The 288,358-nt window shown below is 40.9% G+C and overlaps 13 protein-coding genes and 1 long non-coding RNA gene across 27 annotated transcripts in view; 9 read left to right on the top strand and 5 right to left on the bottom strand.

The window, feature by feature from the left end:
• yrk (Yes-related kinase) overlaps positions 1 to 21,058 on the top strand; it is a 22,599-nt gene extending 1,541 nt beyond the window's left edge. The window contains exons 2-15 of one of the 6 annotated variants that reach the window (XM_034705251.1): positions 1 to 104; positions 9,681 to 9,724; positions 11,567 to 11,809; positions 12,900 to 13,002; positions 13,353 to 13,451; positions 13,625 to 13,728; positions 13,861 to 14,010; positions 15,006 to 15,170; positions 15,766 to 15,921; positions 17,032 to 17,211; positions 18,081 to 18,157; positions 18,251 to 18,404; positions 18,593 to 18,724; positions 19,938 to 21,058. The exon at positions 1 to 104 is cut by the window's left edge and continues 7 nt beyond it. In XM_034705251.1, coding sequence (XP_034561142.1) covers positions 11,590 to 11,809; positions 12,900 to 13,002; positions 13,353 to 13,451; positions 13,625 to 13,728; positions 13,861 to 14,010; positions 15,006 to 15,170; positions 15,766 to 15,921; positions 17,032 to 17,211; positions 18,081 to 18,157; positions 18,251 to 18,404; positions 18,593 to 18,724; positions 19,938 to 20,146 — 1,749 coding nt within the window. In that variant the 5' untranslated portion in view covers positions 1 to 104; positions 9,681 to 9,724; positions 11,567 to 11,589 and the 3' untranslated portion in view covers positions 20,147 to 21,058. Of the gene's footprint in view, positions 105 to 1,032; positions 1,052 to 9,680; positions 9,725 to 11,566; positions 11,810 to 12,899; positions 13,003 to 13,352; positions 13,452 to 13,624; positions 13,729 to 13,860; positions 14,011 to 15,005; positions 15,171 to 15,765; positions 15,922 to 17,031; positions 17,212 to 18,080; positions 18,158 to 18,250; positions 18,405 to 18,592; positions 18,725 to 19,937 lie in introns of those variants that run through there. The other 5 variants (XM_034705254.1, XM_034705253.1, XM_034705255.1 and 2 more) reach the window with 5 other exon arrangements.
• Positions 21,059 to 21,553: 495 nt separating this feature from the next.
• ahdc1 (AT hook, DNA binding motif, containing 1) lies at positions 21,554 to 37,663 on the top strand. The gene is given in 30 exon segments (XM_034705557.1): positions 21,554 to 22,169; positions 32,127 to 32,289; positions 32,586 to 33,121; positions 33,123 to 33,219; positions 33,222 to 33,323; positions 33,326 to 33,618; positions 33,620 to 33,680; positions 33,683 to 33,906; positions 34,037 to 34,066; positions 34,068 to 34,356; positions 34,359 to 34,391; positions 34,394 to 34,408; positions 34,411 to 34,467; positions 34,470 to 34,493; positions 34,496 to 34,537; positions 34,540 to 34,816; positions 34,818 to 34,894; positions 34,897 to 35,301; positions 35,304 to 35,636; positions 35,639 to 35,744; positions 35,957 to 35,975; positions 35,978 to 36,049; positions 36,051 to 36,124; positions 36,126 to 36,214; positions 36,217 to 36,331; positions 36,333 to 36,392; positions 36,394 to 37,181; positions 37,184 to 37,435; positions 37,438 to 37,626; positions 37,629 to 37,663. Coding segments are annotated over 28 exon segments (4,242 nt in total). The 5' UTR covers positions 21,554 to 22,169; positions 32,127 to 32,289; positions 32,586 to 33,037.
• A 3,852-nt stretch (positions 37,664 to 41,515) lies between these two features.
• LOC117827537 (methyltransferase-like protein 24) lies at positions 41,516 to 48,946 on the top strand. Its single transcript, XM_034704117.1, has 5 exons — positions 41,516 to 42,311; positions 43,723 to 43,821; positions 46,035 to 46,171; positions 46,344 to 46,611; positions 47,714 to 48,946. Exons 1-5 carry the CDS (start codon positions 41,778 to 41,780, stop codon positions 48,017 to 48,019), a joined length of 1,344 nt encoding a protein of 447 aa, XP_034560008.1. The 5' UTR covers positions 41,516 to 41,777; the 3' UTR covers positions 48,020 to 48,946.
• Positions 48,947 to 49,471: 525 nt separating this feature from the next.
• Positions 49,472 to 57,204, top strand: wasf2 (WASP family member 2). Its single transcript, XM_034704873.1, has 9 exons — positions 49,472 to 49,710; positions 50,979 to 51,142; positions 51,397 to 51,531; positions 51,724 to 51,877; positions 52,935 to 53,052; positions 53,192 to 53,313; positions 54,257 to 54,415; positions 54,694 to 55,181; positions 55,561 to 57,204. Exons 2-9 carry the CDS (start codon positions 51,010 to 51,012, stop codon positions 55,716 to 55,718), a joined length of 1,467 nt encoding a protein of 488 aa, XP_034560764.1. The 5' UTR covers positions 49,472 to 49,710; positions 50,979 to 51,009; the 3' UTR covers positions 55,719 to 57,204.
• Positions 57,205 to 57,646: 442 nt separating this feature from the next.
• On the bottom strand, positions 57,647 to 71,870 carry gpr186 (G protein-coupled receptor 186). Of its 2 annotated transcripts, XM_034704974.1 has the most exons (5): positions 71,610 to 71,870; positions 70,578 to 70,728; positions 68,683 to 68,865; positions 60,334 to 60,413; positions 57,647 to 59,279 (listed from the first exon to the last, which is right to left on the bottom strand). In XM_034704974.1, the coding sequence occupies exon 5, from the start codon at positions 59,249 to 59,251 to the stop codon at positions 58,259 to 58,261; it is 993 nt and encodes a 330-aa protein (XP_034560865.1). In that variant the 5' UTR covers positions 59,252 to 59,279; positions 60,334 to 60,413; positions 68,683 to 68,865; positions 70,578 to 70,728; positions 71,610 to 71,870; the 3' UTR covers positions 57,647 to 58,258. The 2 variants fall into 2 exon arrangements, with proteins under 2 accessions (XP_034560865.1, XP_034560866.1); XM_034704975.1 differs by lacking the exons at positions 68,683 to 68,865; positions 70,578 to 70,728; positions 71,610 to 71,870 and having other exon boundaries at positions 60,334 to 60,727.
• cd164l2 (CD164 sialomucin-like 2) lies at positions 61,817 to 68,505 on the top strand. 5 transcript variants are annotated; one of them, XM_034704979.1, is made up of 7 exons: positions 61,817 to 62,476; positions 65,723 to 65,823; positions 66,270 to 66,356; positions 66,610 to 66,702; positions 66,786 to 66,827; positions 67,036 to 67,195; positions 67,436 to 68,505. In XM_034704979.1, the coding sequence occupies exons 2-7, from the start codon at positions 65,745 to 65,747 to the stop codon at positions 67,452 to 67,454; spliced, it is 480 nt and encodes a 159-aa protein (XP_034560870.1). In that variant the 5' UTR covers positions 61,817 to 62,476; positions 65,723 to 65,744; the 3' UTR covers positions 67,455 to 68,505. The 5 variants fall into 5 exon arrangements, with proteins under 5 accessions (XP_034560870.1, XP_034560869.1, XP_034560868.1 ...); XM_034704978.1 differs by having other exon boundaries at positions 61,818 to 62,476; positions 65,726 to 65,823; XM_034704980.1 differs by lacking the exon at positions 61,817 to 62,476 and adding an exon at positions 62,518 to 62,607 and having other exon boundaries at positions 65,726 to 65,823.
• On the top strand, positions 69,197 to 79,604 carry sytl1 (synaptotagmin-like 1). Of its 3 annotated transcripts, none has more exons than XM_034704973.1 (16): positions 69,197 to 69,366; positions 69,775 to 69,883; positions 70,582 to 70,708; positions 71,627 to 71,778; positions 71,889 to 71,991; positions 72,072 to 72,129; positions 72,221 to 72,257; positions 72,337 to 72,374; positions 73,026 to 73,136; positions 73,336 to 73,502; positions 73,623 to 73,725; positions 73,910 to 74,071; positions 74,417 to 74,495; positions 74,663 to 74,762; positions 76,449 to 76,654; positions 78,221 to 79,604. In XM_034704973.1, exons 3-16 carry the CDS (start codon positions 70,596 to 70,598, stop codon positions 78,361 to 78,363), a joined length of 1,572 nt encoding a protein of 523 aa, XP_034560864.1. In that variant the 5' UTR covers positions 69,197 to 69,366; positions 69,775 to 69,883; positions 70,582 to 70,595; the 3' UTR covers positions 78,364 to 79,604. The 3 variants fall into 3 exon arrangements, with proteins under 3 accessions (XP_034560864.1, XP_034560862.1, XP_034560861.1); XM_034704971.1 differs by having other exon boundaries at positions 69,198 to 69,361; positions 72,069 to 72,129; XM_034704970.1 differs by having other exon boundaries at positions 69,198 to 69,366; positions 72,069 to 72,129.
• Positions 79,605 to 83,071: 3,467 nt separating this feature from the next.
• Positions 83,072 to 85,428, top strand: efcab1 (EF-hand calcium binding domain 1). The gene is made up of 6 exons (XM_034704518.1): positions 83,072 to 83,204; positions 84,198 to 84,356; positions 84,496 to 84,600; positions 84,689 to 84,840; positions 84,915 to 85,019; positions 85,107 to 85,428. Exons 1-6 carry the CDS (start codon positions 83,138 to 83,140, stop codon positions 85,155 to 85,157), a joined length of 639 nt encoding a protein of 212 aa, XP_034560409.1. The 5' UTR covers positions 83,072 to 83,137; the 3' UTR covers positions 85,158 to 85,428.
• rbm48 (RNA binding motif protein 48) lies at positions 85,152 to 86,988 on the bottom strand. Its single transcript, XM_034704517.1, has 5 exons — positions 86,819 to 86,988; positions 86,504 to 86,694; positions 86,270 to 86,415; positions 85,463 to 86,016; positions 85,152 to 85,378 (listed from the first exon to the last, which is right to left on the bottom strand). Exons 1-5 carry the CDS (start codon positions 86,948 to 86,950, stop codon positions 85,316 to 85,318), a joined length of 1,086 nt encoding a protein of 361 aa, XP_034560408.1. The 5' UTR covers positions 86,951 to 86,988; the 3' UTR covers positions 85,152 to 85,315.
• Positions 86,989 to 89,249: 2,261 nt separating this feature from the next.
• pex1 (peroxisomal biogenesis factor 1) lies at positions 89,250 to 100,540 on the top strand. The gene is made up of 24 exons (XM_034704516.1): positions 89,250 to 89,461; positions 90,830 to 90,976; positions 91,122 to 91,205; positions 91,388 to 91,502; positions 91,709 to 92,379; positions 92,517 to 92,636; positions 92,803 to 92,923; positions 93,064 to 93,170; positions 93,322 to 93,398; positions 93,492 to 93,624; positions 93,801 to 93,897; positions 93,985 to 94,155; positions 94,283 to 94,437; positions 94,533 to 94,719; positions 94,813 to 94,979; positions 96,682 to 96,816; positions 96,923 to 96,987; positions 97,121 to 97,263; positions 97,715 to 97,818; positions 97,973 to 98,149; positions 98,398 to 98,625; positions 99,139 to 99,333; positions 99,530 to 99,657; positions 100,207 to 100,540. Exons 1-24 carry the CDS (start codon positions 89,354 to 89,356, stop codon positions 100,289 to 100,291), a joined length of 3,720 nt encoding a protein of 1,239 aa, XP_034560407.1. The 5' UTR covers positions 89,250 to 89,353; the 3' UTR covers positions 100,292 to 100,540.
• Positions 100,541 to 122,585: 22,045 nt separating this feature from the next.
• On the bottom strand, positions 122,586 to 239,784 carry elmo1 (engulfment and cell motility 1 (ced-12 homolog, C. elegans)). Of its 2 annotated transcripts, none has more exons than XM_034705015.1 (22): positions 239,555 to 239,784; positions 197,878 to 198,035; positions 189,330 to 189,370; positions 189,138 to 189,210; positions 188,997 to 189,047; positions 188,664 to 188,833; positions 185,910 to 185,945; positions 184,201 to 184,300; positions 183,424 to 183,572; positions 183,176 to 183,254; positions 181,737 to 181,787; positions 181,113 to 181,235; positions 179,011 to 179,139; positions 176,067 to 176,171; positions 174,580 to 174,688; positions 155,717 to 155,853; positions 136,031 to 136,194; positions 132,301 to 132,413; positions 128,269 to 128,376; positions 127,880 to 127,962; positions 125,300 to 125,377; positions 122,586 to 124,063 (listed from the first exon to the last, which is right to left on the bottom strand). In XM_034705015.1, the coding sequence occupies exons 2-22, from the start codon at positions 197,953 to 197,955 to the stop codon at positions 123,863 to 123,865; spliced, it is 2,178 nt and encodes a 725-aa protein (XP_034560906.1). In that variant the 5' UTR covers positions 197,956 to 198,035; positions 239,555 to 239,784; the 3' UTR covers positions 122,586 to 123,862. The 2 variants fall into 2 exon arrangements, with proteins under 2 accessions (XP_034560906.1, XP_034560907.1); XM_034705016.1 differs by lacking the exon at positions 239,555 to 239,784 and adding an exon at positions 212,694 to 212,899.
• Positions 212,877 to 215,398, top strand: LOC117828044. Its single transcript, XR_004634319.1, has 3 exons — positions 212,877 to 213,043; positions 214,167 to 214,255; positions 214,607 to 215,398. It is a non-coding gene; the product is annotated as an uncharacterized LOC117828044 (long non-coding RNA).
• Positions 239,785 to 242,939: 3,155 nt separating the features above from the next.
• rp9 (RP9 pre-mRNA splicing factor) lies at positions 242,940 to 249,959 on the bottom strand. The gene is made up of 6 exons (XM_034705324.1): positions 249,639 to 249,959; positions 249,363 to 249,393; positions 249,116 to 249,245; positions 247,122 to 247,213; positions 246,594 to 246,655; positions 242,940 to 243,873 (listed from the first exon to the last, which is right to left on the bottom strand). Exons 1-6 carry the CDS (start codon positions 249,782 to 249,784, stop codon positions 243,669 to 243,671), a joined length of 666 nt encoding a protein of 221 aa, XP_034561215.1. The 5' UTR covers positions 249,785 to 249,959; the 3' UTR covers positions 242,940 to 243,668.
• A 1,520-nt stretch (positions 249,960 to 251,479) lies between these two features.
• On the bottom strand, positions 251,480 to 278,234 carry c16h18orf21 (chromosome 16 C18orf21 homolog). The gene is made up of 5 exons (XM_034705608.1): positions 277,897 to 278,234; positions 270,921 to 270,943; positions 269,306 to 269,526; positions 252,975 to 253,168; positions 251,480 to 252,645 (listed from the first exon to the last, which is right to left on the bottom strand). Exons 1-5 carry the CDS (start codon positions 277,989 to 277,991, stop codon positions 252,459 to 252,461), a joined length of 720 nt encoding a protein of 239 aa, XP_034561499.1. The 5' UTR covers positions 277,992 to 278,234; the 3' UTR covers positions 251,480 to 252,458.
• Positions 278,235 to 288,358: the final 10,124 nt, after the last annotated feature.

The following is a 288,358-nucleotide window of genomic DNA, read 5'->3' as shown; positions in this document are numbered from 1 at the left end:
TGTATGAAGGCGGCTTCGTGGAATTTCGAAGGTGGAATTGAGGAAAAAGCACAATTAGGGTGTCCAAGGCCGGACTTCATCATCACTTCCTGTTTCTTTACGAGGTCAGTTCCTGTCTTTAGCCTCGGGGTTAGGCAGGAAGGAAGGGGGCGTGGAGCTGTATTTTCGTGGGGGGGGGGGGTTACAAATGGACATTGCCATCGTCATTCAGCTTTCCCACCAAACCAAGACAGTTAGATGCCTCTCTGTGATCCCTGATTTCAGCTCCCTTTGACAATGCAGAACTGAGAGTTTCAGCTGAACCTGTCACTTCAAGCCTAGGGTTAGAGGTTTGTGGTAACGGGTACAACTTGAGGAGCACTTCTTTTTGTTACCCCTGTAGGCACAAAAGCCACCATGCTTAAAAACAGGACTACACTTAAACGTCACTCAACTCCCTTAACTCAGTGTACGCCTTCCAACAAGCCACCTCAGTCCTCTGTATCTGGAGGATGTGGTGACTTCATGTGGAAACAGGACGTCCCGATGACCGAGACACCTTACTTTTCCATTGCCCCCCTCCCTCCCTATAGTTGCATATGTTTGTACTCTATGAGTGTGTGTGTTGTGCGTGTCAGGGTTCGGTGACAGCCTGCTTCCCATTGTCCTATCATTCCTGCTGCACTCACACTCTGCATCCTGTGCAGCTTCCTGCAGATGAGAGAGAGAGAAACAAAAAAGTGAATAAACTGATGGAGGAACATGAAACGAGGGAGAGGAGGATAGAGAAAGTCTTAATTAAAGTACAGAAAGTCTATATGAACAGTGTATGAGTGTGTTTGTGTGTGTTGCTTTGTGATTTTCTCCCCTCTGGGAGCAGCTTATCTGCAGTGCACTGTGCAGGAAAGGGTGTGTCCTCTGGATTTGGATGTTTGCAGGCTTGACGATGGAGGGTGAGGTTATTGTGATTTTATAACAGTGCGCTGAATGCATAGTAATGTTTGTAGCCTGGGACTCACTACCATTGACTGTTCAAATCCACAACAACTAAGTCATCTATTGATCAGAAAAAGTAAGACTGTACTTTAACTTCACCACTGTACTATGTTGAGATACTTGTAGTTCATATTTCTTTGATATTTCCATTATGTGCTGCTTTAAACTTCAACTTCACTAAATGAAAGAGTGAGATATTCTTTTTACCGCATTCATCAGACAGTAACAGTCACTGGTGGCTTTTAAAATTAAAATGTTATAACAAAAAACAATGAAAGGTGCATTAAATATAACCCATTGTTAAAAAAGTAAAGCTTCACGTTGACCAACTATAACATTGAAATATTGCCTGCATGCTTATGCATCAGTGATAATCATCTAAAAATGTAAAACCGAGAAGAGAAACTGTGCATCTTCATTAGCACTATTCCTTCTTGCTTACATTGGTACATTTAGCTGATAATGAACTTCTTTCACTTCAACAAACTGTCAGGGATTTTTATTTGGTTATGAAATGCTAGTGGTTGACCTATTAAGGCTAGTGACTCTTTCCGTATACTTATTTTTAATGCCTATAACAGGGTCAGTGACAGACGAAATAAATGTAAAGCACTCTGTTCAAACAGCCTTTGTTGATGTTTTATTTTTATTATTATTTTAACCATTATTATTTGAATCATTGCTTTAACATATATTTATCTTATTTAATTATTTATTTCTTGTATTCACCTCATCTTGTTAACGCTACCTTATTTTTAACTTTTCTTTCCACAATTACTTATTTTATTAATTTTACTGTATTGATTTTATTTTATTTTTAAGTATTTAATTTATAATCCTGCCTTTTATCATTTTACCATAGCTGTTGTCTTCTGTATCTCTGTTATTCTGTGAAGCACTTTGGGCTGCATGTTTTTAATGTATGAAAGGTGCTATATAAATAAAGTTGAGTTGAGTTGAGTTGAGTTAAGGTGAGGTTTGTCATCAGAAAACTCCACGTACTCATGTACAGGACCGGATCAGCATAGGGATAAGATGTTCCCGGAAATAAAATGTTCTCACAGCGTGACGAGTTTGAACTACTTGTATGGAGTGATGAAACCCCAATCAATTTGTGGGTTTTGAGGCTGATACTGATACAGGTTTCAGAAGAAAAAACTTACTTCCTTTATTAGGTAGGACAGCTGAAGGACAGGTAATGTGGGAAGTAGAGTTGATGATGACATACTGTGAAGAGGCTGTATATGGGGTGCATGCTTTACCCTGAGGAAAAGGGATTTGTAAGGAGAATACTTTATTGACATTGTACACTGATATAATAATGCAGAGGATCTTAGAAGACTGCTGTCTTAAAATGATAGCCTTATTAAAGAGTATGAAGTACTTTCATTCATTGTCAATCAAGTCCACCTTGCTAGCTGTGATCCTCTACATGTGCTGCTGACAGTGCTGAGAGTAATGACAGGGAGTTGACGCACGCTTGTTTGGAGATACTATGTGATCATTTGGGATGTATCATGTTAAGAAAGTAGCTAATACCCCAGTTGTTTAAAAAGAAATTGGAATTTGGTCTAACTGACGAGTCAGGAGGTAAAACAGTCACAGCTGAGCACTGTGTATTGAACACAGCTGAATACAGCGTCTGCGTGCCCATGGTGTCAAATTGGTTTGCAGAGTGTAGCTATTGTTAGCAGAGCTAGCACCACTAGCCTTTAGTCCTCTTCATAGGTTAGCGTCTGCATGCCTGAGCTGTGGTTATACACCGATTTAACCTGATGCAGCCGACATACAACTTTGTCTCCATTTTCTAGATAAAGAAGGTGCCAAACTGTGCTGTGCAATGTGATGCCATCTGACATCTGTGCCTCTTTACATCCAGGTATTATAGCATTATGGCAGCAGCCATTACACAGAACTTCAGGCATAGTTAGTAGCAGGTGGCTGAGTTACAACAATATAGGCCTAAAATAAAATTATTGTTGATCATTTGTTTGACCATTAGTTGACTAAAGTGCACATCACTAGTTACAATGCAATATCTAAATCAGGCCAAGCATTTTTTTACTGAAGTATTTATTCTGTAAAACTAAATTTCATATCAGGGGTGTCAAACATGCGGCCCGTGGGCCAAAACCGGCCTGCCAGACGTTCCAATCTGGCCCGCGGAACGGCTTTATAAAGTGGAAAAATTGCAGAGAAGACATTAACTGCAATTTTCAATAAAAATAACTACTATTTCAAATTTGTTCTCTGGGGGTCGCATAAAATCATAGTGCTGATTGAGGCGCCCAAAACTTTTTTACCCAAAGTGAGAAAATAGATAACTTGCTGTTTGCATAATCCGGTTGAGATTCATAAAGACTTTTTAAAGCACTATAAGATGATCCACTAACTACTAACACTAGCACTACACCCCTGTATACAACACTGTCCAGCAAGCAGACTGTTCATGCTGGAGCTGAGGGGTCCAGAATAGTCAACTTTACCTTCTTCATTATTTTAATCTATCTGTTCTTTTACAGTAAACATTACACTCTGTGTCAGGTGAATGGGTAACCTGTGTGTTTGGTGTGTTTGCAGCAGGTTTTAGGGCTTAGAAAAATATTCGTCCCACTATGAGACTCATCATGGCAAAAAAAACAACAGCTGGTTTTGTAAAAATATAGTAAATTAAATGTGAACATTTTCAGAATGTACTTTTTTTTGCACTAAAACAAAGGGAAACATTTTGAGTTTTCATTATTTATAGGTTATTATGTTATGATTTTACTGGTCTGGCCCACTTCAGATCAACTTGGGCTATATGTGGCCCCTGAGGTGAAATGAGATGGCACCCCTGGCCTATATCTTATATACCAATCTCGATATTATCAGACAGTTAATATTGGTAAATTGTCAGTCTCTGAGCTTAGCATCTGTTTCCAAGATGTCTACCTCCATCACAGCGGAATTCAGGTAAATGTTGGCTGCACACAACACTGAAGACAAAGTTAGTTAAGAACAAGTAGTTTGTCACCAGTGAATATTGTCGGTGAATTCTGAGTTGTCACTCACCTCCATTGTATTGTGACGGAGGCAGACTTTGAAATTCAGGTGAAAAAATATTTGCGTGTTTTATTATTACCCAGGGTAGATAATAAACTGTAAATGCTCAAATGTTTTTGTGATGGATGGAGAATCCTTGCAAATCTGTTGAGAACACCAACAATGCTGCTTGATATATTGAAATAAGAAGTATTAGTCTAAGCTTTAAAGGGTTGTTGCCACAGACAGACTCATGTGAAACCACAGTCCTCCCCACCAGAGGAAGCTGCTTCGGTTTCACACTTGTCTAATTACAGTATTTCTCTCTCTGTGAGATGCTATAAAAATTCTGCTGCGAAAGCCCCATCTGTAAAGTGAAATTGAATATCAGTACAACAAACAGAAGAAGCACTCATACTTCTGTTGAATGAATGCAAATTAAAAGTAGTTGTGTTGTTGATAACTGTGGCAAGAGGAGAGCTGTAATGGCAGTTGCATCATGCAGAAACAATGACAGTGCCACTTTGTTGTTGAAGCATATGGTTTTGCAACCAGTGGCAGAATAAAGAACCGTTTAAGAGCCCCTTTCACACACACACACACACACACACACACACACACACACACACACACACACACACACACACACACACACACACACACACACACACACACACACACACACACACACACACACACATAAAACCCTTACAATTTCAGGACAATTTCAGTACAACAAACAGAGTCAAGAGTTGCTGTTCACACATGCATCTCACAGCCCGAGATTAGGTTGGATCAGGTGATCTTGGACATACTCGCACGACTCCAAATCATCTAGTTGGTTTTGGTGAGGGAGGGCTCAGAGTAGAGGAGGAGGGATCTTCTGTTATGGTGATTTTTTGGGGGTTTATATTTCTGCAACATGTTTAAGGACTTCTCCATATGACACACTGCATAATGGCAGAAAAAATAAAACTGCTATGTCAGGTTACCAGTACAGAGCGTACAGCTATGAAACTTTATTAACATGAACAATGTCATACCACTGCAGTTTAAAATAATAATCTGCCCAGACTATTTCCTGCTGCAGTTACATATGACAGGTAAAGTGAGCATAAAATCAGAGTGAATAGATCCACAAATGCATTTCATCCGCACAATAATGGGACATGTTTAAGAGTGCAGTGCATATGCGAAAGGTTATAAAGTCGTGTGTGGGCAAAGCTTTTCAATGCAACACTGAATTCAGTTTTGTTTTCTATCTATGCAAATCACTTAAGCCTTGATTACCTAAAATTAATCATACACAAACTGTCTCTTGCCACAGAAAACTCTCAAAATTGATCATGGTCTGTTGCATACTGTTTCTAATTTCATTCTTGGTTTCAAGATGTAATGAAACTGTTCCTAAATTACTTTGTGTTGATAAGTGTCTATGCAGGCCTTTTATCACACCAACACACTTTAAAGGCAGAAAGAGAGAACCAAATATCACATATTGCTTCCACGCACAAACACGCACACATGCACAACACAAAGAACCCACAATAAGACTTCAAAAAGAACATAAAGAAGAACAAAAATAAGGCTTCATCATGCAGGATTATACGCAAAGTAACATATGTTACTTTGTGTGATGATGAAGCCTTATTTAGAAGCTTGTGGGTGAATGGCTGCATGTTTTTGCTTGATTAGCATGCTTGACTGGTGAAGCCTTGCTCATGTGGGCTTTCTGTTTTTCATCAGTGTTTCCTTTCAGAATAAACACCTCAGATAACCTGAATTATCAGGTGGCATTTATGAATTATAACAGTGTGTGCGCAGAGAGGAAGAGATTGAGAAAATTTGGTCAACAGGAACCCCAGCTGAGAACAATGGCTGTCCGGCAAACAGTCTACTGTGTGTGTGTGTGTGTGTGTGTGTGTGTGTGTGTGTGTGTGTGTGTGTGTGTGTGTGTGTGTGTGTGTGTGTGTGTGTGTGTGTGTGTGTGTGTGTGTGTGTGTGTGTGTGTGTATGTGTGTGTGTGTACACATGCACACTGTTATCTTACCGAAACTGTCTATAGTCATCTGCCAGTCTTAAAAAAGCAGAAAAAGAAGGGATGAACGACATGTTGAATATGAGATAACGATGAAAGGGAGGAGGCTTTTCTTCTGCTTCTTCTTTTTGAGTTTCATGACAGAAAAAAACACGGTCAGATTGGGGAAATATTAAAGGCTATGTTGGAGGGTGTGGGCACAGAGAGAGAATAACAGTAACAGAGAGGAAGATGTGTGTGCGTGTGTGGTTGATGGGGGTGTTTGTGGCCCTGCAGCTGCTTTTTGTGAGTATGTGTGGATGGACTGTGTCCTGTGTTTCCAGGAAAAGGGGGGAGCCATCAGAGGGTGGACAGGAAACTCAAACAGGGCTAACTTCCTTTAGCTCTCCTGATGGCCGACCTGATAGTACTTGTGTTTGCGCTTGTGCGAAAGTCACATTTTTCATGTTTTGACCCTCCTATGTAGTCTTTCAGAGCTTTTGTTGCCTCAAACCCTGAGAAGAATTTCTGTGAATTTGTGATGGCGCTGTTCACTGAGAGCTCTCGTGTGTCTTTCATAAAGTGCTTTACCTTTGCTGAGTTTTTGTTGTCACTCCCTGCCGTAACCTGTATTGTTCTTTCTGTGTGCAACTTCCCTCACATTCCTCAGTAGGTGGGGAGGCTGCGGCCTGGAGTTTAGACAACTTGAAAGGTTGACAGTTGAATCCAGAGGCCAATTTACACAATTTTTTTGGATTCAAATGTAAGGTTTTTTTGGAGGCTGAAAGATTGTGGTATTTTTTAAAACTGTATTAGGTGAAATTTCACAAAATATTTGGCCCATCCAATGCAGTTTTTTAGAAACAGTAAAATAAATAAAATATATTACATTTCTGAAAATAACCATCAAGTTTGACTTAAGATCTCAATTGTATTGGTTAATTTGTGAAAAAAATGTTTACAATATGACATCATGACATTGCTTTTTTGTCCAACTGACAATTTTAACCCTAAGGGGATTTAGTTTCTCATCACAAAAGACCAAGGGAGGGGCGCTGGTGGCCTAGCGGTCTAAGCGCCCCACGTATAGAGGCTACAGTCCTCGTCGTAGAGGCGTAAGCATGAAAACTACTTTTCTGTTTATTTTCTTCAGTTGAGGTTGTATGAAGTACTTGTCAATAGTGAGTGTACTACCCGGTCCCAGGTACACAAGGGACGCTGGTCATCTTGGCCCCTTTCTTGAGAGATGGGATAGAGAATTGGAACAGAGGCTTGGCTATCAACTGCAGCAAACAGGGTAAATGCTACTACATAATTTAACTGAGTTTAAGAAGCCCTCACCCAAACTTTAATGACAGAGCATACAGTAAGTGTATTCTCTATTTAGAAAACTTTTAGCACTTTTTCATCAGAGAGCCCATTTGGTTTTGAACTACTTGCTGACACATGTATTCCTCCACCTGCTGCGGCACTAAAAAAAGTAAGGCGCTAAACATTTTGGGAAAATGGAGCATAAACTTACAACATTCAATCTGACATTTTGAAAATGTGCTGAATTACATAGCAGAGTTGACATCTTCTGTAGCGGTTGATAGCTGTGTTGGTCCACTGGCTTGTTTCTCAATAAAGGGACACAAGCTGGCCAGGATACCCTGAAGGTCAGTCACTATACCTCATACAACCCCACCTCAACAAACAGCAGTTTTTTAGGGGAGGATTTTACAATGGTGATGTGATTTTTCGTATATGTTGTATATGTTATTAAGTTATATACCTACTTTACTTACATTTTTTTGAAAAATGTCCACCCATTCCTCTTGAGGAACAAGAGATAAACTGGACTATATATGAGAGGGCGAGAGAGGACTTAAGCAAACTGTGTACTTCAGCTGGGCTAATGTTGCAACTGGCTGTTTCAGCTACATGTTTTGATTGAGAGATACCTATTAGCAGTGGCTACATAATGTACATGAGTAGGGCGGCAAAGGAGTGGTAAGTTTCTGGTAAATTTCCATGGGAAGTTAAGCTTGGGAATTTGGGAAATATTCCAAATTGGAAACTTTCCATGGGAATCAATGTGAATTAACTGGGATTTGAGGGTAATTTAATGGAAATGTATCATATCCAAGCATAAATATTTGTTTTGTTATAAGCAGACATCAATACAAAATAATACAATTGAAACAGGTTTTTTTGTAAGTAGAACTTTATCAAGTGTTAAATATTTTATTGAACAATCAATTATTTCATTGAAGAACAAAAACATGAATGTTGAGTTAAATATTACTCTTCCCCTGTCCCAACCCATTCAAAAATTAACAAAATAAATTCCCAACAAAGTCCCATTCAAAATGTTAAATGAAAAAGCATCTTCCCTTAAGCTTCTCAAGCCTAGCCTCTGCAGGATTCTAGAAATCATCTGTGCATGCGATGGAGGAATGCACAGTGCATGTAGGGGGCATGGTCTCAATAGCCCTGCAGTAAGCAGGGTGCTATGTGCATGTGATTGAGGAATAGCATAGATATTAAACTGTACTTGCATGAAATATGGTTGTGTTAGTCAGGATTATGCTGAAATATATTTTTCCCAATTATATTTAAGTTCCCTATTAAGAGCCAACCTTCAATTTAGTAAATTCCTGGTTTATTCACGTTAATTCCCATGGAAAGTTTCCAACTTTGAAAATTCCAGGAATTTTGCAACCCTATACATAAGTGAGCTTAAATCTGCTACTAGGTAGGCTATGTGGCAGTTAGCAGGGGCTAGCTGTCTCCCACCTACTTTGTGTTTCAGTTTAGCTAAGCTACTGGCTTCAAAATTTACATAAATACGTTGAACGTAGTTTTATACTTTCTGTCCACTGACAAGAATTTTTTTTTCCCTCAAAATTACCAAGCTAGTTTTCCTATTAAGCTTTTGCTTTAAGCTAGGAGCTCCAAATGAAGTCAACTTAGCATTAGATAAAAGTCCATTAAATAAAAAAAACATCCATGTGTATGACTACGTGAAAGCTGCCGTGAACTCAATCAAAATGTTCTACAGTGTTCTCTGTATGTTATTTCCTCTCGAAACTGGCACCAGCTTTTGCTTTGTCAACACGAGTTCAAACAATGAGGCTTGATCAAAAACTGGAAGTCAGAACTGTCTACATGAAGACTTTGTGAAACACACGTCATGCTGTCAGTGACTGTCACTGTGTGTCAGTTAGGCCTGTTTAATGATCACATTTACAGGTAGATTTCACCACAACACCCACCCACACACACACACATGCACGTATAGACACCAAACCTTCTCTCTCTCTCTCACACACACACACACACACACACACACACAAACGTATAGACACCAACCCTCACAGACTCAGCTGCTGGCCAGACCAAATGACTGAGGACACTCTTGAAACTGCACAGCAGAAAGGGAAGTGGCTAACCTCACATCTCTCTTTGTCTTTCCCTGTCTCGAACTGTCTGTTTTTTTCTTACTTCTCTGTCTCCTCGCGTCTCCCTTCACGCGTCTCTTTATTCACGCTTTACCGCTCTTGAGCCTTTCTCTCACACTCTCTATCACCTCCTCCATCTCCGCTTCTCTGCCACTCATCCTGTCCTGCCCCGCTCCCTCATTCCAGCCTTCGTCACTCACCTTTTCCCTTTTTTTTTTCAGTGGCGATGGTGATTGACAGATGATCTGACAGAGGAAGACATCAGGTGAGAAAAAAGTTAACTTCTTCCTCCCACCTTAACTTCAACTGCCCCTCCTCTTCCTCTCCCCTTCTCTGGGGAAGTAAAGTTTTTTATTTGAAATTTTTAACTTCTCTCTTAGCTCAGCTCTTCAAACCCTGGATGATCTTTTTCACACTAGGTGACCCCTGTGCAATGTTGATGTGTTCACTTTCTATCTACCTGTGTTTCAAAAGTCAGGCTGCTTAGACCAATATAAGGGTAAACCTAACTTAGAGTAAAACTGTTATCGACCTATATAAATTGTTGGATATTTTCACAACACACAAGAGTCTTGTGTTTTTTTTAAAGGAATGGTTCTGTATAATTTTGAAAATAACAGAAGTCATAGGTACATTACACATGAAGTTTGTCAACTCAGAATGAGAAAACTCTTTTGGACGATGCTCGGAGAGGGGAGGAGCTTTCAAAAATATAAAAAAGAAGGAAGCAAGCAAAACCAATAGACTATTAAATATGGACGTAGTATCCATGACGTCACCCGTCAGTTTCTGAAGTGCTGTTTTGAGGCCAATCGACGACGGCAGCCATATTGCTGATGACGAGCGGTTGTGACATAAAGAGGTGGGCTTTGAGCCTCCTAGCCAACAGCTACAGTGTTCCCGCCTGTCAATCAAGCTGTGCCTCTCATTGGAAGACTCGTAATCTCAATATCTTCGAAATGCCGCGTTAGAAAAAAAATTCAGCCCCCTACGGTGTGTGTCGATCGAGAAATTAGCTATCCAGTCTACACTCGTCTTTTGTACCAGGCTGTAAACATGTTTATTTCTGCTGTAAAGATAGTCTTTTTTGAATTGGTGTGTATGTGGTTTCAGGTACTTCGGGAGCCAGCCTCAAGCAGATTCTCGATGAACTGCAGTTTTTAGCACTTCCGCATTGGACTCATATTTTTAGACCGGAGGTTGCCTCTTGGAAAAACCCTGATGATGTCATTGTGATGTCACCAAGGTTATCAAGGCTTTGGCTTGAGACCAAGACATAATTGATGAAAATTAGGTGTGAAGTTTGGAATATATTGTTGTTTGTTAGGCAGTGGTAATCTGAGGAACAAAGTTGTCAGGTTGCATTGTGGGAAATGTATGATCTGGCCTTTTTGCTTCCACACTCCACTTAAGGACAATTTATTAATTTTTTGGCCTGGACTGCAGGGGCATGGTCAGAGTGGTGACCAGGGATGGCACTGCCCCCCTCCCTTGACATTGTATTGACCACCCCAGCTGCTACCCCAATGTCGTAAGCTATGATTGGCTATTTGCCTGGTCAGAGACAGAACTTAAAATCCACAATTTGGGCACAACAAAAAGGCAGTGGGTTTCCTTGTAATTAAATGTAGCACATTTTCATTTGTTTGTGCCTCAGATGTGACTTTAGAACAAACAGCTTCTTTTGAGCCCTAAAATAATCAAGCCAAGAAGATTTATGTGTGGCCACTGTTTTATGTGTATGATTTTTATTAAAAGAATTATCCACAGGAATATTACAACTGTATGTTACTTTGATGATAGTTGTTAATAGTGAAGACAGAGAGGGCAAATAGTATTGATTTTTATATGTATGCACAGATACCCTGGCCACCCCTGCTTATGTCAATTGATCATCTCCATTCAAAAACGTGTGGACATGCCCCTGCTCTACTGCTCCAATTTTAGCCACAGTTTGAATGAAAGTCAACCTGTACACACATGGTTAACTTTGCTTACAATGTTCCTTACTTTTAATCTGAACTAACCTTTTTGTTATCTCTGTGAGCAATCACATTGTTTCACAGGATTACTTGACTCTACCAGCTAACTCTGCCTGTTTTCACAGACTCCGTCTCTGCGCTGGTTATTATGGGGTGTGTCTGTTGCAAGCACAAAAAGTCTGCCAAAGAAGCAGCAACAATAGCAGCAGCAGACATTGCAGATCTGTCTCCTAGCAACATAGATGGAGGGTTGTCCATAAGTCAAGGCCGTTACTGCCCCGACCCCACTCAGACCATCCCGGATTTCAACAAGGGCTTTTCCTCCAGCGCCATCTTCACCAACACCAATGCAAACCAGCGGCCCGGAGGTACACTCTGTCAAATACAGTAGGACTGTGTGTGTGTGTAATACTATGTAGTTAGAATTTCAAAATAAACGTAACACTTCTTTTAGTTACACATGTTTCTATTCCAAGGTAAGATTTTACTCACAAGTTATGTCTGTGTATTATTGAGTCTTCCCTCTGCTTCTGACCCTGAATTAATCTCTTTTGTACTCATCTAAAAAAGTGATCAGGGACGAAAGCCTTCATTGGAAAAAACTGCAGTGTTGTATTTGTCAGATATATGGACAACATCAAAAAGATTACAAACTAGATGTTTGAGAGATTGTATTTTTTATTTTTATTTTTTCAAGTCATATTTTTTGCTTTTTTGCCTTTATGTTATAGGACAGCTGAAGAGAGATAGGAAATGTTGGGAGTAGAGAGCGGGGAAAGACATGCAGGAAATGGTCGACTGGCCGGGAATTGAACCGGCGACCACTGCGACGAGGACTATAGCCTCTGTATGTGGGGCGTTTAGACCGCTAGGCCACCAGCGCCCCGAGAGATTGTGTTTTGAGATATTTTTGCAAAAAGACCGGATTAGACCAAAAAGAAAATCCCACCCATGAAATACACATACATCCTGAAACAGCATCATTATTGAATTGGCCGTAGTGTGGGCCACAAATAAACAAAAATGTTACATCAAAATGTTTGACGAAGAAGTGACATGTTTTCATTTTTTTTAATTCAACCTGAGGCTAATATGAAATTTCAGTTGTCTCATTTGTCAAATGTAAAGGCAATATTTCTTCCTTACTGAGACGCTGTAAAGGCGAAGTACGTCTCATTTTAACTGCAGCTGAACCAATAAATGTAATGAATTTTGCCCTCTATTGGCTCTGGAGATGTACCAAGATGGTACCTCTTCACAGTTAATATGAAACAGAAGAGTACTTACTCCAAATTATTTTAATTAACAGTATTTTGAGGTATTTGAGGATTTTCTTAAGACATGTAAATAGTCTGACCTGTTCCTCAGATCTTTCACAACAGTACTGCAAGTGATGCTAAGGCTGTTAAAACTCAGTGGTATGAACTTGTCTTTGTCTTTGCATGAACACACATGTAGGTGGAGGAGTCACTCTTTTTATAGCTCTATATGACTACGACGCTCGCACTGAAGACGACCTCACGTTTCAGAAAGGAGAGAAATTTCAGATCATCAACAACACGTATGTACACATGGTCACAAATGAAGCTGTATGTTTAAGAACTTTAGAACTTTTTTAGGAATTGTTGCACAAAAGATAGTCGATACGATTTTTTTACACGAGGAGCTGAGTAACGGACTTGATCTTCATGTGATCGAAGTCAAATGTGTTAAATAAGATGAGTTATTACTCTAAGTGGTTATTAGTTTTTTGCAACCATTAAATGCCACAAGCTGCAAGTTAATATCACCCACTAGCACGGAGAATTGCTGCTGGTCCAACATGGTCCATGTCCTACTTCTGAAACCATTTATCTTTTTTAAAATCATTACTTTTATAAGCAGTTTGATATTTTGTGTTTGATTTTGCAGAGAAGGCGATTGGTGGGAGGCCCGCTCATTGGACACAGGCCTCTCAGGTTACATCCCCTCCAATTACGTAGCTCCTGTTGACTCCATACAGGCTGAAGAGTGAGGAGACACACACACACACACACACTCATACACAGCAATTAATCTACGTACATTGTTCTGATGGTTTAATCTGAACTATTCCTGAACCTGTTCACATGAAGTTTAAGATTCAGGTCAAATGATGTGAGGTGTTGCAGTGATAACCTAATGTGTTGTTATCATCGCAACAGATGGTATTTTGGTAAGATGGGGAGGAAGGATGCTGAGAGACAGCTGCTGGGCCAGGGCAACCAGAGGGGTACTTTCCTCATACGAGAGAGCGAGACAACCAAAGGTAAGTAGATCACAAACCATCAAAGAAACAGACTTACACAAACTTTTGGTAGAGGCTCACTGCTCTAACTAGTGACAAACACTCAGTTTTTATCTCTCTTTTTTGTCGAATCACCTTTGACTCCGTTTCCAGGCGCTTACTCCCTGTCTATCCGCGACTGGGACGACAACAAGGGAGAACACGTGAAGCATTATAAGATCCGTAAACTAGACAATGGTGGCTACTACATCACCACTAGGTCACAGTTTGACACAGTGCCGCAGCTGGTAGAGCACTACACAGGTAACACACACACACACGCACACACACACACAGCATGCACACACACACACACACACACACACACACACACACACACACACACACACACACACACACACACACACACACACACACACACACACACACACACACTCCAATTCATGTTCTCTTTTCTCTGTTTTATTTTCTTATTTTCGCTTTTCAGCTCAGGAGCTCTTGCTTACATAAACTCAATTTAAAAATGTGCTTTCGTTTTTTGACAATGTTTTTCTACACAGCTGTAAAGAAGAACACAATTCTTATCTCTGTCATCAATTCAAACTTTATCTATACTGTTGACTACTGTGTAATGAGTACTTAACTATAAATAAGTAGGTTTTGTGCTACTTTTATTGGAAATTTCAGAATAGTTTCTGCCGTTTCCAAATATATGTTTACAACATAAATGTAAAACTACTAAATAACCCTTCTTAACCTAACAGTGAAATAAGGCGTATGTATCAATGCATAACAAATTATCTTGTACTTCAACATTTTCTTGATTTTAGAGGAATACTTCTTAGAGAATACTTCCTTCACCAGTTACTAGAAGTGAGAGTTTTTTTGACTTATTCACAGTTGTTTTAACAAGTCAGGTTCACACCCTCCACTTCCTCTGCTCCCTTACAGTGTAAATCTGCCCCCTAGTGGTGATCAAATAATCAGTCTGCAGGTGGTGTCTTTACATCTCGGGTTCATCCGAAGCAAACTCATTCACCTCTTAAAGACAGAGTTTATTAGTTTTTCTTGTAAATTATGTGACGTGCTGCTCAGATTGTTTGCTCATGTGGGTTTTGCAGCGTTTTCTCTCTGCTCTTCTGTGTATGTTTTTGATTAACTCGTCAGTTGCACAAGTGCATAAGCAACCTGCCTTGTTCTGTCTTTATCTCTCTGTATGCCACTTCTGCTCTCTGCTTTCTCTCCCTCTCTTGTTTCCTCTTTTCTTCGCCTGTCTGTTTGTCTCCTCTCTCACTCAGAGAGAGCGGCAGGGCTGTGCTGCCGTTTGATTGGCAGTTGCAAGCGGGGTATGCCTAAGCTGGCCGACTTATCAGTGAAGACCAAGGATATGTGGGAGATTCCCCGCGAATCCCTGCAGCTGATTAAGAAACTTGGCAACGGCCAGTTTGGAGAAGTCTGGATGGGTAGGAAGGGTTGGGTTGAGTTGCAGTGGGAGGAAGGTGACATCTGGAGCACACCTGGATAAAAAGAAGTATTAGAAGATGAGCAGGTACATTTAAATCTGGGTTGTTTTCTGTTCACAAGAACATCAGAAAATGCTTTGGGTGTAAAGAAACAAACACTTTCACAAACACCCTGTAAAGCCCTGTTCATCTGCCCGAGTCTGTCTACCTGCAGTGATATGCCTCAAGGATTGGGCCACACAAATACAGAACACACACACACACACACACACACATACACATACACACACACACACACTAGAAAAACTGCAGCAAATCCTTAATAAATCCCTGTATGTGATAACAATTACACAGAGGCAGCATCTTATGAATAAAAATGTGTGTTTCTTTAACATCCAGGTGTGCCAAGTTGAGCCCCTCCTCCCCTACTGTAGCATGTGCATGTTTCATCATCTCACCTCATCTCTTTATCATCCCCCACCCATCTTTTTTCCATCTTTCCACCCTCCACTTCACCCTCTTCCTCTATTCATCCCCCACTTTACTCTTTCCTTTCTCCCTGAATCCAACCTCCTGATACCATTCCCTCCGATAGGCAGCAATGATGGGCTGTGTTATTACCTGACCAAGCCCTGTCCAAACAGCACCCCGCTCACCTTGGGCCTTGGGCGGGACGCCTGGGAGGTGTCTAGAGAGACGCTGTCCATGCAAACCAAGCTGGGACAGGGCTGCTTTGGGGACGTTTGGATGGGTGAGAGTGACAACCTCTGATGTCCTCTAGAGGCTTAGAGGCAGAATTGTCCGTCTGGTATCGTCCTGTGTTATGTCTGATACTGTCCCTGTGAAAGGAGCTCAGTCTAAGACCAGGGGTGACCTGGCTGACTTCCTTGGCTGTGGTTTGCGGTCAACAGAAATTAGGTGTCTTATTTGAGTTCTAACAGATATGCAGCCAGACCAGATTACTACAAAATATTTAATCTTTTAACCCTGTTGTGCATTCCAGTGAAAAAGGGTCTTTCACAAAATAAATAAAGCTCAAACTTAGTGTGACCAAAAGCTGTCATGGCAAAGCAGTCAAAACTCATATTCCCTTCTGGAACCACACACCTGATCTAGGCAGTAATCTTCCTACCTATTTTAATTGTAGCTGTGGCCTCACAGCAACACGCACCAGACATGTTTTGTTGGTAGAACCAAATATTTGGCCTTGGCTGAGCATTTATTTCAGTGTTTGGAGGTAAAGTCTTTAGCCCAGGATATCCCCAAAATGCTTCTCCAAATACATTTATGACCAAGTTATGTTAATACTGTCCTGAAGTTCCTCAGACCACACTAAGTGTGTTACTTTTTGTTGCTTTATTTCTCCCAACAGTGTGTAACAACATTAGTGAGCAAGGAAAAAATGATATATAAACACTACAGAAAGAATAACCTTAAATTTCTTAATACTGAATCAGATATTTTTCAGTTTCAGGGATTTCGACTGAACACAGAACCCTGATATAGCCTACAGTTGTTGGGTTTCTGAGCCATACAGACTTTACTTCTGGAGCCCAAAAGCTTCGTCTGTCCGTGTAACTAAGTTGCAACTGGGGTTACTGTATGACGAGTAAACCTCCCCCTTCTTCCCCCCACCAACATCACCCATCTCATTTTGTGCATGCTCTTAAGAATAACTATCATCAGCATGCATCAGAAGTTTGATACCACATTGTTACCGCCTACATATTGTGTGTTGTTTGTTGTGTTTTACAGCCATTACCTTGTCAGTATGCCTGAAATTGGTTTGTCTGCCTGCACGGTGAGTCTCTGTGTGTCAGTATATTATGTGTGCACTCACATCCTCTTGTCTGTATGCCAGGCATGTGGAACGGTACCACCAAGGTAGCGGTGAAGACTCTGAAGCCAGGAACCATGTCCCCTGAGGCCTTCCTGGAGGAGGCTCAGATCATGAAGAGACTCCGCCACGACAAGCTGGTGCAGCTCTACGCAGTCGTTTCTGAGGAGCCAATCTACATTATCACCGAGTTCATGAGCCAAGGTACCTGGAGCACACTATAGATACAGTGTTAGCCATCACTCATGGATAGGAACCTCCCTGATGCATAGCTCATAAAACTGTGAGAGTGCATACCATCATCAAGATTGCAGCTCTCCTTCTTCTATAAGTGCACAGAATTAATTGAAAAAAATGTTATGAAAATTATAAAGGTATGAAAATGTTTTGCCTTCTTTTTTATTCACAGCCTGATTGCTTTCAAATACAAATAATGATTATCATGGGAAATCTGGTGGGTCGCTAATAAAGGTTCTATCTTTTTATTTAAGTCTTTAATCTGAAAACAAATTCTAGATCTTGACCAAAACTAAATATATGTCACTTGTTTCTTGGCTTCTTTCTGTATTTACAAACATTATTTTAAATTAAATTACTGACATATACTGCTCAGTACTGAACACATAAACAAAGCAAACTCCCAAAAAGCAGCCCAAACAGTCAAGACATTCAACTCAAATTTAAATTTTGGCAATTCTGGTCGAAGGATGTTACATTGAATAGGGAGATATTTCATAATTTGGAAGACCAAAGTTCAAGCCCCATGCCGCCTTCTTGGGCAAAACTCTGAATTCCATCCATCCAAGAAATCCTTTTTCTTTCTCTGAGCATGACCTTTGACCTCTGTGTTGAGATGGCCAGAGGGCAGGTGAAACATTCATTCAGTGGCCACATAAAAAATAAGAGGTTAGCATTTCAGACAACTAAAATGTATCACTGTTTGGATTTACAAAAATACATTGTATCTTAGAATCATTTAATTTCATATCTATTTGGACACTTTAGCAGGAAACACGAGTCAACTTCAAGAGGCATTAGGAGCTGATCGTGATGCTTCCATTTTGTGTTTTCAGGAAGTTTGTTGGACTTCTTAAAAGATGGTGAGGGTCAGAGTCTGAAGCTGCCCCTGCTGGTAGACATGGCTGCACAGGTGAGTTCAACTAAAACACACAAATATGAATAAATAAACACACCATTAGAAAGTTTAACTTTCGGAGCACTTTTTATCTGTTTTTGTTCACAGATTGCATCTGGAATGGCGTACATCGAAAGGATGAACTACATCCATCGGGACCTGCGAGCAGCGAACATCCTTGTTGGGGACAATCTGGTGTGCAAGATCGCTGACTTTGGCCTGGCTCGGCTCATTGAGGACAACGAGTACACTGCCAGACAAGGTAAGAGCGTGTTATATTAAGTACATGTGCGTGTGTGTGCGGGTGCAAATCAAAGAGAGCGGAGGAGAGCCATGCTTGCACAATGTGATGATTAAGAGTGTCTGCCTCTGCCTCCATGCCTATATTTTTATACATAACCTATCCTAATTATATGATTATGCGTCTTCACTGTGTTGCCATGGTTTCAGGGGCGAAGTTCCCCATCAAGTGGACGGCGCCAGAAGCAGCGCTGTACGGACGCTTTACCATCAAGTCAGATGTCTGGAGCTTTGGCATCCTGCTAACTGAGCTCATCACTAAGGGACGGGTGCCATACCCAGGTACTGTGTGACACCTGCTGTTTTTAGTGTTTCATAATCTAACACAGTTAGCATCCTCTGCAGTGATTACTCTCCATGTTTAGTTTATAACCACTGTAAAATGTACACAATGAATAAAGTTTTACTTAAATTTGCGCACTGTATTAAATCAGAAGGTGAGTTTAGAGCCTTAGTGCCTGGATTAAAACTAGTTATACAGAAAGGTGGGGCATTCTTATCCACCGCCAGCTTGCTGCACAAATGATCCTTCATAATGCCTTTTCTTGAATAAATTTTTTCTTTACCGCGCACTGTTAAGAAATAGGATTGAATATGAATTGATTTAATGAGGGATTCAAGTCTCTTCTAGAGTAGTTCATGTGGTTCATGAGGAAGACAGCTGCAACAGATGCAAGCAAAACACAAGTGAACGTAGAAAGCAAACTTACATCGGGTAACATAAAGTAAAGAGAAAACTTAAAGATTACAAATCGCATTAAATGATTATGATGCTATAAGACATGGCAAATTATAGCAATGAATATACCATAACAAATACCATGAAAACATGGGTATAGTGAAATCAAATTCATAAAGTACTCACTTTGAAAACACTTTACAAACCTCCCGGCATACTTAACACTAATGGTCTGGATTGTTGCTAGTCTGTTGCTGTTTTAATTTTGACTAAAGCTAAATATGAACATGTTGCTGTGTGCTTAAAATAATCTACTTTACACACTTTAACAGGATCTGCTGTCAAAATGAAAAGCCCTGAGTAATGCAAGAAACAAATAAATTACATATAGATGACTCAGTTGTTTTTTTTTAGACATGAGACATGAGACATGAGACATGTTTTGTGTTTAGATTAGTTTTATCCTTGAAGACTTTGAATCCTCTATTTAAACGCTTGACCTTTTACGAAAATGTCCCAAATGAATACTGACGTCTCTTTATGTCCTACAAAAGCAAAACAGACCATCAGCGAGAAAACTGATAATGAAATTGAGAAGTTTTAAAGTTAGTGCTGCGTAAAACAGGCAGAGTTTGCATTATGTTGACAATACGTCATCTTTTCATTGCAATAGCCAACACTCTGTGTGATTCTTACAGCACTCTTGTTTTTCCCCTTTCTCTTATTTCCAATATGTGTTGTTTTTTATTTTTCTTGTATTTTTAATCCTTTCTCGTCCCCTGCACCCACATTCCCCCTCCCTCCCCCTCCTTCCAGGCATGAACAACCGTGAAGTTCTGGAGCAGGTGGAGAGGGGCTACAGGATGCCCTGCGCCCCAGGGTGCCCCACCTCGCTCCATGAACTGATGCTGCAGTGCTGGAGGCGCGAGGCTGACGAGAGACACACGTTTGAGTACCTGCAGTCCTTCCTTGAGGATTATTTCACCGCCACAGAGCCGCAGTATCAGCCGGGAGATAACCTGTGACCACACACAAACACACACGGGGGACAGATGTGGAGCAATAAAAGGACAAACAACCATTACACACATATTAAATTACATATCATTGCATTGTTTGATTGTTTATACAGTTTCCTCCCTTTGGTTGTGAACCACTGCAAACCGTTCAGGACAAATCACTCCACCATGTTGAGGTGAAAGTCGGAGCTCTGCTTGTCAGGCCTTGCAGTAATGTTGCTTTACTCTGTAGCCATGACAACAAGGAACTGAAAGAAGATGTAGATGGTTGTGTTGAGGTGGGGGGAAGTCAGTTTGGTACATGATGTGTTCAGTTTCCATGTATGTTCAGATCTTTTGATGTCTGTAACTGAGAAAATAATTATTAGCCATTTGTTGAACTAAGATAAAAAAAAAAGTCCAAAGGGTTTCAGACTACAGTTTAAACAACATCTTTCAAAAAAATGTAAAATGAAGCTGGTGAACCTGCATTGTAACTGAGGACATTATGCACACAAACACAGACTCCCCATGTCCATCTTAAAGGATGCGCTCAATTTAAACAATGCACCAACATGTGCCTTAAAGTGGTCAAATAAAGGGCTGTTTTAGATTAAAATACCTTTAGTTCAGTCTGAGAGATGATAAGGAATGCTCTTTGTTTGACTGTTAATGTTAATAACAATTTTGTATGAACTGTCTCATTTGTTGTTTTAATTTAACTCAGACATATCTGAGCATCACAAAGATTCCTATATTGATTAAGCATGTATAGCAAACAGTTTCCATCTGTTAGGAGGCCAGGGAGAAATGTTGAATACAAAGGGGAACATCAATGTCTGTAGACTTTGGAAAGTAAGTGTTTTAAATGTTTGTGTAACCTTCATGTTGATATTCCCCTGTCACATTATTATAATAAAGCCATCTTTTTCGGGTTGAGATGTGTCTCTGATTTTAATTGCATTTGTAAATGTTTTGGTTGGTGTTTCTTTTTAATTTTTGTTAATGACAGGTGAAAAATATTTGAAGTAAAAGAATAAAGGATAAATGACCATTTTCTTCATTTTAGCTTTACAGTTTTATCTATTTCCTGAAGTTAACCTTTAAGACTTGTGTGACCATATATTCCTATTTGAAAATATTTCAAATTTCTGTAACGAATTTAATTTTAAAGTCAAACTTTTAAATGGAAAATTTGTGTGGATCTAACTTAGAAATCAATTATATCAGGCTTCAAGTCGTAGCTTATGAAATAAGTTGTAGCAATAGGTTTTAAAAATAAAATGTCATTGTATATCTATGGGCGACTGGCATTCTGGCACCAGAAAATGTCTATCTGTTGAAATTCTTCCCGCCCTTTTCCGTTTCTATCTTTTTCTTCATTCACACTCATGTCAGTCTTCTGTAAACTACTCTTCCCATAATTCCAGAGGTGTGAAGTGAGGCCAACTACGGGTGCCTGGATGGCTCTGACAGTAAGGCACGTTGGAGAGGCACAGTGGAGACTGGGGCGCACGAGAGACAGAGCTGGAATTGCAGAGGCAGAGACGCACGGGCGCACGGTCGATTTTCGCCTCCCGCATACTGGGGAGTCCCGTGCCTGTCACCAAAACCAGCGCACAGGGCTCGAGCGTGGTTGTGTCAACGCATGAATTGGGTAAAAGACTGAAAACCAACCTCTCTTCTTTCATTTTTTTTCGTTTTCCCCCTCCTTTTGTGTTTTTGCTTTTACGTCTTTGTGGGTGCAGATATTGCTTTGAGCCAGAGGAGCGGTTTCTCCGTTGAGTCGCACGAGACGGTGGCGCGCGACGGCAGAAGGAGACAGCGTTTACATTGATGTGGGAGGACTGTCTCTCTCCGACGTGGGGCGCCCAGATGAAGGGGAAATGCTGCTCGCTGACGGCTGCAGCCGTCAAGGCAAATGCTCCGTGACCCGCGCGAGGAGAGGAGCGAACCACCGACAGCAGCGCGAGCTCACAGCCCCGCCAGCCAGCGTTGACACCCCAACAGCTCCAGCTGCCAGCGCGAGCCCCGAGACTCTCTCTCTCTGGTGAGTGCGCGTGCAGCGTCTTGTGTACACAAGTCCAAAAGATTTGCTTAGGCTACTGTCCGCTCAGACAGTTGTGCTGCGCACCTCTGGCTACGTTTCTTTCTGAGTGTTTTACATTAACCTCATCGCTGCCAGTGACGGACCGAGCTCTGCATGCAAGCTGCTCGTGCTGCTGGGTAATTTGGGCTTAAGTGTGGGTATGCAGTGTGTGGTGAAATCTTAAATGATGATGGGAACACACACACACACACACACACACACACACACACACACACACACACACACACACACACGTAATGTGGTTTATTGTGCGTGCATTGAACCCTGCGTCCCCCCACCTGTTTTACCACTTCTCACCTATTAGCCTCATTTAACTTAATTTGTTCACAGTGTAGGCAGGGTAACACTATACAGTTCTTCCCCAGGTAATGTCACAACGACAACACACTCATAGCACACAAATATACATTGTTGGCTTGTTTATTTGCTGCTTCTATAGACTGTGAGTGACTTTGACTGGACTTTCTTATACTGAATTTAAGGAACACATTTCAGAGTTTTGACTATGAGCCCAGCTCTTGATGATGGGCAGATGTTTGCTTTACATATAAACAGGAGACACTGAGTGTCCTGGTGAGCGTCCGTCTAGTCCTCCCCCCCCCAACCCCTGGGGGTTTCCATCCAAGCAGCTCCCCCTGAGCTGTCAGGGCAGTTGTAGGCAGGACACAGCAGCAGCAGCAGCAGCAGCACATCCTGCAGTGGCAACAGGGCCAGTGAGCTGAGGAGACACGACGTACTCATGGTGGTGATTATCAGCTCTTGTCTGTGCTTAGTGGGGAGGAGGAGGAAAGGGGGAGGCAAGAGGAGGGCTAGAGAGGAAGAAAGAGTGCATGAGACGGAGAGAGGGGAGAGTTTGAGTTTGAGAGGGGGGAGAGGAGTCAATGTCGATGTCTGAGAAGTGACAGTTGGTTATTTAAGGGCCCCTCGGAGACGTGCACAGGCTGCCCCAGTGCAGGTGCAGTTAGTATGCAGAGTGATGCTCTGTCTGTCTGTCTGTCTGTCTGTCTGTCTGTCTGTCTGTCTGTCTGTCTGTCTCCCACTCACACAGTCTCACTCTTTCAAATGCTGCTCAAAGAGTGAGTTCTCTCGTTGGACATAATGAATAATTTCCACCCTCTGAGTACTGGAATGAAAAGGAAATGGCGTTACTTCGGCATGCTGCCGCTGTCTGTCAGACTTGTCTTTAGTGTATGGCCTTGTCTGTTTGAGTGTGTATTGTGTGTGTGTGTGTGTGTGTGTGTGTGTGTGTGTGTGTGTGTGTGTAGTTATGTATGTATGTATGTATGTATGTGTGTGTGTGTGTGTGTGTGTGTGTGTGTGTGTGTGTGTGTGTGTGTGACACAAACAGAGGGAATGTGAACATATAACAGCTTAGGCCTATTGTGCTTCCTACCTGTGTGAGCGGGGCTAGTTGTCATGGTAACGGCCTTGTAGCTCCGTTGATGTTCCTCCTGTCCTCATTGGCAGGGTCAGTGCACCTAACACACCACATCTCGTCTCAAAGCACTGTGTGTGTGCGTGTGTGTATGTACTAGTTTGTGTGTTTGCATGCACATGCGTACTTCTTAGTGTGTGTGTGTGTGTGTGTGTCTTTGTGCTGTGGAAGTACCTTTTGTTTGCACCTTGCTGCAGTTCGTAGGCGTGTGGCGTGTTGATGGCACAGACAAGCCTGTGTGTGTGTGTTGGTGTGTGTGTGTGTGTGTGTGTGTGCGTGTCGTGTGTGTGTGTGTTTGTGTTGCAGTGTCACAAAGATACACCCTGCTGATGTGACAGCCGACAGCCTCAACCAATCACCTGTTTCCTCTCTTGGCCTATCAGCATGTGAGGTTGCCGTTGTCAGACATCCTCTTGATATGGAGGTCGTCATGGAGATGGAGAAGACAGGAATGGACACACTTATTCATGTATGGGTGCGCACACACACACACATGCATAAGCCAACATAGACAGTTGCAACTTCAATCAGTAGAGCATATGTATTTACTTAAACTGATTTGGAAGTTTGCAACCTGTTGAATGGTTGAATGTAGGTTTAGCAGAGTGGCGAATTATTGTGAAAAGAGGTCTGAACAGGAAGTAGTTTGAGGCTCTTTGTAGTCCTATCTTTCATATTTTTACCTACAGCTGCAAACCCTTAAATTATTTCCACCAGACAGAGCTTCCAAAAAAAAAAAAAGAAAAGCTATCCGTGCAGAGATTGAGTCTTAATGCTAATACTCAAAAGAAATCACAGCTGCAAATGTTTAATTTCATAATTTAGGCTTCTTGCTGTGCTCAAGATTTGTCAAAGATTTCTTTGCACGAATCATAATTGAAAGTCACCCCCCAGATCATTACGGTTCTTCCCTTTGATCTCTTCATAATAAAAGCACTATGCATTCAGAGGGAATTAACACCAACATCATGAATGAGTCAGGCCGTTATTTGTCAGCACTTGAAATCCCTCCCAAAATACATGAGACATTCATTTAAGGGTACAGACTCAAACAATCCCATTCACAGTGACAAAATCTGAGCTGGATGATATGAATGTTTCTTCTGCGGTTGTTTTAAAATAAGAGCTGTTATTCTGCACTTCAAGGTCCCCCATGTCTGCTATTAGGAAACAATTTCCTACACTATAAAGTTGTCTAATTTTAATAATGAGTGAAAGAATATTTCACAAGTATTTTACAACTTTATGTTTCCCACTTTGCAATGAGCTACCGGAAAAAAGGAAAAAAAAAAGAGTCATCACTTTGTCCTTGGAGTGAAGGGTCCTGTCTTTTATGACTCCTATTAATCTAATCATCACCTGAAGTGAAATAGCTTTCGCCACAGGCAGGTAAATGTGGTTCAACTCCTACCCACACACACAAACACACACAGCTGCACCCACACACACACAGCAACCATTTAACATTAGTGTAAGCAGTGTTTGTATGCTCCATTCTGTCACCTCCCACACGATACATTCATAAAAGCTCCTCCGCGCCAAAGCCACTGACTCAATAGAAGACATCTCCCCTTGTCTTTTCTCTCCCCACCTCCCCCATCATGTATCTGTCCCTTCCTCCCCTTCCCTCCTTCCTTTCCTATACATCCCTCCTCACCTACCTCCCTCATTTTCCTTGTCTCCCTCCTCACACCCCCCCTTCACAAGGCTGGTTGCAGCCGGTTTGAGTCTGACAGTAGAGAGGAAGCGTCGACCTCTCACCTCCGGAGGATAGAGGGAGAGGGAGGCAAGAGGAGAGGGATGATGGAGGGCAGCGGGGTTGAGAGGGGGTGTAGGTTGGAGGGGGGGTGGGGGGTGGGGATGAAGCTGCAAGAGGCGAGGGAGAGGTCAAAGAACAGGAGGGATTTGTGAAGAAGTAGGGAGAGGAGGAGGAGGGGAGCTGGGGGGGAGGGGACCGAGAAACGGGGAAGAGAGAGAGAGAGAAAGAGAGGACGGAGGGGTCAGGGAGGAGAAGGAGTGATAAATGAAGGGAGAGCAGCAGAGATGGATGGACGAAGCAGGGAGAGATGGAGCGCATGAAGAGAAGGGGATGAGGAGGAGAGGAAGACGGAGTGTGAAGCTGCTGTGTACCTCCCTAACAAGCTGGACAGAATCAGCTCAATTATTAAAGAGGAGCGAGAGATGGGGAAAACACGCAGACGTACACACACACAGACGCACAAAAAGCATCACTTAGTCTGGCACACAACACACACACACACACACACACACACACACACACACACACACACACACACACTTCCTGTAGATCAACATATGAACACATGTACAGTACGTCTGATTTCTTATCCATGTGCGTCAGCGTGTTGTTTTGAGCGCTGTGCGAGTGTGCGTACACATGTGTCTGGGTATGTGTGTTAAAAACAGTGAGTCAGAGGATAAGCAGAGACTTGTTAGTGATTCTCCTCAACACCCCCACCCCCCCAACTCTTCAATTTGGCTTCGTCTCAATGTTCCACCAGCATGGCTTCAATGTCGTCCCATCAATATGAACAGATAATCAGAGCACTGAGGGGTCTGTCTATAAATCCCTGACGTGAATATACTTCTCACCTTCTTCCCTTCCTCTCCTCTCTCTCTTCCTCCCTCCTCTTCCTCTCCTGCCCGTTCCACCCTTGTTTCTAGTTCTCTTTCTTTTTCCCTTTTTTCCCTCCTTCTCTGAGGAAGTGTATGCCCCCAAGGGACGAAAAGATTCGCTACCTTCCAGGAGAGAAAGAGATGTGCGTGTGCCTGAGTTAGTGAGTGTGTGCGTGCAGAGATGACAGTGTGTGTGTGTGTGTGTGTGTGTGTGTGTGTGTGTGTGTGTGTGTGTGTGTGTGTGTGTGTGTGTGTGTGTGTGTGTGTGTGTGTGTGTGTGTGTGTGTGCATGAGTGTGAGAACACACACTTCCGGAGACAGGGAGGGAAAAGAGAGAGAGACAGACAGAGACAGAGACAGAGAGGCAGGGATGAGCAAGTGAGGAGCGAGTGAGAGAGTGAAATCAGGAGGCTGTGGAGGGGGAGGAGAGAGGAAGAGATAAGAGAGAAAGACAGAGAAGAGTCGGGAGAAGGGGGAAGATGGATGAATGCACTGCGCACTGAGTGTGTGTGCGTCTGTGTGTAAAAGAGAGAAAAAGAGAGAGATGGAGAGAAGCAGGTAGACAGAGAGGGACAGAAGGGGTTTCTTATCCTCTCAGCAGAAGTCATAATTTCTTAGAGCGTGCACAGATGTGTGTGTGTGTGTGTGTGTGTGTGTGTGTGTGTTTGTGTGAAAGTGTTACCTCGCTCAGGCTTGAAGCCAAGACACTAAGAGGTACAGCGGTGCATCGTCTGTGTGTAGTGTGAGTAGCGTGTGTGTGTGTGTGTGTGTTGAGTGAGGCTGTGGCTGATGAGCTGTCAGTACCTACAGTTGGAATGTTCACAAGGCGGCCATTGTTGTTCAAACAGCCAGCAGCCTTCTCCTTGGCAACGGGCGCTGCAGCAGCGTCTCCCACAGCAACTGTGGAACAGGAGTATGGAGGGAGGAAGAGGAGGAGGAGGAGTCAGGAAGTCAGGGCCGCAGCACGGAGGCCCCTCTCCAAAACACTGGCCTCAAGGTCTGAGAGTGTGTTGGGGTCCAAGCATCTGGTTTGTGTGTCCTCTGTGTGCGAGGTAGAAAAGCCTGACTGCGTTCAAGTGTGTCGGTATGTGAGGTTTTTAAGTGAGTGTGCGTCAGTGTGAACATGCATCCTTACTCGAACTTTCTCCATGTTTGTGCGTACATGTCACTGTGTGTGTGTGTGTGTGTGTGTGTGTGTGTGTGTGTGTGTGTGTGTGCAGCTGCGTGAACTGTGTACGTGGGAGCGTTTTTGTCTTTGCTCCTAAGTGGTGGGTTTCATCCTCCTGTATTTGCATGTGTTTGTGAGTGCGCTTCAGACGTTTTCCGTGTGTGTCCCAGTTTGTGTGTAACATGTGCACACTCCTAGCTGTTCCCAGCTGGCACGGTTGGTCACATGACCCGAGTGAGGGGCGGCCATCAGCAGCGCCAGGAAACCGCCTGCAGGAGAAAAAAAGAGAGAGATAGAAAGAGGGGAGAGATAAAGGAGAGAGAGTCAGAGTGAGTTGAAGATGAAGGAGGGAGGTGTTGGGTAGTGGGAGAGAGAGTGAGGGGGGTGAGGGGTGTGCAAGTAGAGAGAGAGATCAGAGAGGGAACAGTGAGGGAGAGAAGTAAGGAAGGGAGTGATGGAGGAAGAGGAAGGGGTGATACAGTCCTCCTCGTCTTAAAATAACTTCAACAGTCAGATTGGGAGACAGTCAGATGGGGGTGGGGGGTCCTGGTTTTGTGTTGACTAATGTTTCCAGCGACTTCTTCTCTGGTCCCATGTGTGCATCCTTGGCTGAGCCGCCACTGTATCTGCTCTGTGTGAAGTCTGTTTACGTTAGATGTGTGTCTGTGTGTCTGAACGTCTGTCTGCCTTTTTGTTTGTCTGCACATATGGTTTATGTGTTACTCTGTTCATTTATATGCTTTGTGTGACTGTTTGCTGTGTGTGTGTCTGTGTGTGTGCATGTTCGTGCTCGTGCTCACTCTTGGCAGGAGATACAGCAGCACGCACTCTGATGATGGAGATCATTAGGAATTTCCTGCAGCTGGGGAGGAGGTGGTAGTGATGGGGAGCTTTTGGAGGGAGGCGGGCAGGACGGGTGGGATGTGAGTGGGTGAGAAAGAGAGGAGAGGTCAGATTGAAGGAGAGTGTGAGTGGGTGGGAGGGAGGGTCTGCGTGTCAGTGTGTGAGTTGGACTTTCTCTGTTTGACTGACATATGTGTGTGCTGCACTGAGCTGCAGTCTCCCAAAGCCTAAAGTTCAGGTCTTTTTTGGAGGGTTATTGGTGCTAGTTTGTGTGGAAGCATGTCGGCCCAAGTACTGTGATAGCCTCGCCCTCTTTGGCAAAATTACACACACCTCAAGCTCCGCTGGAAATGGTCTGTCGATTGGCAAAGTTTGGAAGTGCACAAGTTTGTCTTTGTTACTGATTGTTAAGCCAAAATGCACTGCAGTCAAGGCAAGACCTCTTCGCTTTAATGCTGTTTTGCAATGCGATCGCACTGAAACTTTGCACAGTGTAGCCAAGTATTGAGTATGTATTAAAAACTTTTTCGACAATGGGAATAAAATGAAAGCCTTAAATCAAGCCTGTCATTCTGTCAGTTTAAGATGATGTCTCGGTTGTCAAAGTTGAATGTTGCACACAAGTTTTTCTTTTCTCATTTGGCAACATCATTCTGCATTTGAACTCCTTTTAATTTGTCTTCCAGCATCATTGTCCCTTTAACTCATACCAGTAAATTGATATGATCACAACATGCAGTGCGTTCACAGCTCATGTGCCACTTTAATGTGTTGCTGTGCTGTGACATGTAATGCAATATGTCTCACTGGCCTGATGCATGTTTATTATCCAGACCACATCATGACAATGTAAACACCTCAAGAAGGACTTATCAAATGTAAGCAGTGAAGTTTTGAACACTTTTATAGACCACCTTCTTCATTTTTTCTGATAATTCTAACAGCTGATTGGCCTTCGTGGGATCGGATGTATACTCTTGTTTCCTGTATGTAGGTAGGGAGCTGTTGGAGCTGCAGGTCGAGGTTGCATCAGGGTGTAGAGGAACGAGAGTCTGATGGTAGCTGAGTTTCTGCTCGGTGTCACTCAGTCTCTATGGACCCACTCCCCCCTTTCTCCCCTCATCTCTCTCTCCTGCCCTCACATACTCTTTCTCCATCTTCCTCTCTCTGTGTTTTATCCCTCCTTCTTCTTATCTGTCTAAACCTCTCTGTAGAGCTCCCCCTCCTCCTTCCCCTCACCCACCTCTCTCTCGCTACCTCTCTCTCTCCCCTTCACGCCCCCCCCCTCCCTTTACACCCCCCCATGCTGTTTCGGTGCTGCTGCCTGTCTCTTAGCAACAACTGCACACCCGTTAGAGCTCAGTGAGTGCTTTTACAAACACACCCAGGAAGACACACTCATACACGCGCACACTTGCAGGCACACACACATGGGTGCAGGCGCAAACACATCCACAATCACACATACACACACACATGCAAGGTCTAGTTCCTCATTGAGGGTTGCTGCTGGCAGGCCTGTGAGTCTGCAAGCCTCTGTGGCAGTGAAATAGATGGGAAGAGAATAGATATGCTGTACAGCTACAATGTACAGAGTGATTGCTGCTCTCAGATAATACACAACAGGGCAACTGTCCAAATTGGAAATGACAGGTGCCCGTCTCACACTGACATGTGTGCGTATACTTCCTGTTGTTTTATTCTCTCCTGGAAGGGCACAAAAACTTTTTACATGCAGATGAAAACTACGCAACATCAAAAATATTCAGACATCATAGGAGAGCAGCTCTTTGCAAAACCGATTCAACAGATCATCATGTGGGAGCAGCACAAACCATCGGCTGTTTTCGCTGAGACAATAGTACGCCGCTGTGTGATCCAAAGCCCCCAGAGCCGTTCACACTAAAATGCACCAAAACGCCACATATGACGGTGAATATTATTGGAACGGCAGCTGATAGATGCCGGGAGTATTTGCTTAAACAATGAATCATAGTGGGAGCGTTTGATTGGCTGGCATCTAAGCCGGTCAGAATGCCCCCACCGAGCACAGTAGAGGGATATTTGCATGTGTGTCTTTGTTTTGTGTGTGTGACTCTGAATGCTTGCGTGTGCATGCCATGTATGTCTTTATGTGCAGATCGATGTGTGATTGTGTGGGAGGATGAAGCTGTGGGGGCATATTTGACTGTGTCTTTGTGTGTTGGTATGTGTCATGTCGCCGTGTATGCCTGCATCTGTGAGAGCTAGTGCGTGTGCACGTGTGCATAAGCACATGTGCGGCAATGTTTAATTAAAGCATGTGTTCTTCTCCTTCCCTCGCACACTGGTCAGATGGAGCCTTAATTAATGAATGCTGTTAATTAGACGACAGAGAAAGTGAGAATGAAAGAGACAAGAGGATGGAGACAGGAAGGGAATGAGGTGAGGGGGTTAAATAAGTATTTGTGGTATTTGTGTGTATGTGTGTGTTCATCTCCATGTTTGTCCGTCCCAGTTGTGTCATTCCTCGGTGCAGCAGAACACTGAGTCTGGTCTGCTCCATGTGCACAGCCCCAAACTCTGCTCAAGCAAAACTCTCTCTCTCACTCCCCCTCCTTCTCTTCCTCCTCTTGCCTCCTCCAACTTTTTCTCACTCCCTCTTTAATCTGTCTGTCTCTTCTCGTACCATCCTTCCCCTCTCTCAATCACGTCTTTTCCATCCCTCTTCTTATTCTGTCTCTCGCCTTCAGTCTCATACTTTCTCACCCATTCACGCTCTCATTCTCATGTCTTCCACCCCCTCCTCTCCCTGCACTCCTCTCTCTCTCTCTCTCTCTCTCTCTGTCCTCTCCCTCCTAATCAAAGCCATATGTTGGAGAGGGAGGCAGGGAGATCTGAGGATGGATGGGATTGTATTGTATGTGGAGAGTGTGGTACAGTTTTTGGAGCCAGCAGTGACTGTGTGTGCGTGCAAATGTGGCACGCATGCTCGTATTTGTGTTGTGTGAATGTATGCCGTCACGAGTGAGGTCTGATAGCACGTATGGTCCAGATTTTGTAAGACTTGTGTATGTTTCTGGTATTCTTTACTCCCCTTTCTCCTTTGCTTAGAGTTTCTATAATCCCTCCATCGCTCCTGTCTTCCTGTCACCTTCATCTCTCCATCCTCTTAACACCTCTCTATTCATCACCTCTCTGCTTCCCCCTGGTGGCTGTGATCATTCACACATTCTCATTCTTGTTGCACCCTCTAAGTCTAGTCCTTTGTACTGCATTTGAATAGTTTTGGCAAAATCTGGCATGCAGTGGAGTACGTTTGTGTGTCTTAGTGTGTGTGCTTTCCAGAGCTACTCAATTGTTATTATAATTTTAGGATTTTTACATCTCCTTACTCAAATTTGGTGAGATTGAAAACTACCACACTCAATCCCGTACACAATACACAACCCTGTGATTCTACCAATAATCATTAAGTGATAATCCACAATGTGTGTTAGAATAGAATAGATCAAGTGGCACAGGTTTACATGCATTCCCACAATCTGCTGCTGTGTATCGAAATGAAATATTAACTACAATTAGAGAGTTAAAAATTTATACTGCAAGTCATTCCACAATAATTGCGTCTGATGTGAGATGGTGCAGCCCCCACCAAAATACTGATTCTCGTCTGGTCTGATGCGTGCTCTGACATCATGTACTAATCTCTTATTCTCTTTTTCTTTCTGCTCCATCCTCCTCCCAATCCTTTCTTCCCCCCTACCTTCTTCAACTCCCTGTCCCTTCTCCTGTCTCTCTCTTTCTCCCCGTCTATCTCTTTCTCTCACTCTAGCAACCATGGGCAGAAGACAGGAGCAGAGGGGAGAGAGAGAAGTATGTGAGCTCTCCACTGCAGTATTGATGACCCAATGATCCCCTGCAGAACAGAGCCAGTCAGGCAGACAGAGTGAGGCTCAACTCAGAATCAAAATCAGAATCAGAGCCACAACTCTTCGGTAAAAGCAGCCAATTTAGCAGGATACGAATGGTAAATGTAATTTAATGTTGTAATGCTGCTGTGTGGGTGGAACAGTTAATAGAGTAGAGTGCATTACAGATTAGGTTTATGGCCCACCGCCAAAAATATTGACAATGCTATCACATCTATCATTTTTACAGTGTTTGATGCCTCAATGTTACAATATTAGTGGCATGGAGTTTATATTAAACTTATGAAATATAACAAGTTGATGTTCACTTTTTTGTGGACTTGCTACCAATTTGATAATATTGTTTTCATTTCTGTCCAAAGGTACTTCAATCTTCTTTACAGCTGATACAGGAAGACAACTACAAGGACGAGAATATTAATTTACATACAGCAGCAAACGTCCCTTTTTCTCTCAATACCAGGAAGTCTGTCCACCTGAATGAGTGGATTGTCAGAACACCTACATTCTGGCCAAACTGGGCTCGTCGGGCTTCAGTGGGACTCAGCCAAAAGAATAGCATTTGTTGGGGGACTGGAGGGGCTGCAGGACCAGAGCTCTGGACCCAGGGAGCTTGGGCCCCAAGAGGGGCCCCATGGATCCTTTATGATGGACTGGCGCTGTTGACCTCTGATCGTTTCCCCTCCTCCTCTCCTCTGCCCTGGCAAACGGCCTCCAACATCAGAGAAGGCTGGGGCTCAGCACCTGCCGGAGGGGGCAGTCGGAGACTCATACTAACCCTGAGATACATGCATTTTCAGAAACATTTAGAAACATGCAAACGCACATAGACCCAGATGTGCATGCACAGGCTGTTTCACAAGCACACATGGATAATTGTGGACAAATGGATATCAATGCAACATGTGGTATCCGTAGGGCCAGAACGGTCAAGAACTGTCACACCAGAGGCCATAAACACAACCTCACCTCAACCTCTGTCTTTGGTACTTGGCAATCTCCTGTCTCAACCAATCAGCTGGCAGACCCAGTCCTTAGTGCAGAGACCAGACTGTCTTCAACCTTTTGTCCAGTTCCTATTGGTCAAAACCCAAACACAGATCCTCTGCTCTCCCTGTGGAGGCTGAGAAAAAGTATGCACTCCGCAGCTCTGGACGCCCTCGATCCCCTGTCACCCTGCGCAAATCCTCCCGCCTCCCGACGTAGTATGGAGGACGGGGAAAGAAAACAGGAAGGGAAAGAGGAGGAGAGGAGGAGGAAGAGGTATTAGAGGAGAAGATCTGGAGGCCAAAGGAGGAGGAGGTAGCTGTTGGCGAGAAGCAAGAACATTCATCTGCAGAGGCTGTTCTCCCCACAGCTCCCTGTCCTATAGACATTCCTCTTGCTTTAACTGTTCCCAAAACCTGTTCCTAAAGCTATACCTAAACCTGGCCCCAGAATTGGGCATAGACCTGGACCTAATCCAGATCTAGGCCTGCGCCAAAATGTGTCCAAAAAGCAGGTCCGAAAAGTGTCATGAAAAGGGACAGGCAGCACAGTCCTTAGCTCGTCAAATTACCCCTCATCACGAAATTTGTGAACGCATCCACCATTGCTTCACCCCTGCTAACTGGAAGGGAGGCACCTGTTGCAGAGTTGGGAATAACTCTTGCCAATAACCAGAGACGTAGGCGTTATGTCGGCGTAAGTTAATTTGTAGTTACATATCATTGAAGGTAATCCTTGTTGTAACACATTTTTTGTACCATGCATTATACAGTTATTATAACAATTTGTAGTTCCACAAGTTTTAATGTTGGTCTTTGCTTTGTAGGTACGGAGGATAGTGGTCAAGGTGGCTCGCCATTCCTGTCAGCCTTAGCCGCCGGCAAAGAGCTACAAAATTTTCAAGTTTGGAGACAATTACAGGAATAGAAAAAGTCAATTGTGGGAGTTCGGAAGGCTCAGAGGTAGTTCGAGAGCCTACCGCACTTCTACGCATGAAAAACAATGGAAAGAGTGTGATGGTGATGTTCCCTCCCGGAGAACTACCGGTTATTCTGAAACGCAGACGAGGACGACCACCTAAACAACCTCAGCCGATAATCCAGGAGAGCTCCAAATGCTGGGACAGTGTTGGTAATCCAGACCAGCCAAGAAGCCCCAGAGGAGACGTCGGACTAAACTCCCTTGCCTTACCCTTCCTATGTAATGATACTAATGATGTGAAAACAGAGTATGCGGATGTTCTTTCCAACCTGGCCTTTTTAACCGCCAGCCCCCTGCCACAGGCCGTGCTCTCCTCCTCGCTGCTGGACACCCAGTGAGCCAGAAAGCTTCATACCCCCTTGGAAAACCCTGGAATATCTACCCTGCTCCATCGGCTCACTGGGACTAGACGCTCTAGGGGGGGCAGGGGAGGTGGAATTGGAAGGGGTGGAGGAGCAGCAGGGGCAATGGGGAGTAGTGAGCGCAATAAGAGCACTTTCAGTGACTTCTTTGAATCCATTGGCAAGAAACGGAAACTGAGCCCCTTGTCTGAGTTCGGTTTACCTAGGAAAGGGGAAAAGGGTGCAGGTGGGGTTGGCAGGGGAGGGGGTGTTGTAGGAACAGAGCTGGGGAGAGAAAATAGTCAAAAAGAGACGATCAAGAAAAAATGGTGCACTCAAAGGAGAGGGAGGTTCAATGGGCCAGACTGGCCCAATGGGGCAGGTGGCTGGGTGGAGGAGGGGGGAATGGGCAAAGAGAAAAGTTTTGGTGGGTATCAGTTCTGTGGATCTCCGAGAGGGGGCTTCTCTTCCTGTGAGGTCAGAAGGGGAGGTGTTTACAGCAGTCAAGGAAACAGAGGGGTTGGGGCAGCAGGAGACGACTCACAAGGCCTGTTTGCTGGATATTTCCGGTCACTCCTCGACTCAGATGATTCATCTGATCTATTGGACATTTCCTCCTCACAATCAGACCCCCGTTAAAACTCATCAACTCCTGGTTTTGAGCCATCCAGTCCAGCTAGTGGGCACAGCTGGTCCCCTGCATTCCCCAAGTGGAGCAGCAAGGGTGCAAGTTCTGGGGTTGATGGTTCAGCCCAGACCCACTGCCCCTCCGCCGACCACCGTACAGTTATGGCAGCCTAGCCCAAACATCCCCAACCACTTCTACATATCCCAAATCCACGCCTCCATCTCTCTCACACTCCCCCAGCTCCCCCCACCCTGCCTCCTTTGGCCACTACTCTCCTGGCTACTCCTCCTCTTCTCCTGCAGTGCCACAGAGATCCTCAGACTGCAGCTTTTCTTATGGATCTGGACAAGGCAGTAGCAAGGCGGGTACTGTTGGTCAAATGGGTTTTTCTAATTACCAGCCAGGGGCTAAGCGAGGCTACAGTGGATACTCTGCAGCAGGTCATTCTTCAATGGTAAGAGGGGAGTCAACAGGCCCCTATCACCAGGGGGAGGGTATATGTCTGTGGCTAAAGGCAGCCCTTTCAGCACCTCTTCCTCTCCTGATGGTTTCAAGCATTACAACTCCAATCAGTGGAGCTACAGGTAAATCACTTTCAGCACCTGTCATAATAGTAAAGAAATCGAATTTATTTTTAAAAAATTCAGAGCTGATTATTCCTTCAAAATTATGACTGAGCATTCAAATATGTGAACAACAGGGATTAAATCTATATCTCCATAAATATATATGAATGACCACATACTCCTCTGTGCTTGTGTCTCTTATTTTTTTTTATTTCTGTTTGTCTTTTCAGACAAGGTTATGGCAGCTGTCAGCAGACAGCTTTGGGCATCAGTATCATGGTTACAGTGACTATGGCTCCAATGAGTCCAAAGACATCTTGGATAATCTCAAATTACACCCCCCAAAAAGCCAAGCGACAACCCTTTCATGAAAGTCTCTCAGAATCCTCCTCTGACTCTTCACTATTGCTCTGCAGCCACTGGTAGTGGACCTAGCGCCACAGGTGGCATGTACAAACACAGTGAGGCTGTGTCTGTTAGTGGAGAGGGGGTCAATCAAGTCTGTCCAGCCTGGAGAAGTTGATGATGGACTGGCATGAGAGTGCTTCAGGGCCCTCATATAACTGGAGCCAAAATGTCCTCTTCCAGGGTGGGGGACCAGTAAACCGGAAGAGGTCGCAGGAAACGTATTGAACAAGAAAAAGAAGGAGGCTCTGCTTACACTCCGATTCCCATCGAGCCCATCACCAACCCCTACTCCTGGACCAAAGCGGGGAGGACGGGGCAGAGGGTCTAGAGGAGGCAGAGGGGGTTTGTCTCCTTGTCAAAGAGAGCGGCTAACAGGGGCCAAAGGCAGGGGCAAGGCTGCATCTACATCGGTAATGGAGGGGCAGTGACTGCTGGTGGTCCAGAGGGGGCCTGGGCTGTTCCATGAGGGGCTGGACTACTACAGCGGAGACAGCAGCAGCCTCTCTCCCCTGGCCACTCCCAATCCTGCACCACCTTCAACCTTTCTCCAGGACCCCTGTGAGTACCCTTCCCCTTATTCTGCCCATCCCTCCACACCATCCTCTGAGGAGCGTTATCCAGCCTTATACCCTGGAGAGTCCTCCTCTTCCCTCTCACCCAGTGTCTCATCTCCCTCTTACCCTCCAAAGCCAAACACCTCCTCCACCACAACTTACCAACCCCGTCCACTCCAGGACCTTTCCCCCTCTTGCTCCCCCTCCCCGCGGTTGACACCCCACTGTGGTACTGCCCTGAGTCCCCCACACCGCCCCCCTCCAAAAGAGCCACAGTTCTCGCAGTATGACTCTCCCAGCTATTGCAGTTCCCCCTACTGGTATGGACAAACGTCTCACAGCAGCAGCCCAAGTCCACACTCACACAGCGCGCACTCAAACACAGCCATACACACACACAGCAACCCGCACACAAGTCCTCATGGAAATACACAAGGCAATCCACTTGCCAGCCCAAATGCCAACACACAAACGCACATTAACCAAACACATGACACCACCAACACAATACACAGCAACACACAAACCTGGGTTCACACACCAACACCCATCCCACCTCACACCTCCAGAGCAACCCGCTATCCCATTCAAACCCCAACGCCAACAACACACACACCAACTCCAGCCATTCTTCCCAGACACACTCCAACCCCAGTCCAGGCATACACTCTCACTCAACTCCAGTGCTCTACGAGGAGTGTAGCCCCCCCCTCGACCTTGTCCCCCCACAACGGGATCTACCTCCCCATCCATGAGCACAGGCCTCCGCCAGGGCTCCTTGTCTCGCTCCCCATACCCCAAACCTCCCCTGGACTCCTCACCCCATCAGGAGGACACTAGCGGCTTCTCCTTGTCCCACCAGTCCTACCAGGCCATGGGACAGCGCTACCCCTCCCAGGTGGCTCAGGGAGGTGGCGTGCTGTGCCAGCTCCTAGACCCAACCATGATGACAGCTTCAGCGTCACCAGCCTGTAACAGCAGGTAGGTTAATATTATCTTGACACAAACACAGCTACCTTGAAACTTAAAATCTTTGATCTAAGTCTTAGTATCTTGGTATTTTCATGACTTCAAGAAGTTCAAGAATAAGGTCTAGACTTTGCCCAGAATAACCCGTTCACCCATGTAGCACACAGTAGGAGTTTAATCTAGTAGATATATTATCAATGAATAGAAATACTTCATTTGGTATAGGCAAGGGTGGCACCTCAGTACAGTGAGCAGGAGGAAAGGGAGAACTCTACATTAATAGTGATGGTTTAATATCACTACTATCATATGTATGAGGACATGTCGCTGATACATTCTATTTTTTTTTTCTATTCACATGTTCAAATAAAAACATCAAATCAAATCAAACAAGAGTGGAAGTCAATATAGGCAGCTGAGACAAGCAGTAGAGAGTGTAAAGCAGCCTTAATCCACACAAAGTGCACACTGTCATCAGCATGGCCACTTACTTCCTGTGAACACTCTGGATTGTTGCTTCCTCTGTTAACACGTGTCACATTTACCTTGCCATAAAACTGACATCAATGAATGTTTTGATGTGCTTCTGCAATTTAAACAAAAGAGTGTAGAGAATGCACTGACTGTGACCTTCTTCAGTGGAAACCAGGGTAACATCCATTCATCGTTCTAAAATGCAATTCCATCTTTTAATGTCCTGACAAGTTCAGAAGTCCAGTGCGTATGTGAAAGGCCCTTCACATTCATAACATTTATACATTTTCTGGATTTGTGGACATTACGAATTTGCGATCTATTAACAGCTCATTTCAGATCCCTAGTAATTTCACTAGGTCCATGTTTACACAGTTATCTCATGTAATTTAACTATTTTTGGATTGGAATGTTCCAGCTTGTGTCTCACTACATATTCAAGCTGTTAAAGTCAATGTGAACACGCAAGTTTAAAGTACCTTTATCTTGAGAACTACTTTACAAATGCAAAAATATCACAGTGACTGAATGACTGTATTCCTTCAAGTAAAGTATGCTTACAAGACTTAAAGAAACGGTCATGGTTAAGTTCTGATTACATTCATGGAATGATTAGATTTTACTACTGCAACAATATTCGTAGCTCGGCCTCATCTGCATCTCTTGACCTCTTTCTCTCTCCTGTTTTGTTTCAGGTGCATTCAAGCTTTTACAGATTTTCAAACATTTTTTTCTTTTTTTTTGGTAAGGAGACTTTCTTTGTGAGAGACTGTGAAATGAAGGGTGAGAATTTAGCTGCCAGTCTTGGACAGTAAAGCTTTAATTCTCCAGCACTGACAATCAAGATCAACTGCAACCTAACACCCAAGCATGGACACATACACATTCACACACACAAACACACACACAAATACAGTACAAGCATGTGCAGATTTATCCACTACCTAAACATGAAAAAATAAAGTCATTACATGTGTACACTCACTCACACTCTCTGCTGGAATGAGGGAATGGCTGAGAGGAGCTGACAGATGAATACCAGACGCTGACAGACAGAGTGTAAACCCTGTTTCCTCACCCAATCGAGTCCTTCTGTGATTCACAGAGGACTTTATCTCCCAGAAGTCTGTATTTCAACCAATGTTTCTAGTCCTGTTCTGTACATCTGCAATATTGAAATGCTACAATCACACTGCTCTCTCTTTCTGTCTTTCCTGTTCTCTCTCAACCTCCCCTCCTCTGCTAAACCAGCATATGTGGTCTGCACTAGACCTCCAAGAAACCTGCATTTCTGTCTTTGTGCCCTAGCCTGCACCGCATCTGAGCCCAAATCTACTTTTTAAGTACCATGAGCCTAGCAAGCGTCCTGCTCTGTGCACTCCTTGTGTTGTGTAACATGAGAGAAAAGTGGACTTAACCAGTTTCTGCTCTCGAAAATACCAGCATCTGTACATACGACTTCAGCTCCAAGCCAGGGCCACCCTCTTCTCTCTGAAGGTCCGCCATCAACACGCCCTCCTCAGCACCCTGCAATGGTTTCTCTGCTCTGTGGGGGAAAGAGAGAGGACTGCAGCATGGAGACCCAACATCCTGTGTTTTGCTGTTTTAACTACAAGGGAAAGAGACATTGAAATCACAAAACGGCCCCAAAGAGACTGTTGTTTTCTGTGTGGGAATGTGAAGGGAAGGATGTGCTTTGCGTGACTGCAGAAATGCATGTATTTGTGTGTATGTGTGCAATTATATGTGTTTCTGTGTGCGTGTGTGTGCGTGCCTGTGGGGTCAAAAGGAGTGAAACACCCCAGGACACCAAAGTCTTGGCGGGGCCTCATTCTTTCTTTCACTCTCTCCCTTCTTTTTTCTGTGGTCTTGTGTTGTTTGGTGGTTTTTGTGATGAAAAAATTGTATATCTGTCTGTTACATATCATGTATGTATCTGAGGTGCAAAATATTTAAATACACATTCTGTTCTTGCCATTGGTAATCTTGTCTATAGTATTTTGCTTCTTTAAGGGATTAACAGAGGTGTGAGCATGATTGTGTGTGTGTGTGTGTGTGTGTGTGTGTGTGTGTGTGTGAGAGAGAGAGCGTGTGTGTGTGTGTGTGTGTGTGAGAGAGAGCGTGTGTGTGCGTGCGTTTAAGAGCCTCCCTGAGTATTGGGCTTTGCCCAGGCTGTCTGGGACTGTGAGGGAGAGAGTTCAGTCAAGGACACAATTCGACAGGGAGTGAAAGGGAGGGGAGGAGAGGAATGGAGGATGTGTTGGAGGGGAAAGAAAGAAACCAGACTGAGGAAATCAGAAAAGAGTGTCAGAGATGTTTTAAAGCCACTGCAACAAATGCAAAAATATGTTCTGTTTCAAATTTTCTCTTCCAAGCAAGGAAATGTATTAAGACAAAGGCTGGAGGTACCCAATAATTACATTAAGGAACCCTATGTTCATTTCCTATCCTTACAGGGGAAACTTGCTCAATGATAGGGCAAACATTGTACATCTGCAGCTTGTGTGTATGTGTGTGCGTGCCAAACAGACAGAGGGACTGAGCAAGAAAGAAAGCAGATGGGGGAGTTTACTGGCTGCATGTTGTGTACAGTTGTCAACAGGCTGACTAAATAGACTCAGACATGGCCGGAGGAAATGTGTTTGCTGTGACATTCCACTGTATGGTGGAAGAGGACACGCACTGTCAACAACATGACATGACAGACAGAGAGGAAGGGGTCGAAGAGCAACAGCTCTTAGTCATTTCTTTTGTACTATATTATTCACAATGACAGTATTTAAAAATGCCAATTTTTGTTTTCTGTGTTGAAATTACGACCAAATACTTACCATCAGCAAGCTGTTAAAACAAGTAAAATTTTCAAAAATCACTTCTAAAACAAAGAGGCCTATTCAGGTGAGAACATTCATTACAAGTAAAAGTCCTGCATTAATTCTTATTAGCCTTATGTAAGTATTGTCAAAATATGCTTGAAGTAAAGTCTTCATTTTGCATCCCTGCCAATATAAGATATAGCTTCATCACAGACATTTTTATGAAAGCAGAATTTATACTGTAAGTCAAGTGGTAATTCTTTTTAAGAATTTTATATAGTAAATTTACACAATATTTATGTAATCATGCAATATTTCCCTCTGGTGGCCAACATAGACAAGTGGAATTAAAACTAGAGTAAAATGTAAGCAATAAAGTTGAGCTGCCAACACTATAACTGTAGACTTTTTGAAATACAGCTGTCTTCATGAGTAAAATGACTTAGTTAAAAGCCACTAACAAGGCTGGGGTTCAATTTCTGCTTTCAAGGTTAGTGATTTGTCATCACACGACCTGTTAATCAAATGGGGGGGTTATTGGTCGCAAGTGAGAGCTTATTGGGAGTCCTTAGCAGAGTTAGAAAAGTTGAGGTTATCTAATTGTTGAGCAATTAATCACGCTTGGCTTCACTTTAATATCCTTTGCTAATGTGTATTCAAGTTTGGCATCTCAGCTGAAAAGACTTCCATTTATGTAATGTTTTTGGCCTGCTACTCATATTCAACAGTGTAACCTCAAGGAAATATTTACCCAACAAAGAGGCTAACAGGAACTGTATGAGTTAGTTATGGGCTAAATAAAACTTCGGCCACTGCCAGTAAGGCCAACGATGACCGAGGAATGCGCTTCGTCATCACAACTTTCCCCTGGGGGTAAGGAGGAGAAGAAGGAGGTCGCGAAGAAAACAGGAGGAGGGGTGTTCTCAGCTGGGACTTTCCTCATACCCTCCAGAAACACTTTAATCACAGGGCACCGAGCCGGAGATGTTTCCCGGTGCTACCGTCGCCACCGGGGAGGTATGTGGATGTGTTTACGGTGGTGTGGCCGCGGTGGTCACCCGATCCGCTCGGGAATTCTGCTTCTTATAATCCCACCGCTTCTCCTCGCGCTCCAGCTCCTTGTTGTCGGGCCGCGGCTGCCTCGAGCTGGACGGCTGGGGGTGGAGGAGCAGGAGGGCGCGGTGGCCTTTTCCGTTCTTAGCATCGAGCCGGTGAGGAACTCGCGCCAACGGGAATCTCAGTCACGGCAGCCGGGTCTGGATGAGGAGGAGGAGGAGGAGGAGGAGGAGCAGGATGTGGAAGATGGGAGAATGAGGGAGGGGGATCGAGCCTATGAGGACGAGAATGAGATGCTCTGGCGCCAGGTAACGACAGATTAAACTCAATCTGCGCATTGTTGCTTAAAATATATAGACCTATGGTATTTATTGAAATACAACTTTAGATTTTTTTTTCATATTGCACATTTTAACCGTCTGAAACTTGTATGTTCTGTGTAAGTGTGTCTCTTAAATTCTGAGATTACATAAAAAGTAATTATGAGTAGGCCTACTTTATTATGGGGAAAGAATTTTATAATCATCTGCAGGCTATTCACCTTATGTTAATGTGTAAGTTAACGTGTGTGTGTCCACTCTGTGTGATATTTTGAACTTTAAATTCAGGATAAATACAGGGATATTATATTTAAGAAATATCATCAATATCTGAAAGCTTGTGAAAAATGTTCCAGTGTGCAAAATGTCTCAGTGCACTTAAACACTCTTAGTATAGGCTACACAATACATCACACGAGTACTTCTGTACCTTGTAAAACTATTATATATTATTTTAAAATTTTAAAGGTATTTTGCAGACTGTCAAGCAATACAATGAGTCAGAAGTGAACAATGTTCTGATAAACATTCTGAGATTGAAAAAATATATACAGAAGTTATATACCAATTATCTCCTGTGTGTTGGTAAAAAAAATGTGCGACTTAGTTTGTAACAAAGTAAAATGAGGCAACAAAAACATCAAAAATATACAAATTGAATAACCGTATTATTTACTTTAGGGGAAGGTTACAATATCTGGACTAAGAGGAGACAGATGAAGGGATAATGTCACTGAGTTCACCATACATGAAATAATTTGAAAAAGAAATCCTTCTTCAGAGGTTTCCTCATCCAAATAACTTATCATCCTGGGTCAGTGCGCTGCTCTGTGAATTATTACAGGCATGATGGAACAGGTGAGGGCAGGGGGGGAGCACAGCATTAACCCCAGATCAGAGACAGGTGACATCTGTTCTCTCTATCACCTTCAGCTGCACAGAGCTTCGGCCCTCCTTCGTGTGGGTGCTGGTGTCCTCCCTTTACCTCAGCCTCCTTCCTCTCTCTCCTTGCTCCCTCTCTCTTTCATTCTCCTTTTCTCTCACTGTCTCTTTTTCTGCCCAAGGCTAAACTCTCTGACTCATGCTAGTGAATCATCAACCCCCCCTTCCCAACAAGGTTGCCATGGTGATCACAGGGCTCAGTTTGAATTGTTTGAGGGGGGGTGGGGTTGTATGTTACTGTGCCTCAAGCAAATATGTTGCCAGCAGGACAGAGGTCAGAGGTCAGGTCTGCAACCTGCCCCTCAGCACGAATACCTGGGGCAAGGGGTGCACACTTTCACACATTACAGTCATTCCTCTGCATTATTCAGTCTCAACCCACTCCAGTGACTCAGTTCCTTGCACTGTAGTATCAATGTATTGGTATTTATATATGTGCATGTGTGCATGTTGCCAGTTGGGACCCAGAACATTGGAGGTGCAGCCGTGGGCAGCAGACCAGCCGTCCTTCACAGCAGAGCTCAATCGTGTCATCACGTATATCACAAGGCCTCAGGTATGAAACATGTCTCACCTCTGCAAAGTTTTATTAGAAACAGAAAAATGACGATAAAAACAAATTCTCATTAGTGTCAAATCAGATGTGATTGAAAAGTCTTAATGCACTTTATGACTTTAAAGACCTTCAATACAATAAACACTGCTATAACTGTATATAGTGCAATTTCAATTTGTTATATTCTGTTAATATCTTACTGTAAATTCAAGCAAACTATGAAAAGTAAGTGCTGAGAAATAACAGAATGAGCTGTTATAAACTCTGAAATTAAAGAAAATATTTAGTTGCAGCACTTTGTTTTTCCTACATATAAATTATATAAATTATGTTTTCTTAAACCTCTCTTCCCAGGACACAGTGAGCAATTTGTTTTTTTAATTCATTTTTATATGAAAGAGGTAAGAGGTTTTAAATTTAACTGTGTAGAACAGGAAATATAAGCAACATCTAGGTTTCAGATTCTAGAATGAGCCCCTCCGTTCCTTACCCTTCGCTAAGCGACACTGGCTGTGGAGGACCAGATGCACTCCGAAAATGGCAATTAGTTATCCGACAGTGTGTTGTGTTACAGTCAGACAAAAGAATAAAAGATGTTATTAGACATGATAAGCGGTTGGCGTAAACTAAAATAACGTTTCTCTCCAATAACAATATGATTTAGAACAAATAAATATTGTGAGAAAAAAGTTAGATTGTTTTACTTGTAAAGGTTGTCAGCAGACAACGGGCAACTTCTGTGTCATTCCTAAAACATAACCGATATTACCAATATCCACCTTGGAAAAGCAAAAACATTGTCTACTTGGATTCATTTGATGTATAATATCCGTGGTCCTCCATTTGTACATTTTTTGCTATCATAAAATGCTATCAATACAGATTATTTTGCACAAAACAACAACAACCACAACCGCTCTCTATTCTTCTCCTTCAACAACAACCGCTCTCTCTTCCTCTCCGCCTGTCTTCCAACGGTTGAATTTCTGGATTGGCAGCTAGTCACAGAATAAAATAACATGTTTTGCTCTGTACATTGATATAAGGATGTAAATGTACATACTTATTCTAAGTTAAAACAAATAAAACTATAGTTTTATAGAGGTGATTATACACTAGTTTTAACATAGTAGTAAATATTATATCCTGTTTCCACCAAGTCTGTTCTGCCAAATGCTGCTAACTTCTACGTACTGCACCTTTAAAGTGGCAGACTTCTTTGTTAAGTGACCCTTTCAGGTTTATCTTATGAACCATCTTTAGAGGCCCTGACCCTCAGGTTGAAAATGACTGGTCTAATATCCAGGGCCCTTCTTGAAGGTCTCAAGCTGCAAACATATTCAAAAAGGATGTACAGATATCGAGCCAAGAGTGTGAACTTGCCAGGCTTTGAGAATAATCAATAAAGACTTCACTATTTATACTACTTCACTTCTACAACTGTAGACTTCCAGTGTGGAGGTTGACATAGCAGTAATATGATCAGCCAACACTATCCGTGTCCTGGCAGCAGAATTTTACAAAATCTGGAGCCAGTGAGGACTTCCAGTTCCAGCTTGGAAACTCCCATAGAAGAGTTAAAACTTAAATATAGTGCCAAGTACTGGGGAACTGAGAGGGAAAATTCTTCGTATATTGTGTTGATTTTTGCTGTTAGTGTTGTAGTTTTATCATCAAGATGAATCTTGCATTTAGTAGTCAATTTTACCAGAAAATTGTTTGCTTTACTTCAGGCTAGTTCTTTGGCACTTCATTTGTTAAACGTAACAAGAAATCAAACAGAATTATTCACTATTTTATAAAAAATGCAAAGATAGGATGAAAACCAACATTGAAGGCTTGTAAAAGGATCTCACTTAACACTGAAATTAAAATATCTGCGAAGCCTTTCACACATTTACAAGCAGATATATGTATTTTGCAATGTTTAAAACAGGAAAGAGGATACAATTGGCAAATGACTAATCTCTTCTATTCACTGTGACATACTTCATTCACCTACTGCTGCATTCTTTAAAGAGACTATTTCCCAGCTCTAGAGCCTCTTTCACATCTTCCTGTCTGAAATGGTCTCACAAGTTTCAAAAGACAAGCTTTCACACAACTTCTTCTATTTTAACTTCCCCTTGCTTTACTTATATGCGACTAAGGACTGTTCTCAGAGCGCCATCATACCTATCTCATACATGCTCTCCTCTGCTGTCCATCCTCAGCTCAACTGCTCCAGGGTTTTGTCTCCAGGTCAGACTCAGGCATCACAGCCTGCCATAGATTCCCCCCACTGGATGCTGTGCGCTGAGGACTGGCTCCTTCCAGCAGGAGATACACCATGCGTTGCTTACTCCTTTAGGTGTGCCCATACATCTTTACTCTCCGTGCATGTGTCTGAGCATGTGCTGTGATGCTTATGCATTCATGTCGTTGGCAGAGTTGGAATAAACAATGCATATTTAATCATGCATGCGATAATCTTCAAAACACCTCTCTGCTCGTCTGCTTCTCTGTCTGTCTTTCCTTCCCAGTATGGATAGAGGAGACGCAGAGTTTCTGAAGACTGTGTCAGGGCTGGGATGTGAAGTCCACAGTTTTGATCCCAGCAACTCCAAAGCATCTGGCCGTCACCTTGGCAACAGTTTGGCAAGTAACCATGGGGATGGAGGCGTGGTAAGCCAGCACAAGATGTGGCTGGAGTGGCGAGCGCCAAGGAAGCGCAAGCACAAGACAAGAGGCAACCTGGGTAGTGTTTCTCAAACACTGGCAGACATCATGGCAGCTTTGGGACATCACACAGTGAGACACACACGCGCACACATACTCACAGATATTTGGAGACACATTGCCAAACGAACATACCTTAGAGTCTTTTCGACCCACCATACCCAGAAAGCTCTCCTACTTCTACGTTCCCATAGCAACAGGGCTCTGCGCCATCCCTGGCTGCCATGGCAACAATTTAAGTGTGTGAATCAGACTGGCTCAGTTACATCCTGCAGCCGCAAGAGGGAGCTACATACCTTAAGTTTGAGTGTGTAGGTTGACATGATCAGAAGTTAGTTGATACAAAAGGATGAAATTAATAAGATTTACATTTCTTTTGAAATGTTTGGCCTCTGGTTAAACCTTTGAATTAAATCAACAACAAAAGCAGTGACGATATAAAAAACAAATTAAAAAACTAAGCAAGAAAATAACTGTAAAAATAGGATCTCTTTCTGATCTAGACTTTTTAAAGCATCAATAGATAAACACTTATTATTTTTACTGGAAATGTATGGTTATTATTGTGCTGTTCCATATACCATATATACTTATAGCTGAATTTTATATTTGATACAAATGTACAAATAATACAGACATGATGGAGGATTCAAAACCAAGAGACAATACAGAGAAAGTGAAAGGAGAGCCTCTCTGGATAAAGGCAATACATTAAAAGAAACATAAAAACAGCTCAGATAAAAGGCTGCCCATAAAAAACAGATTAACATATAACCTGGCACTCTAATATTCCATACACTTCCACATGCATCTACATTCACTGACAGTTAACAAAACTCAAATATAGGAGTGCTGTTAGCCTAGCGGTGTAAGGGTGCACCTCATGTATAGAGACTATAGCCTTCCCAACCTCGACCATTTGCTGCATGCCTTCCCCCACTCTCTCCTCCCGAAATTTCCGGTCTCTCTTCATCTTTACTATCCAATAAAGGAAAAAATGCCCAAAAATATTACTTAAAAGAAACCACAAGTATAAATCATGTCAGCCAGTTCCTTGTACCATTTCTCAGATCTCAACCCCTTAATGTAAGGCACAGTCTGGTAGTTTTCTTTGGACGTCCCACAGACAATATTAAATCTCTTATCACTTCTTTATTACCTCTATTCCTCCAAGGTTCACTTCCTGTATGCTGACCTGCTCAGTGCTGAGTGGAGAGTTTTCCAGAACTGGATTGAGTCCGGAACTCTGCAGAGTGTCCATCATGTGGTTGCCACGGTGCACCTGCAATGGGCTGGCTTCGAGGTGGGCGGGACTGATGAGGAGGTGCTGCGCTATTGGTTCAGCATCCTGCAGGGTCTCCAAGCTTCTGGACTCAAGCTGATCCATAGCTCTGCAGGGGAGGGTCAAAGCGTCCTGAAACAGACAGTAGCAAATGCACACAGCACCTACACACTCAGCTGGGTCAACGTGAGACACTGACTCACACTGGGATGGACACAGATGTGCACACATGAGCAGAAATTCAGGATTACCTCAAAAAAAAGAAAGAGGTCACTGATGAAATATTTTGCAGAGTTACAGTTTTCCCACTGAACTTTTTTTGTCCCCTGCCTTGTGCTCACACAGTTCTTAACATGACACCTCCCTCTAGTGGAAATGTAAAGGTTTGTCTTTTTCTGACTCCTTGCACAAAGGGAAGTACTGTTATTCCTGTAAATGCTACTATCTTTACTAAGAATTGGGTCAACAGATATACATTTCCCCTTTAGAAAAACATAAAACGTGTAAATGTGAGCTGAAGCTACAGTTTGTATACTATTTAATTAGGTAAATATCAATTAGTTGTAATGCAGGTACAGACATGTTTTCTCCATTTTCTTCTTTCTTTTATAGTTGAACCTTTGATTGTATTGCAGTATGCAGCTTTATTTTGAGATGAATATGATCAGGCGGCAATTTGAATGCATATTAAGCACATAATTTATGCATCTCTGTACATCACTGTAAGGCCTTTAAAACTTGTTTATGTGCAATAATTCTTTAAATTGATAAGAAGATGTTATAGAAAGATACTAAAAATATGTTGGATGTATGGTGCCTTCAGTTATATAATATTGAGGTTTTTGTATGCAACATGTCTGCATTTTGCACTCTACTGTGTACTGTAAAACAATGAGGTGAACACTGAAAACTTTAAGTGCATTATTATAAATTAAATAAGGACAAAGTTTACTCAATGTTTTGGCTGTTCACACAATAACCATGGTCACCTCTGGAAACAACTTTTTTATTATTCCTCAGACAATTCATTTAATTTCTTTTGGGTGTGGCATAACAGATTGACAGTTGTTGCCTTCTGGTAAATATAAAGTCACACAGACCACAGGTCTGACGATTTTAATGTAAGTATAAGGAAGCGCTAATTATTTCCTACAATTTCTCTGTAGATATTCCTTGTACTAACATGAAAAAATGGACACACTGATATAAAACATCTATAACAGTACAGTTATTACATATGACAAATAAGAAGTGTATTGTTTCTTACATGACAGCAAACCAAATATTGACTTTTTATGAAAGATGCACATTTTGCCTCATCATTGCTATTCAGACCACTTGGTTCTAGACATAGATGAACGTTTTCACCTTTTCAGGAAAATGACTTGGCTCTGTTACTGCAACGCATGTTTACTTCAAGTTTTGACAGGTGTACAATGCACCTAACACTCATCCTGTTAAGCTTACATTCCATTAGTTTACCTCCATAAGTGCTTCTTTCCACAGTAAGCTCTTATTCTTACAGGCCAATGCCAGTCATTCCTCGGACGCGCTCCAGCTCGCTAGAGAATACGTTGGAATGCGCATCTGCCTCCACCCTCCGTTACGCAAATTACGCACAGATGTTTGCCACTAGTCAGGGCGGAGTTGCGCTTTTTACGTTGAAACTTCCACATCCTGCTCTCGGCAGAAAACAGGCTGACAGGCAAAGTAACCAATCAGTTTCGGGGAAGTCTATCGGTCGACCAATCAGAAGTTCACAATCCCGGGCCTTATGTGTTCTGTTGAGCTTGCTCGTATACTGTACCGCTGACCATTTCTTGTGAAAATCTTGAGGCAGGACAACAACAAGTCTATATTGAGACGACCTACAGTAGCAGATTTTGACGGTGAGTAAAACATTTGAAGTCAATTGTGTTTTAATAGAGTTACGTGTTCAAACCTACTTTTGTTTGGCGATTCCTTTGATATATAAGGCGTCTACAAGTTACTTCCTGCTCCGACAAGGCCGAGATCCCAAGTGACATTGTAGCTAATGTTGAGGGCGGAAAAGAGTAGCATTCCTACTTATTTATTTACTTGTTCATACTTAGGAAGGAGGAAATTACGTTTAAACATGATTTCAAACGTGTTTTTACGTCCTTTTTTCAATTCCACTTTGACAGAGAGTGGTTAACTGTAGTGCCGGACACAGCATTAACCACACCGCGCAAGCAGTGCCTCTCATAGATACAGCTGTTAAAGTTCTGCTTTTCATCAAAGGATCATAAACCTGAAACAGTGTAACGAAGCTTTGGCTGAAAATACGCCCTAAAAAAAGGTTTTTATCAAACCAACAAAAAGCCCGGACATTTGAATCCACCCAGCTTTCACGTAATGACCTCACCACTTTCTGAAGCCTCAACAGTAACATGAAAAACTAGTAATTAGGCAACCAAATGGGGAATAGGAAGCACCACAGGGTACACTTAGAGTAAGCTCAATTCTGCCTGCCTGGACTGTTTTGTTTGGAGAGTCTGCAGCCACTGCAAATCTCTGAGCACCAATGGGAGTTGTCTTTCTCTGAACAGATTCCATATGGCACCCACACTATCACACTGAATGTGATTTATCCAATACAATATGAATTACACCCACTACTGTAAGAATGATGGTGCACAAATACCTCTATGAATTTTTTTCTGAGTTAAAGTGTTGGATTTTCTAGTTTCACATCAAGTTGAAGGATGCGGGCTGTTTGCTGATTGTAGCAGGGTTTTAGTTTTGCTTCTGCTTCTAATCCAGTGTTTATTTATACATGCGTGTCTGGGTGTCACATGAGTGTCTAAATTAAAAACGGAACTACCTTAAAAAAAAAAGCATATACCAATAAAATACACCAGGTAATTATAATTTCCCAGAACCCTCAGCAAGATTCTTGTGTACTTTTGTTGAACCAACAGTCCAAAATCCAAAGAGGTTAAACTTATGGACTTGTAAAAGGATAATACTGATCCCAATGTTGTTGAAGCAGGAATCACTAATTTTTGCTTGACAATAATTGAACTCTCGTTATTTTTTAACAGCATCACATAATACATGATAACATATTTCCTTGCTGTCTTGAAATATGTGCGCAGTTGTTGCCTCAAATGACCTCCTTCCTCCTCCCCATTAGGGTTGGGTCCCCTCACCCACAGCACCCCAACATGCCTCTGGTTACGAGGAATATAGAGCCACGGCACGTGTGTCGCCAAACCCTTCCTGCCACCATCCGCAGTGAGCTGGAATGTGTCACCAATATCAGCCTGGCTAACATCATCCGCCAGCTGGGCAGCCTCAGTGAGTATCTGCTGTGTGGTGAGGTGTCATCACAGTGTGTCAGACATTAAAATATGGTGTTTAGGGTGTGTACACTAGCAAATGTGTACTATGTATCAGGCAATTGAACATGTTTGTGTAAAGTATTATTCAATTGAAGTTGTGACACTGCATGTTTTTTGCTTGCATAATGCAAACTCAAACCTAAATCATAAGCCTGTGTGTTTTGATGTGTGTGTGTGTGTGTGTGTGTGTGTGTGTGTGTGTGTCTGTAGGTAAATATGCAGAGGATGTGTTCGGGGAGCTCTTTGTTCAGGCTGGAGCATTTGCGATCAGGGTCAATACGCTGGGCGACAGAGTGGATCGCCTGCAGGTTAAAGTCACCCAGCTGGACCCTAAAGAAGAGGAGGGTAAGCACTCCCTACTTTTGCTGCAACTACTTCTACTCCTTCTGCTACTGTTAGTGTCATTAATTCATTTGAATTTGGGAAATATAACCTTTGACTCCAGTTAAAATTACAATACGCTCCATAAACAAAAACCCTCCTCTCCTTGAGCAGCATAAATTATAAAAGACACTCAACCGTCTGTTTCTCTCCCAGTCTCTCTGCAGGCCATAACAACCCGCAAGGCCTTCCGCAGCAGTCTGACCCAGGACCAGCAGCTCTTCACCAGACCATCTCTGCCCATGCCAGTGCAGGACACATACATCACCTGCAATCCTCCCCCACCTCTTAACCACCTCAGCCAGTACCGGTAAGACTGAGCAGATTCACAGATACACATTCACGGCTCATAGTCATTCACAGGAGCATAACACGGAAGCTGTGATGGGAACACGTGCATGCTCATGTGGGGAGAGGGAAACCCACACATGCATGGCATATTTTTGTGAGGGCAATCAATTATTCAAACCCAACAGTCTGATGCACATGCTTCAAACTTAATCAAGCAGCTCCTAAAGGGGCCTGTCTTGGGCTTAATGATGCTCAATCTCCAAGAAATGCAGAGTGAGACATCTTATATTGATAGGAAATGTGCTGGAATAGTTATCCTGTTGCTCAGGGGACATGCAGCCCAAATGTTGCATGTTATGCAGATGCAATACTTTGTGTTGTTTATGTTTCAGCAGGAGAAAATCTTTGTTTTTAGACAACTTCAATTAATTATTACCCAATTTTGCTGGAATTAACAAAATCCTTAAACCTAAGAAAGCTCAGTTATTTGTTTTTTAAAAAGTAGTGCAGCTCTGCTTGTTAGTACAGCCTTCAATTTAATTGAAAAACGAACAAAATTGCGCTTTGAAAACAACAATTAGTCATAACGAAGCAAAAGACATCAGTGAGATCTTGAAAATTACTTGTACATGCAGCATGGGGAGTCACCAGAATTTAGATTAATTAGAGAAAGGAAGAAAATGGGGTGGAGGTGGTGGAGGCTTAAGTTGTTTTAATCATCACTGATGAGCAAATGAGAGTGTAACCCAAGCACACTTCTAATCTGAAGAGATTTTCTTTCATGACACGCTGTGTTCGAGAGTAGAATTCGGATTATTATCTATGTTCTTCTAAATATTGAAAGTGTGTTTTAGCATTTAAGGAAGTATCTAACTCAAGAAGATGTTCTGTTGCTAGAGAAGGTATCTTTTCTTGAGCTGAAAGGGGAAGTTTAATGGCTTGTTGAGATGTTGAAGCAAACATTTAAGGGCAGATAAAGATCTGTTAAGACACATGTCATGTCGAAGAAGACAGACTTAACAAAGTAAGCTGATCTTACCAACCCCAATCTTAAATATGTTTATTGCTTTCTCCAGGGACGATGGAAAAGAGGCCTTGAAGTTTTACACTGATCCCTCCTACTTCTTCGACCTGTGGAAGGAGAAGATGCTGCAAGATACCAAGGACATCATGAAGGAGAAACGCAAGCATAGAGTGAGACACAGAAGCATACTTACACACACAGAAGGAAAAACATAACAGACATTGAGTTATAACAGAAGGATAATGTTTGTCTCATTGTTTATAAGCATTTGGACCAAGACTGTTTTTCCAATGTTTGCTTTCTGAGCAGAAGGAGAAGAAAGACCACCTGAACCAACGGACGCTCAATCCACGAAAGATCAAGACCAGGAAGGAGGAATGGGAGCGCCGCAAGATGGGGGAGGAGTTTGTGGTGCCAAAGAATGACTTGACGTAAGTTGATGGATGGACTGTGTTAGAGAAGAGTTGTTGTAGTCAATGGTCCAAATAGGCTTTTGAATGCAGTTTAAGTTAGCACATAATAAAAGCTACATTAAATCCCCCTTTGGCTCCTCAATAAAATAAAATGAATGTAAATACCATTTTGCCCTGTCTTATCCTCCAATCTGTAAACAGTGGTTGGTATGTCCTGTCTGAGGATGTTGACAGTGGGCTGGGTGTAGTACTGGCTGTAGCATTTAACTCATAAACACATGTAAGAATGAGGTTCAGTTTACCTTATTGACTCAGAACTCATTTTCCTCTAAAGTGAAATATAGGATGGGAGGCTGAAAAGCTCTAACAATGTTGTACAGCTTTATTCAAGAATTTTGAACACTTCCTTGTATCTAGGTGGATTAGCAACTAGAAAGAAACGGGGCTAGTAAAAGTCCATTAGCTACAACAGCTGATGTTAGCGTTCAGCAACCTCCTGGCTAACTTGCCTATTCTATCATAGAGTACAGTATTGTGATCGAGGAAGTAGCTAAATGCTAATATTAGATGTTGTCTTCCTGTAGTGAAAGTGCAATCATCATGTTTATTTTTGCTCTGAACATGACATCATCTGTGAGATACTCTGTAAGAAGCGAGATTGAAAGCCCTCTCCACCGATAGAAACATGCAGATAAACTGAAGCTGTTCTTTTCCGGTTTTGGAAGTGACTGCACTTAAACTGTCGTTTTATTAACTGTGTAAACCGGTCAACACACACAGGTTTCACTTTCTATATTCATTTAAAAGTTCTTAATTTCTCAAGCAAGCAAGCAGTGCTTGATCCACAACTACAGATGCCAGGTGTAATTTATGAACCCAATTTGAATATTCTGGTTTCAGAGCATTCATGTGTCATACCGTGCTTTGGGCTGATAGTGGTGTCTTAAATTTCTGCTTTAAGGAATTCCACTGAGGGTCTGAATGGCAGCATTGGATCTGGAGATGGCTTCAATTCTGAAGGCCTTGAGCTGAGCACTGGCTCCTACGCATACGAACCTGGCTCCCCTATGTCTCCGCCTGGCACTGATGACTTCCTGCCTCCTCCACCTCCAGACATGTCGTAAGTAGTATCTTGAAGAGATGGCATATAAGCCCACACATTCCCAAAATGTGCTGAACACATAGCTTAACCACTTGAATTGAATGCTCAACAAATCTTTAGGTTATTGAGTTTGACAGAGCCAAAATAGGAAATAACTTTCAGCCTGTGATTCTTAGGTAATTCATAAACATGAAGCTCGTAAGTTAAAGATGAAAGTACATTTAAGAGTATTGAGTGAAATAAAAGGTTCATTTTTTTATTTAACTTGTTCCTCCCCTTCACTCTGTCACTTGCAGGTACAATGATGGACAGTATGGAGCACCACCCTCGAAGCGTGTCAGCGTACTGAGTCCAAGCCACCCACCTCCTGCTCCCCCCATGACCTCTCCTGCATCCAACTCTCGCCCCAACATGGCACCTCCCCCTGCTCCTCCCCCTCCTCCTCCACCCTCTGGCTTCGGAGTTCCTCCACCTCCCCCTGGCTTTGACACCCCACCTTCCCCTCCCCCGCCCACCTCTATTCCCTCTGGTTATCCCTCTCCACCTGCTCCTCCTCCTCCACCTGCCATGTCTGCTGTTTGTCCTCCTCCTCCGCCACCTTTGCCTACAGGTGGTGGTCCACCACCTCCCCCTCCACCACCGCCTCCACCTGGTCCTCCTCCATCATCCTTTAGCAACCCTGCTCTTCCCTCTGGAGGAGGGATGGCCCCCAGCTCTGCTCCTAAACCTCAGCCGGAGCCTGACGATGACCCTCGCAGTGACCTGCTGCAAGCCATCCGACAAGGTGAGACACCACAGGAACAGATACTAGCAACTAAAATGGTACAGATCTGATGTCAGTCCTGATTGGTTGGAATAAAAATAACTGAAGCTATTGAAGCATGGTTTATTGGTGCAAATTTCAATCCATATTCCTTAACTTTGATTTTTAGGTTGAACAAACTTGATTTTCTTTCCCACTACACATTTTCAAAATGGATTTTACAGAAGATTTGAAAGCACAAATTGCTCCAACCATTTTGTCATTTTGTTCATAGTAATGTTGAATTGTCTTAATAGAAAGTGCTTGCTAGATTTTCCTCAAACTGAAATTTGTGTAGTTTGACTAAAAACAAGTTCTGCTTGCTTCTCCATTGTAACTGTCTTCTCTAACTTCTGTTAAGGTTTCAACCTGCGTAAGGTGGAGGCACAGAGAGAACAGGAAAAGAGGGACCACTTTGGCAATGATGTGGCTGCCATCTTGTCCCGCCGTATCGCTGTGGAGTGCAGCGACAGTGAGGATGACTCTTCAGAGTTTGACGATGATGAATGGTCCGAATGATCGGCCTTCCACCTTCACTACCACCTTCTCTGTATCTTTACTTAGCTGTAAATATCATCGGTGTGTTTCTGTTCTGATCACCCTCTTAAGTATCCGTGAAGCAGAGGCACACAATATGTGTGTGCGTGTTTCTGTGTGTATGTGTGTGTGCCACATTTTGTGTATGCACACATAGTATTTACAAAGTTACTTGTTACTAATCACATTCCCTGACCCATTTATTTGTGCTGTTCTAAAACTACAAAGTCCAAAGAGTGAGACAGAGTGTGTGTGTGTGTGCGCCTGGTTGTGTGTCGTTTTGCAGTTACCATTATTGGATGACACAACGCTCTTATTGATAAGATTGTTGTGCAATGTGATGCACGTCTAATTGCTGGGTCTGTGCGTAAGCAAACCACTTCATCTTTATGTAAGTGTCCCTCACACTCAGATACCTGAAGCTACTGGCTATATTAATGATTTCATCTGAGAAAACTGTGGCAGAGGATAATAGAGAGGGAGTACACACACACACACACACACACACACACACACACACACACACACACACACACACACACACACACACACACACACACACACACACACACACACACACACACACACACACACACACACACACAACCTCTTCAACACACATATAACATTGACTGAGTAGTGAGACACCTGGTGTTAATGATCAGACCTTCCCACTCATCCATCCAATATATGATAAAGATGCAAAGTTATTTTTGCTTATTGAATCCTATCTACTAAAGAAAATAATGCAATTTATTTTTATTCTTTTAAAGCACAAGTTTTGTTATCACTCTTTTCTTCCTTTACATTTGTACTATTTTGTCTTGTTTTCTGCAGCGGTCATGGGAACAGTTAACTGGTAGATCAGACATTGCCATAGCTTTTTAACAAATTCATACATTAAAAACTCAGTGTGAAAGGGAGTTATTGGTTCATCACGGACACCCGGGGTGTCAGATGAGATCATACGGAACATATGCAGACATTTAACACAAATATCATGATTCATTCTGTCCTGGTTTTTAGCTATTTGTCTTTTCCTTCTTTCTGTTTTTTCATTTCGATTTCTTCTGGGGATAAACTAGGCTCTGGTGTTTTCATCACTCTCCTCTGTGTATAATCAGGTAGCTTTTTGCCCTATCCTGCTGCCTTATAAGTGCCTTTTTTTATACTGAAATTCAGTGTCAGAGCAGGTTTCATTTGGTTTACCACACTGGTCTCTGATCAGCTTATTCCAAAAAAAAAAGTAGGAACATCTGCCATTAAGAAATCAGAACAGCTGTCATTAGTGAGTCTAATGTAGAAGTGACTGATGTTTAGTGTGGACCACATTATTTCTAAGTGCCTTTATCTTATATTTGCCTTTGTTAAATCACAATCACATGGCATGCTTAGCCAAAGTTCTACTTCTCCTGCCTTAAATTTACAAATGATTGTTATTTGAATAAAGAGAGTGAACTACAGCAAAGTTTGAGATTCCTCTTCTGTTATTTTTATGAAAACTGTGATGTACTGAGTAACAAGTTCCCAAAATGTCAGGCTTTGGCATTAGACTCCTCATACTTTATCCATGACTCATCCTCTTTTGTGTCAGTGCTGCAGACCTGCTCATAGTGCTGACTGTGTAGGGAGTGTGAAAAAGAGTCGAATAGATAAAAGTTCAGAAAATGAGTAGGAGTGTGAGAAAAGCCTCTTGCATAACCAGTGTATCCTTATACCAAGGCTGGTTTTTAAAAGGACGCAGTGTGTGCAAGATTACCACATTGATGGCTGCTTAACCACCAAATAATTTAGCATACCGGAATAGAAAGCAGTCGTCTGTGCCTAATTGAGTTAAAGAGTAAGAGACAGTGAGAGAGAGACTCTAAAAGCTGTGGTTGTAGAGAAGAGAAGAGTGCTGACGTCGCCCAGTAGAAAAAAAAGCATATTTATTATTCATTTGTATAAAATATTCATTCATTTCAAAAAGGCTGCGCAACATGAACATACGGTCAGTACCTTTCAAAGTGCCTTTAATAGCATGTGCAAAATAGGATCTCAAAGGTCTAGAACAATGTGTTTTTTAGAGATTCAAGTAAATAAAATTGGGCTTTGGATCACATATATCCTCAAACTGTGAGAGGTTTACATTAAAAACACATCATTTCTTCTTCTATTAAAGTGCCAATGGTCATTATATCCACTCTCAAGAGTGTTGATGCATGTAATGTCCCTGTGATTGTTTCATTTTGTGGATCCGATAGATCTACAATTGGCTGAGGATGAGGCACAAAGTACACACAAGACAGTACGTTTTGATCCAGTCCCAAGATGGCGGCCTGCCAGGACGTTACAGGACGTTCTGATTCGCAGGAGGCCTTCATCTCTTGGAGAAGTGCTGCTTGCATGTGTGGGAGTGTGTGAGTGTGGGACTTCATGTTCTGGACCTGGATGATAGTCAATGCAGCTATGTGTGTATCTTGGCACACAAACAGTGATATGTCTGGCATAGATCGTGTGTTGGATTGGCGAGGTTTGGCAGTCTACACATCCACGGGGTAGTGTATGTGTGTGTTTTGTGTGCATCTGTGGGGGCAGCAGGCCTGTAGCAGCACCTTGCGAATGTCTTTATGTCTCAGACTGTAGAGGATTGGATTCAACAGCGAGCTCCCTGCTGCGGGCACGAGGGTGGCATAGGTGTACAAAGGAGGGCTGGAGGCGTCTCCCAGCAGCCCCCAGAGCGAGAAAGGCATCCAGCAGCCCACAAACACACTGAGCACCAGGATCAACCGAGAGAAGCCCCTCCCACTGCTATGTTTACTTGCATATGATTGGTTAGCAGGGAGGAAGTGCCTCTGGGTAGCGATGGCGTGGGCATGCCGTCTTGCCACGCGGCAGATTCCAGCGTACAATTGTAGGGTTACCATTACAACTACTAGGAAGCCACCACACAGCAGTGATAGGTAAGTCCGGGTCAAAGGTCGTGCTACAGAACAGGATTTTGGTTCTCCCAGACAGTGCCACCCCATTGCAGGTCCTGCCCCGATGATGCATGCACCCAACCAGACCAGCAGCAGGAGGACTGCAGCTCTGTAACGTGATTGGCTTGAACCATAGGTCAGGGCATGGCTCAAGGACAGGTATCGGTCCAAAGCGACACCCATCAGGCTACAGAGTGAGGCAGTGAGTGATGTCACCAACAGTCCTGAGGTCAGCAATTCCGACCAATCGCTGGGCTCTACGCAGAACAGGAAGAGGAAGTGCAGGATCAGAGCAACACCTGCCAGGAGGTCTGCCAGCCCAAGACTTGCCAGCAGCAGGAAAACAGGGGCCCGGAGAGAGGGGGTGGCCAAGATGGTGGTGACCACTATTGCATTTTCAGCAGCGATAAGAGTTCCTGAAACACATAGAGCAACGCCCCACACTGTGAGGGGTGGGACCTCATATTTGGGGGACCTATCCAGCAGGTCCAGAGGAAAGAACTGTTCAGCACCTGAGGACTCATCCCAGCCCAGATCAGAGGCGTTCAGGATCATAGTTGATCAGCAGTCACGCAAACACAACCTGAAAAATAAACAAATAGAACATATTGACATTAGCTTCAATTAGTCATTAGCATTTCCATCAGTGCATAAACAGGGAAAAGCAGCAGCTGTGGTTTCAGCCTATGGAGCAGCAAGAGGCCGAATGTGCCAGGAAATAATGTGGTGATAGAGATATCAAAACTTCAAACAATCAGTGTTTCACTACTCATATCAGTGATGTCACTATCTTGCAAGAGAAATAATGCATCAATATGTGCTTAATGCATCTCTATAGAAAGTGCATCAAGAAGCATTCATCATTTGGCTGTCATTAATTAAACTTGTATGAAACTTGAAAATATTAAACCATAAAAAACTTATAAAAATATTGATTATTATTGATTATTATTATTGTCCCTATTGTTCTTATTCACAATTTAATGTAATATGTAGCACTTTTCTTAGCCAAAGGTTAACAGCGCCTCTGTAACACGTTATTTTAAGTCCGGGCTATGCTAGACTTTGCCGTCTTCCCCTTGGTTTAATCCTTCACAATGGAAGCAAAAAAAACATCCACATAATTTATCATATTGCTGATTAAATCTTAAATATTTCCACGTCAAGTTAGTGAGCTCCAGTGTGATGTTTCCCTTTAGTAGTGTCCACTTTAATATCCTCAAGCATCCCTCTTAATACATTTACTAAAAAAAGCCTTTGCTGTTTATTTGGTTTACAGTCGGCTATCTAAGGAATGCGCACGTTATAAGGTTAGGATGCTTGTGCTGCCTGGTATGTTGTCTACTTGTTCTTTCATATCAGAATGTGTTGCAAGCAAAGTGAAATTAACTTCGCAACGTAAAGGATACTATATTATTGTTATATTAGAGATTTATCTTTAAGAGTTTTTAATGCACGGGTCTTTCTTCCTCCCCCCTGTCATGTCTCACGGTGAGGTGGTACATCCCACCTCCTGTTGTATAACAGTTGCAGGTTCATTGCACCACAGAGGATGTCCCCGGCACATGCACGAACACATGAATAGGCACACATCGCACAAAGACGTGAATACATAAACAACGGACCATTAATCTTACCTTGTTGAAGCAAGTCCAGATTCCAGAATTGTTCTCTCTTCTTGTCAGATTAGGTACTTGTGAAGGAGATGGTGATGATGCTGTAGGTAGAAAAGCTCAGTTTAAAAAAAGAAGACAGTCCCTGTAATTGGCTTCGCTCGCGCTCCTTTATTTGTGCTGTCTTCATCGAAGTTCATCCAAACTCTCACTTATAGTTTCTCTTTTGCATCTCCCTCTTCTTCAGTCTCTCCGGAGCGCTGACGGGATGCAGAATGGATGCTCTTGCGCGCGAACTCATCCACAAGAGAGCCTGTCTGACGTCAGTGACTGGGAGGCTCGACCAATGAGCTGCCGGTATTCAGAATGCGGGGAGAGCAGGGGAAGGGGATGTATGGGGAGTAATTTCATTCAGAAAAATGCGGCATCCATGTAGCCCCTCCCATTGCGGTTCACTCCCTTCTCTCATTTCTTGTAAATAGTCACCACAAATGGACCCCCCACCCCCCACCCCCCCACCGCACTCTACCCTTTTACAAACACACGTTTTCTCAATCAGACCCGCTGGCATGGAAGAATGAGAGGAGATTGTTTAGTGTTGGGCTTGGCTCAGGGATGTCAAACTGCAGGACAGAGCTCCCGGCTGGAGCTGTCCCTGGTGCTGAAACGCATAAGGATGACTCATGGGGAGATGTCCTGCAGAGAAACAATAATCTGTGCGTAGAGACCTTTTTATTTACAGTCTATGGTAGAGACAGACTCTTAAGGTGAAAACACAATTTTTGAATGAATCATTATTATTATTATTATTATTATTATTATTATTATTATTATTATTATTATTATTATTGAATCTGAAATATACTGCCGTATGCATGTTAAAATTTTGTCCATGTTGAATATTATTTTTGTAGGGGTTTCATTAAATTCTTGTAAGAGTTAGATTAATTATTTAAAGGTTTAATTCTAATATGTAAATGCAACACCTTGGAGAAATGCAGTGGGTTTTTTATGTGATAGATAGGCCCTAAATATGTCTTACAAACTGTCGATTCCCATAATTTGCATTGGGATCAATAATTCTACATGAACGGGCAGAAATTCTAGCCTTTGCTGAATTATTTACACCACGCCAGACACAATTATCGCAAGGATGATCACAGACAGGACTAAATGAAATAGATCAATTTATGAAAAAAGTATATTATAAGGTTCAAACATGTGATATGATAGCCCTTAAAATCGTTGCTAATTATTAAGAATCGTGTCTGTAAGAATAAACCGGAATAAACGCATGAAAAGATTATGTGGTTGTACAGGGTTTCCTGGAATCCAACAGCAGCATGCTAATCATTCATGTTTCCTGTTATCAAATGTATTGATTTTCCCCTTTTGATTTAAGACCCCAAGCACAGCCCCCCTGCTTCCTTCAGGATCACACTAGCAGCAGGGGATCCGTGGCTTCCCCGGTTTGATAGTGAGCGTGGGTGCCGCAGATGTCTACGTGGTCGTGCATATCAATGCGCTACATATCGAGGAGGGGGGAATCTCGTCCTGCTCGAGCCATATTAGGACACACTTCCTGTCGATTAACTTGGACTACGTCACACAGAGAGGATCTGAGGTGCAACATGTGTCACCTTCACAACTTGCGACAGTCTCATCGAGCCGATCCTAATTTATGCAAAATCACAGCTGTAGTTTTGGTCCTGAGGCATATTTATCGCATTGAAGAAAGGATGTGAAGAACAGAATTTTGGGTGATACTTAAAGCTACATTGTCTTCCATTCGTATTACATTTTATGGCGCTAATGTCCTTAAGTCATTTTTTCAGCCAGCCAGCTTTTATGAATATTTACACTGATAGGCTACCAATAATTCCTCTCGCTATCGCGTGCCGTAAATTGTAGTTATCCACTACAGTCCTTCACATGTGTATCGATTTGTGCTGCAGTGGGAGCTTCGGTGGAGGAATAAATCGTGTTCAGCTTTGTCATATCCCTTATAGTGTTTTTAAAGCACGCCGACACAGAAACGGCACACACCGTGGAGATGCACACATGTAGCTTACCTAAGCAATGTGTTATAGTGCCTATAAGATGTGGGAGAACATGAGCCACGTCTGTGTGTCAGGACGAGGAGGAGGAGGAGGAGGAGGGAGAAGAGGTGAGGATGGTGATGGTGGTAGAATCCACTGCACAAAGATGAGAAGTGTGTCGTGATTCTCGACTCAAAAGACCTGATTTTAAGGGCCTGGGCCATGACTCACAGCATCTACATCACCAAACACTCTGAAGGTTAGAGAACGTTTCGTGCTGGTGCATTTGCAGTTTTAAGTGCAGGGGTGTAGCTGACAGTTACAGAGCATATTCCTAGCAGGGTAACCTGAAGCCTCCATGCTAGGAATATGGTCTTCACTTTAAAACTCCACAAACTGAGGACACAGATAGTGATTAATCAACTTTAGTGCCAAGAGGCTCTGAGATTTGAAACTGTTTTGGTTATGAATAGAATAGGCATGATTAATGCTTAATGCAATGACAGCAATATTTTTGAAGGCACTAATTTGCAGTGAGGCTGTAAACATACAGATTTATTTTTTTAAATAGGAAGTACACATCACAATTTTAAACACCATGTATTCAACAGATATATAGTATAGGCTCATCTCTAAATTGTTAGATATGACAAATAACTGTGGTATTGGATATGGTAAAAAAAACATTTTTTATTAGGAATAAAGGGTGGATTAAGATGTGAACATTTCTCTAAACTAATTTTCAGTATATTATGGGTGATGTGAATTATCTTTGGCAAAAAATGCGTATTTGTGTGGTAATAAATAAAAATAAACCAACATATAAAAAAGACAGTCATTAATTTACACATTTCATCAATGGTAACTTCAAACATAACACCAGAAAATAACCCCACTTGTGTCTTAAGTGATTTTAAATAATACATAAACTCATACTAAAAAGTCACAGACTTGTCAAACTGATCAGGGAGCTGTCAGATTAGGAGTCATTTAAAATTAATGAGCTTTAACTGTCGCAACTGCTTTCCATTATTTTTTTCTCAGTTTATGTATTCATTTTCCCCATTTGTTCTGTATATCAGAGAGCCTTTAATGCAGTTACGAGCTCACAGAGAAAGCCTTTGTACAGACCCATCTTTTTATTTTGCTGAATACAATTATGCGTGAAAAACATTTGCACTGTAATTCAAATGTGTTTTATTTCAATTTAGATTAAAGAACAAACACTTCTCTCATTTTAGGATCATGCAAGATTTCACTCTTTACATTTTTACTCACATTTGAACCACTGAGCTGTTGAAGTACTACAGTTATTATTTTACACATTCTCCATACAAGGACCTGAAAACCTGGTTTGACATGTCAATCAGAAGTGAATCAATCATGTCTTAGAGAACTGACAAGTGACCGGGCAGCACCTCATCGCAAAGAGAACCATTTGAAATTATAATAGACTGCTGACGTACAGGCTGTCTAACACCTCATCACATTGCCAAATGTCAATGTATGTTCACACTTATATATAGAGCTGTCTCCGTTAGATTGGATAACTCATGACACACATTAACAACTATATGAGACACTTCCCTTGTTATAATAAGCACAGTGATTGTGTTGAACTATTTAACTTTCTTTTTCAAGCAGATCCTTTAAAAAATGTACCAGTTCGATTCTATGCAGGGAAAATACATAAAGTCATCCCTGAACATTGTTTAGTATATTTTATTTGCTTGTGGTTGCTTTTTTTAATTAAGGTGTTGCAGAACAATACTTCCTGTTAGTCACTGTTTTGTCTCGGAAGTGTTCACTTGTTGTCTTTCACATCGTTTTGTAAATTATATATTGGATTGTCATGTCTCTCACCTGTCTTGTATTGTTCTGCAACACATTTGTTTGTGATTGCTGAAAGCCACTCCAGGCATCTTGTTACAGCTTATGGCTTTGGAGTGACCACAAGTTGAAATTAGCTTGATGATAGAGGGATCTTTCCCTCTCAGGTTTTTGGATTTTGAGGACTTTTAGAGGCCCGGAAAGGTGATAGAATCAAATACACAAAATAAGTGTTGTGAAACAGGGATATATTTTTAGACATGTTAGCAGTTTTGCCCTGAGGATTGTGTTGTCTGTCAGCCTGTCAGTCCGCATCCTCTGTCCACTCTGACATATCTCAACATCTACTGGATTAATAACAAAAGTGTAAGTATGTCACAACATTCATAATGACCATAATAGAAATAGAAATAAAGTAAAGTGTAATTTCCCCTCAGATTGTGCAGATCTAAGGATTTTTAGAGGCATATTAAGGTGAGAGTATCCTGTATAAAAAAAACACATGTTGTGTAACAGGGATATATTTTTAGCTGTGTTAGCAGTTAAGCTCTGTGCATGGCATCTGATGCTCTGTCGGTCTGTCAGTCTCCTTGCTCAACTCTGAAATATATATCACAATCTATAAGATGGATTACAATGAAACATGGTCGCACCATTGGTTTGAGGATGTATTTCTCTATTTCACATGACTTAGCAGCAAAACTGACGCAGCCCCATGGCCTCAGCTTTGTGTTCAGACAGTTGACGTTATATTACTATGGACAGTGCTCCTCAATCTCCTCCCATTGTGGAAGTGAAGCCAAAATTCAGATACAAAACAATTTGAAGCAGACACTCATTGTAATTGAGAGTTCAACGACTCGTGTGTTTGTGTTCGTTATTTTTTCTCTTGCCGTTCTCTCTGTACTATACAGAACTCTGCAGGCGCCCGCATTTGTCGACAGAGCTATCAATCAATCATCTTTTTATAATCAAATAACCAAATAAAACTGCACTTCTCCGAAAAATGAACACTTGGATGTAAATCACCATGAAAAGAAGTAACTGCTATGACAGATAGCATGTTTGAGAAAAATGTATTTGACGTGTATTCTAATTTTCTAGATTGAGTCATGGCCCAGACGTTAACTTGGAGGAGTCAGGCTTTAAGAACTGTAAAAGTTCTGGCTTCACTTATCCTGTACATTGTTTTATGCAGTCTTTGGTCCAGAAGTGATTAGCAAATATTAGCATGTTCACTTATTAAAGTAACAGTGTTAACATGTGACCAATACGAATTTTAGCCTACTGATGTTAACTTGTAGCTCATAGGGAACAGTTGTCACCCCATCCAAACTGGTGTGTATTTCAGCAGGGTGAAGGTGGGTCAGATAGTTGCTAGGACACCGAGTTTTGGTGTCGCTCATGTTACACAGATCTCTGTCTCTGCTGTCTTTTCCTCTGTGTCCCACCACAGAACCATTTCTCAGTTTGAACTATCTTAATCTTGACTACCGAATACCCTTTTGTGGTCAAAATTTTTTTTACCCACATTTTCCTCCAAGCAGCTTGACTGTTGCTGTCAGGATGAAGACGCTGGTGTTGAAGGTCCTCTGCTCCACACTGCTGCTTCTAGCTGTGGTGCCCATTGTGTGCTCACAGTCAGGTATGGATCAATATACAATTTGTCCCTCTATTTTCCTATCATAGCACAGACTTTGTGTCTTTTGGTCTTGCTTTTCCTCCTTCACCTTCCTTTCTGGTATCTGATGACTCCTTTCCTTGACTCCCAGTTTCTCATATATGTAATCACCTTCAAGAGTAATATCTTATCATGTATCCGTCCATTTTTAAACTGTATGGCTTGTGTTCTAATGTTTCTTTCAAGCAGACAGACTATAAAGATATGAGTAACTCTGCTATCTTTTCTTTGGCATTATTCTTGAATTTAGCCCCCGCACTTTTGCTTGTTTTGACATTGTACTAACTCGTAGGATGTCTTGCAATAATTAAACAGTTTTTGTGTCTCTGTGGGTAGATAATTGTGGGTCTGCCAATAATTTATTTTGAGTGGCACTGCCATTGACTGCCTGTTTTGTGCTCCTTCTACAGATTGTTCTCAGGCTGAGTCATGTGACCTGTGTGTTGGAGACTCCATGCTCAACCTGACAGGCTGTGTCTGGAGGCTTTGTCCAACTGGTAACACACACTCAGACAAACACACACAGACATACACGCACACGCCTCTGACCTCTGATAGTAATTCAATCATCATGGCTGCTGTAACCTAAGCTTTCCTAGTTTGTACAAGAAGACTCAATTATTCAGTGTAACACAAATACAAACAAACACACACACACACACACACACACACACACACACACACACACACACACACACACACGCGTGCGCACATATATACACACACTAAATAGCTTATTCTCTGTCTTAGGTAATGATACAGGGATGTGTGTGACTGATCAGGGAGACTCAGCAGACATCGCCATGAACTGCAGCTGGACTAGAGTGTCTGAATTGTGCACAGGTAGCAAAACACTCCAAAAATATCATGATATTTTTCTGTGTTATACTCACTAAGTCGTCTCTCTTTTGCATGTTTTATTTCAGTTGTAGAGACAGTGGCTGATGGTGGAGGTGGAGGTGACTCAGGTAAATTGTATCAGCTCAGCCCAAACCTCCCCTTCCCCCCCCTCCTCTCTTACTTGCGTCACGACATTTATTATTCCCATAAGAGCCGAGTTAAATGTTCCCTGCTGGCACTTTGTCATTTCTAGTAAAAATCCATGAATCAGACACTCTCTTCTATCAGGAAATTTCACTCTAAACCCCTCAAATTCTACATTTTCTTTGACTTCAGGTGATGGAAGTAGCCCCAACCCTTCCCCAGAGTTCTCCCAGGCCAAGTTTGACATGTCCAGTTTCATTGGGGGTATCATACTGGTGCTGTGTGTTCAGGCAGGTGGCTTCGCTGCCATGCGCTTCCTCAAATCCAAAGAGCAGAGCAGCTATGATCCCATGTGAGTTTTCATACACACATCTGTCAGGGGACAAAAAAATCTAGCGTGACTGTGTCAGTTTAAATAGATGCATGTGAATGTGTAATGGTCTGCTGGTGCGACAGCGGCCTCTGGTGGCAGAAGCAATTTACAACAGCCTGTACACAGTGTTATTCCTCCTAGACATCAATCTTGATTGCAGTTTGACTCTAATCACAAAACGCATCTTTGCATATTAATACTGTGTCTGTCCTCTCACAGAGATCAGCCAGCACAGTAAGGACGAGAAGTATGAAGGACGAACAGCCGAGCCTGGAAGACAGCCGAGCAGTGACTCATCGATTTGTGACGACAAGAGTGTTTTTTTTTCCATGAGCCCCTGTCATTCCCAATAATGTGTACCCCTGGGGGATGGGTGTGTTATTAAGTGGACTTTGTTCTTCCAGAATACTGCATTGTGTAGTGAGTGTCTGTGCACGTGTTTATTGTGTTTGTATAGTAATGATGTTGCAGAGATACTTTGACTGTCGCTATTCACACAATCTGACAAATGAGACACAAAACAGCTTTGATTCCTCTGCTTTGTGACACTTATATTACATGTCTATTGGTGAAACCTCTTACAATATGCATCTTCTGCATCCGTATTAAACAAGCAGTGTAAACTGTGTAAATAGCACAAGGCTGATGTGGGAAAGGGGGATGTAATTCCAGGAAAGGATGTTGGCATCCAAGATCGAAACGGGCATTTCAAATTTTTCCAAAAATAGACTGAAATGATTACCTGAAAGATTTTATCCATTATTAAAGAAAATGTCTGTGTTAAGTGTGGACCTGCATAACTTCAAGTGTTTGATTGAGATTAAACATTGTGTATGTCACATATATGTTTTCTAATCTGTTAACTTGCAGTGAGTTTCATAGTTTGAATAAGGAGCTTAAAGAGCCATACAAACAACTGGTGATCTGTTTTTGGGGAAATCAAAAAAGTGCACTTTACAATCTGCATAATGGTGATTAATTCCATTAATGCTGGAGCACCACCCCTCTGATTTTCATGTGTTTTTGTCATGTGTTGTCAAAAGTTGAGTCATTTTTGAAAATTCTGTTTCATAGTTGACATTTCTGATCTCACTGCTCATGTTCATACCATCAATATTAGCTTCAGTCCATCAATAACAGCTAAAAAGATGTGTGTTCGTACCCTGTTTAATCACGCTAGTGTTGGTTAAGTAGATCATTGTATAGGTCTGGTTTTTAAGGGTGTGTCACTGGAATGCAAAATGCTTTGAAAGGGCTGAATAAACCAAGGATAAGCACCTGTTTCTTTATTTATGGGTGTCTGCTTTGTGCATGCAAATGATATGAGGCTGACTGCTAATCTCAGTAAAATGTTGCACAAAGCTCAGAGCATATTTGTCCACACCAGCACAGTGAGTGAAGTGATTCAGCTGGATTCTTGAAACACACCTAGTATCTGCTGATAAAACTATCCTATTAATTCTTACATGCCTGGGTGTCTGTGTGGATCCCAGAATGCAGCAGCGGCAGAGCGCTGATGGAGGCCTTTCAGGGAGCAGCAGGACGGCTGGTTGGATGCACCAGTCTCTGTCTGAGCCAGGACCTACAGGCTTGAATAAGCCTGCACAAAGAAGTTCCCCAACTGGACAGAGTGTGGCTGTCTTCCAAGTCTGTTGACAAAGGATAGAACTGAATACAGGTCCCTTTTGCTGTGAATGCACCCTCCCCCAATACACACAAACACACTCCCAATAAGCAAAAGTGAAGTGTGTGAGTGTGTACAGTGTACAGTGTGACGCCGAATGTGTGTTTAACAGGTGTCGACAGCTACAAGGAGGAAAGTTAACATCCCACCTCCACCCTACTGCCATTTGGTAAAACATCCGTGTGTGTGAGTCAAATTACACAGTAAAGCAAACACACACACACACACACACACACACACACACACACACACACACACACACACACACACAGTATCTGACTGTTCCGCCTGGCGCTCGGCTCCCAGCTGACATGGTGGGGACTTAAACTCTGAAGGGTGTGCTCTCTGCGTTTACTGAGCACACAAACCTCGACACACACACGCTACACACACGCTAAACACTGCACTGAGGACAACTTTGCACCAAACTTTTCGCAGATGGAACTTGCGGAAGCTGTCAAGTAAGGTAACACACTTTTGGCTGCTTGGAATTATATGATTCTTCTAAGTTTTTGAAAGAAATACGTGGGGGAGAACTTTTATCCTAGTTCCAAAGGAGAAAAAGTAGCAACAGGTGTGCTCTCTCTCGCGCTGTTCATTATGAGGATATAGTGTGTTTGCATTGGCCAAGTGTTCTTAAAAGGGATTTCCTATGCATTTTTTGACTAGTATCTTGAATAATAATTCTAATCTTACTATCATACATCGTATCTTGTGTGTTTTGAATACAAACAGTTAATGTGTTTAATGGTTTTGATGCGTGGGTAGCCACATTACTGCTATAACCCCAAGAATATAGCTAATAATTGTAATCAGTTTTGGCTTTTAGCATCTATTAAACACTAAAATATCCCCATATTTTTTCTCACTTCAGGTGTCACGTTGAGAAGGCCGTGGTGCTCTCGTTGCACGATATCCTGTTTGCTATACTTCCAAACGCTTTGACAGGGGAATCGCTTTGCGCATGCTTGAATCACCTTAAGGTAACTAGCCTCAGGGAAGTGGATACAGGCACGAACACACGAATTGAAAGACATGTAATGAAAACTAATACTTTGTTGTGCCGCAGATAAGTTAATAGCTTACTGAAGTTTTCTTTTTCTATTTTAACACTGGACTTGTAGTCCCAGACAAGGGACTCGCAACAGAAGTAGTATCAACACATTTTAAGTGTATCCTAGTTTTATACAGTTTTGGTAGAAGTAATTGCAAGACCTCAGTAGCTTACCTTACACAGCACAGTTTGAAGTGTGTTGATTAAAAGTAATTCCTGCTTTCCCAACCTTAACCTTTGGATCAACTCATGTAATGACAAACCATTTGTCCCCTGAAAAATATGTGTTTATTATCATGCTGACCTTTTGTAGCTTGTTTCTTGTGAAACAATGAAACAATTTTACCTCTTCAGACCTCATATATTATTCTGAGAAGGACACTGTAACATTTTCAGTGGTCATAAGGCAGAATGGAGGGAAGCACTGAATGTTCCCATTGTCCTCTTTGATATGCTGCCTTGTAAATGATTAAACACTGAAAAGACACATAGTGAGTCTCTGCAGAGGATACTGTTTACCTTTAAAGATGTCCTCATTAATCACATTAAATAACAGGGTTATTATGTAGATAGAGAGTAATAGGTATAGTCTGTTTGTTTAACATTGTGGTTGTGCCTCTTACTTAGGGATCGAGGAGAAGATGGCTGACTCTTCCCTGGACCTGAGTCACCTGACAGAGGAGGAGCAGTCCCGCATCCTGCAGGTCATACAGCGGGACCTGGAGCTGCGTCGTCTCGATGAAGGAAGAGTAAGGTCAGAGGTGACTGTTTATCCTGTTTAGATGAATAGTAATAGTAATTTCTTTACCATGAAAAGCTCAATTTCAATTGAAATAATGCAGCTTGATCTTCTCTGTTTTCTTCTGATACACATTATGAAACAAGGGCATACAATTCATGAAATAGAGTTGTTATCTCCTTACACTTTACAAATATAACAGTTATAGACTGACAGTAACATTATTTACAGTCATATAACTAATTCACCAATGAGCAAGCACTATAGCACATAAGTAGATAAAGCTTCCTTTTCTCAGGAAGAAAGAACCTTGAGCAACACCAGACCTATGCACAGTTGCCCCAACTGGCTGGGCCAGGGAAGGGATATAGAGGAAAAGACAGAAAGTGACTAGAAAGATGCCAGAAGTTTCAGTCAGTTGAGTAAACTAAAATCAGTCACCTCACTCTGGACTTTGGGCTTTTGTGAGCCAGTTGGGGCAGTTACCCACTCTTTTGCTAGATGAGCTAGTGAGGGAGGTTAAAGAACAGGGTGGAATTAATTATACCTACAAAATGTAACTGCTCCTACATTGTCAATGTTATTGATAGCTGACAATGACTTGCAAGATTTAGCTTGACTTTGATAAAATAATTATTCAAATTTTTGCCAATTTTCCCGCAGATTTGAAAGCTGACTTACAGTTAAAGCCCTTGTGTCAGTGTGTTGACCTATAGAGGAGGAACGTGTATGACACTCCTCAGTGTCTAAATAGTAGGACTCATGCCTGTTTTCAGTCAGAAGAAGTTAACTAGGTCATGGTCTGTTTTACGAGTTAAGTTATGAGACAAAAGTGACAACGGTGAGTGTCAAGTTTGAGTCCTGGCCTTACATCAGTTGACTCTGTAGATGTGATTGCTTGCTGTGTAACTTGTACCTGTGTCGACACTGCAGGATCCTCGAGCAGACAGAGACAGACCCAACACGTCTGCGCTCCTTGACAGGGGTGTGGTTCAATGAGGAGCGCAGCAAACGCCACAACAACCGGGCGTCAGTTTGCACCATTGTCCATGCCACCCTCCGCCACCGGAAGACCAAGAGCAGAGGTCAGATATTAGTTAAGGCAGTAATATTATCAGCAGTCCTGTGGGGCTGTTTGTTTTACTGTTGTAGGGATATCCCAGTGATGGCTCTATGGTTGTTGTCATGGCAACAGATGTGTCCCTGACTGAACTGTTCCATGGCGAGAAAGAGAAATCCTCACACAACAACAACTCATCTCCCGAAGCTTACAAAAGACTGACAGAGCAGAATGGAGGGTTAGTGATGGAGTCAGGCATAGAAAAATATCTTCACTGTGTGTAGCTGCTTGTTTCACACATTTTCTTTGTGTTAGAAGCAGTCCAGAGAGTTTGAAAACCTCTCCTACACCCAGAACAAAAAGTCAAATAACAAAGGTCTGTGTATGATACATGTTTTTTTTTTTTCATTTTTCACTTTTTCTTATGCCCAAAAAACTCTGCTAAATATGATCATCTTCAATTCCAGGGTCTCCCGTACAGAAATAGTTCCTCCTCATCCAAAGGTACGAGGGCCACTCATAAGTGATTCTGTACTTATGTGGCTGTATTATTGTTGTTATTAACTATTTACTCACCTTCTAGAGTATGAAAGAAGTAACGGCCACTCAGAAGACCTTGAGGTGATTATAACACAGACACACTCGCACTTATTCATAGATTACAACAGCTGACAGCTCTGGTACACTGACTTAAAAATTAAACCCTAGTTACACATGCTACTCTTCTAGTCCCAGAGCTCCAATTGTGATGTCGTTGTCTGACTTTCAAATATTCACATGCTGAGACAGCCTTTTTTATGTCAAGATTCATTGTGACTTGCACCCTAAACATTTGAAATACAGAAGAATAAGATTGTCATCAGGAAACACTACTTACACATGGACAAGATCAGCAAGGAGATAAATCTTCCTACTTTGTCCACAGGGGGTGCCAAAATCAATGCTAACTAAAAGTTATTTTAAAGAGCTTTAATAAAAATGTTCTTGCCATCAGTGCAACCTTACCATAGTCTGCCATGTTTCTGCATATTAGTATGTGAAGCATGTCCCCTCAGCAAGCTGTACACAAACAATTGCACAGAGGGGATGTTCATTAAATTATACAGTCAGGAATTTATTTTCCTAATTCTGAAACTGCATGGATACAACACAAATCTCTGAGTTTATTTCACAGTTGTCCTTTTAAATTTGATGCAACTGATGTATTCAAGAATATTGTCTTGTGTGTGTGTGTGTGTGTGTCTGTCTGTGCGCATATGTGCGCGCATCCAGGAAGACTATGACTATCACAACGGGGACACTGAGTCTCTGAGCAGCAGCCTGACTGAGCCAGCATCTCTGAAAAACAGCAGCTCCACCGGCAGCCTTCAATCAGGCTACACGGTACCCACACACTCACACAGACACACTCTTATACAAATACACACACAAATGCACATATGCATGCACATACATGCACTTTTGATTAATTGTCATCCAGCGACGCAAGATGACTCAGCTTAGGACAATGACGTAGGAGCTGATCTCTGTTCTGCGCTTCTGTGTCTGTCACTGTGTGTGTGTATGTGTGTGTGTGTTATAGCTCAGCGGGAGCATGATGAGTCTCTTCAGCACTGGGGATTTTGGAGTGGTGGAGGTGAGGGGCCGTATCCAGTTTTCATTGGTGTATGACACCCAGAAGGAGGAGCTGAGGATCAATGTGAATCGCTGTGAGGACATCGCTTCGGCACGCAAGAATCGTTCAGACCCGTGAGTGACGATGCAGGTGGATAAACAGTTTGCAGCAAAAATTAAGACAATAAAACTATCAAAAATGTCTGTGTTTGTGTGTGTGTGTGTGTGTGTGTGTGTGTGTGTGTGTTGTCACAGATATGTTAAATCATATCTCCTGCCAGACAAGTCGAGTCAAAGTAAGAAGAAAACCTCAGTGAAGAAGAAGACTCTGAACCCAGTCTATGATCAGACGCTCCGAGTGAGACACTTTTTAATTAGCATATTACATAAAGTGGCAGCTTTAATACAAATCCCAAATCTTTATGATATAAATTACTAAATGTAAAGTGTTGTGCTGCAGCAAGCATGGCAATCTCTGTCCTATACTTGTCTGTTTCCTCCTTTTATGTGTTTCCTCTCTGATTCTCGATGTCATCTCACAGTATAAAGTACGGAAGGGAGAGATACGGAGCCGGACCTTGAACCTGTCAGTGTGGCATGCTGAGCCCCTTGGGAGGAATGTGTTTCTTGGAGAGGTGGAGGTGGCTCTGGGCCTCTGGGACTGGACATGCACTCAACCACTATGGCAGGATCTGCAACCTCGGGTAGGGAAGAACAGACATTGAAAGATAAAAAATGATGTAATGTATTTGAATATTCACTCACAAATATTTACCAAAAAACCACAGGGCCTGCGTGAACTGTTGTCTAGTATCTCTGTGTCTGTGTAGCAGCAGATTTGGCTGCTTTGTTGCAGACAGAAAACAGGGAGGGGTGTCTCTAGTGTCTGAGAGAGCTGTGAAGGGAGTGGAAGACATGCTGTGAATTTCAACTAAGGTTTTATGTAACCATAATATCTTCCTGCATCCACACTTCTTTCCTCCCTCCCCCTTTCCTTTTCTTTCTGTCTGCTGTAATCTCTTCCTCTTCTCTACTAACCCCCATCTCAGGTTCATTTGAATCCAGACTCCATTAGCAGTCGCGGGACCATCGTGCTCTCTATTAAGTTCATCCCAGATGGCTATGAGGGTGAGCAGAGCACACACAGTTTGTGGATTCATGTGATGTCCTACAGTAATCACACGTGTCTCATGCACTGTCTGTCTGTGTGTGTGTGTGTGTGTGTGTGTGTGTGTGTGTGTGTGTGTGTGTGTGTGTGTGTGTGTGTGTGTGTGTGTGTGTGTGTGCGGTTTAAGGTGGTGGTCTGCCTCTGACAGGAGAGCTTCATATCTGGCTTCGAGAGGCTCAAAGTCTCCTGACCAACAAAGGGGGCGCTATAGACTCATTTGTTCGAAGGTGCGTTAACTCTGCAACGTATACTTGAATTTTTCCTTTAGTTACGTAACATGGTACAATCTGTACTTGTAGAAAAACAAAAGCAGAAAGGAATGGAAAGTGATCACAATGCTAGCTCATGTCGTTTGGCTCATTTTTTTGGTAAGGGGATTGCCTGAACAACTGCTCCTTATACATGATGCTTTTGCCTCTTTTCTGCTGGATGATGCAATAGGAAACTGTTAACACAATGCTAATACACTAGGTTGAGCACTTTAAGAAGCCGTAATCAGGGGCGTGTCCAAACTTTTTTGACTGGGGTGGCCAAAGTGGGGCACAGACTTATGCAGGGGTGGCATAAAGTATGTGTGCGCACTTACACACACGATTGAATAGCCTTTATTCACCCTTTCTATCTTTATTAATCATATCTATTTTACCGTACAGTACAACATTTTAACATTTAAGAATCATTCTGATCTTATATTCCTGTGTATTTTACTTGGTGACATTTCAAAATTCTTAGCTTAATTCTTTTAATACAACAGGTGGATTCACATGACCACTTTCTGCCTCTATCTTTCCGATTGAAAATCGTGTGTAACCTTCCAGTGTGGTGTTAACATGCTCAAGGTGCCAATCTTACCCTTAGCAGCTTGATGTTGTAGCAGCCCGGCTCACAGTGTAGCCTACCAACGGGACACCATAGGGGAGGTTGAGTATCTATTGTGTGGATAATTAACTTTCATTGTTTCGTTTTTTATGAAGCAGCGTGAAAATAGCGCAGTGTTACTATTAGGGGAAAATGTGAAATTTTGTTGGAGGGGTCATTGTTTATTTATTTTCATCCACCAAAGCCGATTGACTATAAATTGAAATCTTTCAAAATGTCCAAAAGGACTTTTGTTTCATTCTCCGACCAGTTTCGCACCACCATGTTGGGCCAAAGCGGTCTTGCGCTATCTCAACTCAAAGGAGACAAGAAACAAGCATGCGCAAAACATCTGCCAACATAATACAATCAGAATGAGTTTACACATGGATGTTTAATTGAAAAACAAAGGTGACATACCAACCTTTTTGTTTCTATTGAAATTCCAACTGGATCATCAAATGTATTCTGATCAGTGTTTATAGGTTATTTTTAATCAGCTTGATCAATTTTACTGATTCTAATCTGAATAGAAGTGGTCATGTAAACCTACCTAATGTATTTAAAAAGTTACAATTTAAAATACTTAAAAATTGCCAATCAATGTTTTATTTTTAATTGACAGTGTGCTGAAGTTGCTAGCAGTTTTTGATGGACTGATTCCATCAAAGACAGATGTGTCAAGTATTGTTCTGCAATTTAAAGTACGAACAAAAGAAGATGTGCTACATTTAAATGCAAAGAAATCTACAAGCAGCCTGTTGCAACACACTCCAAAGAGTCGACAATAACACTAGTCCCGCATCTGACAGGGAAAATAGCCAATAGTATTTTAGGATTTTAGGGTGGCACCTTGGATTACAATTAGAGGTCCATGCCACCCCTGGCCCCAACTCTGGACACACCCCTAGTCATGATATGTCTTGTTATGTGTGTGCCTTCCTCAAGTGGGCAGAATTCTTAAACAACTGTCTACGAATGCACAAAGTAAAAGAAACACAATTAACATCTCCTTTGTCTGATTTTAATTGTCTTATTTGAATCCCCTTAACAAGCTACATACTCCCAGATGCTAGTCGGCAAAGCGGTCAGAAGACGCGGATGATTAAGAACGCCATCAGCCCCACCTACAACCACACCATGGTGTATGACGGCTTCCATACCAGTGACCTGAGAGAGGCCTGCGCCGAGCTGACTGTGTGGCAGCGTGAAGGGTTAAAAACAAACGTCTTAGGAGGCATTCGTTTAAGCTGTGGAACAGGTGAGTGTTTCTCTCTGCTGCTATTTATGTCTACATCCTGTACCGACATTTTGCCCTTATTAAGAGTACAGACAAGCAAAATGAGATTCATGAAATTCTTAACAGGATTGTTATGTAAGAGATTCTTGACTTTTTGTGGCTCTGGTGGAGGATTAGGATTGCCTTGGAGCAGTAATACTAGATAGAATGCAGCTCTTAGTTGTTGTTGTGAAAATACATAGCCCTGATTTTCAGGATTAGAGACTAAACAAAAGGGTTAATTATGTGTAAGCAAGCCACACTATGGATTTTTTATTTTTATGGTCAGGTGTGTATGTTTGTTTTGAACACCCCCATATCAAAAGGATCTTAATAATATGCCTACCAAAGAAAATGTTGACAATTTACCCCAAACCTGTCTGTGTCTTTGCCAGTTTTCATTCTCTGCCTACAAAAAGGAAAAATGGAATGACCCACCATTCAATGGGGATTCTTATTTTTTTTATAGTGCAACAGGATAGTGACAGATAAGGGAACAACACACCTATATTTACCTTGTTATAAAGCAGCAGCCAGTATTTGTTCTTCCGTGCTGGCATGGATATGCAGAAGATCTAAAAAGTCTGCAAAGTTTTATAGCTCAACTTTACTGGAATTTCATCCAATCGTCAGAGCTGGGGTTTTTTTAAAGATTAAATGAGTCCCCTGACATTTTGTGGGCTTGGAGGAAAGCAGTGTATGTATCAGGGGATGTCACATTAAAGGGGATGTTTGACTGACTGGTTGTTTTTATGGTCAACTTTGTAGATGGAGCCATAAAAGTAGTGTTATGCTTCTATTACAGTGGTGTTTTGAAACTTTATGCTGACAGTGTTTCAGCCTAGTACTTCACATTTTGTCCCGCTGGCACTTCAGGCATTTCAGATGGTCGTGTCATCAGAGCGAGGTCGTATCAGGGTTACCAGAGAGTGTCTCAGTGTGACTATTCAATGCTAAATGTCTTATGTTGGGTTGGTGGCAGGGCAGGGTGAAGTTTTACACGACACCAATGTGGTAAACAGTTCTTATTTCAGATGATTTATCTCAGTGAAGTTGTTTGCCTCAATATCGATGTTGTTGTTTTGCTCATACTTAGTGTTACTGTGCTTGACAAGGGTGTGTGGCACTCAGGATCAAACCACTGATGGAGCAGCAGCCTCTTTGTCGCTGTTTGTTTCCTGAGGGAAGATGAAATCAGTGAAGTGGTTGCAAGAGACAGCTTTGATGAAGTTGTGCTTCCTATAAACAGATTGTTAACAAAGTTTTCATATTTAGAGGATAGGACCTAATTCTTTCGACTTTTGAAATTGTTATGTTTTTACTACTTCCAGCATGGGGGTGGGATTTTGGATTTCTCAATTCAGCTGTCAGGCTGATGTTTTGACAGTAAAGCAGTGTGTATATGTTTCTTTACATACAGGAGCAGTTGTCAGGTGTTATGATTGTTTCCATGGCCTCATTTTGTCGTCTGTGTGTGGCTCTCTGATAAGAAAGCTGTGGTTACCTCTTCAACATGAAAAAGGAAACTTGTGTGTATTTGGTCTACAGGTCAAAGCTATGGAGAAGCTGTCAGCTGGATGGACTCTACGGAAGAGGAGGTTGCTGTGTGGACCTCCATGATCACAAACCCAAACCACTGGATTGATGCTACATTACCAATCAGAACTAGCCTTGCACACCGGTCTGAGTGACAATACACACATTTAAACATATGTTCATAAGATAATTTGACTGAAAGATTATCCTCCACTTATCACTACTTAAAACCTCTCTGTTTTTTTTATAAATATATATACATGTTTTCTCACACAAAGGAGGCAGTAGTTGTGTGATATTGTGAACTAATAGCATGTCTGCGTTTTAAATATGTTACTTGTATTTCTTGGATCAATCCTAATTTTTAATCTACTGTAGTTTATTAATTAAATAACAAACCTAAATCGATGAATAACTCAGTGTTCTCTTTTCTCTCTTACCTGGAGACAGAATATGAGAAAAGAAGAGATGGAGAAATACTTTTGAATTTATAACAAGTGGTTCTCCCCAGAAACATCAAACATCTTAGTAGAAAATGACAAATGAACATGAATTCTGTTTGTTCCGACAGTCATTGCTTAATCTTCAGGGAGTTACAGTAGCCGACTACCACCTTGTGGTCAGACTTCATATTTCTTCTACATATTTTTTTTTGCAAATTGAAGGGGGTGAACAGTGAAATGCACATGGATGGATGGATAATGTCCTGTAATTTGTAATCACCCTTTATTTATTTTTGTCTACATACTCACATATATAAATATATATATTTATGTTTTTTTCATCAGAAGAAAAAATTATCCAACAATCCTCCAGTTCATAACTTCGTATGGGATTGCAGTAGCTCAATCTGCAGGTATTAGGTGGGATCCAAAGGGTCACTGGTTCAAGTGCTGTCATAGACCAAGTTTGTAAATTGGACTTGTAGCTGGAGCGATGCCTCGTCCTTTCCTAGTGAACCTCTCAAGCCAGTGAACAGAGGAGCCAGTTCACTTCCTGTGCACTGCTGAGAAGTCCTCAAGCAAGGCACTGAGCCCAGCCCCCTCATTCTGACATCTTTCCATTCGTTCATGTTCATTAGGTTGCTGTTCTTCGAGCTTGAGAGCATTTTGGCCCATAAGAGTGTAGCTTGTTTCAAAACAGTGAAAAAATAGTGCTTTTCTTCTGGGATTCATACATTTAAAAAGCTACATAATAAAATTAAAATCATTGAACACACATATTTCACACACTCAAGTCCAGTAGATGGCAGTATTCTCATTCCTGCTTCTAATTGGTATTAGACCAGAACTAGGGCTATTTATCTTCCAAAATAAAGTCCAATGAAGGTTTTGTGTCTTAACCCTTGCTATTCATACATTTTCTCAACTTGATGATAAAATCAAATATTCTTGTTTTTGGTGATGTCGTTTTTTAATGTGGCTAAACTACCATTATTTATATATATATTTATTAAAGGTAGAATCCATTCTTTGTAAGATATCAACCAAACACAAGTGTTAATAAGTATGTTTTATTATTGACTCTTAAATTATTTTGGCAGTCTGCTGTGTTTGCACAAAATCTAATAACCTCTTAGGACTGGAAAGTATTCATTTGAACAGATGTACCAGTGTTCTCTAACAATGCACAGGAGCAGAAACACCTGTCAGAATTGAGTCCTGAGAGCTGCCACAACACTGGTGAGGATAAGGAGGACAGTGATCTGAAGATCTCAGACCCTCCGGCAGTCAACAGGAGGAGCAGGAGCCAAGGAGCAGTCCAGGCAAGGAACTACCATTGAACTTGGATACCGGCATTAGGATGGAAGAACCTCACACCCGACCTGATTACATGAAGGATGAGAGAAACTCTCAGTCTATTTGTAAATGCTGGACTGCTCTGTAATTCTACATAGAGTTGGGCCTAAGTTCTGTTTAAAAACTCTGACAGACTGCAGTCATAGTAAAGGAATGAAAGTGCACTTCTCAAGGGGAAGCCAGCAGACTGAAAGTTGTGAGTCACACAGCCTGACTCCACCTAAGAAAACAGACAAAGGGAAGCAGTAAAGCCTACAGTACAGCTGTTTTTTTCAGTGGCAGAGTTTAGCCAAAGCGCAAAATCGAGCTCATTAACGTCCAAATGGCGGAGAAACTGTTAAACTGTGAGGTCTGCGGAAAACAACTAAAACTTCCCAACAGTGTGGCTGCACATATGAGGATTCACAAGAAGCAGAGGTCATACCTGTTTGGATCCGTACATGAACATTCAAGTTGCCCACATGGTGGAATTATTTGCCACATATCTTGCAATGGAGAGAAACCATTCAGCTGCCTGTTGTGTAGGAAGAAATTCAGTTGGAATTATTTGATGACAAAGCATGTATGTTCACATGGGTTAAATCAATTTAAGCATTAAGAGCGTTTCATGGAGTGGTTCAGTTTGCCTGACCTCACTTGAATAGAGTGCTGTGGTGATGTGATATCCAGGTTTAAGGCACAAAAGGGGGTATGGAAGGTAATTGAACACTGTCGTTTTAATTAATCTTAACACTGTTTGTAACAAATTGTCATAATTAGATAGATAGATAGATAGATAGATAGATAGATAGATAGATAGATAGATAGATAGATAGATAGATAGATAGATAGATAGATAGATAGATAGAAAGATAGAAACTTTATTAATCCTTTGGGAAGGTTCCCTCAGGAAATTCAGATTCCAGCAGCCAGGTAACACCAAAGGACAGAAAAAAACACCACGCAGATATCAAAGATAAAAAATCACAGGTTATATACACAGTACAGTTCACAGTAGCAGCAATATACAAGTCTAAAAAGGAATACCGGTGCAGGTTTATAATAAAATAGCAGCAGCAATAATAAATAGATTGATAATTAACAATAAATACTGAGTAGTGCAAGCTTGTTTGAATTGTGTTGTGATCAGTTCAGTTAAGACTATTTTTCTCCCCCCCAATCCTCTGTCCTCCTCCCGCCCCCCCTCCTCCCTCCAAGTTAGGAGTTATACAGTTTAATTGCACGAGGAACAAAGGAGTTTTTGAGTCTATTTGTGCTGCATCTGGGGAGGAGCATTCTGTCACTGAACAAGCTTCTCTGGTTGCTGATGACAGTGTGCAGAGGGTGGCTGGTGTTATCCATGATGGCCAGCAGTTTGTTCATGGATCTCTTCTCTGCCACTGTCACCAGGCAGTCCAGCTTCATGCCGACCACAGAGCCGGCCCGCCTGATCAGCTTGTCCAGTCTGGAAGAGTCCCTCTTTGATGTGCTGCCCCCCCAGCACACCACAGAGTAAAAAAGGACACTGGCGACCAGACTGGTAGAACATCCACAGGAGTTTCCTGCAGATGTTAAAGGAGCGCAGCCTCCTCAGAAAGTACATTCTGCTTTGTCCCTTTCTGTACAGATGGTCTGTGTTGTTTGCCCATTCCAGTTTGTCATCCAGCCACACACCGAGGTACTTGTAGGTGCCTACAACCTCCACTTCAGCCCCCTCGATGGACAGAGCTTGGGGGCGTGGCCTGGAATTCCCAAAGTCTATGATCAGCTCTTTGGTTTTTGAGGTGTTGAGCTGCAGGTGGTTTGTGTGGCTCCAGGTGACAAAGTCCCTCACCAGACTTCGGTACTCCTCCTCTTGGTCATCCCTGATACATCCCACGATGGCTGTGTCATCAGCAAACTTTTGGATGTGGCACAAGTTAATTAGGCTTAGACTTAGACTATAGACTTTATTGTCCCCTTGAGGAAATTCTTTTACACAGCACCCTCTGCGTTTCCACAAACATAGACAAAGACATTCACAAAAATCATACATTGCTCCACTCTACTAAACAAACTATCCACAGAGGCATCAACACTTAAACAGAGAAAGTGGTGTTATTCATCAGGCTCTTGCCAAGGTGAGCCCTTCTACACCTCGGTACCCTGTACCTGCACCCTGAGGGGAGTGGGATGAGGTGGGTGTTTAGTCCTGTTGTTTAAGTCTGTGAGGTGTGGGTGTGGGGCAGGGGCGTTGCTAGGCATAAAGCTCTACTGGGGCACAGGTCCCCTACTTTCCCCTTCCTCACACACACACACACACACACACACACACACACACACACACACACACACACACACACACACACACACACACACACACACTTTTTATGGGCAGGTGTTTTTTCTCGTGCCCTCTAAAGAGATCCAGAGCTTTTTTTCTAGTTAGTGAAACCAGTGCTCACAAATGTGTCATGTTTCATGTGTTGACCAAACATCCTACATGAGAAACAAAAAGCTGCATCTCTATTTACAGAATATTATAACCAGGGAAAGCTTTCAAACCATTGTGAATTTAATGATGGGTTTTTTTTTTAACCCAAAGCAGTGCTGGGGATAGTGGGACTTCACTTGTTTAGGAATTAATGAGTGTATGGGAAACACTGCGGTGGATGCAACACATTAACAACTGCGCCTAAAGTCTTTTCCTTTACTTCCCATGGCCAGTCTGCCCCTGATACTGGGGCACAGCTCAATTATACTGAGGCACGTACCCCAGTAAAGGGGGTCTGGCGACGCCCCTGGCGACTGATTATTTTAGAAGCTGTGGTGGTTATGCTTGTGAGTTTGGCCTTGTTTTTAACTCATGATTTAACTTCTAGTAGCCTATTTTTTTGGTAACATCCTGCCATAACAGACCTGATGGCAAAGATGTATCTGGGCTTCATTTGATTGGTTATTGTTAAAGTATGCAGGAAAAGATATTGATTTATATGTGAAGAATAAAAGGCTACTGAAAATGAGAAAAAATATAATTAGCCTACTGGTTGGAGAAAAGTGTGTATTTAACTTCTAGCCATGGTCAAGCTTAGCTTAAATGCTATGCTACACTGTTGTCATGGCAACAGCATGTCAACATCCTCCTAAGCGGCTCGTATCCTGACAGTCAGAAATGTCTGCTGTGAACAGAAAGTTGATTCAAGCTCTCGTCGAGACAGTCTCAAAGCATGTGGAGCACTGTGAGTATCCCATAGAAACACTTTCAGTTCGTTCATTTATGCAAAAACTTATTTCGAGGTATGATTTCTTAAAATTAGGCGTCATATTTAGAAAACTGTGATCTTAAAATTGGCAGAGAAAACGTATTCTAAGCAATAACAAAGCACTTAAAAGCTTAGTGTCTCAGAAATAGCCAGGAATGATAACAATTAGTATTTTTTGACTCAAAAATAGATTTTTGCACTAATAGATTTCATGTCAACTTCTCCATTTGAGATAAATTCACCTTAATTTGCGTTTTGTTATAGCGGCTCCTCTCTAGGTTTAAGACCATCTTGCACTTACGTTTAATTTGAACATTTTGAGTTATAATGTCTTCTCATAGTGAGCTGGATATACTAATATTTAGTCATGTTGTTTTTAAGGATAAGCCAGCTATGCTCTAAAGTAGGTGTTTCATTGTGTGCATGTAGTTTGAGGATGTATATTTTGATCTGATGTAGAAGAAACAGTGCCTGAAAACTGTAACCCACCCTTAAAAAAAATAACTTTTCTTTCTTTCTTTCTTTTGTCAATGGAGCTGTTTTCTGATAGATTCTCCAATAAAATGCATTCACTTAAATCAAGTAAAGGGTTTGTCTTAAATCTAGATTATCCGTCTTCTACAAATAAGATCTCAGCTTGAAAAATGTATGAAATGTAAAATAAACCTTGTTTCTTATAAATTACAACTCAAAACAAGATAATTTCAAGATTGTTTGACTTAACAAGATATTTAAGATGCATTGTCTTGAAAAATGTCCCTTTATCTTGCTCAAATGTTACTTAAGTAAATGTATCTTAAATCAAGTGGGAGAAGACATTTTGACTAAAAATTAGTCAATTTCACTTGGTAAGATTTTGAGTTTTTGCAGTGTGGTATGCTCTTAACTTTTTTAACTTGCTCCACTTGATAGCATCTACTCCAAAAATGTGTCGCAGCTAATAAAAGCAATCTTTTTATCAACCCCCAGTTAATAAGACAGAGGTGGAGTGCCTTATCCGAGGATTTAACAGTCTCTTTGGGGAGCAGGCTATTGCTCAACATTCACCTGGCGGACTGGACAGAGGGAGGTTCAGGAGCATACTGCACAACTGGTTTGGGATGACCGACAGTGTGATCATGGATGGAGGTAAACCATTCATATTCAAAAAATCTAATTGCTAGTGGCTATTGTTTGCAGTAGCATATACAAGTGTGCATGTAAGCACATATTTCAACTTTTAATATTCACAAGTGTGTTGGGTTGTTAATTATAACACATCCTTCAGTCTTCAGGACATTTGACAAAGACAATGACAGCTTGATCAGTGTCAAAGAATGGATTGAGGGACTGTCCGTTTTCCTTCGAGGGAGTTTGGATGAAAAAATAAAATGTAAGCTCTGAACCTTATTTTGAAACTTACTTAAACTCACCTTGGACACACCATTCAGATTATAACTTTTTCTCTTTGCACTATTCAGACTGCTTTCATGTATATGACTTGAATGGGGACAACTACATCTCAAGAGAGGAGATGTTTCAGATGCTGAGGAACAGCTTCAGCAGACAGCCCACAGAGGAGGACCCTGATGAAAGAATCAAAGACCTGGTGGAAATCACACTCAAGAAGATGGTGAGTCTTTTGGTTTAGATGTCTAACCCTCTAAATATGTCCGTGTGTGCTCATTGAACATACATTTTTTGTAGGATCACGATCATGATGGCCGACTGTCTTTTGATGACTTTGAAAAGGCAGTTAGAGAAGAGAATCTCTTACTTGAGGCTTTTGGAACCTGCCTACCGGACACTATGGTAATCACTACAAAAGCTGTCAAAACCCTATGAAATTAAAATTCTAACCAAAAAAAATATACTGACATTTTTTTCTTCTTTCTTTAGAGAATTGAGACATTCGAGAGGCATGTATTTGAGGAGCAACAGGACCATTGAAGAAGCAGTGTCTTTATTTTCAGCTGCATACTCCAGGATAAATGTTAATAGCCGTTAACAATGCAAAAATAAAAAGTAATCAAAACAAAAAACATTGCCTGGAAATAGTTTTCCAATGTGGTAACAGAAATGAATGCTTTGAAAGACAACATGCTTGATCAAATCCGACGTCGGGGTTTCACCTTTTTTTCCACTGGTTTGAGATCAGGAACTGCTCCCATCTGTGAAAGTGAACAAAGCTGATTTGACTGAAATAAACAACTACACTGACTTCTTATTGATTTCTTCTTCAGATCAAATCTTACCTTTTTCATTGTGCCCCTGATCAGGCTTACAGTTGTGTTCAGTGACTCATCTTCCATGTCCATTTTGGATGGTTCCGGTAGTTTTGGCCCAATAACAGGCTCATTCTTTGTGGTGTCATCAGTCAGTGAGTTTTTCCCCGTATCGTTCATCTTGCGTTTCCTGTTCTCTAAATTTGTGGTCCTCGGGACAAATCTGACCGTAGAACTTTGATTTGAGGTGAGTCTTTGTTCTTGGTCTCTGTCTAAAGAGGTTTGATTGAAGCTTGTACCCTGTATTGGCTGCTGTTTTGTGTCAATAACTGTATTATGTAATGTTCCCATTTTGTCCTCTGTTGGTATAGTCCTGAACTGGTTTATATATCTGTAGTTATAATGTTCCTGGGGAGGTAGTGGTAGTAGAGAGAAGCCTGAATAATGGCTCATGTTTGAAGTCTCCACAGTCTGGTCATTGTCTGAGATTTGATCTTGTCTGGTCACAATCGCCTGTGATGTGGTAGCTGAGTCCGATGACCTGGGCTGCTCCTGTACTGACTCCTTCTGTTGTTTTTCTCTTGCTTTGTAACAACAAATGATCAGAAAAAATACCATTAAAGAAAACAACAAAAAACAGTTCAATTTGGTATTAATTATGCAATATATAAACATACTACATCTATGGCATATGAGTGCCATGAAAAAAACCTGGGTGCAGAAACAGATCGAAGTAAGTTCAAATAACAAATGTGCATTGAAAGAAGAGAGAAACATGTAGAATCTATCAACATAATTGTTGTGAGTAAGTTTACATGTGATTCCCCACAAGCATACCTTTATTACGAACAGTCCTGATAACATATCTCCTTCTGTCCTGCAGCTTCAGCCTGGTATCATCCACAGTCTCATACTCAGGGACGTAGCACACATGTAGCACGCCCCCATAAAAACTCTTCTCATCCATGTGTCGTTTGGCAGCTCTGTGAAAAAACAATGAAAACGAAACCTTTCAGCCAGTCTTCCTTTGATGCTACTGCAGTGTGCTTGTTCATGAAAGAAATCTTAAACCTGGCACTGGTGAGTTTCTGGAACTTGACGAGGTAGACTTCCGTGAATTCCTCAGCAGGGTACTCATCCAGGGGTCTGTACTCCTCCACGGCTCCGTACAGGGCACATAGCTGGATCAGCTCCGTCATCACTCCAATGGCTGGGACTCCTTGGACCATCAGGTAACGAGACTCCAAGTTGATGGTGTACACCTTATGATGCAGAATATAAATGTAGTGACATTTACTCTACCAAGCAGTGTAATCCAGGTTTGCCACCAGCTGGTAACCATAGCATGAAATACATGTGTTTTTCTTGCCTGTACTTGGTTCTTACCTTTACAGCTTTAGCCTTCCTTCCTTCTCTATATTTTGGACGAGAAATGCATACTTTCTTCTGTTCGTGGTGTTTATACACCTCTGGGACGCCCCAACAGCCTGGGCTGTCGTTTACTGGAAACGCCGACATGTATCCAGTAAAAGCAACAACTTCCTCTTTTTTGTGGTTAATGGCGGATCACAAACAGCTTTTAGGTGCATACCGCCACCTACTGTACAAGAGGGTGTATTATCATGTCATTTATTTATTAAATTCTGCCTTTCAGTCTTGTGCAGTGGTGGACAAATTACACAGCTTCATTACTTAAGTCAACGTGCACACCACCACCCTGTCTGGCCTGACCTCCGCCACCCATTGAAGACTGATAATTACTGCCACCATTTCTGCTATGTACACGGATAACTGATCTGATTGCCTTTTAGACATATTAATTTCAAATGCTGGTTTATATATACCATTTCTCACACACCCCTTTGTGTTATTAGACCCATCTGTATATATTTTAAAGTTACTGAAATAATTGCTCCTCAGGTACACACTTGTTTTCACTCCAACCTCATTCATACTCCATTCTCTCTTCATCTCTAGGACACTCATGTCCACTTTAACCTTGGGGTAAAGCCACAGGGTATATTACTAACTGCAGTTGGCTGGATGAACTCAACATTATCAATTCCAAACACTTTAGCACACTCATTCACACACCCTTCACAAACCCTCGCCTCTTGAACCTGAAATATTCCCAGCAGCTAGTCTTTGTTGCAGGATTTTCTTCCCCCCTTCCTTTAAGCTTGACCCAGTATACGAGTGACACATTTTCTCTCCTTATCTCCAGATGAGTCTTATCTGCTATTATAAGTAGAGCATTGGTGGGGGTTGTTTTCATCACTCGTAAGGCTCTATACTGTAGCCTATCCAGTTTTTGTAAAATTGACTTAGTTGCTGCTCCATATATTATACGGCCATAGTGTATTATTAATGCCATAAGTGCCCTATATCCATTCATGACTGTTTATCTATATACTGCAGCAAAGGCCTCGCCTAGCACATCAGCCTTTTCTTTATCTGACACGGTTAAGTTCTGCCTACTAATTAGTGCTCTGATTTTAATAGACTTTCTTTTCCCTCTCATTTTCTTAAACATAGACCATATTTCTTGTACTCTTATTTCTCTTCCGATGGTGGAACGAAATTCTCTCCATGATCTCTTTTTTGTATCTTTAATTATTTTTCGAGCCACAGCCCTTTTCCTTTTATACTCTATAAGGTTCTCTTGTGACATGTTTTTCTGTAGCGCTCTCAATGCTTTGTTATGCTCTTTTATAGCTCTGCTACACTCCTCACTCCACCAAAGAACCACCTTTCTTTCCACCCTTTATTATTCTTTTGGGGATACTCAAATTTGCAGCATTTAAAATATGCTGAGTGATTTGACTTATTCGTCCTTCACTGTTTCCATCCATTTTTATTAGGCGAGCTGTCTCCTCAATACAAGTTCTGAATTTCTGCTAATCTGTACCATCTGGCACTTGGAGAGCCTTCTTGTACATATACATTTGTATGTATTGTTTTAATCACTGGGGAATGATCACTCCCTAGATTAGAGCCCCCCCTGACACACCATTCACACGCATTCACTAAGTTATCGGACACTAATGTCAGATCTAGACATGATACTGTATCTCTATTCACATTTATTTTTGTACCCTGACCATTGTTAAGCCAATTCACTGATCTTTCGTCCATCATTTCTTCAACTATATTTGCTTCAACCCATTGCTATCTGTGTAGTTGCTGCTCCATAAACAGTTGTGTGCATTGAAATCTCCACACCATATTTCTCCTCTACATACTCCCCCTGTTGTTTCCCTAAATGTGTCACTAGTAAGGGTTCTACAAGCATTATAGAAATTAAATTGCTTAAAGTTACCATCCTTCTTTGGGAAAGGCAACAGCAGTTGGAACACCTCAAAATAAGAGCTTACTGTCTCTCTCGAATACTGTTCCTGGATAAGGCGTGAGTGTTTAAAATCTTATTGTGAAAAATTATATCGCTCTAATGTCGACTGCTTTGGTCTAGTTGAAACTTAGAGCACATAATAATGGTTTAAATTATTTATTCAAACTATTTTTCCTATTCATTTGTTACTATATATATATATATAAATAGATATAATTTATTTAAAACTATTTATTTATTTTTCCTATTCATTTGTTCTTATATATATATCTATATATATAGATATATATGGATATATATATATAATTTAGTTGCTTTATTTTCCTTTATTATTTAGTTGTTGTTTTTTGTTCATGTTTACGTTATGTATAATGTAACCTGAGGTACTAAACCCTCATGTTACACACTCCGGTACAGTAGGTGGCGGTATGCACCATTACAATCTGTTTTGCGCCCCGTCATTAAAGTCAGAGAAGAAGAAGAAGTGCGATGAATTTGTTACCTATGTTTGTTACACATTTCCTGCTTGCAGTACAACCTGCTTTACCAAAACAGAGCTTGTCCGTGGGATTATGTGTAGTAGGCAGGGTATTCACCACGTTACTGTTGTTTTTAATAACACGAAGAACTGCTTTCTTCACCTCCCATCGACGCTGATTTCACATCTATGTTTGAACGAGGTACTGTAACGTAGCTAGCACTCAGTTTATGATAGTAGAACTGAAACTCATTTACGTCCTCAGTAAAATAATGTTACAATGTCATTTAGCACACGCTTTTATCCAAAGCGACGTACATACGAGAACAAGAACACAAGCAAAGATCTAGACAAGAGAAAACAAGATCAGTAAGAGAAACAAAGTGCTTCAAGTCCATTTGGATAATTTGATTATTGAGTATTGCTGTCAAAAGCATTAGGTTTGTCCTTGGTGTTGAAAACAAGCTAGGACGTGTTATGTATTATAAATCTGTGTTATGTATCACCTTAAAGCTTAGATTAATGGACTCATCAGGTCTTTTCTTCCTGCAGTGGTCAGACTCTATAATCAACATCAATAACCTCACCAAAACTGACTTAAGTGCAGTATCTCCCCCATCTATTTATTAATGTGCAATAATTACTCATCCCCCTCTTCTTACATGTGCAATATGTCTTTTCTACTCATCTTCTCAGTTCTGTTCTGTACATTATTTTATACTATGATACAAGCCTGTGCACATTTTCCACTGGTTTTGTAAATATTTTTAAATGTACTTATTTAGTTGTGTATACATGTCGTAAGATATGCTTATTTTTACTTCTTTATTTTTAATTGCTAATAACTTTTTAATAATTGCTTTTATATATGCTCTTATTTGCTTTATACTGTTTTGCACTGTCTACTTTGCTGCTGTAGCACTTAAATTTCCCTGTTGTGGGACGAATAAAGGATTATTTTATCTTATCTTATCTTATTTCTATTCAACCACTTTGTAGTAGTTCCCCTGAAATCTCACTTGGTGGAGACAACAGACCAGACAGGAGACTGGGGACATGTCAGTGTATCGTTATCGACCTCTACATGATCTTGTTTTCTGTTCTAAAGTCTATAAGCATAAGATAAAGCTTCAGAGTTTGCTATCTTTCTGAGAGAAAGAGTGCATGGTTCCTGTACCAATTGTACAAGTCTGCCTTTTCAGTTTGGCCAGTCAACCCTCCTCTGACACCTCAACACAGGACTAAGACTTTGGACACAGTCAGTCAAAGTTACGGGTGCTGAAAGAAATTGTTAACATGTTATTGTAACGTGTGTACAATGTATGATTACTGTACACCACATAAACTGAACAGCCAACAATACTGAGCTGTAACTTTCCATGTGGAGACTTGCGGTGTCTTTATCATTGATTGTTAGGATTAGATGTCAAAATGATTTAGTTGAGGAAACTCTGTATGAATATCTAGGCAGAAAAGTGGGGTACTTTAATTCAGACTTGGATGGAAAAATCACCTTTTGTCTTTAAAAAAATACAAACATTAAAGTTCTTCTTTATATTTCTACACTCAGAATCAAGCTCTAGAGTTGTCCTGGGGTCATGGATGCCCTGTATTCCTCAGCTGGACTCAAAACAGAACCTCCTCAAACCTGGACAGCCATAAAGTAGAGCTGTGTAGACAACTGGGAGAGACGCTGGGCCTGAAAGATGGAGAGCAGGTATGTATACACTTAAAGTGAATACATCTTTGCTGATATTTCCACCTGAATAATCCATGCTCTCTAAGTGGCACATCCAAAATGTGTTTGCTTCAGGCTGTACATATAGTTTGTATTGACTGACTGGTTGTGTTGTTTCCCTTAGGGATTCCTGAAACCGTGTCACCAGGTCTCATCAGTGCATCAAGTATTTGTGGAGCCTGTGTCATCAGATGACTGGGAGATCTTGGTGAGTGATTGCCATGAAAAAGTGTTAAAATATTTTGTACAAGTAAAAGCTGCAAAAGTTGATTTTGTGAACCAAATGTTTCCATCGTATGTCAGAATGTGTTCAGATGACATTAAGAAGTAAATGCGCTGATAAGTAATGTCTCTGAGAAATCACATGCTTCCTCTGACTCATTCCCCCAGGAGCTCCACAGTGCTGCACTGGAGCAGCAGCTGTTGGATCAGATAAGAGTGGTTTTCCAAGATGCTGTGTTCCCTGTGTGGGTGGATAGCCACACAGCCATCTACATTCGAATAGGTCAGAGTTAATACAATAATTAATATATTTTGTTTGTCAGACTATCGCATTTTGTTTCTCCCAGATAAGAAAGATACAAAACATGGCTGTGATCTAATAGCTACATTTATGAAGATGTAATTTAATGTTTGATTGTGTGAAAATGTTGTATGTCAGTGGTTTCAACCCAGCTTCAACACTTGCAACTTCTTTTTAACTCTGTCCAGGATTGCTTTCTCCATCTGTCCCCTACGGTCGCCTGGAGCAGTTCACTGAACTTGTTGTTTCTCCCAAGAGACGAGGCGGAACAGACGGCCTCAATGGTTCTCCAGTGAATGTTCAACAGAGTCAGCATTTTACAGATCATTGCACCCCTGCAGGGCCGTCTTTAGCAAGTATCTCTGCTGTCCCTCAGAGCAGCCAGTGGGGTGGCATTGCAGACATGAAGGGCCTGCTGCAGTACATGATAAAGAGAAGTAATGACCCGATGAAAGAGCTACCACCTGTACCAGAGGTCCCTGCACTGTTCAAAGACTCTGTCTACCGAGTGTGCGGCTCACCTCCTGACTCTCTTTGCACTATAAATCAGGTAGCAACAGGTGTCATTCATTTATTTTCTTGGAGCCAGTGCTTGGATGCCAGGCTGACAGGAGGCCAGTGTCCTGTTACCTATAGTCTCATCTCCAAAGTTCCCTCCCCGAAAGAATCAAGGGACAGAGCCAAGCAGGCCATGGAGAAGAAGAAAAATGTACTTGTTACTAAAGTTGCCGTGGATGGAGGAGAGAATAAGAAAGACGAGGAAGCCTTGGTTGTCAGGGTGGTTTGCCATGATGTTGAGAAGCTAACAGGCAAAGAAATGAACCCCACTGAGGGAGAGATCCATAGGGGAAGAGTATGGGTGAGTGTGCTGTCTTAAAGAGGAATAGTTACTTTATTTTTTCTCCTGTAACACAAGGTTCATTTTATTTACTATCTTTAGCCCCCTGCTGTTAATGTACTGTTGTGTGTCTCTTATAAAAAATCTAATTCTTTCAGATCCCACCTGCCCTGGCGATAAAGTTGAACATCATCCCACATTCAACTGTAAGAATAAAGCCGGTCAAATCAACCATCAAAGTAGCCTCCTCTGTCCGCCTGAAGCCCCTCAACCCTCAGGTGAGTGCTGTAGCGGCAACATAAAATTACAGTGTGGTGTTGCAAGATTTTTTGTCAGATGATTTACTCAACTGTTAGTCTCCAGACTGTTTTATTTTCAAAGCTGCTTATGATTTAAACGTCATCTTCCCCTTATGTCCACTTAATCTTTGACATTTTTATGCAGCCTGAGGAGGATGATGAGGACATCCGGACGGCTTTCCTTGGTTGGCTGCACACTCAGAGTCATGAACCTTTAGCCTGCGTGAGTGCACGGTCTGGCAGCATCGTCCTACATGGAACTGATGGTGATTAATTTGCTGTCTCTTGTGATCAGATTCCAAAGAGGCTGAGGAACTCCATCGTGCTTTAACTGAAATGACTTTAATCAGCTGCAAAAAAAAACCCAAAACATCCTTGTTCTCACACATTTTTTCCTTATCTATAGCAAAGTTGGAGTTTGCATTAAATGTACTGAAACCAGAACCAGAGAATGACCCTCCAGACCAGCTGTTTCTGCTAGCACCTGCTGTTCTCCAAAAGCAAGATATACAGGTATAAGCATGCATGTCATGTTAGGAGATAACTTCATGCATTGTATGTGCTCAATTTAATGCAGATGATGTATAAAAGGGTATCCTTCAGAGTTTTGTGATGCTGACATAATTTAAAAAAGCTTTAACTCTTTACTATGTGTCACCTACAGGTTGACCGAGAGCAAGTGACTGTGAGATCTACAGCTGGAGCACCCATACCAGAGCTTCCCTTCCTCTGCAGTCTTGGGTAAGTGTATAGTTTTTGGTTAGCTTGTGTATGGTTTAGAAATATAATCCCTATGTTTCTTTCTACATGTCTTTATTCTTCATGTCTTCCTAGTGGGATTGATGAGCTCAGCGGAGCTGGATTTGAGTTTATCTCCCACAGCCTTCTGAGTAGTCCTCTAGCAAGGGAGCTTGGTACCACTGGAAGGGGACTCAAAGGAGGGGCTCTGCTTATAACTGGTGCTAAGGTATTTGTGTACATATTCTTAGTGTTATTGCTGAAAGCACAGATATTACTACACTTAAGAGAGCACAAATTAAAGTATCTAAAATTACGTTGAGGGATTGTTGTACCTGCATTTTCATCCTTAAAAATATCCCAGAGGAAAGTGTTGAAGTTCTGCTGTTTAATGTACTGTCACAGGGAAGTGGAAAGAGTGCCTTGTCCAGAGCCCTCTGTGGTAAAGCCAGAGCAGATCTGGATGCACACGTGGAGGTGGTGGACTGCAAAAAATTTCAAGGTACAAACATCCTCCTTAAACATAACTCTGTATCGCAGAAAAGTAGCTGGATGTGTTTCTCATTGGATTTGTGGTTTCTCTCATTAGGAAAAAGGGCAGAAACAGTGAGACAGATGCTGCAGGATGTTTTCGAACAGGCAGAGTGGAGGCAACCTGCAGTCGTTCTACTTGATGACCTGGATCACATGACTGGGGCACCAACTTCACCAGAACATGAGCATGGTCCTGAGGCAGTGCTGCAACTGCACATAGCCCAAAGTAAACCACTGATAATTTGTTATTATATAAGTTTTTATATCTGTAGTCATATATTTATACACACAGACAGGATTGTGAATAATCATAAACCTTGATGCTGATCATTTTAGTCTGTTTGTGGCTGCAGGTCTGAAGGATCTGGTGGATGATGCGGTGATTCACTCCAGCCTGGTGTGTCTGATTATCACCAGCCAGAGTGAGCACTCCCTCCACCCCTCTCTGACAGAGGTCCAGGGGTCCCACTTCATCCAAAGCTTCATACACATCCAGCCACCTGACCAGGTTGGCACACACACATGCGGGCAGACAGACATGAAGACGCTTCATGTAAAAAGTGAAAACAGGCAGCAATACACTTTGTTTACTTTTGTATTCAGGTGCAAAGAGCAGAAATCCTGCGCTGCCTCATTACTGGGAAAAAAAAACTTTCTTGGGAGACTTTACACACTACAGACTTGGCAGCTGTTGCCAAAAAAACAGAAGGATACACACCTCAAGACCTGGTCCTACTGTTGGAGCGGGCTGTCTTTGAAAGCACTGTGCAGAGAGAACCCAATGACCAAGGTAACATTTATAATAAAACTACGTTCTGTCTACTTTAAGTTGACTTTAGGATTCTGTTAGTTTGCTGTCCCACTTCCTTTTTTTTTCTATCAGATTTGCGTCTTACAATGAGGGACTTTGCACAGGCTCAGAAAGGTTTCACACCTCCCTCGCTGTGGGGTGCAGACCTCCATACCCCAAGTGGAATGGGACTGGAGAGAGTGGGGGGACTGAAGGAGGTGCGAGAGCACCTAATGGACACCATCATGCTGCCTGCTAAGGTCAGTGTCAGTGTTAAAGAGCACTGTACTGTTTTTCCATCTAGATGAGGGCACCAAAGAACAAGGGTTATTAAAATAAAAATCAATATCTTTATAACCCCTGTTAAAAAACAATCACTCACTATTGACTATTAACAATAAAAATCAACAAAAAATGCAGTGAAACCAACCCTTATCTAATAAATACAAAAATAAATTACATTTCAAAAGGTATTTCATACGACGGCGTATTAAGGCCACAATGAAAAAAAAAAAGTAAAATTTCAAGTTTATAAAATCGCAAATCTATGAGAAATCAAACTCCAAAGTTTCGAGTTTCTAAAGTCGTAAATTTTCAAAAAAAACTCAACATTTCTGAGATTATAAAGTCGGAGATTTTTCGAGAAAATACTTTAAACGTTTTTGAAGAAGTTAATCTATGAGAAATCAAACTCAAGCAGCCCTAACTAACTAAACTAACTTTGTGGGTGGATGCAAATTTCGGCAATACTGATTTGTCTGCCAAAATATGCATCCACCTATTATTCAGCTACAGAGACAGAGTTTTAAACTGTACATTGCCGTGGACAGCTCTACTATGAGCGGTGCGTGTTCCCGCGAGGTGCAGGCATTTCTTGGCGTGCAGGCGTTTCTGGGCACAACACCGGCAATGTTTTTTCTCGAAAATTTACGACTTTAAAAACTTGAAACTTTCGAGTTTGATTTCTCATAGATTTGCGATTTTATAAACTTGAAATTTTTAAGTTTTTTTCTCGAAAATGTACATTTTTTTTTCATAGTGGCCCTAATACGCTGTCGTAATTTCATCATTTTAATTTAATTCAATTTTTTTTCCAAAGCTTCCAAAGTTTATTTTATAGCTGCTGTGAGGAACCCATTTGCTTTTGATTTTGGCGCATCTGTAGGCAAAGATGTAAATCTCATATATCTGATCTTGTGCTTTACATGTCAACGTAGTGATCTGTAATATAAAGAAAGGCTGTTCAGAATGTTATCAGTCATCTGGTCCAATACCTCTCCCCTCACAGCGGTTTCAGGCCGTAATGCTCCTATGAGGAACTGTTTGCTTGTTTTGATCTTGCCCCCCTGTGAACAAAGTGGTACCTCTTACTGAGCTGATTTGTCCTGTATGTGTGTAAGCAGTATTTTCTGACAAAAATGTCCTCCTCCAGCCGTTTAACAGTGGTATCACTCACTGTGAATCTTTGCTGGAGAAAATACTCAGCTGTTTGGTGATCATTTTACTTCATCTATTTCTATCAGATGATATTGGATGCTGCCAAATCTATTTTCATCGCCTCTGTTGTTGTCTTGGACTAAACCTGACCCATGGGCAGGTCCTGAAAATTTTAGGCAAAATAAAACATCATGATTTAAAAGTCCTATAATACTTTAGATTGTGTGAGAGGGCAGTGACAATTAGGCATACGCACTGTTTAGTGTTATGTTTTCCACAGCGCACAGTCTTGATCAAGGTAAGTTCAGCCCTGATTAAAACCAGCTTGAATTTTATGAAAAAAGAAGCAGGTTAAATCATATTTAATAAATTAGATATAACAGTGAGTGTACAATGTCCTTCTAATCCAAACAAAGTTAGAACCTCTTCTTTGCCTTGCACTGAACAGATATCACTTAAGAGCTGAAAATGGCAAAAGAAAAGTACATTCTTTAAATCTGATCCTGGGTCTCTAATGTGTTACAGTACCCCAACCTGTTCTCCAAACTTCCTATTCGTCATTGCTCGGGAATATTGCTGTACGGAGCTCCTGGTACAGGGAAGACCCTGCTGGCGAGAGCTGTAGCCAAAGACAGCGGCATGAACTTCATCAGCATCAAGGTAGGTCGGGCTTTTGCTTTGACAGCTAAGATAGAAAACTGTGTATTGCTAAATCCGAGTTGTGTGTGATTTTACCGACTCAGGGTGTGTGTTAACCATTCTCTAGGGACCTGAACTTTTGAGTAAATACATCGGAGCCAGTGAGCAGGGAGTTCGTGATGTCTTCCAGAGGTCAGTGAACATTTAACACTCTTGCAGACCTTTATAGCTGGAACTTAAAATGAGTTCCAGCCAATGATAATGACATTAAAGCTAAAAACAACACATGGAGATGGAAACATTTTATTTCTTCTGTTCGCTGCAGGGCCCAAGCTGCCAAGCCGTGTATCCTGTTCTTTGATGAGTTTGACTCCCTTGCTCCCAAGAGGGGCCACGACAACACAGGTGTAACTGACCGAGTGGTCAACCAGCTCCTCACCCAGCTGGACGGAGTGGAGGGACTGCAGGGTAGGTTGTTAACCACATACTGTATGTTGTATTCTGTACACAGGGAATCCAGTCAAAAGAGCTAATGACAATAATTAGTTTGACATATTTTATTAATCAGACATTCGGCCAACTTTTTGTGGAGAATACATTTATTTACCTTTCTTTTTAAAAGTCTGGTGAGATGACTGATTCTTCCCTTACGTCTGTGTGGTAATTATGAAGCTATTAGGCATCTTTAATGCAATCTACAAAGCATCAACAGAGTCAGGCTGTTTCCCTCTACTTTCAGTCTTTATGCTGAAATGATGCTAATCAGTTCCTTCCTCCAGCCTCATATTGATACCAAGACTGTTATCTATTTATCATCCAGCTCTCTGTAAAAAAGAGAACATCATACAGGTTTCTAACAATGATAATTAAAACCATCTATTACCAAATAAATCAGAATCCTGCATGTTTACATTTGCAGGTGTGTATGTGCTGGCAGCAACCAGCCGCCCAGATCTGATTGATCCAGCCCTCCTGAGACCTGGACGACTGGACAAGTCCCTCTACTGCCCCCCTCCTGACCTGGTCATGAAGCTACATTTACTTTCATTTAGATTTTTACATGTGCAATAATCCAATAAAGAAACAACATGAAGTTTATAAATGGTTCGACACAAATTTCTGGCATTAAAAAAAACACTCTGTTGACAAACTGTTTCCTCCTGTGTCACATCTCTAGGAAGCCCGTGTGGAGATCCTGAAGGCTCTGAGTGTTGGTATCAGTTTGGCAGCTGATATAGATCTACAGGTGCTGGCAGAGGCGACTAAGCTGTTCACTGGGGCAGACCTGAAGGCTTTGCTCTACAACGCCCAGCTAGAGGCCGTCCACAACAACTCAGCCTCCAACAGTCAGCATGTATGTCTGCTGCACTTAAAAGTCAAGTCATTGAAGAGTTTAGCTTTTAGATGGCGTTTCTTTGTGCTTATGAAGCATGGAGGCAGGGAGGTGACATGTATCTGTTACTGATATTTTTGAATAATTTTAACAGCAAGAGCTACCAGATGCCCAATGAGCTTACATCTAAGCTATCTTTAACAGCAATAATACAGTGAAGCTTGTTTTCTGGTGACATGTTTCTTCTAATTTCTGGCCATCTGTTTCAGGAACTGACCTGTGGTTCAGAAAGCGACATGAGCCTGTCCTCCATGAATTTCCCAAACAACAGCACCAGCTCAGATGAGTCAGTTGGGGAGGGGGACCCAGTTATGGCTCTGGACCCCCCCATGGTTCAAGAGTCCAGTGAATTTCCAACAGAAGCCAGCAGGGTTTGGAGACTCTACTATGGAAGCTCCTACGAATCCGAGTCAAGAAATTCACCAGTTTCAGGACTGGTAAGTAGTTCTAGCAAAGGACTAGATAGTCTTTAGTATAATTCTGTTTACATGAAGGTGTAATCGTAGTCATCCACAATAAAAGCATGAATGACACATCAACCAATCTTGATCTAGCCCCCTACCATATCCTAGAATTGGACTACACCAGTTCCTGCATATATACTGTTTTCACATTGCATTAATTGTTAACTAGAAGCTTTGGCACTGCAGTAAATGATGATGACATAGTTTGTGTCACAGGTCACAAGTACCTTTAGCAACTTAAACACTTATATAAAATAAACTGAAGTAAACATTTCAGGAAAGTGCTTCTTTGCATATTTTAAAATTTGGTATAAATTTCACATACTCCTGAGAACTTCCTCTGCTACATAAAACACACACTATATGCACATGTTAACACAGCTGTCTGTGATTGCTGTCTCATAGCAGTGGTGCATTTCAGTGTTCTTGAAACAGTTCTTGCTTTCATTATTTTTGTCTGACTTTGCTCTTTACCTCCCTTGTCAGAATTGTCATTGCGTTTCTGGACAAAACTCCATGACGCATGACTGTACTAGACCAGGTGCTCGTGACCCTGGTGGCTCTGTCACACCTGCCTTCATGTCCTCCCTCCAGAGTGGGTTTGAAGAGCTTGGTGTTGAGCAGCTGGAGCGCTTGCAAGAAGACATAAAAAACATAAAAAACAACTCCAGGCGAACCAATGTAAGAGAAAACTATGAGCAGTAGAATGTCTGACAGCATTCTGATTATTCTTTTATTCAGTTGTTTTCTATGTGACACCGTCATTTGTATTTGTTAGTGATTTTAAACTAGCTTAATATATAACAAAATTCTATATTTACCATTTTAGTTTTTTGCCTGGATGACTCTTGTCATGTTTGTGTGTGTGTTTGTGTAGGAGCGTGTCAGGGTGCCTACAGCCTCCAGCCAGCCTGGCCTGATGCTGTGTCAGGCTCATGTGAACTCTGCCCTGGCTGTGACCAGACCATCTCTCAGAGAAGATGACTGGAAGAGATACACAGAACTGTAAGTGGGAGGGGAGCACAGCTCACTGCACTGGAAATAATCCCACAGAAATCACAATGAGACTGAAAGCAAACTGTTAGCCGAACAAAAAGTGAAGACATCAATTTATAACTTTCACATTTTCATTATACTTTGGGATGTATATGCAATGTTTCAATTAGCAAAAAACATTTTTTAAGCCTATAATGAGCTTTTAGTCTCAGCTACAGGAGGGAATGGAAACATTTGACAAATTGGTGATTCAGAGCTGTTGCCAAGAAACAGCAGTAGAGAAATATGAATCATTGTAATTATTCTCTCAGTATTCAGATGTTTTTTATCAAGTTAAATTACTTTATTTTGCATTTTGTGAATTACTTGAAGTCATCGCAAACTGCAGTCAACTATATTTAGCTGCTGACTCATCTTTTATGAGTCAAATGAAGGAATAAATACTGGAAATATTGAAGATCATCCCTAGTTTTAGATTAATCTCCTGAGTGTAACTTAAAAAGTGTTAGAAAATATGTATTGTTCATTATTAAGAAACAGATTTCTCTCTTTTTTTAGGAATGAAACCTTTGGCGGTGTAGGAGACAGAAGATCTCCTCGCTCTGTCCCATTTCCACCTGGACAACGTGTGACTCTGGCTTAATCAGACAGTTTAGTTTCAATTAACTAATTTGTGATTGTGAAGTCACTCATTAATAGCTATTATGCAATTATTCAGCATCATTGAGTTAAGCAATTTAGATCTTTAAAAGCAGTTTGAATTCAACTTTTGTTCAGATGTTTTGTACTGACAACTTCCAGTTAGATCTGTATGTGCTTAAAATGTAATTACTGTTCATATGTATAATCTATATAAATATCATAATTGATCTAATTATAAAATAAATATTTCTAAAAAAAAAAAGTCCTGCAGTTCTGCTCTATTTTTCAGCTGTATTTGTTTTTATAACATATTGATTTGAAGCACATAGTTTGCTACTGCAAGCTGTATGTCAATAGTTAAAGGTACTACCTGCCCAAACAGGTGGTTTTACTCATACTAATTTAGTCTGCAGCTCAGGCAAAGTTGGTTAAAGCTGTGAAATTAAACAGGGTCAGTACAGTTACTAATGAAAATTATTCAAATGAGGTTAAGTCTAGACGCCGCCAAAAGTTACATCTTATTATATCATTGTCTGCTAACACGTCCCTCAGCACTGAGAAGTCCAACTAGACAAAGCTGAAACATTTTTGTATCATCAGGGTGAACAAAAAATCATAATTAATAACAAGCAAGTTAGATATTTACAAAGGTTTGACAAAGACTCAAACTATTACTCATAATTTCAATAGTATTTCTTATACCAGATAAAGTAAAACATGAATCTATTTAGTTGGAGGCATAATAGCAGGACTTTCATCAACATGTGAAATTTGAGTCAGAATTGGCTCTTCTCAGTGGGTGGTGCCATGACAAAAAATAGGTGAGTAAAATTGTTCAGCATTTTAAATTTGTAGCAGATTAAACATTTTGTATAAGAGTTACAACAACCTTTCTACTTCACAGCAGGGCATCAAACATTGTCGTGCAGTCAAAGACATGCCCTTCAATAAAAACTCAGTCTCTACGAGAAGGATTTTTCAACATGTTTAGGCCAATCTGTGTACATTTGATTACAGACTTAAGAGAAGTACGTCAAAGTTTGAAACGTGTCATTTCCTGTTTCCAGTAGGTGGCACTGTGAATATAGTTAAATGTTTCATGTGCAAGGCCAGGACTTTAATCATACCTGTTAAATATGAAAACATTAAACATAGTGAAAGAAATCTTCCGGGGCTTGGGCATCAAGCCTGTAACAGTGACTCCAGAACTCAGGATTTGAACAACCTTAAATTGTCAGGGTCTTATTTGCTTGGAGTTTGCAGAGGATCACATTAAAAGTTAGCTCATGACACCTTAATTCAGTAACAGGTGAGATATACATCAAGAATATACACCAGGCTAACCATTTTGTTTTGGATCAGAACAAAAAAGAAGATAATTTCAACAACAGCATGTTATGTGTGCCCAGTTGGAATGAACTCATGCAATTTACAGGCAAATGATTTAAAAAGAGTCACACAGAGTTAAGATCTCTCCTAACTGTCACATTGTTAGAACATGAAGGGAGAATCTCTCTGGCCTTGTATATATTTTTAAATCAGTATGTAAAGTATTAGAGCATTTTTTTAAACTCAGTGTCTTACCTCAAATTGTTACAGTGGTCTTCAGCTTATTAGGACCTGAGCACCGTTAAGGTCGGCTAAGGCCCTTCTTTCTTTCTGTCTTTCTGTCTTTCTTTCTTTCTTTCTTTCTTTCTTTCTTTCTTTCTTTCTTTCTTTCTTTCTACCACAATAAATTGCCTTTTTGGAGCCTTCAACATGCCCGAAAAACTCACCAAACTTGAAAATTTTGATATTTTGGTGCTTCTGTGCAAAAAGTCCCAAAAATGGCTCAATAGCGGCACTTTCCTTCCAAAACGGCACCCCCTCAACATGGTTCAACCTGCATGCATGAAGTTTTTTTCCCATATGTTTCAGACCAAGACCTACAAAAAAGATTCCTAATGTCATGGTGAAATCCCAACAGGAAGTCAGCCATCTTTTTTTTTCTTTCAGTTTTTTACCTGTTTTGCAAGGGTACGTACTTAAGAGATCTTGCACTAGGCCATTTCTCTGATCAAGTCCAAATCATGCACACTTTCTAGTAAACACATTGATAACCCAAAGTTATCAAAGGAATTTACCTCCTAAATGGTTGTGGGCGTGGCACAGGGTCTAAGTTAGAGGTTATTTTGCCAATCTGCCAAAAACTTAAATCTTAATAACTCTTACATATAATGTTGGATCAGGACCAGGGCACTAAGTGTGATTATAAGTGTGCCAGTCTGAACACACCTATATGCAAATATTCACTTATATCTTATATCGCCCCCTACTGGCAGCAGGAAATCACATCTTACTATGTAGGTGCATAGCTCCTCCTCCTTTGAGTATATTTATTTCAAATGTACTCAGCAACGGCCTTCACACCTTCAAGAAGCATCCCTGGTCAGACTATGACCTGTTGTTGAAGGGTGTGTCTTTGGCGATGCCTCAAACTTTGATGTCTTGCTATGTAACAGGAAATACTTACAGCTCCTTCATACAGTGATCAATCTGTTTCAAATTGCATAATATACGATCAAGGTCCATCCCTCAACATATCTATGGGCTTATTCATCTACTACAGCCATAGCGCCACCCACAGGAAATACATGGTACTGACATTTGCATACAATCTCAGATCTCTTGTAAATTTTGCACGTCATCACGGTCCCACCCTTAACTCATCTACATAAACATTTTGCTCATATGAATAGTGCCACCTATTGGAAACAAGCAATATCTACTCCCATAAACTGTTTTTAACCTACTTGTGATCACAACTCTTTCTGTAATGATCTGTGATAAACAATCCTGCAGATAATCACTTCCTTAAAGTTATAGCCCCACCTATTGGAGAAAAGCAGTATTGCAATGCTCACAACTGCACAAGTGTGCTCACAGTTTGAGCATAGGTGTCATGCAGTGCAGCACAGCAACACCTGCTTCACAAGCAGATCCTGCTGCACATCAGGCGGGGGTGCACATCAGGCAGCGGTGCACATCAGAAGGTGGCGCCAATCAGGCGTTGTTTGCAGGTGTGCGAGGGCTCATTCAACGCTGCCTGCGGCTTTAATTTCTTTTGTGGTACAGAGAACCTTTTTGACAATATTTTCATGTTGATGTGATGTCTGCTGTCATCCTACACACACGCTCTGGCAGGTTCTAGACACACAGGACTAGATTTGGCTCATCTCAGTCTCATTGTCAATCCCACACAATGCTGCATAAAAAGCATTGGCCCAGTGGGAGACCGTTTTCTACTGTAAATCTCTTATTGTCATTTTTTTCATCAGACACCAGTGATGACACAAACACAGAAAGGATTAAGTATCACTCAAGGAAATAATTTCAAATTACAGAAACAGAGAGGAAAAAGGGACCCAAAATACAATTTTGACTTTGATGAGAGATATCTCTGTTTAATTTTTCTGTCTGTTGATGTGCAGGCAGGGTAAAAAGAGCTTGTGATATTTGCTGAGTAAAAATACAAATTTTGCACCATGAAATACTTGAATTTGTGACGCCCTATTAATTGCTGTAGGACAAACTCCAGGAAAGTCAAACCGAAGGGTGAGGTAGCAAAAAAGCAAATTAGCCCAGGAAATTGGGAAAATACCTACAGGGCCATGATCTGACAAAGGAACTTGGACTGTCCAGAATCAGTCAGAGCTGAATTATTGAAGATGTAAACATAAACATAACAACGAAAATGAATATAGTGTAAGGTTTTCATGTTTGTAACCTAGCTGAGGCCTCAGGAGGTGTATAGCATCACAAACAGAGCTAATTCAGCTATCAGCGCTAATGTTAGCACTAATGTCAGGATGTTAATTACACAAAGGTTAGACACTTGTATTTATCATATTTTCCTTTTCATGTTTTTGGGGCTGTTGGCCTATTGTGTACTGTATATTGGGCTAATTGTTGGTAACACCTAGCTAGATACTGCTAGCTAACTACTGCTGGCTAGGTGCTGTTAAATTGTTTCTAGACATAGTAGGAGTAGCAGCTGTCTGTTCTTGAGTTTTAATTTGTTTTTATGGTTTTATCAGAAACATATTTGACTTTGAAATTTTGGTGTGGCATGAAAAAAAGGGTTGGTTTGTTGCAAATTCCAGCAGTCCTGTTTGGTTAAAGTCCATCTCTGGCTAGCAAACAGAGCGTTTCTTTAGAAAAGTTAGTTCTTGGTTGTGCTTACTTATTCTTGAATGCATCAGACACAGAGGATGAAAGACAGTCCCCCTCTGATACCATCAATATTGTTTTTATTTGTTGCAGCCTTGGGAGGAGAAATTCTAAAAGATTTACTGATGCTTAGACAGATATCCCCTGTTGCTCTCAGTACATCATCATTTATCAAAGCCCATCACCTCAGAACATATGGTGACTTTGGAAAACTCTCCAGCAATTAGAAGGCTAATCCACACAGTCAAAAAAAAGCCACCAGAGACAAAGCTCGGGATCATTTGGTGTCACATTATAAAGTCTCCATCTCCATCCCCTCTCCCTCCTTGCCACTGCTCTGATTCTTCAAAAACCATCTCAAGTGATTCATGGTCTCTGCTTTGCAACACAGCACCCGTCCATTTCACAACATCAAGAGGTGTCAGCCTTTACCAGAATTAGATCCTGAGCGACGCACAGGAGAACAAAAGACTTGCGTATGACATGTTCACTTGCTGAGACTGCTTTTCACTGAAATAGAACAAAAGAGCGTAACGTGCATTTCTGTGTGTGTGGGTACAGAAGAGAGATGAAGGATGGTTTAGTGATGTAAAGAGGACACATTTAAAGAAAGTGCTATGCTGGGGTTTGACTAAAACTTATACATTTAAAACAGGAAAGAGTGAGAGGTAGAGATGACAGGTAACTGTGGGACCATTTTAGCTCTGTTAGGTTTTTGTTTCTTCTTAGAAGGTATGCTACCTTACTTGTGTGTAGGCATTTAGAAATATACAGTTCTGTTGCTATCTTTTTTAAAAATCAGACAAACACATAATCAGGGAATTTTAGCCCATATTTGGCCAATCTGGGAATAAATTCCTTACCAAAAATTTTCTTCACCAATGTGTTCATAAAGGTCTCTAATAACCCATATTAAAAGATTTAATCTCAACTCCAGTAGCAAAATCTGTGACAGCTGTAGTTTGGAGTTTTCGTCCTGCTCGTTTATCATTGCCCTTTTCCCCTTTTTGAAGTACGATATACAAATTCTAAATTGAAAACAGCTGCAAACATAAGTTTATTCAATTACCCCTATGGTACAATGGATAGGGTGTCTGCCTTCCACTCTGAAGGTTGTGGGTTTAAATCCCACTAATGCCTCCTTACACCGGGGGTGCGGTTTTCATCCTGCACTTTTACCATTGCCCTTTTCCCCTTTTTGAAGTACGATATACAAATGGTGAATTGAAAACAGCTGCAAACAAGCTCATCCAAACAACCCTATGGTACAAGGGATAAAGCGTCTGCCTTTCACTCTGATGGTTGTGGGTTGAAATCTCACTGATACCACCTTATGCCAGGGGTGTGGCTTTCATCCTGCACTTTTACCATTGCCCTTTTCCCCTTTTTGAAGTATGATATACAAATTCTAAATTGAAAACAGCTGCAAACATAAGCTCGTTCAAACAGCCCTATGGTACAAGGGATAGGCCTACTGCTCTGATGGTTGTGGGTTCAAATCCAAATGAGGGCTTTAATTGTGAGATGAAAATGAAACAGTTTTCTCACAATGTGTTTGAGCTGTGCTTTTAAACAGCTACAACAAGGTGGTTCAATGAAAAGACCCAAAAAGGCAATCACTGCCAGGCAGATTTGTGGTGTTTTGGATAGGGCTGCTGCCGTATAGTCTGATGGTATGCGGTTCAAATTCAACTGAGGGCGTTAAATGTGAGATGAAATGAAACAGTTTCCTCGCAATGTGGTTATGTGGTTATATACCTCCTTATACCTCCATTCTTCGACCTGCACTTCTCATTGCCTTTACCCCCATTTGTGGTGATTTTCCTGGATTTCATGGCTTTTGTCCTGCTCCTACCTACGTCATCCTTCTTCTGTCCCTTGTACGGTCCCTGCTTCAACCTTGTACGGTCCCTGCTTCAACCTTGTACGGTCCCTGCTTCAACCTTGTACGGCCCCTGCTTCAACCTTGTACGGCCCCTGCTTTAACCTTGTACGGTCCCTACACTGGACTTGAGCTGCCCTGGCCTTTATTGTTGGGGACGCATGTCCTGCTCACGGGCACTAAGGCAGTTGGCTTAGCTCCTGAGGGAGTGGGTGGATAGGATGCCAGGTAGAGACTGTTATGAGCCCTACACTATTTCCAGTGGCTCTGAAAGGAGCTCATTAAATTCATACGCTGTATTTGTGATGGGCACTGCAGCAACTTTTCAGTTTATCACCAATAAGGTTCCACTTACCGAAACTTTAAATAGCTGTCACAGATTTTGCGACAGGAGTTGAGATTAAATCTTTTAATATGTGTTATTAGAGACCTTTAGGAACACATTTGTGAAGAAAATTTTCGATAAGGAATTTATTCCCAGATTTTCACAATTTTCCCTAACTAACAAAGGTTTTCCTGAAGAATTACTTAACTCACGTATTTTGATATTCTTAAAATTTGTCGTATTCAAACTTGGACAAAGAGGGGAGACAAACTTACTTGACAACATAAATATTATTTAACTTTCCAGTGAGTTTAATTTGTACCTACATCTACAAATTCACTGAAATAACTGAAAGCCTGAAAGAAGTCAACTTCTATCCAAAGACAAAATCCCACAGCACATTCCACAGTTCTAAATCTTAACCTATTTTTATGATATTAGATGTTCACTTCTTTTAAGAATACTCACACTTTAACAAAGGCCTTAAGCTTTTGGGTTCTTGATGCACAACTGGGATTTTCAAACACCATACTTTAGTCAATCTGATGAACAGGTACTTCATTTTGTTGTGATGTTTTCTCAACTGCTGTTTGCAAGGTCAAGTATCAGAGTTTTGTCTTCTTTGAGGAAATACAAATAAGTCTGATCACATCTAATCTGCAACAGTTATCCAGTTATGCGGAGTGACTGCACTTAGCAGTCCACTCCGATTGCGACCGATTAGAAATGCATTAGTCCTGGTGTGCTTGGATAACACTTGTAAACACAGACTGAATGCAGTAGTGTCCTCAATCAATCACGAAGGTACGAATTTTAGATTCACAGCAAGATAGCTGAGATTGAGCAACTGTTAGGGTGGACATGGAAATCAATTTCAGAGATGTATCCATTTATCTAAATCCCAGTTTTCCTTTCTGCTGTGATGATCTCTGTCTGGGTTAATGCAATCATTCCGCCCTGCTAATCCTGGCCCAGGGCCCCCGGTGCTGCAGCTGGAAGAGCAGCCACAGTAACTGCTTATCTGTTTGTTCAAGAAGGTAATTTACCTTTGTATACTCAATTTAAGCTTTAAACAGTACAATACAAGTATGGCCCATGATTTGATGTTACCAACTGGTTTACCCAGTTTCCATTAGAACGCTGTGCTGCGAGTTACAAAAATAAGAACAACACTTTCTAACAACACATGGACTATTTTGGAGGCATCTTTGTAATTGCTGAGAGTAAACAGCTAATGTCAGGCGATCACTTACTATGCTACAATATGACTTACAGTTTTTCTCAGTCACTTTGATACATTTCTCAAATCATCCTCGAACTATGGCTAAAGTTTTGATGACAGTTATTGTATATTGTAAGTTACACCTTAATGTATGTGGGAGATTGATTGCAAGAGACTGGACGATTCACATTTACACTTTTACATTGTAACATTGTGTTGTGCTCCGGCTATATATTCACTCGTCAGTAGATGGATCATGAGATGCACCTTTGGGCTATTTCAGAAAACTGGTTGATCATTGGTTGATCTAATGTGCTTCACATATTTCCCTTTGTTAGACAAAGTCAAGATTCACCTGGGAGCAATTTACCAATTCAGGACAGATTTAGAAAAAAAGTCTGATGGAAATGTACAAAAAATATGACTGACATATTCTGACAGCATGTTCAACCATTTTGCAATTGAAGACTTATGCGGTGAACTAATGCCTGTATATTGTGGAGGGTGAGAGTATTCAACAGAGACCCATTATAATACATTTTGATCAACATGACATAAGCAACTGATAATGTAGGAAACAGCAGAGAATTGTACATAATCATTTGCATGGATGTAGTAAAAGCATTTGTAACTGGTTCAAATAAATGAGAAACTGCTTTTGTGCACAAGTGACGCAATGATGTGAAGATTGAACAAGTAGTTTTGTGAATTTCAATGCTGATCTGAGAAATGTACCAAAGCGACTGAGAAAATGTGTAAATGTCACCACCAATATGTCCATTATTGCCTTAATTACATATAATGTTCTATTCAATAGCTTTGACAAGAGTCTTTGAACTTTCCAAAGTCATAAGTATCTGCTTCAAATCAACATATTAATCTGTTCTGCTTTGGACTGCATCCACCTAAGGGATCTTCAATGTTTTATCGGTCCGTTTAATGTGTGTTGTGGTTTGCGTCATGGTTGTGACGTCAGTTTTCCTCTCGAGGCCATCTTTGGCTTCAAAGCTCATTCTATAAACGGTCAATGGTCCGAGCACTTGCGAGTGTTCATAACATTAGATGCTGCTTAGGCATGTTTGACTTTGCACCATATGGACTGGGGATTACTGCAGGTCAGATGAATAGAAATATATATGAGGGATAAGGATCTGTCCCTCAAGCAATCAATAACATCAAAGTAAAGCTCCCCCTGTGTCAGTCACAGGTCCACATTGGACAAATTTCTCCAGTAATGAGAGACTGAGAGAACAAGCAGAGAAAACAGGTCAATACAAACGATGAGCAGAAAAACTTGGAATGGCTCTCGCACATCTTATTTTTCTTTTCGCTGCCCCTCAAACTGCTCTCTTGGCTCCATTAGATCTGTGATTTACTGGAGTAAGAGGACATTTTGTCAATAACACCCTGAGGAAACGACTGAACTATATGGCACCACATTCGATAAACAGCAGACGAGAAATAACAAGTATGGTTTCTTTGTTAGTATTGGTTTCACCCTTAATCCCTCCCTACTTTTAGGGCACTTTGATGATGCAGCACAAAATCTTTAAATGTTCACCAGCTTCTTGACCCAACAGCTGATGCTACTATATATACAGATGCAAAACAACAGTCCATCATTGTAACACTGATTTAAGCTTTGAGAGAAGCTGAAGGATTACATCACAAATACATTTTCTCAACAGGGAATTTGGTTTTACTTGCTCTGATTTTTAAATATTCCAAACTTCTGCGTCCTTAATATGGAGGTTAATGAAATCGAAAATGAGGTGAAGCCCTGATTAATCCCTGAACCTCACCATCAAGTGTTTTAATTAGAACTATTGCCTTGTTAAAATAGCCTTTTTTTGTTTCAGCTGAAGTGACCCTAAAAGCACTCTCAAGCTGACGCTAACAAGGGCAGAAAGAAGAAAAGTCTGGGTGCCATGCAATACTTGTCTGGAAGAATGCATGCCTATAATATAATCAGTGCCAGCCTTAATCTGATTTGATTAGTGTGTCCTGCTGGATGAGGACATGAGCAGCACCCTGCTGGCTGTAGACCTCCGGCTGCTGTCACACATGCTGTGTGAAGTCCCTGACAACTTGTAATAAGGCCAACCAAGTGCTTTCTCTCCTGTATGTCACAGACAAGTGTGTAACAAACAAATATAATATGGCAATTGGCATCTCAGGGATTCAAGCTATGGTAAGATTGTTAAACATCTACTTTATTAGACTGTTTTCTCCATCATCTACAAAAATGTGCATTCATAAACTATCTACACAAACACAAAAACACACTACTTTCTCTACCCTTACGCTCGTATAACCTTAAACAAAGCCTGTACCCTGAAATAGACAGATGTATGTAATGGAGACTTTAGTTTGTTCTCTCAAAGGTAAGAGTACTTTCAGTGTAACTCTCTGAACAGTGTCCACTTAACATGTGTAATCCACACACCCACAAACACACACATACCTTATTTTAGGTGACTTTGGGGACTCTATGTAAATTAGAGGCTTTCTTAATCTCTATTACAGAGTCTGCATAAAAGTTCAGCTCTATGGGCAATGGGTTTTTGTTATTGAAAGTCCTGGGTTACCTTTTTAGTCTGAGTAGTAACGTCCTTTAGTGTTTCAGATGGTATTACCTGTATGTAGACAAATGGTGCACGGCACTCACTGGCTGCTTTTTGAGTTTGGTGTGTGAATCATCCCAGAGCAGATTCAGGTGTGTGTGTGTGTGTGTGTGTGTGTGTGTGTGTGTGTGTGTGTGTGTGTGTGTGTGTGTGTGTGTGTGTGTGTGTGTGTGTGTGTGTGTGTGTGTGTGTGTGTGTGGCTGATTGGACCTGATTGAGACCAGTTGTGAGTAGCTCATACATACCTGTGAGCTTCAGTGCTCTGTGCTGACTCATTGTCTCACCCCCAGAGATAGTGAGAGGTTCCCACTGTGTGTGAGCTATCAAGTTGTGTCTTTGAATAAACTACAATAAGATATTTTTCTGTGGGTTTGTAAGCAGTTTCTAGTTTCTACAGTATTGTAGTTGGTTGTTGCTCGGCAGGGGTGGTTTAGTTTGCCTTAACCAGGTTTTCTTTTGGATGTTTCTTGATCCATATTATTGTATTTTTTGCCTTACCCTTTTCATCGCTTGCAATATTAGTGGTCTATCCTTTGGGATAACTTTCAGAACCCCCCTTCCAGTCCGAAGTTGTGTCCCGCTCCCCAACCTCATGACGAATGGTCCATTTGAAAAGCAAAAGGGTTGGGATGCAATCCTTCAAAATAAATAAGTAAAAATGTAAACTGTCTTCCTGCATGGCGATGTCTATTTTGATCAGCGATGTCTACAATGTGGAGTTTCTGTGCAGCTGTGTCGCTCTTTTTGTTCCGTTTGTTTTCACTATTGGGAGTTTGCACTCCTGCTAGCTAGAGCAGGGGTTCTCAAACTTTTTGGAGCCAGGGACCCCTTACAGATGAGAAAATTGTCCATGCCCCCCTCATAATTGTAACACAGATTAAACACATTAGTGATGTGTCATGATCAAAAGCTGCGGCTCTGATAGTCGATGCTTTACAGTGAATCAGAAGAGCCGGCTCGCATCAAGAGAGAGCCAGCTCCCAGTTTTTTCCTTTCGCTGCTTAGCTCTCACAGTGCTCAGCCCCAGCTCTGCTCACAGCAGAACTTTGTTTTGATTGGTCAGCATGGTGGCCATGCGGTCAATCATATGTGAGGATATAGGATTCAGGTGATGGAGGGGAGGCTGTGTATCCTGGCTTCATCTGTTCCTTCAGAGAGAGTCTTCTTGAAGACCGGGCAAATACTCACTGAGAGGAGAAATCGGATCAGCCCATCCAAGCTGAGGCAACTGATTTTTCTCAATGCCAACCTGAGGACGTTAATAATGTTTGCTCGAGTTTGGTTCTGGTTCTGTTTGCTTGAGTTTGGTTCTGGTTATGTTTGCTTGAGTTGGTTCTGGTTCTGTTTGCTTGAGTTTGGTTCTGGTTCTGTTTGCTTGAGTTGGTTCTGGTTCTGTTTGCTTGAGTTTGGTTCTGGTTTTGGTTCAGGTTGCTTGAGTTCGGTTCAGGTTGCTTGAGTTCGGTTCTGGTTCGGTTCTGGTTCGGTTCTGGTATGGTTCTGGTTCTGTTCTGTTCTGGTTCAATTCTGGTTCAAGTCTGGTTCGATTCTGGTTCGGTTCTGGTACGGTTCTGGTTCGGTTCTGGTTCGTTTCTGGTTCGTTTCTGGTATGGTTCTGGTTTGGTTTGGTTCCGGTTCGGTTCTGGTTCGGTTCTGGTACGGTTCTGGTTCAGTTCGGTTCTGGTTCGGTTCTGATTCAGTTCTGGTTCGGTTCTGGTTGAGTTTGATTCTGGTTGAGTTTGATTCTGGTTCTGTATGCTTAAGTTTAGTTCTGGTTCTAAACCTAACACTAATCCTAACCCCAACCCTAATCACAACCCTAACCCTAACCCTAAACAAAACCCTAAACCTTACCCTAACCCCAACCCTAACCCTAACCCTTACCCTAATCACAACTCTAACCCTAACCCTAACCCTAACCCTAATCACAACCCTAACCGTTACCCTAATCACAACCCTAACCCTAACCCTAACCCCAACCCTAACCCTAATCACAACCCTAACCCTAATCAAAACCCTAACCCTAATCACAACCCTAACCCTAACCCTAATCACAACCCTAACCCTAATCACAACACTAACCCTAATAAAAACCCTAACCCTAACCCTAATCACAACCCCAACCCTAACCCTAACCCCAACCCTAACCCTAATCACAACCCTAACCCTAACCCCAACCCTAACCCTAATCACAACCCTAACCCTAACCCCAACCCTAACCCTAATCACAACCCTTACCCTAATCAAACCCTAACCCTAACCCCAACCCTAACCCTAATCACAACCCTAACCCTATCCCTAATCACAACCCTAACCCTAATCACAACCCTAACCCTAATCCTAACCCCAACCCCAACCCTAACCCCAACCCTAACCCTAACCCTAACTCTAATCACAACCCTAACCCTATCCCTAATCACAACCCTAACCCTAATAAAAACCCTAACCCTAACCCTAATCCTAACCCTAATCCTAACCCTAACCCTAATCACTACCCTAACCCTAATCAAAACCCTAACCCGAACCCTAATCCTAACCCAACCCTAACCCTAATCACAACCCTAACCCTAACCCCAACCCTAACCCTAATCACTACCCTAACCCTAATCAAAACCCTAACCCTAATCACAACCCTAACCCTAACCCTATCCCTAATCACAACCCTAACCCTAATCGCAACCCTAACCCCAACCCTATCCCTAATCACAACCCTAACCCTAATTACAACCCTAATCCTAATCACAACCCTAACCCCAACCCTAGACCTAATCACAATCCTAACCATAATCGTATCCCTAACCCTAATCATTACCCTAACCCTAATCACAATGCTAACCCTAATCATAACCCCAACCCTAAACACAACCCTAACCCTAACCCTAACCCTAACCCCAACCCTAACCCTAATCACAACCCTAACCCTAATCACAACCCTAACCCTAATCCTAACCCCAACCCCAACCCTAACCCTAACCCCAACCCTAACCCTAATCACAACCCTAACCCTATCCCTAATCACAACCCTACCCCTAACCCTAACCCTAACCCTAATCACAACCCTAACCCTAACCCTAACCCCAACCCCAACCCTAACCCTAATCACAACCCTAACCCTAACCCTAATCACAACCCTAACCCTAACCCTAATAACAACCCTAACCCTAACCCCAACCCTAACCCTAATCACAACCCTAACCCTAATCACAACCCTAACCCTAAACCTAACCCTAATCACAACCCCAACCCTAACCCTAAACCCAACCCTAACCCTAATCACAACCCTAACCCTAATCAAAACCCTAACCCTAACCCTAATAACAACCCTAACCCTAACCCTAATAACAACCCTAACCCTAACCCCAACCCTAACCCTAATCACAACCCTAACCCTAATCACAACCTTAACCCTAATCAAAACCCTAACCCTAACCCCAACCCTAACCCTAAACACAACCCTAACCCTAACCCTAACCCTAACCCTAATACAACCCTAACCCTAACCCTAATAACAACCCTAACCCTAACCCCAACCCTAACCCTAATCACAACCCTAACCCTAATCACAACCTTAACCCTAAACCTAACCCTAATCACAACCCCAACCCTAACCCTAAACCCAACCCTAACCCTAATCACAACCCTAACCCTAACCCTTACCCTAATCACAACCCTAACCCTAATCACAATCCTAACCATAATCATAATCCTAAGCCTAACCTTAATCATAACCCTAACCCTAACCCTAATCACAACCCTAACCCTAACCCTAATAACAACCCTAACCCTAACCCCAACCCTAACCCTAATCACAACCCTAACCCTAATCACAACCCTAACCCTAAACCTAACCCTAATCACAACCCCAACCCTAACCCTAAACCCAACCCTAACCCTAATCACAACCCTAACCCTAATCAAAACCCTAACCCTAACCCTAACCCCAACCCTAACCCTAACCCCAACCCTAACCCTAACCCTAACCCTAACCCCAACCCTAACCCTAATCACAACCCTTACCCTATCCCTAATCACAACCCTAACCCTAACCCTAATCACAACCCTAATCACAACCCCAACCCTAACCCTAACCCCAACCCTAACCCTAATCACAACCCCAACCCTAACCATAACCCTAACCCCAACCCTAACCCTAATCACAACCCTAACCCTAACCCCAACCCTAACCCTAATCACAACCCTAACCCTAACCCCAACCCTAACCCTAATCACAACCCTTACCCTAATCAAAACCCTAACCCTAACCCCAACCCTAACCCTAATCACAACCCTAACCCTATCCCTAATCACAACCCTAACCCTAATCACAACCCTAACCCTAATCCTAACCCCAACCCTAACCCTTACCCCAACCCTAACCCTAATCACAACCCTAACCTTATCCCTAATCACAACCCTAACCCTAATAAAAACCCTAACCCTAACCCTAATCCTAACCCTAACCCTAACCCCAACCCTAACCCTAATCACAACCCTAACCCTAATCACAACCCTAACCCTAATCCTAACCCCAACCCCAACCCTAACCCTAACCCCAACCCTAACCCTAATCACAACCCTAACCCTATCCCTAATCACAACCCTACCCCTAACCCTAACCCTAACCCTAACCCTAATCACAACCCTAACCCTAACCCTAACCCCAACCCCAACCCTAATCACAACCCTAACCCTAACCCCAACCCTAACCCCAACCCTAACCCTAACCCCAACCCTAACCTTAATCACAACCCTAACCCTATCCCTAATCACAACCCTAACCCTAATCACAACCCTAACCCTAATCCTAACCATAATCCTAACCCCAACCCTAACCCTAATCACAACCCTAACCCTAATCACAACCCTAACCCTATTCCTAATCACAACCCTAACCCTAATCACAACCCTAACCCTAATCCTTACCCTAATCACAACCCTAACCCTAATCCTAACCCTAACCCTAATCACAACCCTAACCCTAACCCTAATCACAAACCTAACCCTAATCACAACCCTAACCCTAATCCTAACCCTAACCCTAATCACAAACCTAACCCTAATCACAACCCTAACCCTAACCCTAATCCTAACCCTAACCCCAACCCCTAACCCTAACCCCAACCCTAACCCTAACCCTAATCAAAACCCTAACCCTATTAAAAACCCTAACCCTAATCACAACCCAAACCCTAACCCCAACCCTAACCCCAACCCTAACCCTAATCACAACCCTAACCCTAATCACAACCCTAACCCTAATCACAACCCTAACCCAAATCAAAACCCTAACCCTAATCCTAACCATAATCCTAACCCCAACCCTAACGCTAATCACAACCCTAACCCTAACCCTAATCCCAACCTTAACCCTATTCCTAATCACAAACCTAACCCTAATCACAACCCTAACCCTAATCCTAACCCCAACCCTAATCACAACCCTAACCCTAACCCTAATCACAACCCTAACCCTAATCCTAACCCTAACCCTAATCACAACCCTAACCCTAATCCTAACCCTAACCCTAATCACAACCCTAACCCTAAACCTAATCACAAACCTAACCCTAATCACAACCCTAACCCTAATCCTAAGCCTAACCCTAATCACAACCCTAACCCTAACCCTAATCACAACCCTAACCCTAACCCTAATCACAACCCTAAACCTAACCCTATCCCTAATCACAAACCTAACCCTAATCACAACCCTAACCCTAACCCCAACCCTAACCCTAATCACAACCCTAACCCTACCCCTAATCACTACCCTAACCCTAATCAAAACCCTAACCCTAACCCTAATCACAAGCCTAACCCTAACCCTAATCAAAACCCTAACCCTAACACTAATCACTACCCTAACCCTAATCAAAACCCTAACCCTAACCCTTACCCTAATCACAACCCTAACCCTATCCCTAATCACAACCCTAACCCTAATCACAACCCTAATCAAAACCCTAACCCTAACCCCAACCCTAACCCTAAACACAACCCTAACCCTAACCCTAATAACAACCCTAACCCTAACCCCAACCCTAACCCTAATCACAACCCTAACCCTAATCACAACCTTAACCCTAAACCTAACCCTAATCACAACCCCAACCCTAACCCTAAACCCAACCCTAACCCTAATCACAACCCTAACCCTAACCCTTACCCTAATCACAACCCTAACCCTAATCACAATCCTAACCATAATCATAATCCTAACCCTAAACTTAATCATAACCCTAACCCTAACCCTAATCACAACCCTAACCCTAACCCTAATAACAACCCTAACCCTAACCCCAACCCTAACCCTAATCACAACCCTAACCCTAATCACAACCCTAACCCTAAACCTAACCCTAATCACAACCCCAACCCTAAACCCAACCCTAACCCTAATCACAACCCTAACCCTAATCAAAACCCTAACCCTAACCCTAACCCCAACCCTAACCCTAACCCCAACCCTAACCCTAACCCTAACCCCAACCCTAACCCTAATCACAACCCTTACCCTATCCCTAATCACAACCCTAACCCTAACCCTAATCACAACCCTAATCACAACCCCAACCCTAACCCTAACCCCAACCCTAACCCTAATCACAACCCCAACCCTAACCATAACCCTAACCCCAACCCTAACCCTAATCACAACCCTAACCCTAACCCCAACCCTAACCCTAATCACAACCCTAACCCTAACCCCAACCCTAACCCTAATCACAACCCTTACCCTAATCAAAACCCTAACCCTAACCCCAACCCTAACCCTAATCACAACCCTAACCCTATCCCTAATCACAACCCTAACCCTAATCACAACCCTAACCCTAATCCTAACCCCAACCCTAACCCTAACCCCAACCCTAACCCTAACCCTAATCACAACCCTAATCCTATCCCTAATCACAACCCTAACCCTAATAAAAACCCTAACCCTAACCCTAATCCTAACCCTAACCCTAATCACTACCCTAACCCTAATCAAAACCCTAACCCTAACCCCAACCCTAACCCCAACCCTAACCCTAATCACAACCCTAACCCTAACCCCAACCCTAACCCTAATCACTACCCTAACCCTAATCAAAACCCTAACCCTAACCACAACCCTAACCCTATCCCTAATCACAACCCTAACCCTAATCACAACCCTAACCCCAACCCTATCCCTAATCACAACCCTAACCCTAATTACAACCCTAATCCTAATCACAACCCTAACCATAATCATAACCCTAACCCTAATCCTTACCCTAACCCTAATCACAATGCTAACCCTAATCATAACCCTAACCCTAAACACAACCCCAACCCTAACCCTAATCACAACCCTAACCCTATCCCTAATCACAACCCTAACCCTAATCACAACCCTAACCCTAATCCTAACCATAATCCTAACCCCAACCCTAACCCTAATCACAACCCTAACCCTAACCCTAATCACAACCCTAACCCTATTCCTAATCCCAAACCTAACCCTAATCACAACCCTAACCCTAATCCTAACCCTAATCCTAACCCCAATCACAACCCTAACCCTAATCCTAACCCTAACCCTAATCACAACCCTAACCCTAATCCTAACCCTAACCCTAATCACAACCCTAACCCTAACCCTAATCACAAACCTAACCCTAATCACAACCCTAACCCTAATCCTAACCCTAACCCTAATCACAAACCTAACCCTAATCACAACCCTAACCCTAATCCTAACCCTAACCCTAACCCCAACCCTAACCCCAACCCTAACCCTAATCAAAACCCTAACCCTAATCAAAACCCTAACCCTAACCCTAATCCTAACCCTAACCCTAATCACAACCCTAACCCTAATCCTAACCCTAACCACAACCCCAACCCTAAACCTAATCACAAACCTAACCCTAATCACAACCCTAACCCTAATCCTAATCACAACCCTAACCCTAACCCTTATCACAACCCTAACCCTAACCCTATCCCTAATCACAAACCTAAACCTAATCACAACCCTAACCCTAACCCTAACCCCAACCCTAACCCTAATCACAACCCTAACCCTACCCCTAATCACTACCCTAACCCTAATCAAAACCCTTAGCCTAACCCTAATCACAACCCTAACCCTAACCCTAATCAAAACCCTAACCCTAACACTAATCACTACCGTAACCCTAATCAAATCCCTAACCCTAACCCTAACCCTAATCACAACCCTAACCCTATCCCTAATCACAACCCTAACCCTAATCACAACCCTAATCACAACCCTAACCCTAACCCCAACCCTAACCCTAATCACAATCCTAACCATAATCATAACCCTAACCCTAACCCTAAACACAACCCTAAACCTAATCCCAACCCTAACCCTGATCACAACCCTATCCCTAATCACAACCCTAACCCTAACCCTAACCCTAATCACAACCCCAACCCTAACCCTAACCCCAACCCTAACCCTAATCACAACCCTAACCCTAATCAAAACCCTAACCCTAACCCTAACCCCAACCCTAACCCTAACCCCAACCCTAACCCTAATCAAAACCCTTACCCTAATCATAACCCTAACCCTAATCACAACCCTAACCCTAACCCTAATAACAACCCTAACCCTAACCCTAACCCCAACCCTAACCCTAATCACAACCCTTACCCTATCCCTAATCACAACCCTAACCCTAATCACAACCCTAATCACAACCCCAACCCTAACCCTAACCCCAACCCTAACCCTAATCACAACCCCAACCCTAACCATAACCCTAACCCTAACCCCAACCCTAACCCTAATCAAAACCCTAACCCTAATCAAAACCCTAACCCTAATCACAACCCTAACCCTAACCCCAACCCTAACCCTAACCCCAACCCTAACCCTAATCAGAACCCTAACCCTAATCACAACCCTAACCCTAATCACAACCCTAACCCTAATCACAACCCTTACCCAAATCAAAACCTTAACCCTAATCAAAACCCTTACCCTAATCATAACCCTAACTCTAATCAAAACCCTTACCCTAATCATAACCCTAACCCCAACCCTAACCCTAATCACAACCCTTACCCTAACCCCAACACTAACCCTAATCACAACCCTAACCCTAATCATAACCCTAGGATCAGGGTGAGAATGATTTTGTAACAGAATAAATGCACACAATTGAGCAATTATAAGTCTTCTCATAAAAACACCGTACATAAAAGGGTTTTCAACACAAACCATTAGTTTTTGCAAAGTTAAGGTAAAATATACGGCTGCAAAAGATCCTAAATTAAGAGTCGTTTGGGAGTCGAAAGAGCCGGCTCTTATTTGGGGGCCGAGTCAAAAGAGCCGGCTCTCTGAAAAGAGCCCAACTTCCCATCACTAAAGCACATGCTTACTACCATTTGCACTCTTAGTTGCCCTTGGAACTATTTCTATTGTAAAACGTATCAATGTAAATACTTCAGACCTGTACCATAGTGATAAACAGATAACACTTCAATTTGAATCAAGTAAATACCACTTGTATACTTTAAAACAGAGGGTCATTTCATTCCTTGTGGACTCAACATGACAGCATTTATACTTTTCAAGTAATTGATCTTAAACGCTTTCAGAAAATTAACAGTAGCAAGACTCGCATATCCCTTCGAGCCACCAAATGGTATCATAACAATGGTGTATGCTGTTTTGTAATGACACAGCACAATTTTATGATTTACTAGAAATTTATTCAAATTATCTCACGGAGCCCCCAGGCTATGGTTCGCAGACCCCCAGGGGTCCCAGGACCCCACTTTGAGAACCACTGAGCTAGAGTACGGTAATTGAGCCAAATGTACCATAAAACATAAACAATATACCCCCGTTTTCTGTGAATGCATGATTATGAAGTGAAGGAAAAAAGATGTGAAAAAAGTTGTGCAGTGTTGCTGTCTTTTCCAGCACAGCGTGCACTCAACTTTCAATGAACGAGGATGTGTTTTGCTAATAGGGTCAGGTCAAACGCAGCCATGTTGGAATAATTTTCCAGGACTATATGTGATTTTCCAGGACATTTTACTTTTTCTCCCATTTTCCAGGTGTTTTCCAGTACTGGAAAACTGGTCAACTGTTTTCCAGGTTTTCCAGGTTTTCCAGGACGCATGGGAACCCTGTTTATAGACTCATAAATAACAGTTAAAGGTTGTGTCAGAAGTTGATAAGGTTTTGATTGTGTGTCAGGTAAATCTGGATCAAAATACCAGTGAAGTTGACCCTGCAAGAGTTTTGATAAATATTAGGACAATTTTTGGGCCTAAAATGAACTTTTCTTGTCTTCGACATTACTTTGTTCAAAACTTCTCATCACATAAAATATCAGATTTAAAGCATCATTAGTCTTCTTTTCTCCATTGAAAATCTGTATCTGTATCTACATGATAATATGGGGTATTCAGACTGACTAACATTCACTTAACCTATATAAATGAACATGGCTTATATCAAGAGTTGTTCATAAAACATTGGTGCCTAAATTTATAATCGAAACCTGTGACCTCATTGATCATTCTGTTCACTGTATAACATATCGTCCCTCTGCTGTGTTCAAAATTATTACATTTCTATGAAATGTCAACAGAAGTATTGTGATTGAGCTTGTTGGTTTGGAATGTTTCTTGATTTGTTTTTTGTTGTAAAGTCATGTTATCCTTTTCTTTATCCCTCACCATTCCTCTCCCATTCTTCCAAACAAGCAGCTATTTAAGTCCCAGTGAGTAATACAATACATAGACCATCTCTGCTTGACCCAAAACAACCACAGGTCCTCCTCCTAGGAATTGAGTGTGACATTTTAAACACCTGCCTGCTGTGTTTGTTCAAGAAATGGGTTGAGAGTATGGCAGACTAGGTGGAAGGAACGAGAGTGTAGTCTTTTTTTTTTTGCCCAGGAGAGTGAGAGACAGATGCTGTTAGGCACTGACTTACATTGCTAATGAGTACAGGGGGCGTCAGTGCCCGTTGGTGAGTGAACAATGTTCCCCTGAAGACGTAGCTCAGTGGAGGTTCCTGTGCTGGGTGGCAGATAAAGCCGTCAAGCAGGAAATGGTGTCACACTCCAAGGAGTAAAGGACTGCTACGACTTGTGTGCAGGGGAACAAATATCCTGTGACACAGCCAGGCATGTAATGGGAAACCCAGGCACCAAAACCAGGGATAACACACACACATGCACACAAGCAGACGCAAACAATCCACTTAGAAAGAAAGGAAGATCTTTCACTGTGGGTCTTAAATTTCAATAGTGTTTCTAGAGAGCTTTCGCAGGGATGAATCTGATCAATGTGGGCTTTCCTTTTGCTGAAGAAGATGAGGATCAAGATAACTTGGACTTTCATATAGCATTTTTTTCCCACTTGAACATGTTGAAATACTAAAACTAAGCTAAATGTAGAGATGTGTACAGAGGAAATTTTGCTGTGAATAAGAGCATGTTTGAGATTGAAGCCTGACTAAATGAGAGATCAGAGTTTCCTTTTTTAGAAAAATATTTTTGAAATTCATTCAACAGAGGCCTTTGAGTTTCTTTAACAAGTATTCTCTGCTTCTGTCAAGGCCAGCACCATGTTTTATGTCACTGTGTCCAGAGTGACAGAAGCAGCTCAGAGGACACCTGCAGGCTGTCTGAGCTGGGCAGAAGGAGATGAACTTGAAACCTCTGGAGGAAGAGGCAGCAGGACGGCAGAAGAACTGTGAAACCGACTATGACACCTCTGACCAAACCAACCATGAGGTGTTTGTAGTGGGGAGCGCCTCGTGGGACCTGCCAATAGTTTGAGAATTTAACAGAAGCCTCTATGATTCGCTCAACTACAGAGTGATGAATGAACGAGCAATCTTTGGGCCATTGCTTAGGTTTTTATGCAGTGTATGATTTTTTTTATCATTAAGTGGTTGTTTCTTGGACAATCTAGATGTTTATTGGCATAACATTTCTTCATTCACCTATTTTTCTTTAATGCAGAGCAAACATTTTAGCTGTACGTTGTTTGTGAATGAAGAAAGAAAATCAGTTATGGTTCTTAAATCTTTAATGTAAACAGCAGTTTTGAGAGGCTTTGAAAAATCCTAAAGAAAAAAACCATTCATTATTAAATAGGAAGGGGAAATTATATAAATCATACTAGAAATAACAACCATGATCTGTTTTTAAATTGAAAAAATACATAAACTTTCAATTTTGTGGCCACAGTCCCAAACACACACACAAAAAAGACAACTTAGATCCCTTAACCAAAACACCAAAATCCTCTTTGTTATACCAACTACTTGGCAGTTTCACAATTTCAAAATCACCAAATTTTGACCATCTTACAAATGATAAACAAAAGAAGCTCAAATATTGCTCAGGAATGTTGTGTACAGCAGTCATAACAACGAAAAAGACTCAAATGAGGGAGAGACAAGTCTGTGTTTGTTTCACAATGATGGTGCTTTGTTTGGTTGGTTTTGGCTCAGCCACTGTGTAGGTGTACACTATGCACTAAGCAGGGTTGGGATAACAACATGAACACTAGAATATTCAAAGGAAAGGCTTTTAACTGGAGTACAGAGCCTTGATTAGGAGGACTGACGTATTCTAACAGTCTTCAGTATTTGTGTAGAGGTACAGAGAATAATTTAGAGACTACTTTCATTAAGATTTTGTCTCCAAATGTATTTCAGCCTTCCTTTTGTAGCCTCATAGGAAATATGTAGCTGCCACAAATACTGCAAGTGGGAATGTGAGGGGAAAATACTGCTGAAAAGCTGAGGACAGAACACGAAACCCCGCCACTACCTGCTCCTGACCTACACCAACCACCAACCTCCACCCACAAAAGCCCTGAGGAAAAATAATAAACATAAAAAAGGACAATAGCGAAGCTGAATCAATGAAACTTCTAAGCATTTGTCTACAGCAATATTCAAGCAAAAAGACAGTGGGCGCCAGGCTGGAGGAAGTGAATGTTTCAAACAGGAAACAAGAGGACAGTGAGGAAGAAGACGCAGGACAACCAACCACAGCCTGAACAAGTACTTCCTGGTTTGTCCTCTCACTAGCAACCTGACAACTTTGCATCCACCTTGAAGCCTTCAAACGCAGCAAGCCTATTAATAAGCACCATTTTCTCTCTTATGTAGCAAGAAGCAAGAGGAAAACAGCTCATTAAATCCTTTTTCTTTCCATCACAGTTCACTTTGATATTATAGGGTATACTGTATTTGTTTTGTTCCAGTTTGTAAGAAAAGAGGATCGGTCCAGTGAGTACAGTAGGTGCTGGGTGGGTTCAGGATAGGGCTCATTTGTCTAGTTACAGTCGTAAACAAAGTCATAGTTGCTAGGTTCTTTGGGAATCGGGGGTGGGGCCTCAGGAATTTGGATGTTCTCTAGATCCAAGAGGCGGAGCTTCATCTCCATGGAGAGGAGGGTGTCCATGTCAGATTTGGTGTAATCGCTGGTCATCTCTTTACCCAGGAGAGCATTTAGACCATCTGTCCACACACAGTACTGCAGAGAGATGGAGGGATAAAATCACAGAAAATCACTCAACGGAAAAAAAGTTTACAGCAAACAACTCAAATATCTCCAGAATCTAAAAACTGGGATGAAGCATGACATATTTTCAGACTTATAGCAGCCTGAAGTCAGTGTGCATTACAGGCTCCACTGGCTCCAGAGAAGTGAAGGGATAAAAGAAGCTATGCACAGAGGGAGGAAAGCTTGTGTACACAGTGACTCAGGAGAAATACAGCAGGGACACCTTGCTCTCTCCTGTCCTAAATACAAACTTCTCATTTGAAAAAAGTTTTGAAATTCATTTTGAAGGAGAATATGTGAGTTATCCTTGAATAAATGATGTCTGTGTAAGATGTGTAAAGATATGTCTTCTATTTATAGAGTGTCCTTTTGATACACTAATACAGAGATGTTTTGAAATCTCTTTGAAGTATCTTCAAGGTATTTCTTAAGTAAACTAAGACACATACATGTAAAGTGCTTTCTGAGTTTAATGCATACAGCTCTGGGTTATATGTTGACATATACAATGTCGGAAACTACATATTTGTCTACTGTGATGGTCACAGACTCACCATTTACTATAAGTGACAAAGAAAAGTCATCAGATACTAGTATTTCAGAAGCCGGTAGGAGCACTCTCACATTTTGCTTGAGAAATGATAAGTACAGTTGGCTATTAATTTTCTTTTGATCAAACTGTAGATTTATGAACTTATTACTGCAGATCTAAATTACATCTTGGTAGCCTAAAGAGTAAACTGTCATGGACAGTGCTGCTAATCAATTAGGGAAGGGTTTTATGGAATATCAGCTTTTTCTTAATACTGTTATTAAATCTAAAAAAATGTAATACTATATCATGGAAGTGATATTGCAAAAAATAGCTTAATATACCATCACAAGTGGCTTCCTCCTCAGCCTAATAGATTGCATACTAGATAATGTGACATGGCTGATTAAAAGGGGACACTCATACTGAACCCTGGTGGCTGTCACGTGCAGACTTGTGCATGTCTTTATCAAACATGCAATAAGAAATAGGACTAGTTGAGGCTGAGGTTGTGTTGCAAAAAATCTACCTTTTTTAGTATTCATGCAATGAAATATAACTGACATTCACGCACGAAGACATTGATGAAGGACTTAACGTGATTCATACATGTGGAAATACACAAGACCATTTTTTTCTCTGCATAATAAAACATCTTCATTCAGTCTGCTTACCTCATGCTTATCAGGAGCAATAAAGTTTAAGTACTCGTCGGACTCGTAGAGGACAGAGAAGGCCAGCTCCAACACCTCCTGTAGAGAGGACAGAGGGAGGAGAGAAGGGGAGAAAAAAGAGAGACAACAGGGGACACAGACAGTGACAGAGTGGACGAGGAGGAGGAGGAGGAGGAGGAGGAGGAGGAGGAGGAGGAGAGTGGTTGCAGAAAGAAAGGAAAAAAAACAAACAGGTGAAATTAACACCACAATGCTTCTATTCCAATAAAACCTCTCTCTCCTCCTCACTTCTTATCACCATCTGTTACATCAGCTGTACATCAGCTCATCTGGTATTGGCGGGGGAGAGCTCAAAGAGAGAAATACCTCAGATGCCCTCAGATTCTAGATAGAGGCAAACACATGGGAACTGGGAGTGTGATATATGATCTGATTTCAGGTGCAATCCCTCAATATCTGCTGAAGTCTACTGTAGTCTACTGTAGGAAATGTAGTGGATGTGAAGACAGAATGGGGACGCCAAGAGGCACATCTGTATGCATGAAGGCAAATCATTAAATGCTGGCTTGCAATGTGCGTGAAATTAGGATCTGACTTACTAAGTTGGCAGATAATTAACAGCAAGAGACTGGAACTGCAGCATAGGTGCAATCAGTAGTGGGATTTCCCTCAGAGCAGGAGGCCCAGAAAATAAAGCAATGTCTAATTCTGTATAATTACATGTAGAGCAAGTGAAATCTGCCCAATTAATGTAACTCTGACAACAGACAAATCAAATTCAAGATACTCAGAGACTTACACTAATATATACACATACATCTTTACACTGACTGTCTGAGAGTTACGTATGTTATCTAAAATGATACCATAATAGTAGATATTTTAATAGACACAAAATAAGTTGTATAAATAAGACTTTAGAGGTATGATGGCAGCTATGCCTCATAATAAACATGGAGTAAACACCAACATCTGCATGCTTACATGCTAATATAGAAATCAAATTGAATAGTACACAATGTACCAGTTTACAACAACTTGTTTGCGTCATCATTGTGAGCATGTTGTTTACTAAATTAGCATTAAACTCTCTAAATATAATCCCCCAATTAAGCTAGGCATCAAGCTTTACAGCTACAGAAAACCTCTGCTCTTTATTTGGTGTAGTAGCACAAATATTGTGTTCTTAAATCAATTATTCTCACCATGTCAAAAATACCCCTCAGTTTGGTCTTCCTTTCCCTACTGCAGTGCTTTTTTCAACACAACTGCATAAATCTGCACCTGCTCTTCAGAGGCAAAGGATTTTCTACAAGGATTGAACCTACTGCAAATTGCATGAAATCTAATGCGGCAGAGCATTCAATTCTCCACGCTTATCATATATGCTCTAGTCATCCACATGATCCTCTCTTTAAAATGAATGTACATAAAGCAGAGGGATGCGCTTCAGTAAGGCGATGAAATGTGAAGCATAGATGAAAGGCAAATTGCACTTCCAGGTCAGTGCACCTGTTAGCTGGATAACACGCATGTCTTCAGGCACAGAAGGCATCTGAACCATGGTAAATATTACCCTGAGTATATACTTAAAGGCATGTATGTATTTGTTTGGATTAACAAGAAAGAAGAAAGGACAATTGTCTTAGAGGTGCCGATGACAGATATATTTCTAAGGTTAGGGTAAGAAACAGTGCTTGCCACCTCAGCTCAGCCTCACTGTCCCAGAACTGGTCCAGCTCTGTTTTAAAAGCTGCAGAGGTGACTTTGTCTGGCCTTGTAACAGTGAGTAATGAAATGTGCTTGTGTTCTCATTCACAGGGCTGGGACAGGCCTGCTAGACAGCCCGCAGACCCCCCTCAGGTCATTCTCCTGGACCTGCGCTTATCGACAAGGTAATAAAGGAGACAAAGCGTGGTGGAGGCGTGCTCCTTTGTCTTCAAGGCTATTTATCCAGGATCCAATATATCAGAGTCCTGTGGGCGGGTGTGGAGGGGGGGTGAAGGTTTGCAGAGGCAAAGTGCAAGAGAGGCAGGGCTGGTGTGTACACAGACGCCGACACGAAAGCTCTTTCATCCTGGTTAAGGCACTAACTCGTGTGTTACTTTCAAATCTAAACAGCAAACAAAAGATGTCAGCATGTTTTTGGCAGCTCTGGAGTGATTTGTGGCTGCAGCTAAAGGACCATTCTGTCATTTACTACAACACAACTCCACTGATGGATACGTCTCTGTGTTGAGCACTGAGACGCAATTTATTGTGTTATTTCCCAAAGCAAATTTATGTAACTCATATCATGTTATGCAACTCTCAGAAACATGCTCTCTCGCCTGGATGGATACACACCCACCCACCCACACATATGCACATGTAAACACACGTGCTCACACACACATGTGAAAATGCACACGCACAGACAGACAGACAGACAGACACACAGACACACACACACACACAGACACACAGACACAGACACACACACACACACACACACACACACACACACACACACACACATACACACACACACACACACACACACACACACACACACACACACACACACACACACACACACACCTTGTTTTGCTTCAGGGCTCCCTTCTCCTTCATGTGAGGACAGTCTTTGCCGGTGATAACAGCTTTGATATCCGCCACAGGCACTGCAGAGAGGACGGAAATAAGTTCACAACAACAACAACAACATAACAACAACATAACTGTTACAACTGTGTCTCAGCAGATGGAGGGTTACTTAAGTTGTTAAAGGATAAGACTCTCACCACATCTGTGCACAGTATGAGCACTGTAAATGAAAGTGATGTTAACACCCACTTCACACTGCTCTCACTGTGTTGTAAGGTTGTGTATGCCCCCAGGAACACATTGAAACACATGTTGTGATCTATCATTCATAGAAAGTGCAATATTCTGGGTGAAGAGCATTGATAGTTTCACTTGACACTTACGCTTGTCCTGCAAAGAGTCATGGGGAACTTCTCCCTGAGGGCTCTCCTCCAGATCTCCATAGTGCAGGACTTTATGGTTCGGAGACAGGCGACAGTACCAAAACTTGTCTGGCGGAAAACATAAAGGAAAAGGGAGACAGAGGGGGGAAACAGATTTATAGGAGTTATGATAAAGTCAGCGGCTGGCAGAAAACATCATGAGGGATTGCATGAGTCACCCACTAGGAGAGAAAATTAGCATGGCAAAAAAAAAATCTGTGACAAAAAGGAAAGAAAGAAAGAAAACAGCCGTGAGGAAAATCCACAGATGGGCGATGATGCTTTACATGAGGGAGGGATTTTGATGGGCAGCAAACAGACAGTTGGCCTTTGCAGAGATTTCACACAGGCAAGCTGAGATCTTGAAAATACATCCAGGCTTTTATTTTCTTCTGAGAAAGATTAAACCTAACAATGACCTGATCAAAGGTGCATCAGGTCCTTAACAGAGAAAAATCGCCTTAAAACAAATCCCCATCTATGACCTGAATAATTAACCAAACACACCATAACAAACAGCCTTTTGGTGCTATAACATGACATTTAACATTCAGTGATGAAGAGTCTGTTAACAGATTTGTCATTAATGTCATTTACTCATGCATTTTCAAAGAGTCAAGTAGAGAAGAAGTTTATGTAGTACAAGGTCAGGAAAAGTCAAAAGTTGTTTTTACTGTATCATTTATGACCGCATGACGATTAGATACAAGGCTTGAAATGTGAAACAGACAGGTCTCACCCTGCAGGTATTCCTCTGCTAGAACAACCCACCAACTTGACATTATCTATATACAGGGTTGACATTATATATACATTACTATACATCTTATCTTCAATTTTGTAGATATCTCAGCCACAGCTTCAAGTTTTTGGGTCTTAAACCTCTCCTGCCTTTTCTCAACTGTTGTCGTCTCTTCTCCCACCGTAAACCAACCAGAATCAATATCAACCAGACTTCTTTCAGCTGATTGATACAATTTAACTACAGTTAGTCCACCAGACCCAGTAATTGAGTTGTAACCATGGCAACATGCATGGTGCTGATGAGAAATAACAGACCGTTGCTATATAGCATAACCAATCAGAGACAAGACAAAACTGCTGATTAAGTTAAGTGCGTTTTCTATTATCTGGTCTAATGTGTAATTCTACAGTGAAAGCCTGTAACCACCATCTGTGTCTGAAAAGCTGGTCCCTCAAAGCCTTCACTCTCATGTATCTGCGGCCAGCCTGGTGTTCTTCTTCTGCAGTCCCCTGCCAGGGTGAGCTGAGCTGGCAGTGAGCGCGGCACAGACTGGGGAGGTCTGGCTGGCGTGTGCGTGGGTGGCACCGTCCAAAACATAATTGCTGAAAATAGACGTTCGGCGGTGCCAGGCTGGTGCAGAATGGCACCAGTCCACGGGGGATCAGAGAGAGATGTGTGTGGCAGCTGTGGCAGGAGCGGCGATATCAACTGTTCAGCTTAACTGATTTATATACGCTTGTGTGCGTATATACAAGCACATATGTGCCGCCTTTAGCTCTGAGACTATCTTGGATCTAATTTTATTCTTGTATCACTTAATCTATAATTGTCTTTATCTGATTCTGCTGCCAGGACGTGGGTGAACGCTGCAGAAAGATTTAACAGAATCAGGCCAAATTTCTACTTTTAGTTTTGCTCTAGAGCAGCGTTTACAAAAGATACAATCTCCAGAGCCCTGAGAGCCGTTACCTGCAAGTAACCTTGCACTTAAAAGATTATACAGGTAGTGCTCTTAACTTAAAAACACAATCACCCTGAGCTTTTAGACGGACGCATCCCCTGATAATGGGCAGACTGGCACTCTGGAAGGTAGAGAGAAGAGTCATCTGTACTGAAGTCAGCTGAATGAATATTTGATGTCGGCACTCGAGTCCCTACAGGCTGGAGGACTTTGAAATAGTTGTACAAGATGCTCAGGAAGAGGGAAGCAAAGAAGAGCGGGAGGAAATTGTATGTATTTATAGATATTACTGAGAGGTAAAGCATTGTGAAAGTTTGTCTGAGGAATGAACTCAAGACATGACCTATTGTGCCAGGTTTCAGTACTGAGGAAGCACCACGCTGGTTTTGATTTAAAGTTTAATTTCATGTGACTCTGAGTGAAAATTAAATTTGCTATAGGGCACTTTAATTCAGGCTTTGCTTGCATTGGTTCTTTGAGACAAAGTGCTCCTCCAGTTGCCATTTCATAGATGGATTGTGAGGCTGAGAGGGAAGGGAGCAAAAGATGGACATGTTTGAGGGGGAGGGGGAGGGGAGAGAGATGAGAGTCAGTGGGTTGGATTTACGAGGGAGCATAGGAAGGTTATATATGCTCTTACATGAATGATAAAAAAATATGTGTTATGTGCAAAGTGTGTTTCAGGGAGTGTGGAAGAGAAACAGCATGTCCTTGAGTTCTTTAAAAGTGCTCCAAGGCAAAGACAGCAGTGGCTAGCTTGTAGCAGTCAGACAGTCGGTGTGCTGCTGCAGCAGATTGAAGATGGTGTAACCCTACAGGCTGGTAAGCTAAATTAAATCCAGTGAGACTCATGAACTGCTTTATATACTGTCGTGTACTGGAGGACTGCACCGGACTAGCAAAAGGATTTGTTGCTGTCTTTAGTATTGCTTCTGGTTCCTATATTACATGCATGTGTCCTCAATTTCTCTGAGAAGTATTCCAGGATCTCCAAAATCAAGCTGCAATGATGGTCAGATACTGAATCTGTGTGATTCTTTCCATCAGAACATCTGTCCTGCAACATCTTTTCAACTCAAATCCTATTTCCCCCACTCTTGCATGTCTACTATTTCTGTAAATCCGGTTTTGACAACATCTGGATGACAGCTGCCAAAACAAATCATAATCAGTCTTTTAAATGCCAGAATACATGGGAGCGTGTAAAAGAAATGTAACCTGGTTTTGCTCAATTTGATTTGACTTATTGGACATACAGTTGCTGCAGGGGAGCTGATAACTGTGACGCAATTACAACAAACCAACCCACAAACCTGAGCCTGACTCTGAGTTTTTTTTTGATGTAATGTTTCTGAATATGTAGACACAGTGGTGTGAAGGAAAGTGCAGGAAGGAGGACGAGAGAGTGAGGGGTTCAAGGCTCAGACAGATTAAACCCTTTTCGACCGAGGAGCAGAAGCGTAATACAGTAAAAAGGCTACTGCTGCTACTACTCTCCTCTCCTTCACTCCCTCTTTACTTTCTCTCTTGTGGCACTAAAGTGTGAAAAAGGATATTAGTCTGACTGATTTAAATGCGCTCCGATCCAGGCTTGCTGCTGGGTTTTCACTTCCTCTCTCCTATCTTTTAACATGGTCAAGTAATAATAATAACTCTTACACTAAATCAAGTCAGAAGAATACGCTTCTAGATGACTTCTTCTGCAAAATATTTGATCCCAAAAACTCAATAGTTATGATACTGCAGACTTTAATAAATCTCAGCACATTCTCTTTACTGAATTGGAGGTTTCCCTTTTCATCTCCTGATGCTTTCCTTTCAAACCATCCATGACAAATGTGTCATATGTATGTTTACTCTGATTTTGGCACCATGTATCGTTGCATTTCTTCACAAGCCCTTTATCTGTGTTTGCAGGAGCAACTGTGTTTGTGCATCAGGACACAAAGATTTAAAAGAATTCCAAGAGAGACGGCATGTTGCTGTGTCTCTGCCTCGAAGGCTGACAGAGACAGAAAAATGTGATCCATAGCCGTCCAGAGCTTCAAAGATCTCCCATGACACAGAAAGCATCTCCTGAGGGTTGTTTTCATGATGCAAAAGAAGTCGGGAAAAACTTTTGGTGCAGAGTGGGGGGATGAAGAACAAAAAGACTAGACAAGCAATAGAGAGAGTAACCCTCTCAAACGAAGTGGAGAGGGAGATTTAAATTTGAAAAACCTGTGTGCTCAGGATCTGCTGATCTATTTATGTTCTACGGTCTTCATTAAATTACTGTGACTCTCACCTTGCCTCCTGCGACTACTGATTTTCCTGAAACAGGTTCCTTCACACAACCTGTTGAGCCTCTGCTGCTTGATCAACTCCATGATCTCAGGCTGGATCTTCTCCCTCAGCTCCCTGCATGACAAAAAAAAATATATATTGATATTGAAAATCATCTGAACTTTATCACGACAATCTAGCAGTGGCAAGCAGGAGACTGCAGCTTCCAGATGCTTCAAGACCTGAAAATGAAATCTCATACATTCCCCATAGTTTCTGGCAGAATGTAATATTTATCACACTCGTATTTCCCCTGATTTATGACTGTCAGGAGAGAACAGAAAATACGCACATGCATGCATCTTTTCAAACACCCAAAACTATGTCATAAAGCATCCCAAACACATGGTAGCTGTGATTTATTCATGCATCTTCATGTATGTGAGCTTGTGTTGCATATGAATGCAAAGTCACCATGAATAATGTAGAAAATCTGCCTGAGCTGTGCTGCTGCTGTCTCCCGTTTTTATTAACCGCCCTGAAACCTGGGTATTTATGTTTCAAATGTACATTTTGGTTTTCTTTTTCTGGGGATAAGTATGTATTGATACATTTTCTTACATCGCTGAGGTCCTGGATCACATTTTTGCCCTTCTTTCTCTCGCTCTCTCTTTTAGGCTCCTTCAAACTTATCCCTCCTCATCTTTCTCTCTGTCTCGTCCTAGGCATCTATGTGTTAGCCTCATCAGCATTTCCAGTCATTACATTGATCTGTGGTCAGACACTCACTCTGACATCTTAAAAAAACAGCTAGTGAGGAGGGCGTGGCTCAGTTATAGAGAGGAGTGATGGATAATGTTGATAACTCAGCTTTACCACATCTCTGACTTTTATTCTGACAGGTCAGAGACCATGAGGGTGCTCTCTCTTCTCAGGAGGAAGCTGAAGCATTATATATATATATAGCATTTGGCAGAATTTTATTTACAATAATACAAAGAATGATGCCGTACTGGTAGACTATTTATGAAAATGTTTGCGTTTAGGTCAAGAAATGTTGGGAAAGTAAGGCACAAAAAAGCTATCCCATGCACTGCAACATAAGTCAGTCAATTTTTCATTTTTTTAAAGCCATTTCTCATCCTTACATTCTGCATTAAAGTTAAGTTGTGTATTATTATTTTCTCAGGAGTTTTAAGTTATAAGAGCCTCTGCATTACTCTTTGATACAAATTCACTTTATTTTTGGGTGTCAGCAACTTTTTGTAACTTTCTGTATACATTGCAAAAACCACATTTTTGTGCTCATCATAAGGAAAAAACATTGCTTTAAGGAATTAGAATGAAAGGATAATCAGAAATTTTAGAGAAGTGGTTTTAAGTCAGAAGGATCTCCCACCCAAGCTTCTTTGATGTCTTAAGTCACCCTCTGAAATAAATTACAACAGAAAACTGGCAGCAGGTAACACAGAGCTCCCTATAATCTGTGGCCTGACTCATGCAGCTCATTACCAGTCATGGCTGCACTGCATTGATTTGAGGAAAATTCCACCCTTGAGAGGTCTCGTGCTGTTGTAAAGAGACTCATCAGTCTGATGTACAGTGCTTTCGAACACTTGTTCTGGGATAGAATGTCAAAAAAGTGCAGTTTTCCTTCCTGCGTCTAGTTCAATTACTTACCTCCTACTTCACCAAGAATTCCTTCTGACAAGTTTTAGATTGTAGGTGAATTTGTTCCTGTTTGCTTTAATCTTTCAAGGAAATAGAAATTGAGTTTTCTTGTGTTGAACATAAACATGTTTGTTACTTAATTCTGAGGGAATTAAGAAAATTACAACTTTAAATCAAGAATTAGCTTTATGAAACATTTAATGCAACTTCCTTTACCTTTGTTCAGTGTCTCCTCTGGGATTAATTGCCTGCTAAAGTTTGGTCTGTACCCTTCTAATATCGATTCAGTAAGTCCTTCGCTCGGCATTGATTACTGTTCAGAGGGATGGGCTCTCTACCGGTTGAGGGATTTTTCAATAGTGCTGGCTACTCCATTAAACACAGGCAGGACAAAACAATGTTCTCCATTACAGGGTCTGCATTCAGGATCAGTCAATGAATGATCTATTACAGGCCGGCTCAACATGCTTACTGAACAGGAGCGATTCAATGGAGCATTCACTGGGACTGCTGTTTGCAGACAATCTGAATTGAATACATATTTGCAATCATGAGAGGGAAGCAAGGGGGACAACAGCTTACATTTGGTTGAAAAACAAAAAGGTGAAGAGGAAATTGTAGGGATATTAATTGTTATTTTTCTCTTTGTTATCAATCTGAACAGGTAGTAAGACTTGAGGAATGACATGGATTGCATCTATAACTAGATTGTTGCTTTTCCTTTAAACAAAGCTGTCACATCTTTCTGTCTGGTTCATTCTTCCTGACCACCAGAGGCACACTGGATGTCTATCTCGCGCACTCGCAGGTCGAGTACTTAATATCACATAAGTCACATGTGACCTGGGATGACACATGACATGGTCTATATAAGCCTGTGACACAGTTAAAGCCATCCCCATAGAATCTCCTCGCCAAGATTCAATGTGAGAGAGAACTCTGGCAGTCGTCCAGAATTTATAGAACTTTAGTTACATCCATAACTCTCGTTTTGCAGGGAGTGCTAATTTGTCGGTCTGTTTGTCCGTCTGTCAGTGTTACTTCTTGGTGTACATGCAAGTACCCCCCAGTTAGAGTTGTCATCTATTTCCGATCTCGGAACACATTGGCTTTTGTCCAATGAAGATTTTTCTCCTTTGGGAGCGACGGCCAATCTTTCAGAGCTCCTACTGTAGCCAGTGGTAGTTGGAACAAGTGATGAATGATATTTGGGCCATTATTCCCTTCACCTACAGTCCAAATAGTAACTTGAGATACAAACATGGAACTGTGTGATGTCTTTGACCTGATGTGAGCTGAACTTATGAACAGATGTCAGTACACAGACAGAATAAAAATCCAAGTTCTGGGGCACTGGTCAAGCTTAGATGGTATTGCCTCAACTCAATGTGCAGAGGCTACAGTTGTTACTGCAGTGTTAACCCTTGACCATTGCTGTGTGTTATTTACACTCTCTCAGCCCAATGTTCCTGTTTACTCCAGCTTTCTTACCATATAAAAGTGAATGGCCACAAAATCATTTTCAAAAGATGGACTGCAGTCAGATCATGGCTAATGGTTTTTTGGATTGTATACAAATCAATGCAGTCTGCCTCTTTTGTTCTTTTCTGTTGCTGCATACAACCAATTCTACTCTGGCGACAAACAGAAAGCTAATTAAGCTGCAACACCGAAAGAATTTCACCTTCGCTTTCAGAGTCTGCATTTGTTACAGATAAATGTTGAAGATATAACTTAGTTTCCATATTGTACATTTCTTATGTCAGCTTCTCTATTTCTTGCTTTGATTTATTTTTTGAATGCTTCTATTATTGATTGCGTCATTAATTACAAGTTGATTTCTCCAATAGGTGCTTTTTGTGAGGCACTTTCTGTTGCACTGACTTGTATGAAAAGCATTTAACAATAAAGTCTGACTGATGAAGTGATTTATAGTCACATTCAGCGCGGCATTTTGTTTACAACTTCAAACAAACATTATGGGACACAGGCTATTTAACCCTTTACTAAATGTGTTCAAGAGATTCTTTTAGTTTCTACAGTGCAACATCACCATCATGGTGATCTTCTGTTTGACTCACAGGATGGGCCGGGACTGGAAGTCTTCTTGATTCATCCTCTCGGACTGGCGTATCTTCAGGATCTCTGTGTAGCTCAGATTCTGCAAACGACTCTTGAACTGGTCCAGGGAATTAGGCTTGAGAGTCAGCGCTCGCATGATCTGCTCCCTCACCACCTGCATTACCTACAGAAGAGAAAAAGAAGAGGACTGTGAGACCATCAGCCAAAAACGAAAAAAAACCTCCCTATTTTTAGTGGGGTCAGGGGAGCAAAGAACCGTCTGCTCACTCCCTGACAGGATTAATAACGTTTTTTTTTCACATCCGGAGCCTGTAATCCAGTCTGGTGCACAGAGCAGTAAGAGGAAGAGAGCAAAGCAGAATAATTCAACAGCAGCTAGTCGACTGTTAGCCCCAGTATAATGCATCAGTGAAATGCATGACAGAACTTGCCTCTAATACCCCGGCTAGCTAACAGCATTAGTCTGGCTGTGGCTGCACAAGCATGACATGAGCGCTGTTCCAAGTCATCAGTCCCACTCATGGGGTCTTTGTCATCAGCCAAGGTGACAGTACAAAAGAAAAAAAGCACTCCACATCAACACATTAAATGCATCATGCATGTCTGGATCAATTAGCTTAGCCTGTATGCATTACTGTCAGGAGATAATTAAAGTTTACACACAGAGGCAACAGAGGTGCACACACACAGCTAAAATGAACTCAGACAATCAAAAAGGTTCAGAAGCAGTAAGCAAGCAAAGAGCAGAGTGACCACAATCGCAGCCTGGAAAAAGTTGTGATTTCACTTAAATGCACAGAAACAGTTTTTACCAGGGTACCTGAAAAGTAAGAAATCCTCAGCCAGTTCTATACTAGCTCAAAGTTTTCAACATTTCTCTGTCACTTAAAGTATTGATTGTTGTTGAATAGCTAGTTTAATAATAGATGAAGTAGTCTTGTCAGGACTAATAACTTGACTTGGACTCCAGCATTGATGACTCAGACTTGGAGCTGAGCCTTGGCTGCACCAGGACTCAGAAAACGGGGAGGAGGACTCAGACTGATTGGTTGATAAAGACTGATTTATCGTTGAGTTGTTACGTTTTTGGTTACAGCTGAGCATGAGTGTTTCCCTGAATATGCATTCATGTTGCGTCTCATTCAGCAGCAGTTCCTGCCAGGATGCCTAAAGAGAAACTCTCTATTTAACTTTCAAAGATTTTACAGTAAAAACAGGCAAGAGCAGTGCAACACATTTGATGTGTGAGAGAACCATACAGAGGAAGACGGAGACAAGCTCAAACATTTATAGACATCAGTCTTGGATGCACACAGAAAAGTTACTGACATGCTAGACTGGCTGCTAGATGACTGTCAAAATCCAAGATGTTATTCTTGTTAAAATTCTGACTGAAAGCAGGTGTGTTGTCGGTGTTTTTGTGGTTTTTAGACACTTGCAGTGATCCTACAGCAGCAGAATGATGAGTGGGTCTACCCATTAAGAGAGCTGTGGTGTGCATTTGTAACTTCATTGATGATTTGAATCTTCAGATGCGTCAACAGGATCAGTCAGAATCTAATGCCATGAAATGAAATGTGTTTTCTACACCTCCAAAAGGTCTCACACAGTCAGTCCAGGCTCATACAGTAGATAGTTAAGAGTGAAACAGCTGTCCTCATTTAAATCCTCAGAGTCAGACATACGGCCGCTGATATTGCTTTCAAGTAAGTGTTTCGTTTTATGCTAAGTGCTGTCTTGAAATAGTCAAAAGCAGCAGGGACAAAACTAAACTAAACTCTAAACTGAGCCATACTTAACTTAAAAATGTAAGATAGAATGAAAGCCCAGCATGAGCTGCTTAACGACAGGTCTACAATGATTTTCACCACAGTTAATAAAGCACTTATTATGTCTAATGTATAATATCTCCTCATCCTTCCCTGCATTTACCTGAGTCTCCGAAAAATAAGCTGTAAGCTGAAATCTTCAATGACAGCTGCTTCCATTTAGCTCGGCACTCTGATTTGCATTCTGCATAATTAGAATTTGAATGATATGACTTGCAGATTGATTCCTAAGCTGTGAAAGTATTCAGCCTACACACTTTGGACTTGACTCACAGAAAACATGATTACTAATGTGCTCAAATTCCTCAAAAACACGAGAAAATTACCTGTGACCGAAGTTAATTCAAACTAAGAAGCGTGTAGATCTCAGTGTATGGCAGGTTCATATACCCTGCTGTGATATCAGTTATATTTGGAAAAACAATACACTTGACTTGGCTTTAGTCAAAAAAATTTCTGGCTAGAATGATCAGAGCTGTTCCAGTTTCTGCAGACTTTGTGATGCTAGACGTGACAAACAGCTATGATTATGGCTCAGCCTTGTTAGCAGCCTCCTCTGCAGATGCTGATTCACTGGATCAGTTCATACAGAGGCGACAGAAAGAAATAGTCTGATTTCTCTTTTTTCTCCTTTGTGTTCGCTCTTTTAGATTTCTCTTCTTGCTGCTTGTCTTGTTGATCAAACGCTTGAGGACACTTAAGTATTTCCAGCCTCTGCAAATAACTTCTTCACAAAACGTCGACTCAGTTATAATGAGACACAATAAAAGTGGAGGAGGGTTTGTGCATACTTTTCTGCTTACATATGTACAGAAAAGTCAACGTATTTGGACTTATCCTAATTGGATTGTTCTCCCGTTCAATACTATTCTGTTTTATCTGGGTTCAACAAATGAGCCAAAACACAGCAAGCCAAGATCCCAAACAAAGTCTTATGTAATATTTGTTCTTGCTGTTTGTACTGCGAGGCGATTACTCATCAACTTGCTAACCTTTGAACTCTCTCTAGTCAGACTGAGCCAGGGGTGAGAGCAGGGAAAAACAGAGGGTTTGAAAATGAAAAATCAAAAGCATAAACACCCAACCAGCCACTAATCTCACAAACAAGACAACAAAGATAATTGTGCAAAAATGCGTTAAGCACGGGTCTGGGTTTTAATTTCCTGACATGGGATGTTGGGGCTGCACAGTGAGAGCACCACAAAAAGTAATTAACCCATTTCTAATTTTACATCTGATAAACCCTGAAGGTAATTCTCAGCTCCCACCATGACAAACTCAGAGAAATAAATGTTGTTTTAGGTCCTGAAAAGACAATTTAATCCTGGCTTTAGCTTTTGGGAAGGAAATGTTATCAGAGGCAGCCATTGCTGGGTAATTTCTTTAAATTTTGCAACAAAGAGATCTTAGGACATAAAAAAGCTAGTCTGACAATCTCAACAGAACAGAGAATATTCGTGTCAATTGAAGAGTTATCAAAAGGAGCAAGCATGTAGCTTTTTGGCAAAGCTCAAGTTCTGTATAAAAATGTAGCAAGATCTGACCAACACTGTGAGTCCTTTCAAAAGTCACTTTTAGGGTGATGCAGTGTAGACTCATTTATTTGCAAAACTTGGACACAGTCCTACATTAATGCACAGGACAATTTTTCACATGTGATCCAAAACTAACTAGCATTAAATATGATGCATGATATCAGTGGCTCAGCATGCATTCAGTCTGCAGACTGAGTTTGGCAGAGGCAGAGAGAGGCTGTAATATACACCTTGGTTGTTAAAGAAACCGCTCTATTCTAGGTACGGATAGAACCTCTGGATGCAGATTACTTACCTGGCCAAAACAGAATGGTTTATAGAGTTTAGGAACCACCCAAATAATTAAATATTTATATTGTGCTAATAAATAAGCATATCGTTATACTGTGTAACTGGTTCATAGTGGAGGAGGTGGCGTATCTTTTTGGGATGTTTTTCTTCATAAGAAACAGCTTCCGTCCTGCCACCCTACCCAAATTCGAAACATATGAAGAATACGGGAGATGTTGTCACAAGTAGTATACAGCCAGTACTAGCCAGAAGTTCCTGCAGCTCCTTTTATGTTGCTGTAGGCCTCTTGGAAGCCTCCATGACCAGTTTTCTTCTTGTCTTTTCATCAACTTTTGAGGGATGTCCAGTTCTCTGGAATGACACTGTTGTGCCATATTTTCTCAACTTGATGATGACTGTCTTCACTGTGTTCCATGCATATCTAATGCCATGGGAAAAAAATGGTACCCTTCTCCTGACTGATACCTTTCAACAATGGAAGCTTTGGAAGCTCTCTGTGGACCATGGCTTTTGCTGTAAGATGCAACTAAGGAAATGTCAGGAAAATCCTACTAGAACGACTGAACTACATTTGGGATTTTTACTCTCCCCCCTAAAAGATTTCAATTTTTTTAATCAATTGAATTGTGCATGTTATAGGTCACATTAAAGGTGGAAAACGTTCTGACATGATTGATCTTGGTCTAATTTTTTACATCACAAAACCTGGCATTTTAACAGGGGTGTGGAGACTTTTGATATCCATTGTATATACAGAAAGAGTAAGTTGTAGTGCGTTTGCTAGCCTTGGGGCAATAAATCAAACATTGTTATTCATTGTATTATCAAAGCTAAGTTATCATAATGTTGAATTTGACAGTATTTTTTTGTCCTGGTTGTTTGTTAGTGAATGTTTGAGAAGCGAGAGACAGTTATGCACAGATGTGGTCAGCTCTGTTTGAATCAATGGATAAGAAAAGAAAACTGGACATGGCCAGTGCAAGTCAGGATGAAGCTATAAATAATACGTTTTTTTTTTTTTTGGCAATAATAATCATGAGGTGATAATCTGATATGTTGACAGCCCTAAATAGAAACAGAGAGTGAACTACTTCACTCGCTTCAGCTGTATTTCCCCTGCTGAATTACCTGGTAAATAACTACAGTTGATTACTTTTTTATTAGGATGACATGTAGGCTCTTCCCAGTCTACCTCTCTGTCCCTCACTGTCTCAGTGAACATTGTATGAGACAGTACAAATGTTTTTTGTATGTTTTATTTTGGGTAATATCAACATGCATTAATCTGTAATGCTTCCTGCAAAGTGATATGTGGCACAGCACATCTAATTTTGAATCACACGCTCAAACACTGAAGTTTGATCCTTTAAATGTCCGACCAAAACCAAAGAATACTTTGGGAAATAATTACATAATATCCAAATGCACTGCACTCCTCCAGCCCTGGAGGAGTACAGGGAGAGATAGCTGTCTCATATGAAGAAATCCTCTGCAGGTTCAGAGAGTTTCGGAAGATCCAAGCGTTACATTAAATCATTGGACAAAATTATTGTGCCAGGAAATGGTCTTTGTGTATGCTCCTGTGGATCAATGCTTTTTCATCTCTGCTGAAGGTTCCCTTAAGTCCACATGTGAAGAAGAAATAACAGCTTAGTTTTTTTTAACTTAGAACCAAGCCTTTTTTTTTTTTTTTTTTCCCATCACCACAGCAATCAACCAACCACTAGAGGGCCAAACTGTTAAAGACATGGTCTGGAACCAGGTTCTCATCCTGGATCTGGATCCAAAAGTGGATTGCAAAGTCTTTTTTTTTAGGGCCACGAATGTGTAGTATGTGTGCCTGAAAAAAGTTGTGGCAAAGAAATGTACTGCTCCCTTACTTGGAGGACAAGTGTTGCCTATGCAGGCACTTCAAGTAGTAGGGTAGTTTAGTCACACAAACGCAGTAGGTGGGGATAATGCACCTTGCAGCTGAGGGGGTGGTGGTGTGTCCAGAGGCCAGACCAGTTGAGAACCACTGCTCTCAAAGATTTTGTGGTGATGGGGAGCGACTCTGAACTAGTGAAGTTATTAGAATGATTTTGTCTATTTCATTCATGTGTCAACCAGTCTTTCTTTTGGTTGATCCTCCATAAAAACAGTGGTAAATTTCCCCTCAGCTGAAAAAGCGACTTTCACTGCTGAATGGCTGTCTTCTGTATTCTATCCTCGTCCGTGACTCCCTGTATTATTCAAGCTATATTTCCATGCTGCAGGAACACATGTGACCAGACCACAGCAGATTTCCTGTATGAGTTTTAATAGCTTGAGTTTATTTTATCATTTGCAGCAACTCAGAATCTTCGAATGAAACCCTGAATTCATAAAAACCAGCAGGAAACTTTGTGTTTTAGGAGGTCATTAAGACCAATTTTACTGGCACCTGCAGCTTGCATTCTAAACTCATCCTGATCCCTTGAGACTTTGTGCCATCGAACCCTGATGTTTCAGCAGAGCCATCCCTAGGGAATGTTCATTAATATGCCTTGTTTGCAGTCATGTCTCTGGCAGGAAAACAATTCTGTTCGCCCATGTGGCTGCACTCCTGGTAATTAGAACTGGGAATATTCATCACATTTAATACGAACACATGGTCCTTTCACAACAGGGCGTGAGGGCATTATGAATATTTTATCTCCATCCTTCTTTTTTGTGCTGATTGCTCAGAGAACACCTTGGTAGAGGTGACATGACGTCAGCAGATAAACTTTACAGGCTGAGCTCACACTGGGGATAAATTCAGGCTTAGTTTTGTCCTTGCATCATCTTAGTAGTTGTCCATAAAATCAAAGTACTCTTTTCTCTATTTTGCCTGAGCTGTTGATACAAGATTTATATTTTTTATCGTGTCCACCTTTCTTTTCTGTCTCACTCTACATTCCCCATCACGCTCCCTAATCTCCTCCAGACAACCGGCCATCATTCTTTCTTGTAGCTCGAGTTACGGCAGAGCAAGTGTCAGCAAAAGTAATTAAATGCCGTCCCATGAGCCATCTAGTGCACGAAATGACGAGTGGGCTACACTGACTTGTCATCCTCACTCTCCTCCAACAGGACAGTCCGGCAGTTCCTCTCTCCCTGAGTCGCCCTGCCATCCATCATCCCAAATGCACCACCCGTAACAAATTATGGTCTCCCCATAGCTGGCCAATCAGCAGTCGCCACTGCTACATTTAACTAAAAGGATGGTAATGACATCATTTACCAGCTGTCACTCAAACATTTGACCGCCACTCAAGTCTTGGCGTTGGAATCTGGAGATTGTGCAGCAGCCGCTTTGGTGGGCAAATAATGCGGCGGTAATCACAGAATAATGACTTTGCTGATACTCTCTGAAAGCAATCAAAAAGTCAATCTCATGTAGCGATAATAGGAGCATGGTGAGGTGTGTTCCTGCATCGGAGCCCTTGAAGTAGACAACACATGTGCACATACAGAGGAGGCATTCACACACATGTAAGAGTGCACAGAAAGTACACATGTTCATTTCATGAGCAGCTGAAAATGTGAAAACAGGGAATCCATTTCAATGCTATTGAAATGATAATTACATTCCCCATCCCCTGCCACCGTCTCTAATGTTCAATTAATAATTATCTCCTTCAAAGTTCAATCCATGTCATTCAGAATAAAGCAACACCACAGAGATGGGCATGAAAGGATGCCCATCTTTTATCAGACTGTACACAGAGAGGAGTGCTCGGATGGGCTGTACTGAATTTAGACGCCATGAAATACATGGAATAAAGATGCTATAATGTGTGAGCAGACAGGCTTACGCTGTGATTTAAGATTTATACCAAAGCTGTTGCAGTAGATGTATCATTATTAAAGCTATTAAATTATTATTTATTGAAACATAGGTGTGCAGCTAACTGTGGTCTATATGGGATCAAATATGGTCTGCAAAGTCAAAAGATCAACCTTTTTTTTCTTATAAAGCAGCAGTCAAACAGATACTGTTTACTTCTGCTGTCTGTTTCTGAAGTGATAGTGACACTAATCTATGCCAACAAGGCCAACTGTGCAGCTTTTTGCTCTCCATCACCCCGCCATCTGTGTGAGGGGATGTTTTGGGAGACACAACAAAACATAGAAGTCACACACACAAACACAACAAAGCTTCAATCAGAGACAAATTGTTGTGCTTCAAGGACTTCACACTGGCTTGGCTACAAAAATATTTTTCCACAACTTAAGTCCATGCTGTCTCTGCTACGTGTGTCAACTCTCGTCAGTGTCACAGCTGTGACGGGGACATTGATTGTGTCGCATGAGACACCATTCTAGCCACAACCCGGGTCAAACTTTATCTCCACTTGCTCAGTAATACTGCCATCAACAAGGAAGGGGACTGTCAAATGTGACAAAAGTGATATGGATCACATAATGTGCTGTGTGAACAACTATAAAAGATGCTTTGAAAGGAATCTTGGCTATGCTAACGTATTATCATAGGTCAAAGGTCAATCTGGAACGACTGTGATTCAACATTTCTTAAGAAAGTTGACAGATGTTTGCTGAGTAAACTGACCAAATAATAGCACAATAGTTATGTAACGATTTAACTTAATTCAACATAACTATTATCTCCTTCTGAATCTCGCCCATAGTTTTAGTGCCTAAACATAAACGAACAGAGACTTTCGTTCGTACAACATTAGGAAGGATTTTATTATTGCAACCATGTGGCAGGTCACCTATCTTAATCATTTTCTGCACATCAAAAAAACAAAACAAAAAACAGACAGTTAAAGTTAAGAGAAACGTTTTTTCTATCAGAATAATAGATCTGGTCGGTTATTCTGAATCAATGAAATGATCTCAGAATGATGAAAAAAGTATTGATGAAAGACAAATCTTCTGTTTTTCTGAATCAACACGACAAAAGGGCCTCAGCTGCACTCCATGGGGATCCAGTATTTTCAGCATTTGCCTGAATGTCTCATAAGTCACCATGTAGCTGGACTGAGTGCATTTGAGATGCATCATCTTATATCTGTGAAGCATGCTATATCATTTTGGCTGATCCTGGGGAAACACTGCAGAATCCAGCAGATTAGAACAGGCTTTAAGTCTGGGTTAGGGTTAGTACTGCAGAGCTGCAATCTGCAAGCATAAAATCAACAGACTAATAACACAACTATCTATGATACTTGAAGACACAAGTATCTCCCAATGTCTCAAACCAAAACTTAAATAATAATCGGGGCATGTTTGCTTCAAGTGGCCTCAATTAGAGCCTCCTTTGGGATTTTTAAGTACCATTTCTCACTAAAAAAAACTTATTTTAAATGAATACAATCTTCTTCCTTATTGTTGGACAGTTTAAAAAACAAGTGCGAAAGTCTGTCCAGATGTGGTGGATGTTGCATAGGAGGTTATACAATCCCTTGTTCCTACAGTACATGCAAGCATCCAGCTAGCCTTAGAACATACTGAAGCCTGAAATTGCTCCCAAAGGCAGTCATTGGTATGTAAGGTTGTATGAATGAGCAACATTATATCCTAAGGGACAGGTAAGGTTAGCAGCCTCAGTTTATAACATGGTGCATTCAATGTAGCACACTGAGTGATCAGAATACCAAAAGGTGCTATGTATGTACAGATCAGACACCACCTATTGAAACTAGCTAAACCGCTGAGCTCGCTATGTGCAACTGATGCCAGGATGGTGCAAAAGCCATCATAGTTTGGATGTCACCCCATGACTGTGCCGATGGATTCAGGGAAAGAAGTGAGAGCATGTTGGTGCCATATCTTCATAACTTATGTAAGTTATTTATGTGGTTACACTGCTTTTTGCTCTGTGCAAAATGCAAAACAAAACACAGTGATAATGGATTTTCATTGAGAGTGAAGAAAAAGAGTTAAGAGGAACCTGATGAGTGTATTCAGCTTTCTTGTTAGACTCTTCTGACAGCCCTGTCATGGCTACATGTAAAGCCTGCTGAGAGTAGCTAAGTGGAAAGGCACTACTTTCATCCATTGAAATTTCAATTATGTATCTTCGCCCCACGGCTCGAAAAGTAGGGACTCACTGAATCTCAATAATATAAAACAGAGTGGTAAAGGGTGAATGTAAGCTCTTTGCTCTCTTAGTGAATGCCTCGGGGACATGTTATAGACAGCATGACTGCGCCACAGGGATCTGCACACACTGTATTGTAGGCAAGAGAGATTCACACATTCTCGATATACACGCTTTAACTACACAAACACTAATTTATTCCTTCTCTTACATGTATTATAGAGCATGAACAAGCACCAGCAATTAAATCACAAAGCTACTTGTGAATATTTCATGTAAAATTGCCCCGACTGTCCATGTAGGCACACACAAAACACATCTGCCGGCCTCCCTCCATCAGACAACTTCATCCTTCCACATGAGTGATGCGAGCTGGACTCCGGCTGTTGCTGCGAGCTGTTGTGTTGCCATATTTAGAGTGCGAACGCTGCATACTCAGACAAACTGTCAGAGGAGCTCTTTTTCAACAAGCAGGGTGCAGCTCGGCCCATATGGATGACTGGAGAGCAAAGTCGCCTGGGAAATCGCCACTTACTGCGAGTCAAGAAATGCTGATGAAAGACAAGAGCTGACCTTGGCTCTTGCACATGGTTGCGTTAATGAGTGTTTTATTTTGACACAGTTGTTGAAGGAAATATGAACATTCTGATTTAATTGTCCCTGGAGGGATGAGTAAATTGGTTTTCATTAAACATCAATTCAAGGACAACATAACAGGTATTATTTCATTATTTAAGATAACTCTCACCAGGGGAATTTTCTCTCTAAGATAATGATACATCAGTGCTAAGGAGAAGCACTATCTAAAATAACTATTTTAATGCTTTTTTTTTGGCTCTAATTAAAGTTGTCGGGAAGGCTGAGCTCAGAGATGTTCTCTATAAATAATGCAAAGAGAACTCTTTTAGGCCTGTTAAGGCTTTTACTCTCAAAGTTTGACAGTGCACAGAGAGAGAGAAGCCAATTTTGCCCGCAGAGTTGCAAAGGTTATAGCATTCGGTGGATTCTTCCAACAGATTTTGTTGCACTTTGTACTTTTTATTCTGCTCACTTAGCAGCTCTGTACTCTGGTGTGATCAAGTGCTTTTCATTGTGTGAAGCAAGGTGGACCACAAAGATACAACATGACCCTCCAGACAGGGAGCAAGGGGGGTAGATATCTATGTTCTTCTCACCACCACAGTGTCAGAAGTGCCTCAAAGGAAACCAAGACTCAAGCTGTAATAGACCAAAACATGATTTTGATGTGATATTAATGACTGGGGCTACAGAACAATAAGACACACCTACACACTAGAGCTATACTGCTAAGTAAAAGATTACTTACTCATACTTGTATCGTAGAAATCCAAACATCAATAGGCACACAGATATAAATAAATGAATAGATTAATTAGAAATCTAAATCAAAGACGAGAAAGCTGGAGTCTACTTTCTATGTCCTGATGATTTCCAGCTAGCTCCTATGGAGATGAAACAACCGTCGTTATCCTTCTGCACAACAAATCAAAATGTTAGCTCTGCATCTCTTGTGAATCTGATGGTTTGATGCTAATGTCTGATGATCTCTGTGGCCTGATTAGTAAGCTTAGCTCTGAGATTCTCAGTGTGAGTGGGTGAGATCAGAGATCCCCCTAAAGCGGCACACATGCACAAAACACACATTCATGAAAAACTAATGCACAAAAAAAAGACTCTTGTAGACACAAAACTCGACATTCACCCTGCTCCTGTTACACACACAATAAAAACCACGAGGATGAAAAACCTACAAACAAAAACAAACTCATAAATCCGCGAACACCTCTACAAAGACTCAAACAGACTAGTGTGCTGCAATGCATGTGCAAACACACATTTGTGCGCTGTCCGAATGTGCAGAAACAATAAAGCAAACCTTGTTAAGGGAGTGGGAGGTGAGGCAGCCAGGCAGAAAGATATAAATAGCCTGTCTGAATTCAACAAAAGAGGTGGAGGGGGGTCGTGAGACAAGAATGAGGAGGACAAGGAGAGATAGTCAAACGAGGAAAATAAGACAAAAAGGAAGCGCTCTAAGGGAAGGAACTATAAGTAAGGAAGAATAACTGTGGAGGGAAATAAACTGGTAGATGGAGTATGAAAACAGCAGGTCTCTTTGCAGGGGAGAAGAGAAGAGGGGTGGGGGAGGGGCAGTTTTACTGTGTCCTGATACGAGTCATAGATGTACTGCTTGATGCAAAGCACGACAGCAGTCAGTTGTTGGCATATGGCAGAGTGAGCAGTGCTTCAACCAACTGTCCCAAACTGCCTCCTGAAATCCAAACATGGCTCCGACCCAAAACATTTGGCACCTGCACGCACATTTATATCGTAACATCAAATCTGTCTGGACACACCACACCAGCATGCATTTCATTAATCATGCATGCGTGCATGTTAACCTTCCAGCATAAGTGAAGGAACTGTCCGGTTGCTAAAGAGCAAAGCCAGAAATCATTTGCATTCATTTGCATTAAGTGTCTGTGATTGATTTGAGGTGAGCAGCCTTAAACAACGCAGGAATAGCAGCTGAATGCTAAGTCAGAAAATTATTTACACACAAAATGATGAGCGGTAGTTGAGAAGAGGCTGGTCTGATACTGCTGCTGTAGGGGTTTGGGGCTTTAGGCTTGGGGCTGCAGTAGATAATCCCACATGGGACAGGTCAGACTTCAACATGGTTGAACAAAGCAGATTATCTATTCTCCTCTGGATCACCCTTGGCAAGTACAGAAATGTCAAACACCAATAAATATGGGCTTTGCTTTACATCTGTGCTGGGAGTTTTGTAGGTCAATTGCTTCTCAATTAAAGCTTACTGTGTCATAGATGATCAAGTTCAAGGTCTCTGGCATCAGGGCACTTGATCAAGACACCAATACAGACAAAGGACTGTCTTGGCTATTCAATTTAACTAGCCATTAAGGTAACAGCAAAAGAAACAGAGCAGCAGCTAATGTTCATTTTCATAGCAAATTAAGGGAACAGCCTGCAATTTTCTTGCTCAAAGAAAAGTTGATAGTATCCTCTTATCTGTCTTTAAATGTAGAGCTAGAGCCTGAAGACAGCAAGCTTGGGTTAGCAAAAGGCTACAGCTAACCTGGCCAGGAGAAAGTCTGGCATCCCATTAAAACCACATGGGGTTGTTTTAAAATTCTAGTCTTTGCCCAAGTAAAACAAGATATATGTTTAAGCGGACGTTAAAAATGCGTTAAAGCAGCTTCTTCTACAGGATACAAGTCTTAATGCTAAGCCAAGCTAAGCTAAGCTAAGCTATCTGCCAATTTTAAGCTGCAGATCTGAGAGGGGTCACTACTTCAATGTGTGTTTTTCAAAACTATTCTATCAGTGTGACATTTTTAAGTATATGAATCAATACCTGTGTGTTATAATGTTGGGAAACATCTTCAGGTCTGAAATTTAAATCGTATTCATTCAATCATAAATTAAGTTTAGGAAAAGCATCGCATATTGACATTTCAGAGTCACTCTAATGTTTGGAATGTATTTAATGAATGACTTTATGATTTTTACTTTAAACAAAATGGACCGGTTGATTCATTCACTAAAAAAACAGCACTCTATTATAGTTTTTCGCCCTGGTAACCAATAAACCCAGTTCCTTCCGGTGAAGCTGCTCAGGCTTAAGAACGATAAATAGATTCAGATGCACTGTGTATTGTCCAAAACTAATGAAACAGGTTCTGGCAGTATTTCACGGTGTCCTGCTCTACAGTCTGATGCTGACCTCACTGTAATCCTTAGTCAAACCCCCTCAGGCTCACACACTGGTTGAAGCTCATCCAAGGCTGAGAGAGACACTGTGGAGTGGAGGAGATCAGTGATAGTGGCTTTGAAATTCCTCTGGTGACAAACGGTGGGTGTTGGTGATGTGGAGTAATCCCATTCAGAACAACAAAGCCCAACCCCCCATATCACACACACACACACACACACGCACACATGCACACACGCACACACACACACACACACACACACACACACACACACACACACACACGCACACACATGCACACACATGCACACACATGCACACACATGCACTCACACTGTATGCATATAGATGATGCCTGGTTTCTGATGGGGGTTGTTGTATGAGGATGTGTGCATGCATGAAAATGAAAGTGCGTTAGTGTTTCGGGGAATCTAGCTGAATGTGTGTGTTATTGAAAAGGCTGTGATCTGAGTCCTCATCTAACCTGCTTACGCCTCACCGAGCCCCATCTGTTTCTCCCCTTTCTCTTCCGCTTTCCCCCTGTCCCATCTCCTCCATCTCTCCCTGCCCTTTCTTCTCTCCTCCATCCTCCCTCCCTTCCCTCTCCTCCTCCGCAGCCAAGGCAACAACACAAACACTCCCTCTTCCTCTCTTACTACCACCTCTCCTCGCTCCATCCGTCCATGCTAATTGAGAAGCACTCTCTCTCCTCTCTTGTTTCCACTCTTAGTACTTACATGTCACCTCCATGTTTCCAAGTGCGGTGTGATACTCTCCACAGTGACAGATGAATCCTTGTGCTCCTGCCAGGGATGCGGTTTTAATCGCCCAACGGGACACAGGGAGGGATGGATGGAAAGATGGATGGATGGAGGAGGCAGATGGCTCCTTGGAAGAGCTGATTGTGGACAGTTAGCTTTAGCGTTAGCCACAATAAGGGAAGACTCGTCTGTCAACACAGCTGGTGCGCCTCCTCCTTCTGCCTTTTCTCTTCCCTTCTTCTTTGTGTCCCTTCACGTGTCCCGTTTCATTCTCTCTTTAAGCTCACTCCCTTAAATAAATATTAAAAAACACATACAAATAAAATATCTCTTTTTTTCTTCTTTTGATTTTTTTTTTACTCTCCCTCCACAATGATATTTGTGTAAGCCTCTCTATCTGCCGTCCTCCCTCTGTGACTCTAAGAGCATCAGCCAGGCTGCTCTGCTTCGCTTATGTTGATCTCTGGGCTTATGCCCTGATTGGACACACGCCACGATCACAGACGCCAATGGTGGTGCTGCAAGTGGATCACATGATAAGTGTGTGTGTGTGTCTGAGTGTATGTGTGCGTGGAGAGAGAGGTTTACATGGAGGGGGAGGGAGGGAGAGGGGGAGGGAGGGAGGGAGGGAGGGAGGGAGGGAGGGAGGGAGGGATGAGAGAGGAAGGAGGAGGGGTACCGTGAGTGGCTGCAAGCAGCTACATCAATGAGGGGATTTTTTCTTTTTTTCCTCCTGAGCAGAGAGAGATGGAGGCTTTCTCTTCTTCACAGGTGAGGGAGGAGGATGAGGAGGAGGAAAAGGAGGAGAAGCACTCTGCACAGAAGAGATGACAGGCAGCCGTACAAGACAAGAGTCTGTGATGGATGCACAAAAGCACATAAACACAGGTGTGTTCACATGCAGCAGAGAAGTGGTTCCATTTAACAGAAACAGAGCCGGAGTAGTGCAGCGCAACAGCAGCAGCAGTAATTGGACAGAGGTTGCTATAGAAACAGGGGAAACTGTTGCCTGACGGACATAGCTGTGCCCTGAGAGCATCAGACTTAGCTCCATCAAATACACACACATACACACACGCCAACGCACACAATATACATTTTGTTTCAAATTTTCTATTTAAAAAAAGATGTGCTTATGGGACAAAAAAAGTGTGTGTGTGTGTGTGTGTGTGTGTGTGTGTGTGTGTGTGTGTGTGTGTGTGTGTGTGTGTGGAGCCATGAAAAACAAGCAGCTGAGAGTGACATCATATTTTACGGAACACTTACTCTCATGCAGGCCACAGCACTGTGCGTGTAACCAAACACTGATAAAGCCTGAATGAGGTGTTTTAGTATTCCACACCTCTGTAAGCTCTGTGGCAGCACCGGTGTCCGGCAGCCTCTGTGGGAGCTGCAGGGAAATTTAGAACCTACAGTAGCAGCGCTTTGAAGTGGACGCCCTCTGAATTATCCTTGACACAGCTCATTATCGTTCCACACACCCTGGAGAGGATAATTCCTTGTGTACTGGATGAAAAGCTGAATAGTAGTGTGAGTACATCTACAGATTACGTGTGACTTTTTTTCCACAGTGGACAAATAAAGTTCTATTCCATTGTATTCCATTCTATTCTATTCTATTCTATTCTATTCTATCTATATATATATTCTACAGATACACATTAAAAACAGAGGTGACCAACATCTGCCTACACTAAGGCTGCACATACACATGTACATGGAAACATGCCTCCCAACTGTTGTTACATGACCATACACATGGCCTAAATTAATCACAGACACCGACAGACTAACTGTAATCATATCAATCCACTGAAAGAAGTGCAATTAAGTTGACATGGGTTGGTTCATGGTGGGAAGTTCTATAAAAAAGACACCAAATACAGAGGAGAAGCCTGAGGATCATGACACAAAAATAGGAGGCCGACAGAGAAATCTACAAAAACTGAAAGAAGCACCTCAAGTAATCGCCTTACAGAACCAAGTATTGAATAAAGTGTCAGTTAAAAAACAGAAGGATATAAAGTGAGTAGGGCTTTTCTAGCAGAAGAATCCCTTCAGGGTGAGATGAGAGGGTCCTGCTGATCCTGTTGTTATTACCACCCACTCAGTATACATTATCCCTTACTTTTGTCACTGGTTTTACACTATTGTAACACTATCGTAAGATGAAGCCCCTCTCAGCTGCTTTAATTATTCAGTTATTTCTTGATATATACCGCATTTATGTAAGTAAAGTAGTTTCATAACAAAATCCCACAACTGTTATCCTCTTATCTTGTTTTTTAAAGACATAAGATGTCTTCTGAACAAAGGACATTCACAGTTATTTCTCCAAAGACATGTGATGAACTATACTCTTGATTTAAACCTCAAGTGTTTTGCTTACTGGGAGCAAAACATATGTTTTCATGTCTAAAAGAATGCGACTGTAATCCAGTGTAAAAATGAACATCCTTTAATCAAACACCTGTCTTCATTATACTGTGTATTTTTCCTTTATTCTGTCAGAGTCAGTCACAGAAGAAAGCCTTAAGAAACTCTCACATATGACTTTAAACGTTGATTGATGTCATATATTTTTTCTTTATCCCCTCTTTTAGTCTCACTCAACATCCCAACCCTGAAAAGCACTTAAACCTAGACCTAATCTCCATCTTCTTACTACTACCAGTATTTTATCATTTTTATTTGCTTGCACTAATGCCCAGGATTTAGTGGGATTTACACTGAGCCTCCCAATGTGCTTTTTGGGACATCTTCCTGCTCTCTATCTTCATGTCATTTTGTTTCATAAATTTGGAAGTCAATAACTGTGTCAGAGATAAACAATCCAGTTTCTTGTCAACTGTATTCAGTGAAAAAAAATGACAAGATTCAGTCATCATCAGAAGGACTGAGGTCTCCAGAGTGATCCAAAGTTTTGTAGCAGTACTAACTGAGAGTCAGCATTAGAGGCTGAAGCCAGAAGCGCACCATTTAGCTGACGGGAAGCCCTAGAGACTGAACTGCCTTAATATTGACAAGTTGCTGCTGAATTTTAAACTCCCCAGGTACAATGTTGAGAGTTGAGGTTGGGAGGGGGGGGGACGGAGAGAGGAAGGGGAGGCATCTACCTAAACTTGAACAAAACTGAATCTTGCCTTCAAGGGAAGGGTGCAGGATGGGTCTGATAATCGGATCGTTTCCTCTGGGGAGTGTATGCAGTGTGTCTGATTCTCCCCCAAGATGAACCAGAAATATGGCTTAATAGAAGTTGTGGTAGTCAGTCCTGCTAAAGATGGTCGCTTCACTTCTGGTTTCTTTGCACTCTCAGCTTCTAAAGACAAATAGAGTAAATTAGCTTCTTTCAAACTTTAATTTTCCTTATCTTACAGCTTTGAATGCATTTAGCTAAGACAAAAACATGCTCAGAAAGTTTACCCACCACCAAGGGATTTTCAAATGAGCAGTAAATATGAAAATGACTTAAATAGATTGTAGGTGGATTTGATATTTATTATTTAACAACAACTACAAAGGACTGGAATTCATTTTTCATCATGACTATAATATGTTGTGACGCAGCCTCCTGCAGAAGATCAAACTGCTCTACTGAGTTTCAAAACAACAACAACAAATACATTTTTAATGTTATTCTGTTATTTCCATGAATAACGAGAGCTGGGCGTTATGTTCAACATCTCATCCGAGCTCTAGCTGCAGTTTGTATCGACAGTCTGGCTTATGAAACCCACACGGCTGTCTTCCATCATTTATGTCTCAGTGAAATAACGCAGGATGATGTAACTCCAGCATCACTTCATTTCTGCACATAAACCATCACTCCATTCACAAACTAAAACAAGATGTACCAGCCATGTTGAGATACTGGAGGCTGGTTTACAATTTAAATGTTGCTCCTTCATGAAGCATTTGTTTCTGCTGACAATAAAGCGACACACTGAACCAGCAGGTGAGTGTCAGCTGGTAGAAGCACCTGTAGATGAAATGACTGGTTAATTAATGTGTGAGTGACTGTTTCAGTCAGGTCAAAGCTGGTAAATATGAACACTGGACTTGGACCAAAGCTAGCGTAAACAGTGACTTGGACAAAGGTCGGCTTGTAGACTTTTTGATGTTTGACTCCAAAGGATAATCAGAATTTGTGGAACAAATTAGGAAAAAAGGAATGCAGCATCTGTTTGCTGCTACATCTGATGCCCAATTGAATTCACAACATACAATATCTGTCATAAACACCTCATTACTATCCCCGTCTGGCAGCACAATCACACACACACATATTTCCTGTGTGAGCCGACTCAACAACAGCCAGCCAACAGGAAGTTTTTCATCCTCTCCCAGACTGCAGTGAGCTCCAAATGAAGATGTAGCAGCTTAATCAGAGGCCCAGCCAATGCAGGCAGCTTATCTTTCACATCAAAGAGTGAAGAAAAAAAACAATGCAGGAAAAACTCTGAAAAGCCCTGGAGATGTGTATGCAGATCTCTTACTCTCTTAATCTGCATCCAAAATGAGAAACGCCTCTAAACTTGTTCATATTTGCAAACATAAAAAGAGTATTTTCGTGTCTATGCTCCTTAATAGGGTTTGATACTTGTGTTGGAATCTTGGCAGTGCCATATTAATATCTATTGTAATTTTATATATTATGAACACATTTTAGAAAGAGTTGCGTGACTGTAATTCCTGACAGTTTCTGCACAGAAAGTCAACAAAGCACACATCCTACAGTGACGCATTTCTGTATAATGTCTGCATAAAAGCCAAGCACCTTGATCCAAAATCCTTCAATAACGTAATATTTAAAGTTTTGACAAATGCCCAAGATACAATCCATCAACGGATTTTATGAAACTGGCTTTAGCATGCTCCCTACTAAACAAACAAACAACTAAATAAATAAACATGTTGTTCTAATTGTATCTTTATGCAATCATCAGCTTTCTTACAGCAGACGATATATGCTGCATCTTAAAAGAAAATCATGGTATAAATTCCTGTGATGTGGCATCTTCATGAGTTCAGTTCCTTCAACGTTTTTTTCCTTTAATTAGTCAGAGACATGAGCGGCGTCCCTAATCAACAGGATATTATTTATATAAAAAAAGAGCAGGGATAAAACTAGGACTCTCCAATTTACAAACTGGCAGCAGCTCTTTCAAACTTTAAAAAGGTTTTTGAAGCTGTCTCATCACTACCAACAATGTGTTTGAACTATCTCCAGCTGTGTGAGGGTCTGTCAACAGCAAACTAAAAAATCTAATTAATCAAGTATGTGTGCTGGCATCAAGTGCACTTACTGCTACTTAATGTTGACACTTTTCCAGGGTGAATGAACTACTAATTCAAAACCCACTTTTTAGAAGTTTTTTGATCAAGTTTGAGTGTAGCATCCAAACGGGTCACTGTTTTGTATTTATTTTACGCTGTGCAATGTACCTTGTTGAAGTCTTCACTTGTGGCTCTCATCTCCTTCCAGGTTTTGTTGAGCAGCTGGATGCAGATGCAGAAGAATTCCTCAAAGGAGCGGTCATGGGTGAAGAACATGGGGTGGAAGTCGTGACAGTTTTCACTGGCTGTGGAGATAAAGGAGAGAGAAAAGATGTAACCCACAGTAATTACCCTAGAGTAAATGACATCAAACTATTTTATGCTGACATTAGACACTTTGCATTAAAGTCATACAAGACGGTAATTCAAGTAGAATACTAATATTATTCAGACTAGACTTGTAAGGCTATTACTTATTCTTATTAAAATGATTTCTTATTAAAACCACTGAGACAGTTACATAACAGTTACAGTTTAACTAATATTTATTCATGACTTAGTAAACAGACTGACTAAATACTTATAGATCACACTTCTAAATGCCACTGTTTTCAAATTTCATCCATAGGTTAATTTTTTAAACTTATATTTTATTTGCTTTTCTTGATGAGGTTACATCAAAATAAACACATTATACAAACTTTGGTGTCAGTTAACAAAAGTCAGTTTGGCCTCCTGTAAAATAGTCCATTCTCTTCAGACGTTTTGATGGGTTATAGAGTCAGTCCAATAGGTTCCTTTTTTTTTAAGTAGTAGTTGTGTGGTCCTTGATAAGTCATTATAGCTGACAGTTGTGAATATTAAGCTTGAAGTTAATATGTTGTTCAAACAATGTTCCAAGTAATTGATACTTGTTGGGCTTATACAGAAGCTATGAGGGTTTTTACTTTCACTCCTGTAGAACATGTGAAAATAATATATACATGTTATTCAATATAATATAATCACCTTGATTAATTAATTTTTATCAGCTGTAGAGGATTAATGTTAAACTGGTAATACTTGGTAGACAGTTTAACCTTAAAGGGATGTGTTACTTTAGTGTATCCTATTTTCTTTGCAAATGTACTAATGAATCTATAGTTTGGTGTAACTCCTGTTTCTGTTATTTTATCTTTTATGCTTAGTTTTATCATTAATTTGTTGTCCTGTGTAATTTTCACAGGTTTAGTTAAGTTGGTTAGCTTATTGCTACGACTAGAAAAGCAGACACTTTTATAATAACAGCAAAATATCAGCAATTACAAAGTGATATATCATTATTAACAGATCCAAAAACAGTTGACAAGTGAGAACAAATTACTGAGACAGACGGACACCAGCACCTGGTAGAAAGGCACAACAACGGGCAGTACAATAAACCGATATCAAGTATAACAGAGGGAAAAGGAAGCAAGACAAAAAAAATGCTGGTTTGTTTAAACACTGATGATCACCAACACTGTGTTTATCTTATTCCATAATCCTTAAGTATGTAGTTATAGATTTCAGTTAATGCACATCAGCTTCTTCTCTCTTAGAAGCTGCAACCAGTGAGTGACCAAACAGTAGTCTGGATTCCATTTGCTTTTTCAGCTGCAACTTCTTAAACTTGATCTGATTCCAATATGCCTGATGCTAACTCACATCTACTACTTACACATACACACCTAGTATTTGATGAAAAACCAGCTAGTTGGCCATCAAAGGTCCACTCACTCAATCACTCTCTCACTCTTTTCTCCTCCATTGAGTGAGTCATGCCATATGGTGGCCTACAACTTATGAATATGTAACTGGCCCTGCAGGAATGTGGCCCCAAGCCCGGGCCTGAACACCTGGCTTATGCACAGAAACAGGGACAGGAACGAACACACACGCACACGCACGCGCACGCACACGTATGCACACACACACACACACACACACGCACACACGCACATGCACACACACACACGCACATGCACACACACACACGCACACTAACACCACTGCAACCTTAACATCACTTATAGTACTTATTGGATTGCACACTTTAGCTCTAGGGAACAAGTTCTCTTTCTGTGCTCGATTTATATTCCAAAAAATATTTTTTTCAAGAAGATGAAGAGTCATACGAGATGTGACTGACTGCTTATACGAGATTTTCTAACTGGCCTCAGAGGAATCTTTCTATTTAGTTTTATAAACATGGCAGGAAGTTAATGTGCTTACAGGTTATTGCATAGGAACAACCACTGAGAATGAGATACAGTTCCCCTCAATGAAGCAAGACTGTTATTGAAAATTTAGCTCCTCATCAACTCCAAACACAGAGCATCCCCTAGAGACAAATTGTGACCAGCAAACTCTGTTCCAACTGGATTAAGTTAAGATTTTTCATTTTCAAAAGCCAGAGGTGGTTTATTTTCTTTATTAGCTGTGCACTGAGGCGTTTCAATTCCCACTTTTTGAGTGAGAGTGTGTTTGAAATAAGAATGAGAGCACAGAGGAGAAGCTAGAGCTCCTGAGTGCCCAAAGCATATTAACCAAGAGGTAGAATAACAAGGCTTGACATTCATTCAAACTAAATTTGTCTCCCTCTCGTCGTCTGGCTGAGATGAGTGGGGGCTTTGAGCCAAAGGTTGGTTCATTTAGAGACTTCTGAGCAGAACAGTGGGGGAACTGGCCCACCACGAGCAGCTATGAAATTGGATGGAAAGGGCCAGGCAGCAATTGAAACTTCATGCTACAATGAGTGATGCCTGCGGGCCATGGGCACAGCGACCTGAGCCTTTATGTGGAGCGATGGATGGGAGATTAAGAGGAAGGGCGAGGTGGAGAAATCCAGGCGGGATGTGCTACTGATGCAGGTAGTCAATCAGAAAGCTAATGGAGGTGAGCCAAAACAGATGCTGACTGGCTGCTTAGTCAACGGTGCATTCACTGCTTTGAGGACAGAAAGAAAAGCAACACAAAAATCTAAAAGAAAGGCTGAATTTGAACCAGACAACTCCCCCTTTTGACTAACTGCTAAAAGTTGTCGGAAAGGTTGAAGTTTGGAGTGACCTCTGAAGTAAACAGGTTATTTATTGGTACGACCAACAGAGCCCAGAGGTGCCAAGGTGAGAGGAATTACATGTCAAGGCTTATTTGGGCGATACAGACAGTGAGCAGTCTCAGGTGGCACTGCAGAAATTTCTACATCCTGAGGTTTTGCAAGGCGTGTTGAGTCGCAGAAAGTTTTATTACCTCTCGCAGGGCTCAGCAGGACCTGAAGCAGCACCAAATGAGGCGAAAAAATCATTATAGCGTGTTGATGCTCAAAATAGTTCAGAAACAGTGTTCTGCATTGTAATAGTCCTATCGTAAATGTACCAAACTAGCCACAGGGTGTGAGTTGATGAATATTTTATCAAACAAACATAATTCATCCTTGCTGAGGGAATTATTAAAGAGGGGAAAATCTTGGTGCAACATGAAGTGTAACCTGTTTTCAGTCTATTTAAGCACTTTAGTTTTTATTAATCCTACATTTTACTCAAGCTAAAGTTAAAAGTCACTTCTTTAACCTCAGTGTTTCCACTTTATTTTAAATCTCCCGTAAAGTATAGATCATAATACCTGCAGACTGCACCATGTTTCATTGGGCTTTTAAAAATTGCCAGCCATTTGAATGTGTATTTTTTGTGCAGAAGAATATTCTCCAAGAGGAAAACAGGCAACAATGTACTTCCTTTTTCTAAGCTTTGCAACTTCTTCCCAGCTAGCTGAAATGTCACAGCTGAATCACTCCAGCACTGCACAAATGCATTTAAAATTATCCGCCTGAACGGAGCAGGCACTGTGTGAGTGCAAAGTCATGTTACAGGGATGAGGTAACTTTGCTTTGAGCCTTTGTAGCACTAAACCAGCCTTGTTTTCTTTCTGTCTTTAACCAGAGCAGACCTTCAACAAAACTGAAGCCTTGATGATGATGAAACAGAACGTCTGCCATGCAGTGATTCAGCAACTGATTGGGATGAGAGCTTGGACTGAAGATCTGAATTGAAGAAAAACACCAAGCTTCTTGGTTGCTCTCGCCCTAGATCTTCAGGCTGCTCGCAACTTTAATCTGAAGCTGTGTGTGTGAAAGAGTTTTCATATTAAGGGCTTTGAACAAACTAGGCTACCTAACAGCAATATACTGTATCTCAACAAGAGGTCAAATGAGTGAAGCTATGTTAAATATTCTTTATTACCTGGCTCTATTAAATACTTGATTTTGATTGGTTAAAACCCTTAATAACTGTAATTATTTCTCAAAATTCAACTTGTCTTTCTCTTTGACGGATTGCTACTGAACTAATCCCATTCAGGGACAAATAAACAAATAATTAAAGGAATCAAAGATTGAAATCTAATGCCTCAGTTTCATGATTTAAGATTATGGAAAAGCTCTTTCGTAGTTTGAGTGATAGAGAGGGCATCATAGCATGCTAGTTACCTCCTAACTAGTTAAGTAGCTGTTTCTCAATTTGCTTTAAACTGTCCTTCTTGGTGTGAAAATGTATAGATAATATAAAACTATCATGTCATGAGTATTAGTACTTTTAAACCTCAGAGATCTGAACTATTTAACTGGTTGAAACAGGTTATGTAAACTCTTATTTCTTCCCTTCTTCTGCTGAGAAACAGCCTTCTATCCCACAGGCAGCTAACACGGTCATGGTGATGGGGTGGGCGACTGGACACATTAAGAGCCCGAGGAGTCTGACACTTTTCGATGCATGAGTCACACAGCCAGGGACACACAGCTAGCTGGACGTCATGCCAGGAAACAGTAGGGTAGATGTGAACTCTCAATTTTAAGTCACAATTTATAAATCTTTTCGGTCGAGCATATGGGTCCTCAGCAGACTATTCAGATGGATGGAAATAGGTAGTAATGAGTTTTCTTTGTCCTGTATGCTCTACATCCATCTGTACAGCCAGATGTTCAGTTTCTGAACCACCCATAAAGCGGGTAACAGGACACTATGATGACCACTTTAGGTTAGACTGGAACATATGCCCACATGGTTCAGAAAAACACCATGCTTTATAGTTATGGAGTATTATTCTGTGACCATATGTCACTACCAAATAATGACAAATAGATAGTTTAGTGGTGCAACTGGTGACTATTGTTTTATCAATGTTTGCAAGAATTTAAAACTTAGCTTAGAGTAAATATTTCTCTTTACTACAAAAATGCCTTTTAGATAAACTGTGTGACAAACACCAAACACTGCCATGTTTCAGTTTCAAATCAAACAAAGAAACTAACAAACTGTTATCATTTCATAACTTCCTGATTGATCAGAAAACCAGAGGATGAACGAGATTATACTCTGGAGGGTATTTTAGAGCTCCAGTGTGAACTTTTCTGTTTGTGTTGATTTGGGCAACCTCTGTGAACCAAACTGGATGCTTATTTCATTGCTATTTCTTTGGCTGTGGATAAAGTAATACCCTTTATCTTGTTGCTGATCTTTTCCTGTACAAAGTACTTTCTGACAAAAAATGTCATTCTTCTTCTCCCTTGTAGTGGTCACAACTTCAAGAATTACAATCATAGACTGTACAAAAACAGGGCGTAGTATCCATGACGTCACCCATCTGTTCTTGAAGAGCTGTTTTAAAGCCGATTGTCAGTGGGTGCCAAATTGAAAATGCTGAACACAACCTAACTTTGTCCGAGCTAGTGTGAGGTAAAGAGACAGGCCTATAGCCTTTTCGCTAACAACTACAGGATGCCCGTCTGTCAATCAAGTCAGCCATGTCCTTATTTGGGCAGACTCGTAAGTTTCGACCAAAAAGAGTTATAAATTGTGACTTAAAATTGAGAGAGTTCACATCTACCCTACTGTTTCCTGGCATGACGTCCAGCTAGCTGTGTGTCCCTGGCTGTGTGACTCATGTTAATAATATCTTTGAAAATACATACAAACATACAACCTTTCTGTATTGTTGCTAATGGTCTTATTTGTTTTTTAAGGTAATCTTTTTCAGAGTCACAATTGTCAATTTCAGTCTGTTTTTACAACCAGCTTAAAACTCCTCACATGAACTTTGAGCATTACCATCATTTATCAAAATCACAAAATTTCACTATTTGTCTGAACAGCAAGTAAGCAGCATTAGTCACCACTGCTTTTCTGGAACCAAGCCTCTCTGAACAAACTACTCAAAGATTAGTTAAGCAAGTTAACACATTGTCCATTGGTTAACTCACTGTTAGCCTTCTTTACAATACTTCAAAAACTGCTGGTCTAACAAGAAATGTTCAAGAGTGTCAGCATTAACATTAGATTAAAGTAAGTTAAACTGCCTGCCATTTAGCAATTTTGGATTAAGTATCTTATGTCTTGTGTTTAGAATTACAACTGGCAAGGCTGATGTTTATCCTGTGATTACAGTCTGACTGACACAAATAAACACACATCATGAACTGAGAGGAGTTTCTAGCCAATGGCTGCAGACTAAATTAGACGCACCGCCTCAGCAGTGTTCCACAACATTGCTCAACATCATTCTGACGAAAAGACACAACTCAGAGGCTGCACAGAGTTCTTTTCTCCTCCCAGTTTCTCTCCATCCGTTTATCTCCTGAGATTTGTGCGACTGGGCTGAGGTCAAGGGGTCACTGTCATCTCCCTGCAGTGAATGTGTGGTGCTGTTTATGGGTGTGTGTGTGTGTGTGTGTATTCAAGTATTCAAGCATGACTCAGTGTAGGCCAGCTGTCGCCTGTCACGCTCTTATCAGAGTCCATTCAACGTGAGGACCCAAGGGCAGTATATGACGTCAAAAAACAGCTAATTACGAAACTGGATAAATACTGCTGAATAAGAGAGGTGACTAAATGCACATGTGTGTGTGTGTTTACTAACGGACAGAAGAAGAGATACAGAAAAAGCGATGAGGGCTGAATGCCATAGTGACATCTTCCAGGGTCCAGCGTGTATTCATTTCTGTGTGCGAGTGTGTGTGTCCGTGAGTGTGCACAAAGTTAAGCGAAATGACCCCCAGAGTCACCTTGCAGCTTCACCACACGATGAATATACAGCGAAAAAAGTGTCATCCTCACTCTAATTACAATACCAGCATGCCCTCATGTCCAACTGTGACAAGGGGAGTGTCTCTGTGTGTGTGTGTGTGTGTGTGTGTGTGTGTGTGTGTGTGTGTGTGTGTGTGTGTGTGCGTGTGTGTGTGCGTGTGCGTGTGTGTCTGTGTGCATGTGCGTGTGTGTGTGTGTGTGTGTGTGTGTGTGTGTGTGTGTGTGTGTGTGTGTGAGACCAGAGAGCACTGTCAGCACCATCTTTCCGGTCCAGACACAGATTGCGTGTGTGCAGGATGCAAAGACAGCAGGTACACAGACATGCAAACCACGGCTGGCTGGATGACTTAGCAGGCTGACTGAGGACTTCTCATGCTCCAGCAAACAGCACAGCATCAATACTTGTGTCAGCTGTAATGGTAAAGTTATTTCCTGCACTTAAGTTAGTTTATATTATGTGTTCTTAATATCTATATGGTTAACTGTTTCCATATTCAAGTCAACAAAAGCTTTATTTTGTCGGTTTTCTGCAGCATCTTTTAAACTGTGGCGAAAAGTTGCTGACTCTTCCTCAGTGGTTTTGTTTACATTTACCTTGAGCATAGTCATTCTAACTTTTGATTGGTCAATGACATGTGATGAGTAACAAGGAAGAATATGGTGCTGTTAAAAAGTTATATGTCTCCATGCTGCTGTTTCTTAATTTAAAAGTGATCAGCAAAGCACACATCAAACCCTGATGTTACACTCACCTTAATCCTCTGTTGCATAAAGCTTACATAACCATGGTTTCTGAAGGCTATCAAGTCTGTTTACTACATTCGCTAAGTACTCCAGGTGAGAAACACTTTCACTTCTTTTAAACTTTTTGCCATTTTGCCCTTTATTTGATGGGACAGCTGTAGAGAACTAAGCATTAAGTGACTACTGCACTCTCAGCCTACAGCCTCAGGTTATCCGATCTTCAGGTCCTGACAGAGCTAATGCTTCATAACTCACTCAACAGTCAGCTCGGCATCCTGAAACCACCACCCTCCCTAAGAGCTCTCACCACCCATCATACCATCATACCCACATGAGAGGTGAGAGAAAAGAGAGAGAGAGAGAGAGAGAGAGAGAGAGAGAGAGAGAGAGAGAGAGAGAGAGAGAGAGAGAGAGAGAGAGAGAGAGAGAGAGAGAGAGAGAGAGAGAGAGAGGTGTTCAAAGAGGTGTTAGGGAGAGGACAGGGAGGGCAGAGCTCGGGCATGATGTCTGACCTTTCTGCAACCTATCTGTATGTGTCAGCTAATTAGCTCACAACCCTGAGAGTGATGATCATTTTATGAAAAAGACTACAAAATGAGGTCACTGATTCAAGTTAAAATGTTAAAAATAACATAGTACTCAGTCCCAGTGTTGAGTTTGTTTTCATTCAATTTTAGTGTCCCACGGCACTTAATACCAGTGAGGAAGTGAGGCGTATAAAGAATCTTTATCTTGTGGATGAAAACAGGGAAAAGTCAAAGCCTCTTTCTTCTCTGTGGTTTCTCATTATGTAACAAAGCCACTTCAGTGCCCTGTCCCCAACAATGGTCAAGATGCATTAGAGGACAGAGAGAAAGCGAGGTAGAGCAGAACAGCAGGTGGAGAGAGGAGAAAATGAAACCGGGGGAGTCATAAAGCGCTGTGGACTGACAAACATACCTGACAGATGCAGCAGCACATCTGCTTCCACACACACTCACAATTTCTCTAATACAATAAGACCCCAGAACAGCACCAAGCACAGAGCTGTGTTTTTCCATCAAGACAGAGCTGCCCGGGTTGTATTTACTTAATATGAAAAAACACAACTCATATTTCACATCTCACTACATCAGATATGAGGCCGACAGTACAGATTAAGACGCACCTCATGCCAGATTCTCCTGAAGGAAAATCTTAAATCAGACGGGTGAGTCATGCTCTCTCTCTCACACACACACGCACACGCACACGCACACGCACACGCACACGCACACACACAAATACATACACTGTCTGGCTTTCAACAAATTCAGACACAGAGAAAAACAACACAGCTTTTCCCGCTAACATGCATGAACACTTACCAACACATGAAAGTACATTAACAGCCCATGGATGCAAAAGGGGATAATAGTACCCCAGTCAGTGTGTGTGATATAGAGAATAGATAAATACACATCTACATTTGTGATATGCTTAAATTAAATAAGGCTTCATGATTGATTTAAACACTGAGATGATAATAGTGTAACAGTAGGAGGTATAAAAGTGTCTCTCCTCTTTGGAAAAGATTGATGAAATGTGAGAGGTTGTATAAAATATTGAGGGTCTGGTCTCTGCTTCTGTCTGCTTCAATCCAAAAGAATTAGCTTCAAAGGTTGTTTAGCCAAAAGTGCAAATGGCCATACAAATTTTATGAAACCGTTGAAATTCAACCATAGACAAAAGTGAAAGTTGGACTCATTGTGCATTTGCATTCTGATATCATGTTTCTCTTGGGTTCCTCATTTCAATTTTATTAGCTTCTAACTGTATCCATATTTTTCTTCAGAATCCTTTCTTCCAAGTAAGTTGTCATCTTATGTTGCAAGATGCTCTTTGTATATGTTTTTATACATTAGAAATGTTGACCAAAAACTTGATTTACATCAAATAGTTCCAAAAAACATAGAAAAATAACTATTTTCCTTATTCCTAGATTCCAGCTTTTTTTCTAACCAGCTTTAGCAAGGACCTTAATCATCTACATGGGATGTATCTACACTGCAAGTGTGTGCAAACATCTGATGGAAGGTTTGTTTTTCACGTCTTCATCCGAGTTTAGCTTTGAAAAAGTCTGCAGGTTGGGGCCTTTTTTTGGAAAACTGCTTCATTTTTTTCAGAGCACACTGGATATGTTCTGCTCCAAGCAAGGGGGTAGATGTTTTTGAGATTTTGATGACAGATTACACCCAAATATCTTCTCTGAGAAAGCACACAAGTTAAATTACCATGGCAGCACTGTCACAGGCAGGGTTGCATTTCATGCACCGCACCACTTGAGCCCAAAAGGTCTAATGAGAGCTGACAAGCGAAAGGAAAATGTCTTACAAACTCCAGAGTTGCTTAAAACTCCAGATTCTCAAGTACCAATCTGTCAAGCTTGTTGTTATTTGTTGACACTAATTTAAAAACCCTCTGCCAGCATCTGCCTGAGGCTACGAGGTGGAAAGTCCTGAAGAACGTTTCCCCTTTAACTCAAGACTGCAAGTGACAAGTGTGTGAAGTGGTTGCTGACTGCCCAATAAGATCCTTGTGTCAGGACCTGAGGGATACTTGGGATTCTATGTGTGGCCTTTTCTCCTCTCACCATCCTCCACTTCGTTCATGATTCATTGAGAGAGAGACCTGTGGGGGGGGATTAGCGGCTAAAACCTTCAGACTTAACAAGCTATTTCTAATGGGACCACTTTCTAAGCTAATGTTCAGCCAACACTAATGTTAGCATACTAATGTTTAGTCTGGAATATAAGAAATTCTTATTCCACTGATACTTCATTAAAAGAAAGCAGCTGTTTGAGAGGAACCATCTGAAAATGATCAAAGAGAAGCTCACAGAAAAGAGATTTAAAAAACAAACACAAATATAAATATAACACAAAGATTTATTAAGGAAGCTCTTGAGATCCATAATTTGGTCCTTATTACACCCTGAGCCACAGCTGAAGCATCATATTAATTACTGGATAGCGTAACCACTTGTCAGCATGTGAGAAAGAAGTAGCTCCTAGTGGGTGAGAAATATAATTAATCCAATTGAAGTGATCATCAAAGTACATTCAGTTTGAGACACTGACCCTCCACAGGCTTGAAAGGTGGATGCATTTAGATTTAGAGGTGTTGTGCAGGACTACAGCTGCATGTCTCTGAATTATGATTTGTTTAAAGGTTTTCAAATGTCTGAAAATGTCAGTATTTGGCTGAATTGAATCTGTCTGAATTTACTGCTTTCAAATTTGGGTTTTCATTCACAGACTTGTTAACCCTCAGATTAAGTCATTCATTTTTTAACTACATATTCCATGAAGACTATCTTTGCTGGAAACAAGCTACAGTATTAGAGCACCTCAGATAAACAACTAACCAAAGCAATGAAATGTTGATTTCTAGATTATAATGTTACACATCATTAAAAAGACACAAATTGGGCTATTACAAAAAAGATTACGGCAGTGTTTCTAAACTGTCTTAAAGACTTTTTTTTAAGCACAACGCAAGCACATGTAAACACAGCCCACAGTCCTGGAGCCTTGAATAAAACTTTCCTGGCTGCAGTTTACTGTCCAACTGCGATGCCTGACTGTACGCTGAGACATGACAGCATTATGATAATGACAGTGAGAGTGTGCAGTATGTGTGTGTGAAATGGTCATCTCATAGACGCACCATGGGCCAGTCCGTGTGTGTGTGATGTGGTGTGCATGGGTGAGTACGTTGTTTTTTTTTTTTCAGAGCACAATAAGCAATTTAGGAATTCTGTGAATGCTGCCAAGTTAATGAGTTTGAATGACTCTGAAATATCTGATTAGTTTGGACACACTGCATACACATACCCTTGAGCTACCAAAGCACGCAGACATTTACACCTGAGACATAAAGATGCACAGGTAATAGTAAGAGATACAACTAAACATTTACAAGAGATAAGTCACACAATTTAAAAGAAGAAGGTTGAGAGGTTTGAGATAAAGAGGAAAATGTCCCATATTTACAGGTGAAAACATACAGTGGTGGTTTGGCCTAGTGTTTAAAGGGCTCCCCCTATAGAGGGTATAGTCTAGGCTAGACTTTATACCCCTACTTTGTACTCCCAACATTTACAGCTGTCTTATCGACAAATATGCCCACCTCAAATTTGACAGATGTATGGCTGAAAATTAGGAAATTTCTTTCTCCTGCTGTTATCCTTCCTCCTGGATTAAATTTAGTTTTCATCTACAGTGGTATCAAAAATATTTGTTGTATTTGCCTTCGTCAAAAGTCACAAACACAAACAGAAAAGCAACAACAAGATGGTTGAAACAACCAAAATCTTTAGTTGATGTAGTTTTAATTGACACTACTGACATTGGATAATTTCATCAATGACGTCATTTTAAGTCATATTGGTTTAAAAGTGATGCTACAACGTCAGTTTGTATGTATCTGGGTAAAAGCATTATACATAGTCTGTACGTTAAGCTCAGTCGTAGCCTGGGTCACGGACTGAAAGTGCTTCATTCTTGGGTCGCAGACTGAAGGTGCTTCATTCTTCGCTGTAAACAGCTCACTTCGTTTTATGAGGCTCATAACTGAGCAACCAAAAATGAAGATAAAAGCCTTAATATTGTCCTTGAGGAGAGACACTACTTAAAAAAAATCAATATAGCTTAATAGAAAATCCATCCAGTTATTGCATATAATGTAGAGTGTTGGTGCACTCTGACGTAAAACAGAGCTGTCTGTGGTGTTGAACATGAACCTCTGAGCTGACCTTGACTGATTGCTCCCAGACACAGCTACAAATATGAAGACATCATGCAACTGTCAGTCTGAAGCCTGCTCAGACCTGTCCGTGTGTGTATGAGTGTGCGTACTGAACACATCTATTTTTTTTTCAGTTTAATGTGTGTGTCTGCTTGCATGTGTGTGTCCATGCATGATCCTGCGATGTCCTGCTACCCAAGCCCTCCATCTCTGCTAGAGATGCCACACTGTGAATCACCAAGCAGGGCCATTACTCACCACGCCGGGCCCTTTCTAAATAACTTCATAAATATTCTATGTGCCGGCTCAAACAAGAAAGTCGCCTCACAGAAACAGATGCCATTAAACTCAGTGTTCCAGCAGAAACATAGAGACACAATTAATCTTTTAGGATCTGACGCAGGGCGAGGGTAAATGCAAGAAACAGAAAGGTTCTGAATTAATGGAAGAAGGTGATGGAGAGGGGAAACTCAGAGAGAGAGTGACACCTGGATAGTGTCATGAATTATGTAAAATGTAGCAGCACTGGCAGGTGATTCAGCCAAACAAGTTCCCTTAACCCTTTTCCTCCACATCACATCTGCAGTAAAATAAAATAACTTGACAAAAATCATGAAATAAATGCCAAAACATTTCAAAAGTAAGAAAACACAACATGGAAAAGCAGAATGGTAGAAAATCTGTTAACCTGTAAGATCACATAAACACCTGTCACAGCACAATACTGTTCCTCTGTCATTTAGCTAAAATGGTTTGATGCTTTCGCTAGTGTAATGTTGCCATTTTCGTCAAGTTCATGAGATAGAAAAAGAGAAAAATCAGTGCATGAAAGCATTAGAAAGGAATACAAGTCTGAGAGAGACAGATGTTCTTTAGACCTGCCGAGAGAGGTATAAAAGCCTGGAAGAGGGAATAAAGAAAGAGGAAAAATTAAGCTAGAAAGAGAGCTTGAAGAAGCAAAGAAGGGGAAGAAAAAGCAACTTCAACAGCTACCGGCAAATCCTGCATCCGTCAGGGTTTCATCCCCGTGAGAAAACATGGAATAGAGTGCCTGGCCTCTGTCAGAGCCACACCAGCATTTCACACAGACGGGGAGAGCAAATGATCCACTAAGATGTCACTGCCGTCACCATTAATCCACTGTCTCTTTCTTCTACTTTCATCCATGAAGGTTTGTAGGGAGAAGTAAAATGGGAAAAAAATTTAAAAAGCTCAAATGAACTGTTTTCCTGCACCAGGGATTGAGACTACTTTTATAGAAACCTTTTCAGAAAGACAGCCATGACTTTTTAATGAAGATCTGCAGAGTGCATGTGTTCTTGTTGCTTTAATGAAGCTCTTGGCGTCCATGAGCTGCTTGCCTTCACAGTATTCGTGCTGCATTGTGAATCATTTAAAGGGTACAGCTACCTTGGCAGCCACAGAACTTAGCTTTAGCACAGTTTGCTTTTCCTGCAGCAATTAGCTTATTCAAGAAAATTAAGGATTTAAAGCTGTTAGGTTACAAAATGCTAAAATTGATAAAGAGTCTACCCCCATGCTAATGGCTTCGTATGGCAGTAAAGATATTACAGATAGATACCACAACCAGATTGTGTGATGTGTCTTTCCTGCAGCCATACTGGAGCTACGGCTCAGATGGTTATGGCACTCTATGAAGGATGACAGAGCCAGATTGTCCTGTTCTACAAATTTTTAATGGAAGAAACCAAGAGACTGTTAATGACATTATTTTATATCAGACTAGCTACATAAATTAGTGGACAAAACAACAGCTGTCCCAGGGGAAACCATAACTTTTATAGCTCCCCGAGGTGACTAGCTGCAATAAAGCTCTTAAAGCCTGCCTCCTCCATTATAGCAGATGGAACAAGGGTTAAACTTTGAAATTAAAACATGTGAATTATATTTTTCTTAAACATGCTGTCCGTCATTATAGTTAGTTCTCATCATGTTGATCCTTGTAAGAATACATTTTTCTGAGAAGTTCAGTTTTTAATTAGTTATATGCTTTAAAAAAAAGTTTGACTGACAACTTTTTTGACAAATGTTTGATCCTGCAGCATTTCTTTTTTTTTTTTACCAGATTAGCAAAGTAGAAGAAGAACAGCAAGAGAAAACATGATTTACGCTGACACAAGAGTAATATAAATTTCCATAACCGTAGGTTTCCACAGTAACTCAACAAAAGAAAATGTTCTGCTGTGGATTATACTAACCTGAGGAATGCTTCAGGAATTCATCAGTTAGCTCAATGTGTGTCATTCCCGCCGAGACCAGCCAGATTGCTTATGCTCATGCCTTGGCTCCAGCAGTGCAATATGTCAGTGCCCATCAAGGCGGTATTTTGGCTTCATATCTCACAATGGGGGGAGATGAAGGCACATTGTCTGTTTCATATACAGCCAATGAACACTGATGGGTAAGTTACTAATGCTAACTTAAGCTAACCTATATCAGGTACAAAGACAAACATATTTACAATGGTAATGTACATGAAAGTCTTGGAATGGAAATTCATCAACTAGTTATGTAGACCTTTGTGTTGCGCAGTATTTACCTGATCACATTTATATTAGCCAAAGCAGTGATTTGAGCTAAATGCTACACCCACTTTAGGAAAATGCTAACATGCTTATACTCTGATGCTGTATTCAACTGGTAAAATGGTTATCATAATGTTGTCTCTTAGCCTTTCACATTTGATAATTAGCACTTAACATAATGTACAGCGGATGATTATTTTAAGCTCTGGAGAGTGACTCCTATAAACTGGGAAGAGAGAGCGGGGTACCACCTGCAACATTTTTCCTCAGGGGTAGAATGAATCAGAAGGTCTAAAACCCAGCTCTTATTGAATATTTAGCACTGAATATTGAATGCTGTTGAATGTTGAACGAATTATTTGTTTGTGATTAGCTGTGGCTGTATTATCTTTTAAAAAAAATAAACCCCAAAAACCTGGCACTTCTTCTGACACGATATGGCAGAACCTGTGGCCAATCAGCTTGAAGCACTTTGTCGCACTTACTAAGGTTTTTCCCTCCAGTCTAATTTCTTGCTTGTGTTGTACGTCACTTTGGACAAAAGCATCTGCTAAATTGTATTGTAGAAAGAACTGCAGAGTGGAAATTAACGTAGGCTGACAACTTCTGGCTTCTGGCTTCCAGCTTCTGGCTTGGAGGACTATAGCCTCTGTACCTAAAGCCGGCTTAACTGCTGAGCCAAACTGGTGCCCGTCTCTTTACTGATTTTGTCTTTTAAAGGCTTAAGGCTTTTTAACAGTCAAATGTAAAACTCACTTTGCTGGGGAAAATGCAACTAAAAGGGTCTGACACCTACCCTATGGCAGCTTTTTCAGGCATTCAAAAGTATCTTTATAGACACAACGATTTTTATGTTGATGGTCTTGTTTACTTTAGTAGATCATTAAAAGGTATTAGAATTTACTTCAGTTTGTCTTATTACCAGCAGAGAACTGCTTACAGGAGCTTTAATAATGGGTTGTTTTGTCATAAAATAAAGAAGGAATTCAGATTTTGAACTGGTTTATACATGCTGAGGGAGACATAAAGGTCTGTCACTTATTTCATAGCAATTAATCAAACAAGAATGTTAAATGTAGATATTCAAACTTAAGGGAAAAAAAACTTAGATGTAAAAACTGACATTAATGATGGATGAGTTACATTTATCTGAACATACTGTCCTTCTGTCAAGTGTTGTGTCATCTAAGAGGCAAAGCTGATCCAAGCTTGAACCAAAGCAGTACTGTTAATGTAGTCACATTAAATATGTGTACCAGAAGTGATCAGAGTAAGTGGGTTTCATCCACTGTGGACGTCAAGCTATATTGACATATTTCATCCTGGATTCAACACCCATTGGATTGACCCCTAATCACTCTGAAAAGAAAACCAGGGTTCTTTATACATAGATGGGGGAGGGGAAAAGCAGCTTGAGATATCAGTGTAAGACTTTGAGTTATTGGTGAAATAATTCATCACAGTCTATAAACTTATTCTGACTCAAATACCACGCTATCAAAACTGATAAAACCTTTCAGACACAGACACACCCTCCAATATCCTCATTTGTGCCAGGTATTTCATTGCTTCCCTGCTGAAAGGTCAGCACAATGATTACAGTCGGTGCAGAGCTGAGACTCATTTCTCTTCCTGCTCTCCTCTGGGGAAAATGCATCTTCATTCCCCTACATTACACACATACACACACACACACTTACATAGGTTCTCTAATAACCGCTCATTACTCACAAAGCTCTTACGACACCTGTCTGGCCCATGTTACATCCATCCCCCTCATACATTCATTAGTGTGTGTTAATTGACATGGGCTAATGGGGTGTGGATGAAAATGCACTTAGCTATGTATACAGAGTTGCTTATGACAACTCTTAGACACACTGGTTCCTCCCTTAAGACACACATGAAGCTCTGCAGTGTGCGATTCTGTACAAATATTTACTGGAATTGTGACAAAGACAGATGAGGACATCATGATTTGGGACGCAGTGAATATAAATATATCAGAATGTTGTCGTTCCTCTCCTGTCCCTTGAGATTTCCTGCAGGGGATTTGTTTCATTTTATTGCCTTTGCGTTTAATTTTAACTGGAGACGACCTACTTTATATACGTGAATCCTGATATACTTCAACCAGGTGTATGTATTGTTATTATGGCAGAAGACAGCATCTCATACAAATAAGTTATTTATAATGTTGATTATAGATTCACCTTTTTAAATTCCTATCCAATCCTCATCTCTCTCTCACACACACATATATAAACACACATACATTCTGTTCACAGCATCATAAATATTAAATGCGGGTTCAGTCTGCTGGACTAACAGCCTCTGTAAAGAGGACAAAATTCAGCTGCTGGGAATAAAGCGGCTCAGAGCTCTGAGTCAAGGTCACTGTGAGGATGCAGCTAAAGGATTCAGTCTGGCAGATACATTTTAGCATTGTTATATATCACATCCTTCATCTTTAAAAAATATAAATCAAAAAAGCTATTTATTATGGAAAATGGGGAAAAAAGATGGGCAGAATTTGTCAAAACTCTGATTGCATATTTGGTTTCTTTTGAGCAAGTTGTGTGAGAATTCTCCAACTGCCTCATCCCCATTTATTTGAATAAGCACCATTCTCCAGAACAAAGTCTTTTCACAATGACGATGCTCTGCATTCATTCTGGGGATTTAGCTCTACTGCATAAGCCCATAACTTCATGTTTAGAAAACCCTCAGAGATATAACTGCTTCTCTATTTTTGGAGTCTGTTTGCTTAATCTGCATTTTGAAGAGAATGTTGTTGAAGTGGTATTTCTAAGAGAGACTAAAAGGGAAGCGATTTCAGTCTGCCACAGGAGGAGATCAAAAGGGCATGTGCAGCAGAGCACATTTGGATAAAAACGAATGAGGCACTTGGAGAAAAACATGGGCACATTGAGGAAGAATATCACAGGCAAAAGTTGATGCACAAAAACACATGGATTAAATGAGAAAGAATCTAACAGTTAAATGACCAAAAACTCAGTCTTAAGGTACTTTCCTGTGTAAGAATGCCTGTCTGGTAACTACATTTGTTTTTGCATTGTTAACCTTGCAGACAACATTGCTACTCTTAGAATATGATATCTGCATTGCCTTTGTCCACTGTGTGTTTAGAATTGGACTGGGAGAAAGGTGGGGAAACTTTGCATGAGAGCAGAGTCTAACATAGATAAGAGCATATTAAAAAAGGACAGGAATATTGCATTATGCTTAGAAAACTAAAGAAAAGTATTACTTCACCTTCTTATCTTGGACTGAAACCTAGCCTATTTCTTTTATCAGCAATGTTAAGGACGGATGATAGAGTTAGGATGAAATGTATCTGCATTTTCAAGGGCAGACACTTTTGTTTTATGGAAGAAAGTATTTTTCCAATAGAGTAAGAAACCCTGCAGAGCAGCAAGGTTCGAATCCTCCATGAAAAAGAAGCCGTGAGCAGAGGAAAAGGGCACATCAGTTTGAAACTGAGCTAAGAACGTAGCCTCCCTCCCTACAGGGAGCAGCAGGGGTCAGTCTGAAGCGGGGCTGAGACCAACTCGCCCATTAAAACAAGTACAGACAAATGAAAAGGGCACGTCAATTTAGAGTGGACACAGGCACAGCATCTCTTTCTGTGCACACTGTTACCTCCCAGAGGCAGGGTATTAGGCTGAAAGGAGCTCGATGGGGGTGAGGTGCATCACTAAACTAAATAATGAACTCCTGACAGCACAATTACTGAGCATAATGGCTGCTTTCATCTGAACACGAAGTGAACGTGTGTATTCGTCTTAATAAGTTTGTGTTTATTTATCTTGGTGCAGATAAAAATAGTGATGAAGATGTGTTTGTCCAGACTTACGAAGCTCGCCCACTTTCATAATCTCACAGAGCATCTTGGTTAGCTCGATGCTGCTGCGGCCGAATGGACACTCGTGCTTGTCTTCTCGACTGCTGTTCTCCAGGACGATCTAGAAGCACAGACAACAAACGTGAGGACCTTAAGATCTCTTGACTTGTACATTCAGGTCAACACATTCTTATAAAGGCACCAGTACGTCCAGTGAAGAACCCATATACTGCATCTACAGTATAGTCCTTGCCGAAGGGGTCACTAACTTGACTCCTGGTCACGATCCCTTGCTGCATGTCATCCCACACTCTCTCTGCTCCCCACATTTCCGGCCACTCCTATATAAAGCCTCAATATTCTTGCAATTTAGGTGATTATAAAGATTATAGGTCTGAATGAAGATGCAGATTAAAGCCTCTTTGTGTTGAGTATTTATGTAAAATTGCATTGTGCTTTTTTTCATCCCATTAATGTCACCAGGTGATTGTGACATGCATTGCTGGCTGCTACAAGATGTTTTCTACAGGAGTGCCAAAGACAGCAATGCTTTGATCAATGAGGTAAGGGCTTTAAAAACAATATTGTTGAGACCTTAGAAGAGGTATACAGTCTCCAAATGCACTGTAGTTGTGGGTAAACATAAAATATATTTGCCATGATGGCTACTCAAAGTGAATTTCATTTCACCATAAACACATCCATCAAAGGGGAGACTATTAGTGATAATTTGACCTCACCTGAACCTCTAAACTTTCTGCTCAGAGGCCAAAAAACCTAAATAAAATCTAGACAGAAAAAAAGTCACTCTAATTATGTGGATGGAGGAAGTGCGCCATAAATGAGGCCATCAAGGTTCCAATCATTTCAACTGCTGACAGTTTAATTTGGGAAATTGGAGGCTGTGTTTTCTAATTCCCCTCTGTTTGACTGATAAGGACTGAGTTTTCACCAATAAGACATCTCTTTTCACACTTTAAGACCAGAAACTAAGAGCGATACATATTAACAGTATGTCAGATACACTGGTGAAAATATGGTATATTTTTGAGTGAAATGATTGAAATGCTGCATAAGTTTGGTCATGACAAAAACACTAATTGTAATAATAAAAGAGTGCTGGATAACTGCCATTCATTGAATTAGGGAGAAGAAACTCAAACCCATTGACCACTGAACCTGCTAAACATCATTCTATAAAGCACAGTTACTACAGTGATGAAAAGGCTTATGACACCGCTGCTCAGGGACTGACACCAAAAGGAATTGAATTTTGCAATTTCTCTGGGGAGAAAATTCCCGAAAGGTTGTAAGAGAAAGAACATTTTGGGTAGAGCAAGAAACTACAAATAACTAAATGAGCTGCAAGAAATAATATTTGATACTGTAAGTAGGAAGAGAACGTGACCATGAGAAGAATAACCCTGTAAAAATCAGCAAGCAGTGTGCATTTCTGTGTGCACTGGTGTGTCTCCATGTAGGTGTGTGTGCATCCTCACCCTGATGTAGGCGTCCTGGTGGTGCCTGGCAAAATACAACATGTTATCCAGAGCCAGCATGCCTGGAGGGATCTGAGTGAAATCCACAGCTGGATTCACATGATTCTGGGAGAGAGGGAGAGAGGGGGTGGGGGTAAGTGAGACATATCCTTCAAAAACACACAAAACCAAATCTCTCTTTATATATTACTTGTTCAAGTACCATGACAAATGTTCTTTTAAATAAGCTTCTTCGTACTTCATCAAACACTGACATGTTGCTGAAATATTCCTGCACATGTTTCTCTGTAGTAAGGCTACTTTAAAGTTGCAAATACCCAACATTTAAATAAAAAAAGCTCAAACTTGCAAAACAAGCCTACTTCCTTAGCCTCAGTACCACCCCCTCCCATGCCCTCTAAATATTACATGAGATATGCTGATTAAAGCTGCGCGGCTGTCACAGTTTATCACACTTAATTCCCACCAGATATTTTAGAGAATTCACTCGATTAAATCCACAGATACACATGCAAACACATCAATCTGATGCTCATCTTGAGTATAAACGAATGAGACAGGATGTTAAAGTGGAGAGCGGCAGGAAGAGGAGAGAGGGAAACAGAGGATGAAAGTGGAATAGAGGACACTGAGGTCTAGCTTGTCAGTTTTGTAATTCTGCCTAACGGGAAGCAGACTTATAGGCTTAAAACAGAAACAGGCACCCAGGCACATACACATTTAAAAAAAACACCCTCATTTGAAGAGTGAAAAATATTCCTGCATGTGCAAAAAAATCCCTTCTGTAAGACTCTGAAGGTATTAGACAGGGAACAAATTATTTAAGCTGAGATAATGTCCATCTAGAGAATTATGGTGTCTGTGTGTCTGCAAGCGGTCTGGTGTGGAAAGTAGACTGAGGATTTTAAGGTGGGTTTTCTCCACATTAGCAGAGACAAGGCAGCACAATTGTCCTTATCAGTACAGAGCACACCGCAGAGGGAATGTGGACGAGAAGATCCCTAAAAAAACTCTGAGCTTATACTAAGACACAGAGGGGTTGGTTCAAGTTCTCCTGCTATAGTTGGACTGTTTCTAAAACACAAAGAAGCACACTCATATATACAGTGTATTCAAGAATGCATGCAGGTAGGGAAATGAAAGAATGAGGAAATAAGTTGTGAAAATGTATTTTTAGGAGAGTGTGAGAGAGAGGTGATTAAGAAGCCTGGAGGAGGAAATGCAGTATAATTGGATGTATGAGAGGGAACCAGGGTTGATATCCATACAAACAAAGATAACTCCAAAACAAATGCATTTTCATATGTTCTAACAGTTGCATCATCATCATATACTTTTTTCAAATTTAAAGGGACAGTCCTGATTTTTTGACGAGGGATTGTTTGAGATTCTTGTCACTGATGAGTTAATTTCTCAAAAGAAAATAAGTTTAGCAGAAGTCAAAACAATTATTAAATTCTGATGATGACCCAGTAGATTTTGAATTTTTCAATAGAGATGAGTCATGATTCTCCAATATTCTAATATCTGTTAAATAAATAAAAACCCTGAATAGTTCATGTGACTATTATCTCATTCTAAAAGTATATCTATTCAAAGTTTTTTTCCAGTGCCTAGTTGTGTAACTGCCAGACAGTGGCTGTAGCACATCTGAAAGCTGTTTCCTAACCACCATTAATTAACAACAGAAAAAAAGCAGGTGTGGAGCTGGGAGATTCAGAACTGGGGAAAATTGCAGAGACTTCTGCAGCCATCAAAGATTTCTGCATGTAACTAGTGTATCTACAGCCACTATTCATGGTCAGGGGTCTCTTTGCCCTTATGTCTGCATGTGCTCACAGTGGGGATGAGACTATTTGAATAATCATCAAATACCAGTGGTTGCTTGAAATGCCTCTTTTCTAGTTCATTTCTGGTAAATGATGGGTTTAACAATGTTTTACATACCCTTGGTGTCCTGTTGGTGTATCCATGTATTTCATTGTCTTTTAAACATCTGCCTATGTGCTTATGCTTTCTAGCTGCAAAAGAATAAATCCCCTCGAAGACATAGTTGAAGTTTCCTTCATTAGATTGTAATTACCTATTTGGAGAGTCAGCAGGAGTATAGACATAGAAGTTAAGCTATGCACCCCTGTGGACTGGGGTTGGAGCAAAACATACTTTAGCTTCTTAAAACAGGGCTGCCAGAAGAAATCAATATCAGTTCAAGAGTACACTATATTTTGACTTTCACTGCTTCACCTTATCATCAGACAGCCCTCCCCTTAGGCACCAAATGTTTAACTGTATAACCTTGAAACTCGACATGACCTGAGTTTTAATAAGTTTCCCATATAACCCCACTAAAACTCTGAACCATCCAGTTAACAATCAGGGCAGAGACTAATTCTTGGCATACCTATCACTAAAGTTTGACCTGGTAACAGTCAAAAAAATCAATACAAACTTGGCTTACAATTAACTTTGAGCTGTTCTCTCACACTAATCACACTTTGGGTTTAATTTGTGACTCTTTGGAAGCGCCCTGACCCACATTTTAAGAAATTAAACACCAATGTATGTTAAGTAGCAAAAATCCACTCCATTTTCAGCAGTTCGAACATTAAAGTGTTGTTTATGCACAGATGTGATGGATAATCCCATAAGGTCATCCATACGATTATATATAAAACATTTTATGGCTAAAAACAATTTTACAAGGTAGAGGAACTTCAAACAGAAAAGGATGACTGTTAAAAGCAAATTTTTTTCGGTGCATACCTAAGCAGAGATAAATCACTTTTCATATCAGTAATATAATGTGAGGGAAAATCATATCCAATAAACAGCCCTGGGGCCTTTTATTCACTGTCTCTCCCTCTCTCCCTCGTTTACACAAACACACCCACACAATAAGGACTGAAGTCTGAGAGTATTTCAGTCATACACACAGCCAACTTACAATGAATCCAAGCTTTTTGTAGTCGCGGGTGTACATGGACTTTCGTTTCTCGATGCTGCCGCTGTTGTTGGGCTCCGATTCCACATCGAAGGCTATTCTCCGCAGCTCAAAGATGATGTCCCTCTGAGCCTGCACACACAGAGAGGAATATATTAAAATGCTGCTCATAAATCCATCTGCCTTTTCGTCCAATCGCCCTTTTGTAATTTAGAAATGTTTTGCTATCCGGGGGGTCTTGCAGTGCAATCTGACCATTTCTGTCCTGTTTTTATCTCTGTGAAAACTAGATAAATGTTTTTTAAAATCTGGAAGGATCAGGCCCAAAATGCCCATAAGCTGCTGAATAAAAGATTCACGTTTTTTTTTCTCTCAGCAGCTACACCATGGTTGTATATGATGTTGAAGGATTCCATTACGGCATGTGCCTCCATTTTTCCAGAAGAGGTTTTTTAAGTGACTACTCTCCACACACTTGCAACATCTGAGGATGTGTAGTGTAAGCAAAAGTTGAATGGGCATGATCTGATTTCTTCCTATTGCATCTTGAAAAAGTTTCCTGTTAAATGATAAGTCTGGTGGTGTTCTGTATTACCAACGCCATAGAGCTCAAAACCTGTTGCACTGGGTTACATGCTTATTTATTATGATAAACAGGACCCCTGATTATTGTCTTTTTGCATGCAATGCCAAACAAACAGTGCTTCTGCCAGAAACACTCAAAAAAGTATAATTCCCCAAAAATAGACCCCAACAATGAAACTATTCCTTTATATGAGTTTGATGTTTGCTACAAACTATGATGCTGTCTGTTTCAGAAAATAAAAGATTCCCAAATTAAGCTGAACATTTGTCATATTTGTATAGGAATAAGACCCTTGAGTAGGAAAAATGCATGTTTTGACAAGAGCATCTGAAATGCCAGGGAAGTTTAGAGGAACTGCATGTAAGACAAATTTGGAACTTATTAAATCTAACAAATATACAGTTTTTCCATTTAGCTGTGATATACCATGTCACTTCATTTTGTAAAGTGGTATATTACAGTTGCCAATTCTGTCCATCAAGGTGGTTTTCAATGTACATCAATGTAAAATCCTATACAACATCACTGTTTACAAATTCAGCCTAAAGTATGAAGTTGTACTCTCAAAGGGTTTTGTTTAGTTTGGGTAAGATTATCTTTTTTTAATGAAATGCCATCTTACCTCCCTCAAGTTACAAACAGAGTTACTATGTTAATGCATTAACACATGCGATTAAACTCGAGACCTTAATGAGTTCATTTAAAAACAAATTAATCAGATGACTTTCCCGCTTTAAATGCAAACAAACATGAAGCCTCATTTACCTAAGTTAGAGAATTACAAGATGATGTGGTGCAGACTTGGAGCACAGTAGTGAGACCGGCGCTTGTGTTGCTGAATGGTAGACAGTGAACAATCGGTCCATTATGGACTGCTGTGGTGACGTGATATAATACTGTGTTGCATCATGAATCATGAATGCATCATGAATCATGAATGCATCATGATGCTGTTCCTCTACTGTTCTATGGATTATCTGTGAAATGTAATAACTACGCAGCAGATTTGAGTCTCTTTTTAATGTAGAAACAGACAAAAGATACGTGTTTTTTTAACTTTAAGATTCCAGTTCTGAAACATCTGTCTCCTCAGTAAACTCAGGGGTCACTACTATAATGCGACAGGCTGCTATTAGTGTCCCCTGCATTTCAATGTGGCACATTTGACATATTTTATGATATTTCTAAGTACGAGTACTTCTTGCAGTTACTGATTTTGATTACTCACAGCCTTACATCTTATTGATAAAAATTCACTTAAAGAACTGCAGTTCAACTTTTGGGAACAGGATATATTTAAATATTATGATAACAAACTTAGCAAGACTATCCCTTACCACCTCAGTCTGAACACAGCTAATATGTGACAATCGTGTGTTTGTTCAACAGTGCTTTGAAGATGACATCCCCTCCTTTCTTTTTCTATGATCTACCCATTTGCCAATCTTTTATCCATCCATGGCTCTATTTGTCACCCAAAGACTCCTATCTTCATCAGTTACACTTCACAGTCCCCCACCTGGTCCTGGGGATCCATCTTGGTCATCATGCGGTCCTCCAGCAGGTTGAAGGTGAGCACCTGCAGCACATACAGCTGGTGGGCCATCTCATCATTGATGGGTGTGGGACTTCGGATCACGCTCTGCAAGGTGCAGAGGACAGAGGATAGAGAGAAGAGAGAGAGAGGGTAAGACAGAGAGTGAAGTGGAGAGAGACGTGTTAGATTTCCAATGAGAGGGTGAAGGAGAGAGATGACTCGGTTTTGGGGTTAAGAAAGATGAGACATGGATTTTCAGAGGAAGACGGTGCAGATAACAAAGAGGAATAAGAGGATTGGGGAGAAAATTATGAGGATTAGAGAGAATAAGTTTGATGATGAAACAGGGGAGGGAGAAATTTGATTGAATACAATGAGAGGGTGAAAAACAGAAAAGGGAGCACAGGTGTGAGAAAGTAAGTACAGTAGATAATAAGCAGCTTTGTGAGACAGAGGCAGAAGTGTCAGGTGTCATTTTTATATTTCTTATATCACTCTAGTGCAGAGGAATAAACCCCAAGCAGAGATACAAATAGAGAGAAGGAGACACAAAGACAAAGGGACTCACTGGAGAGGTGATGAAGAGAGGGGCATTGTTAGACTTACACTGAGGATGATGGAGCGCAGCTGTTTTTGGGCAAGAATATGGGCCATCTCCTATAGAGCAGGTAAGAAAAGGAGGGAGAAATAGACACAGAAAGAGTTTTGAGGAGAGAGAAACAGAAAGAAAGATAATGATGAGACACAACAATATACCAACAAAATAAATACATTTTCAGTGGTTTTCTATGTTTCATGAAAAATGAATGAGAAATAAAAAAAGAACATCCATGGCGCACTGCAAAGTCAGCAGCAACAGGCTGTGAAAAAATAGAAAGCCATCCCAAAAAGAATCTTAAAGAAGGGGATACTGGATGCACTTACTGATGTCTTCTACAGTGCAAACTACAAAAGTGTGCTAAATCAAGCGTGCACTTACTGTCAGGGGACAATTTAGGATGTCCACAATGTGCTCATCAAACTACCATATCGTGTGCAGTGAGGAGACAAAGTCAAAGACAGAGAGACAGAGAGGGTGAGTGAGTGGATGAGGAGAAAAAGAGTGTCTGTGAGGAGGTAAAAAAAATATCCGTCAGCAGTGCAGCTGGTGGGGGGAGAAAAAGGGGGAGGCAAGGGAGTTAGCAGAATGATGGGAGACTGGAGGGTCATAACAATAGCTTTTCTGATGGTTGAGTCTTAACCACACTCAGAAACACACATAGAAGTGCTATCTTGTGTCTGTAAGAGACACTATACAATTAGCCCCTTGGATGTTTTAAATGGAGTCATCTGGGTAGAATCGAATTTGTCTTTCTGGACAGGTGCTGTCCCACAGCGCCACATCTTAAAAAATGTCTATCCGCAGAAATGTAAAAGTCTGCATCTGAGCAAAGGAAGAAAAAGTTAACTAATCACCAAAATCAAAAAAGGGGAAACAATAAAGCTGCTCTAAACTGCTATCAATCAATCACATGAATCTGACTCAAGCAGACCTCTGAGCACAACAACATCTAAGAGTGCTTGGATCTGTATGCAGTGCTGTTGCTGTGTGGCTTCTTTCTGCATAGCGTGCCTTCAAACTTCGTATGCTGCATCCCAGAAAAGCTGTGGGTTAGCTTCATTCATTATTAATGTCACAGCACATCTCTGGACTCTACAGTGCTGATACAAGACATCATGTGACTGACTGCAGGGCAGAGCCTGACATAGGTGTGGGAGAGAGAGGGACAGAAAAATGAATACGCCACTTCTGTAAGGAGGATCAGAGAGATAGTTACAGAAGTGAGATATTGGGAGTTCTTTGAGCTTATATCAGTGTTTATTTATTAGATTTGACTCTTACGCTTTACCAGAGATGTATTTGAAAGAAAAGACAGAAAAATACATAACAAGTAGACCGTTACAAAAATGCTTTGAAAACACGTAAATATACCATGTAGAGAATCATGAAAATGATGCCCAGTACAACATGTGCCCTACTCGTGAAAGAGCTGTGTATGCCTTACCAGTCTCTTCTCCTCTGGAGCTTTAAGGAAGAGGGCATTTATGACAGCAATAGTGTAGGTCTGAATGTCTTGATCAGTTCTGAAATTGAAATAAATAAATAAATAGAACAATTAACAACTATATCAAATGTATTTGCAACAATCTGTTTTTAGTTTGTTTCTAACGCATCTATAAAGGTAAAAGAGACATTCAATGTTTTAAATCAACATAATTAGGGTTATTTCATTCAGTCTGCTGATCTGTTTACCCTTGAAGGTGTGGGGTGAGCTGTCCGATGGTGATCTCTTGCGCCACCTTGTGGTAAAGATCCTGACTGTTGAGCACCATGGACTCCAGGATGGCCAGAGAGCGCTGCAGCACGGCTGTGTCTGTGGCCTTGTGCACATAGCTTGCAATCTGCAGGGGGGAAGGAGCAAGAGAGGTGAGGAGATCACAAAAGACAGAGAAACTAAGATGTAAAGAAGGAAAGGTTCAAATAAAACAAAACCAGAAACCTGCCATCATCTTATCTCCAAGGTGTCATAAGAAATATCCTGAAAAAACTGAAATATAGAACTTAATTTACATCACATTTAATATATTTTTCTATTAGACTGAGACATCGTACCGTATCCTGGTCGATAGTGTCTTAAAACAGTACACATTTTTTCTACTGTCTGTTGCAGAATTTCATTATTATTATTATTATTTGATAATCCTATAATACAACTTTGCTTTCATTTGGGGCACTTTCTACACTGATATGTGATTATATATATTCTCTGGAGCAGTGTGCTATTAGCAAAGTGAGTTGTATAGACTATTCATTAAAATCTTTTGTATTGTATGATCTATGATCTTTAATACAAAGTCCTTGTTTGCTTTGTGACTTTATCACAAGAGAATACTCAACGTTCAACCTTGTTTTCATCACTCATAGAGATGAATTAAGACTTATGCAGCTTATTCATACTGTATAAAAGTGGTATAATAATGCTCCTCTGATATCCCCGCCCTTTGTTAAATGAGACTTTTCTTGGCTGACCTTCTTGATGAAAGCCACAGAGAAAGTGTCCCAGGAGACAATGCCGTGGTCCATCAGCTCCACGAAGGCCGTCAGAGTGAAGGACAGCAGGTCTCCAAAACTACATGACAACACACACACACACACCATAGAAAACCTCTCTTCAACAGATGGCTTGGACAAGTATATGTAGCTGCAAAGCCCTGGCTTGGCTTGGATCATAGCGAGGAATGAGCGGTCAGCAGAGACAGAGAGAGGGTTGGCGGGGAGAGGAGAGGGGACAGGAGAAAATAAGTTTAATGCTGCGGCCAGGCTTGCTGAAGAAGAGAGACAAGGACAGGGAGAAATGGGAAAAGAAGTTTGCAATGCAGCACACAGACGGGCCTCCGAGAAGCAGCAGGGGGCTGTCAGAGGGCCAGCCAGAGCCGGTCAGCAGTACAGAGAGGAGTTCAATCAGGATCAAAAAAGCTATGTAATAGAGTGAAGTCATGCAGTCACATATATCAGGAAAATAAAACTCTGCAGAGTCACAGGAGGCCGAAGCACGGAGGACAATTAACAGCTGTGAAATCCAAGCTGAATACTGCTGTGACCACTTAATGAGAAACCATATTGGAAATTTGATGTTTTAACCTGCACATCACACTTGTTCAAACTGGCTATTTTGAAAGCATTTTCTATCACAGCTTTCAGATGGCTTATGGATTTTGTAACACTGACCTCTACTGCTTCAGACTGCTACTACAACCAGTCTGCACCATCAGTGTTTTAACTGTTCCAGCTGCATTTTATCCACTAAATATTAGACAAAACATGTTTTTTCTTTCAGATCTAATATTTAAAACCTAGTTAAGATCTGCTGATGCATCTTCAGAATTCATAATACATTTTAAGTTCAAGAAGAATGTTCAAAGATAATGCAGAGGTGTTTGCAATCAAATCAGGAAATACAATCTAAATGATAAGTGGATAAGGATGTGGGTTTTGGGGACACAAAAATTCCTGAGACTGTTGTGCTTCTGATTTACACCGAGTATGAGGCACTACAGGAGCACGAACGTCCTGCCTTTAACTGGTAATTTGCGTTGTAAAAGGATGAGTGTTGATGCATGGTAGCTGTTTAGTTTACAATCAAATAGACTTAAAAAATATTTTGCAGGTGGAGCTGGGCATTAAGATGACTCACAGTTGTTACCTAAATACTGCTAGATGGATTTGAAGAAAACTGACATTAGAAGATAGATTAGTTAAGGTACATAGAGCAAAGAAAACCTCATTAATAGACAGATGGATGATGTTCTTGTAGTGAAGGAGGCCCATAAAGAAGAAGAGAAGGCAAGAAAATTACACCATGAAGAAAGTCAACAGACAATCGAAAGCCAAGATTTAATTTGGGTTTCTGACTGAAACTAAAAATAATTTGTAATAACTGAAAACAAATTTTAAAAATTTTAATTATCGTATTATGTATCTGATGGTTAATCTTGGCTCTCTTTCAGTATGTTGAAGAATTAGGAAATTATTTGAGTCTGTCACCCAAAACCACATGCAAAAGAATTCAAAGAGCAACCCTGATTTCAGAATAAAAGCTTGTAAGTGGCTGTGTTATACTAATTTTCCATAAAGCACTGGGGCCAGAGTCTTGATCATGCAGACTCAAAACAGCAGGTTAGGAAGAGCGCAGAGCCAATGAGGTAACCCAGCTAATGGGGAAAGGGGAGGGGGCTTACCAGGGCTTCATAATCTTCTGTAGTTTCTGATAGCGCCTGCAAAGATTTGAGAAACTTTGGTGTCAAAGGTGGAACACAAACAATGAAACGTTTCCGTTTTAGACGTCAAAGTGCAGGGAATGACTAACATCTTAATGTTGCCATTCCTGAATGCTTAAATGTTCCTGAAGAAAGAAGAGTGTTATATTCGTTACTTCATGAAAGTGGTATAAAAAGATGGACAAAAATATATGGATAAAAAGTGAAAAAAAGTTTGCAAGTAGATATAATAATGCACAGAAATTCAACAACACTTTCATATTTCATGAAAGATGAACAACAATCAATTCTGTTCACCTCAAAAGCCTTGAGTGATAGGTGCACTGGGATGAAATAATGTCACCTAAATACCACAAAGAGGAGAACACGCTCTTCTCTTCTGCCTCACATTTAATTTCAGCAGTGTTAAATGTAAACTGCTGACTGCACATCCTTATATAATGTAGCATTGAAGTTATATGCAAAACAATACAACATTGCACAATAAAAAGAATGTGTAACAAAGTGTGGTTTTTTTTGCTGTAGAGGAACCAAAATTCCTCCACACCTTGATTTAAAAATAACTAGAAGTAGAAGTAACACCTCCTCTTCATAGACAGCTTGAAGTTGTACTGCACATTCTGAAAACCCACTATATCTAAGCACATCACATGTAACTTGATTGATGTTCTCACCAGTAGAGGGCGATGTCTGCTTTTTAACTGCTGAAGCTCACGTGGGCAACAACAACAACAACATAAGCAGCAGCAGCCGGCCAACTGATTTCCACATGAATACAATACAGCGTCTCTGGCAGATGCATTAGATCACAGCACTGCTCTGCCCTCGAGAGTCTCCAGCGCTGAACCTCTTGAATAATTACAGTAAACCAAGTCAGTTGGCAGGCGCACTAATGAGCACATGCGTGTTTGTGTGAGTGTTAGACACTGATACCTATCTGTATGTGTTTCATAAGCTCCTTCTCTTGAGATGGAAATACAGCTCTTTCTCTCTCTCGCTCACAGATGCCACTTTTAAACTCTCCAGAACTGAATAGTTGATGTGATGGTAATTTACATAGAAACATATTTAATGAAGGAGCCAGAAGCAGAGCAGTCAACATCAGTGCTGCGACTGCTGCAGCAAAAGATCCTTCAAACAGTGTCAAATATTTGCCTATTTGAACAGTATATGCAAAAAAGGAGAGGGTTCAATGACTTCCTGTCAAATAGAGAAAGTGGATGTAATACCAGAGGTGGTGCTGCCTCAAAGACAGAAACAGGAGATAACGTGGTTTCTGCTGAGGAGGAGATATTAAATAGCTGACCGCAGTGTGACCCTTTATGTACATGCAGAGTAGTGAGCACTGCGCTGTAGTAGGAGTATATTCTGACTTAATTAAGCATACTCTCATAACATGATGTGTCTTGGATCAAGTTCATTTTCCTTCAATCCACCTCTTCTCTCTCTGAGTAAAAAGAGTGAATAATGAGCGCTCCATGAGGCAGAAAACGAGAGAGTGCCCTTCTTGCCAGTTTGAACCAAATGCCTGCACGCATGTTTGCACTTCTACTGTACTTTTCCTCTGGGTTTTTACAGTGTCTGGAGCGCCACACACACACAAGCATATGCATACACATATGCATACGCACACGCACACGCACATCCCACTGGCATCATGGCTGAGAAATTCCACCTCAGCGAATGAAGGTCCTCACTTAAACCTTCAGTTTGAGACGGACTCCAGGGACCCTCACACTAACATACATGCACACACACAAAGATAGATTTTGGTTCTGCTGAACATTCGGAAAGAGTGCTGTCCTCTCTCTTTTTTTTGTGTCATATCTCTAAAATGGTCAACAAAGGTGAACAGGAGCTGCTGGGCATGTTCTTCACAGGCCACTTCTTCTCTCCCTCAGCAGTAACACACTTGGCTGACACCTTTAAAATGTGTGTGTGTGTGTGTGTGTGTGTGTGTGTGTGTGTGTGTGGGGGGGGGGGGGGGGGGGGGGTTACAGCCCTTCAAGATCTAACGCAGATAGCTGTCTTGGCTGTGCCGCAGGATTAACTAGAAATAGGGCCCTCACAAAAATGTCATGAAAAGTAACAACATGAAGACCTCAACGCATCAGGGCAGCACTTTTCTCTTAGTGCATATCCCAGGTAAAGATTCTCTTTAGCACTCAAAGTGACTCTAGGTACTGATAACGAGCTGATACTGCCAGTGTAGCAGAGGCAATAAAATTCTCAAGTATGTTGAACTACACTCATTTTCATAACAGTTATCTATAGAATGGAGCTATAACCCCTGAAGTAAAATCAAGTGAAAGCTATGATAGAGCAGATCAGTGAGCTGCTTATACTTAACTAATTAGAATGCACAGTGCAACACCAAAGACCCACTGAGATTTACCCTGATATCACACCTGTGTAGATGGGATTAAATTCAATTAAACCTAACAATATTAGAAATGTATTCAAATTTGACAGATGAATCGCTTTATCTCAGCTGAATATCAGCTTAGAGTTTTACACTGCACACTCTACTTAGAGTCTTAGAATTAACTTACACAAATAAATCATGAGCGCACTCCAGGAAATTGTTGAATTCTTAAAAATGATCTTTCAACCCTTTACTGTTCCTTTTCTCCCAAATGAATCCCACAAAGAGAGATGAAGAAGAACAAAGTACTCCAGTGACAGAGCAAACACTAGCTGGTAAAATGGACTTACTCTGTGCCGCTCTCCACCATCTGAGTGAGCAGTGAGATGCCGTCCAGGTTGATGAACTCCTGAGCGAAGGTGATGTCCCGGGACGCGTTGGCCAGGTCCTTCAGAGACTCCAGCTTGGCATCCATGCTGGATGACTGGATCCGCTCGTGAAGCTGGACCGCAGTCTGGTACTAGAGTGCACAGAGAGGACAGGAAGATGTAGGAAGATGCAATAGAGTGCAATAGATCATGAATATACTGTATTTATAATAACACATTGGAAATTGTATAAACACAATGAAACAAGTAGTTTTATGAACTTAAAAAGACACTTTGCAGGGAACAAAAACTTACAGGAGAGGTGGTCAAGCGCAGGATGGAGCCATTCTTAATGTCATTGCGGTTCTGTGGAGTTTACCAAAATAAAAGATGACATTAGTAAGCACCAGGATGCTTTTTATTTTGCAGACAGGAAGCAAAAGCAGAAAACCAAACCTTTTCAGTGATGTAGAAATTTGTGGCGTCAGCAATCTGCAGAGCAAAGTTTTCATGGTTCCCCAATGACCACCTAAAAAGACGGACACATTGCATTATTAGTATTAAAAGTGCAAAATAACGCTGCTAAAATTTATGTGAGCATTTCAAGTCTAAATACGTGTTGCTGCAAAAAAGCCAGTGCAGACTCACCCCTCGCACACTTCTTTTATGATGGCTGAAAGAGGCTTTTTCTGTGGAGAAAGACAGAACTAGACTTAGTGATCAGTCCAAGCCTGAGCTCCTTAAACAACAGAGTGAGCTGCAGTTACTTCATATGACAGGACTGCATTGCACAATGAGAGACTGTTCTGCAGGAGACTGAACCTGACAGTCCCACTCCTGGTGTTGGATCATCGATCATCTGTTGTTTTGTTTTATTATAGGCATTGTCTGTGAAACTGAAGCACTGTACTCCACAGTGGTGGGAAGTATAATGAAAAACCTTAACTGAAGAACTGTAAAAAACAAAACAAAAAAAAAACCAAGTATTAACAATTTCATTGTGGACATTCTATAAAAGCAAATGTGTGAAGCATTTAAGGGATCATGGGAAATTTGATTACTGCCCCAAATGGTTCTACCTGTGTGTGTTCTTTTCCTCCTTGGGTGTCGATAAGTGTAGGAAGAATAGTAAGAGTCAAATGCTGGTAATTGAATATTCAGATGTTTACTGGAAGTCATGGAAATGGTCAAAAACAGTTTGAGTATATCATTACTTATTTCAGTTAATAGTTTGTATGCATATTTTGTTGTTTGGCATGTTTCCTGGTTGCACTGGTTAATAAATGAATATTGATGGGCTTGTCAGCTAAGTATCCTTAGTCTGGCTACATGATGTGTGCTCTTCTTAAAACTAATTTTTTCAGACCTGATTTGATATCACCATTTTATCTGCATTTTTAATGTAACTAAATTAATTTGATGTAGTTAGTAATCTATTTTATTATTTTTTTCACCCTTTTGTAAAATAATTTCAATGCCCCTAATCTATTTATTTGTTCACATGACCTCCTCTGATCCCTTTATTGGTCTCACTTATTTACTTAAAAACCTATTTATCTATTCATTAATGTATTCATTATTCATCTGCTGGCCCTGATAACATCTTATCCAGCAGTCAATGTTAAGAATTTTAAAGTGTCTTTTCTCAACACTGTGCCAATCATATTTTTTTCAAATCATACAGATATGATTCCGTGCACAAAATCACACACAAAAACACACACACACAAAACACACACACACACACACACACACACACACACACACACACACACACACACACACACACACACACACACACACACACACACACACACACACACACACACACACACCACACTTCAGTGAGCGTATCTATAGAGGCACAATGTATAGAGTGCTGTGGATGATAAGATTGTCTTTAACCTGAGCAGCAGAGAGGAGCTTCAAAGAGCACGAGCTCCAGTGATGAGGACTTACACAGATAAGATAATGGAGGCAGGATTGTGGGCATATATGACAGGGAGAGAAAGGCAGAGAGATGACAGAAGGAGATGGGCGGCTGTTATGTGAACAAAAGAGAGAAGAGAGGATAAAAAAGTGAGAAATAAGCAAATTGAATAAGATGAAGGGAAAACAACAGCAAACACAGGGGGGAGTGGACGATACCAGAGAGGAGGAGGGCTAAGAGGAAAGTAAAGAGCTAGAAAAACACACACATAAGACAGGACAAATACAGAGAGAGAGAGAGAGAGAGAGAGAGAGAGAGAGAGAGAGAGAGAGAGAGTGTGTGTGCGTGTGTGTGTGTGTGTGTGTGTGTGTGTGTGTGTGTGTGTGTGTGTGTGTGTGTGTGTGTGTGTGTGTGTGTGTGTGTGTGTGTGCGCAGTGCCAGCCTGTAGCCTGAGTATGTACCCTCAACACTTCTGTCTGTCTCCTTCAGGCTCACTGGGACATACAGCATGAGGTGAGACTACAGTTACACACACATATACAAATACACACAAATGTCCTCTACAAGGCACTCACTACGAAAAAGTGGAGTATGTAAGTTTAAAGTAACTATTATGGGATGTTTAATGCACTCATGATTTAAAACAACCATACAAATTTGAAATAAAAACCAAAAAAAAAGCTGATAACATATATAAAAATCAATAGTATAATTTAAAAACATGAGTGCTCTTGAAAATTTCAGTCTAATACAGCTAATGATCATTTTCATTAAGTTCTACTATGATTTCTTTATGAGAGCACTATTAATAGGGTAAAACTATCAAAGAAATAGCAACGGTTAGCCATACTTAAAAAGGCATTAAAGCACTTTGCATTGCTTTGAGCAATTCCCTTTCTCAATCATGATCAAAGCTTTTCCCTTTTGAAACTGTATGAATAATCAAGCAAAACATTAAACTGTTATAAATTATATACAGGGTTACTAAGATATGTGAGAAAAACTTTGTATAATTTTTCATGAGGACAAAAGCAGAAATAATAAGAGCTCTGAGCACAACTCTTTAAAAGTCTAACTTCAGGTCCCATCTCTCCTCAGCTGAATATTGTACAGAATGTTTTCCTGTGCTTTTCCTCTGAAGATATTTAGCTGGTTTATCATCACTTTAGGCCACTTCATAAACATCATACACATCATTTATAAGAAGCTTTAATCATAATGACTTTATTTCAAAACCCATAACATGATATTTCCCAAGTCACCCATTAAAACACCTCTCTCTTCTCTTCCTCTATCTGTATGGTTTTCCTCATTACCCCTCAAATCTTTCTTTTCCCTCCCACCATCCAGGAGTTATCACACCTCCATTATCTACTCTCACCTCTACTCCATCTATACTCCCATCACATCTCCCTTTGCCTTACTATTATGTGCACTGTAATCCCACTGTATCTGTAAAGGATTACAACAGCTGGTACAGTGTTTGAGTAGTATTTGATGTTGTGTGTTGCAGTCTATGTTGCATGCATATTTGAAATGCCAACTTTGACCTACATTGAGCTACTCAATGAACTGTCAAAGAGATAGAGTTGAGGCAACCTTTTTGTCTCCTGGCAAGCAGCTATGATGCATCCACAGCCACGCCCCTTATGATGCATATTAATGCATAACTCTGAGCCTTAATATTGTCAAAATTGATGAGTTATGAAACCTTTTCATCTCCCCACAGTTTAAACAAGTAAAGGAATGAGCTATTCAGGCCAGAGCAATGTTTGTGTACCAGGCTGCTGTAAAAACTGCTGCTTTAACATGCATGTTAACGGGGATTCCTTTGCCATTCAAGCCAGCCAAGCAGACACTTCAGGAACAGCAGACTTTTGCTCCTCTGATATATTCTTATTTCTTAACTTCAGTTATCAACCCTGACTCAACGTTCCCCTGTAACTTTAAGGAGAAAAACACTTAATTTCTTCATCGTCAAGTCCTTTCACTTACTAAACTAACAGACTTTCCAAGAAAGCACTTAAATCTCGTCACAGAGTTTTATTTTAAAGTGAACTATTAAAGAAAGATCAAGGATATATAATAATAATAATAATAATTATACATTTTATTTATATAGCGCTTTTCAAAAACTCAAAGACACTGTACAATTGTTAAAATCAATACAAGCAAAATAAACAAATAACAAATAACACAGATCAAACAAAACAACACAACAGTACAATCACAAATGAAAAGCTAACTTAAAAAGGTGAGTTTTTAAAAGAGATTTGAAAGCTGAAGGGTCAGAGCAGTTTTGTATATGGGAGGGGAGTGAGTTCAAGAGGGTGGGGGCGGCTCCTGAGAAGGCTCTGTCCCCCCCCAGGTTCGGTGCTTAATATTGATTCTCAACAACACATGAAGATTTCACTATTTTATTTTCTTCCAAGTCATTATGTATGCACTAAACTTCCATTAAAAGGTCATAAAAAACATGAATTCATTCTAAGTTTAAGATTTTTACACATTTTGTCCCCGCCTGAGTTAACTAACATCCACGCTTTGTTTTTCAGTGTATATCAACAAACAGATGATCCATCATAAGATGGGGTCTGATTAAAAAAATTGGTGCCACTAAGTTATCATAAAAGCTGTTTGTACAAAAGAAAAGAAACAAGTTAATGTGTTAATAAGAATTTTCCTCTAATAGCCTGGGTATAACAACTCTGTTTCGATTTACTCTCACAACCTTCATCATTGTATATGGCTGTAGCAGATTTTTTTAAATAAAAATCTCAGTTAAACCCACTTTAGTCTTCTTGCCTGACCACAAAAAGCAGACAGACAGAGTTGGGGACTTTCTGGACAACACAGTGGAGCATTTGTAAAATGACTGAAACTAAAAAAGGAGAATATTTGACTCGGATTGTCAAAATGAATAACCAACTGGTTAGCTCTGTAGAAATAAAAGGTCTTTAAATGACTGTGCTGTGTTGACAGCTTACTTTATATTCCACCCCCAGCGATCAAATAAATACAGTCATTGGTCATGTAATCTAAACTTGATTTTTAAAAGTGGTTTAAAGTTTTGGTCTGTTTCATGTTGCATCCCACTTGAAACACCAACTTCAAGCGTTCCTAAATCATAATGATAGATCAACCACGCTGCTGCATCACAGCAGACTATCAGTGCTTGTTGCTCTATAGACTATTTGGCTCATTTTACAAAATATATTTTCTACCTGCCGCCCCTCCACCTTGTGTTCCTCCTGTTCTTTTCTAACAAACAATAACAATAAAACACTTATTGCAATTATCTGCACTTGTACCTATTCCCTGGCGTTCCTACACAAATGAAGGGCTTTTGTGCCTTTGGGGTATGAAGATATTTGGAGAGATGCAGATGTACCAAAGCACACTCTTTTAAATCCACTCTGCAGAGGAGCAGACACAAACACACACAGAAACCAGAAAATAAGCAAATGAATCTCCAGACAAACGGAAACACACAAACACAGAGGTGTAAAATAATAAGCACACACACACGTGTGAATAGTAACAAGTATGCATGTTGCCACACAAACACACCCACACACAATTTCACTTATTCAGAAACAAAATCACGACAAACATACACAACGTACACACTAACACACTTAGAAACACACACTTTTCTTTGGGTCTCAAGACAGCACAAGATAACAGAAGCCCACTCCCCATCGCATGACTCAGACAGCCATATGCTGCTGCAGGGCCTATTGTACAGAGAAGATGCAGAGGGAGGAAGGAGGGAGAGGAGGTGTGTGTGTTTGGGGGGGGGGGGTGATGGTAGAGGACAGGAGAGGAGGAGTGAGGAAGGGGGAACGAACAGTAAAGAAAGAAAAGACGGACAAGCAGGAGGAGGCAACAGATAGGAGAAACAAGAGAGAGATGACAGGCAGAGATAAAAGAATTAAAGAGGAGCTGAGGAAACGGAGGAGGAAGAGGGAGGGGGGGTTTAAATAAGTAAAGGCAGAAGAAAAAAAACAACTGCAAAAGCCCAGCTGCTGATAAGGAGTCATTACATACAAAAAAATATGCCCTTCAATCTATACCAGAGTGCTTCATAGACCGCATGGTAAACCTGTAAACGCATTTACTCAATAGTTTGAAATTTCATTCAGTGGTTCATCTATTGAGTCGAGCAATTGTGACTATAGTTGCAACACTGACTCATAGATTGTACAACCATTAGCCCAACCATGAGTCACACACACAGAAAAAAAGGCGACTGAACACACTGTATCTGAGGTCAAACAACACAATAGTAAACATGTAATCCCCCAAATGCACAAGCCAGTCATTTCTTGTGCTAATTATCTAGTCAGTGTGTTAACTATGGTTTGTTACACCCTGATGATCACTTACATACTGGTCTTCATCTGTGGATGATATTTAGGCTATGTGATGGTGAACACGCACTGTTCATAAAATCGGGCAAATGCTTTTTTTCAACCCCAAGTTTTTTTAGTTTAATTGAAATTACCCTTTTCGTATTGCTGGAAATTTCAAAAGCCTAACATTTTGACAATAATTAACAGGAACTATGTTACGTAAATCATTTGACTCTGTAATGATGCTCCAAGGGAGGTTGAGAGTGTTTTATTAAATCCAAATCCAGTATCAAGGTCTGCACATACTCTGATCAAGGAGGATTTTTAACAACTACCCAGGAAACAAAGTTAGATAAAACTAAAACTCAGAGACTGAGTTGAGCTTTTATCTACTTTAAAGCTCCTGTGAGGAACTTTCTGTTTGATTTTGGTGCTCCCTGTGGACAATGTGGTACCTCTTTCATCTTAGCTGATTTTGTCCTGTACACTTGTAAGTTGAGTTCTCTGACACAAAATCACATCCTGCAACTTACTGCGAATATTTTCTGAGGAAAATTGTAATAAGGCTATTTATTTAGTGAGCTGCAAACACTCTCCTCTGACACCTCCCCCCTCACATAAGTTACTGGAATTAAAATAACAATAAAGACATTTTCAATGTTGGCTCTGACAGACTAATATGCTTTCGTAGGTCATATAGAGACACCAGTGTTTATTCAATCGGTTTCATAATAACTTGAAAACTCCTCACATGGGCTTAAGGAGTGTTCACAACCAGCTACAAGAGAATGAGCAGAGTACCTGAAGTAGCTTGATTATGTATGCATCATTACAATGCTGTTACATGTCTAATCTGCTGATGTTGACACTTGTTGACATAAAATGCACTGCTTGCTTCATATACTGCAATACTTCGAAACTCAACATGAAATATCAATTTGACACCAGTGAAAGGGGAAAAGAGAGATTTCTAGGAATTTGATGTTTCATCATGAGCTAAATACTTTCAGACTTATCATTATATAATCTTATTAAACTAAAAAAAGAAAGCCCGTCTGGAGCCAAAGGCTGGTGTTACAGTGCTGTGCATAGATATTCAACCCTTGGACTCGTCCATATTTAACTGTGTTGAAAATGGTGTTCCTAACCCTAATCACAACCCAACTCTAATCACAACCCTAACCCTAATCACAACCCTAACCCTAATCATAACCCTAACCCTAATCATAACCCTAACCCTAATCACAACCCTAACCCTAATCATAACCCTAACCCTAATCACAACCCTAACCCTAAACCTAACCCTGTCCCTAATCACAACCCTAACCCTAATCACAACCCTAACCCTAATCACAACCCTAACCCTAACCCTAATCACAACCCTAACCCTAACCCTATCCCTAACCCTAATCACAACCCTAACCCTAACCCCAACCCTAACCACAACCCTAACCCTAACCCCAACCCTAACCCTAATCACAACCCTAACCCTAACCCTAATCACAACCCTAACCCTAAACCTATCCCTAACCCTAACCCTAATCACAACCCTAACCCTAACCCCAACCCTAACCCTAATCCTAACCCTATTCATAACCTTAACCCTATCCCTAACCCTAATCACAACCCTAACCCTAAACCTATCCCTAACCCTAACCCTAATCACAACCCTAACCCTAACCCCAACCCTAACCCTAATCCTAACCCTATTCATAACCTTAACCCTAACCCTAACCCTAATCACAACCCTAACCCTAATCACAACCCTAACCCTAACCCTAATCACAACCCTAGCCCTAACCATAACCCTAGGATCAGGGTGAGAATGATTTTGTAACAGAATAAATGCACACAATTGAGCAATCATAAGTCTTCTCATAAAAACACAGAAAAGGGTTTTCAACACACAAACCATTAGTTTTTGCAAAGTTAAGGTAAAATATACGGCTACAAAAGATCCTAAATTAAGAGCCGTTCGGGAGTCGAAAGAGCCGGCTCTTCTTTGGGGGCCGAGTCAAAAGAGCCGGCTCTCTGAAAAGAGCCCAACTTCCCATCACTGAAGCACATGCTTACTACCATTTGCACTCTTAGTTGCCCTTGGAACTATTTCTATTGTAAAACGTATCAATGTAAATACTTCAGACCTGTACCATAGTGATAAACAGATAACACTTCAATTTGAATCAAGTAAATACCACTTGTATACTTTAAAACAGAGGGTCATTTCATTCCTTGTGGGCTCAACATGACAGCATTTATACTTTTCAAGTAATTGATCTTAAACGCTTTCAGAAAATTAACAGTAACAAGACTCACATATCCCTTCGAGCCACCAAATGGTATCATAACAATGGTGTACTGTATATGCTGTTTTGTAATGACACAGCACAATTTTATAATTTATTAGAAATGTATTAAAATTATTTCACGGAGCCCCCAGGCTATGGTTCGCAGACCCCCAGGGGTCCCAGGACCCCACTTTGAGAACAACTGAGTTAGAGTATGGTAATTGAGCCAAATGTACCATAAAACATGAACAATATACCCCCGTTTTCTGTGAATGCATGATTATGAAGTGAAGGAGAAAAGATGTGAAAAAAGTTGCGCAGTGTTGCTGTCTTTTCCAGCACAAAGTGAACTCAACTTTCAATGAATGGGGATGTGTTTTGCTAATAGGGTCAGGTCAAACGCAGCCATGTTGGAATAATTTTCCAGGACTATATGTGATTTTAGAGGACATTTTACTTTTTCTTCCATTTTCCAGGTGTTTTCCAGTACTGGAAAACTGGTCAACTGTTTTCCAGGTTTTCCAGGACACGTGGGAACCATGATTAAGACTTCACATTTGCTTGGTTTTGTCTGCATACTTTTTGTGGATTAAAAGGAAAGTGTGTACATTTTTTTAACTTACCTGGTCTATCTCCATGAGCTTCGGGAAGGCCCCCGGCCACTCAATGGCCACCTTGACGATGTCTGCCGGCGGTGGCATGGCTGACAGGGGGGTGTGGCTGGTGTGGGTGATGCTGCCTCACACCTCTGTCACTGATGCTGAAGGATGCTCATCCAAACCTGTAGGACAAGGAAAGGAGAGGGGGGGGCGGGAAGAAAAAGAAAGGAAAAAAAGAGCACATTAGTTAAGGAACTTCTCAGTCTATCACAGCGACGGTGCAATGACCATAAGCAACTGAATACTTAGTATTTGCAGTAAAAACACATAACAGCCCAAACAAATAATTTGCTATGATAGATTGTGTAAACGTTAAGAGAAAAATGAGTCTATTTATCTGCTTCTATAAAGATAAACATTTGCAGAGTGGCCCATTATCTTATTAACCAGAACTATTACAGGGCCAGGTTTTCAGCCACAGTGCATACCGGCCTGTTATCAGCTCCAGTATGAAACCACATCACATTACACCTGCAGGCTCTTTAGCCCACAGCAAGAACAAGCTCTGATGTCTGTCTTATGGCTGACTATAAAATATAAACCTTCCTCCGTATTCCTGCAGGTCCCCAAGGTTAAAGTCTGAAGCAAAGTTTCTTACACAACTTCTAACACAAAAACATACAAGAATTTCTCTTATTTGTACTTCCAAATGACTTTTTTTTAGCAGCAGACTAATTTAATTTGCTGTTGCTGACACAACAAACATTAGGGCATGCTCTCAGGGAAGATACACTTGAGTTTAATTCAAATCAAAGTTTAACTGCTAATGAGGTCCCAGCAGGTAAGTAAATTGAAAAGTTCTAATGTTTTTTAAAGACCGCACTGATAAGCAGGGGGCCTTGCCTCAGTGCAGTAATTTAAAACACGACATAGACACTAACCAACATCAATGCCCTACTACAACTCCAAGTGACTGAGGCTACTATTTCACAGTAAAAGCCTGAGAAACAAAGCAGACCCATTACTTTTACACTGAAGTGAGGGCAGTGATGTTTTGTGGCTGTATTTAGCAACAGTGGCCAGTAAGCATGCAAACCTCAGACTACAGAGCTCCACTGCCAGTAAGTGTTCCTCTAATTTTAAATATAGAAAAAAACAAGTTATTGAGGAGCACAAATCAGCCTCTGAAAACAATTATGCAATGCATGACACAAGAAGCTGTTATGCTGCACACTGTGCTGACAGGAAGGATCTATTCTGTTGTATCCGCAAGTTGAATCAGTGTTTAGTTAGCAGGAGGGTTGGAACATCAACACTCCAACAGAAGATCCCTATTGCACAGACTCCAGCTGCAAACATCATGACCAACCAAATTTTCTGCACTCTTTGAGGGTCTTTTGGCTTCATTTTGTGCAACCGAAGGAGGAGCTGGAAATGTGTCCTCTTTAGAGTCAATGACTAGGAGAACAGTTAACTTCACAAGTATCAATTCTATCATCACTTTGAAAAATAGATTTACAGCTATGCTGAATTTAAAAGAAAGTTTTAAGTTTATAAATTACAGCATAATCTACAAAGTTTGAAAGGTTTGAGTATTTTTCAAGTATAGGGAGAAGGGGGATGATTCAGTGTGTGATTATAATAAAGCTCTGCTTAAAACGTGACAGAAGGATCGAACTCTTTGGTATAAAGGGAGCTATAAAGTGCTGTATGGAGGAATTTGATAGTCTAAACAAAAACAGTTCCACAAAGTTGTTAGGAAATGTGATGTTGAATGCTTTGTGAATAAAGAATAATCACAATCTCCAAAATTATTCATTCTAAACAGGTACTGAAAGCCCAGTTATTGAAGGTGGGATCAAAATAAAGCATGATTAGAGCATCCCTCTCGTTCCAACTTGCATCAAGCCTTGGCAGCATACCAACCCCCATCTTCGTCCACCTTCACTGGCTCCCCTATCAAATTCTGCATCGATTATACAATCCTCCTCCTCATCTACAAATCTCTCGGTGGTCTTGCCCCTCCAAGTATTTGACTGACCTCCTTGACCCCTTCACTCAGCCCTGGAAGCTGTGATCTTCATGTGTCAGCTCTACATCCCCTGCACCAAAATCAGAGCTGCTGGAGACAGAGCCTTCAGTGTGGCAGCCCCCACCATGAGAAACTCTCTCACCTGAGTGATATGCAACGCTAAATCTCAGGACATTTTTAAAAGACCCTTTAAAACCCACGTGTTCAACAACTATAATCTCCCTCCTATCTGGCAACCTCCATTATTTCCTGTAGCCCCACATTTGAAGTGTCCTTGGGTCACTTGAAAGGCACTATATAAATTTAAATTAGCATTATTAATATTATTATTATTATTAGTATAACTGGAGGGGAAGGCAATTGACAAAGACAGGACCAGGAGGAACAGAGTGAAAAAGTAAGATAAAAGGAATTGTTTAAGTCTCTGCCGAGACGCAGAATCAAGGCACAAAGAGACACCAGAAAACAAAACTCATGTTCCCAGTTTTTGGAATGGTCACATCAACATTAAGATGCACAAACAGAGTCTGATCCGTACTTTGAACCCCCCCATAGTATCGAGCATACCAACACTCGACCCTTCTTTCATGCATTAAAATATTGAACACACACTCCAGGGTGGCTCTTCCCATCATCTTTCTCTGTGCACGATATCTGACAGAGAAACAGCCTGACTGACCTGAAACCCTGCAGCTTTCTAAAATAAGCCAGTCAAAAGCCTCATGGGGGAAAAAACAGCCAAATCACAGTTGGTCTAAACCACACAGAGGGGATTCTGGTAAAAGCCACTTCTGTGTGCTTGCAGGGGGTCTAATGAAACCCATTGCTGCACAGTTATCAAGTGGAAAATGCACCATCTCGGATTTCCCCAAAATCCAAGAGAGAGGGAGGCATCAATACTTCACCTTCTAGTCTGTCTAAAGGAGAAAACTCGGATCATCCTACTTCCTGGTGGAGGAGCCTGTTTACATTTTTAATACTAATCCATAATGTATAAAGACGGGCTCAGATTAATTCCTGGGAGGAAACTATTGAGTACAGTAGTCTGGCTGTTTGTGAGTAAAAAATTGTATGTGCAAAAATGAGGACCAAAGATGTGTGAGTGTGTGTGCGTGTATGTATATGTTTGATGAAAATGTATACGTTTAAAGACAGTTTATGTAATAAGTCTGGCCTGGCGTTGTGTCTGAGTCACCCTGTAATGATCCACATAGCCTTTATTCAAGGGCTCGTTGCCATGGCAGCCTCTGCATCAATAGCAGAAGATGTGGATGCATCTTTTTTTTTTATTCCGAAGCGCTTGTCATACTCAAGTCACGTTTGTCACAACTACCCCAAACATGACTCACTCCACCTCTCTGCTCTGGATTTCTCTGCTGGAATATGGACAAGCGTGTTTATTGAAGATTGAAGCGGCTCCTTAACACATGTTAAATACTTTCTGAGCGACTTCTCCCCGCAGCTGTGTGTATTTCTATTTCACTACCCCCCTTTTCTTTAACTTGTTGATGTTGAGAAATATTGTGCTTTTAATGCCCCAGTATTTGGAAAAGCAAAGTGTTAAATGAGCAAAAAGGAAAGGTAACGCTTAGATTTATACATAAAAATCCTGAGAAAAACAATCCTGCATCCAAGACGCTAAAAAGGCTGTAACAACCATGTGTAGTTTTAAGAAAATCAGCATCATTATTCTGTTTTCTTTTACATCAAAATAAAAAATGTCTCATCAAAACGAGCCTCACTCTACTTATGCAAAGACTGTGTGAAGAAGGGATTTCTTCAGTTTCATTCACGCACAATAGCATGTTAGTCATCTATGCACAGATTACCATCCTTCTCAGTACTGACTGAAGACAAAGAGGCAATAAATGGAAGCTTTAAAGCCACCACTCTCTAGACATACTGTCAAGATATTTTAGCAGAGAAGGCCAGCTAGAGGGATTTAAATGTCAGTCTGCTGAAGTGACAGTCCACTGCTCAGGTCTAGACAGAAATATCTCAACATCTATCGAATGGATTGTTATCAAATTGAATACAGACATTTATGTTCCCCTCAGGCTGAACTGTAATAACTTTGGTGATCCTTTGACTTTTTATCTAGTGCCAACATGAAGATGACATTTGTAGTTTAAAGTGGGATATCTTGCCATCTATTAAATGGATTGTCTTGAAAGTTAGTTCACACATTTATGTCTTTTTGTTGTAGAATTGTTGCCTACATTGCAATTAATTCCAGCTGCACTCAGTACAAGGTGCTAATCAGTAAATGATAGCGTACAGACATGCTACACTTGCATGCTAAATTTGTACCCCCTTCTATCTTGACACAGGTATAGATTACCTGTCAGAGGGTGTTGTTCCTGCAGCAACACAAGCTTTATTTACAAAAAATCCAATCGGATGTGTTAATGTCTCTTGTGTGTGTACTATTAGGTGATCATAACTCTTATGTCTGTATTTGGTGTTTAATTTTAACAAGTCTTGATGAATGTGGCAGTGACATGTGTGCACCTCCCATGGAAAAAAAGGATCCTACATGAAGGAAAATCTATTTCTGAACCCACTGGGTATCCAGTGATGATTCAGCCTATGGGAATAGTTGCAAAATTGCTGGGCTACCAGAAATCTTAAGAATGGTTATCTGGGCCAAGCCTTCCCCTTTTACGACCTGGTCATTGTTTACAGGCTGAGAAACAACTTGAGAATTAAAAATGGAGTGGAATTTATTTCAGCCTGTATCTGCATGAATGCAAAATGTTAGCCAATGCTCTCCACCTCATTGCTCTTCAAATAGACACATTTCGTGCACGGAACTCCCACTAGCTTGAAAGTGATGGTATCTAGTATATGAACTACAATCCTTCAGGTTAATCAGATGTGCATGTGGCTGCGAAATACTGCATTCCTTTCAGCTAAATGCTAACGTGCAGTTTCGTAGACCAAATGTATGTTTTCAGAGAAGTCCAAGTTGGAAGCAGAGATTTTTCACAAACACAGTTTGAGCCACACTCATTTGGAAAATAAAAAAAACGGAAATGATAAAAAGAGTAGCCTAAGCGCTGTAAATGACATTTGTTTATAGTATTGTTAATACATTGAGTGTACATGTTGAGTTAACTGCAGTTAAGAATTGAGAGATACCCAACAAAACGCACTGACAATTATGCTCAGTATTGGACGTTGTTTTTGTTTCTCATATTAAAAAACTGAAGAGCTCATACAGATTTCTTGTTGGGTTTTTAAACTCATAATCAGTCTCTGCATTTTAGAATCAACTACTGGTAAGGCAGTTTTGCTAACATTATTCAAAATGTACAGTTAGGCTTCAGTCTATTTTACAAATGTCATTTGTGCAGGTGCACAGTTTTATGTTACTGTGAGTGATATTAGCAACACCCTGGGTCAATGGATTTTGTTTTAGCTCCAAATTAAGAGCTTGGCATAAACTGACTATTAAACTGATGACTGTTTACAGCTTGTCTGACCCTCTAACTGTTCATTTATCTCAACCTGTCACATTTCATTGCGGTGATGTTGCCATTTTCCCACATTACAGAAATTAGTTTCTGTCATGATGAATAGAAGCAATAGAAATTGCTATGGCTCCAAAAGTGAAAACCAATGATGAAATAAAATAAAGTCAGACAAGTTATTCTGTGTCTACTCAAAACGAAAAGCTTTTTTCTGACAGAAGAATCGGTTTCGGCTTTTGAGTAAAGATAACAGGTGTGTGTTTTTGTGTTTTTGTGTTTTTGCCTGTATGTGCATATTCCGAGCACCTTGTCATCATCTTCCGAGAACTCCAGATGACTCAGAGATGGTCGGCCTTGAGGCTTATTGATTGGACACAATCAAACACACCGGGACACAAACCTATCTCACTGCTGACAGCCGCAGTAAATCCCTTGAAAACAGGCTTGAATGTAATTGAGAGACACTGCGGTTCAACACACAGGCACACCATGAACAGGCCTTGATGGTCAAACATTTTTTCCCATTGAAAGATTCTTGAGCGTGTCATATTCTCAGAAGTGAGTGTCTGACTCCATATATGTATGATCATGAATGTTTACTGTAGTCTGGAGGGCTGTGTAACAAATCCCAATCTGTCACTCGGTTATCTCATCCTCACAGTGTAAATGAAAACTTGTTATCGAGCTTGCTGCTGTCAGAGCTCATTGTGCCAGAGCAGATGATTACTGCAACCTGGTTAGGGTGGTTAGTGAGCGAGTGAATGTTTGTCTCTAACTTTGATAGATGAAAAGAACCCTTCTTTGTTGTTGCTGTTTCTTTTGACTAGCAAAAAAACACTCTTGTTCTTCAGGATCTGAACACAGACTGTTAAAAAGGTCTGACAGCTCCCCAATGATGAAACCAAAATATATGTAGTTCCTCCTGCTGAGTGGCTGCAGTGCAGGTCATATACTATGCCTCTTTCAAGTTACCAGATAGGACATGAGTCAAACTGTTAAATACACTGGCACCAAATATTGATACTTTGAAAAAACAAGGTGCTCCAAACGGATTTCCCTACCAGTTTGACCCTCCACGTTATAACTTAATGACTCCTTGCAGCTAATGGCGTGAATAAAGTGAAAATGAGCTTATTAGCCATAGATGAAGTTAACAGCTGAATAACAGAAGAAGACAGCTGGATAATGTTGGAAAGAAGGGATAAAATCTAGCAGATGTACAAGCAACTTTTAAAAACAAAAGGAGACAGAAATAATAACTCACCTGGGACTTCACAGGCCACTGAGTCCTATGTGACTTATACTGTCTATTTTATTGACAAGGAGTCCTGTACGCTTCAAACTAGTGTGATGCACAAGATTTGTTAAATATGTTCAGAGATCGCCCCTCCAGCCCTGGTTCCTACGAAGAGAACCTGTTGAGCAGAAACTCCATTCACCTTATCAACGAAGGGCAAGGTGAACAAGGATAAGTGGAGGAATGTCACTGTGCAGTGACAAGATTTGTGATGGAGGGTTACACCTCTTTTCCACTACGGAGTCACCAGGTATGCAAAATGCCTTATCCATGTTATTATTGTGTTATATTATAATGCGTTTTTGGTTAGTCATTTTTGTTGTGATCTATCCTTACAAGAAAGAGTAATGTCTACCTACTCTACAGTTGACAGTTCACTTCCGAGAACCTAAAATGCCCCAACAACAAAGGCTGGCTAATTTTTGTTCTTGAAATATTGGTTACTACTTTATGCTCCAGGGTATTAGAAGTGGAATCAAAATGGATAGGAACTGCAACTTTTAAGAGGAACCGAAACCACAACTATATTGATTATTGAAGAATTGCTGTATCCTGGCAATTCCGAACCCCAACTCATTGTACTGATTTATGAACCAGTGTTAATTTGAAGTGTTTAGTTATTTGATGTCCTTAAATGGAGCATAACACCATGATTGACATCTCTATAAATAAATGTGGCTCATGTAGCACCGTCATTCAGCCTTTCATAACCATGAGCTCTAAAGAGACACTAGAAGCTGTTATGCTACAGACTATTCCAGCCAGAGGGATCTTTGCCATTTACTGGTGAGTTAAATGTGTTTTGGTTAGCAGAGGGGGAGGGACATCATTATCACAGTGCTGCAAGCCAGTTCTCCCAATCCACAGACTTTGGCTTCAGATTGTGTCACCATTGCAATATGCCAGCACCCATCACGGGACAGGACAAATAGAGATCCATCTTTATGTACAGGTAATGATCTGACCCTGTGCCCTTCAATCCTCTGTTCATTTATTTTCTCCATCACCATCCGACTTTGCATGCTTTAATCAATCTACTCTTCATTTCCTGCCAAGTCTTTTTCTACTCCGAACAGATTATTTTTCAAAATGTGTCCAAAAAAACATAAATCAGCCAAAGAAAAGCATCCAACAGACTCCACACTTTCTATTTTCAGTCATGTAAAGCACATTTAAAATCTTTCACTGGTTTATTTGCAATAATATACTCCATACTGCCAAAACCATCAAACCGCTATACTAGCTAGGCTCTATTCCAGTGAGGTACTGTAATCTCTGAATGTGTATGTGTGCAGTTAATCTGTCTTCCTTCTCTCGCCCACCTGCTGTAACCAGAGAGGCATGTGCCGCTGGGTTCACAGTGGCTAAGATTCCTCAGGATCAGCTCCAACGAGGAGGGGAAAAAAACACTAAAGATCTCACATTACCCACAGAAACTTGTGATCTGATCTACAGCCAGAGATTGAAATATAAAGAACAAAATACATCAATAAATAGAGGAGAAGGAGCGAAAGAGGAGAGGAAACAGAGGACAAGTGAAAGGTCTGTGATTTGTTTGGGCAGCAAAAGAGTACTGGGTTTCACCTCAATAATTCATGATGTGTAATGTGAGGGTCACATCGCCTGAACAGGAAAGAGGGAGGCAGAGGGACAGAGAGGAGATGGAGGGATGAAGGTGAAAATTAAAAGGGAACATGAGGAGACAGGGGGAAGGTAATTAAGTGTAAAGGAAGGCAGATGAAGGGAATGAGGTCCTGTAATGTAGGATGAAGCAACAGAAAATAAAAGTCTGCACTAATGTTATCACAACATATGGTATCTTCTCTGTAAGCTATAAGAGCAGCTCACCTGGAGAAGCAGTGCCATTTCTGCGTGGTGTATTGAACACGTGCAATTTCTGGAATTTAAGTGTGTGTTCATAATCAGATTTGTCATAGTGCTTTCACACCTGTAGCTTGTTTGCTTTGTTCAGATTCAGATGATATTATGATGCACTGTTGAAATTTTCACTCAGGACATTTTGTGTTCACACCGCAACATTGTAAAGTGGGCCAAAGCGCACACCAAACACTGTGCGCTGTCCTTACATCATTATGTCAAAGCCTCCTTTCCCCATTGTGTAAGTCAACAAATGCCATGCATACTGGTCGCACTTTGCATTGTGGGAAGCCAGCTCCAAGACACCCCGTTAACCTACCAACAAAATGCTTTCTTCAGCATCAGAATGCAATTGCGGTGTTCAAATATGTCCAAAAAACCAAGGCCAAACTGCGAAACGGCTCCTGCATCTTCAAACTTCTCCAAATCATCCAGGTGTGAGAGCACCCTTGAAGAAATGACACCACACTTTGGAATGCTTTCTTTCTCCACAAAGACTCCTTGTTTCAGAGTTAGAGCAGGGTACAGGCATGAGTTTGACACCATTGTTTTGCATAATGTAACTGTCAGAAACACTTGTGGATGTGAATTATGAAAAAGCTAACAGGCATGCGAGTCCAATAGACCATTCAATGAGAAACTGTGCTTAAACGGGAACCGGTTCTTGGCTCCCACCCTCACTAATACCTGAAAATGATTTTCTTAAAATGTATCCAAGAATTAGCCACAGAATGCTGGTTTTATATATTACGCAAAAATATGTAGTTTGACGTTTGACGAAGTTAAATAAATACCTCTGTTGCTGGAGTTTTATTGTGCAAACTCATGGCATTTCATTTCAAACTGAGCAAAAGAATCATTCAACACAACTTTCTCAAAGCACATCACAGCTGTCAAGAATTTTGATTAAAATATCCCTGCATAATGTGTTGAAAAAAATGAAGCCTGTTTGTTGTGTTTAAGGGGTTTTTAATACTTTGAAGTAAGTTTAATTAAAACTTTTAAAGGACTCCCCGTTGGAGACAGTGAGAGGAGACAGACTGAGACTGGAGGCTTGAGTGTGAAAGGGAAACATGATGCCAGTAAAGCACATCCTCTCCTCCAGCTCCCTCCTGGGATCTTTAATACGAGGACCCCTGATTGCACCCCTGGTGTGAGAGACCATGAGGCAGCAGATTTTACAGACAATGTCAGAGCGGCCAACCAGCACTCAGCAATAATGAACCTCAGACTTAAAGGCATAGGAAAGACTCTGTTCAAACGTTTACTAAAATGTCATGGTCGTTTTTTCTTAACTTTGTCAAAGTTTAAACTGAAGTATATCGTAATGATGGGCTTTTTACACTTCATATGTCTGAGCAGCATAAAGCAGACTTATCACCACCCTCCAGACCTCCTGTGGGATCTCCCTGACTCATTTTGACACATGAAACACATGTCAGACTACAAATTAAGTCCACTGAAGCCAGTCTCCCCCTGCCTTCTCCTGTCACATCAATTTACCTATAAACAGCTGGTCTGGTGAGGCTTTCATTAAAATCTCCCACAGCGTGTGTTTTGAGGATTATTTTCGATTGATGTCCCAATCAACTTCTTGGTAGTAGCCAAAAAACCTTGTGCTGTCATGTCATCCACAATATTGCAGTATTGTTAAGCCAACTGAAGGGGGTGGAAAGCCTAAGCCAGCAGTGGTTGTTTGTGTGTCTCCTTTTTTACATGGAGGAAAGACCTGACTCATTTCACACTCCAGTGTTTGTGTTTTGCATTTTATGATTTAAAAAATGTACACGTCAGTCATAACATTATGACCACCTATCGTGTGACCCAGTTGTTCAGTCATCATAATTTGGCTCTTGTCAAAGTCCCTCACATCCTAACACTTGCCAATTTTTCCTGCTTCCAAAACATCAACTCCAAGGACCAAATGCAGCGTAACGTATCCCACTCCCTGACAGGTGTCACTGTTAAAGAGATAATCAATGTTATACACTTCACCTGTCAGTGGTCATGATGTTATGGCTGATCGCTGTATGTATGCCAGCTCTGTTCTGTTCAAGTGAAGAAACAAGAACAGCTGCTTTGGTTTCGAAACAGAATTTAACTTAAGCAGTTTGGAAAAATGTCAGCTTTCAACCATGAAACACTCTGCTGCCCTAAACCACTGCAAAGGATATTCTTTGATAGACCGCCTAAATATGGCACCTTCCAAGACTTCTTTAATTTATAGAACTGATGGGGCGCCATTGACTTAGGGGTTTTAGCGTGCTCCATGTACAGAGTCCTTGTTGCAGCGTTCGCTGGTTCAATTCCCGGCCTCAACCATTTTGCTGCATGTTTTCCCTCCACTCTCTACTCCTCCTTATTCCCTGTCTCTCTGCAGCTGCCCTATCAATAAAGGCAAAAATGCCCAAAAAGTAACTTTAAAAAAAAGTCTAAATTATAAATCTGATATGAATTAAATTCTGAATGGGGGTACCAGACTTCTGAAATTGTTTACACAGTCCTTCATTCCCCCACTGAATAATTCATTTGCCTTGTCTCCTCAACTAAAAGTAAACTTTCTTAAAACTACGGTAAATAAGCAAAATAGTTGCCACCAGCTTTTAACATTCCAAGATGTAATCCATGCTGTATTATATTTTGATTGCTACAGCGCTATCTTGTTCTTATTCATAAATCCAGTGACTCTACATCAAATATGTATTTATTTTAACCTCCTACAGCAAGACAACTGGTGCATTCAAAAGTTGAGAAACTCTTGAGGAAACTCAGACTCAATGTCTATCCTACAACAGTTTTATACCAAATTTCAGGCTGCAATTGTTAGGGATTTGAGAACATTTAAATCCATTATTGTCATAATTTGCAAACTGCTTATAATCCAATTTGGTTAAAGCAAGCATGCTAAAAGTAAAAAACATCTGTCTAAGCTTCTTTTACACACATACCAAGAAGCAAGCGGAAGCACGAGGTCACACTGTCAATCAAAATACTTTTTCTTCCACTGTAAAAATTAATCCTCTTAAACTTCCATATCTGGCTGCCAAAGCTCTCGTGTGCTTAGGGTGTGTGTGTGGGACATCAAGTTCACACTATCATGTGCATAGAGTTCTTGAGTGTACATATTTATGCTTCAACTAATGTATATGCAGACATCTGTGTGTGAGTCTGTGTGTGTGTGGTTGAGTCCACCTGTGTGCTGGATGGATTTCAAAAAGACCCCTTCTAGCACTTCATCTGATGTCGCTACAAAGAGCCTGCCTTGCTGCAGGGTGTGTGTGTGTGTGTGTGTGTGTGTGTGTGTGTGTGTGTGTGTGTGTGTGTGTGTGTGTGTGTGTGTGTGTGTGTGTGTAGAAGACTACAAAAACAGCACTGTCCTTCATCTGAGAGCTCAAACAAAGACCAGCGACATGGTGCAGAGGAGGACTGAGTTATTGTTGCTCCGAGCGTGACGCCTTCTCGCACCCACACACACTGGCCACAGGATGGTCATGTTACACCCTGGGGGAAAGGTGTGCGGCATGACGGAAATACACCTACACACACTCACACCCATCATGGGTAACTTAACACCTTAGTTAAACTAGAGACTTACTGCCGTCTCTTGTTCATATAGTTTCAAGTGTGTTTCACCTCTGACACACCCTGTGGTGCTGATGGCTCAGAACCACATCAAGATACCCAAATTGGGAAAGAGAACTGCAACTGGTTAGCCGCCCAACACAGTAATATATAGAGCTGAAGGTAACACTCTGGTTCCATTGCTAGATGCAGTTTCCCAGCTTATTGTTGTATCAAAGGAAATTTGATTTCATTAGTAAGGGTCAAACAACTTGTCAATTTAGACTTACTTTTTTCAGTTTCATCGATCAATCAATTTTTATTTGTATAGCGCAAAATCACAACACACATTATCTCAAAACGCTTTTACAAACATAGCAGGTTTACAGCATACTCTATGTTAAATTATTAACAAAGACCCAACATCAAGACAGGATACGATCCAGTCCCCTCTTACTGACAGGACTCAAACTTATCTCATCTTAATCCACCATGAGCATTGCACCTAGCAGTATTTAGCAAGTTACAGCTGCAAGAAAAAACGTCCTTTCAACAGGCAGAAACCTCGAGCAGAACCAGACTCATGTTAGACAGCCATCTGCCTCGACCGAGTTGGAAAGAGGGATAGAGGAGAATAAGAGAGAGAAAGAGGGATGACAGTGATGAGACGAATAGTAATAGCTGTTGCCGCTGGAGTCCAGCAGGTCTGTAGCAGCTGGAGTCTGTAACGTTCAGATTTCTGGTGTTTTAGGTCACCTAATTTACATATGAGGGTTACATTAAATGTGATTTATGGTTAATAAATGTACCTTAGTTACTAATATGTATGTGCATGTGAGCACCAAAACTATGACATAATTCTAAACCTTCCCAAGAAGCGTTGGCGCCCCTGTGAAACAAAACTGAGACCATTCATGACTTAACCTTTCAGGACTTTTGGACCTACATTCAACTCTAACATGGGGTTTAAATGTCTGTCAGCAAGCTTGATTTTTACCATAAAACAAATCAAACAATTTATTTTGACAGCATGTAAAGAAGAAGTATATTGGTTATTGCTAACCGACAACAGGAGTGGTACCAACAGCCTCATATTTTGGAGCTTATGGCCATGGTGTACGTAACCATATATTAAAGCTGTTTAATAGTTTTTACACGCCTTTCATTCAAAGCTATTTCAGGGTGTAATACTCTTCTTCAGATCTGCCCTCAGAGTCAATGTACTCCAGGTTGGGAATCACAGATATAGAACAATCCAAACATATACAAACCATGGTCCCAAGAGTAACATGCCAGAAGGGGCACAATGAAAGTAAGAATCTTAAAAATGCCTCTATGTCATGCTCAGTCTCTCCCCAGTATGCATACACACAGACCCGCAGCCAGCCCACAGGAGAAGCTGCTGGGTCTGAGACAAAGAACTGACAAAATAAAGCTACAAATAAAGAAGGAAGACAAAAAGAAAAGGGGGAAGGCTGAGGTCAGGGTTTGCAAATATGGCTCCTAGATTCAACCAAAGGAGGAAGTGCCATTCTCTTGACATGCATGCATTTAAAAACCAAGACAACACTCAGACAAGAATGCTTCTCACATAGAACATAGGATCAAATTCAAACATTTTTTTCTTTATATGAATGAAAAACAGCATCCTCTAAATTTGAAAGATTTGACTTAGCATTGCAACAGCCTTCTGGCTTCACTGTGTTTAGCACTTCGCCTCTGGTTGTTGGTGAATTTCTGCAACCAGGATATCCTGTCAAACGCGATACCAGCAGCATGTAACAACTTCCATCCGTAGCAGAAACCTCCCACAGAGGTACAAGACTGCTTAAAGGACAGAAAGTTGACTCTTCACATGCCCTGCTAACAGCTGAATCTGCTTTACTTTGCCTTCATCTGTAAAGGTTCTCACATGAGAGTGAGTTAGGTATAGCTACAGTGAATTTCTCACTATGGTAAAATCGTAGCCTAACTAGCATGTTGTGATCAGAGCTAGCATGCAATTTGACTTAAACAATTGAGCATGCTTTGATGGTAGTCTGCAAACCCAGATAATCAAAACTCAGGAATATTTAAGGACAAAGAAATGAAAAAATGAAACACTTGCTGGAGAGAAAGGAAAGACGATAAGGCAGAAATCCAGCCTCCAGGCACACAACTAATCCATAATGTGTTTTATGGAGGTATAAAGTAATATTGCCAAGTAATTACTTTCCAATGCAGCAGATTTATCAGCTTTGTAAGTATGCTTTTTCAAAATTTGTAAACTACAGCCACCACATTTCCATCTCACTCCCTAAACCATGAGGCCACTGCAGCTGTCTTCAAACACATCCGTTCTTTGACGTTTCCATTCTTCTCCAGCTCAGATGTGGAAAAAACAACAACAATCTCATCTCAGATCAGCCAGAAAGCATGCACCAAGACATTCACTGCGTCTAGACTGCAAACATCCAGCCACAATGTTTTACCCACTAGTGACACACCGGAGGGGAGAGGAGGCAGGAGGGCGCACAGAGCCGCACCCTGAGGCCTGCTTCATCCTGTGTTGCGTGAATAGAGAGGGGAAAAAAAACACTGTTAAGATGAGAGGACTCACCCAGAAAACTTGACACCCCGCAGACTTGGTAGTTCTCCTTCACCTAATATAACCTGGTTAAAGTAGGATGGGGAGGATGCTCTTTTCTAAGCAACTCTAGTCTGAGTTTCTGCCTACAAGCGAAATGCCTTCAGTGTCATTATCCATAGACAAAGACTTCACAACAGTTTGTGCAGTGGATCGTTTCGGGCAACACCAGAAACGACCAAGAGAGTGCTGAGAGAGACACAGAAGGAGGAAGTAGGCGTCTGTCGAGAAAACAGGAAACAGGTCTGTCAGAGAAAAAGCGGCAAAATTCAAAGACAAGATAACATTGAGCAGGAGGGGAACACTGGAGTTGAGACTCACAGGTAATTAAATGCAACCAAAACAACCCCTGTATAGTAAAACACACAACACAGTGAGCAATCACGATTAATTAAGTGTAATTAAATCTCATGAATATCTCATAAGTGCCTCTGCTACAATGATTTGTTGAATACATTGACTTTATGGAGGGTTAGCTAAGCCTAAATACTGGGAAAATGCAAGCTCGCTTTGTACCAGCATTGTTCTGTGCGGGTTATTTCTTTTGCTAGGCACAATAACTTCTGCAGAAACTTGATTATACACTTAAGGTGTTTTTTTTAAGACTAACTTATACTGGGTAAATAAGAGCTTTACATGCACTCACAGGTAGAATTTGTGACCTTTGGACAAAACCAGGCCATCTATTTCCCCAACTCGCTGGTAAATTAAGCTAAGCTAAAGGCCAGAATAATTTTTTTCCTGACAGATATTAGAGTGGCTTAAATCTTTTCATTTCACTTTCAATAGGAAGAAAAAAACATGTCTGAAGAACTATGCGTGCAGATTTAGCCTAATGGTGAAATTGCGCGCCCTTATAGCGGGCAGCCCAGGTTTGATTACAGCCTGCAGCATTTTTTTCGGATATACCCCCCCCATCACTCTATCCCGGTTCCCTACCCTATCCCCCGCCCTCTCCTCTATAAATAAAAGGTGTAAAAGCCCAAATATATTAATTTAAGACTAAAAATATGTTGAACAAGTTCTTATTTACCCTGAAAATAAATGTCACCTAGCTAACAGCTAACCTAAGTTGGATACACGAAACAAATCTTTGCAATTAAAGGAAGTCAAATTTTATCAGCGACAGAAAAGTTTCATGAATGAAGATCTTAATACTGTTGATCATAGATGGCCAGAAATAAGTGAGTGTAGCACAAACATGCCACCACACGTTCACTTCTCTCACTGATGCAACAGAGGCAGAGCGGTCCACAACCAGTACCAGCAGTGAGTCACATGGTTTACACTGTCACTGAAGCCCACTGCTCATTAGCTAAGAGGCCAAGTGCCCAAAATGAAACATTTAACTGTTCAAGCAGAGGAATGACATCTTCATTTCAGACAGGGAGCTCAACAGGCCGTCTGTGCCACTGACACACTAAAACAGATGTTTACTCCACCCAGGCTGAGGTCAACATTGTTTCCAGTGAGCCTCGTAAATGCAGACTTCCAGGACTTGTAGTGCTGACTCCAGCTCCCATAGAGTGATTAAAGTAAGGAAACATTTCTACTCAGCATTGATTAAAAAAAAGGAAAGATATTTTTTGTCTGGAAGTAGGGTAAAAAAGACTAAGGAGAGCTGCTTTGTGTTTGTACTTTTTCTTGATGTCTGCCATGGAGACATGAGGAAGTGAAAAAGTTAAGATGACCTTTGTCGCTAATGACTTCTTGCTATGCAGCTTTTTTGTGTGTGTGATCTTAACACAAGTGTCTGTCAGGGGGCTTAAATCTGCTGAGTCAGAGGACTGACTCGGGACTTGGCTGTGTCAAAGCTTTAATAATCTCTCCAAACTATTTCAGCTCCCAGATGAAAACGCTGTCTCTGTGCTCTCTCTCTCTCTCAGCCAGACTGACCCATCCAGGACACTGTACTGTTTGTCGACAAGTCCCATAAAATTACCCTCATCTGATCCAGCTATGACTGTGTTTGTTGGTAAAAAGCCACAATATGAAACTTGATTCAGATACCAGAAAAAAATAACAGATTGCAGTGGTTTTTAGAGGTTTCCAGATGTGTTTAAGCTAACCAGTGGGATCTGTTGTTACAAGCAAGAATCCCATCTCAGCACAGATGTTCTGCAAGAGTAAGGCTGGAAACAACCAAATCTTGACTACTACTTTTCAAGCCTTAAAGGTATCTGGTCTTTTCTAGAGCTGCTAAATAGGTGTGTGTAATGATGACCTGCTGCTGTATACATCCACATTGTTTAACACATTTTAGTTTGGTCATCTAAGCAGACTTAAATCATCCTTTCAGGTTGTTTGCTGTTCCAATCAGGAGCTATTCAGTGTTAGTATGCAACCCTGGTTGGATTGAAGCATTGTTTGACAGAAAAATGTTAGACATGATTGCTTGCAACAAACACAAAGGCTTTAGTTTTGACAGGCGAAAGGAGTGATTTGAGGGCAATTGTTTGACAAGGCATGAAAAGACAAATGCTTAAAGCAGGCAGTGACAGTGTGCTAAGAAGAATTTGATGCAATATAATTGTGTTGTTTTCACGTTAAAGATGTATTTTACCTTTGTACAAACCAAACGTCTAGCCTGTTTTACGTTTCGCAGGAATATGTAATAGATTTTGAAAGTTCAAATAAATTATGTATAAGTAAATACTAATTTCCCTCCTCAGTTATAAAGCAGCATTTCAGTTAGAACAAAAAGCCAGCATATTCTGTTTTTGTTTTTGTTTGTACAATTAAAGAGAGACTATAATTTTTTAGTGGTGACTCTGACCCTGGTTTACATTGCCACATGTTGCTTTTCATGTTGTTGATTCATAAATTAAAGCTCATGGTCACACTCAGCTTTAATGGCTCTGAATGAGAGCGTCAGCTGAAACCCCAAAAAGTAAAATGTCAATACAGATGATGAATAATAATATCAGACAGGTGTTGACGTCATGGGTTGATGGTTGTATAACTTATTTTTATTCACAGTCTATTTTTCCCACTTTTCAAACATAAAATGAATCTGCACATTTCCACAGTCCGCTTGAAGAGGAGGTTGTCAGGCAAGGATAATTCCACAGCACCTTGGGGGATCATCTATTATTCAAAACCACATCCAAATTCATTCTACATTTAGAGGAGTAACAAGCTTTACCTGTAATCATCAAACTCCAGTGGTTATGATCCAGACATTGGAAATAGCATGTGGTTCTTAAAGACAACAGAGAGCTGGGCCATGTTTTTAAACTCCAAACGGTACATCACCTTTCAAACAACACCTCGCACAAGTAAATGTACAGTCGCACAATAACCTGCTTCCATAAACAACATGCACTATCAAAACAGTACATCTCCTTTGGCTGTGATCACAACTGCGTGTGGCTGGCTGCGAAGTTAACGCTGGTTACGTTTACACAAATGTACAAACACAAGGTATTAGCCTGCAGAAATACAGAGCCTCTGCACTTCCACAGTGATTATGATACTGGAAAGATGCAGGCTGCCTGCTGGGAGAGACCAAGGAGGAAGTCTGAACTGCATTAGTTTTCCTTTGGGAGGACCTCCAATGTAATAATCATGATCTGTATGTGATAACAGCTTTCAATTCCTGCATCATCATCCGTACATATCCTTGTCTGCAAACCATCAAAGTGCACAGTAAGGCATGATTATCTTACAAAGGTGTAAGTCCTGAACACCATAATGAGAGTATGACCTTTTCCACATATACAGCATAACTTTCCCTTTTGATTTTCTGCACAAAAATGGACAAACAAAGGAATGAGAGCAAAAGAATATTGTGCAAATCCCCCCTTTTTTCAACTTAACAGCCTGCAGGGAAAACCACAGAGGTAACGTTAATAGGTACACAACCTGCTAGCTTCAGCAGCTACCTAATTGGACCAAACACTCCTGGGTCCATCTTCCTGCAGGAAATGTCAAGTATGGTTACACTGTTAGTTAGGTCCCACTGCCCACGGGTTGTGCAAGTATTCTCTTATTATCCTCTGTGATAGTTAAAAATAACAACATGCTCTTACTGGATAATATGCTGCTGACTCCTTGCTTGCCTCACAGTGGTTTTACACCACACAGGCTCAAAAATAAAGAAACCTGCTAGGAGTTTAAATGGCAACAAAAAGCTTGTTCTGTGACTATTGTGCTCGTACAATAAGTGCCCACTTAAGTGCAGCACTTCCAACAAGTTTGATGAAATTCTCTTTTGATCAAAGATTGATTTGTTTTACAAAAATCCTTGCACCATCTGCGCTTAAGTCAGCATAACACCGGCATTGCGCAACACTAATAGTCAAGTGTGTAGGACTATTTTTTGTTCTCTCCGTCTGTAAAACAACAAAAAAAGTTGTGAAAATATATCTTACATAACCAAGTGGACACAATGACGAACACAGCACAAAAAAGAATCATATTCAGCCTCATATCTCACTCTGAGATTCCTGTTTATGAAGTTTACATGCTTGAATGAGGACCACTTCAAATGGAAGGTGATTATAAAAAGAAAAACTCTGGATTCTAGATATAGAGTCAACTTGGAGTATAAAGTAACAAGACTATTACAACTGACAACATGCGTGTCTTTGTCATGTTTGAAATTTATATCTAAGCTTCCAAACTGCTAAGTCACGAAAGCAAAACTACTTGGTTTATACATGCATTATACATCAGGAGATTCAAGAATCAGACATGTGATTGGCACCAGAAACAAAAGCTGGGTTCATCACCCTGGACAATGTGAAAAAAGGACAAAGTCCCAGGTGTGCTCACCATATTGAGAATGCTTATCAAACCAAACTTTTGTCAACCTACAGAAAGGCAAAGAGATTGGGTTGAGGCAGGTCTTTAGCCTCCTGGCAAACAACTACAATGCACCTGCTGGTCAGTCAAGTCAATCACACCTCTAATTGTGCCTTACTAAGCAATAATCATAACTTTAATATATCCCTAACTTTAATGACTCTTAGTCTTATTATCTACAAAATGGATGACTTACAAAATAAATCAACTGCATACCGTGTGTTCAAATAGAGAAATGGGCTTAATTTTGCTGTACAAATGATCATTGTAAGCTGGGTGTTGCGCCAACCTCAGTGGACACTCAAGGGAATGTAGTTTACTGCACTTCCGCACTAGCTTCATTTTTCAATTCCAAGGGTAGCTGCTTGGTTCACCGCTGTTAGCTGATCAATCTGGGCTGATGATATTTTTGGATATTTAAGTGCTTATGAAACATTACCTGCGCCATCAAAATACCCAAAGTGTATATTTTAATCCTTTGCACTTACAGTGCATCAAGAGTGTTATATAAGGTGACTATTACACATGTTGTTTTTGCCTCCATTGCCTGGCTAACTGAAACACAATAGGCTATGTGCTCTGTTCAAACACCTTTTTTTTTTCTTAGATTTAAAAATAACATGCCATCCTCCCCCGTTGCATAACTCAATATCAGTCAGCATCAAGGTCGGTGGTGAGAGCTTAAAAACAGAAAAGAGGAGCACAATTAGGTGTTTACCCTGGAAGCCTTTTCACTGCCAGTTAGAAAAATAGACAGTGTGTGTTGATGTGTGTTCGTGTGCGTGTAAGAGAACCCACAGGCGTACTGAGTCACTAGCGGTGTGACCTTCTGCTCTCAGGCTCCTCTGCCCTGTTGAAAGAAGTCGAACCAGGTCAAACACCCACTCTCCACAGTGTGTTTCATACTGACAGACAAAGGAGGATCGAGTTATGGACATACTGCCTGATTCGATGAGGTCTTCGAAAAACCTACTCAGACTCCCAAGTTCCTGCAGCAACAAGAAATCATTAAAATTGCAGTAATTGTTTAGTTCTGACTGTGATGAGAGCAGCTAATGTACCATATTGTGTTCATGCTGACTTGGGCAATCAGTGAATTGACATTTGCATCCATTTTAGTGCTAAGCCAGCTCAGATCTTAAAGAACGAGACTCTGTTACAATGGAGTCATCAGGAAGGACACTACAATCAACCATTCTGATCTTCATTGAACAGCTTTTACAGCGATGTGAGTTAGGGAGATAAAAATCTCAGCTATGCTATGTCAACCCCAGAGGACTCCATAGAGTCTGGTCTGGCTGCAGGCCCATGGGGTCTTGGGTGTAATCAACTTAGATAGCCAAGCCATTAGGAGGAAGCTGAATGGAGGAGCCTGGGTGCTTATAGAAACAGCCTGGAATCTGTACAGTGTCAGAATACTTAAATCTGCTGCAGGGTATATGGATCAGCATGCAGTCTATTGAACTATTCTACTGTAGGATACATTTACTCAAGGGCTGACACAGACTATTCCAATGATGCCTCATGTATGCATTTCCAGTAACTGTAGGCTGAAACAGAAAACAAATCTGTGGATTCAGCTTATACAGGAGAAAAAAATACCAATTTTTAAATGTTCTATGTCTTCTAAGATGAGCAAGCCTTATCTTTTATAATCTCACTGTTTGACATAGTACAGAAATAATCACAAAACATCAAAATGTTAACAAAGAAATTACTTTATTTGTTTTCTTGCTGAGATTTTAATGAAAAGATCGATATCACTTTGATTGAGTCTACAGGTGCTTTGTGGTTAGCCTTGCCATAGCAGAAAATAAAGACTTTTTGTAATTGCGTTTAAGGTATTATATGGGGATATTACCTCATTAAAGGGAATCATGCACTTAAAAGGTTGTTCACTCTACGACCCCCTCTCTCCCTCAAACAAACCTGCAGTGCAGTAGTCTCATGTCTAAGCCTCAGAGCTGAGAAAGATGGTTTAATAAGCTACTGTGAGTCCAGTGCTCAGTAAACTTTATCTTCTGACTGAATCTCTGTGATATGAATTTTCATTTCTCTTCCCCTACCCTGTTTATATTTCTAGACATCTATTTTATTTAGACTGTTTCAATTGTGTTGAGTTACTGCCAAAAAGAATGCTGTTTCCTATCATGGCTATTTCTGAGTATTTTAATAACATAACAAAAGGGAATATGTATTGAGAAGAGTTTGATTAAGTGAACTTGATTTTTCAGAAGTAACAGTATTTATAGTCCATCACAGCCTCAGCCCTCTTCTTTTAATCATTCTGGACTTAAAGCAACAGCGGCATCAGTTGAAACACACCTTCAACGAGTTAAACCGTTGCAATGGAGAGAGAAATCCCAACAGCGCTGTTGCCAACGTTAAACTTAAAGAGAGAAGAGCACAAGTTTACCTGGTGGCTGTGCAACGGTTCACTTTCTCTACAAACACTAACACCTTCAACGTAAGGAGGAGCTGGTGCCCTTTCGTTAATGATTGTGGCTATGCCCTGAAGCGCAGAGCTGAAGTACAATACTGTATGATAAATGGACGTAGTATCCTTGACTTCACCCATCTGTTTTTGAAGAAGAGTTTAGAAACCTATCGCAGTCAGGTGCCATATTGGAAATTGCTGAACACGACCAAACTTCTGTTGAGTAGTGTGAGGTAAAGAGGCGGGCTTTGAGCCTCCTCACTAACAGGTACACTAGTCCTGCCTGTCAGTCTAGTCAGCTGTGCCTCTAATTATGCAAGACTTGTAATCTTAATATCTTCTTAACTGCTTGAGTGATAAAGAAATTCACCCCCCGTACAGTGTGTGCCGATAGAGAAATAAGATGTTCAGACTGACATAATTTTGTGTACCAGGCTATAAACATGTTTATTTTTGTTGTTAAGATCAGCTCTTCTGTATTGGTGTGTATGTGGTTTCCAGTACTTCTGGAGCCAGCCTCGAGCGGACAATCGAGGAACTGCAGTTTTTAGCACGTCCGTATAGGCTTGATTTTTTGCAGTTTGCAACTTGGAGCTGACAAACAAAAGACCAGGATTCAATCTTCATTGTTGTCAGTCACAAATCACTCAGTCACACTATTGTCTTTAACCTACCATGTGGCTGCATCTGTGTTGAGGGAAATACATCTCCATTCCCTAAAACCAAAACCTGTGTACCAAAACCAAAACACGTGTTCAAACAGGTGTTGACGACATACAGTAGCAAAACCCTTGAAACTGTTACACCGCCCACCCCTATCTGGAAGGTGAATTTTTGGAAATGCTGACCCACCCAGAAACAGACAGAGAGGGGGCCTCCTGGGGAACTACATTGTGCCTGCATGGAAGATGTGAAAGATTTAACAGTAGCAAGAAATAGTGACACAATTCCCAAATGTGGGATCTTGAATGTTCCCTTTTAAGTCATCAACATCAGACCTCAAGTCCTTTTTCAACATTAATGAACATCAAACAGTTACATAAGACTGTTGCAAACTAACAAGAATTCAACAAAGTGTGCCTTGTTTCCACAGACATAACAGTTTGTGACAAAGAACAACAAAACATCAAAGTCCAGTTCTTCAAAAGCAGCAGAGAGCGAGGGGGGGGGGGGGGGGGGGGGGGGGGAACAGTTTGACCAATCACTTCAGACAATGATTGGAGACTCTGCAGCCACGCTTGGGGGAACAAGCTACCCTGAAATATTCACAGGACCCCTGTGTGTGTGTGAGACAATGTATGGAGGGGACCACACAAAAACCCTGCCAGGTCATGTGACCGAGGCGGGGATTGATGTTGCTTTTTGGTTGGTCAGTGAGGGAAGTCATGGAAACAGGTCTATAGTCCCATTGTCTAACTGTGCAGCCTGTTGACGTGCGTGTTTCTCTTTGTGTGTGTGTGTATGACTTTGAGTTGGAGGAGGCGGGAAGCATCGTAGCATCAGAAGGAACCAGCACAGCGTACTTCATTCACAAGCAGCTAAACGCCTCCATCATAAAGTGACCTTGACTACTCTAGCAGAACAGTGAGAGCATCCACGCAACTCTATCTCTCTCTCACACACTCACCCTCTCATTCCAAGTGGGTGCATTTTAAAGAAGGCAAACAACCACATAAATATGAACCACTTTTAGTCTTAAAACAACTGACTCAGTTTTGCTTAAGAAGCCAAGGCTTCATTGAAAAAATAAAACAGGTCCTGAGTTATGCCCGGCTCAACTTTCCACATTGTGTAACTAATCAAAGCGTGTTACTGAAGGATAAATCAATAACTCTTATTTAGCACAGGGTCATGGTGCTTGTTATTATCCACGATAAGCCTGTTAGTTTGGCTGACAGAAACTCTGCTACATAATTTATACAAATGCCTTACATGACAGCAAATCAAACTCTTAGAAATTCACATTGCCAGGTCTGCAGGGTCAAGCTCAATTGTCTGTCCATAGTTTAGAATAAAAAAAACCTTCAATCCCAATTCCTCAAAGTGCTAAAGTTACACATCAGACAGCAAGGGCAAAACAGGAACCAGACAAAATGTTATTATGTAAAAGATGCTCACAAAACCACAACAACAGAACGAAAACAGCCTTTTATTCTCACCTTCTCATTCATAAAACAAAGACAGAAGCAATCCACCACAGCTGGCTAAATACTTGAGGGATCCACCATTCTTTAACTTGATAAGCTCTTTTCATGAGGAAGATGATGATGGAACATCTTCTGAGTCTTAATTGTAAAGCAAACACACAGGTGCTACCAAGGGAGGTTACTCACATCCACCCACGAACCCACAAAAAGAGCTGCACACTGCCGAACAGGCGTGAATGTGTGTAAAGCTCAGAATAGAGCAGCATGGATTACACAAGAACAATACTGTGGCTAAAGGCTTAGTTTCACTCCTTTTACAATGAAAAGAGAACTCTTTTCTGCCCAAGAGCCTGGGCATTGTGGTTGAATGAAGTAATTACTTCAAGTTGTGATGGTCTAATAACAATTTCTACCTCTCAGTTGATTTTTTTATTAGCTGTGTATTACTAACCCATTGCTCTTTACAATATACATGCTCCTCCTTGTCCATGTCATCAACCAGTATGAACTTTCATTCCACTGTTATGCCGATGACACCCAGCTATACATCAAAACCGACTCAACTGCTCCGTCACCACTCTCAGCACACACCTCCTGCCTGGAGGAGATAAAGGCGTGGATGAGCCATAACTTCCTTCAACTAAACTGCTCCAAATCCAAAGCCATACTTAGTGGCACCCCCCACCAGGACCAATCATCCTCCATAACCACCATCACCTTTTCTGGACAATCTATCTCCATTTCATCTGCTGTCACTGCCAGACTCCGCCCCTCCCTCACCGTATCTGATGCTGAAAAGCTTGTCCACGCCTTCATCTCCTCCAGGCTCGACTACTGCAATGCCCTCCTCATTGGGACTCCCAGCAAAAGTCTCCACAAGCTCCAACTAATTCAGAACACAGCAGCCAGGATCCTACTCAGAGTCAGAAAACGTGAACACATCATCCGAGTACTCCGCACACTTCACTGGCTTCCCGTCACTGCAAGAATACACTACAAAGTCGCACTCATCACTCATCACTCATCAATGCATCTATGGAAACGCCCCACCATACCTCAAAGAACTCCTCACCCAGCAAACCCCAAGCTAGAATTCACGCTCTGCACATCAGAACCTCCTCCACCCTCCCAGAACCAAGCTCCGGACCATGGGAGATAGGGCCTTTTGTGCTGCTGCACCACGTCTGTGGTGGCTATTGTTATTAGCAACTGGGCCCAGGCCTCACCGATGAGCTTCCGAGATGTGTGTTCATCCCTTTTTAAATCAATACATCAAAAAAAAAAAATACTGCCTTAAAATGTGTGATAGGAAGACACTGACTGCTTGTATGTTGCTTCTTTAAACAATGTAACACTCTATGCTAGCATTGCACCATTTATTGTTTACCATCCTCACATGATAACTTATTTTAAGTCTGATTTATTTTGCTGCTCAAGGGTTACTACAGTAGTGGCAGATATTATACAAGGCTATATTGTTGCTGTGTAAGTTATTGATCATAGGTGAGGGTTCCAATGATTATGGTACTGGATTGGTGACTGGGATGTGCAAATTTAGTCGATTAAACATCATCACCCTAGTCAGCACCAGAATTACAAGTCAGTTAAGCAAATTATGAATATTCATACCACTCTAGGCTTCAAATCATGATTTTAAATAATGTCTAAGCAGCCATCCGCCACTAGCTGGGGCTTTAGCTCTGGTTAAGGGTTACGGTTATAATGCAGTAATACTAAACAAGCACAGACGATGGATGGTATCTTGTATCGCCGTGCAGTTAGGCAGTATTTTAATCTGAAAAATGTAGTTAAAGTTGTATGAAGAATGTTTCTGGTTAAACTGGCATATAACTACTCAACCAGAGTAATGTGTAACTAAAACAGGCATGTGGACATAAACCTGAAAGTAAGACCAAAGCCTGGTGGTGCTAGCTCTGCTAACTTTAGTCATACTTGGCAAACAAATTTGTCATTGTTTCCCCACAGACCCTATGTTTTTGTGTTTAGCCATGTTAAATCAATTGTGCTCAACTTTGACTATTTTCTGGGTGTTTTATTAACTTTTAGAATTGTCGGTTAGTCAGTCATTACATCTCTTTTTAAATGTCCAGGAAATGAATGGCTTCATAACACCCCTAAATGGTGAGAGGTCGTCTCTAAGCAATTCTGATTCAGAAATCCAGAGTTTGTCAATATTTAAACTCATGGTGACAGTTATAAGTTTCACCCACTTCATGTTTACTGTGCAGCTGTGACAACAGCCTTTGAGGGGTTTAACTCTAAAAGGCTGCTCGCTCTCTGATGACTAGAGGGCTTTTTCAGACCTGCTTTGTTACATTATAGAAGCTTAACTCTCTCTTCTCACAGCGCTGGCAGGGCTGCCATGTGCTCCATCCAGTTTAATGGGATGTGAAGGATTGGGCATCCCGGGTCAGGAAATTTCCATTGCAAATGACGGCTGTGCCACCAAGGCCGGGCTTTGATTTGTTCAGCGTTTGGACAAACAAACACAACAAGGATTGCTTTCACACGATTACGTAGGGGATCCCACACGAGAAGATAGTGCACATTCTATCAAAGTATTTGCATTGCACTGCAGATTTTCCCATGAAACTCAAGTGCAAGAAGTGTTTCTGATACATTCAAGACTTTGTAAGGAGAAGGTTAATAGAGTAGGACGAGGTAAACACAACCGCTGAACACAGAGGCAATATTTCTGCAAGCGACTGTTTCGGTAGTATGATTGTATTAACATGTACATTTACTCTTTTAATCCATGTTTTATTACAAGTATCATCTTTTCTGTCAGATTTGCCATTAGATGAATTAGTTGTCTCTCTCTGAAGAGTAAACAACAATCTTTCTTTGATTCTTCCTTGGTTTTTTTTATATTTTAGCTCTTTGAAATGTGTTTTTCTGCTTTCTCTTTGATACAAACATTATTTTAACTGACCCCCTCTGGCTGTTTAAGGCTTTTCATCTGGGCTAACACAGTTTCGCAATTTGATAACTTAAGTAAAGAACAAATTAGGAGTGCTCGTTTTGATGCAGTGTAGCTCGGTGGTGTTGCTTGGAAATAAATCAAGCAGCCTTCATGTGTAACTTTTAGAACTCTGATGCAATGACTTTCTTTAGTTCACAAACTCTGATTTAGTGCCAAACTTGTTCCGATCAAATTATAATTATAGACAGATTGGTGACGCTTTTCACAATGAAGAAGGAAATATTTGGATACTTTAGTTTGATAAATATAAGTCATCAAAATAAGACACTTTTTTCCAATCTAAATTCCTAATTGTTTCCAAATGTTGGCGTGTTTCTGTACATGACTTAAAAATATTGTCTGGATGCAACCATCATAAAATCTGCAGATCTATGATTTCTCTTTGCCCGCCTGCTGATGCAAGCACATTGCTCCTGGGCCATGCAAGGCTTTCTTCTATTGATCTTTGGAATCACACTACAGTTTACATTATGAGACATTTCTGTGCTATTGATAATTTGGTCTAGCATAAACTGCTTCTGCAGCACTGTACACGTCATATACATCTCTTAATGGAAACATGGCCTCCACTCAGCTAAATTCAATAGCTCAGAGGATTACCATCTCCATCGAAGCATGTAATAACCAAAAGGTCATATAATCATCATAACTCAACAAACTATAATCCTGCTGCTGCCTCTTTTAATGGCTTTTAAAGTGTGTCAAGGCCTGAACTGCCGCCACCAGTCGCATTTCTAATGAACGTGCCCTCCTCTAAAGTGCCGGTCTGCCTGTCATTCTGCCTCAGCTCTGAATGTTGTGTCACTCTATCCCCTGTTGGGTTGCGCTAGCCTAGATCGAGATGTGCGAAGAGCCCAGGCACATTTGGGATTGATTTGTGGCTATTTTTACTCGTCCTACTTGAACTAAATGGCTCAGATACTCAGAGGAAGAAGTCAGGCGCTGTGAAGGCCTATTGAACTCTTTTAAAAATATCACTGGAAAGCTAAATGGTGGTACGAGAGTGGATGCTTAAGAGAAGAGCTCTCAGAGAAGAGAGGAGAGGCAAACATTTAGGAGTACATCCCCTAACCATTGGTCAATTATTTAAAGGCCACTGGCATTCTAAGGAATATAAATTAACTTGCTAGGAAAGATAAATGTATGTGAACACATAAAAGAGAGGTTTAATAAAAGGAAGCTGGAAAAAGCATTCTTGAATGACCTTGCACCTTGATAAAGTCACATGGTCGCAGCCTTTTTTCAAGGAGCCACACACACATACAGATCTCCTCTCCGCACAAGCAAAGATTACTCCACTTATTAAACCATAACTCAGGAGAGAACTCGGGCCCTTGGCAGCACTCTAACCTAAGCATGTAACAAACAGGCTGCTGCTCAGAGATGCTGGTGCTACAATTATGCTAGCAGCTGATGACTATTATCACACATGTAATAAGTGCTCTACATGAGCATAGACATTACGGAAGATGGTCATAGGCTTACTTGTGGAAACCTCCTTCTGACGTTGCCAGCTCTGGTATAGAGTCACACACTAACACATACATATAGGCTACATATACATGCTAGTGTAAAGGGCTGGTGTAAAGCTACACTGGGTATCTGAAAGAACTCACAGATCAGCCATCTACTCGCTGTGACTGGCACAAGTGAGTGGGAACAAAGGAGTCACTGTGGTTGTCACACTCACTCCTCGTTACGCTCACCCTTTGCTCTGCCAGCTGTCTCTCTGACCCCTCCCACAGGCCTCACCCCCCTCAGCTGTTGCTATACATCAAGCATCCCTTAATTTCACACACACGAACATGCAAATCACCAGCACACGTCTTGAATGTCTTTACAAATATAATCTCTTCCTTCCTACTGGGTACTCTTTGCCCATCCCTCGTACAGACTGACCTACTGACTGCACTGTTCAAGGCAAATGTATGCCAATGTGCATACTATAGCTCCCAATACATGAGCTCACGTCTGCTTTTAAGATATTTTCGGGATCAGTATCAGTATATAACAACGCTATTGGTATCAGTGTCAGAACTTGCATCAGTATCGGTATTGGTGTCCAATACTGCACATAATGCACTACCTGTTATTGGTCAGCGCAAGTCACTGATCTGATACCATAACCATAGACTGTAAAAAATATGGACATAGTATCTGTGACCCATCTGTTTCTGAAGCGCTGTTTTGAGGCCAATCGTCTGCTGTAGCCATATTGCTGCTGTCGAGCGATTGTGACGTAAAGAGGCGGGCTTTGAACCTCCTAGCCAACAGCTACAGTGTTCCTGCCTGTCAATCAAGTCAGCTGTGCCTCTCATTGGAAGACTCATAATTTCAATATCTTCACAATTGCTGCGTTAGAAAAAAAGTTCATCCCCCGTACAGTGTGTGCCGATCGAGAAATGAGCTATCCAGACTACACTCGTCTTTTGTACCAGGCTGTAAACATGTTTATTTCTGCTGTAAAGATCGTCTTTTTTGAATTTGTGTGTTTGTGGTTTCCGGTACTTCCGGAGCCAGCCTCAAGCGGATCTTCGATGAACTGCAGTTTTTAGCACCTCCGCATTGGAATCATTTTTAGACCGGAGGTTGCCGCTTGACCATAACAAATGAACTCAAAAAGAAAGAGAAACTAGTTTCAGGTGGAAAAAAAATATATGACCACAAAAAAACACAGTAGTATGGAGTGTTAGGCTAGAAAAATGTCAGCAACCAGTGTTTTTCTCACTCTGTTATGTACTTTTTTAGAATTCTGCTTGTACAGTAGGGGTTATATCGGCCAATAATCAACCCTAGGTGTCAGAATCTAATGGGGTTGTACTGAAACGTCTCTTTATTGTTTTGCCTTATTCTTTTTTTTTTTTATGTCTCTCAAAAGCTTTGCATTGTTCTCCTGCTCTTTCATGCCTTCTTTGCCTCTTGCTCAACCTTTCCTACATGCATGCCACACCCTGTCACCACAACAACCACCCTCCCCTCTCCTGACAGATGCCCTGTGCCCAAGTTTCAGGCTCACCCATTAATTTGCAATCCCCTAAACTCTGCCCTCGACCTCCTCCTCTCCACAGCCTTCCCATTATTTATTTATTTATCCCCCACATCTTTCCTTTCTTTTTAACCATATGCTGCTCCCTCCCTGTGTTTACCCACTGACAGGCTCCAGTTCTGCCTTCCTGGTCAGTCACGAGTCAGCACCAATGCCAGCTTCGGCCTCCACCCTCGCAGTGTGGTGACTGGGCGCTGCTGAGACACTTTGATCCATCCTGTGTGTCTATCCAGACTCCTACCAAGCTATTCATTTAGGTTTCTCTACAGTATTTTCTGCCTTATTATTGTAAAGTTAAAGTAAAACTGTGGGGGGGGGGGGGGCTTCACTTGTGGTATACAGGCAGGAACACGAGTTGAAATGAGGCTGAATTCAGTCTATTTATGGACTCTGTAGAACATTTTTATCCTTTTATGGGTTAATTGGATGTAACCAAAATTTATGTGGAACAGAGAGACACAAAGAGGGAGTTGGGAGAAAGAGGGAAAGAAAAACACAAGTGGAGGGCATTCCTCAGGCCAGGCTTTCATTGCTGTGGGTACGATGTCATTAGATGATGTAATCAGTGCATAGCAGATCCCCATACATCTCTTTACTGAGCACATGGGAACAGACAGTGAGCATGTTTCACTGTCAGCCTCTAATGTAATTGATACTGAAAAACATTAACCGCTAACTACATTACATCACGATGCGAGGTCTTGACCTTTCTTGTCAGTAGTCTCTGCTAACAGGAAACAGATCAGTTTACATGTAGATATTGGCAGGAAGTGGCTCTCACTCCACCTTCAGCTAAAAAGTACATTCATAGTTAAATATACTACTGAAACGCCCTGCATACATAAGAAACTTTCACAGTGTGTCTAAACATTGTTCTGCATTCAGAAGCTCTCCAGTCATCGTAAAAATGCCATTGGTATTTCCTGTGCCTTTCTTCAACAGGGCTGTGTGGCCTGCAAAATGCAGCCAGGCAAGTTGGACACACACACACCGACATACACACATATACAAACACAGAGTGTTAAGCTTCGCCTCCAGACAACAAAAGAACAGACACAGCAACAAGCCCTGAAGGCAACATTAAACCCAGCTAGTCCTACATTACAATCCCCCTCTTCTCTCAAGAGAAATACATGTTGAGCCCAACTGAGCTGAGCAGCACCATGTCCGTCTTAAGCTTTTAAACAAAGCTGAACATAAGACAAGGGATAGAAACATTGACACGTGTAACATCTGAAGGAAATAGGAAACACTGATGTCCAGCCAGCACAAAACAGCCAGGGTGACACGGGGTAAGACAGGTGGTTTACAGATGGGGAATCTGCTCAGGCCACAGACAGAGACAGAATCCTGGGCTCAACATGATGACAAAACACTCTTTGATGCTTGTTTCCAGATGGCAGGGAGGATCTGATCTGAGTGTATAGACACAACAACATATCTCACAGGAATGACAAGAGGCAAAAAAAACTGATAAGCACCAAACAGGGAAAAATAACTCAAGTTGTTTTTTATATCGACTGTACTCACACATGAACACATATGTTTCATACTTTTAGTTGTATAAGCTAAATATTGGATATTGGCAAGTCATTACATTTTAACTGGGTTTTTTTTTATTAGGACAATGTGCAGGTAAGACCAGGAGGAAAAGTTAGCTATTTTCAAGTTAGACAATACCAGCTTACATTAGCATTCAGATGCTTTAGGCAACAGCTAACATTAAACAACAGCTAACATTAGATGACAGCTAGAATTAGCATTCACTTCAGACAACAGCTAACATTAGACCACAACTAATGTTAGTACTCAGATGCTTCAGACAACAGCTAACATAAGACGACAGCTTATAATAGAGAACAGCTAACATTATTCAGATGCTTTAGGCAATAGTAGTATTGTAGTCAAGACCACATCAACCGGGACCAAGACATGTCCAAGACCAGAGTGCACCGAGACCAAGACAAGACAAGACCAAGACATTTAGGGATCAAGACCAAGGCAGGGCAAGACCGCGACAAGACCAAGACCATATATCAATGAAAAATCTTCATGAGGGTAAACAAAATAAAAGACTTGTTTATTATATTCAAGTTTGCTTTCAATAGAATTAACAGCAACAGACTATGTTTGGATTGACTTTGTTGCCTTTCTTTTGACGCACTATGAGAGCATTTTTGACGCTTTAAGTTTTTTTTCAGTTGTCATTAGTTTAACTTTAGCTTTAGATTAAGTTAAAACAGTGTTTTCTGTTGCCTGTAATCTCAGGAGAGGTAGGAGGTCATAGCGGAAGCTGAGCAGGATTATTTATCAAGCCTTTTTTTCTCATCAGTTGTGTGCATTTTTTATTTTCTAGTATTTGTCGTGTTTTTATCTAATGGGTTATAGGTGTTGACTGTGGTAATCCTGTGGCAGGTATTTAGCTGTGCCCTTCTCTCAGTGTGCCTCCAGAGTTTGTTATTGAATGTCTATTTATTGTTTAATTAAATGGCTTAGCAGACATCTCTGGTCACGGGCACACAGTCTCTTCTCCTGTCGTCTGTCTCCATTCATTAATGCAGGAGTGCAGGGGGCGTGTCACTCACCTTAGCACCGGGAAAGTTGTGACAGTAACAGGTGAGGAAAACATGAATGAATTGAGAAGGGGGGAGGAGACTTCCTTTCTTATCACAGTAATGACAGGGACACAAAATGAATCAATGATGGTCTCGACTGGTCTTGATATAAAATAAGGAATCCGCCCAGACCGAGACCGAGACAAGACCGAGTAAAAATACTTAAGATTCGGAGACGAGAATAAATGGTATGAATAAATGATCTCGAGAACTACAACAATAGGCAATAGCTTACATTAGATAACAGCTAACATTAGCTTTAAGAGGCTTCTGACAACAGCCAACATTATTATTCAGACACTTCAAAACCAACACATTGCTATAAGAACATAAGTGGCTGATAGACAAAAAAAAAACTTAGTTTGATTGTGAAGGAATATACCTCTTCGCTAAAGTAATTCCAGCTAGGAAGTGGTTATACACTATCATTAGCCGTTGTCTGACAATACATCTAATAACTTATTTATATAATCTGAAATGTAGCCCAGTGTCTGTCCAGGTTTTTGCTACCTGTTATCTGTTTATCAGACAGGGAGCTGTCAAATGGTGACCACTGTCATTAGGTCAGCATTTCATATGACTATCAACATGGAAAACAGTAGTTCAACATTAAACCAGCATTTGTGTTTTCCAAACTGAGCATGACATGAAAGCAAAATAGCAGAAAGCCACAAAAAATGTTGCAATTATTAAGGAATAAAAATAGGTAAATGAAGGATTTTTATTACGTGTCAGTCTGGGATTATGAACATTCACTATGCATGACTGGTGTGTCTAAAATGGGAAAACAACCAAGGAATTGAAAACAAACACATTTAAAACCTCCATTTTCCTGCCTTCAAACAGTGTGGACACAAAATACACACAAAGACTTGACTGAGGCACAGGGCAAGTAGAAACATCTCCCCTTGCAGCAAGTTAAGAAAATATGAGCTCCCTGGTTCGGCTTAATGTGTTGTTCTTTGCGAGCTTCAACAAAATCCCTGAGCAAAGCTACGAGGCCCTGGAAGAAGTCTTCAATGGTGTAGTGATTTTTCCAGATTAATCACCCTGCCTCAGATCACATTTACCAATAGGTGATGAGAGGCAGTGCGAGGGTGATTATGGCTTGTTTCTACTGGATGATAGAAGCCAACATAAACTCACTCCAGGCTGATACTGAGCTCAAAAGTAGCAGCAGGAGAGACGAAACATTGAAGCCTTGAGCTGGTCGATCTATACCAGATGCTGTACACTGCTGAGGCGGGTCAATGTGTGGGCAGCAAGGGCAGGGACTGGACAAAATGTATGTGAGTGGTTCAGATAGAAAGCTCTAGTGAGATTATAAATGATGGATGTAAATATGGCAGAAACTGTAATGGAGGAAGGCGAGAGAAACGGAACATGAGGAAAGTAAGGGGGAAATGTTTTCCCTAAATGTCCCTCTGTGTTTCAATTTAGTCAGACACTTGGAGGCAGCCCCTGACATGAAGCAACACATCTTCACTCCAAGGCCTGCAGTTCCCCAGCCTGAGAACAAGTGAGCTGGTGACCTTGGCATGTTGTAAGAGGCGCTCAACTCCTCCTCAGCCTCGTATCTCTCTGGGAAAACCTTGTCTCATTCTAATGGAAAACACTGCTTTGGCAAATTGACATCATGACATCATGACAGAATGGGTTTAATTCCTTATTGTGAGCCCTTATATGAATTTTGCGCTACATTTACATATATGTTACTGATCTTTGGGGGGAGAGGTCCCTCCACCACTGCAGTGCCAAATTTGAGACTGATCATCAAACGAGGTTTCAACCACATAATTTGATGGGATGAGAGGTATTTCAAGAATGCTGAGTACAGCAGCACTTTTAACTGTATGCAGCGCTTTAGGTGTACTGGATACTGTTAAGTAACATTACAACAAGTGGTTTTAGCATAAGTACCTAATGTCTAAATGTGTTGTAAAGCCAAATAGATAATCAGATTACCACAAAAATATTCATCAGATCTTGCTAATTAATGCTGACACAAGCTGCTTGTAAAAAGAATCTGAAGTTGTATTTTGAGCGACGTTCTAATAAATATATATTGAGTCTAGAATTATGGCTTGAGTTTACTTTTATAAGCAGAAAAAAAAGACAGATCTTAAGAATATGTTTGTTGGGTATTATACCCAACAACAGGTTCTTAGATTTCTTGGAAACAGTGTCCCAAACCCTATCCAAGAAAACAACATGCTACTTTTATTTCCAGTCCACCTCACTGAACCTTCAGTCATCCGTGTGCTCTGTCTACTGCCATCAAGGGACAACGCTGACAAGATGATAGTTGTGTGTGTGTCTGTGAGACACAGAGGGAAGACATGAGGTCGACCTCTGTTTGGACTGTGGCTTCAACATGTGACTCAAAGCTCTCACACACACTTTTAGATAAACACACAAAAGAAACAGACAAGATCAATCAGACCTTTTCCTCTTCATGAAAACTGGACAACTGTTTGTAAAACTAGGCATGAGAGGCTGAACTGACATTCCCAGATTTTCTCCAAAAGACAAGCTTTTCTTGGCCTTTCAGTTTCAATTTCTAGTCATCAACTTTTTCACATTAAATTGGAGGTAATTCCTTCAAGCAGAGTCCGAAGCATTTACAGAAAGGGCTTCAAAAATAAGCCAGATTACCCTCAAACACTTGCTGATTTTATAGGAGGGGCAGTCTTTGGCCCTTGAGGATTTATTAGGACTCAAGAACTCTACTTCCCTTACTGTAACAATTTATCTTGGCACGCAGTATTGAAGGTTAAGGCATTACCCAAGAAACCTTTAGTTGTTAGCGGTTCTCTCCAGGTAAGGCATTGCACTCAATAAACAATGCTGTACCTAAAATTGTAAGTTTAATACAATGACCTTATTCAAAGAAGCTAAACCATAGATATCGTCTTCATTCCACTACTTCAACACAGACAACCCAAGAATATTTGCTAGGCTCAGTGGTAGAGCAGGTCATCTCTCAGTCTGAAGGTTGTGGGTTTGATCCCAGGTCCTGCAGTCCACATGCCAAAGTGTCTTTGGGCAAGGGATTACTTACAGGGATTAGTTAACATTGCCATCCGTAAATGTATGCAATGTGAATGGGTGCAGTGACATGTAATTTTAAAGCTATAAGAGTCGACATGCCCAGGGTGTACCCTGAATGCACCCAATGACTGTTTGGATTGGCTCCTGGCTCCTTGATTGTAACCTGTGTGATACTCGAGATGAAAGATCACAAAAAACACTGTCTTCATGTATGCATGACTGCTTGAAAAATAACACACAGAAAACTTGCCATCCAGCCCAGTTTGAACATCAAACAGACTACTCGTTATCACATCTGATAAAACTATCCATGAACTAATGGTTTGACACTTCTGCAGACACTAAAAAGTCAAGTGCATGCTTTAGGGGAGAAGTGCAAATAAAAAAGGCACTGCCATTGCTTTACACACATTGACGATAGTAGTGGGTGGTGCTGTCAGAGGAAGTGCTCATTGGGTGGCCTTGAGGGATTCTCACTCACACCTGTGATCCTTCCTAAGCCAGTGAGATCTTGGGGGGATTTAAAATGATTCATGTGTGCAGACAATCATATTTCCATGCTACAGGAAGAAAAAAAGAAGGAAATGGATGTAAGGATGACTAGACTCAGGATGCATGGATCAAGAGATTCATAGCATGCAGATGGATGGATGGATGGAGTGATGAACAGGAAGCATAGAGCTCAAGAGATGACCCTGTTATATTACACACCACAGAAAGGGCTCAGAGACATAAAAACATGTACACCGCTATAATTAGGCTGCAGCTGAAGAATACCTACGTTTTGCACCTGGGTCAAGCTGAAATACCAGAATATAGCTCCTGTGAAATAGTGAAGATAAGCAGGCAAGAAATAAAAATCTGACACTGCAACATGCAGCAAAATCAGCAAACATTTGCAGCACATGCTGTTTTTTGATTACTGTGTTCACATATTTTAACTTCCATGTTTTAACAACAGACACAAGGCACTACAGACTCAAGTGATAATGCAGATCATAGCGTAGGAAAAAAGTAGATACTTAAATTAATAAAAAACAAGTCAGAAGATAAAATCTATTTAAATTCATCCTGAATGACATTCATCACCAAAGCCTCTAGTCATCACAGTATCTTTGTGTTTTCAGGTTAAGAGGAAAATGTCTGGGTTTCTGCCCTGCAAAGTTTCTTTTGTGTATTTCTAATGTTGTTAGTAAAGAAAAAAATTAATGAAAATTTCTCTGGGGATATTTCATCATCAGAAAAATAACAAAGATAATCTCAGTTTTGAATTAGTAGTGATGTTCAATTTCTTTGGTTTAATATAAATATGCGTGGTCTGACTTAATGTCCTGGTCCATATGTCCTGACTCATACATACAACCAAACTGAGGCAAATAATCTAGTACATGCTGAATCACTAAGATGTAAAGACCTATTCAAGCCTTTAACACAGCTGTTGTGGGATTCATATCTATTTTATCTATCAGTTCTAATCATTTACCCTACTGGGTTAGTAGGCTGAAAGGCTCTTAGCCAAGAGATGCTAAATACCACAAGCAAGCAGGCACAGAGCTGGGGAGCCAGCTCACCCTCTCACCTAATATTTACAGAGCTCTGCAGCAGCACCACAGCTGGAATGCAGCGGGCAGAGCGAGCACACAGAGGGAACCGGATCAGTTTCTGGGTCATCTAGGGCTGCTTCGCTCCGCATGAAGTCTAGACTTGGTGTAGAAAAACACGCCTGCAGTTGCTCTTTGCTAAAACTGATTCATATTCTAAGAATGGACGGACTCTACGCCTTAGGAACACAAAAATCAGTTATAGACACACGGGGTAAAAGGACAAAATGAGTGTATTCCCCAATGCAACTGCTAAGTTTGTCATGAAAACAAATTCAAAACATCTTTTTCAATCTTTTCTTCTTATCTATTGCATTATTTTCACATGTCAAAGAGGTGCTCGGCTCTGAATTTAACCTAAGGCTTCAATCAGTAAACTAAAGAGCAGCCACAGCAGCAGCATCGATGAGATCTCTCCCCACCCACCTAAGTCTGTCTGGCTGTCTGGCACCTTCCCATCGCACCTACAGTACCTACCTGCTGTTTTAATTAACTTCATACCACCGGGAGCAATTATGCAAGTACGCATTCATCTCATTTAGAACTGCAAATTAATCTTACCCTGAGCTTGAGAACTGGTGCACCAGTATGTGCAGAAAGCTTGAGTACCAGTACATGAAACAGATAGTTTTTTCTGTTTCTCCAAAGCATTTGAAGTGAGTGTTACCACCAAAAACATGACGAAGATGGCAGCGCAATCTGGCTTGAAGTTTCTGGTGTTACTTTAATGACGCAAATCGTCGAGTGTTTGGGAGAAAAGGGGGGAAATGAATTCATTAAGATGGACAGATAGCAGGCTGAGTATCCATCAAGGAGAAAACAATTTACATACCTTGTTTTCCCAGAAGGAACAAGAACTGAACGAGAAAGTGGAAGTGGGGGGGGGTTCATGTGTGTATTTGCTGCAAATTTGAAGTAATCACAAGAGAAGAAAGAGGAAGAAATGAGGAATAGAGAAAAGCTAAACATCTGAGATGGTTAGATTGCATGTGTGAGAAAGTAAGTGTAAGGGAGTATGCTAATTAGAGAAAGATAACAAGCTGCAAAGAGGAGGAAGGAGGCGAGAGGAGACAGAAAAACAGCGCAGAAATTGGCAAGTTTGCACCTCAGGAGGTGGTGAGAAGATGCCAAACAGTCAGCGGTGTCAGAAAGATACACACCAGGATTGCATATGTGATGCAACTCAATAAGCGAGGGCGACCATCCATATCTGCGTTTTTGAGCTAATCTGTATCCCTGGATTATGTTGCGCTATTTAAAACGAAACACTGAAGCACTCAAGTTTAATTCCATGAGTTTATTTAGCTTATGATTAATGGTTCAAGTCAAGGCCACTGTATTACAGCTTCTCACTTTCTGTGCTGCAACAGTCCATTCCCATCTCTAATTTTAAAGACCCTGTAGGGATGAGGAAATATTTATTTGGCCAAGTTGACTAATAAGAATCGTAGGCTAATAAAACTGTTACTTTGCTTGAGTCTGCATTCCTTTCGACATAGAGGTCCCTCAGGTGGCTGTAAATCTTGAATACGAGGCTTCTGGCACACTTCACTCCTGAACTGGACAGCTACCGGCCACACTAAACTTCACATACCAGTTAAATGAGAGCTTCAGTTAGTGGTTTGTGTCACAGGAAGGAGTTTAAAATTGCGTTCCTTGACTGCTCAGAGCTGTGCCAGACCTGAATCCAAAACCAAACATCAATCTCAAACCCACCGTCAACCACAGACAGGGCGCACGAACAAGCCAAAACCTCACAGTCCTGCAACACGGAACCTCTGAGCTCAAGTATGTCGGCTTGATAGAATCTCTGATTTCCCATCAAATAACTTTATTTCCTCCAAAACAACTCGGACAAAGAAAACTCAGACAATCCCCTCTAACTTTCCTCTTAGATAGTACTTCCAGAATGGCACTTGAAAACAAATTGCCACCCCCTTATATCCCTCGACAACAAGCTCTTGAGCATCGCCCGTCTGTCTGTGCCTGAGACATGGCTGATCATGTCCCTGTGCTTCTCTATCCAGGCTATGTTTGCCCATGTTTATTGTCAAGTTGACACGACAATGCTGGCATGTGAGCGACGCCATCACAACAGAGATGTCTTTGGTGGCTAACAAGGCATGTAAATGGGCTCTCACTCTATCAGAGTCTGCCTGGAGGGGGCAGAGGGACTGGAAGATGGGGATGGTGAAGCCCCTGATGTGAAAGGAGAATGTGGAAGCAAGCTGGGATCTATTACATGTTTCTGGGTGAGCGCTGGGGGAATGTGGAGCAACGGCCCTCAAAGTGGGGTCGATGGACGAGTAAAGGCCCTTGAAAAACGTCTGAAGGCAAAAGACTGAGAGAAGAATGGTTGCTTTGGAAAGCATTATTCCCGACCTTTTATTGCAAAGTGTAGTTCTTCAGCTCATAGGTGTTGGCACTCTTTGGATAAAAAGGCACAGCTTTTTCAGATAGTTCAAAAGTATTTCACTTTGCAATAAACACTTTGGCTACACATATTGTATGAAGGCCTTGGTAATAGACTGTACAAGTCGTAGACTTCACTACTATGACATCGCCGTTAGTTTCCATGTGCCTTTCAAAAGCATCCAGGTCAGTAATTTGGCTGGCACCTTCTTATTTTTTGGGGGGCCATAAATGCCCATATTTGGCAGATCTGGTTAATATGCATTGTTGCATCTGTTTCCTGATTGAGAGGTTGTAATGATAGTCAATCATCTGTAGCCACGTCTCAGAGCATACCCTACTTACTGTCAAGTTTACTCAAAATGAACACCAAGTTAGTTGCAGAATATCTCCAACTGTGAAGTGAGCTCATTTTCTTTGTAGATTTCAAGATGAAGGCATTTTTGAAACCAAGACGCTCAACAAAATCGCACAATACTGTCTATGGACTTTACTCTCAGCAGTAGCATGAAATTACGTAACTCATAGCATGCACCTTGGCCTGTCATACCTATTAGACTGTTGGTACAATATATGCTCACCTATAATCAGCACTTTACACATATTCATTTACTAATAAAGAAGAAACTTTTAGTTCCACCTCCTTTTAAAACCAGTTGAGCAGTTTCACAAGGGCCCCAGTTTGAACATCTGAATGCCTGAAATGCATTTTTTAAATTTCATGCAATTCCGTTCATAGTAAAGCAAGAAGGAGGCCTTTTGTGATACACCCATGGGTCAGGGTTGGTATGTTAATACTGAGGGCAGGTGCAACAATTGTCAACACAGCAATGCAGAAACATTGTAATTTTTAGGTCTGAGGGTAATTAAGTGGTTCCTGATAACTTGAGCAACCAGAGTGCAATGTCTCTGGATTTCGTTAGATTAAAGAGTCACATGCCATAAAAGTTTGGTAAACAGTGATTTGACACACAGATGAGAACATGTCCAAAAGGAATGGACGAACTCTTGTAGAAGCTGAGTGGATCAAATGCATCTTAAATCTTAGTCACTCATCACATTTATGAAGAAATATCCAGAGCTTCAACATTATATTGCCTATCTAGTTTTCTCCTCTCTAATCACAGGCCCACGGTGTGGCCAGCATGCTGGGCTGCAGTAACACACCGCACACGGATAAAGCAGCTCTTTAATTAGCGTTGTTGGGGTAAAAAGGGAGGTTTCTATAAACGCACCACTTTGTGCATCAAGCCAGCAGCATACACTGAGCAAACGAGCCGGGGAACAGCACGGAAACCTCGGCTTCTTCTTCTTCTTCCTTTTCACTGCTGCAAACACACAACTTGCAGCTTGAACACGCACTTGTTTCCCAACCAGAAATGAAAGAAAAAATGAATGAATTCACTCGCTGTTTCATTTTTGTGTGTCTCTGTTTGTGTTTGTGAAAGCGGAGTGATCTGTGATGCTGTTATCAGACACGCATGTCAATAAAGAACAGCGCCCAAAGCCGCTAAGGCCAAAAGTAAAGACAGGGAGGGAAACATATATACACATAGAAACAAAAAAAGGCAAGAGGTAACACAGTGTTATCTCGCAGCAATACAACACACAGAAACGCTTGCTAACATCGTCAACAATGAGCACAAAACGCTTGAAAGCGAAAACACAGCTGAGAGCGAACATCCCCGCAGGAAAATGAGAAAGCTTTGACAAACCTGACGAAGCGAGGACACTTCTCCTACCAAAGCGCTGATAACCGGAGTTTGTGTGTTGTGAATGTGTGTGAGTGTTCTCTCTCTCTCTCTCTCTCTCTCTCTCTCTCTCTCTCTCTCTCTCTCTCTCTCTCTCTCTCTCTCTCTCCCTCTCTCTCTCTCTCTCTCTCTCCCTCTCTCCTCCACCGTAGAGATAGTGCTGATGTTTCCACTTCCTCTTTCCTTCTGCCGTCTGCTGGCTGGCGCGATGATGCCAGACAGACTGACTGAGGATGCATGAAAGCAACTGTGTTCCGAGTGAGTGGTGATATTATATCGCATTTAAACAAAGGTTACTTTCATTTCAGTAGCTCGTAAGTTCGTCACAGACCAAAATCATTATTTCATGTGAAAATATCTGTAAAAACTCTAACATTTACCAGTGTTTGACTGTAAGAACATATATATGACTTCGGATGGGTCCGTCTGGTTTTTAACATATGTAAATAATTATTACAGTAGTTACACTTTGACAGTCATTTCTAATTGAACATTTCCGCCAATCAAAAACAGGTGTTTGTGTGATGTCACTCAGCCCCCTCGTGCAAATACGTCGACATAAGGAGGAAGCACACTGACACTTTGTGGTAGATAAAAAAAAAGATTAAAGCATGAGTTCCAATGTTTAACTTTTTAAAAATATTTTGTCGTTTAAAAAATAGGCTGATGAAAAACTGATGAATGCTTTGATGTTTTAGATAAACAAATTACCATAATACATTTGTTCCCCACACTTTCTCTTAACAATGAGTTGTCAATTAGCCTGTTATCCTTCTTTGAAAGAGCCTAACAAAGTTTTATCATGACTTTGAAATGTTGTCTTTTACGGTGGTCCTGAAGTGCAAATCAGTGTTTTCTGATTTGTCGTTGTGTTTTCTGATTTGCCGTTGTGATTTGCAATGCAGGGCCACCGTAGATTTTCCTCCATTTTTATTTGTCAAGAAAAGTGTTTGAATATCCCATGTACTTTAATGAGAGATTAATTGTTAGGTAAAAATGTAAAAGACATAGGGTGATACCTTAGGAAATGTCCAACTGGCCCCGGGCTCCCCTAGTGGCCAGCAGCCTAGCCTACACTGTTTCAACAGATGCAGGGAAGGAAAGGGGATTTACCAAATTATATCTGAATAAACACTCAAACAATTGAGGATTTCTTTGTTGGGTGGCACAAAGATACAACTGGACTGCCTCCAATCTTACAGCCAGGAGAGGAACACAAACAGGAACAATGCACTCAATAATTCATGGCTATTGAGCGCCCTCTGCTCTCCACAAACACAGATGTATGTGTTTGGAGGGAGGTATTATGACCTTATAATGTTGCATTAAGTTGGGAACAGGTTTGATATAGTGTTCCATTCGACATAAGGCAACATGGCGTTTTATTGGATTTCATTGCACAGGACAGAAGACAGGCTAAATCACAGCATAGCAGTTGATACACCACAAGGCCACTTCCATTTAATGTTGTCCTGATTTCAGACAGTTTTTGGTAATAAACTTGAAGTATATATGTGTGTGTGTGTGCGTGTGCGTGTGTGCGTGTGTGTGTGCGTGCGTGCGTGTGTGTGTCTATGGATAAAAATAAGAGAAAAGAGTGTACAGCAGACTGTTGTGCTGCTCATCCTTGTCTCTGCTAAGCAGGAGCAGCAGGAGGAGGATTAATGCAGGAGCCCTGTCAGTCTCTGTCCTGGTAAATAATCTAGAGCGACACACCCAGCAGAAATCCCAGGATAATAAACATAAATGTGAATGACAGATTGTGTCCTCTATTAAACTGGTAATTTTACTACAGACTCAGGATGTAGACATCTGACCCAAAAATAAAAGAAAGCCAACAGATTACTTGACTCAGTGTGACAATTTAGAATGGCAGGATAGAAGTGTTATGATGAATCTGCTTTAAATTACATTTCTATAAACACCATTACTAAAAATACTTGTCTCTGTTGACTTCTTGTTTATCATTTTTGCAGACTGTTGAGATTGGGGGGATTGAACTTTAAAGTAGTAAATGTTGTGCATGAATAAACATTGATAAAGGAGTACACAAAACTTTTCCCATGTTTGTCAGATCTGCTCCCATCATTAAGCTTTGTCGACTTTTGCAGCTCTTGTATGAGCTCCAGAGCGGTCATGACTTCATCAGGAGGCTCACAGAGGAGTTAATCTTTTTATCTGAGACAGCAAAGAAGCAGTGGATTGGTTTTAAGCCAGCTCATATGGTTTAAAAGTAAAAGTGCCGACACATATTACGGTACAATGGGGCTCTGGATCCCATAAAATGCAGAGTCACTCTCGCCAGGTAAGCTACTGTCTTTTATACTCAGGCTCGAGCTGCCACTCTTACCTGGTTGTGTAACTCTTGGCTTTATAAAGATTGATTCAACTCGTTTTCTGGACATATGTTCCTCCTCAAACACAATCTGCACAGTGGGTCCGGCCTGGCACCCGATCTGACCTGTCCCCTGTCCAAGAAGACGGAGTGCTTCAATAAAAAAAAAGTCTCCACTGACCAAATCCTCTCTACGTGGCACAACCTCCCTCTGAGCAGCCTGTGACTGAATCTCATCTGGGAGATTCATTGTTCTCCTAAAGACATGGAAAAGACAACATGACGGAGAGTGTTTTAAGTACAGCTGAGTTATATTCAGTGACTGAAAAAACAGAAGAATGGGAATAAGAATGATGGTAAATAAGCCCTCGATCAGCTTTTAAAGTGCACTCATGGCTGCATAATCTGTCACTCTTTGATTGAATTGTAATTTTGCACATAAACACATGCACCCCCCGCAGCATTCCAGCTACTCGGAAAGCCTCAGACACAAATCTAAATGAAAATCTAGTTTGCTTTTTCCCCTTTAGGTCTGCTGTAATTGTGTCTCCATCAGGGTCATTAGGAAGAGGGAATGTGTGTGGTGCATTTCCACAGAGATTACTGTTCAAACTTTGCAGTCACTGAAGGAGAAAAGCACCAGACATCCTCATACACGGCCTAAAGGGGCAAGAAGAAGCTACTGTGAAGCTGGTCTGTGCTGCCTGACTTGAGTTGTTGCTGGTTGCTTAGCGCAGAGAGGGGGGATTGCTGTGCTGCGTAAGTTACAGACTGTGAAATGATTTCTGAGAAACAGTCTCTGAAGTATCCCGGCCTGCTAGCAAGCTGAGATGAATAGAGAAATGTTCTGCTGCTCTCAGGAAGGTCAGCGCGGGACTGTGCTGTCAAATTTATAATGATCAGACTTCTGCATGTGAAAGATTAAGTTGTTTTAGAAAACAGAAAACACTGCTGCACGGCTTGAATCAAGGCCGAGATTATAAGTGTTGTTTTTGCAGTCTGAAGCCTGGTAAACATGGAGAGAAAGAGCTATCTTTATTCTCAGGATAAGGCAAAACATTCACAGACATTCTTTCCCCATCTCCATGGCTTTTTTTCTCTCTCTCAAAGCAAATAAGCATATTCCAACCTCAAATAATTCAAAATATTTATGTATAGTCACATGCATTCAAACATTCAGGCTGGTGTGGAAAGTAAAGTCTAAACAGTTCTGAAACATTTAATTAAAATTTTCCACTGTTGGGCGTTTAACACACTCTACAATCAAAGTATCTAAATGCAGCAAGACAGCCTGGGGTAAAAAAAATGGTGGAAAATACAATCTCTTAATAACACACTGTATTTGCTGACATGCTTTCATATTACAGAACATTATCTCTTAGAGCAGCAGGCTCATTTCATATCACTTGAGATTCATTACCCATGCAGCTAATGCTTTTTGACACACATATGCACCATGGCGCACACACTTACTTAAGCAGTGTTTCCATACGACCCTGTGCTGTGTGGCTAACAGAGATGATGTTAATGCGAGTCGTCAGCCGGGAGAGAAGTCATGCACACTGGGTTTACAGTTTTCAGGGTTTAACCTGCAGAGAAAAGGCTTAAAAATGTCCTAGAGTGCAATTCTTACTCTGCAGAGCGGCGCAGCTCAAGTTCTGCTATGCTGCTACTTAATTCACAGTTTTCTCCTACGCTTTACCACGTAGTACACCGGAACAGATACCCAAGTGTCCCAAACACTCAGTCTGAGCAGTCACTGGTTTTGGATGATTTGTGCTTTCGTTTCCCTTTCCTCTTCTTCTTCTCTTTCTTCTTTTTGTCCTTCCTCTTTTTCCTTTTCTTGCGATGGTGGTCAGAGGATGAAGAGGAGGACGAGGAAGAGGAGGAGCTGTCTGAATCGGAGGATGAGGTGGTGTCCTGAAGTAGCTGCTGCAGCTGCTGGATCCTTAAAGACAGGAAGAAGAGGAAAAGAGGAAGTGGGATAAGAGCAAAGCACACAGAGGAAACACGAACTGATGGATGTCCATGTTGGCAAGCATCTCAAGTGGCCCTGAGGAAGATACAATCTTTGTCCTAATGTTGGCATTTCCGGATTGTGGAGTTAGCCAAGTGCTTTGTTTTTCTGTTTCATATTGCTGGTAACTGCCAGCTGTACCCAAGTGCCAGTTTAAACTGCAGGCTGCTACAGGATTTTTAGCTCGAGCAAGGACACAAGCCAATTATTATCTCACCCTTCAACTAACGTATAAAACATGAGCCAAGACCAACTTTGAAATGTTGGTCCTAACAAATATTAAAGCCAATGTGAGGAATCTTTAGCGGGTAATGAAACACCCTGAAAATAAAATGGATGTCTTCTTTATGACCTACATAGAGACAGTTTTTTTTTTAATATTTTCCACAACTAAAGATAAGCGAGGATGAACAAGTTTAAAATTGTAATTTTACTGTGTGTAACTGCTGTGAGGGAGGTACTTCCACCAGATCCCTATCCGGTCCGTGTCCGATCTGCTGCAGCCCTCTCTGTGCCGTTGTCCATCAACACTCACCGGTTGTGTTTTTTTAGAACCCAGCATGGAGCAGGACAGCTGGAGTCATATGACCATGGTTTTCCCGCAGTAATCACTGAATCAAAGTTATCTGACTCCTCTCCTCATCCATGTTGTCTTTATTGGCTTCTGAAAACCTCTTGTCTGTTGACTCCAGGCCTGGCTCCGCCCATCATGACAGTTTGTTGTTGAAGTTAAGTTAAAAACAATAACACAGAGTGTTTTATTCTGAAAATTAACCAGATTTTCTAGTTTGTTTTGGTGCCTGACTCTCTGTCCTGCTCGATCTTCTCTGTTTAGATTTATGCGTCGTGCTCTGGTATCAGGAAAAAATAGAAGTCTTGCATATCTGATCTGGAGGGCTCCTGCATGCCAGATCAGAAATGCAGCTGGAACTCGACAGAGCGGATCCAGTGGGAGTTAACCATAGACTGTATAAATAACGGACGTAGTATCCGTGACATCACCCATCTGTTCCTGAGCGCTGTTTTGAAGCCAATCGATGGCGGCAGCCATATTGGAAATGCAGACCTCAACCAGGCATAGTGTGACGTAAAGAGCCGTGGTGTGTGCCTCCTTGCCAACAGCTATGTGTTCCTGTCCGGGAGTCACGTCAGTCATGTCCTTATTTCAGCAAAAACTTGTAATCTTAATATCTTCTGAACGTTGCGTTAGAATTTTTTTTACCCCCGTACAGTGTGTGCCGATAGAGAAATTAGCTACGTAGACATTCAAACATTCACAGTCATGAATTGATCTGGTCATTAAAAGAAAGCAGGATGAGACCTAATGCCAGAAAACATGGTTTACATATGTACAGGACTAGATCAGCAAAGAGATTAGAGCTATCATTTTGTCCACATGGGGCACCAAAATGGACACAAACAGAAAGTTCCTCAGGAGGAGCTTTCAATAAGGTTTTGCTTATTATTTGCTTATGTTACTTTTATCTCTACTCTAGGAGTTAGACTTCAGCAAATCACAATTATGTTTATGTGTGACTCGTCAAACTTCTCAGTGAAAAAAATAACAGAAAGGAGGAGGCGGGGGGGATCTTACATTATTGGAGGCCACAGGAGAACACCCTTCTTAATTAGCTCTGGCAAGAGAGCTAGCAACAAAAGTGTAGATATCAAAAATGCACAACTTTTGAAGACACCCAGAATCTGTTCACCATTCAGCCATGAAAGTGTTCCTGAGAGGGGCCTGACACGCTCCTGTAAGGAGTCCATCAGGCCTCATTACGGCTGGCTTGATCTCACCAAGCAGAATGATCGCTTGAACACTTGGGATGTCACGCTGCTCCTTGATGCGTACCTCCAGTCCTCAAAGTGAACTCCATTAGAAAAGCACTTCAGGACATGCAGATAAATATTTTAAATAAATCTCATCTCTCAGCTCAGAGATTTCAGTTTCCTTAAATGCACCAGTGGAAGAAGAAATTATTCTATTGGGCACAGAGGTTTGAGAAGACATTTAGTCATGGATCTTTGTTGGGCAAAATCACAATAGAAAACAAAAGGTGAATTCAGCAATTTAAAGGGAGATGATTTTCAAACAAGTGTAGATCAGAAAATAACTGTTCTTTATCATTTGTAAAATATTTATGAGCCTTTAAAAAGTGAAAAAAATATGAAGTTTCCAACAAGCCATGATGCGGCACATTCTTGATATCCTAAAACTAAGCCCTGTGGAAGTGATTGGATTGTTTCACCTCCCTTTTAGAGGTGATGCCAAACTTAATGTGGTACAGACCCAGAACAGAATCCTCGAAGCATCGCTGGCCTTTGAATAACCTTTTTATACACACAAGAGTGTAAGTGCTGCTTTGCATAAACACACACACACATGTACAGAGAGCCTTCATAGTGAGGGAACCTCAAATTCAAACCTTCTGGTGTCCATCACTATTTGTATGACAGAGAACAAGACAGCAGGAGAGAATTTGCAGGTCATCTGAGATTGTCTCACTGTGCTGAGTGGAAACAGTATAAAAATCTCTGAGTTATAAAGTCTCTGAAATCACCATCTTATCTGTTTTAGTCAATCCTTTCAATCTTATCAAATTGCAGCAAGGGGTATGGACATGGATGTCTAAAATAAGAAGCGTGCGTACCTTGTTTCTTTTTCATTCCTTTTGTTTTCCCGTATGACATCGTACATTGGGTCTTCATGAGCCTAAAGAAAAGAAATCAATCTTTCATCCCTTTCTTATAATATACAGAGAAGCAAATAATTCCTGTTTACAGTGAGAGTTGCTTTGATTCACACCAGATGCAAGAAATAATCCCAACTCAACACTTTCCACCCGTTTCACTGACTCTAGTGTTGTGTCAACATTTTAGAAAACCTCTCTGTGACAATACGAGGCAGGAAAATATGATACAGCTGCATTTATGGTAATCATTGCAGAGGCAGTGTGTGCCTGCAGTCAGTATTGTTCCATTAAAAACACACAAGACCAAGCTGTGTGAAGACGTCTGCTGCCCACATGGTCCTCAGCGTAGACTAAATGTCTGTTGTTGACCTCAGCTCAGGTCTGTTTTTACAAAACCTACAGTATTTAACTGCAGACTGTTATTTAGACCTTCTCTAAATAACTACATGTGGGCTCATTTTTGTTCTGAGCGGTTCATAGACTCACCACTCTGAACTGCTCCAGTTTCTGGTTGCCTTTGATGAAGAATGGACACTCCTTGTCACCGGTCCTGTGGCCATAGCGCTTACATCTCCAACCTGCAGCAAAGAGAAAAATTTGACTCTGTTATTTCCTGGAAAAACCACTGAGGTAGTTGCAATAAAATGAGTCGCATATGGGGTACGGCATCGGACCAACAATGCCACAACTGATCGGATCAATCCAATCCCGAAAAATGTAATGAGGGAACCTTTAGTTTTATCTGAAATCTTGATAAAGTGTTCATGTTTTTTTCCCCCAATTAAAACACTTCATTGATTAAACGTCAATGTTTCCATAACAGTGATACCAAGTGAAGGGATCTACCTTTGTACAGTACCATTGCCAAGATAGTGTGTAATGTATCAGTAAAAAGAATAATGATTTATTGCTTTTCATTTCAGTGTCTACAAGAATGCAGTGTGTAATCATGTTAGTTTATTGTGTACTGACGAAACTGTAGTGGATTGTTTTTAATGAGCTTATGATATCGTCTCCTAGATCGCAGGCCTCTGGATAAATCTGAAATCTTATCATAGCAGGCTTTGTAATGTAAGTAAATATCATTGTGCACTGAAACAGTACAGTATTGCATCATGATGGAAATTTTGATTCATACAGCTAGGTTTTCTGACTTTTTTTTAACTGCCCGTCCTGAAAAAATCATAAAGACAAACAAAAATGAATCAGCTAGGACTGTTTTCTTTGGTTTGTGAAACTTGAATTCACTAACTCAAACAGCCTCACAACAAATATTGCAAAACAATTCCTAATGAAAGACAGACCTCCTCAAACAAATCCACACTTGCGCTTCGCTCTGTGAAGTGAAGAGGTTGTGTTACAATTCACACTGTTTTAATCTTTCCGCTTGAAGAGGCCGAAGCTACCATGAAGAACTTGAGACCACGCAGATCCCATTTGTCCTCTATAAGTCGTTTATGTGCTAAATCGTTTGCTTAGCCGTGGATTTTCATATCCATATCATTTACTACAAAGTCTGGTTGTAACATCAAACAGGGTGACATATTCAAATATTTCCTTTAAGGATTAAGCAGAGCAAGTCATCCTCAGATTCTGCAGAACAAATGCCAACTACTACAGAGCCTTGTGCGTGTGTAAGTGTGTGTAAGTGTGTGTATAAAAGGACTTTTAAAGTCCCTGTCTGTTCAAGCAGCAAGATGAGGAGGAGTGGGATGGAGAAATGGGCTGACACTGGGCAGTAAAAGATAGTCTTTGTCTGGCCAAAGAGACAGAAGGTGGTTTCAAAAGCATAATTATTAATATTCCGTCCTCCATGTTTGTCAGAGAAACAATAGACATGGTCTTAATTGTTCCGTACTTGTGGTTGAATATATTAACTTTCAAGACTGCAGCCCACGCAGGGTTGAGGTTTACTTCCACCTACAGTTCTTCAACCATTCTAAAGCTGAAAACAAACTACAAGTACAAGCCAAAAGAATGTGTAATGACATTTCATTAGTTTTTGCATGATTCTCGTTCCACAATGAGAGATAAATGGACCAATGAGAGGATGCTTTGTGAGCAAGTTTAATGCATTGTTTTGTAATGCAATTTAAGTTGTGAGACACGCATTGAATGGTATTCAAAACCATGTAAGTCCAATAATTTGAATGATTTAAGGCCATTGAGGATAGTTCAGATATAAGAGATAATAAGTTTACTGTGTAGTACTAATGTAGATAGTATACAAGTATCAAATGGATTAAAAGACTGGTGAAAAAAGTTATAAAACTCAAAGCTAAAGACAGTACCCAAAGTCCCCTTTGCTTCTCTTTTATAACAGTATATCATAAAAGATACATTTCACCTCTGAAATTTTTTCCTTACCTCTCCAGCTCTATGAAGTGTCCCAGAAGGATAGATTATACAGTTAGGACTACAATATTACATCTGTTTCTCCACCACCGTCTCAGTGGCTTTAGCTGAATGACTATACTCACACTGCATCACCTTCACCTCCTTCCCCAGAGGCATCCACAGCCCCCTGGTGGGGGCGTGAGCCAAGAAGCTCCTGGCTGCTTCATTTCCTGGTTCAGCAGGGATACAGTCCTCTGGTTTATCCTCGTGCTCCTACAAAAAGAAGAGTCACTTCCAGCCATTTTTTCACGTGACTTTTTCCATGAAGTGACCAAACAATCCTGTCAGTCCAGAGCTTCAAATACTGTGAGAAAGTGTGAGCAATTGTACCTTAATGTATCCAGGTGGAGGTTTCTCATAGCTGCATGACAGAGTAGCATGACGGATCTTGTGTTAATTTTAGTGCATTACAGATTTAACTCTTTCAGACTTAGTTGTCGTACAAAAAAGTGTGAATACAGACAAACCTTGCTTGACCTGCTCTAATGTTAAATCTTATTTTAAGATGAAGGGTTACTAGAGTGAAAATAGCTAAAATTGCATTTATAATTCATGTATAAGTTTGAGAGCAGAAACAGAAAAGGTAGTTTGGCAGCCATAACTCACAAAGTCTCGACGTGCTTCAGTTTCTGGACTTCTTGGTTGAGTTTTTTCGTGTGTGTTTTGAGTTTCTCAAAATCCTCTTTGGGTGTTTTGTGTCTCTTATGTTCTCGTCTTTCCTCCTTTTCTCTTTTCCGCTTTCTGTCCGACATTGTGCTAGCATCGACAAAACCACTCGCCTAAAAACCATAAACTTACATATAATGTCGAATTACATAATACTTAGTTTAATGTTTGGTAAGAAACGGAGTTACTCGCCGTGCTAGCCAGCGGCTAACTAGCAAGCATGTCTGTGGTCCTGCTGTACTTCCTGTGCAGCCTGGTTGGTTAGTTAAAGTCCAGCGCCACCTGCAGGACATGCGCAGTAACACATGTGGTAAAAACAAGTGGCATGACAGTTTACACTCCAACAAAAGATACAAGAAACCCTCGAAAGCTTGATTCAAAAATGAAATTAGGGGTTATTTTGCTTTCCTACAAGACCGTTGCTCAGTCTATACGTTGCTTCATTTGAATTGCATGCAGCTAGTTTAATGATTGTTAGTCACTGTCTGATGCAAATGTGTACAGCACTGTTAAATGTCCTGTTTTGTCTGCTTGTGTCTTCCTTAACATTTCCTTATTGCTGCTTTCTGATTGTCTTGTTCCGTGTATTTTATGTCCTTGGCCACTCTCTCAAAGACGGTCATATCATGTCCTTATGTACCTTTAGTCATTTTAATCGTATGGTGCTATCTGTACTTTTCTTTTTCTTTTTTCTTCTTTTCTTTTTCTTTTTTTCTTTCTTTTTTGTGTTTTAGTTTCTCCTCTCCCTTCTTATTTTGATTTTATTTTACTTTATTATTATTATTTTTTGTTTAATCTTGATCTTTTTAGAGAGCCTTTTTAACATCTGGCAAGGGACTACGGATGTAAACTAGCCTTTTGGCTAATTCTGGCATATTTACAGAAGTGTTAATTAATATGCATGGTCGTTTTAAATGAAAAAATAAATAAACTGATATAAACCAGTAAAGAGGCTTTTATAAAATATAACTTTTAAAGCTATCAAAACTTTTGGTGATTTAAATCAAAACGTGTGTTTATGATTTATATAGCTGATAATAGTTAGACTTAGACATGTTGTATAGAGAATGTGACGATGCATTAACATAGATGCCATTTGTTTCCTGCTATTATTTTTGTAAAACATGTTATTCCCTTTTCTTTATTCATATTCATATGTTCTTAAGTTTTTGTTAAGGGTGTCTTGCTGTTTACTTTCATTCATGTCTTTTAAGGAGGAATGGTGAAACTGTTTCATATGTAAAACATTATTCAAAAGTATATGGAGCAAAACAACCAAATGGAGAATTTTCCCTAAAGGTATATCATACAACTTGTTCTGACACCAACTACTCAATTATATTAAGCATAAAATTGAACTTTGCTTCCCTGTTTTGCTTCAAAACACAAATTTTTAATGCTAAGCGCTGCTTCTTGTGTTTGCCTCTTACTGTTATCCATATATTGTTTTTGTTATGCTTATTTTATATATCCAAAACAAAGTTTCTTTGGAATGAATGCTCCATAACTGAAAAGTATGGATTACAAAGTTCCATAGTTGAAAGGTGAGCTAAAACAGGGGTTAACAAAGGGTGGGCCGGGACCTCCTGGGGGGGGGGTCACAACCTCTGAGATAAGTGAGGTTACCTGTGGATAAACCTTAAAGTATCCATATTAAAGGCAGCTGGATCAACAGCATATTTCTTTTCATATCTGCAGTGACATGGACTTGAAATTCTCAACACAAAAATGATTAAGCACTCATTTCAGATGTTCTTAGGATGTAAGAATAAACACTAAAGTATCACAGACTTCAAAGTTTTTATTTCATAGAGTTTTGGTGTAGGTGGAATACAAATGTGAGGTATTTCAGGATTTAAACACTAACTGTACATTGAATAGCTAATGGAAAACAGGTAATCAAGCAGTAAAAAAATCAGTAGATATTTAAATTCCTGCTCTTAACAAGATATTGAAAAGTTGAACCTTACAAATAACATTTAGTTAAAGAAAGTACTTAAAGAAATGTAAAGTCTTTGATCAAAAGTGAGGTTTCAGGCAGAAGCACCCAATCAATGTAAACATAATCTGATGAGTCCCTTTCTAGATGATTACAAATATCCTTTCACAAAAAAATGTATGTATGAAAAAGCTAAGGTGGCAAAAATTATTTATACATTTCTCAAGTACAGCAGTGCCATACCAAAATAACCTAAAGACACACCTCCCCGCTGGAGAGGGCCAAAAATAAAGAGAGTTAAGAATTTTAAATACAAAAGAAAAATGACATCAAGTTGCATGAATACATTTCATCATAAAAATGTAAAACTTAAGAAAGAAAAACCCAAACAGAGAAGGAAACCAAATGACAACACAGAACAAAGTTGGACTTTCTGCAATGTTGCAGCTATTTGGTAAATACTGAACAATTCCTCATTGAGACAGTCAAACATTCACCCCTAGTTTAGGGAATAAAGGTGGCATGAGCTTAAATAGACAAAAGAAGCACTCTGATTGGCTCAATAAAAAAGGCAGTAACCCTAATTAATAGTTGAAACAACCAGCCCACTGCTCTCAGTTGCATTCAGGGCACCAGGAGTGCTACTCCGAACAGCCCAGCAACAGTCATGTGGGTGAACTGTAACCTCTCTCACACCAGCTTGGAAACTAAGTTACTTTCTCAAGTTCCCTTACGCCCTCTGTGTAAACAGGTTACAACATGGCTCCGAGCCCTTGTGTTTTTAAGATCAGGCAGAAAGACAAGATGGATTTAAGAGCATTTCAAAGTGAGGAAAGAAAATCTTTCAAGCCCCCCTTCTTGACCCCATGGTTGTCTTCCCGCATGAGGATCTTGCTGAGACGCTGAACGACCCAGTTTTTAGGTTTGGAAGGAGGTTTAGAAGGAGGTTTGGAAGTAGGTTTGGAGGACGATGAGCCTGAGCCTGAAGTGCTAGAGGTGATAGAGGACCTGAGGGGAAAACAGAGAGAGAAAAGGAGGGACAGAACAAGAGTTAAAATAGAGTTACATGATATTTTGTTGCTTGGCAGGAAAAAGTTAAGTGAGCTGTCAGCAACTACATGATCTGGAACACATGGATACCAACACGTACTACTCGTACAGCTAGATGCAGTTCACTTTATGCTGAATAAATAGAAACTTAATCATTCAAATGGTAACATGCCTGACACCATATCCTCTCAGATTTCTATAACACCTCCCAAATTTAGTCGAAGGAAGTTATGTTTTAAATTTTAGCCCAGGGGGATATGAATACAAGCCACCTTGAGCTAACTCACCTAGGTGTATGAGCAGGTGTCTTGTCTTTGCCAGGAGTCTTCTGGGTGTTCATGTTGCCTCTGCTGGCTGACTGGGGGGTTTTGTATTTGCTGGCGCTCCCCGGTGTGTTGTGGGTCTTGGCAAAGTTAACAAGAAACTCCCTGTTCATTCCTTTGTGTCTGGATGTTGTGTTGCAAGTGTGGCAGGTGGCCATCTGGGACAAGGAGAGGAATAGATTCATTAATACTGCATGGCCTGCTTCTATTATTCTCTCATACATAATAAGGTTTCCAGGTGAAGCATACAAGCAAATCACCTTTGGGATTTCTTTCGAAAATATTTTGCAGGTTTTTCTTAAATGTCTTTCCAATCGAAGAAAAAAAAAAAAAATCAACCTAAATCAGAGAAGCTTAATATTTCATCGTTTTGGTAACATTTCATAAGACTGACACGACTGTCAGTCTTTCTCTGGGACGAGCAGGAGTTCATTTTGACCAAGTCTGCACATTGATTGCAATACGGAAACACACAAGGGACACAGCGAGCAGGACTGCATGTGTCTGTGGGGGGCAAATGGGCTGTAATTAGAAGTGATGACGCAAGCCCATGTATTGCATTCTCACAGCTGAGGAAAAGTTTACTAAGAGGTTCAGGAATAAAAAAAAACCCAACAGGAGATTATTCATTTACAGCTGAGGCTCCTCCCATCCCCCGCTAGAGAGCCCCAAGATTATCTTACTTTTTAATGTGTGTACAGATGTGTAAATAACTGGATTACTTAATGCAGGATTGGAAACTCTCAATTAGCCAATGGGAGGACCAGTTTGGACAGTTGCTATGCAGTTGTATCTATACAGGGTATGACAACTACAAGAACTGTTACTGCTATTACAACAAACCCTTTTTAACTGCAATGAGGTAGCACTTGTAGGAGTTTATACTTTACTAGGCGACAAATTACAAGCATCTCTTAGCCAGGATTACGCAAGACCCCATATTAGGCAAAGTATGCACACTTGCAAGAGTTACGAGACCACTCATACAGGATTCATTGGATCCGCATGATCCAAGACAACACATGGCATCCAAAACTCCTGACTGCAATTGTCCTGTGTACCAGTAAAAAGGTAAAGAGTACAGAGCGTTTAACCAGACAGTACATGTGTGTCAGAGGGTTTGCACAGAGTGACAGGAAACCGTGAGCAACAAATCCATAGGAGCTTAATGAAGCGCAAACTCTGTGTTTCAACAAACGGACATTGTGGCTTATCCCAAAACAGATGAGGAAAAACGGCTTCCTGCTATGGTATTCGCCAAAATCAATCCTTTAAGTTAACAGCATTTGGCCCACACTCTCACTGAATTTCGACCAAGTATTCACAACCAAGACAACTCCATCAGCTCAAGTAATGAAAACAATCTGGAGAGAATCACATTATCTCACTGATGAGCTGACTCTAAGCTACAGGGAACGGCTTGGTTATTTGTTTTCTGGCCTAAAAAGATTAAACCAACTGTAACAGAGACTTAAACTTTTGGACAGGGGAGCCAGTTAAACTTTCCTCCCATGCAACAAAGAGTGCTAATAAATGTCAATTAAGGATTCTCCTACATTCCCCTGAAACTTCAGTAACTTAAATCTTATTAAGCCATCCAGAGTTGCACAAGGTTCAAACCAGTCAGAACAGACCACCACTGCATAGGTCTCCAAGTCTGAGCTGAGCTGTTGACGGTCCTGAATGCTGATGAGATGGAAAACTCACCGACACGAAGGTAGCCATTACAGATTCTGACAGGTGTCTGTCTGCGAGAGGTTGTAGAGTTGGGTTTCGAAGCACCACGAGTTCAAGGTTCCTCTTCCTATGTGACAGTGCATGAAGTGTTTACTACACCAGCCTGCATGTCCAGCTTTATACAAGCCCAGCAGCTGATCCACCCATCTATGCAGAGGGGCGTAGCTCAGAGGCAGACTAACCAATGCCCTGTTGGAAAGGGTTGAACAATCTGTGCTGCAAATGCAAACTGGACTCATCTGGACTGAATCCTTGAAACCCAAGAGGTTAAAAAGTTCATAATACAACTATAACAGTTTGAAGTGGTGATACTTGTAATTTGTATTTCATAAAGCCACTTTCTTCTATTTGTAAGTTTGTGAACTGAGTGAAAAGGTCTATAAAAACAAAAGCAATAGTGCAGATGTGATTTTCAACACACATATGGTATGTGTAAGAATTTAGGCATGTGCAAGGGTGCACCTATACATCAAGGGCCAGTGTCCACAAACAGTGTTTGTTGCGCTGGCATTACCCATTTTCTATGTAAAATCAATATGGTTGGCGTCTTAAGCTCTCTGCACTAACTTTTGGAACTCCATCATGCTACTCATCGAAGCTCCTCCATTACCAACCAATCAAAACAAGAATACAGACGAGAAACTAACCAGCCTTCCGAGGGTGCATTTCCCAAGTCTAGCGCTGCGTCTCATGCTACTACACCTTATCTATCAATTTTTTTTGTTTTCTTTGTACAATTCTGTTAAATAAAAGCAAGTCTGAAGCATACAGAGTACTTTAAAACAGACACAATTGTCTCTTCTTAAGGAAGTGGATGTGCAAAATCATTGAGCGTTATGGCCAGCGCAAAAAATGCTGTGAGTGGACACAGGCCCTTAAGCAGCTAAGTAGGAGAGCTGCTGCCAACTATATTACGTTAAAGTTGATATGCATTACAATAAAGTATTTTCTGATAAAAAAGGCAGGCTTTACCCATAGACTGTATAAATAATGGACGTTATCTGTTTCTGAAGCGCTGTTTTGAAGCCAATCGTCGGCGGGAGCCATATTGCTGCTGTCAAGCGATTGTGACGTAAAGAGGCGGGCTTTGAGTCTCCTCGCCAACAGCTACAGTGTTTCCGCCTGTCAATCAAGTCAGCTGTGCTTCTCATTGGAAGACTCGTATTCTCAATATCTTCAAAATTGCCGCGTTAGAAAAAAATTCACCCCCCATCCAGTGTGTGCCGATTGAGAAAGGAGCTATCCAGACTACACTCGTCTTTTGTACCAGGCTGTTAACATGTTTATTTCTGCTGTAAAGATTGGCTTTTTTTAATTGGTGTGTATGTGGTTTTCAAGTACTTCCGGAGCCAGCCTCAAGCGGATCCTCGATGAACTGCAGTTTTTAGCACTTCCGCATTGGACTCATATTTTGGACCGGAGGTTGCCGCTTGGTTTTAGCCAATAATATCCAAACTATCACAGTAAGATTTTCCAATATTTAAAAATGAATAATCTACTTCACATTACTTGTTTCTTAATTTTTATGATACCTGATTTGTTGTGGTTATCTTAATGGTACAAAACCAGTTCCCTTCTGTCTCCAGAAAGACCAAGCCTCTATCTCAGCAATAAAGTTACACACTGGAAGAAAAGCATTAAACGGTGAAAGCCTTTTCATCAAGCTCATTATCTCGCCTTAACTTAAAACAGCCAGCACTCGTCTTAACTCAGCACAGCCCAGACTGATTTTTAATTGCGATCACTGTATTACAATATGTCGTAACGACATGTCTGAGCTGATGACGCAGATGAAGCTTGAACAAAGTGTTGTAACACAAACTGAAGTTAGGAGGAGATTATACAGCTGTTAAAATATCATTAAGGAACACACTCTCTAAGCCTCTATCTGTCTTCAGCCAAAATAAATACATTAATATTACAAAGACATAGCAAAGGATGTTATTACAGCACCACTCTCCGTTTGTTAGAGGTACAGATGAAGTGGTGGCCTGCGGTGGGATCTGGGTTGGTATGTGTATAGAACATTTTCATATCCTCTTATGCCTTATTTCAAATGATGGTGATAAGAAGTCTTCCGAAATGTCACTTAGTTTTTGCTATTTGTTAGTAAGATCTACTTTATCATCACCTTCTTCAAAAGTTTCCTCTCATCAAATCTAAACAGACACTGACAGTGACTACAAAGACTTCTTGTTCTTCAGCTTTAAATAATACTGCTGTAACACATACTGTAAGAGATGAGGGATGCAGACAGTTGGTTGTGTTTAGATGACTGTACAATTAATGCCAAGGATTAGAAAAAAGCACCTCCTCATACTGGAGTGGATGAAACAGACGGACAGCTGGTGAATGGATTTTTTCAGATAGAGTGACCTCATGTTTTCTATCCTCTCGTCCTCTAGTCACCACTAGTGGCCCCACTTTCATCAGCTAGCCTGCACTGACACGACCGACTCCAAGAAAGAAGAACCTGAGAAAAACTGGTGAAGACATTTATCAAAGTGAAACATTAATAGTGTGGACTAAGTGACACTGAACACCCCAAAAAAACAAGGTCACTGTGACTCGTCACCTCAACAGGCGCTGCAAAGTGCTCTTCAGTCACAATAACCGGAAATTTAATCCCAACAATCACGTGTACCCTTCTTATTTACGCTAATCCTTCTACATGGAGTGTATGCACTTGGGAGGGGCACACGTGAGAAAATGCCATATAGAGATTTGCTCTCCTCATCTTGGATTGTTGACCCTGGCAGCAGACAAAGCTACATAGGCCAATCACGCATATAGTGAGGGCAACATTTTGGAGGATAAACATTTATGTTGTGTAGACACAACTGGATAGATTTAAGGGATGATTATGTTTTTGCTCAAAGTTGAAAAAAGAGTTAAGCTTTAACGTATGTTCAGAGAAAAGAAGCATGACTAGTGATAGCACAATTAATAGCAGGAAAGCTAGCTATCACAGCTTCTAACCAGCTTCTAAAACAAAGCGCACAGTGTTGGCCAGTACAATATGCCCAAACAAAAAGAAAAGCCTTCTAATTTTCTGTCCAACACTCACTGCATGCTTGTCAATGTGTTTAACATGAAACCCAAACAGACACTGACAGCCATAGTCACACTTAACCGTAATCCTGCACACATACAGTTTACCCCGGCTGTTCAGCTTGGGCTTTCATGCACAGCATGTGAAATGTCAGCACCTGCTCCTCATCCTCTAAATCATAAAATAAAGAAAGCTTGAAACCAAATATACCTTACTAAGAGCCCACATAAGAAGAATAAGTCCTCTTTATTGCGCAGATAAGCCAGGTAGTTCTTACCAGAGAAGGCGTTACAGGAAGGAAGCCAAGGCCTGCCAACTTTCCCACAACAAATCAGCCTTTAGCCTGTAACTTATCAGTTCAGAGACCCAATCCTATTTAAGGTTAAATGTGCAGGGCTAATAATATGATGTGTAAATGAGCAACATAAAATGACTCGGCTATCAATGAGGTTTTGCAGCTTTGTGTCATGTGACTGAAAGGATTCCAAGTTGTTGTAGTGTAACCAAATACTGTGACAAACTGAAGTGGGAGGATTGTGGGATAAACACCTATGTGAGTAAGTATCAACCTCATCCGCAAATATGTCTTTGCTTCTAACTGTCTTACACCCGCAAGGCCTTTGGCATCACACCTTCATGTCTATTTTTTTCCTGAACAATTCCTTTTTGCAACAATGTAACACCCACCTGTGAATAGGGTTGCAAAATTCCAAGAATTTTCAAAGTTGGAAACTTTCCATGGGAATTCACAGGAATTTATGGAAATTAACGGGAATAAACCAGGAATTTACTAAATTGAAGGTTGGCTCTTAATAGGGAACTTAAATATAGTTGGGCAAAATATATTTTAGCATAATCCTGACTAAAACAACCAGATTTCATGCAAGTCCAGTTGAATATCTATGCTATTCCTCAATCACATGCACCTAGCACACTGCTTACTGCAGGGCTATTGAGACCACGCCCCCTGCATGCCCTTTTTATTTGAATGTTGAATGGGACTTTTTTGGAGGGAGAGGGGCTCTTTTCATTTAACATTTTGAATGGCACTTTGTTGGGATTGCATTTTTGTTAATTTTTGAATGGATTGGGTCAGGGGGATGAGTAATATTTAACTCAACATTCATGATTTTGTTCTTCAATGAAAGAATTGATTGTTCAATAAAATAGTTAACACTTGATAAAGTTCTACTTACAAATAAATCTGTTTTAATTGTATTATTTTGGATGGATGTCTGCTTATAATAAAACAAATATTTATGCTTTGATATGATACCTTTCCATTAAATTCCCAGTTAATTCCCATAAATTCCCATAATTTCCAATTTGGAAAATTCCCCAGCTTAACTTCCCATGGAAATTTACCAGAAAATTTCCACCCCTTTGCAACCCTACCTGTGAATAACTATATGTTTATAAGAAACACTGGTTCTGAGGAACAAAGAAAATGGCTGTTTAAAAAAATAGCACATGTGCAGACCAACAAACACAAAACCACATAAATCAATCCTGCAAATGGACCCTTTCTTCTATTAATAGCCCCTGCTCCATAAATACTTCCCTTCCTGTCTTCCTCTGTGGTGCCAGAGGTCAGGCTGGGTTGATTAACTTGACCTCGGCAGTACGATACCACCCAAGAGGAGGAAGATGAGCAGAGTAACAGGATGAGTGACACAATTAGGTGCCTAAAAGGGGCTTTTAATTGAATTAAGGGTGACGAAAGTATCTGAGTGATGATTCTGACGGAGTTTCCAGAAATGCCTGTGTGTGCCTGCAGTCACACGCACAAATATCTGCATGCAATGTGTGTGAAAGTCATTTGAGAAGACATCAATACAACACAATGCAGCCGAAAGCAGAAGAGCAGTCGGGGGGGATCAATACGAGGCAAGCTGTGATGGTTCAGGCAGCCACTTAGTCACACTGTCTGGAGGCAAGCTGCCCGCTAAATACACGCAGACACCTGATCTGAATGCAGAATGGCTACATGCTGCCATTTAAATAAGACGTCATATCTGTTGGTCTAGATTCTCTCCGTCTCTGTTTGTGCTGATAAAAGGTCACATTTCATCCTGCATCACACCAGCAGCTCTGAGTGAAAACAAACCACTGCAAAGGCTGGAAGGATGAGATGATTTATCCAACAGAGTTCAACAAGTAGGATTTATCCAGTCAGCCAAATTATTTAAAAAATACCTTATACTTGGTGCTCGGGGTTGTGTGTTTAAGTAAATTACTTATGAGGTTATAAATGTTAATGAACTTCTGGAAACCATTAAATCAGTGTTATCTCACTGTGAGAGAAAAAAAAAGCTGGGTAAGGCTCTCAAAATGAGATAAAGTGTGAGGGCAAATACTTCTTCAACTCCTCGAGATATTATCTGCAGAAACTTTATTCAGGACGTGACATCATGGGTGCAGTAGATCTATAAATCTACCCCTGCGAAATACCCTGGTGATATGTGAATTTTGGGACTGCACTTTTCTTTGCTGTTCTTCTCAATGCACAATGAGTGGTGAAGTGTGCATGAGCCCTGATAATTAAATTGATGCTTTAGGGTGTTTTCTGCATTCAATTCAATGTGCAAAGTGAAAAAAAGGTTAACGTACGTACGACCGACAACACTGGAAATTTATGAAACAGAACCAAACCTACATTTGACTCTGGCAGTGATTTAGTGCATACACATGGTATCAAACCATGAATATACATAATGTTTTCTACTCCTGCCCCCTGAATGATCAGCTGTGCTCCAGAGTACAGCTGCATGCTGTAAGTGCTGAGGAAAGTGCGGTTCTCTGGTTCAGCAATGATAATTGCACATTACCTCTATAGTTCTATTAGGTGGTGGACACTGCTTCAGCAACATTTTGCACATTTCTGTACAAACTTTACAGCTCTTTATTATACACAAGTTAATTGCTATGTAATATTCTTCAATGTTTTTACTGCAAAAACACAGATCTTACAGAGTCTATTTTCCCCATTACAAGTCAAAAGATCTCCTTACTGTTAATACAAGCCATACTGACCTGACAAGTCCAGATATAAATCTCATTTCAAGATATTGCAAACCAGAAGTAAGGATTGATTGTTACGAGTAAAAATGTCTGCTAATGCAAGTTCATTTCTGAAGTTTCTTGAAAAAAAGATGGAATACTTATTTCGAGAAACTTGTAAAGTTGCTTGAAAATGCTTCCTGCACAATTGGATTAAAGACTCTCCCCCAAGTGTTACCCTCTGGTATAGGGAGATTTTTAACACCCTTCCTCATGAAAGACAACATGCTCTCATAAAAGGAAAAAATTAGCAGTTTTTGAAGGTTAGGTCATCATTCCTACTAGACTATCTGCCTTTAGACCTAAAGAAACTACTTCTGAGGGGAGGGAACTTCTCTGAGCGGAAGACCCCTCTTACAACCCTAATAGTGGGACACACAACGTGACATGGCTTCTGATGACTGGTTAGCAAAACTCACATTTGGACTGGAAACAACATTTTACTTTATCTTATATTATCTGTGAACATATCTGTTCAATGTCTATTTAGATTCAATTCCATGTTTGTTTGCTTTTTTTTTTCTATTAGTTTATTTATTTACACATTTTATTTTTATTAACATATTTGCTTTATTTAATTTATGTTAGTATTTTCCCTGTAATTTTTATTGCTATTATGTTGTGTAGTCAATTTTCTACGTTGTATTGGATGTAGTGTATAGCAGCTTTGGGTGTGGGGTACTGTGCACAGTTTTGTGTATTGTAATTTTCTATGTTTAAACTCAGCAAAAGGTTGTAAAAAAAAAAAAGAAACTTGTAAAGAATATTTTGCTCATAGCATTAGCAGCCATTTTAGTCATTACAATCAGTTAAGTCAACATATTCAATTAAGTAAACTTAACTTAAGGTGTTGTCAGTAGTGTTGATTGTGTGTGTGCGAGTGTTCGTTAGAATATGTGTTTAGAATATAACAGAAGAACCAGATGTCAGGGAGAGCCAGAACCAGGACCAGAGTCAGCTGGAGAATCAGAGATAGAATGAAGGAGTAAGGAGATCTTTTGTAGCCAAAGTGGACCATGCCCAGCTGATTACTCCCAGCCAGGGCACAACACTGCAACACAGAAACAGAGAGTGGCCTGGTGGCACGGTCATCCCAAGCTTTCCAGTGTTAATATACTTCATTTATGTGTCTTGACAGTGTGAGTTCTGCGTTGGTTCCTATTCTTTATTATCATAATAGCAGTTATCATAATACACCAACAACACCAAGGCAAACTCCATTTGCATGTAAAACCTGCTGCTCAATAAACTTGTTTCTGTGATGACTCTGACAATCAACTTAGAAACAGAGCTTCATTTAGACATCCTCTGGAGCTAAAATAAGACATAACTTATAGCGCTTATGTGGCTTTATGACAGGCATGTTTTGAATGTGATGTAATGCCCTCATGCTGACAGGATCAATTACAGGAGTAATGTATGTGCATACAAGATGAGGAGGATCTAAAACTGAATGGCAGCAGATACAATCTGCACCAGCTTCAAGTTAAGCCTGCTGTTGAGATTGCCAAGTTCAAGAGTGGCTTCTAATAGTGGTGAGGAGAGGGAATATAAAGGGAGGCACGGGCTAATCGAGGGATGACACAGTGTTATGATGCACCAGGTTCACTGTATGGGATGAAGAACTGCACCTGTCAAGGGTGTATTATGTTGGAAAAAATCAGCATAAATTCTCAATGTGTGCAGATTTGAAAGGGTTTTTTTTGTATAGTCTCTCTAAGGTTTCCAGAGGGGTCAGTCACAGACCCAGCTAGTTTTGACCTGTTATGACTGCTGCTGCTGCTGCTGTACCTGTGTTTCTATGCTTAAAATACTTCAGCCCTGTGGTAAATCCCCATACACGTGAGACATGAGTGTTTCCACTTCCCAGCAAGCCCCTGTGTTTATATTCATAGCGCTCAAGGCCAGCGCTACTGTTGCTGTTTCAGATTCCCTCCAAAACACAATCCCCTCTTGTCATTCTGTCACTCAGCGCTCAGCCACGAGGGAGCTTTCCCCTGCGCCCCGAGAGACAAAACAGACCGGGCAACATCCAGACATGGCTGTCTGCTGTTTCCTGTCATCTCCTCGAGGGGCCATCTCTCCAGAGACATTACTCCAGTGAAGATAAATATGACAGAGGGAAGTGGTGGGAGAGATGGTCAAGAATGGAAGGAGGATAGATGAGAATAATGCAGGGGCACAGGGGGCGGTCAGGTAGATGATTTGAGGTCAGGGAAGAAGGATAAGCGGGGTTGAAAAAAACAGGAGAATAGGGGATGAGGGGATAAGAGATGGTCATAAGCGCTGGCATAAATCACAAAGATAGGTTGGACAACCGTCAGGTGGAAATGGCTCTTCTGGGAAAAGGAATGATTTTTCAACCACTTAAGTTCTGTGACTTTGTTTTTCATGCCTGATTCATCCTGTATTGTGAAAACAAGTTGCTTTCAGACAATGGCTTCGTGATTACACATTCAGTCAGTACATCTACACAACTGTCTAGGAGAAACAATAGTTCTCCTGATGAACTTACGTTGGTGCCACATATTAAAATACACCAGGTTTTCGCAACATCCCATATTCTTGCTGCCATACAATATCTGTGTTAGGTCAATAAGGCATCTACTTTACTTCCATGAGTGAGAAATACAAAATAATAGACAAGACAGATATGTTTCAGCTAACATGGACTTCAACTTCCTGCTTATCTTGAATGAGTTAATTGTCAATCAATAAATCAATCTGTATTTGTATAGTGCCAAATCACAACAAATGTTATCTCAAGACGCTTTACAACCATAGCAGATCTAGACCATACTCTATGTTATACCATTAACAAAGACCCAAAGTCAAGACAGGATAAGATCCAGTCCCCTCTTACAGACAGGACTCAGCCTGATCTCATCTAAATCCACCATGAGCAGAGCACTTTGCAGCATTTAGCAAGTTACAGCGGCAAGGAAAACTTCCTTTAACAGGCAGAAACCTCGCACAGAACCAGACTCATGTTAGACAGCCATCTGCCTCGACTGAGTTGGAGTTGGCAAGGGGAATAGGGGATATGAATAGAGAGATGACAGTGGTGAGACGGACAGCTGTAGCTAGTAGAAGTAGTTGTAATTAGATTAGTCTGCCCACAGTTTCTCACAATCCTGTGCCAAAATTTGAGCCAATTTCACCCCCCAAAAAAGGTCCCAAAATAAGTTTATGGGCCTCGTTTCTTTGACAAGTTATTTTACTTTGCAATATCTTCATTACATATTGGTCAGGGCTTTGTGATAGCTTAAAACCCAAGAACTATAACAGGTAGAACCTCTTTTTTCACCCAAGAAATGTCTCTTGAGTTTAGGTACTAGAGTTTAAATTCAACCCCCCAGAAAAATCTGAATGAATACGACCAAAAAAAAACCCCTGAACTGAATATTATGTTTTCAAACAACTCTGCGGGGAAGTAAAAATGTAGGCTCAAGGAGGTATAACTGAGCGAGGCATACGTAGGAGTTTGCACTATTCTTCGCTCCATTTAGGGTCTCTGCTTGTCTTGCAGGGCAACAATCCAACAACCTATTTCCATATCCATTGTCGGATTACCTTCCTAGCATGCATAAACATACCTGATTTATAAAGCATTGAAGACACTACTTCACTGAGCTGAGGAAAGCACATCCTGCACTGGCATCTGCAGCGAGGGCAGAACAAACATGCATACTGAGGGGAGAGGAATGACGGCAGATTTGCACCTTGGGGTATAAATACTGCACACAACCATATGTGTGAGTGTGAATATGCATCCTCTGGTCACGTTTCTGTCTGCCTGATGTTGTACTTATAAGACAGATACCTATTCACCTTCTATATATATATTTACTCAAGACACAGGATGTTATGAAGGATCAATACAGAAACTGACACATCTTTCAGTATTTTGCTTATTGTGTGGAGGACTACAGAACATACGTCACTTCATTTTGGCCAGGAAACAGCTTAAACTAATCCAAGAAGAGGATTATTTCAAAGTGTTCCAAAACACCTTTCATCCAGAGAGACATCCCAGATTTGTTTTGACACTTGGAAGAGTGCTGGGAACAGAAGCATGCATGGTTATCTGCTTCTGCACAAACTCTCACCTTGTTTTGAGTGAATGTCTGACTAAAGCTCCACACACACAGGACAATACATTTATACAGCACAGTGTTTTGATTAGTTCTCCAATAAATGACACTTTTTCTGTTGTGGCTGCATGACTAACAGTATGAAGTGCAGAGTACTGTGTATGCAAATACAACACTCAGCCTTCTCACACTGAAATTTAACCACAACATTAACAATGGACAAAACAAATTCAGGGCACTGGTCGTCTTCAAGTCTCTCTCACTGAAATGTAAGATTATAAGCCTCATCCTCTGATAAAGACAACTTAAAACAACTTCTTTATACATCTGATTCTCCCATTATCGTAGCTATGACCACATGTATCCCACCAGAGGAGACGGTGGGTGCTAATCTTTTTATTCATGTGTGCTGAGTCTCTCTCCAGTCAGGGTTGTTGAGTTCTGTTCAATAGCGTGGAGCCATAGAGGCAGAAAAACTCAGTCTGCATTCCTTGTTTTATCTCCCCGCTTCACCACTCTACATTTTAAGGGTATAGCCACATTATCACCCTTCTGATGCCCCTTTGAACCCCAGTTTAGTAGAGGCAAGTGACCGTGAAACTGGGGGTCAAAATACCTCAGAGGACAGGCTTGGGGTGTATCGCTTGCCGAGGAAGTCTCGTGAGGCGCAAGCATCAACATTCTCCATGTGGACCTAAACACTGTTGACAAATGAGTCAGAGGAGAAGTGCACAGTCAGGGTTGAGGCCTGAAGGGTGTATAGCACACAACAAAGATATTTTTATCTGCGGGGGGACTGAATAACAGTTGCATATTTGTATCGTTCCAAAGAAATCAAAACAGAGGAGGAAGTGATTTTAGCACATATACGTCCTGCACTACTGGTCAGCTTCACACCAATATCTGGCCAAACAAGGACAGAAAGGTATTCTTAATGATATTTTAGGGTTTTTTATTTCCTGAAAAAAATGACGATGACTCATAATTTTAGATAACTTTACATTATGAGTCGTCAACATAGTAGGAAATGAAAGCAGCGACTGCGACGTCTCATATTGGTTTGTGGACTGCTGTTTTGAAGCCTTTGAGTTAGGATGGTATTGAGGATGTCCCATTATTGGTTTGCTGAGAACCAGAAGTGACCCTTTTAGGACAAGAGCTGAAGAATAGCAACTTTATCTCTTTGTTATTGCTAAGTTATCAAAACTAAACACTCTATATCCAGAGTAACATAAAAGAATAGTTTAGCAGATTGTCATGGCCAGTGCTTTTTATAGAGAGAAATTCAACTTTCTGTGGTAGCTAGTGGGAGAGTGAGCAGGGGATGAACAAATGCTAAATAACAAATGTGTGTGCTTGGCCTTACATAGCGTTATTCTAGTCTTCTGACAACTCAAAGCACTTTTATACAACATGTCGCATTGACCCATCAACACACGCATTCATACACTGATGGCTAAGGCTGCTAAGTAATGTGCCCATCAGTATCAACCAATCCCATTCATGCTCATTCATACACTGCCACTCAGTCCCAATGCTGGGTTCAGTATCTGCCCAAGAACTCTCTGACACTGGGTCACAGCTGCTCAACAACAAAACAAACTAGGTCATGTTAACTAATAGAATCCGTTTTTATCATTACCACAGCTAATGTTTCCTCTGCGGGGTAAAACCAAACAACATTCCTGACTCCTTTCCATGGGCTGCATGATAATTACACTGGCAGTCAGCAGATGTAAAAACTGTAAAAGTGTAATATCCATATATTTAAGTCCATATATATATATAGTCTGTAACCAGTTTGAAATTCGTGTTGTATGAATCTTCACTTCAAAAGTAATGTTATAACTTTGCAACATTTGAACTTAAAGCACACAAAGCCACTGTTTAAGAGGGAACTTTTCTGTATGGAGTGATGAGGACAGCTACAACTGGATGTCTTTTAGAGGGATTTCTATGTGACCAGTTCTACTTATCATGATTCATTATTTGAAAAAATCAGTATGAGGAAGTTGCTAAAGGTAGATTTCTAATCAATCATGTGTCATAGAGCCATGGTGGTGTTTTATTGCAGATGGAATGGAATATTCCTGCTGTCGTTGCTGTAGTTCATCACATCTTCTTTTTGAGGTTGATTTATACACTGCAGTAGAAAATTAGATTGGTTCTTAATGTCAATAGTACCTGATTTTATTGACATCTCCTATTTCAGCCAACAATCATTTTACTACAGCTTCCTTTGTGTAAATATTCCATTGTGCGACTTCCTCCACTTGACCTCCCTATCAGGCTCTGAATCTGTCCTTCGCCATACCAATTATTGTGACAGGATGCAAACTTTTTTTCTCATGCAGTCCCCATCTTTTGACTTTCCCTCTTCACCTTTCTTATCTCTCTGCCTTCCATCCTGTTGCTTTTGACCTTTTCTGTTTCCCTTCCCGGTTTTATACTCCTCTCTCACTACCTTTTTATTATTCCTGCTCCCTCCATCCATCTCTGTCTTTTTCTTTGCCCTCAGACTCAACAAATATAAAGTCGAGAGTGAGTTCAGAGTGCTTTGCCGGTGAATTCTCGCATACTAAATGACCCAACCACATTTTAATGAAGCAGCATTTCCACTAGAGCTGCTCTTCATTAGACTGATGTCAAATCACCGGAGGGGCTCTTCTATGCCTCTCTCCTATCACTGCTTTCGAATGCAGAAGGGGAAACAACCCTATTTCAGAGAGCTTCACTGCTGCTGTCCTTGCCTTTACGAGCTTATCAGTAGACTGGGTGGGTGCTTGCCAAAATAAGCTTTCCATACTGTCACTGCCTGCTGCTATCCATTAAGAGGAGAGACAAAAAGTAGCACTATAACAATTCAGAGGGCTGTGGGAGTGAACAGGGAGAGTTGACAAAGCTGGCAGTATAACTCCTCTTACAGTTAAGCTTAATGGGACCACTGTACCGACTGAAATGATGTGGGGAGCAACATAATGAAACCAGGCACTCTATAAAATGAATACAAATGACTTCATAAATGCAAATGGTAACAATGTCTGGAAACAACATATAAAGAGTAGAGTATGATGTAATATATTTTTGATTATCGCTGAGATGTTGTTTTGTTTTTAGCCTACTTTAAGGGTCAGCTCCACACTCTTATACATTTAAGGTAAGATTTTGTTGGTTTAAAAATCATCTAAACTCCATACTTAACTGAGAAAAGTGTGTAAATTACAAAGAAATTGAGAATTTTATCATCTGAAGTACTAATATCATTAGAAAGTCATAGAATCTAGATAAATCCATGAAAAAAGGAACAAGGCCCATAACAAAATTTTGGATGGCTGTGATCTGCTTTAAAACAGCATTAAAAAACAGAGATGACTCTGTAGTGGAAATGACTGCATGGGCTAAAAATCACTTTCTAAAGCCAATTTTTGTGAACACAGTTCATTGCTGAATTCCCAAATGTTGGTTAAATCTGTAACATGCAATGAGGAAACAATATAGAAAGCCTATTTAAGATGGACTTAGGCAAATTGGTCAAGACAAATCACAACTTGACACTCTTTTTGGAAATCATGGATACTGCATCCTCAATTATAAAGAGAGGAGGGACTACCTGGCTTGTTATCAGTTATTGGGGTGCATGAGTGCCCATGGCACGAGTAGCTTACACAACTAGGGTGGCACCAATATTGCTGAAAACGTACATAAACACTTTTTGGAGTAACATATGCTGCCAGGACTATTATTTTTGGGGGGAAGAGCTTGCACATATACAAGACAATGCCAAACCAAATTCTGTGTACATTTCAACAGCTCAGCTCCTTGGTAGAAGAGTTGAAGTGTTAAACTAGCCTGTCAGCAGAGAAAACTTGTCACTCATTGAAAAATATGGGGCTTCATGTCATGAGAAATACAACAAAAGAAACCCTTGCTGAGCAGATGGAATCCTATCCTCTCCTCTCCTCTCCTCTCCTCTCCTCTCCTCTCCTCTCCTCTCCTCTCCTATCCTATCCTAATAAAGAATCATATATCAGGCCAGAATGTGACAACATTTGACAAGTAAAAACTCAAGAAACTTGTCTCCTAGGTTCCCAGATGTTTACTGCGTTGTTTGGGGTTGTGGTAACTCTTGGAAAAAATAGTTTTTCGCAGGTACTGTCGGCAAACATCTCACAAATCTTACTCAAACAGCACTGTCAAGAGCTCTACACCACCCAGCTGTCCATAACTCTACCTAGTTTAACACCAATGTAGCTGAGGACATTGTGTCTGGTGTTTATCTGCAAGGTCAGCATGCTGCAGTGCAGTACACTACGTAACCAGGTCTGTGGGGTCGAAGAGTTTTGTCTTCTTACCAGTACTGAGCAGGACTGTTGGAAACGATGCAGCAGCTTTCTCTGCATCAGGCTGAGTCGTTTGCCTCTGGCTTTCCTGCGCAGGATGCTCTGCACGCGTGCTGATGGACGGCGCTTGGGCCGCAGTCTCACCCTATGGTTGTCAGGTCGCAGCCACTGATAACAAGATGGACACATTGAGGCATTCTGCACCGAACTTGAGGGTGTCTGCTTTTGTTTTTCTGAGAAAAGGAAAGAGAAAGAGATTTTCTGAAATTAATCAAAGCAAGCAAATATAGCATTAATTGTACTCTCCCTTTAAGACTAGATTAATGAAACTCCCTTATTTCTGGAATTAACCAAAAAACATTTTCTTGCCTCTGGCTTAGTTCAGACTGCAGCAGAAAGAGTTCATACTAAATTTAACAGATGGCATCCTATAATATCACCCCAATCCTTGCTCCCCATTAATTTCAGTAAGATTTTACTAATCACTTTTAAAGCACTTCTGGGTCTGGCTCCAAGCTACATTATAAAGGTGTTGAAACTTTGTGAGCCAAGCTGCAGCCTCAGATGCTCAGGTGGGGCCCTTTTGTTTGTTCTAAAATTGAGGCTTAAATAAAAAGAAGATTGTGCTTTTGTCAACAAGCCCCCCTAGCTTTGGAAGTTTCTCCCTTAGGATATAAGTCATGCAGAATCAGTGGAATCTTTTCTATTCACTTCTTCAATCTCTCCTTTCAAGACTTGTTTTTATTATGCAATGCTGTGGCTTTATTTCCTTTTATAGTCATATTTATTGTATTATTCTTCTTCTGATTGCTTCTATTTCCTTTAGTCCTTTATCCTTTGTTGCCTTCTTTCTATCTGTTATTGTTTTTGATTGCTTTTACCCTCTTTACTCTGCTTACTCCCTGCTATGTTTTTACTTTTTTACATCTTCTGTTCTATTGATTCAATTCACATTGTCAGTGCTGTATATGAAGTTATTATATTCTGCTGTGCAGTCTTATTTTTCTTCTGAGAGAATGAAACCCAAGTTTATGTGTAACACGAGGGTGACTGTGAAATGTTTTCTGACAGTTTTTAACCCTCGACATTTCAGTAAAAGATGCATACAGATATCTGTTTAATACAATTTTCAACCACTATTTCTATTACATACAATTACGTTTTTAACATCATGCTCTGGACACTGGGGTACCCTGTTAGTGACTTGTGTTCATTTGAAGGAAGAAAGCTTGAGCAACCGTACTAAATGGCATCACTGCTTACTGATGTGGTTTTTGGCTGTGTGTGTGTGTGTGTGTGTGTGTGTGTGTGTGTGTGTGTGTGTGCGTGCGTGCGTGCGTGCGTGCGTGCGTGCGTGCGTGCGTGCGTGCGTGCGTGCGTGCGTGCGTGCGCGCGCGCGTGCGTGCGTGTCTATGTTTGATCCCACCAGGCAGCCTGCCTCAGACAGCTGGCTGACTCGGCTGTGTTTGGCTGAGGGTTTAGTGAGGTTTATCAACCTTGACGAATCAATGACAAGGACCTTCTTACTACTGCATTCTGCTCTTCATTGCTATAATACTCTTTATGGCACTGCAGAAATAAAACAGAATTAACAACTTTAATAGGATGTACAGATCTCTTCACTTACCATTTGCATTCATGGGCCACTGCCTGAAGGAGAGAAAGAAAAGGCTGGATCAGACATGTTGAGCAAATACTTCAATCAGACAAAAGTCAAATTAAGAAGCGGCAGTGTGAAATTAATTTTAAACAACCGTCACAAGGTGTTTACGAGATGAAACCTGAGTAATTACAGCTTCTTTAAATAGAAAAAATATCACATTCCTCTGGAAGTAAAAGCAGTCATAAGTAATTCAACAAGCACCCTCCTTTTTATTCCCACATGCCCAACTCAATTTGCATCAAAACTGCTTATTTCACACTGGAATGAAGTAATATACAAGCTAAGTGATAAATATATTTGAAGAAATTCTGTTCAAGATGTTCAATTCTATTCACTGATGGAACTTTAGTAGTGAATCAATTTGCTGATTTAGACCTCATGTGCATAAACTCATTACAAAACAGGAACACCAATATGTGAAAAGATAGTTCCTCCTTTCCTAAGTGTGGTGAAAACAATATAGGGCCACAATCCAAATAATTTCAATTACTTCCCCCTCTACTTGTAAATGACCGAAATGCCATCTCCGCTTTTGGAACACTTGCAATGAGGTATTTATGAAAATGTTTTTCCTAAGCCATGATAAGTCCTTCTAAAATTAGCCCCAGGCTTAAAAACTAGGAAGGGAAATGTGTTGTCCTCCTGCACGTGTGGCACAGAGAGACAGAAACAAGGCTGTTTATGGAGAGGAGGGGGCGCAGGGCCAGCTTTAATCTGAAGTTGACCTGCTGGCAGTCACTGGCAGCCGCAGTTTGTTGATGCACTCGGCTTGCATTCTCAATCAGCCCGCGTGTGAGATGCTGCATTATATTTCTGGATGATGTCGGATGATTTGCAATCTCTCATTCTGTAGGCTGAGTCACCGTCTGTTGATCCCCAAACAATTTAATAATCATTGACTGGATTAAGCTGTCAGATTATATAGAAGCTGTGTCAAGATATACTGGAAATGTGGAGAAGCTGTTTGAGGCCAGTTTGGTGGATTGTGACTCTGCAGTGGACTGATCATGACTCACAGGCTGCAAACATTTAGGTAGCTGAGGAAGCATTTCTCCACAGTCAGAGCTGATTTTAACACCTTCTTTTCAAAAGTTAGCAAGTTTTAAATTAATTCACTGCAGTGTTTACACCACTTTTGTACATGCACTTAGTGCACTTGACACCACCAACAAACATTTGTCATTGTTTTGCAGCACTAAAGGAAAAATTCTCCTACACTTTCATGAAAACACCACAAACAACTAGAGTGCTGAGAAGTTGGATTCTTGGGGATTTTTTTCCCACCACAGTCTTTCTCCCCTGATGAGCCATCTCTCGGAAACCACGCGCTGCACTTCTCCCACTGCCCTAATCTTATTAACATACTTGACATGCATCTCCTTTTAAGTGCACACTTAGTGGTGGTGGTGATGAACACTGAAGATATGGGACCGTCACATGAACTGCTGACAACTGGGAGATGCAATCAATAAAGCGAGGGGGTGGGGTGTTGGGGGGTATTGTGTGTTGGCTGTAATGTTGTAATGTAACTGTAATTACAGACAGAAGTGCTGGCTGAGGCAAAGTGTGCAAAATAAAATCTCTATAAACGACAGCACGGAAACCCCCTCTACTTTTTCTTTTACCCCAGAGTTTAAGACACAATGAACAGGCTCACTAGTAAGGTAAGTCAGTGTCAAACAGTGAACCTCCAGATACTCTATCCTCTTAAGCACAGACTGGCAGGGTCCATTTATCAGCTGGGTGTGACTGAGAAACGGGCAGGCAGGTGCCTCCTAGTCTACAGCTCACTTGTAAGGGTGGAGGTGTCTGCCAGCTCCTGCTGAGAGGAGTTGTAAGACGAGAGAGACCAGAAAAGTTATATATATATATATAGGTTGGGTATGGGGTTGTGACTGATTTAGACAATAACCAAAGATAACTGACTTGTAAACCAGTTGTAGAAGTTGGATGAACAGTTAAATGAAATGGGTTCAGTTGGGTCAAAGAACCACAGGGTTGTGCTTTAGAGCTGAAATTATGAATCGACAACAACTGGAAACTACTTTTAAAATCATTGAAGTGACATTTAGCGACACAGAGGGTGAGCCTCAGGGGATGGCTAACAGTAATGTGTTAGTTGATGGGTGTATCACTTTGGAAGGATTGCCAAGAAACTCAGTACACATTCATGGCTCCCATCACAGTGAATCCTAAGGGATTCCGTGTAAAACCACCCGCAGTTTTAAGTATTCACTTATCCAGTGAAAAAATCTGCCGCAAACTTTTGCAGCATTTTCAGTTAAATAAAGTGTATGTAAGCAGTGGTGTACTCAGGCTGGGGCAAAAACAAAGAAAGGGGACCACCTTTCAAACCCCTGGTACTCCCAGGTAAGAGTTAATTTAAATGTACTGAGGCAGAGATAGCAAGACTTTAGAACATTTACTTCATTCTCTGCTTCATGGTTCATATTTTTGTGTCCAATTGTGGTGGAAATTGAATCATGTTAATGGAAACACAAAAATATTGACTTATTTCTATATAATTGATTACATTATATAACTAACATAACATAATAACCTAGAACTGCATCCAGAGGGCACTTTTTAAAAATGTTATCAATAAAGCAGCAACTAGAGCTGTCTTTTCCACCTGAAGTTTACTAGAAGGGTATCCAGACGGCACTTTTTCACACTAAGTTCATCAGAGGGGCATCCAAATGGCAATTTTTTGACATTATTTTTTTTTAAATTGGAGAGGCACCCAGAGGGCACTTTTTTAAGCGTTATCCTCTGGAAGGGCATCTACAAGGACAAACTTTATGTGTTTTCCACTGAAAGGGCACTAGAGAAGGCAACTTGAAATGTTTAATCTACTACAGCAGAACCCAAGAGGGCACTTCAGTGCAGTTACTTTCAGACATGAGGGCACCGGGGGGGGGGGGGATTGCCCTATCGTTTGCACTATTATGTGACCTGATTGTGATATAATTTTAACATTTTCTTTTCTCATTTGATGCAGGTTTTGTAAAACAATCAATGTTTTTATTTTCAACTAATCCACTGCTGCATTAAGAGGTTTACAGGTGAATTTTAGTTACTTTTAGTTAAGATGATTTACTGACCAAACTACAGGTAGGTAGACATTTATAGTTGTGTTAATAATTGATGATTCAGTCAGCTTAAATATAAGTATCTGTGTTTTTAATTTCGGTTTACAGAGGTAGAAAAGCCTGATGTGGCCATAATATGATCCTTAGTCTAAACCTCACATTGAGGAAATTCAGCCATTGATCTAATACTGGTGTTACATTGGATCAGATCAGTATCAGTATTGAGACTATAAAAAAATTGAATCTGTTATCCAATTATTCCATTAACTGTTTCAATAATTAATAACCAGTCAAACATCAAACTAGTGGTTAGCTGCTCATAGTCAATGTGGCTTTGTTTTGCTGCATACTTTGGTTATCAGACCACTCAGCAAGGTTCCAGTTACCGTGACACACAGCTATGATGATGAACTAACTGGAAGACGGCCCCATTAGTGCGGCAACATGAGCCACAATATAGGGACTGTGACGTCAGTACACATACCAGAACTGAGACACAAACATGAAACAGGCTTGTATGTAAAATGAACACCATCCTATAAAATGTCAAAAAACACACACATACACACACACACACACACACACACAGACGTTAATTTTCATGATAGCTTGTACCAATACATATTAATTGTAACCTTGAAGCTAACATACACACAAACACTTCAGTCATCTTTGGCCTGACAGAAGGTGCAGACAGTGGCAGAAGGCAGTAACACGATCTCTAACAAATATGTGCAGTAGTGTGTATGAGTACTGACACACACCCACGAAACACAAACTTAGTGACACAGGGCCAAAACCAAAGCTGAAGAAAAGGATGACATAGAAAGCCTGCGGGAGGAAATAGAGACAGATGTGGTTCATTAGGAATAAAACTTTATCACTGACAGCGTATGGCTGCTTTTCAAGTACATGCAGACAAAAAAAAATAAGATTTCCTCTCTGTTAACTGATCAACTGTGTGACCAAAGCATCTGCTCTGTCTGAATGTTAATTCTTCTAGCAGTAATTTCCCCTCCTGATATGCCTTCCATATTTTCACTCTGGCTGCAGATCAAATGCAGCAGAAAATTAGGTCATGTCACTTGTGTACATTTTGGCCATGACTACTAATTACATCTTCTTGGACAGTCACTTTAGCATGAAACCACCCAGGTCTTATAGTCAGGACTCAGGAGCCTAAACATTGTGCCGGTTTGAAGCTGGTCGAAGGTAGATGTGGTCTAATTTTCTTCTGTAACCACAACTCATCCTCGCAAAGGAATAAGGGGAGCAGATTGATGTTTTAAAGTTGCAGTGGGGTCACATGCCTCGGTATAATGATCTTGACATTGGTTTCCTCTGTTATAACTTTGGTTTTTGTTTCCATTTGTGGCACAACTTTCCTGGCTCAGGTCACAGTGAAAACAAGCCTAAGGATACGGGAACATGGCACGAACCCAACTTCATTTCAAGCAACAAGAGTCCATACACACACACGTGGCTGAACAGATGTTGCAGCTGTTAACCTTTAGCTTTGATTGGTGTCAATTCAGCTGTGACTAGGGCTGTTTTCAAAACGGCCTGCTACATACTACCTAGAAATGTTGTATGCAGTATGTACTGTGAACTGCGTTTGACGGTAGTATGTAGTATGATTGTTCCGTTGGATCTGTTTTGCAGTATGCTGGGTTAGGCGTCTCTGTATTTCAGGTTTCGGAAAAGGGAGGTAAACAACGGTCAAGCTGAAAGCGAAACTGCTTCTTTAGCATCCATTTATAATTTAAAAAGTTAAGAAGTGGTCTGTATGGAATCTAATAATTTTCACAGCGCCTAAAAAGAAAGTGCCCCCCCATCAAAAAAGAAGAAAAAAGAAAAAGCGGAACGTTGGCGCTGTGCATTGTGGGAAACAGTACGTGAGGGAGACTGGTCCGCTGCATACTGAGAAATTTTCCCGAATCAGTAAGACATCCGGGTAGTTTTGGCATACTTCAGATTTTGCTCTTGTTCATATACTGCATACTACATACTGAATTTTGGCCAAATTAGTACATACTAGTAGTATAGCAAGTGGTTTCGAAAAACAACTAATGAGGCCAGCTCACACAATGGCTGAAGGAATAGCAAAGAGAAAACATGATTGAATATTATGGATTTAGGTGAAACAACTGCATACATATATTTTCACTGTAAGTCATAACAGATATTCACACTTTGCTATCTTTCTATACCTCACGCATCATATCTTGATGGCAGTACTGCAAAATGTGTTGGCACCCTCTAAATTCATAATTTCAATCATGCAGGTCTAACACCTATAGTACCCATCATAATGAAGAAAATCAGGGCTTCATCACAAGCAGTGCACCTGTAATCATCTCGGGCACACACTGGGACACAGACTTAGACTCAGACACACGCACGCACGCACACACGCACACGCACGCACACAACCACACACACATACACACACACACACACACACACACACACACACACACACACACACTGGCTAAGGCTTCAGAGGATTTCACCTGAAATTACTTTTGGCTTTCACTCTCTACAATAAAGCAATCACCACAGTGGGGGACAAGTCATCAGATGAAAATGGAATAGTTTTCTATTTTGGCAAAAGCTCAAAAACTTGCACAGTGAGCTGTAAATGATAACACTAATAGAAACAGGCATTAATTACCATTGTGTTTCATTCTAATAGGAATGAATAGACTTAACTGCATGAGACTAATTAGATACAGACATTATCTGTTATGAAAGACTTCACACTCTGTATGGGTTCTTTAAACAACCATGCAAGAGATAGGAGACAAGATACAGACAATCTGATAATTTAATCATTTGGAATATATTGCCTAAAAGAAAAATAGAGTGTAACTTTAACATTAGGAATTTGAAATATCTTGAAACAACTTGGTCAGAAAATAGTTGTAGAAAATACAAATGTTGGTTCATCTATCCCCTAATATTCTCTATTTCATTCCCAATTATCATGACATCAACACAATGGCCGGGAGTCGGTTAAAGCCATAGACAATATAAAACACATGTAAGGTAAGCTAAAAATACTACATAAGATTTATCCTGTTAACAGTCTCATCGCTAAGTTTACAGATATTGAGAATGAGTGAAACTTTAGCAAAAACGATACAGAAATAATTTCTCATCTTTTTCTGAATGTGAACTATCAAGAGGATTATGGAAAAACATTGAATCTCTTTTTTTTTTTTTAATCGACTGCTAATTATGTTTATTCTCTTAAACCCGAAGACGTTGTTTGTTACTGTGATAACAAGGAAAACATTGCTCTTGAATTTATCATAAACTTCATTAAACTATATGCCAAGTTTTTCCTTTCACAAACAGAAATTCTCAAAGTCACTTCCGAAGTTTTCATTTTTCCTTCTAGAATTCAAGTCCCATTATTAAATCATTTATTTTAGTCAATGACAAAAAAAACACCTTTTTCCCTGAGACTCCGAGGTGAACAATTATTTACATATTTCTGTATACGTTTTGGTTTATTGTTGTCATGAGTGTATTTACTTTATATATATTGTATTGTTGTCCTGTCTTCTGCATGTATGATGTTTATATTATTTAATCTGTCTTCACTTGATTTATGTGTTACTGTCTTCTACCACCTGTATATGAACGCCTTTACTCCTGAATAATAATACAAAATAAATACATAAATAAATAGCCTAAATAAATAAAACAAATACATGTAAGGTAAAAACCTAAAAACACTGGTCGAGCTCCTCCACCTAGCGGCTACTTGCTACCATTACAACAATAGAGGAAACAAAGTAACAGCTCAGATATTTATGAAGTATTTAAATAAAGTGTCTTACATAAGGAACCTTGATAGCTCCGGGCATGTCTCTTTGTACAGTAGGGAAGCTTCTAGCAAGAACTTGGCTGCTTTTTCTTCCACAGGAGTCTTCATTTTCAGCCAGGGTACTGCTGCGACACGTGAAGAAACTGAGGCTGCGCTACTGATCCGTATTTAAACTCCTTCCGAAAACGTTTAAGTGAGCAATAAATGAAATAGGGCAACGCAAAGTTCGTTTTAGCTGCAACGACCAATAAACGTAGGATAGGTTTCCATTTAGCTCACACTGGAAGCTGCGGTTGCTTGCTACATCCACGTTGGGTCGCGACAATATAACGCCACGTCCAGTGCGGTGCATTGTGGGAGACTGAGTACATCAGAAGCGCATTGCAGTGGAGCGACTATCCACGTTTCGAAAGATCACATATAGAAAGAGACTAGAGCGTACTCCTGCTACTGAGCGGCTTGTTCTTAGAAGTATAATTCCAAAATTAAATGTTAAAACAATAGTTAAATGAAAATGCACATATGCTTATTTATTATTTACAGTTAGAATTAACCTGATTCAAAATTAACTTAAATACTCATTTTAGGTGTGGTGCAGTAAATGAGTTAGTAACATCTCAGTCTCGGACACGAATTGATTGTGATTTATCAAATAGTAACGGTAGGGCTCAGGTGAATGGCTACGACTGCATTTAGCCTAAAGGATCAAATAAGTTATCAATTTAGCATAACCCAGCTCTACAGATACTCTCTGATGTCATCATACCCTAGATCTTATTGGACAGTTACAATTACCAGCGTTACACGACAGTGGGGTATGTTGACACCATTATTGCTGTATCCTGCGCATATCAAAGCACCAACAAACCGGCTTTCTCGAGTCCAATAAAACGTTCATTAACACGTGTCATCTGGCAAGGTCTCGTCTCGAGGTATATCTGGAGTCTTTAAAACTCCTGCTGGATCCGGAAAAAATGCATCTGGTTTACTGATGTATTCTGTAGGGGGAAAAGGGGCTACAATGTGTAATTGGATATTTAGAAGCAGCAGCTGTAGCAGGGGGAAGAGCTTATGTTTGCGCACTGATGGATACTCTCCTGGGTGCGGATATCAAAAGAAGCAATCCGGTTAGACACACGTCCGGTGGAGCACAGACGTGAGAAGACAAGACAGAAGTTACAAAGAGCTTTTGTTAGGCACAGGACGGGATTTAATACCGCACAAGCAACAGCTCAGTTTATGCCCTGCTCGCCTCCGGACTGCTTCGGACCGGTGCCTTTTACGCACATCTTTACTCGGAATATTTGGCCTACAGCGGTAAGTTCTACGTCTTTATTTATGCAAATGTGCAGCAATAATAGACAAAAAGAGACAGTTCAACGTTTTAAAATCCATTCGACTTCAACCCGAGTTTCAAACAATAGATAGACCCTGATGTCATCCTTTCAACTCCATAGTACGCATTTTCATAATTGTGTGCTCATTTTAGAACTTTGGTATAAAGATAAGGATACATAGTAGTACTATGAGTCCTTTTCAATACTAAGTTAATGATTCCATATTCATTCATTGTCCTTTATATGAACTGGGGTTTAAATGCAATGCATATTTCCATTGAGATTATACCACCGCTTAAATTTTGTTCTTCTCAGGTGATACTTATTTCTTTGTGTCGTGCGTGCATGTGTGCGCGTGCGTGGCCATTTATAGAGGGAGAGGGTTGCGTGCTGCCACCAGACCCACTGAAGGGATATTAAATCACTGGGCCAGCATAGAGCTCGCAGAAACTGATGGAGTAAGCTAAAGTGTGAGGGATTGCTACTCACTTTGTCCAAGAGTAAATCTTCACTTTATCAGCCGCTGTCAGGCAGCTGCTTCTGCACAAGATTGCAATAGCCACGCGCTGCAACCCCGAGTCGGGAGTAGTCGACGGATAAACGGATTTTCTTTCTCTACCTTGGACTAAATTGCCTCACGATTCAAACTGAAAGACAGACAAGCTGCTCATAGTGCCGCCACACCACATCCTTATCCCACCTGCGCTTATGTAATGGAAAAAGCACCAGGACAGTGACAGAAAGGTAGGCTGAATGTTTTCCTGTTCACTGACTCTTGGGTGTCACTGAAAATTGGCACAAATTAATGTTATTGATGTGATGAGCCTAAAACGCACGATCAAAGACTTGTAGAATGCTTGATCTGCACAGTTTTAAATTAAGCTAATTTTCCTGCAGGGCACAGGAAACCTGAAGCCCATGGAGATCAATCAAGATAGCATTGAAGTGTCAGGGAGTCTTTGAAGGCTGCCTGGAAGTGTGAGGAAACTGATTTCCACAGAACTTTAGAAATTCTCCCGAAGCCTTTCTTTTTGAGTTCAGATGTGCACATTTTTAGATTCAGTATTACCTGCGGGAACTCAGGCCCTAACATTAGCAGACTTAAAGGGGATGAAGGCTGCAGCCGTGACTGAATTAATGCAAACATTTTTATGACCACACCTGCCCCCATTCTGCTATGATCAGAAAGTTCTGTGGCCAGCAGGTCTCTTCTTTCACCCCTGAAGGTCTTCAGGGGTGCAGAGACACCCCATGGTGTCCTGTCAGCATCTGAAGGGAAAAGCAAATCCCATGCGGCTATTGAGCCGGCTATCTCTCTTGAAACACAACACCAGCTCCAATTGTGCTGAGAAAGCTTAGGATGCACTGTACCGTTGTGTGGGTTAGCTGATTACAGCCCGCTGTGTGTGCTGTATACCTTTGTGTGTATGACAACTGGAGGGTCTACTTTAGTCCTCTGCATACTGATATGAATCATAATGATCTGCGACTGTTATCTGAGGTCATTCCCCTGCAGAACTCCCTGACTTCTCACGCCTCGAGCCAGGAATATGCTGAGTGTAACAGTCCTGTGTTTTCCTCTAATGAGAGTAATTATCCACTTGAATTAATAATTAATGGTGATAAGGTCACTGAGTGAGTCACTTTTCATGCTGGGTCCTGATAACTGGCTGCATTAGTTTGAGTCCCATGTGGGTAAACATCTTTTTAGCAGTCTTGCTAATCCCAAGCTTATTTACTACTTTAAACAGCTGCTGAAGACATCTCTGCTTATGCTTGTGTCTTTTTAATTTACCATTCAATAAGAACAGATAATAAGAACTCTGCAGGCACCCTCAGATTGTGAAGCATTTTATAGTAGTCATTCTTAAAATCACAGTGTAGATGAATAGTCCCATGCAGGAACAAAAAAAAAGAAAGAAGGTTACTGCATCACTTTCCGGGAAGTCTTTGTGCAGGTTGGAAGTTGTCTTGACACAGCTTTATTTTGGGAGTTAACACACATTCATTTACTTCAAGAACAACAGCTCAAAGATTCTACTTCATTCACAACCAGCAGTCTGATGGCTTTAAGATGCTGTTTCATCAAGCCACTCAGTCTGATAAATATAATTTCATATTCAGCATTTGAAGTGATTACTCCCTCCGTAGATTATTTGAGAAGAGGGCTGAGTCACTCAACTGTTACTGGAAACTGCTCCGCTCACCCAGAGACTTCATTTCCTTTTGCGCTATTTTCGACAAACACCATGCATGAACTGCTTCTTGATGGAGGAACAAGGAAAAAGTACAAAAAAGAGGTGATCTGGTTATTCAACCTTGTTACATTTTCCTCTTTTATGCTGTTCTTTTTTTAACCAATGCCTTAGAGCAAACGTCCTGATAGATTTCAGTACTGAAGCCCATTTTTAGACAATGAGGGATGTGTCTCTGTGGTCCTGAGTGAACCTATGTATTTGGGAAGCAAAGCTGCTGGTACTGGCTACTTTGCTACACCATGCATAATCAGGTTTCAGAGAACAATGATGTTGGTTCTATAAACAGTGTTTGTTTGGATGATCCGGGCATCCAGAACCCAAGAGAACAGTGGCTCTTTTCACAACACACCAAGGGGAAGGGACCCAGTGGAGGGACCAGCTATCCTCTCAGTAAAAAGGTTGTGTACCCCCGGAGAATAACAAAGAGAGGAGCTGCGAGGAATGGTAAAGCCTTCTTCCATTATGTGCTTTTCATAATACAATGATAGAGGGTTGGTGTTCAAAGACATGCCCTTTAAAAGCATTGAAAAGCATAAAGTGAATACAACTCTCACAGTAGAGTGACTATTAGGAAGCCTCTTTGCACATTACTTTTGAATACATTTGATGATGTAAGAGTGTGCTTGACAGATACCTAAACAGGTAAACATAGGTTTCTCTAAATGTATGGGATCCAAATGGGGATTCACACCTGTTTTCCACATACTGTATTTATGTCTGGTGTCTGCTGATTCATAAATATATGAGTGATGTCTCTTGTGTCCAATGCAACAAAGTGCATTTATTCACAGATGGATAGAAACCTGATAAAAACACCCTGTAGCCATAAAGGAGAAAGCAATGTTGTCTGAAAATGGATAAATCTGATTGTATTACATATCAAATTGATTGAGAAAGACAATGTGACTATGCAGAATAACATCATTAAGATTCATGATGCATTAAAACTAGATTAAAAAGTTATATTTAATCATACAAACTCACTTGGAAACTGAATTTGAGGAAATAGCTCGTTAACATAGCTAGCACACGTCACACGTTCTCTCTGCAATCCACTGCAAAAGTCCTACTGCATTTCAGTTACACTATGTAACGTTCTCAAGCAAATTCCAGACTGAAAGATTACACCTCCTTTTATGTGTACATTTTGGAGAGACCGTGACAGTGTGATAGCTTGGCTAACTTGCTCCTTGCTAGCTAACCGGGTATTTCCTTCATCTCAGTTGCCTGTATTGATTGTCAAGTAAGTTTGTTACTAATTTCATGCAGCTAAAATACAGTTATATGTCATATGATTGTGTTTATCATTTTGTTAGAGAGTACAGACATGTCACGTATCAGTTAGCTGCTTCTTCGTGGCTACAGGTAGTTTCTATCAAGCTTCTATCCATACATAAAGAAATACACCTTATGCATTAGACACCATTGGTTTATTTATAAATCTACTGACACCAGTCACATTCGTAGGTGGAAACAGGTGTTATGGAGGGGAGGGGTTTTGTAGGTACATTGGATATCACAGAGATTCCCACAGGAATAAATTGACTTCCGGTTGATCCGCCTCCACATGCATAAGTAAGTGGAAATGAGACATTTAGGTCACCTGCATCGATGGTGGTTGGATGCAAGACTTAGAAGTAAAGATTTGTGTGAGACTTTTTTTTCACGCCTTGTGCAGAAGTTGTACTTGTGCTTTGTCAGCTCCCCTCTGCTTTGCTTCAGAAATGACTGAAAGGGCTGCCTGACTATTCTTTTCTCGTCTTTAGTCAAATCCAATAATAGATAGAAGCAGGGCCACTCTCTTCACTCAACAATCTGAAGTTCAGTCATATTTCATGTGCTCTACTTTAATGCAAATGTATGCATGCCTGTTTTTCCACTGTCATAACTGTTACATTATGGATTGACCCAGTGATGCCTTTTACTTTATATGATAATAAACAGCTTGAGTAATTGCTGTGAGTAATTTGAGAGCTGCATTTTTCAATTAGGCCCTCAGACTGTCTCATTAAGAAGAAGTTTATACAACAGGGACATTAATAAGCATACAGTTGAAGTCTGGACACCACCACTATGTAAATTTGGGAATCTGGTATGCTGATTTTCTTTTTGTTCACTCAGACTGTTTTCTTGTAGATGAAGGACTCACCAAGGCTCCTCTTCATATGATCAGCCAAGAAACTAAAATCTGTCTCCATATATCACGCACTGATCATAAAGCCACACTATTGTTACAGCGAGCACAATGCACCATTGTCAAGTCAACTATTGTGTGAATCTTTGAATAGAAGAGGCTCTATTCAAGTGAGAAAGTCTTGGGAAAGAGATGCACAGCACGTATCCATTACATTCATCGTCCTGATTATGGAGAATAAGTGCGACTTATTACTCAACATCAATACCTCAATTACGAGTCAGAGTAATTGCACATAGTGTCTGCTGCGTTGCGTTGGGAAAAGTCATTTCAGGTCTGTCAGAATCCATTGTTGCTCCGCTAATGAAAGGTAATCCACGTAAATGATTAAATGTGGAATCTGGGTGGCCTTTTTCTCACCAAGGCCAGGTTGCCTTGAGCAGTTGCCATCCGTTATTAGTCCCTTTTTTGTGAAATGTGCCGTATGAAGGCAGGGTAAGGACACGCTCTGATTTTGATTACAAAAGAAGCAAATGCCCTGCAATGCCTCATGCATTTGAAGTCTGAAATCAACTATTCCTGACAACATGCTTCAAAAGGCTCATTCCCAAGAGTTAGCAGACTTTCTCTTCTCTCTGATAAAATATCTGTGCAATTCCAACTGACATTGTTACCTTTAAAGCTTCCAAAGATTTCACTCTGACCCAGAACCTTTTTTAAATCCCAACTGTATTTTCCTTTTTCAAATATTGTATTCTCTTTTTATCCAGGATAGGAAAAAAGGGTTAGATGAATTGAATTATGCCTCCAGCCCTCTTTTCCTTTTTCACTTGCTTCGTCCTTTCATCTGTCCTCTGAGCTCATATCCCTGTAGTCTCAAATCTAGGTTGGACCCATTTTCATACAAGGACTTTGACAAGAGATAGAAAAAAGTAAAGTAATTGCTAAATGCATCACAGGCACGAGTCAAGCAATAGAAGCTGATGCATTCTTAAAATATTCCTCAAATTGACATATACGTGCCACATCAGAAATTATTGATAAATGTCACAGTAAAAAAAGAGGCCTGTTGATTATTTTGCTCTTCTGCCTGTTGATGTTATGCCTGTAGACACGACGACATGTCTGTGAAGCTGTGACATTTCCAGACCTTTCTTTTTGATACACAGCTCAGAGTTCACTCAGCTTTGACCTTTAATGCCTGTTACATGATGGCAGACTCCTCCAGAGACAGGGACGAGCAGAAGATCAGATGGAATAACAGAGGCATGCCGTTGGTTTGGGAATTGATTGCACGCCTTCTGCCTTTCTGATGACAAACTGCTTACCCATGAGGGCAGGATAAAAACCAGTCTGCTTGCAAATATTTCCAATTTCTACGCCCAACAGATCCTATTTCTTTTCAATAATGTAATAATGATTACATTTATCCCCCATGACATTCACCAATTCTGCCACAGGGCTTTTATATAAGGACATAGCAGACAGATCTTTTTCTGTGGACCCCTGGCACTAGTAGTCATTAACCTTCTACTCAGGCAATTTGGGCCAGAGTTTTTTTCTGTGTGGATATGAGATGTAGCTAGAACCGACTCTTTGCAAGGTGAAAAGACTATTTTCACCAGGCAGGTGATGAATGTGGTGTCTGTGTGGGTGCTTCGCCCCTTTTGGTGCTCTCTTTCTTGCTCTCATTTGTTCATTTTTTCATCTCCCTTCTCATGCATTTTTCCCTTTCAGTATCCTGTCTCATTCTCTGGTCCCACCACTGTCTGTCACTCTCATCTTCCCATTTCCCCCCCATCTGCTCCCTCTGTCTCTCACACACAGGATATATTGTAATTGACTTTGTCTCTCTTTCTCCCCCCCCCCCCCCCTTATTTCCTTCCTCTGTGTCTCCCTGTCTTCCTCTTCACAGCGGATCGGCTAATTCCTGCTCTGAGCTGAAGGTGACCCATTGGCTGGGCCAGGGGCTGCAACACAGGACATGGGTCCTTCCTCTCCTCCCCGCTCGTGTCTTGTGTTGCAGCCAGTGGTTTTGCCTCTCTGCCTGCCTATCTGCCTGACCTCCAGAACTGGACTGAGCGGACCACACCAACTATGGACCTGCAGATTCTATGTCTGACTTGTCTGACAGAGTCATGCTGTTGTAATACATGTAGAATGTGGTTTGGCATTGTGTTATTGAAATATGTAAGGTCCTCCCTAAAAAAAAAAGTGCACTGTCTGAATTGTACAGCACTAATGGTGCCTTCCCAGATGTGTAAGCCACCCATGACTCGGGTTCTTATGCATGCTTATACTATCATGGATGCAAGCTGGGTGGTTCCTCCTTTCTTTATAGTGGAGGACAGGGGCATGCATGAGTTCCATAAAGAATGTTAGGGTCCAAGGAAAGTTTTACACTTTACCTCAGTCCATCTTAAATGGGCTTGGGCTCACTGGCATTCCTGGATCACTATTGTTTTTCAGCGTTGTGCCTTTCTCTCCAGATTACTTTAATCTTTTAATGAAAGAATGTACTATTGATGGTGAAATATCCAAAGTGTTTGCAAATTTAACTTTTTCTTTTGCATAACATTGCAGTCCATGTCCCAACTTGTTTGAAGCATGTTTTTGACATCAAATTTAAAATTAACATATATTTCTTGACATTTTTTTCTATTTCTACATTTGATATTTTGACTTTGCATTATTTTGATTTAATATAGAGTTTAAATAATGTAAATATCAACTAAATCCAATTTTTTTCAAAGAAATGTGCTGTGCAAAATTTTGTTATCGTTAAAAACTGATTGATTGATTGATTGATTGATTGATTGATTGATTGATTTATTGATTGATTGATTGATTGAATGATTGATTGATTTACTGATTGACTTATCGAATAAAGTTCCTCAAAAACGTTACTCCCGTTGTAGTTGTAATCCCAACAGCAGTATGCTCAGTGTCTTGTTAATATTCAGCACTTGCTTCAGGTTGCGTCTTCTTTAGCGTATGGCTGCAGCAACTCCCTGCTGACATTTGGACTGTGACATTTAAAGTTTACACCATCAAGGATTATTATTCTTTTCAAACTATAAACATGAGGGAAGCCAAATGGGATTTTAATGAGCCTTGCCTTGCATCAAATGAAGCAGCACTTTTGACTTTCCTTCGGCGCAAACATCATCGGGGAAAGCAATAGCCCCTGACAAGGTCAACTGAGATGTGCCTCAGGTGCTGGGGAGCCATGCGCTAGCTGTCCGAGCCTCTTGAAATGCTTCTTCATCTTCCCTATAGTTTCAGAATGAACATCACAAAGAGTAACAAAGCCATTTCACAATATAGAGGTGAGATTTTTCTGTGATGCTTGCATCTTCCCTTTCACTTCCATAAGCATATATCACGTGAAACTTGTTCTGACCAACGGTGCCCTTAATTTCGAGAGCCTTCTGTTGACAGCTAAAGTATGAAATGTCAAAGACTGAAACATTATATGCTGTAGCAGCCCGTTAAAAGGTGAAGAGTCTAAACATGGCACCAAAGGTATGTTCAGAGCTTTTATAACTGTTGGTCTGACTCATTGGGCTAGTTTTTCTATTCGGTGTGTTTTGTGATCAGCTCTATTGTTTTGGAATTTTCAATAAATCCGACTATCATTAGTCAAAGGGTTATACTTTCTTTTGATGGGAAATGCAACAAAGAGATTGTAGAGGGATGAAAGGCAGTCTTTGTATTTCTTGTTTTCATCCCAAAAGAGAAGGCTAGAGAAGGTAGAGGGAGTAAGGAGCAGGACTAAAATGAGGCAGAGTACCCCTGATACCTGATGTGATGTGGTATAAGTAAAAGTGTTTGGGTCCATCAGGTGTGCTTGTTTACTATGTGTGCATCTTTGCAATAATGCATTATTTGTGTGTGTGTGTGTGTGTGTGTGTGTGTGCTTGTGTGTGTGTGTGTGTGTGTGTGTGTGTGTGTGTGTGCTTGTGTGTGTGTGTGTGTGTGTGTGTGTGTGTGTGTGTGTGTGTGTGTGTGTGTGTGTGTGTGTGTGTGTGTGTTAGACTGGAAAAAATGAAGACATTTTCTGACAGGGGTGTCACTTGATTGGAATGTAAATCCAGGTGCAGGTGCTTGCTGTTTTCAATCTCCCCCTACCTAGATTGTTTACCAGAGAGATTGAAAGGAGGCTGTGTACTGAATGCTGTGAGCAGGTATTGGCTTGCTGTGTTTACCTACATGTTGGTGCAGATGTCTCAGAAGCAATATTATTTATTTACCAGTGTATAGCCCAGAGCAGTGCCAGTTATTTTCGTGACGTACCTCCTGGAGTTTTTCATGACCTGATATGAAGGTTGGCTTCAAGTGGAATAAAAATGAAATGGCATGTTGTGATTGGTGTACAACTTTTGGTGGTTGCTGCAAAATAACCACAGCCACTGCAGGGTAACATCAGTCTGATGGAAACCCCTCTGGGACAAGATTTTAAGAAATTTAATTTTAATCCCAAAGGATGTCATTGGTTAGAGGAATGAATCAAATAGTTGGTTTTGGAAAGTTCTTGAAATAGATAAAAGACACATACCACTCTCATGTCTGTGCTAAAAAAAAACCTATAGCCTCATGTGTGGCTCTGTTTGCACTTTTTAAGCTAACCTTTACAAAAAAGAGGCAACCTCCAGTGTTGAAAATGAAGCAAATGCAGAAAATGCATTCAAGTGTCCTCTTGGGACTAGCTCCAAAAACCCAGAGATCCCAGTTTACACCCATGTT

Source organism: Notolabrus celidotus, chromosome 16 (genome assembly GCF_009762535.1).
Source record: "Notolabrus celidotus isolate fNotCel1 chromosome 16, fNotCel1.pri, whole genome shotgun sequence".
NCBI lineage: Eukaryota > Metazoa > Chordata > Actinopteri > Labriformes > Labridae > Notolabrus > Notolabrus celidotus.
The sequence above is the reverse complement of the archived record's forward strand: the minus strand, read 5'-3'. Positions and strand labels throughout refer to the sequence as shown.

Excerpts from the sequence above, each read along its gene's own strand:
- cd164l2 (XM_034704977.1), top strand. The coding sequence starts at position 65,583 with ATGTTACACAGATCTCTGTCTCTGCTGTCTTTTCCTCTGTGTCCCACC. Across the intron at positions 65,824-66,269 it reads CATTGTGTGCTCACAGTCAG|ATTGTTCTCAGGCTGAGTCA; the intron begins GTATGGATCAAT and ends CTCCTTCTACAG. Across the intron at positions 66,703-66,785 it reads AGTGTCTGAATTGTGCACAG|TTGTAGAGACAGTGGCTGAT; the intron begins GTAGCAAAACAC and ends GTTTTATTTCAG.
- rp9 (XM_034705324.1), bottom strand. The coding sequence starts at position 249,784 with ATGTCGGACAGAAAGCGGAAAAGAGAAAAGGAGGAAAGACGAGAACAT. Across the intron at positions 249,246-249,362 it reads CTCCACCTGGATACATTAAG|GAGCACGAGGATAAACCAGA; the intron begins GTACAATTGCTC and ends TTCTTTTTGTAG. Across the intron at positions 243,874-246,593 it reads AGGAATGAAAAAGAAACAAG|GATCCAGCAGCTGCAGCAGC; the intron begins GTACGCACGCTT and ends CCTGTCTTTAAG.
- sytl1 (XM_034704971.1), top strand. The coding sequence starts at position 70,596 with ATGGCTGACTCTTCCCTGGACCTGAGTCACCTGACAGAGGAGGAGCAG. Across the intron at positions 74,763-76,448 it reads ATAGACTCATTTGTTCGAAG|CTACATACTCCCAGATGCTA; the intron begins GTGCGTTAACTC and ends CCCCTTAACAAG. Across the intron at positions 76,655-78,220 it reads TCGTTTAAGCTGTGGAACAG|GTCAAAGCTATGGAGAAGCT; the intron begins GTGAGTGTTTCT and ends TTTGGTCTACAG.
- elmo1 (XM_034705015.1), bottom strand. The coding sequence starts at position 197,955 with ATGCCACCGCCGGCAGACATCGTCAAGGTGGCCATTGAGTGGCCGGGG. Across the intron at positions 189,048-189,137 it reads ATTTCTACATCACTGAAAAG|AACCGCAATGACATTAAGAA; the intron begins GTTTGGTTTTCT and ends TAAACTCCACAG. Across the intron at positions 124,064-125,299 it reads TTGCTCCTGATAAGCATGAG|TACTGTGTGTGGACAGATGG; the intron begins GTAAGCAGACTG and ends ATCTCTCTGCAG.
- LOC117827537 (XM_034704117.1), top strand. The coding sequence starts at position 41,778 with ATGACCGAGGAATGCGCTTCGTCATCACAACTTTCCCCTGGGGGTAAG. Across the intron at positions 43,822-46,034 it reads CGTATATCACAAGGCCTCAG|CTCAACTGCTCCAGGGTTTT; the intron begins GTATGAAACATG and ends GTCCATCCTCAG. Across the intron at positions 46,612-47,713 it reads CAGCTTTGGGACATCACACA|GTTCACTTCCTGTATGCTGA; the intron begins GTGAGACACACA and ends TATTCCTCCAAG.
- wasf2 (XM_034704873.1), top strand. The coding sequence starts at position 51,010 with ATGCCTCTGGTTACGAGGAATATAGAGCCACGGCACGTGTGTCGCCAA. Across the intron at positions 53,053-53,191 it reads AGGAGAAACGCAAGCATAGA|AAGGAGAAGAAAGACCACCT; the intron begins GTGAGACACAGA and ends CTTTCTGAGCAG. Across the intron at positions 55,182-55,560 it reads GCTGCAAGCCATCCGACAAG|GTTTCAACCTGCGTAAGGTG; the intron begins GTGAGACACCAC and ends ACTTCTGTTAAG.
- pex1 (XM_034704516.1), top strand. The coding sequence starts at position 89,354 with ATGTGTAGTAGGCAGGGTATTCACCACGTTACTGTTGTTTTTAATAAC. Across the intron at positions 93,171-93,321 it reads TCCAAAAGCAAGATATACAG|GTTGACCGAGAGCAAGTGAC; the intron begins GTATAAGCATGC and ends TGTCACCTACAG. Across the intron at positions 98,626-99,138 it reads ATTCACCAGTTTCAGGACTG|AATTGTCATTGCGTTTCTGG; the intron begins GTAAGTAGTTCT and ends CTCCCTTGTCAG.
- c16h18orf21 (XM_034705608.1), bottom strand. The coding sequence starts at position 277,991 with ATGAAGACTCCTGTGGAAGAAAAAGCAGCCAAGTTCTTGCTAGAAGCT. Across the intron at positions 269,527-270,920 it reads GTGGCCCATGAATGCAAATG|AAAAACAAAAGCAGACACCC; the intron begins GTAAGTGAAGAG and ends TCCTTTTCTCAG. Across the intron at positions 253,169-269,305 it reads AACAGTCCTGCTCAGTACTG|ATGGCCACCTGCCACACTTG; the intron begins GTAAGAAGACAA and ends TCCTTGTCCCAG.
- gpr186 (XM_034704974.1), bottom strand. The coding sequence starts at position 59,251 with ATGATCCTGAACGCCTCTGATCTGGGCTGGGATGAGTCCTCAGGTGCT.
- efcab1 (XM_034704518.1), top strand. The coding sequence starts at position 83,138 with ATGTCTGCTGTGAACAGAAAGTTGATTCAAGCTCTCGTCGAGACAGTC. Across the intron at positions 84,357-84,495 it reads CAGTGTGATCATGGATGGAG|TCTTCAGGACATTTGACAAA; the intron begins GTAAACCATTCA and ends CACATCCTTCAG. Across the intron at positions 85,020-85,106 it reads CCTGCCTACCGGACACTATG|AGAATTGAGACATTCGAGAG; the intron begins GTAATCACTACA and ends TTCTTTCTTTAG.
- rbm48 (XM_034704517.1), bottom strand. The coding sequence starts at position 86,950 with ATGTCGGCGTTTCCAGTAAACGACAGCCCAGGCTGTTGGGGCGTCCCA. Across the intron at positions 86,416-86,503 it reads CAGAAACTCACCAGTGCCAG|AGCTGCCAAACGACACATGG; the intron begins GTTTAAGATTTC and ends GTTTTTTCACAG. Across the intron at positions 86,017-86,269 it reads CAGGACTGTTCGTAATAAAG|CAAGAGAAAAACAACAGAAG; the intron begins GTATGCTTGTGG and ends GTTGTTACAAAG.